The sequence below is a fragment of the Artibeus jamaicensis genome, unplaced genomic scaffold (assembly GCF_021234435.1).
Source record: "Artibeus jamaicensis isolate MK-2021 breed Jamaican fruit bat unplaced genomic scaffold, CSHL_Jam_final contig_548, whole genome shotgun sequence".
NCBI classification, from domain to species: Eukaryota; Metazoa; Chordata; class Mammalia; order Chiroptera; family Phyllostomidae; genus Artibeus; species Artibeus jamaicensis.
In genome coordinates, this window is record NW_026521883.1 from 18,146,167 (window position 1) to 18,434,524 (window position 288,358).

Genomic DNA, 288,358 nt, shown 5'->3' on the forward strand with positions numbered 1-288,358 from the left:
CTTGAAGGGTCTATGTATAGCTTATCATAAATAAACAAGGTAAGTCTTTTCAGTAAGTCTTATATGTAAGTCATTTCAGGAAGGACGATTCCTTGCAGTAAAACCATTTTCCAAATACAAAGGGGTAGGAAGATTTCTTTAACTCTATTGTTTTCTAGGATTACAGGGCTTAAGTAAAGTTGAACATTGTAAAGAACTGCACTTGTATACAGACCAAATAATATTATATAACTTTCTTCAGCCTAAAGGTTCTTTTGTCCTTTCTTTACATTTTTGTGGTCCCTAAAAGTATCCAAGGCCATAATCTGAGATGCAGAGAGGTTGAGGGCCTTTACCACCACAGAGCTAGTTATTGCAGAGTTCAGACAAAAGGAACCAAGTCCCAGGCTCTTACTACATCTGCACCTCTACAAAAAATGAAGACTACTCAGGAGGTAGGATGAAGACTTGGGGATGAGGAGGAGATGGAAATACTAACTTTGAAATAACATCCCATAAACTTGTAAAGAGAGATGAGAGAAGTTCCTTAAAGAACTGGGGCCAGCAGGTGCCTTAACAGTCTGTCATCATTCAACAACATTTATTAGGTATTCACTACCTGATTGAGCTGACAGTCAAGCAAGGAAGCCAATGCAACCCACAATTTCACTAAGCTGTGGCTGGTGTTTCGGCAGAGGAAGTGAGGAATCTTGAGAGTGACCTGCAGGAACACCTAACCTGGGGAAAGTGAAGGTCCAGATGAACCCCAATAGGAGCTAATGGGTCGCAGAGGATGGTGAAGATGAGAGGAGTGACCTAGTATGAGGGATTTCACACTAGAAGATCCAAGATATGTGAACTCTGACCTCAGAGCTGACCTAAAACTCGTGCAGGCCAAATATCCTTAGAATTTGGGAAGCCAGGTATCTGTGAACATGGAGTGGTTAAAAAATCTCTCCCTGTCTGCTTCAGGAATCCACGACTAAGTTGCCCAGAGGGTTTGAGGGTAAAGTAAAATAACTGGAAAAACTTGAGGAAAAACAAATTGCCCCTCACATTTCTCTAAACGACCCAGTCAGTTGCGGGTTTTGGGCCACTCAAAACACCTTAGGACGCTGGTTTCCATGTTGAATGTTCTGCCCATTCTAGACAGTACCTCGAATCTCACTCTTCTTCCCTGCAGGAGGATGCAGTTTTGAGGGGGCATTCCTCTCACCCCTTATTGAAAGTCTTGGGGGTTCCAGTCCCTGCCACCTCACCTGGCCTACCTTGAATTTTTTCACCTTAACTAGAATTGTTTCCAGCCCTGGAAAGACAGGGCATCTGCAAGGCTGTGGGTGGGTCTGTTCCAGCCGCAGCAACCAGTAACAGAGGGAGGGAGCAGTGGGACCACAGGGCGGGGCGCGGATCCGCAGCCATGGGGCCAGAGGGAGCCTGAGCCTGGCTGGGACAGGGGTTGGGAGGGGAGGGCTGTCGAGGGGCTGGGGCGTGGCCTGGGCGTGGCCCAGCAGTCCCGAAGGGCAGTCCCACATCCGCTGTCAGGCTGCAGGGCCTCCGCTGCTCAGCTGCACTGCAGGAGCCCCGGGTCTCGGCTCTAGCTTCTGGTTCCAAGCAGCAGGTCTCCGGCTGTCCCAGGCTTGGGCTGCTGCTCGGTATCCCGCTCTCAGAGCCAGTCGGGTGTTTGGATACTGGGGCAGGGAAAGAAGGTGAGCGTGCGTAGCAGTTACTACATTCTCTTCTTTTGCTCCAAGTTTTTGCACGTGAGAAATGATCTCTTCGAACTGTTGTCCAGATGTCGCAGCACTATTGACAGAAGCCTTGGATATGTCAAATCGGTCCTTTCGTGTGTGTGTGTGTGTGTGTGTGTGTGTGTGTGTGTGTGTGTGTTGGGGCAAGGGCTATTGGTGAAGGCCTCAGTATTCCTACCTGTGGTCCTGGGAGGAGACAGTCCCCCGAGAGACTTTTAGAGACCTGCCATTCTCTTAGGATACTTTCTGGAGACTCAGAAATCGGACTTGAATGGAACAGGCGTCCATTGAATTGATTCCTATTGATTTCCGTAGCTAGAAAAACCATCCCGCGGCTGTGAGCCAGAGTAGGTGTGACAGATTGGGGGCTGTTCAGGGAGAGGCACCAGGCAAAAACTTTCTTCCAACGCACCTGCAGTTGAGCCAGCAATAAAGAATGTGGATACAGGACTTTTCCAACTGTAAAGTTGGACAAGAAGCATAAAAGGGGGAGGGGATGTCTGCACTGATGAAAGTCTGCAGAAGGTGAAATACTAGGAATACTGCCTTCGCAAGCGGTGCTTCTTTATTCCAGCTCGTGCATTAGATATTTTCTGTCTGTGTGTAAGTGTGTGTGTGTGTACACCCAAATATTTAAGATGCAAAGAGAGGGTTGCAGTACAGCAATCTTAACTTTTTCTTCCTGCCTCTCAGAGTTTTATGCTAAATGAGTTCAAGGTCACCTACTAGAGACTGAGTCGCCTGTTGGTAATATTTTTACCTAAAGAAAGGGTTTAGAAAGGATTCCCTTTATCATCTGTCCTACTTCCCCAGCCCATCTTACACTGTGCTGTTACTCTCGACCTGAGAGGAATGCAATCACTGTTGCCCTGCAAATACTTGTGGTTAGTTTGGTGTTGGGACTGGTTCCTTAGCCTTCCTTCAGGAGTTCCTTCAGTATTAAAATGCACCAGTCATATTTTCTGTAAGGAAAGTAAAGAGTTTAGAGGAGAAAGGGAAGCTGCCCGTGAAGTGATCTAGTAGACAGCTTATTATTTTTTCAAACTGCAAAAATCGGGACTCTGTTGAATTTCAATATGTCCACCTTTTGGGGGAAAGATATGTTTAAACTATAGAATCAACAAAATATTAACAAAGTATCAACTGTTAGGCCTCTCCCTGTGTGAAATCTCTGCCCAATGGAGTAAATGCCTTAGAGAAAGCTGAAGTTCTGGTTAACAGAGGCCAAATGCAATAGAACTTCATGTAAGTTATAAAATAACTTTATGGAACCTTGATAATAATGGTACAAGGGTAGAAATATTTTAAGCTTTCAAGATTTCTGCATTCAAATGGCTTTTTGGCTTGAAAATTCACTTATTTTATTTCATAATGTTATAGTATGTGGCATCTCATTAATTCTGTCAGGGCATTATAAAGGACATCTCTCTGGAGCCTTATTTTGAATGTATAGTTAATTTTTTCCCAGTTGGTAATATTTTTAGATTTAGTTCTGCTACAGACTGAGTTGGAGCTGGGGAGAGAAGGCGGGATCAGGACTGAAAGAATCTGGGCACTGAGTTCTAGTACCAGATCAGCTTTGAAATCCTGGTGAATTTCCAAAGTAATTCTGGGAACCTGGCAAGTCCCTTAATTAATTCATGTATGCCATTTTTGTCTTCAGAATAGAGGTTGATGTTGGTCTTACTCAAAGGACATTCAGGTCCCTTGCACTCTTCTATAAAAGGCAAATCCTTCTTTCTAGAGGTAGGACCTCTTCTACAGTTTTGCTCTCATTTCCAGAAGATGTCCCCATGTTCTGGGCACTGCCCCTCCCCCACTTAAGTAAGAAATGGAGTGCTGTGTGTGGTTAAGAACGTAAGTTTTGGAGACTGATGGATGTCTCTCTATTTCCAGTTCTGATCTTGGGCAAGCTACATATATTTTTCCAAGCCTACATATATTTTTGGCTGCTTTAGTAGAAATTAGAGTGCATTTCTATAGCCAAGGATATGTTTTCAAGTTTATTCTAAAACATTCAAGTTTAGAATAAAGATAATAATAATGCCTAGAGTTATGAAGATCAAATGAAGTGATGCACATCATATAAGTAGACATTTATAATTTAATAAATAGTAGAATTAATAAACAAAATTCAGCTAAGTAAACTTCAAGATCTGATTGGTTTTATTAAGAGATTCATGAGCCCTGGTGTGGCTCAGTGTATTAAGTGCCAGCTTGCAAACTGAAATATTGCTGGTTCGATTCCTAGCTAGGGCACATACCTAGGTTGCTGGCCAGGTACCCAGTTGGGGGCACAAGAGAGGCAGCCAATTGATGTTTCTCTTGCACATTGATAACATTATTTCTCTTTCTCCCTCCCTTCACTCTTCTCTCAGAATAAATAAAATCTGAAAAAAATGGGTCATAGTTCCATCTAGACACTCAAAGTGCCCTTAGAGGTTATATAAAATGGAAGGTCTTTATGGGGGAAAGAATAGGTCAGGGGAGTTATTAAGTAAGAAAAAAAAGTTTATTTTGGGGTGAGGATAAGTTTTCTTGGAGGAAGTGTTTTATCATGCAAATTGAGTTTTTCTATAAGGTAGGGGAGAGGAGAGGGCCCACAGAACAGATTACCTCATGGGTGTTGACCAGAAAATTTCAGGCTGATTAAGATTATGTTTCTGGGAGTGTTGAGACTGCAATGAGATCAGGTATTAAATCTAGGTTGCTATCATGGGCTTTCCAGCAAGAGTGACATCTGTGGGTGTCACCCTTTCAGGCCTGTGGGTTTTTTTTTTAATGGTAGGATTTGTTTGTGTTCAACATTGACCTTCCTCCTCTTTTTCTTTAACAAGATGGTATTTAACCTGAAAAAAAAAAATCAAGTCCTACATATGGGTATTTTACAAAAATAAGCAAGTACAAAATGAGGAAGTTGTAATTAATTTAATTAATCAACCTCATGGTTAATTGACTGTATGTTTCCCCGAAGTCAGCAGTGAGTCAGGAGGGTACAACATACTGATAAGATTTTTGGCTGCTTTAGTAGAAATTAGAGTGCACTTCTATAGCCAAGGATATTTTTTCTACATCTGTCTTTTGCTTTTTGTGCAGACCTCAGAGCTACATTCAAGGTGATCATTTACAAACTAACTTGTTCTGGGGATGAAAGGACAAGAGGCAACACTTGGAGCCATATCATATTTATTTATAACTAAAACATTGTTTGACTCCCCCCTCAGCGTTTTTGGCCTTTCAGTATATGTTAAATAACCGGCATCGGATTGCAAAGGAAAAAGGGGCGTGTTCCTACCCTCTAAGCATTCATGTGTGGTTCAGGTAACAGGAGAGTGATAATTACAGCAGAGTCATAAGAGCTCTGATAAAAGTAGAAAAAGGAATGCTGGGAGTAGAGAAGCTTTAAATATTAACAAGGGAAGGCTCAAAGTATCACTGGAAAGGGACCAGGACCCAGGCAAGTCTGCCCCTTCATGGTCTACAATGTGTAAACCGTTTGCTTCCAAGTGTCCTTGGTTTGGGAAGGAAGGCCTGGTGATTTATTATTGGATGGTTTAAATTGCTTGGCTTTGTTTAACTGTCTCGGTTTCCCCATTCCATTTGCCAAGGAATCTTCCTGGCTTTTTACTATCCTGCCTCAAAAGAAGTTAAAATTTAGTTCCAGTTTTGAAGGTTCTGTTACCAGATTGAACCTGGTCCAGCTACTCAGTAGTTGCCAGCCAAAAGACAACTCCGAGATTTTACAAGAATACTGTGTTGTGAGCTGACAGACAAGATGTGGGCGCGCATGTGTGCATGTGCATGTGCATGTGTGTGTGTGCCTTCGCCAAAATGGTTTGTCCCATACACAGGATCGGATTCATCCTTATTCAGGGGAATTCATGCATAAATATTGGGGTGAGCTTCCTCATCACGTGTATGGGTGTAGACATTCCTGCACATGCTCAGTTAGAAAACGTGCAGGTGCTTCCTCTTGTGAGCGTGCTCTCTCCCGATGCATTCATTAACTTTGCCTTTCCCTCTCCCAAGCTCCGGGGTAACTTGTTTCCTGAGCCTCCGCAGCCCAGCTGGCTCACTTCCACCACCTCTTTAACTTTCTAAATAAACGTTCTCTTATAACTGGGAAACAAAAAGGAAGAAAGCATGCCCACACATATATCACATGGTTAGCTAGAGACAATCAATCATTTCCCTACTTTGCTTCTGCCTTTTCTTTATAAAATCTCTCCTTGGGCTCACCTTGTGGGTAGAGCACTCCTAGCCTCTTCCAGTTTGGTGCTGCCTGATTCAAATCTACTTTTGCTCAAATAAACTCTTGCTTTTTAACAGTTCATTCCCACCTCCCTGTGTTACAAAGTTTAATGGATGGATAATTTCAAGAATATGAAAATTAAAAGATTCTGTCTGTAGAGCCCTGGTTAGAGACTGAGCTACCTTAAACATTTGTAACAGTGGATATAAATGACCAGTTGAATATTGCAGTCATTAACATTCCCTTTGAGAAGCCCTCCTTGATCCTCTGCCCAGACAGGGTCAAGTACAGCCTCCCGAGTGTGTTCCACATACCTTGTGGGAATCAGGCCTCAGCCCTTCTCACTGTGTGGTGGCAGGTGTTAGGGTCTGTCAGCTTTGTGGAAGAGGAACCGGGGCCTTCCTGTCAGCCTCAAGGGTTGACCAGAGTCAGGCACATAGTAGGTGCTTTGTAAATGCTTGTGCAGCAAATTAACCACTACTTTTGAAACCATTGTTAAAACACAGTTCACTATTTTCTGCAACACATTTTATAATTTTCTCCTCTTTAAAATGTGAAAAACTGTGCTAACTTTAGATACTTGCTTTGGAAAATACAGTGTATTCAACTGTCATCATTATTTAGAGATTGAACATGAAAATAAATTTTAATAGCATTATATATGCATCTTTTAATTAAGAGAAACAATGACTGTGATTATTTATACCCCATTTAGTCACGTGGGCACACAGACACCTTCTTGAGGCCCTACAAGGTGAGCATTTCAAACATCTTTTTCTGTGCATTTTGATTTCCTATTGAACAATAAGTACAGAAAGGAAGAGCTTTCTCTTATTTTCTTTGTGTGTGTGTGTGTGTGTGTGTGTGTGTGTGATATCACAGATGTAAACCAAGTCAGAGCAACTTCCTTGAATAGCTAATGTCTGTCTCCTGAAGAAAAAGAAAATTATTTTCTGCCCTCCATGTTCATGTGTATAGAACATGTGTTCCGAGTAGCTATTTTCACTGCCTCTTTTCCAGTTGAAGTGCAACATAAACTATTTTAATTAATATTGTGTCACCAAAAGGGATTGAAATAGCCAATTGAATTCTACCAAGATAGAGTCTTTTGATGAAAACATATCTTTATTGATTGTGGATGAAGAAAATCATTCCTAAAATGAAATCCAGAGAAAAATCATATCCCTCAGAGAAAATTTCTGAGTGGCAGGCTGAGATTAACATCATAAAATTGAATTTGTGCTGCAAGCCTTTGATGTAATCAGCAGCTGGGAGATGGTGTTGCCCTCGCTGTGCTCCCTCTGATTGTGGTGAATTATTTTGTGGAATGAAATAAGTGTTTCTGGTGTCCCTCCTCCAAGAAATACAAACAAGGCATTACTAGGTAGTTTCTTGCTAGTTAAAATGGCTTGGATCGATTCTGGACCTTTCAGGCTCACACATATCCATGAACTATGGGAGTTGGGCATTTATTTATGCCCCAAGGACAGAATAGCTTGATGTCACTGGATAGTGACTTCTTTGGTCAGTAGAAACAGAGCAGAGAAGAGACAAGAGGGGTCCCCTTTGCTGGGGACTTTTTATTCCTAGAATAAGCAGAGGCCAGGACATATCAGAAAGTGCTACGTTCGCCTGGTTACCGTTGGCCCGTAGGTCCAGTCAAGCCTTCCCCTGCCACCCTTGGCTGCCTCCCTGATATTCACTGCACTGAAATCACTGCAGTGTGGAAATCTCACTTTGTACTGTGAATCGTGTTCCATGGCACCAGTGTTCCTGTGGGCTTTTTTTGTTGTTGTTTCGAATTAAGTCCTGATGCTTTGAAAACACTCTTGCCCATGCATGCACTTTGACACATGTAATGAATAGGTTTTGTAGATTAAGTACAGAAGATCTATTTATTCTTTACCCTCAGAGTAAAGAGTGGTTTGGTATCTTAACCACCACTATGGTTGAACCTCAGTTGTTTTTGTTTTGTTTTTAAAAATAGGTGGACTGGCTTGTCTATAAACAAGAACTGTAAACCATGAACAGGTAGTGATGTCATTATTGAATACTCCCACTCTCAGGCACTTTGAGAACTGAAAAGGTCCTCGATGTCAGGGAGATCTAGGATGTTATCCAAGCCAAGGGATTTGGGTTTACCAAGACTCCTTTCCTAATCGCACTGATGGTGGGTATACAGGTTAAATAAGATAATGTATGGGGAAGTTTCCAGCGCAACATCTGGAATGCCTCTGATTTTAGTTAGCATTCAGTAAAACACTTGTTCGATTGAACTTATAACACTATCACTTAAGACCAGGAAAAGGGAAAAGGACAATAAGGAGAAGGTGGGGGTGTGTTCTGGGATAGGGAAAGTGGGAGGAGCTAGGACCGGGAAAAAGGCTATAAAACAGTGAGGAAGGGAATATCAAAAGGCGATAGGACTTGCCTTTGATCATGATAGATAAGCCACAAAAAATGAGAAAAATGGTTGTTGTGTCTTACCTCTTAATAGTTTTAATAGTTCTGTGTCTTAATAGTTTTGCAGATTATACTTAGATACAGCAAAAAATTACTCAAGATTAAAAATAGGTTTACAGAATTTACACGAATGTTTTGTCTAACAGCAGAAATACTTGGCTACAACTAATCATAAAATATATTTTTATGATTGTAAATACTTTGAGGTCAGGGACTGTGTTTTCCATTGTTTGCGTTCTCTGCAGCCCAACCTGCCTCCTTCAATGCATTTGGTTCTCAGTAAATATTTGTTAGATTTACTTTGGACTTATGTTCATGTTAATTACCTCTAAGTTAAGAAGAAGATTTTGTGAAATTCAGCATGGTTAACGTACAATAAACTAAAAGAAAAAATAATTCAGTTCTCAAAACCTACACTTAAGGTTTTAGAAATGTATTGGAGATCCATGAAGTTGTTCACTGATCGAATAATAAACAAAGGAGCCACCCAGACACGAGCTGTCCTTCTCTTATTTCTTAAACCACCTGAATGCTAGCTCTTTGACGGAGACTGTGAATGAAACACACTTGGTGTTTTTTAGCTGTGTGATCTCTGTTGCACTACAGCTTAGTAAGCAAGGAGGTGAAATTTGAAGGTGATTCAGTACATGGAGAAAATCTTTCTCATAAGGCTGGGAGAGCTGAGAACTGTGATGGAAACTTCATCTATACAGTGAAAAGGACTGTAATTTCTTGGCTGTTTTGTTTTATACTTGTTCCAGATCATGGGCTTTTGAAGTTTAGAGATTAATTTGCATACTTGTTTAATTCTTCCCTTGCTCTCTGGGTTATTTTATCTGCCAATGTATCTCCTACCTAAAATATATTACTTTCTAAAGATTCTTAAGTACCAGCTACTCAAATCACTCAATACCATTTTTGGAGGAATGTAGGTTTGAAACTGGTTAGGGGTTAACTCAGAAAGAGTCATGCTCCACTGGGCAGGCCGGGTGGAATTTTATATGCCTTGAACAGTCTCTGACTTTGAAGAAACTGTAGGGTTTTTTGCCTTTTGGGTTTTGGTTTTGTGGGGGTGTTTGGTTGTTGTTGTTTGTTTTACTTTTTCTAGGGAGTGATCTGATTACAACCTGTTGATAAGTGCTTTTGCTTCCAGAGCACCTATAAACAGACAGCTTTTGGGGAATAGAGATCCCTTCTTCTGAGACCACACCCAGCTATGTGCTGTGCGTGGAGCCCTGAGGCTACTTGCTTCATCATCCGTGTGGTTAAAGTAGCCTTTGCTGTGTGTGACCTACCCTGATACCCAGGTACTTTCTCTCCAGTTTACTTCTGCTCCTTGTTCCTTCCGAAAGCCCTTTGTCCTCTCCCAATTTATTGCCACTTAGACTAGCTAACTCTGTGACAGCATCCAAACCATGATCTCCGGTCTTCCTATTTGTTTTTTCAACTTTATTGTTATAATTTATATAATATAAACTACATCTATTTAAAGTGCCTTAACACTCCAAGCTCTTTTCACCTAAACTCTAAATTTAAAAACAAAACTCTCTGGGCTCTAGATAACCAAGTTATCTTTTGTGAAGGAAAGAACATGAAGTGACTTATTCGTGGCCCTCACAGAAACCAGGTATGAGTTTTAAAGAAGTAGGTGGGATTTCTCTCCGCTTAGGAGGTGGATTCAGAGAGGTCACACAACTCAGCAGAGCTGAGATTCGGATCCAGATCTGTTTTTATTTCAAAGCTTATATTATTAACTGCTAGGCTACTTTTACTATCCTTTTCTTTAAATAGTTTATTCACTTATTTTTAGAGAGAGCAAAAGAGAGAGAGAAAGAGAAGGAGAGAAACATTGACAGGTTGCCTCTCAAACACATGAACCTGCAACCAAGGCATGCGCCCTGACCAGGGATCAAACCAGTGACCTTCTCTTTGAGGGCCACTGACCAACAAACTGAGCCGCACCAAACAGGACTATTATACTTTCCTCACAAGTGTTACTTTGTTTAAGAGGTTATTGTGATGCATGGTAACTGAGGTCTTAATGCATTGTATTTTTTGTTTGGCCATCTGCAGTCTACATGTTTGAAGTTGGTCTCTGTCTTTGATGTTGGTGAGGCAGAGACTCAGTGCCTGGGCATGTCCCTGAGAAAGCTATTTATGACAAGGTAAACAATTTCAATGTCCAGGAGACCCAGCCACAAAACCCCATTTGCATCATACTCGTTATTCTGTTAGCCTCACCTAAGTCAGAGAGATACAAACAAATTGTTACAGAGAAGAAGGTGAGAAGGAGAATAGGGACTGTAATGAACAGTGTGTTGTCTTCTCTGGTACTTGACAGTAATATTTATGGAAAAAGGACTAGACACTGTTAACCCAATTTTAAAGGCTGTGGAGGCTATATTGGAGCCTGAATACTTAAGAAGTTTTATTGCCATTGTTTTGCTTGATTTTTAATTTTTTGTATATTTTATTTTTAAAAAATTCAGAATTACCAAATAATTAACAAGTAATTTTGCTCAGTGGATCACCAGGACTTTCTGGTGGAGAAGTCTGGGTTTACTTTGTCATGATGTGTGGGTGAGAGTTCTGGATGGGTTATTATAGACAACCTAGTACTGGTTCTTGCTCAGCCACTCTTTTCCTGGGTTATGTGGTCAAGTGACCAGCCTTCCCGGGCCTTCATTCCCTCACTTGTAAAGGAGAAGAGGGGGTGATAGGGATCTCTGAGTCTCTCTTGTGGTTGTAGCGCAGGGTTGGTACTGGCTCTAGGATGCCTACAGGAAACCCACTTCAATTTGGATTTCAGATGAACAATAACCTTTTTATGAGCATGTCCCATACAATAGACCATATTTTTTTCATGTGTGTATACATATGCCCCAAACATTTTTTAGGACCTACTTATACTGAAACAGTTATTTGCTCAATCTGGAAGCATGACTACATCACCAGGAGACATATTTCTTGGTTGCCAGAATGGTTTTTCCAACTTTGTTATGGTTTGGACTCTATAGGTTTCAATTATTTATGCTCCTAGACAAGTTTTATTTTAGTGTTTCCCATTCTTGTTTACATCAAAACATAAGTATAGAAAATGACTTTGTGCACACTCTGGGTTGAGGGTGTCAATTTCTCTCACCTTTTGTATCAACGACTCCCGATGCAGTGTGTGCCCTGGCATACGGCTGGGAAGCTCTGATTCATTTAATTTATGTCCTAGTCGACCACTAGCTTATAGAAAGGGAGCACAGAGAATTCCACTGTTGAAATTCTGTTGCGGTGAAAATGAAAACAGTTAAGTATTCTGCAGATTCACTGCAAGAAGGACTTCCTTCAGTCTGTAACTATTAATACATCCATCTGTTGAAGATCTTTATATGGAACATCTAGCTGCCACTAGTACTGTAAAAATCAATGCTAAAATGGGAAAAACCATAATGATTTTCTTGAATGTGGCTTTGTCTAGAAAGGAGAAATATCCACACATTCAACATATTTTGAACGACTAAAAACCATTCAAATACCAGTCGGCAAGTAAGAGTAGGAAACCTCTCTTATTTAGAAACAAAATGTGGAAATTAGAAAATTGAATGTATGAGTTTATCAACCATAACAGAGAGCATTGTGGCACAAATGCAGTTTTGGTCTTGTTTTATATGTACCTTAATTTCAAACCATATTTAAATATGTAATATTAAAATAATGTTTAAGTTTAATATTATGCTTTTCTTTTACAAATAGGTATAAATTGAATTTGTCTTTATATAAAATTAAATTATCAAAATCAACTTTACATACACATTAATAATTACTAGATCTAAAATAATATTTTTCTTAAGATTATTGTTATTATACTATTAAGAAATAAGAAAATAAATAAATATATATATATGAAAAGGGTTTTTGAGAGACTATGTATTATTGAAGAAGGGATAAAAATCAAATGGAAGGGAAAGTTGATGAAACACCAGATACTCTCATAGGTCACGGTGCTCTTACCTGTGTTCCCATATTACCATAGCACTTACACATGTCCAGAGCATGACAGCGTTGTACTGTGCTCTTACACGGTATTAAAGCCACTGTGAGAAAATTGGTGTAGAGGGAATATATACATAGATATGTGTATATATATGTTGAAAAAACTGTTTTATGATTTTTAAGCTCTCTATTCCAAAAGGGAGGGAGTTGATTAAAAGTATGGACTTTAAGTCAGGTTAGAATTAAATGCGAGTCACCTAAGCCCTTGAGCTTCAGTTTTCTTATCAATAACACGAGAATAATAACAACACCTACTGCAGGGTATTGTGAGGGTGAAGTAGGAACATGCATGTAATGTAGAACCCACAGTGATAGTAAATTACTGATATTTTAACTTCAGCTGCTGTACATAATATGCAGTTATGTAACTAGTGAGTAACTACTTACAGACCATGAGTGTCAAGGCCGTTTATCTTCTCACCTTGAATCCACTGTAATAGTGGGCAGGCTGCAGTCAAAAGTTTGTGAGGACCACTGAAGAGTCCAGTTTGTGCATGCATGTGTTTATATAATTATTTCAGTAGCTGATTATATGATAAAATATTGGTTACGTAGGTTACAAAATGCAATTTATCAAAATCTAAAGTGTTGTACTTGGTACTGTACTTGGTACTATGACTAGATCCAAGTGAGGAAAATTTGACTTTTATAATATAATCTGTAACTTTATCCCTATCTGCAAACGATTTTTTCTAAATTTCCATTTTCCCCCACCAATGGAAGTGTTTATTTTAAATTGCCTTTAAATAGACTAGATTTAGAAATCATTTAAGGGCCTATAAAAATGTACAGAGCATTGCACTATGTATTATATATATATGTATATATATACACATATACATATATATTCTAAATTCTTGTTTAATTTTTAAAATACTCTTAAAGATTTTATTTATTTTTTTTAGAGCGATGAGAAGAGAGGGAGTAAGAAGGAGAGAGAAACACTGACCTGAGAGAGAAACATCAGTTGGTTGCCCCTCATACACACCCTGACCAGGGACTGAACCCTGAACCCAGGCATGTGCCCTGACCAGGAATTGAGCCATCAGCCTTTTGTTTTGCAGGACATTGCCCAAGTAACTAAGCCACACTGGTCAGGGATATATTTCTGTTTTAGACATAGCAAAATATTTAGTACTTCAGGTACTCAAATTTAATATACAGTGATTGCCATGCCCAGGTAGCTCAGTTGGAACATCGTTTTGATACTCCAAGTTTGTGAGTTTGATCCCAGTTCAGGGCATGTACAAGAACCAACCAATAAGTGTGTAAGTAGGTAGAACAACAAATCAACATTTCTCTCTCTTTCTCTCAAATCAATATTAAAAAGTGCATTTAGGTTACAATAATCATAAATTGAGGGCTATGATAGAAGTTTGTGACTTTTTCCCAAAGATTTTATGACTCATCTAGATGCACAGTTATTCAAAACGAGACAGTATACTTCTGTCAGAGGCATAACTTACTCCTGTACATCGGTTTCCCTCCATCTAGAGACTCTACAAACAGACTGTTTTTCCTTTGAGTTTTACTTTTGATCAGAGATTTCTGGGGAATTGTACAGGGTCTCAGAACATACTGATTTACCCTCTCCTATTGATATCCAGGCACTAAGTTTCTGGGGTGGCTTTAAAATTTGCTACAAAAAAAAAGAAAGACTCCAAAAAAGTGACTCCTGAGATGTGTATCCTTTTGATCAATTCTTATTCTCACTGTACAATTTGCTTAGTGTCTCAATCTCAAGTGATCTTAAGAGTTATCTAGAACACATTTTTCATTGTCAGCTGTTGTAAACCGCTCTGCCATAGTTTTAGGAATTGTATCTCGACCCCTTGTGCCTAAGGGCGAGGGACGACCTTTGGAATGCCAGCTGCAGGAGACAAAGCCTGTCTCTGATAGCAAACACTGCCTCAGTTTCCTCTCCCTGCCCCCAAAGCTTGGTCGGAAGTCAATGACGGGTAAGACCCCTCACAGCTGGGGGCAACCTAAGCTAGACTGGATCACTTGGGAGGCCTTCATAGAAAGACTTGGGGGGGGCCCTACAACAAAGAGCAATGGACTCTTGCCACCCCCCACCCCCACCCCCTGCTTTGACAAAACCCAAGTCCCCATGTTCTCTGGGAGAAGCGCTTCCTGGCTGTAATCCCCTTAAACCTGAATACCTGTTGGGGAGAGGTGCAGCTCCTTGCCTGGCTAGAGTGTGTCCTGGGGAAAAATCTGGCACCACAAAGACTTGCTGATAAACCTGTGAAATCTGCTCTGCTAAGTGCTTTCATTCATATGATAAGGGTCCGAGAGGAAATGAGTATGTCTCCCAAAGTTTCTGCAACTCTCTTCCTGACAGACACTGACTCAGACTCTGAAACCTTTAGATATCTCTGAAATGTTATCTACTGTTTGATCCTTGTCGCCCTGTACTCCTGTGTATTACAACCCAATAAAAGGCTATGGAAGAGGGCGCTCAGGGCCTTTTTCTCCTCAGAGAAGCTGGCCACTGCTGGCCTTTGTCTCCCCTGAGAAACTGGCCACAGCCCACTTCTCCCCACCAAACAGATCAATTCATGTCTCGGCCATCTTCATCCTCATCCGTGGCACTCAGGGGGCCTGGAGACAAAGTTGCCCCCACAGTCAGCTTTCTTATAAAGTAAGGGGATTAGATTTATGATCCCCAAGGCCACTTCTTACCCTAACTTCTAGATTATGGGAGGTTATGAGTAATATATGCAAGGCATTAATAACATACTAGGTATATTATACCCACATGCTTTTGTTTACATTATAAATGTATTCGTCATAAGAATACTGAGATGTAGGCAACACAAGTAACGGTGTCCTCATTTTACTACATATTACCTTTATAATCTATAACTAAAGGTCATAAGTGGTCATTGTCACCCTAGAACCAGGTATCTGAATTACAGGTCTGTTCCCACCACACTGAGGAATGCAGATTGTTCAGGATTAACTCTGATTAGGATCTGATTTCTTACAGCTTTGGTCTTGGTGCTTTTTGTTTTCTGATTGGGATGTGTTAAGAATACTATTAAGGGTTTTAGTCTATGAAATGTTTTGACTTATTTGATTTTCTAAAAGGCAGATGCCTTTTACTTAAACATTTGTATGGGTGGATGCATTACTGGATGGGAGTCTTTAGACCACAATATATATTTTCATTCATTTGGCAAATAGTTACTGAGTGTCGGCCTGTCCTAAACCCTTTTCTGGACTCTGTGAATATAACAGTGGATAAAAAAGAAAGAAATTTCTGTGTTTGGAGAATTTAAAATCTAGCAAATTTGAAATAAACTTAATATGAGTAAGGATAAAGCAAAAATGTAATGGTAAACAAGTTTGCTGTGGGTAACTGTTGCTATTATTCCAAGGCCTGGGAGCTAGAATTAAAATAGCAGTAATTACCTGGGTCCCACTCTGTGTTCTACACTATGTGCATGTTCTCATTTCACCCTCCTAATACGCGGAGGTAGGTGTTAATATTCTCATGTTATAGATGGGAAAACTGAAGCTCAGTGGGCTTAAGTAACTCGCATTTAATCATAACCAGACTTGAAGTTTGTACTCTTAATCAGTTCCCTCTCTTTTGAAATAGAGAGCTTAAAACTCATAAAGAAAAGAGTTTTTTCAATACATATTTATTACTTTTATGTTCAAAGCACTGTGTTTCAGATACTGTTTGGAATATAATAATAATTAAGAAATGATTCCCATCTTTCACAAAGGATATAAAAGGAAGAAGCATCAAGATCAGTGTGGTTGAAAGAATGTGTATGAAGTACCCATTGTGCGTCAGGCACCCACAGCATATGTCTGCATGTACTCAAGGCCTGGTCTCCATCCTGAGGGAATTGTATCATTTCATTAAGTAGACAACAGTTTAAAGCAGATACTTTAAGGGAGAGATATTGGCTGGTTGTTGAGTAGACAGTGTTGCAAAATTCCAGTAAGAACAGCTAATTTTCCAGAGCACTAGGGATATGAAGAACTCACCTCAGGAATTAGTTATCTTTGGTATAATGTTAGTTAATTATTACAAATATATTAATTCCCTGGTAAATGCTCTCCAAATTTGTTTCTGTTACAGTTCTTCTTAGCAACCCAGACAAATTCCTTGCCCTAGTTTCCTAGGTAAAGTTAAAAAGGTGACAGGCAAGTTTGTGGATGTGAGCCAAGTGCACACTGCCTGTAGACGCAAAACGTCCTGTGTGCTTTGGAACAGTGTGGCCACAAGCCCTCCCTTTTCTGCCACTTCTTGGTTCTGAGAAGCACACCTTAACCAAGCCAGGAGTGAAGGTCAAAATGCAGATACTTTTTGAACAGTGATTTTCCTTGTAGTTCCAGAAGCTGTGGTGAAGAGACGACTACAAAGTTCAGATGTTACAACACACCCATGCGAGTCCTTCTCACTCCCCTTTGGGTCTTAACCTGTCACATCTGATATTCATGGAATGAGCTAGTCCCCCAAAAGCATTTTTCTTGATAAATAAAACTTATCTATTTAAATCTTTGTTCTGTAAATTGTTTAAACTACTACTTTGTAATTTTTGCCATCTTAAACAAAGTATGTTAGGCATCTTTTCATCTCTTATTCAGCCAGTCAGTGACCTGGCACGCAGAAGTTACTGTCAGCTAAGAGGCAAGGGAGCCCTCACAAGTGACAGGGGTGTGGGGTGATTTGTCCATTCATCAAGGGCCCCAAGGCTGCCAGATTTTGTTACTCTAATGACAAGTTTTGTGGGTTTGGGGGTTTTCTTTTTCTTTAGTATGATTCACATTTTTTTTCCTATGCTTGCTTCAGTTGGAAATCATGTTTCTTCTTTCTCCCTTGCTCTTTAATCTACTGATTTGAATTCCAGTGAGCTGTTATATGAGCTGGTATTTCACTTAGCGAAATTACGTGGTCTGCCCTGTGTGTTTTCATATGTGAGAACGGACCTGCTAATTCCCCAAGATTACACCCAATCTACAGTTTTTGCTAACAGTGGTTGTGTGTATATGTCTAGTTTTATTCCCCACCACCATGTTTAATGGTCACAGGTATATCTGCGTTATCTGCTTGATATGTATTTAGTTCTCATAATTTATATTTTTATAAAAATTATTTCACTAACCCTTCCAAATTGTGGGCATACAGCTATTTATAACATTCACAATTAAAATATTAATTTTAGTTACACTCATTTTCTCTGCATATTATTTTCTAGTGTCTTAATTTCTTCTTTATCAAATGTGCTATAGATTTACTTGTATTATTTCTCTTTTTAATAAATTTGGTTTTAGTTTTATAGATTTTCCAAAAAAATATCATTATATCAATGTATAGTCTTATCTGTTTGATATTTTTCATTCTTTGGATTTACTCTACTCTTTTATAAAAGATTTCAATTTGGTTGTTTAGCTTATTAACTTTCCATCTTAATGTGTGCATTTAAGGCTACAATTTTCTTTCTAATATAATACCTACATCTGGAAAGGTTTATTATGTGAAGTTTTCATTGTCTTTTGGTTCTTAATAATATCTAAACTTCATTTTGTTTTCTTGGTAGTCCAAGAAACATTCAGTGTGTGTGTGTGTGTGTGTGTGTGTGTGTGTGTGTGTGTGTGTAATTTCCAAATATTTAAAGAGGGAGAATTTTAAACATCTGTTTGTATGTTTTGGAGGATGAGTTTAGATTTTTATTCATTTTGGTTAGATAGTGTTGCCTGTAAAATATGAATTCTTTGAGATTTGTTGAGGCTTTTCATGGTCAGTTTTATAAATGTCATACATATGACTTAATAGAATGTGTTTTTATTTAATACCTGGGTTAAGAAATATATATATGTATATATATATGTATATATATATATATATATCCATATTATAAATGTAAATTTTGTGCTCATGTTTCTTATTTTTATTTTTGGTAGCTCGATCTATTTATTACTGATTGAGATATGTGAAATCTTCCTCTACTATAGTAGGCTTATCAATTTTTCTTTGTAATTATGCAAGATTGCATTTTATATATTTTGAAGGTCTGCTCTTGACTACCTGGAGATTGGGAACTATTATCCCTTTCTGGTGAATGATTTATTTAATTATTATATAGTGGTCCTTTTCTACCAATAATGATTTTTCTTAAAGCCTACTTATTTCTCAATATTACACCAGTTTGCTTTCATAACTATTTGCCTAACATATCCTGTCCATCCCTTTATTTTCAACATTTCTGTGTTGATAGTGTTGGAATTTTTATAAATAGGTTTTACTAATATATATTCTAATTGAAAACCTTCATTTTAAACTAACAATTAATTTATCTATTTATTGTAAATTCTGATAGCTTTGGGTGTGAATTTACCATTTGATTTTGTGTTTCCAATTTTCTATGCTTTTTGCTTGTAAGATTTTTTCTTCTATTGATTGATAACTTTTTAAAATTTCTTTATTCTGCTACCCTATTGTTTGGAAGCTATACACTGTTTTCTTTTTCCTTTTAGCATCTTGTCATGTAAACTTATGTTGGAAAAATATAAAGTTAACCATTCTCTCTGCTCTCTTCACATTCATACCAGGACATCAGAATGATTTAACATAAGTTCCACATTGTCTTCCTTCATGGTCTAATCTAGAATTTTAGTTTATCTTTTAACCCTCAATTATCTTCAACATTATTAATTTTATTATTTTATAGAAAGTGCTCATTTAGATGTACTTGTGTGTTTACTGATTTCTTTGCTAACCATTTTTGTGCTTTCTTTCTTTTTGATTTAATATATCTTTCATAAACTACATTCTTTCCTAATTCTTTCCCCAAGATTTCTAAATGTTGTATTCTCTGAGGACATGTTTGTTGGAAAATATCTTTGTATTGCCCTCGCTTTGAGTGACAGTAAGTATAAAAACCTAGGTTGGCATTCATCTCCCTTCAGCATTTTGCAGGGAATATTTCTGTAGCTTCTGGCCATTATTTTGCTGTTGAGAAATCTGTTGTAAGCATACTTGCTACTTTGCTGTTAATTATTTTTAGGTTGTTTCATTTCATTTCATTCATGTTTTGCCTTTAGTATACTACAATTTCTCTAAGGTGTGCTTTGGTGTCCATCATTTCCACTTTAAGTTTCCTTAATGCTTACTGGATTCTTGAATCTAAGTTTTCATGTCTTAGAAACATTCTGGGAAATGGTGGACTGATTAATTTTTAACAATGTATTTTTTAAACAGTCTCAAACTTACAAACGAGTAGTGAATATAGCACACAGAACTATTTTCATAAAAACTATTTGATAAGAAGTTGCCAACCTGTTACTCAATCTTTTCAGCATACTTTATTGTATATAGAACAAGGATGTTATCTCTCGAAATCTCAATTAATCCTTCAAAACTAGGAAGTTAACTTTGAAATATTACTATCCTTCAGTCCTTAGACCTCATTCAAGTTTTGTCAGTTATCCCAGTGAGTCTATTATAGCAAAAGAATCCAGTCTAGAAGCAGGTATCGCACTTAGTTGTCATGTGTCTTCAGTCTCCTTTAGTTGGACAGTTTTTTATTCTTTCTTTGATGTTCATGACCCTGGCACATTTGAAGATTACAGGCCAGTTATTTAGTAGGAGTCCTTCAGTTTATGTTCTCATGATGAGATTCAGGTCATACATCTTTGGGAGGGATATCACAAAGTTGATGTGTGTTCTTCCCATTGCATGCTGTCAGGTGATACATTAATTTTTCTATGGACCATTACCGAAGTTGTTTACTTTCACTACTTGATTAAGGTGGTTTCTGCCAGCCTTTTCCTATATATAGCATTATTTCTCTGTGTTTGAAATGAAAGAGGTTCAAGTTGGGATTACAATGTCATTGAAACCAGAACATAGAACTCTTTGGTTAGCTTAGTACTATGGTTAATGTGCATGGTCCTGATATACCGAATTGCAAAACTGAGAGTATTTTCTATAAAGATCTTGTTTTCATGGTGCTTAGGTAATGTAGTAAGAATAACACAGCTCTGTTATAGGTTACCTATGATTGTACACTGGCCTAAGAAGTGAGACACAGGAAAATAGTTCCTGATTTCCAAATAACTGAACTACAAGTAAAATGTTGAAGGCAACTGGTTTGAGCACTGCCTATGTTGAATTTATGTCTGTGATATTAATGCATATTCATGTGTCTATCTGTGTGTAACTGAACATTCTAAATAATATATATGACAAGTTTTAACATTTTATATTAATACCCTTATTTTGATCTAGTACTAGAAGTCTTACAGGACAGGTCTTCATTTTCTTAACTTTCTGAAGCTAAATGTAGACAGTAAGCTTGGTATCTTCCTCCTCTCTCATCTTTGACATTTTAATTGAGATAAAATATACACTACTAAGTCAGACAAGAAAACTTATAAATTTATTCTGAGGACATAAAGCATTATTTATTACCAAATTATTTGTATTCCTGAAAAACAATGCCATATTGGGGGGGGGACTTCTAACTCAGTGTTTCACAAAAATGTAATTTTTGTATCCCTAGCTGAATATTTTGGGTGGTACACAGGTCATACGTACTGTACATGGAACATGAGTATTACAGAAATCATGACAGCTATACATCAATCTTTGAAGCCCAGGAATAACTAATTTCATGGAAAGATTTACTTTTTAATAAAGAATTTAAGATATTTTTTATTTAGGTGAGGTGACATTTCTGGGGAGAAGAAGTTCACAAAGCTGTCTTTAAACTGTAGTATGTAGAGAGCTCTATTCTTGAGAGGCCTCGCTGGGCTCTGGAGAGGTGAGCGTCACTCCAAGTCAGAGCTTGGTGTGAAGTGGGCAGAGTAGTTCTACCCTTCTCCTCATCAGGATCAGTAATCAAGAACTAGAATAAATGTCATCCCTCTTTGACAAATTGACACTAAGTAGTCTCTTATGACTACCTTTCCCTCTAATTGAAGACTCTGGTAGAGCATGTTCAAATTTGTGCCATTGTATAAGTCCACTTTGATATATGATCAGTTTCCCCGACTCTAAGCATGACTACTGTGTACACTTCTTCCCTTGTCTGTGTTTCCAGGATTCTCTCAACATGAGGTCCTCCCTGCAGGCAGTCGTGCTCTGGGGAAAGAAGGCCCCTTCCCACAGCATCACTGCCATCATGATCACTGATGATCAGGCAACAATTGTGACTGGAAGTCAAGAGGGTCAGCTCTGTCTCTGGAGTCTCTCACCTGAACTAAAGGTTAGTGAAAACTATTATATTGAAACAGACAATGCACAAAGTAGGCATACCTTGCTTCTTCTATTTGCAATGACAGGGAAGGTTTGCCAGATTGTTAGGAAGATGCTTACTGAAGTCATAAATAGGTTTTACTTCTGGATTTGGAAAGAATGAAGTGTTACATGGTAGATCAAGACCATACTGGAAAATTATATTATTAATATTGCTAATCTTAGCTACTAGCTGTTATCACCCTTAAAGCTATGCTGAGTTTTACTATTTTATATCCTGAATTATATGTTTAAGTAACTGAACTACAGACATGTAAGTATAATTCTAAAAATTATGGCTCATTAATCTAAACAAAGGGCACCCTGGCAAACCACTATTAACTAAATGAGTAATATCTTAATTATCTGGGTATTTCTGTCAGTTGGCCTTCCTGCTACTTTTTTAGTCTCTGCTTGCCGGTGGTTTTTACAGATTGTATCACAAAGCCCTAAATCCAATTTACTATTGCTGTCCCCCTACTTCAGGACCTGACCTCATCCAGGATTTGGCCCATTGATTAGCAATTAATTGTCCCTGTCTTGAGTCATAAACATTTAACATATTGGAATAGATATTTGCTTAGCTTTAGCAGCCTGTAGATCCAATCTGAACATTCAAACTAATGATGTACTTAGAGTATACTGCCCTCATTAAGAAGCCTTTTAAAGATCAAAGACTATTTTTAGCCTTTAAAGTTTGTCACTTTAAAACCTAAATTAACAATTAATTGTAATTCTATTTTATAGTGTAGTTAATTAACATCTCCCATCACCGAACAATTGCACTACAGGACTGCCAAGAACTGCAGAGCCGAGGAGTTCAGCTCAGTGTTCATGAACATTCCCGAAAGAAGGAGCTGGTATTATTTCAACAGATGAGCTTGACAATGATGACTCTCACAGTTGTTACCTCCTATAATATAAACTCAGACCCCAAAAGGACTAAAAATGTCTTACTATTCTTTGCTATGTTGAAATGTAATGTTTTCCAGCCAGAATATGTAGGTTGCTATAGCTTAAGAAAATTTGATTCCTCACTTCTCTATCTTTTTAGGTATATTCCTGGTATTTATCCAACATTTACTCAACATGCATTTATTGAGCAGATAGTATAAGTTAAGCAGTATGCTGGGTACCTGAGTTCAAACATGAATAATGAGACCTGGTGCTGCCTGCCCGAAGGTTATAGTAGGGCTAATGCGATGCAGTTGTATTATAATACAAGGTATTCCTAGTAGGAAGAGGTCAGCACTGCATCTTCAGTGGGAGACATGAGGCCATGCTTTTCTTAGGAACAAGTCTTTTGCTGGGGGTTAGAGCAATGGTTCTTAACAGAAACTGATTCTGCCCCCTCCCATCCCCGAAGACATTTGGTAATGTTGGCAAACACTTCTCTGTGACATCAAGTGGGTAGAGACCAGGAATGCTATAAACATCCTATTGCACACATGACAGCCCCTTATGAGAGCCCTTTACAACAAAGGATTATTGCATCCGACATGCCAATAGTGTTGATATTGAGAAATCCATGGTGATAGAGTCTTGGATGAATAGGAATCTGATCAGCAGGGGTAGAAGAAACAAGTAGAAACAGTCAGGACATTTAAGTTGGGGGCTGGAACGGCTTTATGTTTTGGAAATTTACTGTGAGGACATGGTGTAAAAGTTACTAACACAAATACAATACTAATTAGTATGAATGTGAGATTTTTCTGTGGCTAACTATAGGGCTAGAAAGAATGATCATCTTCTCTTATTTTTTCCAATGAATTTCACCCTTACATGACAATGGCTTAACTATTATCAGGGAAAACTCTAGGCTGTTCAAAAATCAAGGGCATTTTTGACTTCTCAACAAATCCTATTGCTATCTTTAAGACAGTGAAGTGAGTGGTCCATCACTGATATTTTAATACTTTGTAGTTTAACTGATTTTTGTTTGAAAATTATATATGTAAAGGCATAATTTGGGCAGGGGAAGAAGGGGGAGGCCTTAAGAACATGGGAGACTATAAGGGGGGACATAAATATGTGGGTCACTGAGTGGCTGTAGCACAGCTAGAAGCCATAGGATTTATCAGGGTGAAGACAGCAGGTAGGAGAGAAGGAAGCTGTGGGGGAGGGGAGTAAAGTGATCTGAGAGCCATTTATTTTCTCTTTGTCCTAAATTAGAAAAGGACTTTCCTTTGTCCAAAAACAATTTAGGTAAGAACACTCACTTGCCACTACGTAAGTGGAAAAACAAACCAAGGACACTCACATAAGCAGATGTTTTTGTTGTTGTTCTAGGAATAGACCCCTCCTTCAAGTGTTGCCAAGTCTAATGTGGAAGACAGACTCGTTTAATAGGAATTTGTAAAGCAGTAGGCTACTGTCTGTTTCTATGAATACAGCTACGTATATCATATAAGCAATATTGTACAATATTTATCCTCTTATGACTGGCTTATCACACTTGACATAATGTTCTCAGGTTTCGTCCATGCTGTAGCATGTGTCACAGTGTCCTTCCCATCTAAGGCTAAAAAAATATTCTGTTGTTTGTATAGGCCACATTTTGTTCATTCATACACTCATCAGTGGACATTTGGCTTGCTTCTGTCTTTTGACTAATGTGAATAACCTTGCTATGAATCTGGGGGTACAACTATCTATTTGAGTTGCCGTCTTCACTTCTTTGGGGTATATAGTCAGAGGTAGGATTTCTGGGTTGTATGGTAGTTCTATTTTAAATTTTTTGAGGAGTTGCCACACTGGTTTACATAGCAGTTTACATATTACATCCCCCACCAGCAGTGTGCAAAGGTTCCAATTTCTCAACATCCTCATTGACACTTGTTCTTTTCTTTTTTTGTTTTCCTTGTTTTAATTTTTATTTTATTGATTATGACATTACAGTTGTTCTATTCCCCCCCTTCATTCCCCTCCACCCTGCACCCCCCATCCCCACCATTCCCCCCCTTTAGTTTGTGACCATGTGTCTCAAGTTCTTTAGATTCTATATTTCCCATACTATTCTTGCCCCCCTATCTATTTTCTACCTACCGTCTATGCTACTTATTTTCTGTACCTTCTCCCCCCTTCTCCTCCCACTCCCCTGTTGCTAACCCTCCATGAGATCTTCATTTCTATGTTTCCACTCCTGATCTAGCTTATCCTTTTAGTTTGCTTTTGTTTTAGGTGTGGTTGTTAATAACTATGAGTTTGCTGTCCTTTCACTGATCTTTTTTATCTTCTTTTTCTTAGATAAGTCCCTTTAATATTTCATATAATAAGGGCTTGGTGATAATGCACTCCTTGAATTTGATCTTGTATGAGAAGCACTTTATCTGTCCTTCCATTCTAAATGAAAGCTTTGCTGGATAGAGCAATCTTGGTTGTAGGTCTTTGGATTTCATGACTTGAAATACCTCTTTCCAGCCCCTTCTTGCCTGTAAGGTCTCTTTTGAGAAATCAGCTGACAGTCTGATGAGAAGTCCTCTGTAGGTGACCATCCCCTTATCTCTTGCTGCTCCTAGAATTCTCTCCTTCATTTTAATCTTGGCTAATGTAATGATGATGTGCCTTGGTGTGTTCCTTCTTGGGTCCAACTTCTTTGGGACTCTCTGAGCTTCCTGGATTTCCTGGAAGTCTATTTCCTTTGCCAGATTGGGGAAATTCTCCTTTATGATTTATTCAAATAAGTTTTCCACTGGTGACTGTTCCTTTCCCCCTTCTGATACCCGTATAATTTGGATGTTGGAGCATTTAAAGATGTCCTGGAGGTTCCTAAGTCTCTCCTCATTTTTTTGAATTCTTGTTTCTTCATATTTTCCTATTTGGTCATTTTTTCCTTCCTTCTGGTTCACTCCCTTGATTTGAGTCCCAGTTTCCTTTCCATTACTATTGGTTTCCTGTGCATTTCCCTTCATTTCAATTAGTTTAGCCTTCATATGTTCCTCTAATTTATGACTAAAATCAACCAGTTCTGTGAGCATCCTGATCACCAGTGTTTTGAACTGTGCATCTGAAAGTTTTGCTATTTCTTGTTCGCTTAGAGTTATGGGCTCTGGGGCTTTGGGATCTTCTTGAGCCATTTTGTTCTGTTCGCTCCCATTAAGTATGAGGAGCAGAGCCTAAGTGTTCACCAAGGCGGGGCCGCCCAGGTTGCTGGGTTGTGACTGTATGTGGGGGCAGGGTCAGAGCGGGGAAATGGTGGCCCCCTCTGCTGCCTCCTGCCGCTCAGGCCTGCCTGGTCCCGTCTCACCGCCTACTCCCTGGCTGGTCCACCTGGGCAGGAATGTACGACCACAGTCAACCCACCGCCCTGCACCCTCACTGGATCCACAGGTCACTCACTCGGTTGCTCACTGGGTCTGCCCATTGCAACCCCACACCTGGGATTGGAGCGCCTGAGTCCGTCTGACCGAGTTTTCCTGTGCAACCCTGCTCTGCAAGCTGCTGGCTTCACCCCCTTACCGGTCAGGCTGAAGAATTTGTTGTTATCAGACTTCTGAAAAGTTCAATTTTCTGTGTTCTGGCTATGTTTTCTGTTGCTCATATTTTATTGTCTCTAAACTTGGTTGTGTGAGAAAGCACTGCATCTCCACCTATGCATCCATCTTGGCAGAAGTCTTTTTGTTTGTTTTCTAATAGCCAGCCTAATCAGTGCAAAGTGGTATTTCACTGTGGTTTTGGAGGAAAAGTCTTTCTGAGGGTGATGTTTGAATTGAGTTCTATGATGCACAGGATTTGAATAGGAAAAAAGGTATGAGGAGAATGTAGACAGAATAAATGTGTATAAAAAGCATGAATGTTTTGCTTTCTGGGAACTGGTAAGAGTAGTTGAGTAGGCCTGGAACACAGAGTGATAGGCACATTTGTAAGGACTCTAAGAGATGGAGCAGACTCAATCTAGAATTCGATATGCAGAGGAGTTTAGGTGTTTTTTTTTTTTTTATACTAGCAAGAGCTAACACTATGTCTTAATTAAAAATGGTGCTGTTAAGGGATTTGAAGATGTTTTATGCAAGGAGGTGACATAATCCTATGTTATTACATTTGTGATTTAGAACACACTGGATATTAATGTGAAGGGAATATTGAAGGGAGGGGGAGATAAGGGAAGGAATTCTAGGTAGCAGGGTTCTATAGCACTATAGTCATGGCAGGTTTTGAGCATGAACCAAATCAGTGGCAATGGGAAAGAAGAGGAGATGAAACCCAGAAAGCTATCAAGAAAAGAGAATAGACAAGCAATGAGCAACAGTTGGATGTGGGTAAAGGAGCAGAAACAGTCAAGGATATGTTACAGGTTTGGGGTTTAAGTGATGGATGGGAATAATGATGTTGTATAAGAAGTAGAGTGTAGGAGTAGGGAAAGAAAGAAGGTGATTTAAGTTCTGGATATCTTGGAGTATCCAAATATTCATCAGTCTTTCCTTTGTCTGTGGGTCATAGATGGCAGGATACAGAGGAGCAGCAGACTAAGTCTCCCTGTCCTGGGATCTCATCATATGCCTAGATTATGCCTGCTGCTTCCAGGCTCAGGGTCTGACTCACAAAGACTTCTGGCTTCCCTGGAACTTTAGTCTACTGATGAGGAACCTCTCCAAGTATCATGTTAAAAACTTTCTCACTTGGGTTTCGTGGTGTTGATTGCTAGTATTCATTACAACTTTAAGAATAGAGAAGGCCCTGGCTGGTGGAGCTCAGTAGATTGAGTGCTGGTCTGTGAACCAAAGGGTCGCTGGTTGGATTTCCAGTCAGGGCACATGCCTGGATTGCAGGCCAGGTCCCCAGTAGGGGGCATACCCGAGGCAACCACACATTGATGTTTCTCTCCCTCTCATTCTCCCTCCCTTCCCCTCTCTAAAAATAAATAAAATCTTTTAAAAATATTTAAAAAATAAATTATAAAAAAGATGAGTTGAACATCTCTGAAATATATTCCTTTAGGATTAAAATGTTGTATTTTCTTTCTGTTTAATACTCACAAGGAAACAGCAATAACAAAATGGAGACTATCAATGTTGCGCAGAAAGGACAGAGATATCTGAGTGAAGTTCTAGCTCGTATTTACCAACTCTGTTATTGAACAAATGACTTATATTCTTTGAACCTCAATTGTATCGCCTTTGAAATGGGGGGTTAAAAACTTTTCATAGTCACTCCAGTGCCTGGAATTTGGTAGATGCTAGTGAGCTCATGTGCTCTTTTCCCTTTCTCATTTGTGCCATGGGAGTACCTGGTGTGGGGGTGGGTATGGGGGACAGTGCTTCATAGAGGTAGAGCCAATGAATACAAGGAAAGGTCTCCTGACTTTCATCATGAAAATGACTAGGTGTGATTGTAGAATTTTTTTTACTATTCTTCACAGCAGTTTTAAAACATGATAAAATTAGGAGACTAGTGAATTGTCGTAGGTTACTCAACTACCTGTGGGGACTGAGTAGCAGAAGGAGTTGAGTACAATATCGAAGCAGTGCTGTTCCGTTCTGATATTTTGTCCCTGGTGGATTTTCTCTGGAGGAGGCAATGTCCTTGATGTACCCCAGTTCACTGTTTAATTTGGCCTGCAATACGGTGGAAATGGGATTAAATTCCTAGGGGTGTGCTTTCCCAGGGGTGGTGATGGGGAAACATATTATGTTGTTCTGAGATAGAATCTTCTGAATTTTCCAGGAATAAGGCAGAGAGTCAGAACTTGGGTTGTAAGGGATTCTAACTAACCACATAAACTCCGTATAGCACTAGAAGTTTAGACCGATAACAGACTTTTTAAAGAAGTATTTCTGGTTATGATAGAAATAAGATAAAGGCAGAGAACAATTATGCTATGAGATAATTTGTTTTCATTGATATGGTTGGGTTATCATCCGCATACATCTATGTTTGCATAGTTCAGAAAAAACATAATGAATATTAATTCATTTGGAAATTAGATTTTTATTTATTTATTAGTCATGAAACAAGTTGTATTAATGACAAGTTTTCTAGTTATTTAAATTAAATTTTCATTCCCTTAATGGTAAATGCTTCTCCATTTTAGGGGATCTGGCATGTTTTCCATTTTATGGTTTTATTTTTATAATCATGTTTTACAAAATAATGAGAAATGGACTTTTTTTTTACGCATGAAATGATTGAAGGATTAGCCCTTAATGCCCTATTGTTAAATTCACAGATTGGAGAAAAATACTGGCATTTGAGATAATAGCTCAGTTGCAATTTTACTTTTTACGTAGAAAAGTAAAGTATTTCAGAAGCAACAAGTCAAATAAGGTATTATAATGGTTACAGAAAGGGTTATCTTTTGTTTATGTTTTGTAAACTCATTTCTGAATTCTGAAATTTGCATATTAATAGTCTACTTTTATTTGAGGCAAATTTGGTGCATAATAAACATCAACACCGGCTTATTTGTATTCAAAACCTAGATGTTGTAAAACCGGTCTGGCAATCTTCTAGGTTTCCTGATGGATACAAAACCAAAAACAAACAAAGTGATTTGTGCAGCATGGTATCTTTATTTAGAAGTTCTGTGGATTTTGATATGCCACATATCAGTTTTCCTGACTATGTACAGCAAAACATATTGTAACAGGATTTACTTAGCAGAATTATGAATATATATGTAATGTCATGTTTATATTCTCACCAAAAAGTTTACAGCTGTTTAAAAGCTTATCCTTATCATTTTCAGATTTCAGCAAAAGAACTTCTGTTTGGTCATTCTGCTTCAGTAACCTGTTTGGCCAGAGCAAGAGACTTCTCTAAACAGCCCTATGTCGTTAGTGCTGCTGAAAATGGGTAGGTGTGGTACATGAAACTCTGTGCCTATCTCTTTCCTCTCTAGTTTAACAGCTGATGTGGTACAGAATTCTAGGGCTGGAGAAATCTTGGCAATGAACATGTTCCTTTTACATTTACAAAAGGTTAGGTTTTCAATGGCTGAGTGATTTATGTGATGGTCCCAAGGAACGTAATCTGTACTATGACTCCCAATACTTAAACATCCCAATGTGTGCATCAGGTTTTTTAGCAGCCTCACTGTGTAAATCGCACCTATTTTGGAATGGAAAATGGAAAAGTCTGGGTCCTTGTCTTATTCCATGAAGCAACTCACTTTGAGCTCTTAAGTAAAACCATCCATGCCTTTGTAGTTTTGTAAAATAATTCAATAGTTACAATCTTCACATTGTACACTTGTCTGAAATCATTATGAAGTGAACAGAGGAGAGGATTCAATTGTAAGTGGAATTGAGGGAGAGAAAAGAAAAAGGAACATAGATAGTAATTTGGGCTGTGTTTCATAGAAATGAGGTTTGTTTCAATGAAGTGGGACTCGGCTGTAGGAAAAGGCCCCATGAATGGAAGAGCTACCAAGAGTTATTTGCCAAAGTATACTCAAGAATGCAAAATTGACTTAGCATAGGTTTGTGAATGAGGGATAGGGTTACAGGATGAAATAAGAGAACTTCTCCTTTTCTTGTTTTTAGTATGAGGAGAAATTATATGGCTTTAAATTCTGAGAGCCGAAAGAATGAGGAATTAAGTGTCCAACTTGGAGAAACTAACTAGTTTATAACAAAATGGCTAGTGGAACTGATATCAAAGTACTTATTCTCATAGCTTATACCAGAGAAGTACTTATTCCCCTTATTGTTATACTAGACTACATTTTGAATAAGGCTAACATGGAATGGCCCAGTGCATTCTCTTTTAATGCTTTCTGGTAGCTCCAGTACGATAGGGCTGCCACAAAGCCTGCTAGCCATGCTGGGATAGTCATTCACACTCTCAAGAATTTGGGGAGTGGTGGTGGACTTTTTCTGAGACTACTTGGAGAACTGAGAAAAGTAACAGCTCAGTGAGAAATAGATCTGAAAAGTAACCAAGTTCCAGATGGAAGTTTTTGCCCATAGTCCTCTACCTCCAAAAAAGAATCTAGGGTTAATGAACAGATTCTTGATGATTGATGAATTCAGCTGTATGAACCCTGTAAATATGACTGTTACATAGCCAAAGAGTCTGGTTTGGTCTTCCTTTTCCAATATGACTTGAATTTCTAGAACTCTGTTCGTTTGGTGTCCAAAACTTATCCTGCATCTCTAATATATTTCTTAGAGCTACTGCATACTTAGCATCTAATTTAATATGCTGAAAGTTATTAAATTTACTAGGCTTGGACTATTGTTACCCAAACAGCAATGTGGGGTTTTTCGTTTGTTTGTTTTTAGTTTTCAGAAGTCCCAGGAAGTGTCTGGGGGCTGGGCCTTTCTGCCTCTGAGATGATCAAGGGGGGATCAGAGTTGCCTCATGACTCAGTTTTTCTCCCCCCCACCCCAAGGTATCACATCATGTGTGGGCACAGGAATCCCAGTGAGTTCTAGGGTAAATAAAAGGAAATAAACTCTTGGAGACAGAATGAAAAGGCATCATTTACAAAGGAATGTTAATTCAACTGAGAGCTGACTTCTCAACAGTAAAATAAAACTAGATAGCAGTGAAGTATCTTAAAAAATTGAGAGAAAATAGCTATCAACATAGAAGTATATGTCTTGCAAAGATATCCTCAAAACATGAGGACAAAATAGTAACATATAAGTCAAATATTAATAAAACTTTCAATTATTGCCAATAGACCCTCTATAAGCAACAAAACTCTAAATTATATTCTTCAGTGAGGACAATGATTTCAGAAGGAAAACCTGATCTGGGAGAAGAATATTGAACAAAGCACAGCAAATATTTTAAAAATTAAATAGACATAGATTATAAGACACAATAATATTATATATACTCCTTATCCCACCTCCACACAATCCTAAATCAAAATTGCACAGAATAGTGTACTGATGAGCTCCCATGTGTTTTGGAGTTTTAGAGGTGGGTAAAAATGCTGATTAACTTTAGACTTTAAGCTAGATGTCCATGGTGACATTTCCAGATTAGATACTAAAAAAAAAATAGACAAAAGAAATAAAAACAAAATAAACAGAATGCATAACCTTTAACTTAAAAAATGAACAACAATATTTAATACAAATAAGAAAAGAAATGGGACAGATGGAAAGCCCAGAATAAGATAGTTGAAATAACTCCAAATAGAATAGCAATCAAAATTACATAAAGGCACTAAGTCCTTCAGTTAAATTATACAAATTGGCAGATAAATTTTAAAAAAGAAACAGCATATCATTTTTTTCAAAAAAAGAAACAGCACACAGACATTGAAAAGTTAAAAGTGGATGGAAAAAGACTTATCAGATAACTACAAACCAAAATAAGGTTGATATAGCTCTATTAATTTTTCATGTCAGTAAATATACATAGTTAATAAAACTTTGAGGCAAAAAGTCTTGGTATTAATAAGATGGTTTGAACATATTAATAAAACTTTTAATCACCGGCAAGAAATGAAACTAAAGAGATAAGCAGGCACCCAATTCTGGAGGCTTGTTGGAAAGTGCTCCCCAAACCGGAGCTTGCATCAGAATACCTGCAGAGTTTGTTTAAATACACATTTATGGGCCCCATGCCTGGAGGAATGGGTTCATTAGGTCTGGCTGAAGTTCAAGAACTTGTGCCTTGTAACACATTCCTGGACAATGCCAGACAGTTCCAGGACAATGCCCATGCTGCTGGTTCAGAGACATGTTTGGAGTAGAGAGTCCAAGAACATTAGTGTCCCTGGGCGAGTGTTTACTGATGCCCAGGCTTCAACCATGGAAAGCGTAACGTAATTAAGTCTGGCTTGATATCTGGGTTGGGTCCCAGATATTAGTATTTTTTAAAAGCTCCATGATAATTCTACTACACAACCTGAGTTTAAAATCACTAGTTTGGAGATAGACACCTAAAAAACAGGTTAACTAACCAGGAGCTTTTCAAAATTCCACATGCCAGGATCCCAACACAGGAGTATGAAATTAGAATCTCAGAGGGTATTTTTAAAAAATATTCCCAGGGCCAAGATGGAGGTATAGGTAGACACACTGTGCCTCCCTCACACAACCAAAAAGATGACAACAACAAATTTAAAAACAACCAGAACCGATAGAAAATCAACCAGAACTGATAGAAAATCAAATTTCATGGAAGTCCACCAACCAAATAGTTAAAGAAACATTGATACATACCAGTAGGAGGGGCGGGGATGCATAGTGAGGCAGAGAGGACCCTCAGCAAGGCAGTGGATTGCAGACTGGGTGGTCCAACATTTTCATACAGATAAACTGGGAGGAAAAACTAGGGAGTGAGACAGACCGCGCAACCCAGGGTTCCAGCACGGGGTAATAAAGCCTCAAACCTCTGATTGAAAACACCTGTCAGGGTTGAGGAAGTGGGAGAAAAGCCCAGCCTCACAGGAGAGTTTGTTGGAGAGACCCACAAGGTCTTAGAATGTACAAAAAACCACCCACCTGGGAATCAGCACCAGAAGGGCCTAATTTGCTTGTGGGTAGCAGCAAAAGTGACTGCCAGCTGGCAGAGAACTAAACAAGTGGCTTTGTTCCCACAGTAACTTGGATTGCCCCACCCCGGTGAACACCTGAGGCTCCGCCCCTTACTATGTAAAAGGAGCCTGAGACCAAAAAAATAAAATAAAATAAAATAATATATATATATATAGCCCAAATGAAAGAACAAATCAAAGCTCCAAAAAATACAACTAAGCAACACACAAATAGCCAACTTATCAGATGCACAGTTCAAAACACTGGTAATGAGGATGCTCACAGAAATGGTTGAGTATGGTCGCAAAATAAAGGCAAAAAATGAAGTCTATGAAAAATTAAATAAAGAAAAATGTACAGGAAACCAACAGTGAGGGGAAGGAAGCTGGGGCTCAAATCAACAATTTGGACCAGAAGAAAGAAATAAGCAGTCAACCAGAACAGAATGAAGAAACAAGAATTCAAAAAAATGAGGAGAGGCTTAGGAACCTCCAGGAAAACTTTAAACTTTCCAACATCCGAATCATAAGAGTGCCAAAAGGAAAAGAGAAAGAGCAAGAAATTGAAAACTTATTTGAATAATGAAGGAGAACTTCCCCAATCCGACAAAGGAAAACAGGCTTCCAGGAAGTCCAGGAAGCTCAGAGAATCCCAAAGAAGTCAGACCCAAGGAAGCACACACCAAGACACATCATAATTACATTACCCAAGATTAAAGATAAGGAGAGAATTTTGGAAGCAGCAAGAGAAAAGAAGACAGGAGTTCTACCTACAAAAGGAGTTTTATTGAAACTTCTACCTACAAAGGAGTTCCCATAAGACTATCAGCCGATTTTTCAAAAGAAAACTTACAGGCAAGAAGGGGCTGGAAAGAAGTATTCCAAGTCATGAAAGGCAAGGACCTACATCCAAGAGTACTACCCAACAAAGCTATCCTTTAGAGTGGAAGGGCAGATAAAGTGCTTCCCAGATAAGGTCAAGTTGAAGTTCATCATCACCAAGTCCTTATTATATGAAATGTTAAAGGAACTTATATAAGAAAAAGAAGATTGAAAATACAAACAGTAAAATGATAATAAATTCACAACTATTAATAACTGAAGCTAAAAAACAAACAAACAAATAAACAAACTAAGCAAACAACTAGAACAGGAACAGAATCACAGAAATGAAGATTGAGTGGAGAGTTATCAGCAGGTCAGTGAGAGAGGGAGAGAGGGGGGAAAGGTACAGGGAATAAGTAGCATAAATGGTAGATAGAAAATAGACACAGGGAAGTTAAGAATAGTATAGGAAATGGAGAAGCCAAAGAACTTATATGTATGACCCATAGACATGAACTAAAGGAGTGGAATGTGGGTGGGAGGCTGTGTGCAGGGTGAAGGGGAATAAAGGGGGGGATGGGACAACTGTAATAGCATAATCAATAAAATATGTATATTTAAAAAATAAAAATAAAAAAATTTCCAGGTGACTGTTGATACACAGATAAATTGAGAACCATGCTGATGACAATTTTTTATAGAAATAATATTTTATATTGATGACTGCTTATGATTCTTTTTTTACTTTTGACATATTTTTATATACCTATGAGATACATTATTTCAGATTCTACCATTCTTTCAGTCTTATATTTCAGATACAGATTTTTTCCAGTTATAAGTTTTATTCCCCAAGTTATTTTTAGAATAAAGTTTGATATCAACACAGAGAAAAAAACATGAATATTCTGTTCCTGGAACATGGTTGGTCAACCTCAGTACTAAAGACATTTGGACCACTGAAGAATTCTCTGTTGTGGGGACCATCCTGTACATTATAGATGTTTAGCAGCATCCCTGGTCTTTCTCCACTAGATGCCAGTAGTGCGTCCCTAAATTGTGGCAGCCCGAAATATCTCTAAACTTGGCAAACATCCTTTGTGGGGCAAAATCACCGAGGTTGAGAATTGTTGATTTAAAGATTGAGTCCTGGTGTTTGACTAGAAAAACAAAAACAAAAACAAAAGCAAACAAGGCCACAAATTACTAAATGCAGTGAAAATTATTCGTCCTCATCTTATTTTCTTAATAGCAGCTTCTCCCTGAAAGCCAATAAAACTTTCATTTTGTCCATGGGACATTTTGTTTATGTTTTGAAACTGTCCAAATGGAAGAATATTTTACCCACCAATTCTGAAACAGCCATTCTGGTTTTCGTGAACAGAAATCATAGAGATTTAAATTGCTTTCGCTAGGCCTATTTTGCAGTTGTTACTTTATAACTATGTCTATCTCCTTGTAACATATAGGTAATGATGTAATAGTTTTCTAAACAATAAGCATTTTTTAAACATTAAGTGGCATGGATCATTTCAGGATTTTAGGAGAAGCAAAGAAACAAATCTCATCATTAATAGACCACACGTGGCCTCTTGGTGGCACTGTTTATTTTTACAGAAGAGCTGCCTCCACTCCACAAACACAGCCCTTGATGCATTATGCTTTTCAGAATATGTAGTTTAAGTTCAGTGAAATAAAGCGTTTCCAAGAGGATGCAGCTTCCACAGAGAGAGCGTTGCACTGTCACTAACAGGCTGCGATAGCTGTATCCCCACAATGTGCTGTAGGTCAGGTTGGCACCAGGGTAAGATCTGTAGGCTGGCTGCAGGTACAATTACCCCCACACAAAAAAAGACACAGATACAGTGTGTCATCCCTGCTAATGACCACAACATTTCCTTGCCCAGTAACCTGTAACAAAAAGCCACATAAACAATCAGGCCTCTTTTAAGTGCGGCACTAAAGAAAAACTTGGTGGCACAAAAATTATTCCAGCCAATTGAATGGAAATGACAGAGAATAATACGAGGTTGTCTCTGCCAGGGAGATGTGTGTTTGGAATGTCACCAACGGACAGTGCATGGAGAAGGCCATACTTCCTTACAGGCACACGGCAGTCTGTGTAAGTACAGCACCTTCCTTCCGAACAGCACTGGGTTCTGCAGCCCCTTCAGGGCATTGCTGGGCACACATTGGAAGAAATGTCTTTCGAGAATACTCTTTCCTTGAACGTTTTATTTTGTCATTGGAGTATAATATGGTCAGTTACCATCTTTTATTTTGATGTTTTTCTTCCCCCAAAGCTATTATTCAGCCAATTCTTTCTATTATTTTTGTAGATTTCAATATAGATACATTTGAATGATAATTTTCTTATTTTTCCTTAGGTACACTCACAAAACACACACAGAGAGACACAGATACAAACATAGAAAGATCCCATTTTAGCGATGTGCTATTTTATAAAGGAAAATGTGTTCTTTTCCTTGTCTCCAATTTTAATATTTTGGGGGTGGATAGATTCTTCTTTTCTGAATTAGTTATTCATGAAGAGATCAAGAGGCATAGTCATAACCTTTGTAATCATTTCCAAAAATGTAAAACCGATTTTGGCCTTTGGTAGATGGACTCCCAGCGTATATGTACAGTAGCCACAGGGTCGCAGTGGTGCTGACAGGTTTTCCTGTTTCAGCGATTGCTCTGAGCATTGACGGCCTGCACTGGGATACACACAGACGGTCTTCTGGGGCCCAGACCCTACGCAGAGAGGGAGTTGCAAGGGTAGACCATATCACTTCATCTTTAAAGGAGGACATTCTCAAAACTCATTCAGGACCAGAGCTCCTCAAATACTCTTCAAACACTTCTATTTCTTCTTAACATACAACGTAACCAGGTTGTTAGAATAAAGAACCTGGTATTCAGAATAATACTCCTTCTTCACAAGTGAGCCCCCTTTCTCTAAAAAAAATTATGAAGTATAAGTGAGGCAGAAGTGCTAAACTGATAACTTTAGAAGTATGGAAAAACTTAACTAAATAAAATTTAGTTGCTATTCATACTAATCCCTTCACTGAATAGATGATAAAATTTAAATTCAGAGAAGTTTTCACCACAGCCAAAATTATGTGAATTGCCAGTGATAATGAATTTTTTGCTTGAATTCCATTTGCATAGTATTACCACTGCCCCTTCCGGATGACAGGAGAAGGCTGGCTTCTGTGCTGCGGAGAATATCAAGACATTGTTATAATTGATGCCAAAACCTTGGCTCTTGTTCACACCTTCACATCATCTCAGTCTCCCGATTGGATCAACTGCATGTGCATTGTTCACTCCATGAGAATTCAAGGTAATGGGTCATACATAATACTGAGAGACTACATGTAAAAATATGACTTTTGAACTATTTGTTAAGTTATTGGGCAAGAGGGTAGAGTACCCCTTTATATTTCCTCGTTAGTGGGGATAGCTTCCTAAGCCAGATCAAGAAAAACTGGAAACACCCAGATGGGTGGTTCAGGTTGTTGGAAAGTGAACAAGAGGTTAAGATGATGAGGAAAGAGAAGCACCTATGTTTCCACCACCCAGTTTTGCTTGGTATATTTTTAAAAGTGACAAAAATGGGTTTCTTGTGGACGAGCAGGACTTGTGTAACTTTCATCCTGCTGTATCTTCCAGATGTGCTAATGGAGGGAACTTGGTGTCTGTAGTGAGCAACTGCATAGGAAGAGGAAGGCTGGCCCCACACAGGTTTCTGAAACAGGAAGGTGTCGTATTGCCGACTGATGCTGTCGGCAACATGAGAGCTTTTAGTACTGCTCTTCTTTCACATGGGGGCCACTTTGAAATGTTAACACAAATTCAAAACCTGATCTAAAATGTTTATTTAAAGAAACAGCAAAGCTGACTATATTTCATCTGCATAGCCGTGCATAATCCTTAAGTGACAACGACACAATCTTTACATCAAAAGGGTACAGCAGTGGTCAGCTTATGTGCAACCTTTGCTGTTTTTACAGAAGATGCTCTCCTGGTGGTATCAGTGGCTGGTGAGCTTAAAGTGTGGGACCTCTCTTCATCTATCAACAGCATTCAGGTTGGCTTGTGAAATTCCTTTATATCCTCCATGTTTATTAAAAGGTTTTTACACTTACAGGCGTAGTACATGCTTATTTTAGAAGTTAAAATAGTATAGACAAGTATGTATACATTTTACCCTCATGTACTTGCCCCATCCCTCTTCCTGCTCCAAGTGCCAGGGGTGGGCACTGGTAACAGCTGGATTATGTTCTTCCATCCTTTTCTCCATGCATACACAACTCTTTTTATCTACACCACACATACTGATTACATTTTAATTAACAATAAAAATCATAGATAGATATATTTTTGACCCTTACAGCAAAAGACCCTCTTTTTTCTGGGTGTGTGAGCAGTGGCTGGGAGATGATTATGAACAGCTGGAGGTCACATACACTGGGAGTCTAGTATATTCTCCTGCTGCCTGACTTTAGGCTACAAGTTGAGGTGATGGACAAAAGAACATAGTATTTTTTGTGCTGGTAACAAATCGTTTTGGCTGTCCCATTGTGCTCTGGGCTCTCCTTAGGAACATCTTGATTGAGGAAGCTCAGAAATTGTACTGGCATCCTGAACTCAAGAAACACACCCCCAGCATTTTCGGAAACTGATTGGCAATACAGTATTCTGTGATGACCACTCTTCTACTTTTTCAAAGCGCTTTGTATATTTTCTATTATAGCAATTAAGAGACTGCAGGGGTTTTTTCTTTTCTTTTTTTTTTTCTTTCTTTTTCTGGTATGTCTTTCTGCCAAGTCTGAATGTCAGTAACAACACTCTCAACACCCAGCCTAGCCTCCCACGGTTGTTGAATGATTGTATTTACATAATGAATCCTTGAGTCCAAGTGGGTTTCCTGCTAGTGGTGTTTTTTGCAAAGTTAACTTCTTCAGAAAATTATAAAGGAAACAGGTACTTTTCATTTTGTAATAATGGTGTGATCTAGGTCAGGTGTTCAGAGAAGCAACTCTTCTGATATAGTCACATATAAATTACCTGGAACTAGTATTAAAATGTTTTTCGTTCCTTTTGAAGGAAAAGCAAGATGTCTATGAAAAGGAATCCAAATTTCTTGACTCCCTGAACTGTCGGACAATACGATTTTGCACATACACGGAGAGACTTCTATTGGTGGTATTTTCTAAATGTTGGAAGGTATTGTAAAAGAACCTAATAAATACCAGAGATATACAAATGTAATTTTTAAATTTTTCTTCTTTAGTACAACAGTTATGAGACTATGATTTAAAATGTGACACAAACTCTATATAATATCATTACCAGAGCATGGATGACCTAGCTTTTATGACTGACTTTTGTTAATTTTTCACTCCTCACATTTAGCTGTTTTGCTTCTCAGGAGATTATAGTTGTAATAGGAAATGCTCATATTATTAATAATGACCATATTTATAATTAGCATTTATCTCTAGATTATTTCCAAAAGTTGATGCTTGTCCTGAATTAAAAAGAAAACTAATACTTTTCACCTACATAAATTGGTCTTATTTATAGATTTGTTTTCTGCTTTGTCACAACACTTGCTTTTAGGAAATACACATTTCTGTTTTGTAAATATACTCACTGATGTTTCCAAGAAGATCTTTCTAAAAAAGTTAAGTTACCATCACATGATAGCATCTTCTAATGTTTCATATACCTGGCTCAGTTAATGACATTATATTGTCTTACATACTGATATATTTTAAACAAAAAAAATACTAAGTATATGATCTAGCAAAGAATTTATACTATTTAAACTTTTTGTGCAATAAATTTTCAAATGTTAAAGTTGGACTATCCATGTGGACAGAATAAAATTGTACAGAGATTTGGGGATTTCTAGTCTCTGTGCTTAATGGACATGTTAGCCAAACAGTTAACTAACCAAAACCTACCTTAGGATAAATAAGAAAAAAATAAGTACTTGTAAGATATCTTGATACATGAGTACAGTGTGGGCTGTCATTAATACTTAATGTGCTGTTGCATTAACACTACCATCTAAATAGTCTCAGCGAGCACAATTTATCTCCCATCTCAGTGGCAAATTAGATCGGCAGCTTTTGTTCACGTGTATCATTTATTTTGTGCTTTAGGTTTATGATTATTGTGATTTTTCCCTTCTGCGGATGGAGGTCAGTAGAAGTGGGCAGCTCTTCGCTGGTGGAGAGGTGCTGGCTGCTCACAGAATCATCATCTGGACCGAAGATGGTCACAGTTACATCTATCAGCTGCTGAACAGGTGGGCTCAGATGGGAGCGGCATACAAAACATTCAGGTTGGAAATGAACTTTGGGAGGTTTATTATGGAAAAATCCCTGCATGCCGCCCATGATCAAAAACCAGAACAAAACAACTTTGGCACTAGAAGATTTACTCTGAGCTTGGTAGGCTTCTGCCTTTGTATGAAACAGCAGGGGATGAAGGAATGAGATTAACCATGTATAACTTGTACAGCTGGTGCTAGGTTTTCAAAAAGTCACTTGTAATTATTAACCCAACAATTTCTAACTAGAGTTTAGAAAGTTGAATGGTAGCATCGGGCTTTTGAAAGTGGGAAGGAAAAAAAAAACAAATAAAGAAACCAAAAGTTCTAAACTTTACTATTTATTTTTTGCCACGCAGTGGGCTTTCAAGAAGCATACACCCTGCTGATGGAAGAGTGCTTAAAGAGACCATGTATCCTCACTTACTGTGCTCTGCTTCTGTGCAGGAAAGTAAGGTAATGCCAGAAAAGAGGGGCTGCCTCAGTGTTGTTTCACTCCGTGTCTCAAAGGTCTGCTTTGTCCGCAGCAGAGTCGGGACTGAAAAAATTGAATTGAAGAATGACATCAAGTCGTTAATGAGAGAATCAAAACTAACAGTTCATGGCTACTAAAGAGAAAACTGTCTTATAAAAAATCTATTTTTTCAAGTCAGATTAAATAGTACCTATTTATTATAGAAAAATTATAGATGCTTAAAAAAGGAGGCATTAAAATTTCAACTTGACCACCATAGATATTCACTGTAAATATTTTTATGTGTATCTGCTTATTCTAATTGAAGGTATTTTTAAATACTTGAGAAGTTGAAAGATTAGTACAATCATCACTCATGTATATCCTTTACCTATATTCACCGGTTGTCAACATTTTGCCATATTTAATCTCTCCATAAAGACACACACACACACACACACACACACACACACACACATTTTCAGTGACCTTTTTGATTGATGCTTTGATACAACATTAACATTCTGATGTATGTACTCCGGTTTTTAACTTTATCAAATGGTTTATGTCTTCTTTATTTTTTTAATATTGAGATCATTTTCAAATTTTTAGCTCTTCTTCTGAATATATTTTCTTGTTAAAACAAATATAATTATGATTCCTGGAAGAAAATTGAGAATGTAATTGTGAGCTTTTACTTGGATGGATCATGTCTTTGGCACTCTGTGAAGCCTGAGAACTTAAGCAGCTGTTTTATTATAGCAGTGTTAAACAAAGTGTTTGTATAACCTATTGGACTTAGTCACCAGTTAATTATCCAAAAGGTATTTTGTGGAGAATGAAGGAATTTTGAATGATGTACCAACCAAGGAAGCACGTTAATTTTTACTGAGTGATGGTTTCCTTCAGTAGACAGCATAGCTGTTGGGAATCCCATAGTTCAGTGATTGTTCTGGTAACATACCTGTGAGGTTGTGTTGCAGAGTTAAGAAGCTGTCAGCTGAAAATTAGAACTGCAGGTGCCACTGGGGTATAGGCACACTTAAGAATTATTCAACCATGTTTCTGAAGTCATCTGTGGGCAGCAGTAGAGCTTCATGTTGCTGTTGATCACAAAAGCAGGATTGTGGTTTATTCAAAACAGCATTTTTAGTTATTTTGGAAGGACTTTCCCTTTTCTCTTTACCTCTAGAACACATTTTTATAAAGCACACTTTCCCCTGAAAGCTAAATATAAGTAGTGTGCTTTAAGAACTTCTAGTCTACTGCAAATATCAACACTATACAAAACTATGAAGAAAAAGGAGAGTAATATCTTAAAAATACCAATATTATGGGAAGCTACCTTGCTTTGCTTCAAAATGTGAAGATAAAGATTTATGGGTCTTCTCTCACTAATGTTTATTTAGACAACCACTGTCATTTTTGTATTTTACTTTATTCTTGTAATCCACAAGCAATTTATTTTTAAATTTTATTTTATTGTACTTTTTCCATTCCATTTACCTCCATTTCTTTACTGTACAAGTAGGAAGTGCTTAGAAGCCAGCAATACCAATGGAATAACCTGAAACTGAAAGAAGATGCTATACCTAGTCTTGGACCCTTTGCCTTTTATTCAGCCAAGAAAAGAAAGCCAGATATTATTCTCATTATTCAAAATGTCACTGCCATTCACTAATTACTAGATTTCTTAGTTACTCTTTGCAGTTGGAAGGTAATGGAGGTGTTTTGGTGGAGTGGGAAGATGAGTTTGGTAGGCCTAGTGAGTTTAGGAAAGGGTGCTGTGTAAACATGCAGTACTGAGTGGACTGATTTTTGTTTGTCTGTTTATTTGTTTGTTTTGGAGTAATAATCATAGAATTAAATTTCAAGGTGTGATAGTAACATGCTCTCAGGGTTACCATTTGTGATGCAGAGGACATATCTGCAGATGGAGTTGTAGTAGCAAGAATGGGGACTAGCCCTTCCTTTCAGTAGCTTTACAAGGGTCTTCCTAGTTTCAAGCCATAGCTGATGAGGCCTGTGAAAGGGCTCCTGGCTGTGAAGATGAAGACCTGGGCTCCCCAGGGTCTTAGCTGAGGAGTAAGACTGATTGCTAAGGTGGGGTAATAGTGGGTAACAGCGATAGAAATGAGCGAATGATTGCAAGTAAGAAATGCGAGTGCACGAACTAAGAGTATTGACAGCGATAATGATAGTTCTCATTGTTGTCAAACATACATATTGCTTAATTTATATCAGTTCTCACCGTGTTCAGAGAGGTTCATTCACAGGATTGGAACTCAGGCAGTTTGGCCTGAGAGTCTGGTAATGGATCTTTGGAGTGAGTTTTTCAGTTGTTCTGAAAGTGGATAATGAGAATTGTTAGTAATCACTGAGTTCTTACCAAATGCCTGGCACCATTCTAAGTTCTTACCTTATCAACTAAGTCCTGACAAAAATCCCACATAGTAGGTACCTTTATCAGCCTCCATAAAACATAAATAAGTTAAAGTAAATTGTCTGAATCAAGCAATCAGCTCCTTTTATAGAGTTTATGTGCTAAAACCAGTATCTGAATCCAGGTAGTTAGCCCAAGAAAATTCACTCTTAATGACTATTTTATTACATCTTGGAGGATGGGTTCTAGTTCTTAGGATGAACAATGAGAATCCATATGGTAAGAGATTCTGAGCAGGTTTTTAGGTGACTTGCAGAACTAAAGAGGGAACTACTGGCAAGGAGATGATCAAGATGTCAAGGGGTGTGTATGAGCAAGTGAGAATTGGCAGGGCAGAAGCTGAGGGCAGAGGGGACATCTGTAGCAGGAGGATCATGGGCTGTAGGGATAACGCAGGGAGCTGGAGGGAAGAGCTGTGCTGCCACCAACTTGGGAAACACGCCAGCCTCTCTGGAGCTTCATTTCTCATCAAAACCTTGAAGGAGTTGGACTAGTCAATTTTAAGGTCCCTAAAGGCTGGGAGAGTTTGAGAAACCATTTGTCAACATGATTCTAACACCAACAATGACAATGTCTGTGAGATCTCTAAGACCCCAAATTGCCATCTGAATCTTAAAAAACCAAAACAAAATTAAATTTGTTTGGAGAACTGACTTCATAGGAACTGTTTTCTCTTCTGCAGAGCTCTCATTTTGGGGGACTATAGAGGATCATGTATCTTGTTTGCATTGTCTTGACTTAGTTTCTTATTTTCTTCCTATTTTAGTCTCCTTATTTACATAATAGGAATAATAACAATATTATTATTATTATTATATTGTTAACTTATTTCATAGCTTTGTTATGAGGATTAAATGTAGCAGTATTTTGGCCCTTAATATTCTCTAAAGGTGTATTATAAAAATTTTCCACGAATATATTTAAGTTTAGGCTTTCAAACATGTATTTTCTGACTTGAAACTGTCACTTGCTTATACTTAGTTTTTTATTTAAAAATTGTAATTACAGTTGACATTCAGTATTATATTACTTTCAGGTGTACAGCATAGTGGTTAGACATGTATATGATTTATGAAGTGATCATATCAATAAAACTTTCTTAGACATTTTTAAATCTAGCACCAGCAGTTGGCTTTCTTTGAATTGTTCCTTTTATTTATAAATCAAAAGTAGTTTTGTTTTTCTGGTCACTTAATCATTTTGATCACTTGTGCATAATCTCTACATACAATCTACCCAAAGACCGCATCTCTGCTGTGCGCAGGCACTGGGAGAGCCCAGCCTCATTCACTAGCGAAAGCACATCTTTCAGAGCACTGGTGTCCGATATTCACACTCTGCCTCAACAAAATTATAACTCTGTCTCTCTCAACATAGAGCATTAACATAAACTATAACTCTATAATACAGGATGTATATTTATTTATATTAATAACATACAATAATACATATTTGAACAATTCATGGACTCATTTTAATTTTTCTTTGCGGACACTCAGGAAATTTGAAATCAAGTATGTTCAATCTGAAATATGGTCAACAGAAAATGGAAAGTATTATATCAATTGTACAAAAGTACTATCCAGATATTAGTTGTTGCTGTTTTAACTGACCATTGGAACATAAAGAAATCAGGTCCTCTTGAGAGTAGAGTAGTGCTCTATGACAAGTGTTCCTGAGTCAGAGCTCTGGACTCCGGACCACTACCGGCCATAGTCTGTGTCACCTTGGATCAGTCTCATCCTTCACTGGCAGTGTATGCATCTGTGGAGGGATATCACTCACTTCACAGGGCTGGTCAGGCAGATCATTTAACTGAATATATGCAGAGTCCCTGACAGTGTAGATGATACATATACAGAACATGTTCGATGAATGTTAGATACCCTTATGAACTCTCTGAAGTCTGGTGGATGACATTTCTTTTTCTTTCATACAAACCTTTTTTGAATAAGAGATTATAAGAACTTGAAAAGTTTTAAACAGTGAGAGATAAATGGAAACAATTTAGTTCATCTATGAAGTTTTGTTTCTCCACTTAAAAACGGTAACTAACATTTTAAACTTAGATATTTTCCTTCATAAGAACTAATTTTTTTGTTTCAAACCAGAGCCTTCCCTTTGTGATGGGCTATATGAATGAAAGGAAAGAGCCTTTTTATAAGGTACTTTTCTCTGGAGAAGTCTCAGGCAGAGTTACTCTGTGGCACATACCTGATGTTCCTGTATCCAAGTTTGATGGCTCTCCTAGAGGTAAGATGGTCTTCACTGATAATCCCATGTGTCCTGAGAACTCGTTTATAACTAACTCCATGTTCTTCTAAGTTGAGTCACATGGGCTACAAAAAAGAAAAGTTTTCTCATGTACTACTATGCATTAGATTCCAACATAAATCGCTTATAGATCTTATACAACACAACCAATATAATACAAAATAACATTAATTTAACATGAGTGATGTTTTACTGAAGTAAAATGAATGCAGCAATAGCAATATAGGGTAGGCTGACACATCATATACAAATTTTTTATTTTGCCATGTCCCTATACTGTACCATTTTTTAACCAATTTCTCTGTTGGGTTTATCACAGCTGCTTGGAACAGCAAGCGCAGATATATTGTATTTTGCTGTGCATAATGTACACCCATGTTTTTGGCCCAAACTTTCAGAAAGAAAATCTTTTGTTTTAATTTTTAATTCCATTTTTATTTATCTATAATTAGATACTTGTTTTTTGTATTATGGAGGAATTTTGCATTTATTATTGAACATATGGTACAAGACATTTTATGGAACAAATAATTACAAAACACAAGAACAGATACAAGGTGTTTCAGGTACTCCCCATGAATAACATGCATCTTTATTTTTCCCTCAGAAATGCGGGCAAAAAAGTGTGCATCATACATGGAAAAATGTGGTAAACATGGGCACTAAAACATTTGGCAATTCGAATGATTAGATGATTTAGCTTTTGCTCATTTTAATTTTCCTTAGAATAAAAAACTGAAATCATCAAAGTAAACGTTGTGGAAAAAATTCAAACTTCTGAGAGTATGTGTTCTAGATTGGGGAACCCCATCTTACTCATTTCTCCTTATTCCAAAATCAGTGTGTCACCTCTGTGAACCCTTGTGTGGGACGCAGCAGGATCAGGGTTCCTTATAATAAGTTCAAGTTTCCATTAGTAGATAATTTCACTGGTAGCACTTTTAGTGTCCTTGTTCCAAATGTTTTCAAAATGGTTCATTTACACCTAGATTAATAACAAATTGATCAAGAGATAGACTTAGTGCTTGGTGTAGTATGTGAAAAAATCTCTTACAAGCCAGTCTTAAGAGTTAAAAAAGTATAATCTCTTACGAGCCAGTCTTAAGAGTTCAAAAAGTATACCATACCCACTGCGAAGCCGCTTGATGGTTGGCGACCCTAGGATTTTCTCATATCCGTTCTTGTTACAGTAGCAGAATTAAATGTCTAGTCAACCTTCTTTATAATTAGAACCAGAGATATTCATGACCATTCCTGGTGCTGGTCTAAGCCGTAGGGGTCACGGTGTTCACAGTCGCTGTAGCAGGTGTACTGTAAGGTCAAGGAGACCTTTTCATAGAGAAGTAGGTTAGCTTTACTTTGCCTTCCATGCTCCTGGAGGCCCACCCTCTCTCACTTCCTGAGCTGACCTGAGGCCCAGTTCAAGTGCTTGGGTGGTCAGCTACGTATAAAATGGTGACCAGTGTGCTTGGTAGCCATAGACAGTTGCCTGGGGTTATGGTATGATCTTGAGATATTCCTGTCCTTGACATTTAAAGAATAAATTTCTTCCATTTTACCTCAGACAATAAAAGACCCCAATTTACCTTCTTAACATTGGCAAGGCAAGCAGAGAACTCATGAGAGTGGTCTAACATTTTACATCACTGCAAGAGTTTCTCGGATCTTGTCAGTTGACCTAAGTCTAAAATGAACACATGAATACACATTGATTCTTTCAAGGCTCCTTGAAGGACAGAGAACCAATAAAGTTTCCTTTGTGAGTGAGGATGGCAGATGATAGGAGAACTTTCCTGCCTACAGCCCACTGTAGGGATGGCAAAAGTCTCTAGGTATCCCCAAGGGATGGTGCCTTGATGATATTTTCCAAATTTATGATGACTATATAAACCATTTTTTCATCTATGTTTGTCTTCACTTCAGAGATACCAATAACTACCACCTGGACCCTTCAAGATAACTTTGATAAGCATCATATCATGTCACAAAGTATTATTGATTACTTCTCTGGGTTTAAAGACGGAGCTGGAGCTGTGGTAGTCACTTCATCAGAGTATGTTCCAAATCTTGATAAACTAGTATGTGGCTGTGAAGATGGGACGATTTTCATCACACAGGCTTTGACTGCTGCCAAAGCAGGACTTCTAGAAGGCGGCTCTTTATTAAAAGGTGATCGAACTTTGTTTAACCCTATTTATTTGATTTATCTAAGTTTCAACTTTAACAAGGTATACTAAGAATATTTCTGAAGCTTAAAAATTGCTGGCATTTACTAATAAATTATACTTGTTTTAACATTAAAGTAAAAAAATGAAAATATCATTTTTTAAAAAATCAAACAGAAGGTTATACAATGAGAAATATGTTTCTCCTCTTCCTTGATTTTCCTGTTTCTACTAACAGCCTATGCAAATGCCTTGCTTCCCAAACCCTAGCCAACTTTTTGTGCTATTAAACATTTTAATATTTGCCAAATCAGTTGAAGAAGGCATCTTCCTGTTTAATATTTATTTCTTTGTTAATGAAATATAAATATGCTCTTATATATCTTTGTGCACTGCAATAGCAATTTATGTAGTAAATTTTCTTATGCAAAAGAAGGGAAAATGTAGGAGGTGATTGAGATTTGGAGATTTGTAGATAAATTTTTATTCCATTTTCTATTGTACAGAATCTACTTGACTACAAGGTCCTTAACAGACCAAATCTCAATTACAAACAAACAAACAAACAAAAAGCCAACACTTTACCTTGCTTCCTATTGTTCTCAGCATACTTTGGCTCTTACTAAGTGTTACTAACCTGTGATTCAGTGACTGACTGAATAGCAGGGTGAATAGCAATGAACGGAGGAGAGGTCATATACTGCTGTACAGCTCAATGGCTGCTCTTAAAAGTCAGTGCAAAAGCTTAAGACCTTAGGATTTTTTACCAAGGCTGGTTTGTCTTATCCAGAAAACAAGCAGAGGCCTACATTTGACTTGTAGATTTTATTTTCACTAACTTTGAATATGAATTACTATTTACCTTGGTTTGCTCAGGGGATATAAATGGAGGGTATACCTTATGAAATAGAAGTAACTAGTGATGCTTTCATAGAAGTAATAATGACTTTGGAGGCTCATTTTTAATTTGAGTAGAGAGAGTTTGTGGTCTGTGGTCCTTTCAACTTTCTTAGTCTCAGTTAATGAAAGAAGAAACAGTGTGGAAACTGGGTGTCAATAGCCCTGAGTTATAGCACAACTATGGTACAAAACACCCTTTCTTACCACGTGCCAGTACAAAGAAATGATGGACTTTATCTTACTTAGTTCACACAACTACAGTCTTTTGTGGAGTAAAAGTGGTAATCATCTCAGTGTTTTCAGGGGCAGTACCTGTGGCCTAGAGGGACAAAGCAACTTGTCTATGGTGACACAGTCTATTGAGTGATAGACCCAGAGAAATAAAGCCAGATCTGTTTAACAGCATACACTATGCTCTTAAACATTATGCTGTGCCTTTTCACAGGGATTCAAGTCACTTAACCCCTCTGAGCCTCAAATACTTTACCTGTAAAACAAAAAGGCAGAAGTAGGTGATCTCTAATATCTTTGAAAGCAAAAATATTCTCTGAAACTTTGCTTTTCTTTTATAATCTTGGTCATGCTAATTTAACATACAGCAGTAATGTTCTAAGATTTTTTTTGTAAAGGCAAATGTTCAAAATCATTTGTTCTTTCAGAACAGCATTTGCTATTTCATGGCACCAGTATTGGTAACTTGCCTACATCCTTAAAAGAACTAGTACATTTTGATCAACCAGCATTAGTGCTTTGTCAGTCATGATCTATCTGGCTGGCTCTTGCCTTTGAGATTGTCCAAGGGTTGTTTACTAATTGGTTAGCCAATGGCCTAGATTTTGTAGTTTTCTTACCTTAAAAATGTATATGCTGTCTCAGACTATCTCTTGAACAAAAATAACTTTTGCACTATTTGGTGTTGGTTGTTTTTCAGATTCCATTCCTTACAAAGTTCTCAAAGGCCATCACCAAAGTGTTATTTCATTACTTTATCCACATGGTCTCTCTTCAAAATTAGACCAAAGTTGGCTGGTGTCTGGGGACCAGGACTCATGTGTCATCATGTGGGATATCTTTACTGGAAGTATTTTGCATAAATTCCTTTTGGAAGCTGGTCCAGTAACAAGTCTTTTGATGTCACCAGAGAATATCAGAGTAAGTTAAGAAAAAGAGCAAAATATCACATAAATTTAAAAGTTATTTAACATTACAACTAGATAATTTTATGCATTCCTCTCTAATCTTTTAATATGCTTTTTATTTTACAGCTAATATAAAGAATTTGGTTCTAGAGGAAAGGTTTTGTCAATTCTTGGCTTTACATTCTCCTAAAGTATTTACATTCTTTTCTTTTTTCTCCTAGTTCTATCTTAATTTTTAATGGAATTATCTTTTCTTTCTTAATAAAATTATAAAAGTAGTGACACTCGATTTTAAAATAATTCAAATATATACAAGTTTACAAATTAGAAATTAACTTTTAATTAGTTAATTAATTAATTTATTAAATTTTATTTAGTTATTTTTCAAGTACAGTTTTTTGTCTATTTTTCCCATCCCAGCCTCCCCCACCCCTTGCTCCCCACCTCCCTCCCATTTCCACCCCCCTTAGTTCTCGTCCCTGTGTCCTTCCTATTTGTTCCTCCAAATCCCTCCCCCCTTTTCCCCTTAACTTCCCTTCCTTCTCCCCTCTGGTCACTATCCCCTTGTTCTCTATTTCAGTGTCTTTTTTTTTTTTTTTTCCTGCTTGCTTGTTTGTTTTGTTGTTTAGCTTCCTGTTAAAGGTGAGATCATATGGTATTTGTCTTTCAGCACCTGGCCTATTTCACTCAGCATAATGTTTTCCAGTTCCATCCATGTTGTTGCAAAAGGTAGTAGCTCCTTCTTTCTCTCTGCAGCATAGAATTCCATTGTGTATATGTACCACAATTTTTTGATCCATTCATTTACTGATGGGCACCTAGGTAGAAATTAACTTTTGCCTTCAACAATTGAAAAATGATAGTTCATTTTATTTTTCTTAAATAGATTTTTGTTTGTTCTTTTATTTATTTAACAAGTAGCAAGCTTTAACAAACTTATGAGCATCTCCTTTGTGCTGGGCAAAAGGAAATACTTTCACATGTAATTTTCTTTTCTTATGCTATGTAAACTTAAATTTCATAGATTTTATACATGTGTTAGAATAGTAACAACAACTATTGTACGTTTGTAAGTTAGTTGACTGGTTTGTTAAAAGTATTTCACCATAGTAATATTGTTTTAAAAAAACAGCTCTAAAGTAAGCTTAGACACAACTTGCCTGTGTTTTTTAGGAAGACCCAAATAAAACAATGTATCAGCAATACAAACAACTTAATTATCAGTGAAATAAATCTCACTGACTTAAAAAAATAAACACTCGTGGGCTGATTTGGGAGACCTTGCTATGACCTTTATCCCTGAGGTTGCCTTCCTTTATCTTTTTTCCTCTCGGCTGCAGGATGGTGGTGCAAGTCAGTTTCCCTCCTGATCCCTTTTACTTCTGCCTCAGTCACAGGTCATTTAACTCTAAGGAACAAGACCTATTCAAACCAAGTCAGATCAAAAAGGGAGGCTTTTGAAAGGGCATGAGAGACATTCTTCACACATCCAATATGAAACACTGCAGCAAGGACCCAGTGGAACTTAAACTTGAATATAGAAATCAAGATTACTCTCTCGCCTCCCTACCCCAAAAGTCTGCTTTTCTGAGATTTGTCTTTTCCTTCTCCCTATGACTTCATTTACTTTTACAACTTAAATACCTATGAAAAAGATTCTGATTTGCCTCGTGTGGGTGTCTAGCATACCTGTTCCTGGGCAGAGTGTCTGTGTTCATGTGTTATATGTGTGTTCACATGTGTGTTGTAAGTCCCCTGAGGTACATTGGGCTGTCCATTCTAGACACTGTGGGTTGGGCAGTTTCTCCAAGAGGTAGTACTGAGAAGGCAGTACCATCTTCCCCGTTCTACAAGTCCGGGCTTTCCCCATCTACTCACCCGCCATTTTGTGATTTTTTTCTTCAGAATCTCTGTAGTCTACTTAAAAATAATTAAGAAAAATAACATGCTTCATAATGCCCCACAGAACATGGCTAATGATGGGCACTGGGAGATTCTCAAGGGGTCCCGACTGATGCTTTAATCATAACAGCTGAAACTGTCTAGTTGCTTTGTGAAAGTGGGAGTATCCATATACCAAGGTGATTAGACCAGAAAGAGAGGGTAGAAGAGCCACTGTGTGCCCCCCTCCTCCCCTGCCATACCCCACTCCACCGTGTGTACAAGCTGTTGCACAGAGCTGCCTTATAAACCTTTCCCCGATTAGCCTCTGCAGCACCCAGCATGAATGGTCTTTGTCCTAAACTGTGTTCAAGGTAACTGCATGCTGGTTTTTTTCAAAGTTTCTTTTGAGTCTTTGTCCTTGTGTCTTTGAGCCTGAACATTCACTGGGAACTATCTAATGCTTCCCTCTTTTAGATTTTGTCTACACTGAGTTTCCTGTTTGGATTAGAATCTGTAGAGTTCTGGGAACAGCACCAAATCACATTTTGAGGCTTTAAGTGGAAAATACCAGCTGATGATACCCTTGGGCCTAAGCTTGTGCCTACAAATAGCTTCTTTTTGTGGCAACAAATTAGCTCTTGGGTTTATTTTATGCTGCATTATTTCCAATGTCTGCTTCACTGCCTGACTTTGCTGAGTGATGGTTAAGTCCATCATTTATCTTATAAGTAAGTCTGGCCTGGGATTCTCCTTTTCACTTGAATCTCTTGACCTTCCTGATGGGTTGCTGGGTTTGGAATCTCATCGGTGTTGAAAGCTCCTCTCTAGAGTGCTGTGGGGAGAAGTGCTGTAGAAAGTAGAAATTCCACTTTATAAATGAGGATTTAATAACCATTTTATATTAGTAGGGGGAAATGATCTGATTTAATTTTGAAGAAAGCATTCAACTATTTACTTACAAAGAATACTGTTCGTCTTTTCCACAGCTCAGAAGTAATCAGGTAATTTTCTGTGTGTGCGGTGACCATTCTGTGGCTCTCCTTCACCTCGAGGAGAAGAGGTTTCTCTTTTGTGCCCGGAAGCACCTTTTTCCCGTGAGGATCATAAAATGGCACCCTGTTGAGAACTTTTTAATAGTTGGATGTGCAGATGACTCTGTTTACATCTGGGAGACTGAAACAGGTAAGTTGAAAATTTACCCTTTTTTATCCTTTATATATCTATGTATCAAAACAGTTGGCTAGGTGGAGAATTCCAGAGAATATGCTGTGATGACCTCGCTTGCTTCAACTCTTGGTTGGGCTGCATTCAATGGCTTCAGTTGAGGGCTGATACGGAAAATAAGACAGAAAAGCCCACGTCAGATCCTGACCAGCCGACGATTAGCTGACAGGGCAGTGCACAGGAGTGAGCCAGATATATCTGGAAGCTATAAATAAAAACATAAGTTATCTCCTTTAATTATTAACAAGAGAGAAATTTAGTGTCCTCCTAGTTTCAAATTATCATTAAATTCTGCCTTCTTCAGCATATTCACCATCTCAGCAACATTTCGAGTTAATTGATGACCAGTAAAAATGGAATATAATTAATTACAAAACTCCAATAAGTTGAGCCAGGGAAACTGAAAAATTGAGTGGCTCGATTGAACTTTTGATGTCGTAGCAAATGCGTAGTTTGGACCTCGAAGTTTTTAAGAAAGTTTTGTTATATAACGTGAGAGTAACACAGTTCAGGCAGATGCTGGGAATGTATCAAATCAGGCGAGGTAATTAATGAATGTTGTCAGGGAAGTGTGCTGGAGAGTACATTTCTCTGAAACCATTGCATGACTTTTATTGATTAATCAGTGGTGGTTTTATGTTGGGTGTTATTAACAGACTGGATAGTTTACTATATCATAGTTTAGAGCCATACTTCACCAAAATATTTGCTACTTTCTTTACATTTGACTTCTGTGTGTTAATGATGATGGCTAATGTACCAGTGAATAGCAGGTACAACATACTCTGCCTTACAAGTGTACTTTGCTTTATAGCTTTGACAGGACTTCATGCTTGTTTCCCATTAGATTGTCGTCATCTCTAGGATAAGAGGAAAAGGTCTTATTTTCCATTTGTTTGATGAGGAACTTATAGCTCTGATTTGTAAATGTGCAACCGATTTGAAGGCCCTGTTCATGATATACACAGAATTAGGAGAGTTTTAGAATTCTTAAGTAATCTATCAGCCTGAGCAACAGTTAAGTATAATGGGTAAAATGAGCTCTAAACGCTGGGCTTGCCTACGGGTCCTGATAACAGATGGGCTATAGGACCTTGGGCAAATTGCTGGGCTTTTCCACCTGTCAATTTCCTCATCTGTGTAATGGGACTAATAGTATTGCCTTCCTTTTAGGATTAAATGGACTAATACCTGCAATACTTACAACAGTGCCTATAGGTGCTGCTAAGCCCTTAGTAATAGTTAAATATTATTACTTTTATTATTGTCATTATCATCAATGAATGTGGCAAACTTGACTGCTTGTGAAATCTGAGTCTATAAAACACATACACTTATAAATATGTGCAGTTGCATGGTTTTTAATTGTGAATACTTGCTAATCAACATTCTTCCTAGAAAATAGAATTCAGCAGGAATACAGAGATACTCAGGCACTCACATGTGTTTGTGGTCCTGTTGCACCATTATGGTACTTTTAAGGCTACACAGCTTTTTAAAAAACTTTTGTTTTGAAGGGGTGGGCAGTAAAGGAGGAAAGCCAAACCACTGGTACTTCTTGAGGCCATATTTATTACCACATTGTATTTTAATTTTATTATTTCTTTTTATACTCCCCAAACACATAATGAAATATTATAGAACATTTGAAAGATACAGAGAAACATTTAAAAAACCCAAAATTATATCTCATTGCCTAAAGGTAATTGCTATTAATATATGAATCATCTTTCTATCGACATCTTTCTATGTCAGTAAAAAGATATCTGTATTGTGTTTCAGTCATGGTCCTAGCAGGAAACTGAATTCAATGCAGGAGGGTCAAAGGAAGAGACTTTAATGAAAGGACTATTATCCGGTATGGGTAGAGATTAGGGAAAAGACAAGGAATGGAGAGTGAAGCCCGCATCACACAGACCCTGGCAGTCTTGCCACCTCTAGGGCTAAAGTGGCAAGAGGAGCAAATAGTATTACTGGAACCCAGTGTGAGCTGAAGTGAGGGGAGGAATGGTCACTCCCCGAAGTAATGGAAGGGCAATAGCTGCCACCAGAGATGCACTGAGATGGAGAGTTGGAAGAAATTCTCTTCTCTCTCCTTCTGCAGTTGCCTTTATGAGCTGAGTTCAACTAGAAGGCAGAGGAAAAGGGTGCTGAATTCTAGGCAACAGCCAGGGGCATGGAGTAGGACACCAAGGACAAGGAAAGGGTGGAGGAAGTGGTCAAATGGACAATAACCAGCACAGTGGTCATTACGGACACATCATACTATAGCTAAGGAGTCTCCTGCAGTTGGTTATTTGTATTGTTTTCTATTAAAAAGTTTGTTTTAGAATGGGTATATTAAATAACATGCACTGTGCACATGTTTATTGTGCATTATTTAATATGTTAGTTAATTAGTATACCATATTAACTTACAGAATCTTTGTTCCAAATGAGACAGTGAGGCTGTTTATGAACAACAATAATCCAACTTAAGATGGAGCTCATGATTTGTAAAAATGTTATGAATAATTGCATCAATGCCTATACATCTGCCATGGGCCTCGTCACCTTTCCAAAGTGTCCTCTCATGGATGGTCTCGTCCGAGCCCCGCAGCTCTCCTCGGAGGTGGCTGGCAACCTAACCTCATTCCTTTTAAATAAGTTTATGTTATTGCTTTTAGTCTTGTGTCTGGTATTAGTTTGGTTTTGGCTCCCTGTCAACTCTAAAATTCCAATTTTGGTTAAAATTTGATGATTTATGTTTCATTCCCAAGCTGGATTTCAGCTAGCTAAGATAGTTTTGTCATGTTTATTGTACATGATTTCTATTTCATCCTCTTCCTTGGGTGGAAAGATCCATAATCAGGAAGCTTTTCCATTTATAGTTTAATAAAATTAGGGGAAAAAAACAGCAAAGACCAAAACAGTTAGTTTGAAAAGTGGTCTATGAAGGCGTAGAATCTGTTTGTTCACTGATGTGCCTGGCACATGAGTGAATGCATGAACGAACGAACTAACTAAATAAGCCACATGTTCTTGGGCCTCAGTAGCTGGAGTACAGATGAGTTCATCTTAACATTGGCCAGTCATAGTGGCTCTTAAATCAAGGCTGCTCAAGGGTAGGTATGTTCTTAGCTTTCTCCTCCAAGTCTCCCCTGGAGTTTCTGAAGTTCACAGTGTATTTCACTTCCTCAGGTATAAGTCTGTGTATTTTCTACTCTGGACAATTTTTTTCTGCATGTTTGCCTTTCAGCTCTGCCAAAAGTTTCCAACTTGGTTCCATGTATAAACAGACTTACGCTTTGCTTCATTTCTTCCGCACTCTACCTCTTCTAGATACGTGAAGGAGGAATAAATTGACACTAAGGCATTTATCAGATCTTTCAGCACTAGTGCAACTCCAGAGCTCATAGAGAGAGAAATAGGAGGTGTCAGTGGATAAGGATTCAGGGAAATGGGCCTAGAGAGAAAAGGCAGGGAGACAGGCTTGGAGTCAAAAGTGAGTAATTCTCAACTGTGCCCAAAGCACCTGCCTTGGCGGAAGGTTGAGGGAGGGGGCGGGGGCATAAGGGCCAGATCCTGTGCCACCTTTTTCTAGGTGTTGAGAATGGGATATAAGACTTTGGTTTTTCACAAGCACTTTATAACAGCCCATTCCTGCTTAATTCTGAGATTCTTTGGCAGAATGTCCAAGTATATTCTAGAGCCATTTACCCCCATACACGTTTTATACTGAAATCACAAGAGGTGTTTCTTTCTGTGACCGGTGGCATGGTCAGGTGCATGCCAGGGGAGGGCCAGGATCGTAGATGGGCACGTCATCTCATGGAAGAGGTAAACGCCCAAAGTAGGGGAGCATTAATGTCATAGCGAGGGCCTTCACCTCCTGGTTCTAAAAATGCAGCTCTGCCAGGTTGGGAGGGATGAGGGCATCTAGTTCTGCTTATTGATTTGCAGGATGTCCCATGATGGTTAGGCCTGATTAGGAAGGGAAATAATTGGAGATGTCATTTTGATTAATCTTTGAGATCCCACAGTATGTTTGGCACCGGCAACTCAGGGCAGCTTTGTCGCCCTCGTTGCTGTGAGACACAATAGGGGTAATGTAATACTGATTTTTTTTCCTAAAATACACACCAGAAATAAATCTCAGCTCTGAGCTCATCATTCTTTTAGGAATTAGATTTAAATAATTCTGAGGACTTTTCTGTTCACAGTAATGGATTTACATAGTAGAAAACTTTTGTAATGATTTCTTGTGTATTATTAATATAACTATTATTATTGAAGGCCTTCTGTTAAGTTTATGGTCTGTGTTGTGAAATACACCATATTTTTTAAATTTTTATTTATTTATATTTAGAGGGGAAGAGAAGGGAAGGAGAGGAGAGAAATATCAATGTATGGTTGCCTTTTGTGTGTCCCCTGCTGGGAACTGGCCTGCAACCCAGGTATGTGCTCTGACTGGGAATTGAACCACGATCGTGTGGTTCACAGGCCCACACTCAATCCACTGAGCTACACCAGCCAGGGCGAAATACACCGTATAAAGCAGCTGGATGTTTCTGTGCAAAAAATGAAAGGTGACTTGCTTGAACATAAAATACCTCTTAATCAGACAGGTCAGAAAAACTTTTTTTGTCAAGGGCTAGATAGTAAATATTTTCAGCTTTGTGGGCCACGTGATCTCTGGTGCAACTACGGACAACTGCCCTGGAAGCACAGGAAAAGCCACAGACAATCCTCAAAGTGAGTGAGGCTGTGTTCTATTAAATCTTTTTTTCTGAAAGCAGGCGGCAGGCTGGATTTGGCCTGTAGTCATAGTTTGTAGAACCCTAAGACCAATAATAGTTCTTTTTAAAGATTACTGGTTTCATAATAAGTTATTCAAAAGCAGTTTACAGTTTTTGACTGATTATACTTCATTGACTATATGATTATATTCATTTTGCTTGTGAGGAAGTGGAACAGAGAGAGATTGTTTGAGCCTGAAGGTTACCAGCTGTTGGTCCTGGTATGTTCTCTACTGTGCCACACAACGGGAGCAGCTCTTGCAGCTGGAGGTCAGCTTTTTGAGACTGTCAGGCATGGAATTGGTTAAAAAAAACTCCGAGAAGAAAAGAAAAGGCTGCCAGGAGACCTGCTACTGGCTCTCCCGAAGGAGATGATCTCTGTCTATCTCTCAGAGCTTGGCTCTCCATTTCCACAGAGTTCTAACGGCTCTGGTCATCTGATTTCTCAGATGACAGAGTGGAAACAGCAAATTACAAGTGGGGAGACTGTTAGTGGCAGGCACTCTGATAGCAGAAACGACAGCTGATGGGAAGGGAGGAGAGGCAGAATTGTGAATCGCTGCTCAGGACTGTCCTTCCTGTGCTGCTGGGAAGACGGTCACCAGGAAAAGGCGGAAATGGTTTCCCCTGTTCAGGAAGCTCTTAGATGTGCCCACACAGGCTATGGGGCTTCCAGTCCACTTCCCACGACGCCTGCTGAGAGCTGGGCTTTATCCTTTGCAGGCATTTCTGACTTAAATAGTCGTATTTAAACCCACAGTGTATTCCAGACCTAAGGAAATCTCAGAAGCAGCTTGGGGCCTGGAGTTCAAGGGCACTGAAGTCTTTGGCTAGTGAGGAGGTAGAACCTAGGGTAAATGTGAGTCTATTTTTGTCCATTTCTTCCTGCTCTTGCTCAGGTAATGTGAGCTGTGTGACTGAGCAGGAAGCTTTACTCCTGTAGCCTGGCCTGAGGGCCCTGCTTCTGCTTATGATCTGGTTTTCGTGGGAGAGCACATTTTGAATTTCCAAACAATCCTCTTACATGCAGGCCCTGGAGCCAAGCCTATGCATATGAATTGAGGAAGTAAGAAAGAAGATAATACATTTTGAGGTTATTTTCATCACAGGGGTTAAATTTTCACTCTCTTTATTTTTCTCAGTAAAATTACTAGCAGTTAGAAAATTATTCAAGGTACTATGATGCCATATAAATGAAACATTTGTTCTTCTGTGGTTTAAAAGTACACAGTATTAAAAAGACAACTACAAAAATTAGAACATTTAGAAAGATAATTTGAGGTTTGTCAATAGCTAATAGCCATATTTTTAGAAAATATCCATTGTTTAATCTTCTACCCTATATATCATTTGCCCTAATTGTTTAGGGTAAGGGACAGAGATATATGCAGGACACAGTGTATCAGAAATATGCAGTTAGTTAGTCTCTTCCCAATAGCGTGGAGCCATGTGGTTAAACTCTCACTTTGCCACGCTCTGTCACTACACGAACAAGTAATTTTCCAGCCCACAACTTTTACTTGGTCTCCTTCTTTTATAGTATGTAGTGTATAAAATTAAAAAATGTAAAAATTCCACCAGATACCCACTGTCTTATTCTGAGGGGTGGTTTTTCCTGGTTTTCTGATCAAGGTCACTGCTTTGTACGTATGGGGGGTGAAACTGTGTTGTGTTAACTGCCTTGTCAGCATCACCAGGGTATGACTTTCATTCTGTGCATGTACAAGGTAGGTTTTGGGTGTGAAGCGTCTGGCAGTTCATAGTCTCTTCAGTATGTCATCTTTCTCAAAGCCACATTACTTTGTGCTAAATTATAGATGGAATTCTCTGGGGATGATTCTTTTCAGAAAAGAAAAAAACAGAATACACTAAAAGCACAGAGTGGGAGCTCTCCTAAATCACCTTTTCTAAGACCTTTTCTTCTTTGTTATAATAGTTATTACGTTATTACTCAACATATATTTTTAGTTTACTGCCTAAGTTTTAAATCTTTCCTTCTTCCTCTTGGCCCTCATTATCACAGAGACACTATACTTTGGGGTTTTGACTCATGTAGTATCTTGTGTGTACAAGTATGAGGGCACACTCATATGGACACACTCGTGTGAACTTTATCTGTAATTTAGCTAATAAGTATTTGCACAGCTGTCAAAGTTTATGTTCTGAGTAGGAATTAGTATACATTGGGCTTATGACCCTGAGCCCCGGGGTTCAGACTCCTGGGTCTCAACTCTTGTTCCACACTTTCCAGTCCAGGTCACCCCAGGCAGCTTTTAACTCCTCGGAAGTTACTTACCATTTCCTAATGGTAGTTAGCACTGAATAAATGTTAACTACTACTTTATTATGAATTCTTCATATATTACCATACCACTTTGTACTTAAAATTTTACCATCTTTTTCTCCCTTCTAGTTGACCTCAAAATTTATTTTTTATTCTGCTGAAATGTGAAGGATACCAGAATTATCACATATGGCCTTCCTCCCTAAAGAGTTTTCAATATAATCAGGGAAAATATGTAACTCTGGAACAACTTGAAAAAACCTATAGGACAACATATAGGAACCTGGAGTGGGGAATGTGCTAAAAAATGCCCAAATGTAGTAATGAGTATTTTGAGTTCTTGGCAGGCAGGCAGATGGCAATGGGGGAAGTTAGTGTAGGAGGGATTTTTACTTGCTCCCATGGCATAAGGTACATCCCCTCCTATTCTTATAACTTCAGAGTTAATATCTGTGCTTCTGGTTAGCCTAAAAATACCATGAGGACGGGAATTATGTCCCTGAAGCTAGCACAGCACCTGACACACGGGAAGAAATAAACAAATATTGTTGAATTTAATTAAAAATAAAAGGAATACCTTCTGCAAGCACAAATCATTCAATATGACTCATTATTCACTCCTAATATATCAAACTGATGTCATTATTTAATATTTAGAGACAGAAGATTCTGCCAGTGTTAAAATGTACATTCCTTGCAAATTAGTAAATTGATAAGTTTAGTTTTCTCATAGTGATGATAAGATGCTTAACACAATGTTTGAAGAAAAGATGTAAGAAGTTACTGTATGTGAGCATACAGGCTTTGTTTTTATTAATTAAAATACGTACATGTATTATACATGTACATGCCATAGGGTTGCTGTAATAAAAAAGAAACCAGAGCAACAAAAGAAAAATAGATATATGGGCATCAAAGGACGTTAACTTTAGTGCATCAAAGGACATTATCACCAATATGAAAAGACATTGTTCAGAACAGGGGAAGTTATTTGCAAATCACATATCCAATAAGAGTTAATATTCAGAATATAAAGAGCTCCTGCAACACAACAAAAAACAACCCAATTTTAAAAAGGCAAAGGATTTGCATAGATATTTACTCAAAGAAGATATGCAAATAGCCAACAAGCAAACAAAAAGATTATCAATGTTAATAGCCAACAGAAATATGCAAATCAAAATCACAGTGTGATACCACTTCAAATTCACTATGACGATCATAAGAAAAGAAGGAAAACAAGTTTTGCAGAGGATGTAGAGAAATACAAACTGTTTTATTGCTGGTGAAAATATAAAATGGTGTGTAGTCACTATAAAACACAGTCCTACATTTCTTCAAAAGTTAAACCTGAGGTTACTTCATGAACCAACAATTCCACTTCTAGGCATAGATCCAGAGAAATGACAACATATATCCACACAGAAACCTGTATATTCATAATATCATTATTTGTAATACCCCAAAGGTGGAAACAACCCAAATGTTTATCAATGAATGAGTGATAAGTTGTGGTATTTATATATAATGAAGTATTATCTCACCCTAAAAAGGAATGAAGTACTGACACATGCTACAACCTGGATGAACCTTGAATACAGTATACTAAGCGGAAGAAGCCAGACACAAAAAGTCACATACTGTATGATTCCTTTCATATAAAATATCCAAATTCAGAGAGATAGAAACAGGTTAGTGGTCATCAGGAGATGGGGGAGGGGAGAATGGGGAGTGATTACTTAATGGGTACAGGCTGTTCATCGGGTGATCAAGGTTTGAAACCAAGAAGTTGTCTGTTGCACAACATTTTGGACACAGTAAATGCCACTGAATTGTACCCTTTGAAATGGTTTGTTGCACATTATGTAAATTTTACCTCAATAAAAATAAAATACAGATACTGTAATGAAAACATTTTTAAATACCATATGATCTCACCTATAAGTGGAACTTAATCAACAAAACAAACAAGCAAGCAGAATAGAACCAGGGACATGGAAATAAAGAACAAACTGACGGTGACCAGAGGAGCCATGGACAAGGACAGGGGGGTGGAAGGAGGACTCGGTGTGGGAGAGGGGGTGTAGGCAGAACAGGAGAGAGCAGTGGGGGGGATGGGGACAACTGGAACTGAACTACAATAAAAAATTTAAAAAACGTTTTTAAAAGCAATAGAATTTCAACATTTGTTGATATTCCTTATTAACAAATTGGTACAATACATTATACTTTCAGTGTTTTCTCTTTTTATATATTAATCTATACAGAGACATGGTTATATTTATTCTTATATTGTAGTAGTCTTTTGTAAGTGTTATCTACTTACTAGTTCATATTTTCATTAAAAATATAATACCCTGGAATGTGTAATGACAGATGTAGAAAGCCATTTCCTTTTACTGGATCCACCATCCACAAGTCCCCTGTTAAGGGTTTGTGAACCCTAAGTGAAATTAAGCATTTCTGTCCATTTGGAATGTAAGGAACACTTCACAGCAGCATTGGCAATACCTGTGATGTTGTCATCGATCCACATCACAGATATTTCCACATCCCACTACAGTTGTCACCAGTATCTCCAAGAATTATATTTTTGCTGCCATAAACTTTTTGGCACACCGCTAGTTCTTGTTACTTAGCACATCAGTAAAAAAGCATGTAAGTTGGTTAAAGTATTTGGATGATTATATTTCAATATAATTGATATCCTTTATGATCATACATATTTTATTAGCAGTGTTTTAACCCAATACTATGAAAAAGGGCTCATTGGTTTCCCCAAACTGTTGAAAAGGTTCATGGCACAGAAAAGTTTAGGAACTCCTGTTGGTTAGTCTAAAAGATTTTTAGCGCAGTACACATCAAAATTACTCAATGGCAGTATGGTTGGAGAGTATAGGTCAATATCTGCCTTTTTTTCCTGATACCAGAGAAAAAATACAATAAAAGAGTTCAACCTCATCTTCAACCAAATTAAGTCCAACAGTTAACACTGGATCACTGAAAAGAGGCATATAAGTCTTACTGTATAATTTTTAAAACTTCAACATAATGTCTTGGTAGACACTTTTACATATATGTGTATATACACATATGCATGCAAACACACAAGTATGAACACATTCCCCCCCTCTTCAACACAGTAGTCTTCTGCAACTCCATCTAGTGAATATGAATCTCTACTTCGGTGAAACTATATAAATGTTCATATGATCTTATAATTTTACAAACTTTTCAAAGTGAGGGAACTTCAGGGATATAGAAAAACTTAAGAAAAGGAAAGATCTGCATGGATAGTTTCTGCTGTGCTCTTTAAAATCCAGTTGTCACACCAAAAAGCTATTAACGAAAAAAGCACAGGTAATTTTCTTTTCCCTAAGTTGGATTTGCTTCTTGCTCAATTCTTGTTAGTTTAATCATTTAAATGATGAACATGAGCATGGTTCTATATTATTTTTAGATACCCCTCACTTATTTTAAAATTCTACAGTATGTGATTAATTTTTACCTGGTAAAACACATACATTGTATTTTAATTAATGGTTATTCAATTTCACTCCCCTTATTCTTAAATCTCTGGCATCTTAACATGCCTGTATGTTAGGCATGTTATTGTGGTATTTCCAGGATGTCTTTGGAGCATTTTGTATGCTCAAACACAAATATGAAAAATCAGTATCATCTTATTCTAGTGACACAAATAAATATTTTCTACTTTAAAAATTATTTTCACTAATTAAGTTGCATCCTTTACTGCCTTTATTGTTTTTCTTGTCAGTTGCTATTTTCCTGGGTTTTACTTAAGTGAAGAAAATAGTTGGTTGGCTATAATCAGATTTAGCTGACTCCTGCAGTCTGATTATCCTTCTGGACCCTGTGCTGACCGGGTACATATCTGCATTTAATGTTCTTCGGGGCTTATCCAACAGCAGGAGAAAGAGGAACACATTAGGATGGCTGCTCTGTGGCTCCTCCTTAGCTTGACCCCCCTTCTGTGAGCACTTTATAGGAACATTTGGAACGTTAGTGGGGTTCACAGCTGCCATGTTTGGCAAAATGAACCCAAAGGAACCATCTGCCCCTCCCCACGCTGCCTCCATTCAATTCCCTTGCAGCCTCCCAGTAGCCAGCTGCCACAGAAACGATTGGAAAAGCAAGACTCAGTGGACTGTAATGATGGTTATTCTCTGGGAAAACAGATTCTTTGATTTGACTGCAAGATAAAGGATATTGGATGCACTTGATTCATCTGAGTGTATCAATAATATCCAACTCGCACCATTAACTTGTTCGTTAGGATTTGATGGGAAGAATCTTTTGTGTTTCTAGGGATGAATCAGACAAAAACAAACTCAAGGGTCAAAATTTAGACTTGGGAGTGGTGAGCAGAGAATTTGACTGTGGGAATGTTGTCTGATTTTATCATGTTTGCTACAAAAAATGTTGGTTGCTAACCTCAGACTTGTCAAAAAGTCCCAAGCATGGATTGGCCTGCTGTTTTCCCCAGCACCTCTCACATTCAAGTGTAAGTAGACTCCATTCCACTCTAGGCTCCTGTGCTGGGAAGATAAGGGGCTTTTTGCAGCCACTTGAAAGCATCTAGTACCAGAAGCTCCACTGAGAGATACAGGGTATCATCTAATAGACAGTTCATTAGTTGGACAGATTCCTAGTTGCTTTTGTAAATTTAGTTAAATGAATTATACTTTATCCTGATAGATTAAGAAACATTTATGGGTTGAGACCCCAAGAAAAGAACTGGAAAAAGATTTGATAAAATAACTGGTTTTTAATCCATGATTTATGCTAGAGGTTAACCTTTGTTAGTTATCCCACTTTTTTCTTCTCTCCAGAAGTCTCAGCTATAAGTCTAGTTTGAAAATAATATTGTTACTTAAAATAATATTGTTCCTTATGCTCTTGTCTTCATTTCTTACAACTATGATAACTATGGTTCTTTCCTCAAGACAGGTCTGTTGGCAATGCTATCTCTCATCAATGATTTTATAAAGGAAGTTGTGCTTCTGTTCAAGCATTGGACTTAAAAGAATCTTTAGTAAATTACAATCTAATCATAAATGGCATAGATAAAACAGTCAGCAAAACTGGGGGTTTGGAATTAGATGACTTAGCTTTCTTGTGTTGCTATAAGGAGAAGTCAAATGCATGAGCAGATAGGTATCCTGTATCCTGAAAAGCTGAACAGTCCACCAACTTATCTCAGAAAATCTCTCTTTCAATAGCTCTGGCCCTCTAGCTACCAATTATTTTAAATACAGATCTACATTTTTTTAAGCCACAATTTAAAATCCAAAAAGATTTATTTATTTCTTTGCTTCTAGTAAAACAAAACTAAACTTCACATTGGGGTGTTTATTGCACTGTGTCTAAATATTAGTTTTATTTCCTGCTGCAGATATATGATATGTTTGATTGCTGTCTTCTCTCCCAGACCCTGCTGTAGCTGTTATAAAATAGACAAATGTGCATTAGCTTATATCTCCAAAATCTGAAAAATACTGAATTCTAAAACCCTATGGTCCTAAGTGATTTAGATATGGAATTGTGAGCTTCTATTATCTTTCCCTGTCATTCTCCCCAAAGTAGTTGACAGTCTTCTACAAAATGCCATCTATACTCTGTGTCTTTGTTTTCTTGCCTCCCATTTAGTTAATACATTATAATCCATCTCCTGCCTACACTATTCTAACGGAACTGTTCTTCTTGAGGTTATCTCACCTCCAAGTTCAGTTGTCATTCTCTGGGTTGCAGGTAGTTCACTTGTCTGAAATCACTCTGTCATCAGTGTCCTTGTCTCTGTCTGCCCTCGGCCTTAAATGATGCGGCCTCTCCTGATGGCCAATAGCCCTTTTGTCTCAGGTCGTTTGACCTCCACATGTACTTTCTCTATTTTTCGCTGGGTCTATTCTCAGTGCACTTCTCTTTTTATTTGTATTTTCCTCTGGCTGCATTATCAACACAGACTGTGTGTGTGTATGATTATGATAAAATATACATAACATTATATTTACCATTTTGACTATTTTTTACATGCAGATTTCAGTGCTGTTAAATGCATTCACATTGTTGGTCAACCATCATCACCACCCATACCTGGATTTTTTTCAGGTTCCCCAAATAAAATTCTGTACCCATTAAACAATAAGTCCCCATTCTCTTCTCCCCTCAACCCTTGACAACCACCCCTCTATTTCTAACTCCATTAATTTGACTACTCTCCGTACCTCACATAAGTGATTTCATACAGTATTTGTCCTTTTGTGATTGACTTACTTCATTTAGCATCATGTCCTCAAGGTTCACCCATGTTATGGCATGTGTCAGAACTTTTTTTGTAAGGCTGAACAATATTCCATTGTATGTATATACTACATTTTCTTTATCCACTTATTCATTGATAGGCACTTGGATTGCTTCCACCTTTTGCCTACCCTGAATAATGCTGCTATGAACAGAGGTGTACAAATGTCTCTTTTAGACTCTGTTTTTTATTCTTCTGGGTACAAACCCAGAAGTCAACACAGGTCTTTTAATTACTACCTACACATCCTAAGAGGTGTGTTATGGCACATTGTGGTGTAGGATGAGCAGTCCCCAGAGTGGGAGCCTTCCCTGACAAAGGGCCACAGCTCAGTATGGAGAAAGAGCAGGTCATTTTCTAATTTAGAAGTAGAACAAACGCTGGTGCCAGAAAAACCTATCTATTCCATACGGCTCCTTCTATGGCATGAGGTATATGCAACTACATGCAAACCACCGACAGGAAGTTGCAGCAGATGATAAACTACAAGAACAGAGATGGTGGTGAGAAGAGTAGGATAAACGCTCCAGCTAAAGAAGAAGAGGGAAGTGGTTTTATAGGGTTAAGAACCCACCAAAGACCCCTGGAACTCATATAGCCATTCCATGAATATCCTAATCTATAATTCCAGAGGGCATTACAGTTTCTTAGCACCAGTGCTGTCAACAATACCTAGTGATAAAGTTGGATCAGTTGAGACATGAACTATGTCTATGTTTTCTGTAAGCCTCCATTGAAACACAGAATTGTGAAATACAGTTCAGCAGAACCAAAAACATTTAAAGTTAAACGCTATGGGACCAGATTGTTGGGACCTTCATCATTTCTTACATTAACTATTGAAAATTGTTCTAACTGATTAACTTGCTAGTCAAACCCTTTCCTTCATTCTGTCTTCATTTTTCCAGACAAACATTTACATTACACTCAGCCCTGAACATGCCCCTCCGTAAGGTGGCAGGTGGAAATGTAACTCCACTACAGGGCATTAGCACCCTTCCCTAGCTTTTCAGTTAAAACACCTCCCATAACCACCCTCCCAACCACGCTATACACAAGGACCCTGAAACTTACCCTTTCTGAACCTCAGATTGTTTGTACCTTGCAGCATTGTTTCAAAAACTAAATGACCTATGTGGAAAACTAAGCCTAGCACTTTGCATGTGAAAGTACTCAGTTAATGATGGCTAATGGCAATTTTGATGATGATAGAAGGATGAAAAGATACATGTCTTGCTAATGATTCCTAATGAAGTAATAAAGTGCTTAAAAAGGCATTTTTCATACAGTATGTGATTGTTCAATCACCAGTTATTTAGTGAATATCTTCATGGTTCCTACTACCCAGAAAATGAGGGTAGGAGAAGGGCTACAAAGAAGTACAAAATGTCTAACCAGGCTTCACATTTATTTGTTTTTATGATTTTATGCATTTATATATTTAGTCATTTTGTTTGTGGCAGGACTTTTACATATAAAATAGTAAAAAAAAAGAATATAAGAAGAGATCTAAATAAATCTGTGGTCCAGAGTAAAATTATTACTGCAAGTCCTACTTGTATTTCCTATCATTGTATAAAACGCTGTACAAGTTTATCACCTTAAAACAACACCCATTTACCTCAGCTCCGTCAGTTAGAAGTCCAGAACTCATGAGTTTCTCACAGGGTTAAAATCGAGGTGTCAGCCAACTGGGCTCTTACATGGAAGCTCAGGGGAAGAATCTACTTCCAAGGTCATTTGAGTCCTTGGGAGAATTTAGCCTTTATGGTTGTAGGTCTGACGTCTTTGCTAGATATCACCCAGCTGTCACTCTTAGCTCCTAGAGGCCACTCTGATCCTTATATATGACCTCCTCCATCTTCAAGGCCAGCAATGGTACATTGAATTGTTCTTATGCTTTAAATCTCTCTGACTTTCCTTTCTTCCACCAAATGGAGAAAACTCTACTTTTAAAGGGCTCACCTAATTAGGCCTGGTCCTCCTGAACAATGTCCTTATTTTAAGGTCAACTCTCTTAGAAACCTTAATTACATCTGCAAAGTCCTTGAAGCAATATAATCACTGGGGTGCTATTTCATTGTTCTCACAGGGGAAGGAGTCACATAAGGATGAAGGATTATTTTTAGAATCCTGCTTATCATATTGGATCTTAGGTAGGATAGTTGCTGGAGGCCCCCTGGGTAAGTGAATCCATGGAAAAGAGATGGAAAAAGTCTTTTTGGGTCACTGGGGGCAGAAACGCAGTATGACATTTTACAAGTGGCACTGGGGAGGCAGGACTGTAGTGAGGGTACACTGAGAGTTGATGCTTTCAAAACAGAACCCTGGCATGCCTGCTGGAGCTTTGGTTACACTGTCTTGTCTGAAGAAAATCACTCCCATGCCCCAAGGGGACACCCACTGCAGTTAAAACATATTTGTCCTTCCATCTCCAGCATGTCCCCCCAAATCCCTACAAAAAAAGAGACTTTACATATGAGTACACTCCTCATCCAACACCTTATTCAGGGGACTGTATCCCAATTTTTTCTTTTCTAATTCTCTTTTTCTTTCCAGGCAAAATTTCAGATCAACTCAGCAAGATATTTATCTAATTAAGTTAATTGACACCAGCCCTGGCCAGATGGCTAGGCTGGTATTAGCATCATCCCCTGGGACAAAATTGTGGGTTCAATTCCTGGTCAGACCACATACCTGGGTTGCAGGTTTGATCCCCAGTTGGGGTGTGTCTGGGAGGCAACAGATTGATGTGTCTCTCCCTCTCTCTTTTCCCCTCTCTATAAAAATCAATAAATATATCCCTGGGTGAATATTTTAAAAAGCTAATTGACACCAGAGTAAATAAAATGATAACGTCAAATCTTTTCTAAGAAAATTAATCTTCAACCAAGAGCATGCCTTTACTTAAAATAGTAAAAAAATGAAAGCTATTTACTGGAAAACATTTTATACATTGAAGAGTTTACTTGGGATAGATTGTGTGGTATTCATTTTTACAACATTGACTTTGAAGGAGGAAATACAATTGTCACTCTCAATAATATTTAACTCAAATACATCTCTACATCTTTGCTTACCACATTCAGATTGATCCAAATGGAGAGTGTGAATAAACTCATCTCCTTGATGTAGCACAGTGCAAAAGAAAAACAAAAGATATATCTAGTTATCAATGTGCGTACTTTGGAAAGCAAAAGAGGTCCTTAAATGGGAAGTTGAATTAAGCAATTTTGTTAATCTTTAGTTTCTGTTATTTCTTTGCTATCAGAAAGGAATGAATATTCTGTCTCTATGGACTAACTGTCTGGAGGCAGCTCATTAGAGTTGCAAAGGCAAGCCCTGGACCTCCTTGGGATTATGCCCTCCCTCATGGGTTATTGTTTTTACTATTTACTCTATTTAACTATGTCCCTGAAGTTATGTACATTCCATAGTTTTGGGGATATACTTAAAAGAACATTCTGCATTGGAAGTAATTTATTATGTTATATTGATGAGGGTCCAATCAGGAGAGAGGGGTGACAGTAATTTAAACAGAAAAAAATTCAACATAAAGAATTACTAGCTATCACAAATAATGTGAACATCAGGGCTTGGTTAATAAGAACCAGATATAGAAATAGCAGATTAAGGAGCACCCACCCATTCACCCCGCAGCTGAGATGTGCTGCCTGGGGCACTGCTTCCCCCAGTGCTAAAATCTCAACCTTACTGGAGAGCTCATAGCTGTGATAGCAGAGAAGCTGCTGTGATGTGATGTGGAATGGTGTTGCCAGAAATATGCCCTCTATGGAACTAGGGAAAGCTGCTCATAGGGAGATGTCTCCCTGGAGGCACTGTGTTACAAACCATCCAAAGAGTGTCTCAGGGGAAGCTGCTGTCTGCTGGGTGCTGCTGGCTACCATGCGCTGAGGAAGCCACCCAAGCTGCTGCAGTAGACCATCCCAGAACTGAAAAGAAAAAGCCCTTTCTTCCATAGGTCTTCCCAGCACCTTTTATCTGCAAAGGTTAACACTGCAAGAGCTGTTAACAGAAAACTATTTAGAGAGGAGCATACACATTTTCCAGAGCAGGTAGCAAGGAGTGGATCCGGAACTAAGACAATAAATTAATAACTGGCACACATGAGAATCTCTCTCTAGTCACCATCAGGGCTTTGACCATGGGTTTTCCAAAGCTGTTGTCTTGAACTTATCAGAAAATCAGCTTATTATTTTTAATATGAACTTACTTACTTGTCTGTAGCAACTTTTGAAGTAATTGACTAACTTTAACCATTCCTCATGTCACGCTTCGGTCACAACCAGTGATTTGAAGCAAAATAATCTATTTTCAAGTACTTTACAGCTAAGCAGGATGGGAACCATTGTTCACAAAACCATGTTTCCAATATTTTGTTGATTAAGTGTTGGTTTGTAGTGAAAATAGCTTACATCTTACTTTAGATACAGCAAATTAGTTCTCACATGTTTCTTGCCTCCGCATCACCATTGGATTTTACTTGAGCTCCAGGGGGACCAGGATGGAGTCGCTCTTGTTTTGTTGCCAGCACCTGGCTCAGCGAATGACACATTGTCGATGTTCAGCCGATTAGTTAGATTTGTTATCTATAAACAAAAATAGATCGCAACTGTCCAAGTTTGTAGGTAAACTATTTTTATCACTAAAATATATAAGAAATAGTTGTGTATAGAATAATATATATGAATATATGGAACTAAGGTACATTTCATGTGTATTATGGTATAACAAAGGATTTTCCAATAATTCTTTAAGTCTTTTAAAAATATGACAGTCTGAAGAACCACAGAAAACCTGAGAGAAGAAAATATTCATGGTGATACCATTATTGAAAGAGAGATTCTCATAACACAATGAATTTTGCCAGATACTGTAGTTACAGTACTGGAACGTGGTCATTTTCAGGGAGTAGTAATAACTATTATCTTTTGTTTGAGAAACCATTCTTATTGTCATCCTCGAGAGGATTTTCTTGATGTTGCTGTCAACTTCATTTGTTGAAGACATATTAATCTTGATCAAAAAGGAAACCTTGGAGAAATAATGTTTATTATGTTTTATGTTAAAGATGATAATTTATGAATTGAGGAAGGTTAAAATAAAAAAAAATCACTGTTAAGAGATTACAGATTAGCCTTGGCTGGTGTAGCTCAGTGGATTGATCATGGACCTGTGAACTAAGGGAGCGCAGTTCAATTCCCAGTCAGGGCAAATGCCTGGGTTACAGGCCAGTTCCAAGTAGGGGACACACAAGAGTCAACCATATATTGATATTTCTCTCCCTCTCTCCTTCCCTTCCCCTCTAAAAATAAATGAATAAAATCTTTAAAAAAGAGAGATTAGGGACTAAATTCTTGCCCAGTAGCATAATAATTGCTACTGACTCAGAACCCAAAGCACCAACCACCAGTACGGTTGCCTTAAGGGAAGATGGAGAGGAGATGAGGAGAAATGAGGGTTGGAGAGTCATAATCGTTAAGTCCATCTACCTGTCTAAAGACGTATTGGTATGGTGTCATTATTTTTATTCTCTGGCAGTGATTACTTTAAATTGACATTTTTCTTAATATGGTGAGTAAGAATGATTTTTTCCTTAGCAAATAGTACAACTACTTCTTCCTCATTGGTAGGAAGAGAATAATATGAAATAAAATCTGTATTTAGATTGTATGTCAAGCTAACTTTCTTTAGCTTCTTTAACATAGGTCATATGTTTAACATGGTCTAGTTCAAATGAACTCACAACTGACAGGAGGAAATGGTCATGATTAATTGATATTTATCGAGATTACACTGAGCATATGGCATTGTATTTCATAAAAACTCTAACACTTTGTGAATTGTTTCCTGATACTTTTGCTCTGTTTTATATTTGTTCCTTTCAACTTTAAATTGATCTTGCCAACACCCTGAAATTCTGAAACTGCACGAATGGCAGAGAAGAGGGCAAAGGAATTTATTCCTTCTAATAACATAAGACATAAAGGTCAAATGTTGTAACAGCTATAATACCAACAATAACAACAACAACATCCTCGTGTGGCCTGCTTTCCTGAAGCTGTGAGAACACTTTGGTGAGGAAGGTAGTACTACAAATCATGTGTGTTCTTAGTTAACCTATTCACTTCAATTTTGCATCAACAATAGAAACCTTTTAAGATTAGGAAACTGAGCGAAGTGCTGTGAATTCTCTGTTGTTTGTGATTGGAACTAAGGGAAAACACTAAAATATTCCATATTTTTTTGTTATTGATCACTTGCATACTATGGAATAAGTAAGAGCTTTTACTGTTAAAGACTATTGAATGTCCTGTTGATTTCAGTGGATGAAAAACACAAAGAGGAAGATGAACTTTTCAAGTTCATAATTTCAGCCTTTGTAAGACCATGATTTAAATAATTTAAAGAAAGCTTCCAGGCTGCTTTTTGATGGAAAGAAGTAGTAAGGCATGATAACTTAAAGAATTGTGATTTTTCTGTTAGAAGTGGTTTGTTCTTTTTATTCTTTTGGGGTAAATATTTTGCAAAAATTTTTATTTCTAATCTTGTTTTCCAGGTACTTTGGAAAGGCATGAGACAGGAGAAAGAGCGAGAATTATTCTTAATTCTTGTGATGATTCACAGTTTCTAAAGCCTGAAGCTGTACTTTCAGTTGCCTCAGAAACACATAAGCACAAAAGCGTAGAACAGAGATCCTCCAGCTCCTACCCGTTTGGGCCAATAGCTTGCCCTGCTCTGCAGGTGGAGTCCTCATGTAAGGTAAGTTCAAGTCCAACTGCTGCTTTCAAAGAACATCATCAGCTTTGAGAACTAAGGTGCTTCCATAAATACATAGCAATTAAATATTAGTACAAAAATGAGAACTCAGAATGATTGCATCTACCATATCTACCAAGTGATCTCAAGTTAATCAGCATAACTTTCTGAGTGATTATTCCTCTTGGTATAGCATTTTCTTAAAAATTAGTTCTAGCCTATCAAAATTGAGCCAATTTTATATTAACTCTTGAACTTTAGGTGGTTTTTCATTGATAAGAGGAAAATAACCTATATTCTGTGGTTTAGATCTACCTTTTTTAGTTGAGAGTATTTGGCTTCTTTTTATAATGTTAATTACAAATAAAACAAAAATGTGTATCAGAAGAAACTGGATCATCATATGGACAATTATTTAGATAACTCAGCATCTCTAGGATCACCAGCTTTTTAGGTTTCCAAGTCTCATTTAATGCACAATGATGGTGTTTGCATTTGTTTTCATAAACCAAGTCAACCAGATTCATAGAATTTTGGATGGGTTTTGTTAATTTTAGTTCCAAATATGATATAGAAATTCAATCAGATTTCTTTTTTGTATTTTATTTATTTGTTTTTTATTGTTGTTCAGTTACATTTGTCCCAATTTTTCCCCCATTGCCCTTTCCTGTCCCATCCAACCCATGCTCCCAAAGACAATCCCCACCCCTCCCTTAGTTCCAATCACAAACAACAGAGAATTCACAGCACTTGGCTTAGTTTCCTAAGCTTAAAAGGTTTCTATTGTTGATGCGTAATTGAAGTGAATAGGTTAACTAAGAATACACATGATTGGGTCTTTAGTACATGTCCCTTGACTTGACCCTTCCCCTTCCTTCCCCCATCATCTCTGTCCTCCCTCCCCTCTGGTGACTGTCAGTTTGTTCTATATTTCCATGTCTCTGGTTCTTTTTCATCCATTTCTTTTGTTGACTAGGTTCCACTTACAGGCAAGATCATATGGTATTTGTCTTTCACTGCCTGACTTACTTCTCATAGCCTAATACTCTCTAGTCCCATCCATGCTGTTATGAAGAGTAGGGGTTTCTTCTTTATTTCTGCTGTGTAGTATTCCATTGTATAATACACCATACTTTTTTGAGCCACTCATCTACCAATGGGCACTTAGGTTGCTTCCAGCACTTGGCTATTATAAATTGTGCTGTTATGAACATTAGAGTTCATAGGTTCTTTTGGACCTGTGATTCAGGATTCTTAAGGTATAATTCAAGTAGTGTAATAATTCCTGGATCCGAATTCTGAGAAAATTTCATACTGTTTTCCATAGTGGTTACACCAGTCTGCAATTCCACCAACAGTGTACTAGGGTTCCCTTTTCTCCATAACATCACCAGCACTTGTTGTTTGTTGATTTGTTTATGAAGGTCATCCTGACCGGTATGAGGTGGTATCTCATTGTGGTTTTAATTTTCATCTCTCTGATGGCTAGTGATGCTGAGCATCCTTTCATATGTCTATGGGCCCTCTGTTTGTCCTCCTTGGGGAAGAGTCTGTTCAGGTCCTTTGCTCAATTTTTAATTGGCTTTTTTGTCTTCTTGGTATAGAGTCATATGAGTTCTTTATATATTTTGGAGATCAAACCCTTGTCCAAAGTATCATTAGAAATAATGTTTTCCCATATGGTTGCTTCCATTTTTATATTGCTGATGTTTTCTTTAGCCATGCAGAAACTTTTTCTTTAAGGGACTCTTATTTTTCCATCATCTACACCTCTAAGTTATCTTCTCATCTTGTCATAACTATGCCATATATGTACATGTATTTACTGTAGCATTTTCTCTTGTAAAACTTTCTTATATTATTGCCTATTTTTTAATGGCTGCAGCATGCTCTGTGTACTGTATATGTACTGTTGCTGATGTGAACTGTTTTTCTATGGCTTACTATTATGTTTTCTGTTTTACTTTTTTGTTTTATTTTAATTACATTTTATTGATTATGCTATTACAGTTGTCCCAATTTTTCTCCCTTTGCCCCCCTCTACCCTAAACCCCCCAATCCCTCGGAAGAGCATTTTGATGGTTGCCTAATGGAAGAGGGCTGTGGAGGAATGAGTGTTTCACTTTTATAAATAATGCACCTATAAGCCTAAAGCTTTTATCATATTCAGTATTATTTAATAAAATATATTTTCAGAAATAGTATTTCTAAGTCAAATTTTAGCCAATGTTAAATTACATATTATTAACATTTTCCATTATTTTAGTGATATAAAGACTATTAAATAACCATTAATAAGGACTTAAAAAAACTTCATATCATCTCATATGTACATATATAGTTAGAGGCAAAAAGATGTGTCATCTTCAAGAAAGAGGGACCAATTGGCTGCCCAAGCTCCGCCTTAGAGCTGCAGGTTTAGGTGGGGAAACCAGCACATTATCTGTAGTTTTTTGGGGTTAGAGACTTGATTTACATTTTGAAGCCAGGGTTTATCAACCTTTTGAGAACTGAGTCACTGTAACCAAATACCCAAGAAATAAATATATAAGCTAGAATGATTATCATTTAATTTACAATAATAAATATAATTGTAATTCTGTTAATAACTCAGCATAATCTCCCTGTAGCTTTGCTACAGGGAGTGAGAAAGACAAAGGAGGTAGCATTGTTTATGTCATTGATGGACACGGAATCTGGGGGTGTTCACTCATTGAGCTCTAAGTGTCTACTACAGTCATCCCTTTCAGCCCATTAAGGCACTAGCTCTCTTGTTTAAGGCTGAGATGCATTGAAAAAATTCCTAAATTTTGCATTTCTGTTTTTAGGATTCCACTTAGGCCACCTACTGTTATTTATATTTTCCTACTTCAGGTCTTAAAACCAGTGATTAGGCAACAGATTTATTATTATTAATTAAATTGTTTTTAGGTTTTTCAAAACTATTGTTCCTGTTCTCAACTTAAAAGAAGTCATGTTTTATAAGGGTGATTATATAAGTATGATAAAACTTTTACATTAACCACTGAAAGAGGAAAGTCACAAGGTCTTAGTCTCCTAAGACAGAAAATTGAACCACACTTACATTGCATATTTATTATAAGGTTAGAATACATAAAGCCCAGTGAGTGAGCCCAGCTGACTGCTAAGCATTCCCATATTAATGTGGCTTTGGTCCTCTCTATTCATAATAGAGTGTGCATTTTAGGGTGGGAATTATTCTACGCTAGAATAGTAGATGAGAACTTGAGAGATGTCTCTTGACTCATGCATGTCAGATGTCCAAGGTCTGCAGGAGCAAACCTCATTCATCAAGTGCCCATTTTACTAGTTTAATGCCCAGAAAGTAAACTGATTGCTATTTCTGTTAGTTTCTTGGAAGACCTCGGACCTACCCTTTAGGTGGTGATAATAGTATATATAGAGTTCATTTTATTCATATAATTTTGTTTCTTTCTTGACTTTAGGAAGCAGTAAAATGCCGGAGTCTTGTTTTCTTACTTAGACTGATTTCCACTTTATTTTCAGCTGCTGCTCTTTACCTTAGATGACTATAGTTCCTAACCTTCACTCTCTACAGAGTAAGAGAATTGAATGAAGGAGGGCTATCACCTCCTTTGTTTTATATATTATACCAGTCTTCTAATATTATTGAGCTTATTGTTAACTAGAGCTTTTTTATTTGTGCTTCTTCTAAGTTACATCTTCTCTACTTATGTCTTGCATCTCTTCATTTCATTCTCTTAGATTTGAACCATTGAGATTGTTTTGTCTTAATCTGATTTATAAATTTGTTAAGTATAAAATTTCAAGAGTACTTATAAATTCTCCATTCTCCTTAGTGTTAATACAGTAAAATGAATATTTGCTTCATAATTTTTTTGTTTTTTAAGATTTTATTTATTTATCTTTAGAAGGGAAGGGAAGGGAAGGGAAGGGAAGGGAAGGAAGGAAGGAAGGAAGGAAGGAAGGGGAAGGGGAAGGGAGGGGAGGGGAGGGAAGGAAGGAAGGGAAGGGAAGGGAGGGAAGGGAAGGAGGAAGGGAAGGGAAGGGAAGGGAAGGGAAGGAGAGAGGGAGAGAATATCAATGTATGGTTGCCTCTCCTGAGTCCCCTGCTTGGAACTGGCCTGCAACCCAGGCATGTGCCCTGACTGGGGATCGAACCACCATCCTCTGGTTTGCAGGCCCACGCTCAATCCACTGAACTACACCAGCCAGGGCTGCTTCATACATTTTTACCAGAGGAAAAAAAAACAGTTTTAAAGGAAGGATTCAAATAACCCTCATTTAAGAGATGGGAAAAATGAAGGACAATAAACCTGTAAAATCTGAACTAAGATTACTCTGTTTCAGGTCTTCTTAGTGTGGATTTTAGTGAAACAAGTGAAATATTTTCGAATGGTGGAGTAAACTGTCTAACTGGAAGAATAATGTGTAAGATCTGTGCTGTGAGCTTGGTGTTTGGCAATATCTAGAATTTACTGGCATGCTCTATTTATTTTTTCCTGTTGCATTTGAGGAGTGCACAGAGAGTTGAGAAAAGGTTTTAAAGACAACAACAACTACAACCAAACATTTAAAAAATGGGTCTAATTTGAAATGCTAAAGGAGTTAAATTTGTGCAGCTAGATAAAGAAAAACTTTTGAGGTAGGGGAAGACCAAGATCTTAAATGATTTAAAGAAATACAATATCATATTAGTGATGTAGGTATGATTTTCTCAGATTTGGCTGAGGATAAAACAAGAGAGAAACTGTTTAAATTGCAGTGGGAGGAAATTAGCTTCAAAGTAGAAAATAAACAATCTAACTAGAATTATCTCTACATGGCAGAAATCTTTGTAGCATCATTATAGTCTAAGAAGAAAAGGTATGTTTTGTCTGTTGGCTTGTTTTAAATTCTTTTTTCTTCATGTCTTGTCTATAAAGTGAGTAAAACGATACATTGAATTATTTTAGTTGCTACAATTTAGAACCATTGTGCCATGCTGGGAATGTTTTTTTCTTTTTTTAAAAAAACTGATTTTCTATAGAATGGGTCCCCGATAGCTGCCCTCAGTTGCTTATTTAGAGCTATACTGTTTAGTTTAGTATGGTAGACATTAACCATATATGGCTATTGAGCACTTGCAGTTTGGCTAGCACCACATGTTAAAATGATATTTTGCATATATAGGATTAAATAGAATATATTACTAAAATCTTTTATTTTTTAAAAATATAGCTACTACACAATGTAAAATTACATATGTGGTTTGCTTTTTACTTGTTTTGGACAATGTTCAATTAGACCAGGGATAAGCAAATTTAAAGGACCATATGGTAAATATTTTGGACTTTGAAGGACAGATTTTTTTGCTATTTAACTATTCAACTCTGCTGTTGGAGCATGGACACCACCACAGACAATTCTTAAATGAGTAAGACTGCATTCCAATAAAACTTTATTAATGAAAACAGGCAGTGGACTCAATTTGATGCTTATTGACCATGGTTTCCAAGTTCGGATCTAGATAGTCCTTTCTGGATTTTGAGAGCATGAGGCACTGTCAGGAACTGGCAAAATAGCCGACACCTCCTCTCTCCTTAGATAACTGAATTTTTAATAAAACAACCCATCCCAACTTCTTCAGCACTATGTGGAATGCAATGGAAAGGACTGGGTATCAAATCTATTCCCTGACAGAATTCATGAAATTCTTATGTCTGTAAATCTGCTCTTTGTAGAAAACAAATATGCCCATTATAGCTCCTAATCCAAGCAAGATTTTTTAAATGGATTTTTTAATTCATGCACTTATACATGCACCTTTATGTAAACTTGCAATTGATTATAGATAAAGAATGCATTTAATTCCAGTGGAGCTTTCTAGAAATATGTTTGTATTTTTTTAGCCTTTATTTGACCTTAGGGTGATGTCTATTTGGTGCCATTTGCTGCAAAATCTTATTAGAGCTTTATCCTGCCACCTCTCATAAAACACAGATGGTGCACTGGTAGCCACCAATAGAAAACTGGGTCACACTACTACTTGCTACTTTATCAGAACAAAACATTAATTATTTCATAATTTATGACACAAAAATTTAATTAAAATAGAACTGGAGTTGTTTCAAAATGGTAGGATTTGAAAATGTGATCTGCAAATTTATATATAAATATAAAATAATTTATGATGACACATTACATGTTACAAATTAACTCTTTTGATTAAACTATATTTTATTATCAAAGTTGAATCAACATAGAAAACAATACTGATTCAAAAACAATTAATTTTATTATATAATGGCAAATCCTCAATATCGATAATTTTTTCTTAATTAGTCATTTATTTTTTGTATATTCTTTTAAATTAAATGAACATGTGAATATTTTTCTAACATAGAAAACATTTTGCATGTATTTTGTATAAATTTAAAAGAAAGTAAGTTTTTATTATTATAATGCAAGCCCTTTATGAAAATACAGTAATTTCTCTCTGTAAAAATTGGATTAAGATTTTTAAGTATTTTAATTTTATGAATCTCATCTTAAAAACTTCAGTGCCTAGATGTTAACACCCTTCCCAGAAAGATAGACTAGAGAAATATATAAGGCGATTATTTTTTTAAGACATGTGAAGTGATGCAAATTTTTGAGAGTATAACCATTTTTGTAAGTATTTACAATGCATATATATTTTAACTATTGTGAAGTAAAAATTTTTGTCATACTTAATACTTTTTTATAGCTGCTTAATATAGAAGGTCCCTTTTCTCACTTTGTGGTATGAGTTTAAACATATTTGGTACTACGATGCCTCAATGTTGAGGAAAACTATGAAAAGCATATCACAGCTTTGTTTCAAAACTCATTTTGGAGGTCTCAGAGTCACTATGAAAACTAGGAAACGCACGATTAAGTGACTCCAGCTGTCTGGTGCACACAGAAGCAACCTTGAATCTCCTCACAGGACTTCAAAGCCTTGCTCCTATCCAAACACTCGTTGGCCATGTAAATCAGAGGCACAAAGGGAGAATGCTCATATTTCATGGTGCGTGGCTCCTTTAAGTCCTGCATTGTGCTGCACGTGCCAGTGGGAAGTGCCAGGAACAGAAGGGCACTGCTATGACTTGTGTGACAAATGCAGTTAACACCAGATCCATATTAATGTTGTCAAGTTCCCTTGATGTATTTAAACAGATTTTAATTATTTTCAGTGCCCATAGGCCTAAAATATATAGCCTAATGGTTCTATGAAGAAAGCTTACTTAATGTGTGGATGTAAAACCTCTCATAAAAATGAAACTTTTATATTGGCCTTAGTCATTGACATAGGGTATTCATCAAGTCGGCAATTTGTGTGGCAAAGTACCATTTGAATAGTGTATTGTTAGGACACTTATGGTCCACTTGACAAAGACTCTTGCTGTAAATAGTGCAATTTGACTCCAGCTGTTAAAGAGTGGCTTTGACAGCAGCCAAACAGAATGGAGATGCCCTACTGCACCGCCGGAAAATCAATATTGGGTTCTTGTTCATCATAACCTCTTCTTTTCTCTTCTGTAGATTTATAAATGACTATGAAGTGTTTATAAGTGGTCGTTTAAATATTTTAATGTAATTTACCTTGAGTTTTAAATTAAGACTTGTAATAAAATGGTACAAGTGCAGAGTTTTAGGATACTATTTCTACCCTCTGGTTTGTGTGTAGTCACAATTACAATTCAGTTGAATTTCAATTCTCCAGCTTCAGTAGAAAGCAATCAGTATATAACGAACTCAAAGTCATGTGCCTATTCTATATTGCCAGGAAAAGCACTCTTCTTTTTGATTCCCTTAGTAATTTATGTTCTTGCCCCCCCATCTTCTCTGTGTGTATACCTTTTTGTAGAGATGGCAGGGTTCTTTGTGGCTGTGCCCATAGCAACATCCACAGACGTTGACAACGAGTAATGTCCTTGGTGTTGTCCAAGATTTCCCTAAAGCAGACTCTTGCTCATTTTGAAGAATTTTCTATCAGTTTTCAGCAACTCAAGGTTGCTATGATACCTGACTGGCTATAATAGATATTGAATCTGTTAATTATAGTAACTACATGCAAGGGATCTTTTTTCATTGAGTTTCTCTCCTGTTGTTAGTTGTTATATGTATGATACAGTGGAAGAAGTAAAATTATATGCTCAACATGAGAAAAAAACAGTTTCAAGAGTTACCTTAAATCCTGATGTTGAATAAAAGATTTCCAGGTATAAAAAAACCTTTAGCTGACTATTGATTTCTTATAATTGCAGATATAATTTATTTAAGTCATTTCTAGTGTTGACTGAATTTGATTTTGAATTCTATTGTTGTTTACCTGAGATTTCATGAGTGTCTGTTTAAGGTGTGCTGACCAGGATTTGAAAGAGCTGTCATTTTTAACAAGGAAAATGCTGGCAAGTTGTATACTTTCTTAAAAGCCTTTTTCAGTGAAAGCAATTAAAAGAGTCATCTTCCTATTACTGACCAAGTTTGCATTTATTAAATTTTTGACTGAGATAGCAACTGAAAATTTATAAAGCTGATAATATAATTGTGTACAAAGACTTTTTACACCGATTCAAGGTCAGCATTATTGTTTTTATAATTGCTGATAGGCACTTGTGATTTCTACCAGAAACAGGATTTTTTTCTGCCTTGGTTTTAGCTGGTTTTGAAAAATATTATTTCTTCTGTTAACTCTAACATTAACCTTTTTTTACTAAATAAATGTTTATGTCATTTTTAATATTAGATTTAGCCTAGATTTATCTCAGTTTCTCCATCAAGTCCACAATATTTATTAATCCTTAAGAAACATGAGAATTTAAGATGATAACTTTCTTCTTGAATTCAATATCCTGATTATAGTCACCATAATATGTGAGGTGGACTTGTGGGTGGGCTTTCAAGTACAGAAACATGAATAAAAGTTAACCATAAAGGGCATTATCATTTTGTAGTTTGCCTAATCTAGGGACAGTGTAGCATCATTTATTAAACATATCTTGACATTTGCATTAATAATTTTATATAGCTATCTTAGAAACTAGGAATTCTGTCACCATGCCAATCCTATGTTACCCACTCATATTTCTTCTTTCCCTTATTTCTTCTTTCCTTTCCTACTTTTTTCTTCTGGGTTATAAATTGTTTTTGATTTTTAAAAACCAGTGACATTTCCAAGTATGTTAAGACCTAGCCTTTTGTAGGAAACAAACATGGACCTACTTATCCTACTGAAAGAGGTCTGTCTACTGGGATAGAAATGCACCTCCGTGAACTTGGATATTCTGTTATTGAGCAACTTGCTGGTTCTGGTTAAAAGGTGATGGTAAATGTTACCCTTTTACAGAAACTTGGAGTTTCCTTGATAACCAAGTTGTTTTTCTGTATCAGGAATATCTTATGTTTATATTCTATTTTTGATGACTACCACCATGGATGATATTGTCGTGTGTAAAAAAATGAAGTTTGTAGAAATTCAGATATTGAAGTAACTAAAAGTCTTAGTGGCTTATAATAGGAAAGAAAAGAAGGAAAATGAAATCTTTCTTCTTAAAAACTGGTAATCTCACTTATGGACTCATTTAACAGAACCCCACTAGGAGCACTCCCTCTGTCCTGATGGCTTATGTTGAAACTTGCCCTAAGAGAGCAGTAAATGCAAAAAAGTAACAGGAAGCAATTCTAAGAAAGAATAGACATTAATTCCAATGAAATATTTTTTCTGCACTGGTAAAAACAAAATGTGTTAACACTTGAGTTTTGTTCATTGGAGAGGATCATGAACTTATTGAAAAATACATCCAACTAACATTCCCATCTATTTTCCTGAATTGCACTGAATAGAGACATCCTGGAAGCACAGCCAGTTCTCTGCATCCATGAACAGCATCCGTGCCATTCGATACAAATAAAGACATAAGTGACATTATTTGTAATTTTCTATGTAGTATAAAGCTTATAAAAATGGCCGTTTTAATCCTAAATTAAAATATCTTGCATAAACTTGTTGTCTAAGAATGATTATTTCTACCAGGTTAAAAAAAATAGCCATAAGAGCAGCAGGACCTTCTTATACATATGTTTGGTTCTGGGCACATCCCAGAGCACTGAAAATTTTAGTGGGTTTTTTTTTCTTCGCATGTTGTTCAAGACCTGATGGTTTTTTTAATGTCATTATGAAAGCTACTGAATACAGTCATACTTACCTTTATCACTTTCTCCCCAGCTCCCCCTAGAGGTCTCTGGTCATTGAACAGAACTTGGCTTTCATTTACTCACAAGTAGCAAACATTTTGTTTTCCTTTTTGCTCCTTGAACTAAAATATTAATTTGGATGCATAAAGAGTAGTGATGGAGAGGTCCAGGTTTACCAGAACCTTTCTTTTTAGCTGTAGCATGTTAGAATGGCAAGTGGTCAGGTCACCTGTTCTCTCCTTTTCCTTCTCAGATTTTGCAGCCCAGCCTTGACTGAATCATATGCAAATCGGTTCCTGTCTCTGTTCTCTTAGTCCCAGTGCAGCTGCATCCACTGATGGATGGTCCCTGCAGCCCATCTCCACCCTGCGAGATTTCTCTCACTGCTGGGTTCCGATGTCCTGTCTTCACCTCCCCACCCCATTTTCTTGAACATTCGTTGGCAGCTAAGCTTGGGGTCTGATGTACTAAAAGTTTCATTGAGAATTTTCTATAGTCCCACCAGAATTTCAGAATTCCCTGCATTTGCTGTGATTAGTTGATGAGATTTAACTTTTGCTTGGATTTTTGATTTTTCTTTTCTCTGTCTGATTACTTGGTTTAGTATACCTCTTCCTTTTAGGTTGCCTCTCTAGGAATCAGAACCCTCAATCTCCTCTCTCCCAATGGCCACACTGGGTTCTTTGGTGTGGTAATGTTTTAATGTTCTTTTGCTGTGTAACAAATTCCCATATATATAGGGGCTTAGAACAATACACATTTATTCTATCACCATTTCCCATGTTCCAGTAGGCCAGCATAGCTGTCTGGGTTCTCTGCTCAGGGTTTCACATGGCTGAAATGCAGCTGTGAGCTGGCCTGCTGTATCATCCAAGGCTGAGGGTCCCCTTCTGAGCTTATTCAGGTTCTTAGCAGAACTCAGTTTCTCATGGTGGTAGGTCTGGAGTTCCTGTTTTTTGGTGGCTATTGACCAGGGGCCACATACTCCTTGCTATATTCTCCTCTTTATCTTCAAGCCAGCTTCATGTGTATAAATTCCCCTAGTGTTTTGAATCTCTGACTTCTACCTCTGCCACCAGTTGTAAAAAATTCTCTGTTTCCAAAAACCCAACGTGATTAGGTCAGGATGATGCAAATAATCTTCCTATTTTAACATCAACTGATTTGGAACCTTAATTATATCAGCACAATCCATTCAAAACAGTACCTAGTATTTGATTGACTAACTGGAAGAAGGTATACCTCAGGAGGGTCTGGGAATCTTGGGACAATTTTATAATTCTGCCTACAGATGGGAAGCCATTCTAACTCAAGGTGACTGCCATTTAAGGACTATTACTCTTTCTGATTCTGGAACATTTAACCTCTGCCTAAATGCTCTTATTAGCTGTCGTGAATCAAGATTCTTGTTTTTCAAACTGGCTGGGTGGTTCAGTTGGTTGGAGCATCATCCCGTACATGAAAAGGTTGTGGGTCTGACCCCCAATCAGGGTGTATATCTAGGTTGTGGGCTTGATCTCCAGTCAGGGTGTACATGGGAGGCACCCAATCAATGATGAGAAATCTCTCACATTGATGATTCTCTCTAAAATCAATAAACATATTCTTGGGTGAGAATTTTAAAAAAGACTTGTTTCTCTTTGGTACCTCTTCACCCTGTCTATTTCTGTAAGGAGTTGACCTGTACTATAGCAGATCTGTCTCTCTTGTCTCTCAGACCAAATGCTGTTTCCAAAAATCATAGTGTGGCATCGATCACATGTGTGTATGGCAGAGCACGAAAAGAATAACACGGGTCCTGTCTCTTTCTACATAATTATCATGAGGCTAAGAAAATAATTTTCTTATTTATTTATGATATATTATGGCTCTCCAAATCTAAGTTACCTGAATCTAGAACTTTCACAAAATTGGTTGCATGGTTGGCAGTCCAACATGTTACCAAATTACCAAGGACCTGTCTTTCATTAAACTCTGTCACCTACAGTTAAAGTCAAATTTATATATGGTAACTAATTGTTTATCTTTAAGAACTATTAAGCATATTTTTCTTTACGTCTTTAATGTTTAGTTATGCTAATCAGCTTAATCAATCTTTAGAACATACTTTGACCTTAGGCATGGAAATTCTGGTGTTATCAAGGATGTCTGGAATTAGCAATAATAGTAGCTGAAAACTACAGGTGTTGAAGACATTTTGTAAAGACTTTTTATGGTAATTACATTAATCATGATAAGGTATGCCACTGAGATATACATCTGACTGAAATGATCTACCCTTCCATCTTACTCCAGAGAACAGTTAGGATCAGGCACAGCAGATACAATGGCTGTTGCCAGGAGGAAGTGCCCAGAGAGCACAGCAGGCCGAGTGATGGTTTACTTCCCTGTTCTTGAGGCCCAGTTATGGGGTCACAGCTTGATGGGTTTTTTTTTTCCCTTAAACTGGTATTTGTGTTCACTGATTCTAGAACCAAGCTGTTGTATTCTAAAACATTGTGTTATTATTCTTTACTAGAATTCAGTTTTGGAACAGAAATTATCAAAAATTTAAAGATTAAACCTGAGGTTTGTGACCTCACAAAATATGAGGTCACAAAATTTGAGGTCACAAAAATATTGCTTATTTTACCTATCAGCAATAAATAAGTAAATAAAGCATTGTAAGTGGTACTTAATTCATAGGTAAATCATGAAGCATAGCAGAACTAAGCAATATAATCTACAAGATACTCAGTATTTCACTAGTACTTCATTATCTATAAATAATGGAGCATATCCCTTAAATTTTGCCTGATTTTTTTTGGTAAATATTCTAATGTGGTTGCTTCTAATTCCCATTTTCAGGATGTGCTGAATTTCATTCAGAGAAGACATATAACACCATATTATAATTAAAAGTTTCCTCACTTGATGATTAAAGCAGGTGTAATCAGTGGTTAATGAATAATATCTGGGGAAATTTTAATTGATTTTCACTATCCTCTGTTGGCATTTTGTTTCTTTACAATTTCTGGACACATTGATTGATCATCAAAACCTATAAAATATCCTCTTTAGTATTTCAAAATATTCATAAAATTCAAATGCTCACTATTATTATTATTGTGTGATTTTTATTGTATCTCCTAAACTAGGAACTGTATCTACTCTTTTCTTAGCAAGAATACCTTCTGAGTTTTAAATTTGATTTTGACGCTTATCTTGGGAGTGGGGTGCATGTCCTGTAAAGATTGCACATACTCTTCAGCCATATGACTTTCCAATCTGTTGAACTTACATAACAGTTTACAAATTAGTCTTTTTAAATTTCCACTAGCACAACCTGGAGGAGAAGAAAAGAGGCTTGGGAATGGACATTCAATTATTATTAATCTGAGTTATATTTGTCTTTGGAATACAATGAAAAGTTATGAAGCATACATGAAAAATACATTTAAAAATGTCAACTATATATTTGGCACAAATACCCAGATGTTTAATTCCCAGCTACCTGGCCCAATTAAGGAAACTCATATTCCCCATTTCTAGTCTTCTGCCAGACTATTCCCTCTGATTCTTTACCTTGCAGTCTAAGCTCCGATGTCACTTCCCTATGAAGTAAGAACAGCCCACTTTCCATTCTCTTTCTCAACACCCATTTTATTTTTTGTCTTCCCCACCCTCCATGACAATATAAGCTCAAAGTGGGTGGTGACCTGCTTTACCAGTTTATCACAGCATCCCCATTATCTAGCACATGTCTGACACAAGGCATGTATTCAGAAATATTTGTTGAATAAATGCATGGACTGAATACTACTAAAGTTTAGACATGAAAAATAAATGAACTGTAAGGGGAAAAAATGAAAATGACTACCAGAAAAAATACATATTTAGTCAGTCAATTGCTTTAAGTCCAAATTGGGTTTACATGTGACTTGATCTTGCAGAGGAGAGTGACCTAGTAATAAGAGTCAATAACAGCAAAGAGGCTATTAATACACAATAGCAACTCCACTGATATTTAGATACCAGTCCCAATTGATTTAAAACTTTATAAGGCATATTGATATTTAGACCAGTCCAAATCAATTCAAAAGTTTATAAGAAGAAATCTATTAAATGCCGGTGATGAAATTTAGGATGTTTATCACATTAGGGGAGAAATGATTCAGTATCAGTAAGATGGGCACAACAGTGAGCTGATATAGATTTATAAAGAAAGATTAAAAGACAGCGTGGTTGTATGGTTTCTTATGCCAACAAAGTTTATATTATTGCCCTATTTATTTTTCCTTAAATCTCATACTCCTTTTTCTAGTAACAAAATTAACTAAAATACATACTCAAAAATAGCCTGAGGATTATATTGTATATCACAGGCCCTCTGCTTCCCTTAAATAATTACTTTACTAAGACCTCCCCTCAATACAAAAACCCTGAAGCCAATAACAACCTAATCAACAGGTTTGTAATAACTTTCAAAAAAGTAAGTGTAATAAATACGAAGAGGCCTAATTTATGTTTCATTTCCCAGATGCAAAGTTTTGGCATAATCCTGCATCCCTCAAGCGGTAAACAGTGTTTCCTACTTTCCTAAGATCATTTGGAAACTGCTGAACTCTCTCTCTGATCAAAGATTGGTGAGGAGAGGGCTGATCGCACTCTGTGATATGTATGACAGCAAATGCTTGTAGATAACTCCTTACCATGGGAACTTAGGGTAACATGCTGGAGTAGCAGTCCCAGGAGACACCAGGCCTCATAGGGTTTGTTATTCCTTCCGTGCTAGCCTCCAGGGAGGGGTTGTCTCAGTGGTTGTGGACAGAGCAGCACCTGCTGACATCTCATGGACAAGAGATGTTCTGCTGTCCACCTGTTTAAATCCCATCCATACTAAAGTCTCTGCCTATGCTTTTAAAAAATGATTTCTATTTATTTTTAGAGAGAGAGAGAGAAAGGGAGGAAGACAGAGAGGGAGAGAAGCATTGTTGTGAGAGAGAAACATTGATTGGTTGCCTCTCATATGTGCCCCATCCAGGGACTGAACCCACAATCCAGGCATATGCCTCGATCGAGAATAGAACCAGCCAGCTTTTGCTCTGCGGAATGACTCCCAACCAAGTAAGCCACACCAGTCAGGGCTGCCTACACTATTTAACATGCAACTGCTAATTAACTATGGATTACCTGGCTATTTTACAAGAATTTACTTGCCTATCTTCTCAATTAGGCCTTAAGCTCCTTGAAAACAAAGAACTGCTATGTCTGTATGTTATGTAAATTTTGTAGCATGGAATAGAGAACAGAATAGTTTATTTATTCAGCAAATATTCAATGAACACCTAGTATGTGCTGGACACGTTTCTTGACACTAGGCCTTTCCACAAAGTTCTGGCACTCATGGCACTTAACATTTCTGGAGGAGAGGAGATAGACCATAATTTCTATAAAACAAAACAAAACAAAAACAAAAACAATGTCAGATAGTGTTAAGGGCTCTATAGGAATTTAACAACAGGTCGTGTGATAGATATGCCTGGGGATTTACTCCAGTCTGAGTGGTGATAGGTCAGAGAAGGAGTTTGCATTTATACCATCTGAATGAGGAGAGCCAGCTAACCATGTGAATAGCATGGAGGAGAAAATTCTAGGCAATGCAAAAGGCCTAAAGTGGGAATGAGTTTAATGTAGGCCTTGAAGTCAAGGCCAGTGTGACTAGAAAGAAGTGTATGGGGAGAGAACTAGAAGTCTATAGCGGAGAGAGAGGTAGTGTAGACCATGCTGGGTGTGGTAATCCAAAGTGTGGAGCTTGAGTTCTATTTTAAGTTGAGTCCTGTTTCATGGTTTTACTCAAAAGAAGTGATGGGATCTGATTTATTGTTTTTGAAAAGATCCCTTTGGTTTCAATGTGGAGAATAGTATTTGAGAACAGGAATGGGTCAGAAAGAAGAAGCTATTGCATTGTTGTATCAAGCGCAGAAAATTATTGGGGGAGGTAGAAGAGGGTAAAGGGGGGTAAATGGCAGTGGAAGGGACTTGAATTTGGGTTGTGAACACACAATACAACATACAGATGATATACTATAGAGTTCTACCCCCAAAACCTATATAATTTTATTAACCAATGTCACCCTAATAGATTCAATAAATTTTTTTTCAAAGAGAGAGAAAGACAATATTAGTTGGTGTTGAGATTTTGAATACCAAATTAGTAAAGGCCATGATAGAATATATGTGCTCCGGCGTACCTATACCCCAAGTGCCAGCGGAACACCTATAGATGGTGAGACTGCTGCTGTCTGAGCACAGAATGCAGGAAATAATATCATCTCTAAATCTGGATGGATACATTTTTGTACCCAACACTGCAGTAGGGGATTGATGAGAAGTTGATATGACTGGAGACAGAATTTACAGTGGGAATGTCTGTAGTCCTGCAGGAAAAGAAAGTCTTTGAACCTGGCCTTGGATATCTGAGAGCAACTTGTTTTTGCAGTGAAAAATCACATAAGTCACATACAGACAACCAATACAACCTCAAAATATAGGCCTTTGTTAAAATATAACTTGCCTCAATCAAAGGGATTTAAACCTCAAATTACATGCTTTTTATTTATATTTTAGTTTTGGCTAGAAAAAGTGTTATTGTATACATTTAAAATTTCTATTAAAATACCCAAAACAATCATAGATGATATATAAACAGATGTATATTTCTGTATTCCAATAATATTTTATTTGCATAAAAATAGGTAACAACCAATATTTAGCTTGTAGGCCATGGTTTTCTAACCCCTTCAGTAGGTAAGACTGTGACTAGATTCCTTTATAATTCAGTGTAATAATCCATGAAAAGAGGAATAGAAGCTTTTCACTGGAAAAAATCATAATTGGTTCTTGTTATTAACAGATATTATTATAATGCTGCCTCTTTGTGAGATTTTATAAATGTTTCCACTCAATTTTTGAGCCCTGGTTAGTAAAATTTATTTTGGATTTTTGGTCATTTTTATTTTCCCGACTCACACTTCTTGAAGGTAGTCTACGAACTTGATCTTGTTGATCAATTACTAGACATGTGGCAATTTATTGTCATATGGTCTTTTAAAAGAACTCATGTCCTTGAGTATTTTATTAACTTTAGTTTAAATTATATACTTTTCTTTTTTACATGAGAGTATTCTGTAGGTATTGATTTCAATTTAATAAATACATTTTTAATTGAATTGGCTAAGCTATCTGGTGACTACATAAAGACATATAGCCCAAATCACTGCTTGGCTGGTTATTCTTTATGTAAATACACATAAGAATCATTTCAAGGAGAAGAAGCACTTGTTTGTTTGTTTTTTTGTCCTTTGGTCTACTTTGTGATAAACCAATTCTAAGTTATTTTTTCTTCAACTTACATCTTTTCTGGCCTTTTGGCCAATTATAAGCTTATTAGTATGATGTTTGGAAACCATCAACATGGTACTACTGACTCACATGTCATAGTTGGGAAGCAAAGGTGTGAGGAGTAAGTCAAATTAGCATACCTACAGCACATCTCTTTTAATTAGTTTTCACCTCTAGGGAGTGAGTGCAGAGTAATTTAGCAGACTTACTTGTTATCTTAATCGACAATTATATATAGAGAGAAGTACAAAAATTGATGAAAACGGTTGCTATTTAAAGAAAGTATAAGGGACAAGCATGTATTTTCTAGATAGAATTTAGCTTTTTAATGAAATTGCATTTGAATTTGGTATTGAGTACTTTTTGTTATTAGTGTCACTGAATTTTTCATATGATGCAAAGCAAACCAAAGTTGAATTAAGATATGTTTGTTCAGTTATGACCATCTTTCAGAAATGGGGGAAAAGTGGTTTCAGTGTCTTCTAGCAATTTCTAAGAGAAAAATAAGGCACATAAGCATGAGAGATCTCATTTTACATGGTGGAAAGAGCACTGGAGTGGAATAGTCCATTTGTGTTCTAATTTAAACTGTGGCACTTAAGTAGTTGGGTTAGTTAAATCAATGGCTGTATGACTTTGACTCAGTTACCAGGCCTTCTTTGCTATTGTGATAGTGTGATACAATAAGGAGCATATATTTTGGGTTTCATTTGTGGTTTCTGCTACATAACTCCTAAAACCCTTGGAATTTCCTACGTGGTAAGAGAAATAAGAATGCCTTCTGCTATTTGTACCAAGCCTTTTCAACTGCATGAGAGTTTGTGTTAATGAGGTGATTTTTGGAAGGGGCCTGGAAGGGGGCCAGTTGCCAGCTGAACCAGCCTTGTTCATTGAGGTTTGGAACTTTCAGCCCCATATACTGACCTCCAGGGCAGGGAGAGGAGCAGGAGGTTGAATGAATCACCAGTAGCCAATGGTTTATCAGTCAGGCCTATACAGTGAAGCCTCAATGAACACCTGGAAAGACAGAGTTCACAGAGCTTCTGGGTTTTTAACACACAGAGGTTCCAGGAGGGCCATGCACCTGTAATGTCAGAGGCCCACAGGGAAGTCAAAGAGGCCTCAACCCAGTAGCAGCTTCCAGGTCCTTGGCATTGCACGAGAAAGAATTCAAGAGTGAAACAGGAATATTCAGTAAAGCAGAGATTTTATTAAAGAGAAAGTACATACTCAGATAAGGGAGTGAGGGCAAACACGAGAAGCAGGTCACCTCAAAGGGTCTCAGGGTTAAGCTTATATTTTAGATAGGGAGCAAGAACCCGGGAAGGAGCAAGTTTTGGGTGGTTCTGGACAGAGTTGGGCTGGGGTAGGTGAAGCTCCTCCTTCACAACGAGAAGGAGGATTTTTGTCTATATTTGGTCCTCATAGCATCAGTGTATGACGGGTGCTGGTGTATCTGCAATGGGAATGATATTATAATGGAAATTCAATTAGTTACATAGTCACTCTTCGGTCAGGGTTCCTGGTCTGGCTGGACAGACCTGGTTTTTGTTTGTCTCCATGGCTTCTTACAAGCCTGCTTCCTCTTGCAAGTCTGTTTCCCTAAAGAGGGAAGGAGGAGAGGCCTGATACCCTAATTTAGATATTCTGCCTCACTTGGAAAGGGCTCCTTCCCACATACCTTGCTCCTTCCCACATACCTTGCTCTTTGTACAGGCATACCTCGGGGATATTGCAGGTTCTGTTCCAGACCACCTCAATAAAGTGATATCACAATACAGTGAGTCACACACATTTTGTGGCTTTCCAGTGCACATTAAAGTTATGTTCACACTATACCGTAGTCTATTAAGTATGCAGTAATAGCATTATGCTAAAAATTGTACATACCTAAATTAAAAAGTACTTTATTGCTAAAAATGCTAACAACCATCATCTTAGCCTTTAGCGTGCCATAATCTTTTTGCCAGTGGAGGGTCTTACCTTGATGTTGTTGGCTGCTGACTGATCAGTGTGGAGGTTGCTACAGGCTGGGGTGGCTGTGGCAACTTTTTAACAAAAGACAACAATGAAGGTTGCCTCATCAATAGACTCTTCTTTTCATGAAGGATTTCTCTGTAGCATGAGAGCTGCCTGACAGCATTTTACTCAGAACTTCTTTCAAAATTGGAACCAATCCTCTTGAACCCTGAGGCTGTTTTATCAATATTCTAAAATTTTTGCTGCCGTTTCCACAATTTTCACAGAATCTTTACAAGTAGACTTCATCTCAAAAACTACTTTCTTTGCTTATCCATAAGAGGCAGCTCCTGATTTGTTAAATTTTTATTATGAGATTTCAGCAATTTAGTCACATCTTCAGGATCCACTTCTAATTTTAGTTCTCCTGCTCTTTCCACCACATCTGTAGTTACTTCCTTCACTGAAGTCTTGACCTCCTCAGTCATCCATGAGGGTTAGAATCAACTTCTTTCAGTGTTGATATTTTTTACCTTTTTTCATGAATTGCTTATTCTTAACAGCATCTAGAATGATAAGTCTAGAAGGTTTTTAAATTACTTTGCTCAGATCGGTGAGAAGAATTACTGGCTATGGCAGGTATAGCCTTACAAAATGTATTTTTTAATAAGAAGAATTGGAAGTAAAAGCGACTCCTTGATCCATGGACTACAGAATGAAGGTTGTGTTAGCAGGCCTGAAAACAACATTAATCTCATTGTACATGTTCATCAGATCTTGGGTGACCAGGTACATAGTCTATGAGCAATAATATTTTGAAAAACTTTTTCTGAGAAGTTGGTCTCACAGTGGGCTTAAAATATTTAGCAAGCTCTTTTTGAAACATATGTGCCGTCATTCTGGCTTTGTTGTTCCATTTATATAGCACAGGCAGAGTAGATTTAGCATAATTCATAAGGGCCCTAGGATGTTCAGAATGGTAAAGGAGCACTGGCTTCAACTTCAAGTCATCAGCTGCATTAGTCCCTAACAAAAGAGTCACGCTGTCCTTTGAAGCTTTGAAGTCTTAAAGTCAGGCATCAACTTGTCCTCTTTAGCTGTAAAAGTCCTAGCTGGCATATGAAAGCTCTAGAAGACATCCCCTTCCAAAACAAGGTTGTTTGGCCTCCATTTAAAATCTGTTACTTAGTGTAGCCACCTTTGTTAATTATCTTAGCTAGATCTGGCTAACTTCCTGCAGCTTCTACATCAGCACTTGCAGCTTCACCTTACACTTTTATATTATGGAGACAGCTTCATTCCATAAACCTCATGATTCAGAATTTTCCTTTGCAGCTTTCTCATCTCTCTCAGTCTTCACAGGATTTAAGAGAGTAAGGGCCTTGCTCTGGATTAGGTTTTGGTTTAAGGGAATGTTGTGGCTGGATTAATCTATCCAGCCCTTTCTTCAACTTTCTTCATATCAGCAATAGGCTGTTTCCCTGTGTTATCATTTGTGTGTCCACTGGATTTGCACTTTTAATTTCCTTCAAAACTTTTTCTTTGCATTTACAACTTGGCTGACACAAAAGGCCTAGTTTTCAGCCTGTCTTAGCTTTCAAGGTGCCTTCCTCATTAAGCTTAATCATTTTTAATTTTTTATTTAAAGTGAGATATATGACACTTCCTTTTACTTGAACAGCCAGAGGCCTATGTAGGGTTATTAATTGGCTTAATTTTAATATTGTGCGTGGCAGGGAATAGGGAGGCCACAGGATACAGAGAGAGATGGAATAGCCAGTCAACGGAGCAATTGGAACACACACATTTACTGATTAAACTCACCGTCTTATATGGGCTTGGTTCATGTGCTCCCAAAGAGATACAATAGTAACATCGAAGATCACAGATCACCATAATAAATATAATAATAATAATAATAAAAATTTGAAATATTGAATTACCAAAATAGGACACACAGACAAGAAATGAGCAAATGCTGTTGAAAAATGGCACTGAGAGACTTGCTTAGACAAGCATCATTGCCATAGACCTTCAATTTTGTAAAAACACAGTATCTGTGAAATGCAGTAAAATGAGGCATGCCTGTATCTCTTTATCAGGCAGTTTATTTGTATGAATTATTATTATCCTTTGTAATAAACTGGAAGTCTGGTAAGTAAAGTGTTTTCCTGAGATCTGCAAGCCATTCTAGCAAACGATAGACCAGAGGAGGAACCTTTGGTCTATCAGAGGTTGTAGGAACCTCTGATTTGTAGTCATTCGGCCAGAAGCACAGGTAGCAACCTGAACTTCCAATTAATGTCTGAAGTAGGGAAGTCTTGTGGGGTTAAGCTCTTAACCTGTGGCATCTGATGTTACCTCTAGGTAGATAGTGTCAGAACTAATTGTGGGACCCCTACCTGGTTTCTGAGAATTGTTCAGTGTGCGGTACAATTCCTACCCATCAGAGATCAGAGTATTGAGAAGACAAAAGTTGGAGCATGATGGTGGTAGAGAGGGTAGTAAAGAAGAAACACAGGAGCGTTCTTCATTTTCAACTGTTCTGTCTGTCTCTCCATTCATTTTTTGAGGTCAAATTGCATAATGTCTAGATTAGGATAGGCTAGTGAAATAGAATACCCCAAATAAAGTAAAAGTAAAAACAACCAAGTTTATATTTTGCTCACTCCCTGTACCAGTCTGAGGTCAGAAGGGGGTCCATGTTCCTGACAGTTTCAGAGAACAAACGAATGAAGTTGAAGCCATGTGCTAGGAAAGATGCAGAACTGGAAACATTTGGTAAATGTGTTAAGGACTATATAGATATTAATTTCTAAGACCCCATTATGTATACAACTCTATGAAATTTTGTGGAAAAACTTGGTTTCTTTCCAGACTTCCAAATCAAAAAGTTAAGAATCTCTTAGATATTGTGATTATGGTTGATTTTAATTTTTCTTTGTTTATTTGTATTTGGGACATTATAGAAGTAGTATTAGTATTATCTATTATAAGCAAAACACAGCAAAAGCTATTTTTCTATATATAAGTATCCCATTCAAATGTCCCTTATTTATTTTACTAAGTTTTAAAAAATCTATGAGTATATATAAATATCTTTGGTCTCTTTAAAAATTCAGAATTTGGTGCCTGAGTCAACACTTTATGTTCTATATTATTATGATTTTATAATAATAAAACATATCTTTTCAAGTTTCCAGACTGAGTCATATTCTTTTTAGTTTTTCTGTGTACAGAAGTAAGTCCACCCCTGCACATTTTGTTTTTGAGATCTGGCCAGATTAATCTAGCATTCTGATGGAGTCCTCACCACACTTATGTACCACAGTAAAATAATCCTTTCTGTTTTGTCTTTTGTTCTGGTGGTCCCCACATTTTGGAGGAAATTTTTTGGCATCAGAATATTAAATAAGTTTATCAGCAAGGCCCCTAATTATTCCTTGATTATTTTTTATCTTAGCTCAGGTTGCTATAACAAAATACTATATAGACTGATGGCTTGCTTATATAAAAGAAATGTATTTCTCAGTTCTGGAGGCTGAAAAGTCCAGGATCCAGGTGCAGCCGATTTGATGTTTGGTGAAGGCCTTCTTCATAGTTTCAGAGCCTTTCATTGTATCCTCACATGGCAGAAGAGGAGCTAGCTTGCTCTCTGGCCTCTTCTTACTGGGGCACTAATCCCATTCATGAGGGCTCCATTCTCATAACTACCTCTCAATGTCCCCACCTTCAAATACCATCACATTGAAATTAGGGTTTTAACATGAATTTGGGGGCAATACAAAGATTCAGTCTATAGCATTTGGTTATGTAAATTATTTTCCACAGTTTCTCTTTGGCCATGCCTCAACTTGCCCTTTCTTTTTCTGAACTCTCTTAGAGCTTTTCCCTGAAGTTGGTTTCTGTCACGTTGGTATTTCATTGAACAGAAAGAAGATTGTGTTGTGCATTTGTTTTTCAGAATTACTGTAAAGACCCTGAAACTTTATAGCTCATATTTAGTTTTTATCCCTTTTCAAAAGTTGGGGACACACTTCTGGTTGTGGTTCTTTTTTTGTTGGGAAGAGTGCATTTGTCTCTAATGGTTAGTGGCCATTTGGTCTTGTCCAAAATGTTCCCAGAGGTATTTGATCCATGCCAAAAATATTGTCAGCTAGTCTGAGACATGAATGATTATTGGCAATGTGACCACAATACAGTTATTGGACCAACAAGACACAGTATTTTGTGTATTAATGCTGTAATCCAAAGGTATGAACAAACATTATGAGCTATTTGAACCTAAGTGTGAATGTTTCTGGCAAACCAAATATCAAGGACCATTTTTCATGCACCGAATATGCTCACGGATATTTTTGACAGGACTACGTTTGAAGGACCTTTCAGCATGGATCAAATGTCTCCATGGAGTTTTGGACAGAACCAAATATCCCGGAAAGGTCCCTAACCTTGTTACTAGTTTGTTAGCCAGTTCCCAATGCAAGAAACATTCCTTCTAAGCCCTTGGTAACTTTATTCATCTCTTTCTCTCCCTGAACTTACAAGTTCTTCAAAAAGTAGTGAGTGGTTTGTTTAACTCTAAAGCAATTATATCTGTTGTTTCCCACTTGTCTACAACCAAATCTGTTTTCCTTACAGAAATCTACTTGATTGCTGAGAGAATATTTTGGAAATACCATAATAGAGTATTAGTTGCATAAACTTTATAAGCTCAAAATATAGAAATAAAAAGTATTAAATGATTTAGTAGTATTCTGATTGGGGCTTTGTTTATTATCTCATTGAGTACAACGTAAAATTTTTAAGAATTGGAACTACATATTTTGAGCCTGAAAGTTAAAGAAAAACTATATGTTTTTTAAGTCATTTAAGAAAGAGACTATTTTCTGAAATAGTCAAATTTCGAGTGGTGCAAAAATATAGGTTTTTTTTTAATAAGCATACTCTATGTCATATTGGTAAGATAGGGTTACCAAACAACCACTTTCACTGGGACAATTACAATACATACCTGTTGTTTCATTGTAATTATTTCTTTTAAAGATTTTATTTATTTATTTTTAGCCAGAGGGGAAGGGAGGGAGAGAAACATTAATGTGCAAGAGAAACACCAGTTGATTGCCTCTCACATACCCACAACCAGGGGTCTGGCCCGCAACCCAGGCACGTACAATGACCTGCAATAAAACCGGAGACCTTTTGGTTTGTGGGACAATACCCAACTCACTGAACCGCACCAGTCAGAGCCCATGTAATTATTAATAGGGCACTATTTCCCTCCCAGAAGTGGCCTGGTTTGAACAATAAATTAAACGGTTACTTTATATAAAGGCTCCTTTTCTTTACAGTTCAAGTAAAGAAAAATACATACACATCTTCTACTATAGGTTAAACAAATAATTTCAAAATATTTAAACAATCATGATGATATACTAACATAAAAAATTAATAAAGTAGAAAGCTGATGCTTAAACATTTTTCTTTCACTTTCAGCTACGTAATGCACTAGAATCTCCTTCAAGCAGGTGAATAGCATAGTTTAATAGAAAAATTCATGTATAAGCCAAATTAAAATCTTCATTTTTGCTTCATCCAAAACTTATAGTCTTAGTTTATCTGTATAAAGTGTAACCTTTTTGATGCCTCACTAATTAAAAAACCTATGCAATAATATCACTGCACAGTAATGAAAAGTAAATCTTGCATTTTAAATAAACTATTATAATAGTAATTGAGATGTAACCAAGTGACACATAGTTGTGCTTTACAAAGTTGTTGTGATTCCTCAGAATGAAAAACGAAAACCTACAATTATAAAAGAAGCCAGCAGTTCTGTTCATCAGCCAGAGTTGGAGTGTGCACATTAAAACTGGGGACTTCACAGGCCACACGAACAATATTTTATACCCATAAACCAATTGGAAGCCTGAAACAATTTCATTTATCTTTATATTCTAAGCTTTATAGTGTCACAGAAAGTGTCCATCTGTTCAGCTGAGATTGCTTCAAATAGTGAGTGGCCAGAAGACGTAGATGAAAAAGGTCAAAGGAGCCTCTTGACCCTGTGATACTTGCCAAAGCAGTTGGAGCATCAGGACTGATATACCGTTAGATACAGTTCACTAAAGCAGGCTCTACTTTAATTGGTAATGATAGCAAGAATACACAGTCAAGTTATTGCTGAAAGAAAATAGAATATATCCAATATAGTAATTTATTACCAGTCAGTGGGTTCCCCCCACTAGGTGTCTTATTTGGTACCCTGCAGTGGTGAGAAAAAGCAAAAAGGTACTCTCACACTTAGCTGGAAATGGCTGCCCTGCTGGTACCAGGGATATGTGGTGGCCCCATGATTGCCTGTGCCATTAGCTTTGGAATGTTGTCTCTATTGTAAACTCACTCCCTATGTTCTTCCCGTGCATCAGCTGCAAATTGAAGGCTTTCCCTTGTCTTTTAGTTGTGCTGCCAGTCACACTGCTTTCCACTGACCCGTTGGAGGGTGACAGTTTTTGCCACCAACAACGATCTCCAGCAACCCTTGGGATCAGTGGGTCTAAAAATAAATGGCTGGCACTTGCATTTACACCTTGTTGTTTGATTTATTTGTTGTTGGGATATTTGTTCATTCCTGTCATTCCACCAATGGTTTTTCATATCTTTGTAAAATATATGCTTTCTGCAACCAGTATATATCCCTACCTGCTTATGGTTTTCTATGAAATTAAGTCATTTGTTATGAATGTTGAAATGTATTTGGTGCAATATGAGCAAAGCCCTTTGTAGGTCTTTTTCAAAGTCTTTTTAAAAATAGTTACTGGTTTCTGTCAATGAAGATGAAATTCCCATGGAGAAATATAAATGAGCTCTTTTGAACATCCAGCCTTTTTTCCACAAAAATATCTTAAGATAAAGTACATAGTTCTGAGAAAAGATAGATTAAAGGAGAGAATTTCCTAATTGCAAGCACAGACATGGTCAAATAAATCTTAGTTTTACATTTCCAATTATGTATGGAAGGTGCAGTGTTTGGTTTATGTCTGTGTCTGCTCTGAAACAGCCCTATTCATATAGAATGAGTGAAAATCAGTGAGCACATGGGTACTTCCACCTTCCTCAAATATTTGTGTTTACTTCATCTGCTTCATTTTATGACTTCCTGAAATAATTATATATAGAAAGCAATATTAACTTAGCATTTACAATTAAGCATTGTAAACTTGATTTTGTTTTCATAACTGAGGGTCCAGATAGTATATTTCGAATTTGGTACTGTATGTATTTTTAATGGATCAAGTAGTCTTTCATACATTTAATTTGCATATTTAAAATTAAATGATGCATTGTAATGCATCATGGAAATTTCATTTTAATTAAAACACAGACATTTTAGTTTAAATCATGGAAATTAATAAATTGTTGAAAAGTGTTATGTTCTGTCTCATATACACAAACACACACGTTTCAGCTTTTATTTAAGCAAACATTATCTGAAACTAGATCTGTGAGGAGCTAGAAAGCTTCTGACCAAAGTCAGTCTCTTGTCCACTAGGTGCTTTTATTTTGACCTGATCCTCAGGACGGTATTTGATTACTCCAAGGGCAGTTTGGGGCAAAGCATTTCCCAGGCTACTTCAAATCTACTTTAGAAACCATGGTGCTTTGCACATCAGAACAACTAGGGACTTCAGCTTTGAGGCTACAATGGAGCTTTATCATCTTCCGAAGGCTGGGTAGAGGAAGACATTTCAGAAAGAAAAAAAATACGGATAAACTGTTTCTACACTTTGAAGGACTGCTTGACTTCCTAAATTAAAGATTTATACTCAATAACACCGGATTGCTATTATTATTATGTTAATTAACTAATTAACTGCTGACATGGAGAATAGGCATCCATTATGCCCCATGTCATAAATATTCATAAGCCAAAGAATTCTTTGGTCAATGTCTAGTTTAGCTTTGAGTTCAAACTTTCAGACCAAATAATTTTAAAGTGAAATTGTGCAAAAATTTTTAGCAGTGGATAAGTGTTAATTTATAATTATGTTCATTAACAATTTTTAAACTTATATTTCTACCCTAGAATCAACCAAAGGGCAAATCAGCAGACAAAGCAGAAGCTCAATCTTCAGAACTGTGTGTCTTGTTAGAAAAATGACTCCTGTCTTAGGAAAGAGGGTAGACCAATGTGGGATTCTCCATCAGCTAATTGAAACGTGTATTTTAAGGAAGGTAGCAGACTTCCCAGAATAAGCTGAATCCCAATGGTAAACAGCCTTCAGAGAAGGTAGATAGGTAAAATAGCATTTAGGTTGTACTTTCCATGAAATTTTTATGTGGTTTTGTGTATTAAATCAGTTAAAGTAGATGGCATGTCTTGATATATTTGAGGGGGAAAACATAAAAGCATTTTCTTTTACTGGACATCTTGTCAGTAATATATACAGTAATTTGACTTTTCAGATATGGTTTATGTTATAATCTAAGGCTTTCCAAAATACAATGTAGCAGTATTGGTTTTCATGTATCATTAATGGATCAAGGCTGAATTTTAGGAAATGAATGCTTGACAGTATAGAAAGGAGCCTGACATTTATGTATAGTAAGCAAACCTCTCTCACTCTTCAAACCGTTGCCCTTGTGTTAGTTTCCATTATTATGATGCCATTGATGTGTTCTTTTCTAGGCCATAGAATAAGGACAAGTATATAAGTCTGTGCATGTATATAAATTTCTTTTTCACATAGAAAGATTATATTATAGATGCTGTTCTACAAGTTGCTTTGTTAAGTGAGAAATATTTGGCAGCCATTTTCCTATATCAGTACATTCAGATTACCCTGATTAGATTTTTTAAAAGATTTTATTTATTTACTTATAGAGAGAGGGGAAGAGAGGGAAAAAGAGAGGGAGAGAAGCATTGATGTGAGAGAAACATCTATCTGTTGCCTCTTGTGCGCCCCCTACTGGGGACCTGCCCTGCAACCCAGGCATGTGCCCTGACTGGGAATCCAAAATGTGACCTTTCTCAGTTTGCATGAGGACACCCAACCCACTGAGCCACACAAGCCAGGACTACTACGCTGGTTAGATTTTTAATCAAGCCTTCAGTGAATACTGCCTTACTTTTTTCTTTCAGAAACCTTTGATGATGAAAGCTATTTAGAATTGTGTATTAATATGCAATCATTATTAGTTTACATTGTCAAAATGGACCCATTCTTTTATTTACCTGTTATTACTGTATAAATCTAATTTATATGACCAAGAATTAAATAGGTGTGGCTACTCACATAAATGGAGTTAGAAAACTATTCCAACTTATCCAATATTAGGAAAAAATGTATGAATCAAATGACTTTAAATTAAAAACTATAATAATTATACTAATTCGATTTATAATAATATAGCACTTATACTATTTTAACTTCTTTTTAGTGCTTTAGTAAATGTCAAAGAAAAATGAATAAAAAGATTAGGAATTAAAAGAATGGAGCAAATAGCTTTTATTTAAATATAGTAATGGTGAATACGCTATATAAAATTATGAATAAAACGGAAAACCTAATAAAACAAGAAAATAAAGTTAAAATATAGTAGTGCTGAAAACAAAGCTCATATAATAATACAAAACCACTAGTTTGAAAATACAGTAAATATAAAATTCTCCTGATGATAGCAATAAAAAATAGAAACATAAATAGGAATAAGTTTAATAAGAAATATGCAACACCCATATGAAAACGTGTGTTAAAAATTACTAAAAGGCATGAAAAATTTCCTGATTTAACAATATAATGCAACCCCAGAGGGAAAGCACCATCTTTTACAAATTAACATAGTTATAAATCCATACATTTAAGAATAATAACTTTCAAATTCTCATTGGTTGGTTTTTGGAAATTGATTGCAAAATATATGGAAAAATAAATGTATAGAATGAGCTAAGAAAATGAGGTTAAGGGGGAAATATGGGCATGGATGTCCTACTCACATGTCAAACATTATCTAAATATCCATCCACCCATCCATCCATTCACCTATCTGCAGTAGAGTGTATCATGGTTCTAGAATAGAGAATTCAATAAATAAAAAAGGATAAAGTCCAGGAAGAAGCATGTATATAAATCATAATTTGCTCTTAGAAAAAATGGCACTTAAAATTCTACAGAAAAGTTAATAAGTGGCTTTTGTATAATTGAGTATAATTTTTGGATAAAATATAATACCCTGTCTACCTTTAACAAAAATCAGCTTCAGATGAATGAAAGTTTTAAATATAGAAAGATTATTGGAATGAAATATATAGTAATATTTTTACTAATTGGGTTGTAAAGGGCCTAAGAGTGACAAAATTTCTAAAATAAAAAATATATCATTTTTACTTTTTAAAATATGAAAAATTATATTATAAGCCCCAATCTATCAATTTCAAGCCTAATAAGACTTGAAAATTATTTGTAATATGTCCAATACAGGGTTAATATCTTTACATATGAAAGAGCCCTTACAAATTGATAAGAAAAAGATAAATAGGAAATTGGGCAAAGATTAATACTTATGTCACAAAAAATACAAATAGTCCTTAAGTTTTTTTCACTAAAATACATCAATGCAAATTTTCTATCAATAGATTAATAAATATTTTTAAAAGCTGAACTCTCTAATGGTATAACAAAATAGCATATACATTTACTTTTGGTCAAAATGTGTTTTGAAACGACCTTGGTGGTGCACAGTCTAACTATTTAACCAACATTTAAGAGTGTATAACTTTTCACCCTGAAATTCCATTTTGAAGAATATTTAAGAGAATTAGAAAAGTATCCTGGTTTTCGGACAAGGAATAGAGAATAGTAGTTTTCATTTGTAACCTATGGAGAAATGACTTACTTATAGAACACTTTTGCTCTTTTCCAAATTACCCCAAATTCTGCATCAATAAAATTTTGAGGAGACATAGTTCAAAGTCAAGGCAATGGCATCCAAATATACCAGGAGCCAAGAGCGAGGGCACCCTAAGTGAAGCTCTAGGTAGATGGGAGCCCACTGACAAAGGCAATCTGTTATAGAGCAGGTTGACTCTTGACTGGCCCTGTAATTAGGTGCTTAAATAGGCTAGTGTTGTGAGACACTTACTTTTCATTTAGGCGACGGTTTTTTAAGTGAATTTCTCAGGTCACATAGAGGTTAGAGATGGGTTTACGGAAATGTACAAAACTAACAACCAAGGGCTGAATCCCAAGTTACCATAAACAAAAGTTTACTTAATAATAATTTTTCAAAATGTGCTCACTTCTATTTGTTACTTTTCAAAAAGACCTGGAATAACATCTTCAATCATTCAACTGAATAGTTACTAGAGAAAGCCATGAAATCAGTACATTTGTCCTCAATGTTTATGTAACTCAGCTTATCCAGCATTTTAAGCTAAATGAAGTCTACAAAAATCCTCGTACTTTATGAAATCTGAACAGAACAAATTCTTGCTGGTGTAGTGCACAGAGATTGAGACAGGCTCAGCTTTTGGAGACTGGAGTCAAAGAAAACAAGGATGCCAATACATGTGATGATGACAAAAAGTAAATGTTGGGAAAAAATTAAGATGTCATGAAACATCCAAGGAAAGCAAGATTACAACTGGAAGGGGAAATTCAAAAAGGTTTATGAGGTTAAGTCTCTTGGAAATGAGCTCTCTTCAGGGGTAAAATTTCTGTTGATGGGTGTCAGGGCACTTGCAGTCTGAGAAGAAACAAAGGGGCAAAGAAATTGAGAAAGGCTGAAAGGCCAAGATACACTATTAACAGTGGAGTAATCAGGCAGCTATGCCAAGCACAGATTGCAATTAGGAGAGGAGGGTGGGAAAGAATTCCAGTGAGAAGAACTAGCCTGTGAACTGCATGCTTCAGAGACTCGGTCTTGCTCACCATTGAGTCTTTCACATACAGCACAGCAGGTGGCACATAGTAGATGCTTAGTAAACATTTGATGGCTAGATGGATGAATGAACAATTGATAAAATGTGAAGGTGAGGACTTGGTTTGAGAGGCATTGAAGAAAAGGAAGCAAAAAATAATATCCAGAGTTAAGCCAGGTTCCCAGGGATGTCAGGAGATGAAAAAGACTTTCTTAGCAAGGAGACTGGGGCTGCAGTAACTGTGGTTTATAGGCACATTTTAGATATATTAAAGTTAATTTTTTTCTGACTCTTCAGTATGTTTTCCTGTAATTTTTGGTGAAAAGCGTTGGCTAACAAAGAATGTGATGATGAGACAATATAAAATTCTGATCACAAATCTAGAAGGATATTTGTGGTACCTATGACTAAATGTCACTTTTTCTGACTTCCAGGGCCACATTTAAAATAAGCCTTTCCCATGTTGCAGTGGAGTAGAAATGTCACGGTGCCGTGTACCACTTTTCTGTTTTCAGGGTAACGCAGTTTTGGCTGAATGGAAGGAAATGAAAGCCCTGCTACATTGAAAATTAGACCTGAGCATCTCTTCCTTTGCTAAGGCACTGAGGGTATTAGGCAGTAATGGATCTGCCTTCAGATAGCCCACCTTGTGGTGCTGAACTTTTTTTCATCTTACCTCTAAAAAAAGACTCTGTCTAATGTTTCAGTAAGAGATTGGATGCACATATCTTAAGAATTATTCCTAGCTTTTTCTTCTTGAAGTGGTGAGAGTAAAGCTAAAGTTTACTTTTATTCACTTTTTGTCTTAGAGGGAAACTGCTTTCATTAATTAGTCAGTACTAGTTTATGCATTTGATTTTCTGGTTGTGTAGGAGCTATAAAAAGCTTTCATGAATTTTTGCAAATACTATTATTTATAAAATAGTTGAGAAGCAGCCAAAGGAATCAGGCATGAATCCTGCTCTCAAAATAACTCACACCAGAAGACAGAGGATACAGTTCCTGGACTGAACTTGGTTCACCCCTTGGGGAAGGTTAAAGATTCCCTAGGCTACGGGTAAATTGCTGAAGAGATGAGAGAGGAGAGAGAATACGGGACAAGAGTGGGTAAGGATGCAAACAGGAGGTTAGATTTGGGCTAGAGCCTGAGGAGAGTGACTGTTAAGGTAACAAGTTAGAGGCAAAGGCTCACATGTGGGAGTGAGTCAAACATGTAGGAGGGTCAGTAAGAGAAATCTGACCAAATGAAGGAGGAGGGATATTAAACTTATGCAAGAAAGACAAAAAAGGACTTGACTGGACATTTGGGTGTGCCAACTCATGGAAACTGGACTTCATTCTACAGGCATTTGGGGACTTTGAGAATCTAAAAGTAATACACTCAAAGCACTTTCTTAAACCTAGATTACTCTGGCAGTGCCGTGCAGGGTGGGTTTGCAGCTGAGAACAAGATGTTCTGTTTAAGGCCACACTAAAATGATCCATGACCCTATACTCAAATGATGAAAATGCAGAAGGAAAGAAATGTGCAAAGGAAGTGTTTTCCCTAATATAAAGAAGATCTCACTCAGATGGGTGTTAGAAGTTTTTATTTATTTTTAATTATGTGATCATTTGTCCAGTATAAAGCTAATAGGGGTGCAGCAATAAGAAGAATATAATGTCGATACATACTACCACATGAATCTCAAAAACAATGCTTAAGTAAAAAAAGCTAGATACAAAAGTTCATATCAAATGCATTCATTTCCATAAAATGTCTAGAATAGGGTAATTCATATAGATAGAAAGGAGGAGGGTTTGGTAATAATTGTATATGTAATCAGTTCATTAGTGAATATTTTCATGACTTTTTCTTCTTTATATATCTCAGTAATTATGACATTCCATAAAATAAATGCTTAGCTACTGAGGACCCTTTGGATACATTGATGAGAAATAAGAAATATTATTCCAGTCTTTAAAAAATCTGAGTGGGCCCTAGCTCAGTGAATTGAGCACGGGCCTGAGAACCAAAGAATCACGGTTTGATTCCTAGTCAGGACACAAGCCTGGGTTGCAGATCAGTTCCCAGAAGGGGATGCATGAGAGAGAGGCAAGCATACATTGATATTTCTCTGCCTCTCTCCTTCCCTTCCCCTCTAAAAATAAATAAATAAAATCTTAAAAAAAAACTGAGTGGATAATATCATCTGAAGAAATGTCAGAAAAAATAGACATGAAATCCTTACTTGGCTATTTGTAAAATGAATAATTTTGAACAAGTTTCTTCTCTGTTCTTCATTTTCTATTCATTAAAGGGATAGGGGTCAGATTAGATCATTTCTAAGCTCTTCTTGCTCTAACAAAACTAAATAAAATGTCTTTGCAGCTATTATCTATATATTTTCTCACTTAGTATTTAAGTATTTGTACCAGATATTCTTTCACAAAGTCACAAAAGTGAGAAGATGAAGACAGTTTTCCGCAACAGTGTCACTGCGTGTATTTTGTGGTTGTGGTGAATTGGGCAGGTCAAGTCCTTTACGATAAATTTACTCAGCGAGGGAACCACTGTGTTGCAGAGAGAAGTTTTAGCAGAACAAGTTGTTAGTGCATTTCTACCTTCAAAAGCACAGGATAAAATCAGCCTTATCTAACCATTTTGTCTTTTTGAGTCAGATAAAAAAGGAAGAAGCACAAGTTGAACACAGGATGAAAGGAAAAAAATGAATAGATTAAAAAAAATAATGGTGTTAGACTTATACCTTCAGACTTACTATGTTTTTTTTTTTCTTCAGACTTTCAGGTCTTTTTCTTTTGTCTTGCTATATGTATACGGACTTATTGAGAGTTTGAATTGTGTGTTGCTAACTTTAATTTTACTAGTTTCTCCTTGACTTATGGGGAGCAGAGGAACAATGTCTGCCCGCTGGCCATCTGGAATTCTGCTCGCCCACTTTCTGACTCAGTAGCTTTCCCTAAAGTCTGTGTGCTCCGGACAAAGAGCTCAGCTCTGTGTGCCTCTCCCTGCTGTCCACCTGCTGTTGACAGTATTCACATGCAGATGTATCAGTGCCATCGTACTTCCCAGCCTCACCAACGTTTAGAGGCTGGAATGGGAGATTGTCCTTTCCTGCTCCTCTCTAGCTGCCCAGACTGTAAACAACACTGCCTCTTTGCCACAACCTAGAACTTCAGAGAGTGGGAGGACAAGTGGTGTGATTCCTGGGAAAAACCCAGCACCTGCTCTATGAATACATAGCCTGGATGGAACAATTTTGGGTAATTATCTAGCAGGCAATCTTAGAGCATTCTATAAATAACATGTGAACTAGTGAAATTTATATTTAACCCTTACATTAAAAATTTTAAATTAAGTTTATTGGGGTGGCACTGGTTAATAAGATTATATGTCTCAAGTATTTGCAGTAATGTATATTAAATGAATTACTTTTGTATTTAATCATTTGTCTTGGACTTTTTATTATAACAAGATTGAGAAATGTTTATGAAATATTTCTGTTATAATGGTTTATGTTATCATTCTAAAAGTAATATAATTATATTTATATTTTTGCAGAGCATAATTCAGTCATGATTTACCAGGATATTTTCAATACAATTCTTGTCCAAGGAATATATTGCATATAGGTAACATAAATGAAAATAAACATAAGATTTACTATACTCTTTGTAAACATTACTACATATTGTGTATGCCCCATCTATTACATATAAAAACTCAAAAATATTATAGGCTTTATTGTCATTCTTTGTTACTTATGTCAAAATAATGGTAAATACTCTTTTTAAAGTCCTTGATGACATGACTTTAACAATATATTGTTTTTAAAAGAAAAAAATTCAATGATGACTGGCTATAATTACAACATTTAATCACTTTAGTATATTAAAATATAGTAATGGTTTATACTTATAATCTAAAAGAATTTTTCCACATGGGAAACAACTTTGCAGTATGTTAAATAAATTTTGAATAGCACTGATGATTTGAAAAGGATCTATAATGTCCAGTTTCTCCTGAGGCTTATGGGGACCATTAGTTTGCAGCGGAGCAATGGGCTTATTGTGGCTGTGGAGACCACACAATAGAAGGATGAAGCCTGACCAGGCAATGGGTCATACTTCTGCGACACATTGTTACGATTTTCATTGCCCCGATAATTGAAGAGGTCTAGGCACAATGGCCAGAGAAGAATATAGCTTTGGAGAAGTATCAGTGTATAGGAGAGCTTAATGAATGGTTTATTATTTTGTATGTATTAAACATTACATTATAAAATAAGTAATTTTTTTAGTAAACTAATAGGTAATGAATGGTATTACGATATTACTACCTTAGTTTCACTTCTTGATTATGTCTGGTTGTAAACATTTTTTTCATATTTTAATTTGAATGTTATTCTTTGTATCTTGCTATTGGTGCTATTTGCCCATTTTCAATCTATATAGTTTTCTTTTTATTTCTGATGGGAAGAAATTATTTCTTAATAATTATACTGCCCTGACTGGTGTGGCTCAGTGGGTTGGGCATTGCCCTGCAAACCAAGAGGTGACCAGTTTGATTCCAGTCAGGGCACATGCCTGGTTTGCGGACCGTGGCCCTGGTTGGTAGTGTGTAGGAGGCAACCAATTGATAGATGTTTCTCTCCCTCTCTTTCTCCCTCCCTTCCTTTCTCTAAAAATAAATTAATTAATTAAATCCTAAAAAAATTATATACCAGAAAAATGTGTTTTTTAAGTGTATCCCATTTTGGTCTTGTATTGTAAAATTTTTAATATTTTTAAATTTTCTTTTTTATGATTATAAAATATGTCATTGCTGCAAATAAAATCCAAAAATTAAATTTAAAAAAACAAGAAAACTCCAAAGCATAGAGATTATTTTAACCTCTCTTTCTAATTAATAGTTGTTAACATTTTAGTGCGTGTCTTTCATGAATATATGTGTATATTCTATATATATTTATATATGCCAATATGTAAAAATATCTATACATTTATACACACATACTTTTATTAAAAGGGGATTATTTTTCTGCCTTATAGAATACATTTTTCCAATAAGTATAGTTACCATTTTTTCTAAATATTTGAATGGGAGTCTATTATATACATATGCTAATCATTCACTGAATAAAAATGTATTGGACCCTTAACAATGCTGTATAACAGCATTATTTTATAGTAACTGGGAATGAGGCAATATACAAAACTCCTGCAAAGGCTGAGTGTGAATGCTATTGGGGAAGATATACAATAAACAAATAAATATTTTACATAATATAAATACCAAGAAGAAAAAAATCAAGGAAGAAGATAGAGAGTAACAGGTTGGCATAAGGGGATATGCTATTTTAGGAAGGCCTTATAAATGAGCAGGGACTGAACTGAAATATGAGAGCCCACCACACCAGTCTTTAGGACAAACTCATTTTAGGCAGAGAAAGTACAAATGCAAGTTCACAAGGTGAGCCTTTAATAAGAGCAATTTGACATTAGTTAACATTTAGGTTACTTCCAATTACTTAAAGTTTTAAATAAATTTGAAGAAACCATTTTTGCCATTCTGGCAATTTGATATTGTTTAACATTTAGGTTACTTCCAATTACCTAAATTTTAAACAAAATTTTAAACAAATTTGAAGGGACCATTGTTGTTAAAGCTTTTCTAAATTCTTGCAAGTGTTCTAACTGTTCTCCTTAATTTTTATATTTGGTTTTCCTGTGTTGTATGTCTTCATGGCTTTATTGTTAGGAAGATATGAAAATGTATACAAAATGATGTCAATCTGATACCATCTTACTCCAAATGTTCTAATTTGTATTTTTAAAGGAAAAACATGTTTTACAAATGAAAAAAGGGGTTTAATATATTAAAATATAAATATAATTTAGAGGGAAATTTTTATAGTTAAGACAAAGAAATGGAAATGACTTGCTTTTAGTTTGTACTACTACTTAATACTTTCTGTTTATGCCATTTTGATATTATGGGATCTTTAATAAAATCATTTAAAAATAAGAACTTTCACAAATAAAGTTTTTTTTTCTTTGTTAGGTCACTGATGCCAAGTCTTTCTCAGGTCCTTTTAATGTCTTATCTGTGAAGACAAAATGGAGCAACATTGGCTTTCATATCCTTCTATTTGACTTGGAAAGTCTTGTTGAACTTCTGCTGTCAACTCCAATCTGTGATAGGGACCCTTCAGATTCATTTTATGGCAGTGAGATGCTGAGGAGAGCCAAAACTACAGTAGAGAAGAAAACACTGACGCTGAAAAGAAATAAAACTTCCTGTGGTCCCCTCTCAGCAGAAGCACAAGCCAAGCCTGTTAGTGAAACCCCAGCCCAAGGAGATAATTCCATCATAGTTTTAGAAGAAAATGATGGCATTAAAAGGCAGAAGAAAATGAAGAGCTCCAAAAAGACACACCCTATATCATCAAGAAAATTCGATGCCAACCTCATCATCGATGCAGCCAAATTGCTCCTCTCTTGCCTCTTGCCATGGGGAGTGGATAAAGAATTAGATAATCTCTGCATTAAGCATCTCAATATTTTGAAACTTCAGGGTCCAGTTTCTTTAGGACTTGCTTCAAATGAAGATCACTTCTCATTGATGCTGCCAGGCTGGGATGTATGCAATGCGGAAATGAAAAAAGACTGTTCAAAAGGAAATTTATTTTCCAGGAAAGTTTTGGACTTGTCAAATAAGTATACATCCACTCTTTCAAGTCAGGCCCAGATGCCAAGAGGACTGGAAAATAATTGTGATTCTTTGCATGAGTCAAACACTATAATTTATTTATTGAGAAAATTATTTTTAGTTAACAAATTAGTTAACATGCCTGTAGAATTGGAGTGTGGAATTGATAGGTAAGGCATGCCTAGAGATTTTGACTATTCTTAGTTGGGGCATAAAAAAAGTATCATTATTTGCTATATTCAACTCTCTAGCGTCTCTCCTCTCCTTTCTTTCTCTCTTCACATGAAGAATAAACATGTAACAACTCCTTTAGGTCCAAACAAATTTTAGAAAATATTTAAAAAATTTGGGGGATTGGAGGATAATTTCAGCAACAGGTCCATGTTTTAAAATTTATTAATGCAACAAATATCCATTGCTCTCAAAATATGTGCCAAGAAAATCAGAGTGCTGGGTACTGAATGATTCAATAAATACATAAATAACACACCACCTTGAAATCCATTGTAATTGCTGTGAATTAGTATGAACAAAGAACACTGAAGTAAATGCCTATGATGACATATTTTATATATTCTAAGAAAAGGAAAAGTTTAAAAATTTCATACCTCAAATTCTACCATTTAATTTATACTTTGGCATATTAAAATAGAAGAGGCCATCAGTAATTAATTTATAGAAAGTACATTTTAGTAATAATAACTATTGTTTTTGAGTGTTCAATATCTACTGGTCACCATGTAAGCCCGTTAAATACATGATTTTATTTAATATGCACAGCAAAGCTGAGTTATAGGTACTATTATTTTGCTCATTGTAGACGTGAGGATATTAAGGCTTATGGAGAGAAGATACCAAACGCAAAATTAATTCAGCTTCTTAGAGTCTGACTCAAGGCTGAACATCAGTCTAATTCTAGAGCCTGATTAATTACTAACCTTGATTCTGAGTGTTAACCCTCTTTCACTGCTAAAATTCAGTGTAATTTTTCATAGTCTGATATTAGAATATTTAATTCAATTCACCAAGTGCTTATTGAAGGTGTCCTTACCACTAGCTTACAGGGGAAATGCAGATAAATTTCTCGTTGGGATATGAGTGCATGTAAATGATATAGACAATGCACACGAAATATGTAGAAAACATTGAAGTACGGTAAGAAAACTAGGAAAAACATTTGTTGTATAGGTTATTACAAGTGGTCAGTGTAAGGAGAATAGTTAGTATGAGGTGAAACATCTAGAAAGCCTTCACAGAAGAGACACTGAACTCCCAACACATGGTGGCAAATGGTCCACGACATTTCTGTTCCTAGATAAGAACTCAATTCAACAAATCTCTGTGCCAGGCACTATATAAAGGAGAGTTTCTGCCCTTGGTGTACCTACAGGCTGGCAGCAAAGCAGGTCCATATGGATTAAGTAAGATTCAGTATTATGCTTCCTTCCATTATAATGCTTTGTGCTCCTGGAGTGTCCATTTTCTGTTTGTGGGCCTCATAATGAGAAAACAGACTAGTAAATTTCAGTATTTTATCATCTTCTATTTTATTCTATTTATTTTAATTTTTTTAACTTCAGATAGGCTTTATTTTTTTTTACTTTCCTTTCTATTATACAGAAAATTACATAGCACCTTAAGTATGGTTTAAAAAATGCAGTCAGCCTGGAGCCTGAAAACCTAGGGATGAATCCTGATTTTTGTTTGTTTGACTAGCCATGTGGCTTTGGACTAGTCACTCAGCCCTGTGGGCTTTGCTTATAAAATGAGGTGGGTGGGATAGGTGATTATTTAAGATTTCTTCAAATTCTTACAAACTTGGGCTGCTAACAAAATACATTTATTTGCCTAACTGTGATCCCACAGAGCAGGTGAGGAACTTTGTTATTGTTTGCCAGAGGGGTTCATTCTGAGTTTGCTCTGGATTACAAAATTCCTGAGCACAGGGTATGTCCAGAACCCTCTGGGGGAGATGATGGGCTTTCACCACGCCTTCCCTGAAGTGGCCTTAAAATCATTACTGCACTTCAGTTAATTCTTTGCAGAATTCCCCATTAAAACAAATTATTGAATAGAAGTGTCAGGATTAGAGACTGGTTCCCTAAATCAGTCACTTCAGATTTGATACACTGTAAGAGACTTCATGTTCTTTTGCAGGAAACCAAAATAATGTGTATTAGATTCATCACACCAAATCCTTCCAACAAATTTGACCATCTCACTAGCATTTCACTGCAGCTGTGAAGGTTGAGAAACCTTTGCTTCACAATCAGTGCATGGCATAACTGAATTTCAAGGAAAGAGCTATCTGTCTCTGAGAATATCTTTGGACAGTATCTGAAAGTTGCGGCTGAGTCACTGGATTAGAGTAAAGGCTGCCTTCACCAGGTCCTGCCGGTACCTGGCGAGAATTCTTTAGCAGATATAAGAATATTAGGATTCAAAAATGTATTGCAAGAGCCACAAATTAATTGCATGGCCTAATGCAGGACCCCTTCTGTAGAAGTGGATCACAAGATAATAGTGGCAAACTGATCCACAATTCATTTGGGATCAAAGTTTTACATAGGAGCAAAGTGGGGGGATAAGATTCATCAGAGAGGTTAACGTGGAAGACATTGCTAAAAATAATCTGTGTTCACTTCCCAAATTTCTTAAATTCATCATGTGCTCATGTCTTCAATCTATTTTTCAAAATATTACTCATATATCTTTAATAATATCCTTTAAATCTTTTTTTCAACAGCTCTTTCAAAATGGAATCCATGCACAACAAAGTGAAAAGTGCTGGGAGTGATATTTTGCATATTTCAAGCTTCTACAGTTACTTACGAAATGGTAAAAAAGTCACAGATATAGCCTGTATTTTTTTTACTTCTACAATATAAAATAACTAGTATTTCAATAACTGGATAGCACTCTACAGTTTAGAATGAGCAATGTGTCTTTATTGTTTGACTTACTCTGCAGTTCTCATGGTTATATTATTGTATTCTGCCAATATTGAAATATGTATAAGCGTTTTTATTAAAATAAATAACATAAGACATGTGATGATTTTATCAAATGAGAAATACCTGGCAGTCTGAAACTTGCTGAAAGTCTGAAATATTTGTGTACTAAATTAAGGTCTTATGGGGAAGCTTATTGCATTAGTACCTTTATTACCAAATAAGTGATTACTATATTAGAGAATTTTAGAATTATTTCAGAAGTCATATCAAGGTCCTTGAAATCTTCTGAATGACAACTTTGGTGTTTAGATTTTCTTTCCATGCTAAATGGCTAATTCATTCCCAAAACCTGCTTCTCTAAAACTTTGGCATCTCAGTAAATGGCAATTCTATCCTTCCACTTTGTCAGGCCAAACACTTTGGTATCATTTTGACTTTTCCCCTTCTTTCATATCCCAGAGCCAGTCTTTTAGTAATCATGTTGATTCCACCTTCAGAATGTACCCCAGATTTTGACTGCTTCTCTCCACTACAGAACCTCCCTTCTTGACTCTTAATCATCTCTTGCCTTGATGACCACAGAGACTTCCTAAGAACCCCTCTGCTCCTATGGTTGGTTCCTGCACTCTGTTCTCAACCAAGCAACCAGAGTGATGTATTTGAAACTAAGTCAGAACCTCATGTTTCTGCTTATAAGCCTTTCAGTGTCTTTCGTGTCACTCCAAATAAAAGCCACAGTGCTTAGGTAGCTCACAAGGCCCAATATAAGCTGGCTTTTCTACCTACATCACTGCACGCACACCCCTATCTAACCTCATCTCTTTGAACTCCCTTCTCTCTTCCAATGGTCCAGCTATACTGACCCCTTTACTCTGTTACCTAAACATGACAGGCAGGTCTCAGGGCTGTTACACTGGCTGCTTCCTCTGCCTGGAATTGCCTTTCCCCAGATTCCACAAAGGTTGGCCTGTTGCCCCTCACCTCCACCCAACACCCTTTGGTTCTTGCTCAAATGCCATTTCATCAGTGAAGATGCCCTTCCTTCTCCCAGCACAACCTACCTCTTTCCCTATTTTACTGTTTTCCACAATCCATTCTACTATCTGATGTATTATATATATATTTTAAATTTTCCATCTTCCTCCTGCTAATAAAAAGTAAGTTTTGTGTTTAATAATTGAAAGATGAGAGGTAAAGGGGAGGGAGGATTTATTTCATGTTATTAATTCTATAATCAAAACCTGAAGAATAAAATGACACTGTGGTGCTTATTCTAAAGGGTTGACAGGACCCAGTGGCCACTGCTGTCAGCAGGAATGGTGACTAGGTAATATGGGAAAACTGGGATGCTTGCTTTTTCTCTTTCCCCTTGGATGTTGCAATGAATTCTTTTAACTCACTGACATTGCCAAGAAAAGTTGGCTCTCATTTCTACCTCGTATTAAAATTTTAACATCACATTAAAGTGTGTTGTGAAGTACCCCGTGATGCCAGTAAGTAGTTACAGTTGAGACCAATACTTCGCTTTGATGGTAAAATCACAAGGTCAACAAAAAGAGAGAGGAAGAAAGGAGAGAGATCAAAAAAAATTTCTCTTACCTGCTGTGCTCATAGAAAATGGAAAATATGATTTCAGAATTATAGTGCATGCTTGCATGTTTTATGCACTGATCTTGGTCACTTCAAATTTGTAATATATGTTTCATCAGGAAGAAACAATGATATTAATGAGTTGTAAGTTTCATATATATATATCATATATATATATAATTCTCTCATGTTCTCAATTTACATTATATCTAATACCTTCTAACACATTTTCCTTGGCCAATAATGTAATACACACATACCTTTATCTATTTAATATTTAATATCTAAAATGGTGATTTAATGAAATACATATTGAACTAATACTTAAAAGTTGATAGCAGGATTTCAAATATATATTAATACATTAATTTAAATAGACAATTATCATCATTTTTCCCCCAGCACAAGCCCTCATTGTTTTTGTCCCACTCCCGGGATCTGACGCCTGAATAATGCATTTTACCTACCAAAAAGCTAACTTAATTCATCGACTTTTCACTTGGATGATAATATGTACATTTTCAATTAATGAAAGGCACTTATGAAGTGCAATTTTGTGTAGGAAACTGCTGGACACTCTATAGATCAACTTAAATAAACCAAACCTTAGCTCACTCTTAAAATTTCACACTGAACATTAAGGCAAATGGATAGAAAGAAGATTCAAGAGGGCAAACTTAAAAGAAACAATACATAACAAAATGAGGCAAATTGAAACAGAAGTGCTGTACCTATTGATCAGAGTAGTATAGCTGGTTAAGGACAAATCAAAGGAAGTCTTTTATATGATTTCTGTGTGAGGTGCAATGTATAATTTTAGAGACTATTTGTATGAGGAAGAAATAAAATTTGGTGATCTGTTTGGGTGGAAAAAGCATTGCTTTTTGTTGGCAAAAATGTACAATGATGGGTTTCAGGTGTACTTGTAAAGATGAATTTGATTTACTGTGAACATGTATTAGTATAATTATTAAAATACATATAAATTATTAATGGTTCTCAACTGTGGCTATACCTGAAAATCTTCAGAGGTAATTTTACAAAGTATTAATGCCTACCCTACCCCCAGCCTGAGATCTATTAAGTCAGAATCCCTGGAAGACTGACCCTGGGCATTGGTGTTTGCGAAAACAAATCTGCCCAGGTGATTCCAGTGTGCAGCTGAGTTAAGGACCATTGAGGTGCATCCATTTTTAATACTTTCAAGTTACAAATGTGTTCTTTATATTTCCAGGTAAGAATGAATCCCATATACCTGAAGCTGACGGTTCACTTTTGAAACTAATTTCCTGTTGGAGAGACCAGTCTGTGCAGGTATGACACTGATGCAGACACCAGCCCACAGTGTCTGCATCATTGTGGATGAAATGAGACATTCACCCAGACTACCAAGTCCGGTGGAGGAAAAGGGACAGCATGGCTTTTCTCTCAAGGGGAGCAAAAGCCTTGGCCCTTGCAGTGACTGGCCTGTATTGGGTTTCTCCACAGGTTACAGGAAGGTTCTCATTTACTATGTATGGGTTGCTTTAGGTGATTACCTTTTACAGAAAACAAAGGAGCCAGTGCCTGCTAATCACATCACAGAAGAGGGATATTTGCAAATGAAAAGGCAAAAGTGGTTGAACTGGTTACACTGGTCCTTGGAAGGTTTAGCATGGATTTTAGGAAGTTATTTTGCAGTAAATGTTTGCCACAAATCTAGGTGAGGGAGTTTTTAGCAAAAAGCAAGAATCAAAGCAGCCTAGGCACATTGCAGGTCTGATTCCCCACGGGAGAATCTATCTGTGGGCATGGGTCCTGTGCATCTCCGAGTGGGAGCTGGGCCCATGCCACGTAGAATGGTCTCCTACATGACACAGCTCATGTTCTTGAAATTATGAAAGAGTTCCTTGCTGCTGTGTTTCATTGATACCCTCCTTTACTCGAAAGTACAAGTCAGTAGGTACTCTTGTCCTTGCAAAATTTCCTCCCAGGGCATTTCATTTAACAGAGCTAATGTAGAGACTAACAATGAGGGAGGGGGGAAAGTGGAAGATAATTATGCAAGGATGAAGCAAATGAGGGGAAAGAATGGACAGAGCTAAGGAAGAGATGTTCATGTCATTAGCAACTTACTGCTCATTGAGGTTTTTGTTTGTGGCAGAATTGTCTATTACTTTATTTCAAAAGTGTCACGATGTAAAGGTCCCTAGGTGCAGGAATTTGGTAAATGTAATTAGAAATCATTTTTCTATCCTGAGAGTACATTATCTGTGAGCTGATTTAGAGTTAGTTTCAATACCCAATTTAAGTTTTTTTCTCTTCCCAAGTTTTTTTTAGGTGCTAAAAGCTAAGTGGATAGCTTTGTATATTGTACAAAAAATATCTGTGCATTGATTAGATAAGTAATTATTGGAACTTTATGAGCCTACAATCAAATTTGCACAACAAGAATAGCAATAACTCCAATTAAAAATGGTTACTTTTGGTGACAGGAAAACAGAAAATGAACTCAGAACAAGTTGAGGGGTTGACACTCTGAAGCCAAACCAACACAATCAGAATGCTATTGAATTTTACTACCATGGCCTACGAGTTTTTATATGATTTGTCCTGGCTTAACCTCTTTGCTCATCATTCTCTCTTCTAGTCTTACTAACCACATTGATCTTCACGTCCTCCTCAGGACTTACTGTTTTCTTAAGCTGGGATTCTCATTTTTCCATTCATCAATTGCTCAAAGCCAACTTCTCAGACAGGTCTTCTCTGATGACTCCACCTAATAGTGTCCCCTTCCCCACCCCGCCTATGCCTCCAGTCCCATCGCATTGCCCAGTTTCATTTTCTTTGTTATGCTTGTTTTTAATGGAAATTATACCACGTGGGTTTTATTGTTGTTGTTTTGTTTTTTGCTTGTTTATCTTCTTTCCCTCATCATTACAGCAACTTGCTGAGAGCAGGGACTTGGTCTCACTCAGCCTCTTTGAGCAGTGGCCAGAAAGCCAGTAGTGACAGCAGCCAGTCAATAAATATGTAATGAATGAATGAATGAATAGCTATGCCAAAAGACCCTGTGATAATCAAGTGAACATTAGTATATGTTGTCTTAATGAGCATATTAGCAATCACCCTAAAAGAGTCTGTCTCTTAAAGGTGAGATTTCTTTTTCTTTAGTAGCCAAATAATTCCACAATGGGGAAAAGTCCTTAAGGAAAAGAATTCAACAGAACATTTATCCTGAACTGCTCCAACTAAAGATTTTTTGCAGTTATTCATTTGACCTTCAGATAAGTTTCAATGTGATTTGGACATGTTTAGACTAATGGATCTTTCAGGTTGTATGATTCTATGACCTTGTGCAAAATGCTGGGAGCAAGAAAAATATTACCAGAGCATTTATGACTCATACTATAGGAAGTCCAAGCTTTACAGTTTTTCTCCCATCCTGGCCACTACCCTGATGAATGACCCTGGAAGCTAGGGTCAACTATTTGTTTTCTTCTTGTGTAAAGTGGGAATGAGAATTCCTGGGTCCTTCAGGAAAAACGGACTTTTGCAAATACTCCTTTAAATGCTTCATTAACCAGTTCTCAAATTACTAATAACGCTGTTCATTTAAGAAGTTAGTTGAATCATTTAAATTTGAATCTACTTTTCAATGTATTTTAAGAGCACTAGGTGAGAATGGAATGCTTTTATAAAATACAGCAAAATCCTACTTCAGAAATCGAATGGGGGGATGCCTTTAAGGGAGGAGGGAGGAGTATATTTTTCAGATGAACGAGTTCATCTAGAGATTCTCTTCTGTTTCTCACCTAAGAAACATACCCAACATAGAAATAAATGCTGGAAAAGCAACAGCAAGGTTTTGGATTTGCTATTTTGCATGTGTCTGAAGCTTCATTGGAGTTCTTGGGATTTTATAACCTTACTCCAGTGGGTGAAACATGAGATCCAAGCCTGTAAGGCAGAAGTGTGACTTTTCAGGAGATGCTAAAAAGGTATGAAAAGCCAGTGTGAGCTGAGTGTTGGGGGAAAGCTTTTTTATACCAGAAAATCGGACATTGAACTACACACAGAGCTCGGGGTCTCTTATGAGTGTTCGTAACATTTTGTGCTCTTTCACTTTGCTGTTTCACGGTGTTAGCAGAAAACCATTAAAAAGTTTAGCTTGCCTATGGCATTGTAGTACTTCCAGTAATAAGTGTATGTCCCAGATTTGTGGCTGTCTCTTTCCAGCTGATGAATTGGTAAACCTTACTTCAAATCCCTGCAAACTCCCTCACAAGTGTATAATACTTTGCATATAATCTATTTTCAAGAAACTTGCATTTGGAAGACAGCTTTCAGACATAGTGCTTTCAATTCTAGCTATTATTAAAATCACGAAGTTTGTAAACCACTGTATAAATTTTATATTTTGTTGAGGTAAATTTTATCCCTACCACCTACACATTTTGTTCTACTATATATATTATAGAAACTCAAGTATTGATAGTTAGACATTATCAACAAATTCTACTTTCCACAGTTTACATTTTTAAAGTGTACAGAATCTATTTCAATTCCATTAGTATTTACTTAGGGCCCACTGTATACCAGATACTGTGATAATGTTATTACCTGCTTATAATCTCTGTCACTTCTCTGAGTTGGAACCATGCTTTGTTGATTTCACTTGAGCATAAAGTGTGTATTTTGAGTTTGTTTCCAGCTGGGGGTGTGCCATTCAGTATTCACTTTTACGTTTTGTGGTTCTGAGTATCCTACTCATTATTTTTAATATGTTTTATCCTATTATTTTTTTACTCCCCTTGTTTTTAATATTATTATTAATTCTTATAATATATACTTGTAGTGACAAATATGTCAAAAACAAAATTCAATAGTTAAAAATGTGGTCATAATATATAAATCCAATAATTTAAAATGTTACATGAAATTACATAAATTCCCATATATTTCTGAGGAAGAATATTGATCCCAGTTGTTATAGACCATTCTACTCAGAATGGGATAGAAAATATTCTAAATCACAGTCATGGGTGCTCCTCGGAGATGATAAGGACCCCAGGGACAAGGCAGCCAGGATTCCAGGGAGGATTCCAGGGAGGATGTACCAGGGGTCTGAGACATCCTCCACTACTGGCCTTCTGAATTTAGAGGTATAGACAGAAGAACATTCCACACAAGATTCTGCGACTGGAAGCTCTCATTCCAGTGTCTCGCAGTACCACAGACTTTGTTTTGTAAGTGAGAATATGAAGTCCCAGAGAAGTATCTGAACTTGCCCGAGGCAGCATTTGTAGTTACCGGCATAGATGGATCAGAAACTTGGGCTTTTTCATTCCTAATTTAGAGATCTTTAAACCACATCATCTACATCTTACAATCAGTGCTGTCAAATAAAATATGTGACAAAATTAAAATGAAATTCGGTGATGTAAAATTACTTATGAGTAATTAATATAGTTTATTCCATCATATAATATACAAAAATAAGCATGGTTCACCAAATTGTGATGGAGTATATGTTAGTAAGCATTATTTTAATAGTTAACATAGTATCATATATTATAATGTGGTAGATTCACCAGTATCATATGTAGAACATGATATGTAGTTAGATTCATGGCATGCAATAGCTGACACAGTGTTGAGAATCTCATCACGTGATAGGCGTGAGGAAGCATTACATGTCTGTACCGTGACAGGCAGTACTATGATGTTAGCAGACATGGTATGCAATGGTAAAATCACTTCATTCTACCTAACCCAGCATTTGAGTGGACAAGAACAGAGGGATGATCAGCAATCAAGAAGCCACTCTGATACATTTGGGAAGCTTCCCATATTGAAGGTCAAAGGCCTGGCTCCTTCTCCCCCACTAGTTCAGTAAGTATCTGCCAGCAGCAATAGCTCTTTGAGTGTCCTACAGCCTAAAAGTCTCCTATGCTGCTATGCCACATAAAAAAGACCAAGTAAAGATTTAGATGAATACATATTCTGTTTTGGGCATCAGCCTCTCTTGATACCAGTCTCAGTTAGTGTTGTCCCAAAGCCCAAGCCCTAGACATTGTCTGAGTAGATGGAGATAATGCAGAGGAGATGGTGGGACATAAGTCATTGGAGAGCGTGCATTGGAGGGGGAAAGGAGCATCCATTGGGTTGTGACCATACAAAAGATCTAACTGTCAGCCAGAAAAAGATAATGGGAAGGTGTCCCAAGTTCACCTAGATCAGTGATGACCCTCCGTTTTTCTCACTGATTCAGCACATGATTTTCCTTCAACTTGACTTAACTCCTGGACCTTGTCTTATTTCTCTCCAGAAAGAGGCTAAGGTATACTGGCTTTTTACTCAGGGATAATGGTGTAGAACCTTGGAATGAGATATACAAAAGGACATAGAAGCAAGGCTCAGAGGGCTCGTGCACAAAGGCCCATTCATGAAGTCTGTGTGGAACTTGGGATGTCATGTCTCAGATTCTTCATTTTAAAAATGAAGATAGTGGATAGATGCCCTCAGCCAAGCATTCCCCCTCCCCCTCCACTCAACCACAGATCCTTGACTGGGTATGTACAATAATCAGAAGTTGAATTTTGCAGTATTTTGAGCTATATAAAGCCAAAGACACATACACTGAGTTTAGTGAGATTTGTATTAAAGTTTTATCTTTAACCTTCTGTATTAAGCCTAGTTTAAATAAAATGTTTTTAGGCAAATAATGTTTTAGAGCTAGACATTGTTTGAGGAGCTAAATTTGTCTTTAAGAGCATTATGATATACTCAAATTAATTTTATGTATTTTCTGGTAGAAATGAAAATGTCTTAGGAGAAAGAATTCAGAACTTCTTTCTTTTCCTCTATAATCTCTTGAATTTACAAAAGAACAATATGTGGTTTGGGTGCCAGTTCTCAGTATCTACCAATTATTTCAGATACTAATCCATGTGGATGGAGCATTGCAATTTATGTGAAACCTCCTCATCAGAATTCTAGGCTTTGGGTTTTGTGCAAGACCCCAAATATTTGTAATAATACTAAATATAATTTTTATGGATATGCAAACTTAACAGGTAACTGAAGCAATACAAGCTGTTCTTTTGGCGGAAGTTCAACAGCACATGAAGACCTTGAGAAAGACGCCCATCAACAGTCAACCTGGGTCTGTGACTGAAACGGATAACTATCAGGTGATACAGATGGGGCCAAAGATGGAATGGACCGAGGAGCTGGAGTTACAGTGCATTACAGACAATTTGCCTCTGCAAAGTAAGTGCAAAATTTATTGGCATGCTCTTTCATCAGAATTTTTCTACCACTTAGTACTTGCTGAGAATATGAGTTCACAATATATCATTTCTGCAAAAACCGAGCCAAGTGCCCTGTTTTTGACCTGTTCTGCTATCAATTTCCTCTTACAAGTGTCAGGTTTTTAAAGAACTTCTAAATTCTATTAACCAGTAAATATTTTCCAAAACTAAAATTTATATCATTTATAAACATGTTTTGAAGTTATGTGATTAAAATTGAAAACAAGATTAACAGTTATAAAACAAGAGTAATACATTCTAAGGATATCCCAATAATAATAGGTCCTAGGTTTATTTTCATCTGATACCTTGATAACAGCCATATGCCAGATTTTTTTACTTTTGGAGAATAAGAGATGCAACATGAACTAATATTAAACTGGCTTATAGTTGGACCACATTATTTTATGACACATTTTATCTTCATAATTTATAATGATGATGCTTATGGTTTATGGCTAGCTAGTGAACCTAAATTTTTGTTATAAAACATTAACTAATTTTCAGACATTACTGTGACTTAAAAAACAAAAACACTAAAATTAAGTATAAATTTGATTTTCAAATAGCTTTTGATGAACAAACTTATTTATAATATGATTAAATGTATATTTTTGTCAGGGAAACATGCTACCAATTTTCATGTTCTGGGTTGTTAAGAATTGTTAGGTACACAAAAAGAATTTTGTTTTTTTTTTTATTTGGAACTCAGAAAAATGTTGCTGCAGTTAAAATGTTTAAATCTTAGATGTTATTCTTAAAAATGCATTATATTTATTTCTCCTTACTATTTTTATAAGATTACTGATTGGAAAGCACTATGTAATGATAGATGATATATAGCAGAAAAAAAATCTTCTTCAGTGAAGGCCAAAAATCAAAATAGGTTATTTCCTGATACCAAGACAGCTACTGAGGATAGAAAATTCAACAAGTAATTTGATAAAGCTCAATGGTGATTTCGGGTCATTTATTTGTTTGTTGTCCAGAAATTAGCTTTAATTATCTGATAAATTCACCCACTTGAAGGAGCTCCTTTTTTATCCTATCATGTAATTATAGTTGTATGACATATTTCAAGCAAGAAGCATAAACATCCCTTTTTAAATTAATTTTCAGTGACTATATTTGAATTCTTGATTCTTTGGGAGAGGCACCTGTAGTATCATTAGTAGGTTTCTCCCAACTCTCCAAAGACTGTTAGTGTTATTCATCATTTGTTAATTCTCATTAGGTGGCATATCTGGGCCTTATTCCTAATTTTGACTTGTCTAAATTATCCATTGCCCCAAAGCCTTATTTTCTGGATAAGAAATTCCTGGCAGGCTATCAAGATGTTTTGCTATCACAAAGTTTACCCGTTATTTGAAGTTTCACTTAGTCTGTGCTCTGTCCCCAGTTAATTATTGGGTATAAGAGCTATTAGTACTATGGAATTTACTTACTATGACTAAAGACATCCAAATTCCATGTTAGGCTTCAACTATCTTTTGATTATTACTTAATGATTCTTTACCCATGTTAAAGGAAAATTTAGGATTAGTTTGTGATAAGAATTAGAACACAAAAATACTACAGCTACTTAATATGTTTGTGTATAAAATTTAGAATATTTTATTTAAAAGAAATATGCTCACAAAAGACCAAGCAAATATATTTTGGAGAAATGCTGCCTGCAAGAAAATATTAACTGCAATTACAAGTAAATCAGAAACACATAGCATATACTAAAGAGAAAAATTTTCAAGCAATATTATATTGGATATTAACATTACCTTTTTACTCCTTTTGGAAAAGGTTTATTTAAAGAAAACTAGTCAGAGAAACTTAGAAAAACTATAGGAACCTTTATACACTTGTTATAATAGTATGTACTATACACTTTATGGAATTAAAAAATTCAATCACTACAAAAAGCGACTTATTTGTTACTTTTTTGTGGGGTTTTTTTGATTTTTTAAAATTTATTTAATTATTGTATTTGTTACTTTTTAAACAATTATTGGGTTAACATTGATTCATAAGGTCATGTAGCTTTTAGGCATACATTTCTGTGATACATGATCTGTATATTGCATTGTGTGCCCATCACCCAAAGTCAAATTATTTTCCATCACCATATATTTGGCCTTCTTTGCCCTTCACTAATCTCCACCCCCTGCTCTCTGGTAACCACCATGCTGTTGTCTGTGTGTATCTATGAGTTTCAGTTTTATATCCAAGATATAAGTGAAATATGTTCCTTATTTTTTTCTGACTGACTTATTTCACTTTGCATAATATTCTCAAGATCCATTCATGTCATTGCAACTGGCAGTATTTCATCTTTTCTTATGGCTGAGTAGTATTCCATAGTATATATGTACCACATCTTTATCCAATCCTCCATTGAAAGATACTTTGGTTGTCTTGGTCACTGTAAATAATGCTTCAATTAACATAAGCATGCACATATTTTTGTGAGTAAATGTTTTCTTGCTTAAAAATTTCATTTATTTATTTTTAGAGAGAGGAAATGGGAGGGAGATAGAGAGGGAGAGAAACATTAATGAGCTGCCTCTTGCATGCGCCCAGTTGAAGAGCTGGCCCACAACACAGGCATGTGCCCTCGCTGGGAATGAAACAAGGAACCTTTTGGTTTGTGGGCTGACGCCCAACCTACTGAGCCACACCAGTCAGAGCTCAAGTAAATGTTTTCAAGTTTTCCAGGTAGACACCCAGAAGAGGGATTGCTGGGTCGTATGGTAAAGTCTAATCTTATTTTTTTGAGGAACTGCTCTACTATTTTCCATAGTCGATGTACCAAACATTCAAAGAAGATTCGATATCTACTCTTCTCAAACTCTTCCAAAACACTGAAGTGGAGGCAATCTTTTATTTATTTCACATGTCCTGATTCAAAGGTTAAAGAGATGGTATAGGTACTATTCAGTAATGTGATAATTGCTCAACTTTTGTAGGCAGATTTACTTAGCCAGAATGTCATCGCAACATATATTATTTTACCAAATATTCTTATGATAAATGGTTTATGTCACCTAATTTTATCAGGTCCTTGCTCTTTTATCCTCTGTTAGCTCCCTTTTACTATATATTTTTAATTCTTTTTATTCTTAATTTAATTTCTTTATTTTTTTCCTTGCTTACTTGAGGCATCCTCTTTGCAAATCATTCTGAAAGTCACAGATGATGGTTTTATTATGCAAGAATACTCAAAAACTTCTTTAATGCCAGAACAACGTATACAAATATTTGGTTTACTAACAATAATAGATCAGGAAAAAAATAATAACAAGTATCATGCCCTTAGTACACTCTAACATAATGCTAAGTACTTTATGAATGCTGTCTCATTTTTTCCTTTAATTCTTACATAACTCACATGAACAAAGTCTCTGTTTTCAACATTTGAGTCACCTATGTAAACACTTCTATCGTCTTTTTAAATGTCCATGTTCATGGAAATGAAATTACAAAGAACAACTGAAAAAACTCTCTCTGAGAAAAAGAGATTCCTGAGAAATTGCCTCTTCAATTTTTTATTTGACATAATTATGTGTTTCCTTCATATACATTAAATAAATAATATTTGAAAAAAGTCCATCACCATACACAGCTATACTGAATGCCACCAGTTATATGTATTTTGCACCTTGATACACACTTTCTATTATTATTCCTTTTTTTTTTTCAGTAAGTAAACTGGGATTTAAAAGAGAGTGTGTACCTTGTCTACAGTCAAAAAATTACTAAAAACAGAGGAGCAACCTCAGGTATTCTCTTAAACACTGTGTTCTTGTTTAGTAAACTGCATTTCCCATACTGACAGCTTGAAGGAAATTTGCTCTAAATCAGCTCAGTCTGAAAAGTGAATAATTTATTGAGTGGTTTTCTTAGATTTTTATTCCTGCTCATAAATCATACTTTCTATTACCAAAGAGTGTTCAATCATTGCCATATTAGCCCTTATAATAAAGAAAATCACCAGATTTCTTGAATTACTGGTGCATGAGATGAATTTAGAAAGCAGTGGAAATGAAGTGAAATGAAAGTTGAAGCATAATGTGTTTGAAATTTATAATTTTGTATCGTACTTATTTTCATAGCTTTCATTTCTTGCATTTCACAGCATGCATTTTATTTGAGGTTTTAATATTTCCATATTGGTATTTTATGGGATAGTGGTAGATTTTATCTGGGTTTACATTTTTATAATGACTACATTGCTATCTTCATTAAATCTTTTTAATAAGAAATTGTATAATTAACACTCACATTTGTAGCTAAAATGACAGTATTTTCTATTATTAAAATAAATTAGAAAGTTATTTTCCTTTATTTTTTGAATGGGATTTGGGTCAATTTAAACAAGTGTTCTAAATTGTTCTATTAAATAAATTAGTCTAAATAGAGATGGAGGCTTGGTAGATAAAGCTGTCACCTGGAATTATAGGCTGAATTTAAATTCACATTAAAGTGTGGTTGTGAAGATCGTGCATCACATATAGGTATTGCAAATAATCTATATTAGATTCATTGTTCTCAAAGACTTATCTGCAAAATCAAATAATGAAAATGTGCTTTGTTTAAATAAAACCAGGCACATATAGTAAATCAAGGAAATAAACGGTGATTCAACAGAAGAGTTTCATGGCCCTGGTGGCCAACAGCAGAAGGACTGGCTTGGGACAGGCATCCTCTCCCTCCTGAGTTTCTCAGAAGGAAATCTGTCTAGTTGTTGAAAGGCTTTGAAACATAGTTGACTGCTTTACAGGGGAATGCTTTCTTGACTGTATTCACAGCAAACGCATTTTCCACCACCCTCTGTGAGGTCTTCAGGCTAAGTGAGAAGGCCGATGTGTTGTTCTTTGTGGCCATGGAAGTCATTTAGGAAAGGTCTATGTGATGTGCGTGAGCAAGGAGCAGAGAAGTAATGGGAGGAGAGGCATTTGATAGAAGGCCTTAGCTGTGATAGTGAGACCTTAGGTTCTCTCCATGGGATGGAACGGCAAACCATTTGACCAGACAAATGGCACATATTTTGATGGTATCACACTGAGGTTCGGGAGTCAAGGACAGAAGCAGGGAGACTGGCTGGGAGCCCATGATGCTGATCTTGATGATGACAGCTTGGATCAAATATGGCGGTCTGGATGAAGAAGTAAAAAGTGGTCCGATTCCAAATGTATTTTGAAGGTATAGCTGCTAGTATTTGATGATGGATAGAGTATGGAGGAATGAGATGAAAATCAATACTTAAATAACTTCGAACAAAAAATATTTGATGCGAGGCTCACCCCAGTATTCTGGTTGGTTCCTATGCTGGGCAGCGCGGTGCTGCACATGGTGTTCCACGTGTGCTGAAGGAAGAGTGGAAAACCCACTCCACACTCCCACCTGTCCCTGCTGTGTTTGGTTTCAAGTGTCCCTGCTTAGATGACTTCTAGTGTCAACTAAATGAACCCTCAGAAAATGGACCAGGCTTTCCGCCCAAGAAACTGTGGATTAAAGATAATACTAATAATGTAAGCTTATGCAAATAAGATGCAAATGGAATTGCCAAACTTGGCTTAAGCTACATTAGGTGTGTGTGTAATATCCTTTTGAAATTTCTACTTTTGGGTAGATTTTATAATGGACATAATGTTGATATACTAATAATGTGTATGATGTTTGCAAACAAATGTACTTATTGGTGGTGCATGCTTCAGACCTCCTTTTTGTTTTCATTTCTTTTTGCAAGAAAGTATTCCGACCACAGCCTTTGGGTGGATTGAGGTAAGCAGGCAGATGTGGTAAGCTTTTGGTTACAGGGTGTTGGTCACTTAATATTCTATATTGCACACTGTGCTAGCTCTAAAACTTTGAAAAAGTCTTCATGCATCACTCCTCTATATCACTCATCTCTGCCACTGTGCACTGATCCAAGAGTTGGGGTACCACGGAGAACGAGTTGCATATCTTCAGTGGAAACAGGAACTAGCATCACAGGGACCATAAAAGTGTGTCAGACAGTGCAGAGGAGGCGGCAGGAGCACCTCAAATAGGCACCCAACTCAGTCTTTGGGATCAAGAAGTCTTCTTAGGAAAAAAAAAAGATGTCTAATTGAAGTCTGGAAACATGAATATGATTTAATGAAGCAAAAAGTCAAAGTGGGAGAAGGTAGCTATTTGCTAAAACCAGAAAAGCTATCTATGCTTGTTTCTTCCTCCCAAGAGTCATCTGATTAACATGCACATGAGTGAGGAACTTGGGCATTAGAGAGAAACCCATGTCTTGAATTTCCTCTCTGGAACACATCTGTGCACTCTTTGAATCTTACTGTGCCATTGCCTTTTATCCCCTAACCTTCTTCCTTTCAAAATAATGATAATGATAATGATAATGGCAACGACAATAATAGCAGCTTACAATGATATGGCTTAATGTAACTTAACTTCACATAACTTAAATCATTTGTTCCAGGCAACAATTCTGTGGAGATAGTGAATATTGTTATACCCATTTTATTATGAGAAAATAGGAAAAAGAAGTCAGGTAACTTGCACAGGGTCTTATTACAAAGGTAGCCAGGAATCAAAGCCACCCAGGAAGTCTGGTTTCAGTATATGGATTCTTTGCCTATAGCTAGCATTGTGCCCCAATTAATCATGATTCTCCTTAACTTCTTCTTAATTCAGCAGATATTCACCAGAGTCTCCTAAATGACAGTTACAGAGGTAGGTATTACCTAAGCTGAGAATTACAGGCAGCAAAAACAGGTATTTGGCATAACAGCAGAGGAAAAATTATCTTGAAGAAGTTAGTTAGAAAATATGGAATACCTAATTTCTACTGACCTTTGGTATGGCGCTATAAGCTATTCCATCAAAGATGTACTTAATACTAAAGATTTTTATTTGAAATATAAATTTAGATAATTATAAGTTTTAGTGGTCAAAAGATTTAGTGGTTTTACAACTGGGAACGGGAAATTTCTACTGGTGAGTGGTAGACATGACAAAGATTTGGCCTAAATACTAAGTGAAGAGCGAAGGGTTAGCAGTAGGTGAGAAAGAGAAGAGGAAATTTAAATTTTTATTTTTTGGATTAATTTGGATCATGTACTAGACAATCTTAAATAGTAAGATATTCCTATGTTAGATGAAGACAAATTTATATGTAATCAAATAAATTATTTAGCACCTAGAATCTATTGCACCCCTTTCAAAAGACACTTTTGTCATCTGGGTTTAACATATGTCCTATCTTATTTTTAGCTCCTTTTGAAATTGATGGAGAAATTTCATCATTTCTCTTTTTTCCTCATATAAATTCTTCTGAACTTCTCCACTGCCTCTGCCTTCTCTGTATCATCTTAAAGATTACATTGCCTTAGAAAGACTGATAGAGTCACTGCTCTTTTTCCAAAAGTAGTTTCATCTTTCACAGAGATTGAGATTGATGATTTTCATCTTGGCATATGAAGAACTAGAGTATTTCATCGTCTTTTTTCCTCATGAGCAATCAGAATGCCAACCTGGCCTGACTGCACAGAGACTGCAGCATCAGGAATTGAGTTAAATATTTCCTTGGTAACAGTTGTGCAGGCACCACTTATTGATTATTGTCTGCTTACCCATTTAAATGTATTGACAAAGAAAAAGTGATCTAGACTCTGTCGCTGAAATCGATGTGTTTTGCGCTATTGTTCTCCCGCACTGAGACCGGCCTCCCAATAGTGACCCCTCAAGGACAAGGGTCGGGTCTATTTATCTTTTTTCCTCCCATCACCTAGGATGGCCCTTTACCTAGTAGCTGGTAATAAGTGTTTATTGAGTGGATGGATGAATGGATGGACCGGGGGATGGCTTGTACTAAAGATTCAGTTAACTCCTAATTAGTAAGAGAAAGAGGAGACAAGGCGAATCAGCTGATTGCTTTTCTTTAGCAGGCAGATATAGTGTGGAATATAAAGTAAAATTGTGCTTTCAAAGCATCATCAGCCCAGGATCATGTGGTACACACGCAGCAGGCTCACAAAAAAATTAAAAATAGACACACGAATGAATCAAGTTTGTAATCATCCAGAATACTTCTCTTCCCTGATGGCTGATTATTTGGCTCTTCACTACTCATTTTGTCATGATCTGAATTCTCTCTGATATTTCGGGGAGCCCAAAGCCTTGCCTTAAACTTCTCTTTGTGTTCTTCCTTTAGCTCCAGTTTTTCTACGGAAGTATTTAAGGCACTGTTATGTCAAACACTATTTCCTCAGCATTTGGATTCACATCCTGGGTTCTGACTCATCTGCCTCTCTCTGGACTTCTGGCTCATTCCTGATATATCATAGCCAAGAGCTCTTTGGCTGCAAACCTGGAGCCCTCTTCCCAACCTGGCTTGCCTGAGTCAGCCTCCTCCCTACTGACTCTTTTCCCACTTCTGAGCCTGGGATTTTGTGTGATATTAGTTCCTTCATCAAATGCAATTCCATTAGCCAATATGGGCATGAATTCCTATTCTGCAAACAATTTTGGAATGACTGAATTCCTTGAGAGAAAAGCAGAAACTTAGCTCTGTATTCTCAGTGTATAGTACAGTGTCTGTCACATGGCAAGGTGATTCCCAGAGAAACGGCATCTAACGGAAAGGTGATCCATTTGCCACCATGCACTGGCCATGTCCCCTGCCATCAAAACGGCATTCACCTTGTTGGCAGGAGCCTTATTTTCCATTTTAACTTGTCAAAATAGCTGCCCAATTTGTAGCCCTGGAATAATTTGAATAACCTAAGAACGGCTATTGTTAAGTGCTCACTATGTCTAAGGATCAATGCAAGGTGCTGAAATTTTTTATTACATTCCTTCCCACACTTCGTATATATCCTCCTAATATAGTGTTTATCAACTTGACACACTCATTGTTTGTTTCTTTGCCTTTTTCTTCACCACCTCTCTGTACTCCTTCAGGGGAAAAGTTGGAACTTATTAATCTTGAGCTCCCAGCGGCTAATGAACCACGTGGCTCACGGTGGGTGCTCATTACATGTTTGCTGCCTGAGTCAGCAGATGAATGATAAATGACAGTGACAGACAAGTATCAAAGCACTCTGATCTCGAGCAGAATGCGGGAAAGGCTGAATCATATGTTAATGGGCCTCAGGTAGGAAGAGAATGGGAAAAGATCTTTGTAGGGGTGTTGGTTTTCTTTCTAAACATGCTAATACAGAGACAGTACATAGCATGTATCTGTTTTGTTCAGGAGCAATTTATCGGTCTTAGAGAACCACCAGGAAAAAATAATGCTGATGTGTTAAGGCAAAGTGCTTCCTTTTCAACCCATGAGAATCAACTACTAGAACTGAAGACCATTCAAAGAACAGTTGTTACTTTGTTTCCTTTTACCTGTTAGATGAACATATGCCCTTTCTATCTCTGCAGGAACACCTGTCCTCCAGCCAGGCAGCCCGCTCATCAGGGTAAAAGCATACCTTAGTAGCTGACTAAACATAAACATAGTAATCATGAACACTCTATCACCTCCCTAGGTTTCTTCTCATCAAAATGAGGTCAGCCTTGAAATTTTAGAAAATTTTAAGTGTAGTGGTTCCCAACTTGTCTCAATGCTAGCACCTCTATAGTCAATAGTTAGTAATTCACTTTCATAACCCTAAAATAAAGTCCCTAAGTAATACACCTATGTACACATATACTACATATAAAATGTAAAGGGAAAAAACAAAGACTGAGTAATTTGCATTAGTGTGTGTCTCGGTAGGGAAAAGCTCGGGCATGACGGGGATGAAGGACTAAAGTGATGCTGGCAGGGACGGTCCCACCGCTGAGAAGACAGCAGTTACTAAGGCAGGCCCCGCCCTTGTATCCTGCTGCCGTCAGTGACGTGGGTGTCCACATGGATTTTCTTGATAAAATTCTGGACAACAGCGGCAAAATATGGCCATTCTTCGATATACAGGGTAGTGGCCTTCCTAGAAAATTCAGGGTGTGTTAAACACCTTGAAATATTCTTACATGAAAAACAAAGTTAGATTCTGGGCTCAGCAAATTGCAAACAGAGCTTTCATTTCCACGGATGGCCAGTGAATATTTGGAAACCAGGCGGAATATCACACAGTTATTCATTGCCAAGGACTGTGCTGAGCATTACAGGACATCTGGCAATTCTGTTCTGAATGCCAGTAAGTAAGTTGTCTCCCCAATCTGGGGAAACCAAATGTCTCTCACCTCGGCAGTTTCCAAAGCCTTCCCCTAGGGGGCAGTACCAACCCTGCTGAAAACTACTTTCGGGAAAGGAATTCTGAATGTTCTGAGGCCTTTGTTTCTGCCTCTCCCTTTTTAAAGTGCACAGGAAGATGAAACCAAATTAGTAACCCCCAGCTAATTCAGGAAGGTCCTTCCTTAGCTCCCTGTGTTTGCTCCACCCGCGTTGTTGATACTTTGGTCACAGTATTTCCCAGACTGTGTAGTAAATCATGTATTGCGGTTCTGCCTCTGTTCGAAAAGAGCATCTTGTCCTGTTCTTTCACTTTTATCTTTGGCTCTGGGCCTAACATAGAGTCAATATTGTTGGCTGATTAAATAAACAGTGCATATCACTGAACTGCTAAGCCTCCTCCAAGGAAGTCATCAAAGAAAACTCCAAAATTTACAATTGAAATTAAATTATATTATAATATAGAATAAACACAGTATACATCTTACAATTTATAAATTAGATGATGAGCTATTTCCCACTTCATAGACTGAAGAAACTGGAAATGAGAAAAATGGATGGAAAGTGTTACACAGGTAGGTTCGTTAAATGATCGGGAACAGAATCAAAACTTCGGCTTAGCACATACTAATTTTTGCTACATTTTATCCTTAAAGTCCAAGAGCCTATTAGCACTTAAAGTACATATACTAACATTATTTTTGAGAAGTTCCTAATACCCTTTGCTATATACAAGGTATACCCTGTAGTGTCTCTGCACCAGAGTGGGGAGGAACCAACCTGATGGGTCACCCAGCCCGTAGGGCCACCCAACCATCTTCTTTGAAGATGTTATGTGTTAGGTGTTCTGTTCCCAAGCTGTCTGCTACGAATCTGAGAAGGGTATGGTGCAGTTCCTACTCTCTGAAAGGTTGAGTCCTGTAAACATAATGAGGCCATAATGCAGTGTGGGATACTGAAGTTCACACTGCTGGGGAAGCATGGAGAGCCACTAGTTGCCAGGGGATGATTTTTAGAGACTTTGTACAGGAGTAGACATTCACTTGGAGAATAGCGTTGTGGCAGACATGGAGTGAGGCACTGCTGAGTTCACTCTACGAGAAAGGGCTGCTTGCCCAGCCATGAGGAGTGTGACTGACAGCTTCCAGCTGTTGGCACCTCCAGGATCAATCCCTGCACTGGAGCAGAGGGCAGACTTTTCTTGGGACAAGGACTGAGCAAGATGGTGTTGTGTTGCTGGTTTATACAAACCTCTTTACAGCCGATTTTGTTCTGGAGTTTTCACTGGGCTGATGGAGACTATCGGATGTGCACAGTGAATAGAGAGCTCCTTACCTGATTCTGCTTTTGCCCTTTTCCTTTCTCAGGTGTTATTCCCAATATACTTTTTACATTTCTAACTCCATCTTAACTCTGCATATGGGAGTACCCAGCTGACACAAATGGGAAAAGGCTTGGTGTGAGAAGCATATTTCAGGCAAAAGGAATAAATGAGGACAGACACAGGGACAGGCATGTGTTTTGGTCAGGAGATGGGGCTAAATTTGGTATGGGCAGGTTATAGGAAGTGAGCATGCTCCAGTCTGGATCCAGAAGGTGAGATGCCTAGAAAGTAAAGATTGGGGGGGGGGGGGGCTTTGTCCTAAAAAATAATGGGAGTCATTATAAATTCTTTTAGGATGCAAAATAAGACATTCCTAGTACAGAGTAGAGAATGAATAAAGCAAGAGACACAAAGAAACACTTGTGTCTAAATTTTGTCAAAGTATTTGTTTAGTATTTCACTTGTAAAGCAGTCCTTTTTTTCTTAATTTTCTTATACAATTATTAGTGCAGGTGGAAAGTCTTTTTTTAATAAAGATTTTGTTTATTTTTTAGACCATGGGGAAGAGAAGTAGAAAGAGAAGGAGAAAAACATCAATGTGTGGTTGCCTCTCACATGCCCCCAACTGGGGACCTGGGCCACAACCCAGGCATGTGCCCTGACTGGGAATCAAACCAGCGACCCTTTGGTTCACAGGCCTGTGCTCAATCCTTTGAGCTACACCAGCTTGGGTTTTTCTTAGTTTTTTATTGCTAGGTTATTCAGATGGGTTATTAGTGCTTCACATCCCACAGGGAGAAAGTCCCTTCATGTTACATAGAGGAGAGAAGTTTGCCTCCTTGCTTTCAGGCCAAACGACACTGAGTGTGCTTCACAATCATCAGAGTTGCTGTGGTTCTTGGTGCAAATCTGAAGTATATTTGGCCATTATTTTAATCTCTTGAATCAGTTACAATTTTTTTCTCAATTTGTATACATTAGTATTTGGTCTGATTTCTTATCTCCTTTGGACACATTTCTAACAATTACCATTTCTTGACAAGTTTGGGTGTTGCCATCCACTTTTGTCTTTTGTGTCTGTGTGTGTATTTATGAAGACATTGACCTCCCTTTTCACAAACAATCTTAATTGAAACACTAAGTAAGACCAGACTTATTAAGCATTTGCTATTAGATATTTTCCAGGCATAGAATATATTATCTCTTTACCACTTAAGAAAAAAATCTCAATTTAATAAAACTGTATTTTAGCAAAGTACGGTAACTTTGAAATGTGCTTTTACATGTGTTTATATTAATATCAATGAATAATTTCAAAGATTAAACTTTATGATCCATCTCTTCAGCCATCTATTTCGGTCTTGGGTCCTTACATCACCTGCTTTCCTTAGGCCATTGATTTATGTTTCCTTCAAATTGCTGAGTTTGGGCAGTATCATTTATTTTTTAATATTACATACCCTGCACTTTGAAACAGTATTTCAGAAGGTAATGGTGAAATACCGATAACACGGTAGAGAATTGCCTGCTCCCTTGTGTGAATCAGCCACCTACCCATTAACATGTGTCTGGGGTTCTCATTGTACTGAAGAGGAATGAGAGGCTTCAGTCAGTCTCCTTTTCTGCAGTAAAGACATCAGGGGAACCTTAGTCAGATACTACAGTGTGTCTGTGTTTAAAGTTGAGAGATGCAGAGGAGTTTTTAGAGTTTTCTTAGGGATATCATATTCCGGGCTCTCCAACATAGATAACGACCATCAGAAATCTACGGTGAGGAAACGGCTATTTGGGGACCCTGAAAATGTCTGCTTGAACAATATTCTCAGAAATTAAAAATAATTAGGTGGATTAAATTCAATGATCCTTTTCTGGTAGTTGCATAATGCATTTCTTTGTTCAAAAGGTTTTGGCATGTCTTTTTATTTCTCTTTGCAAACCTTAAATGCAGTAGGTCTTCGCCAGTGTCATTGAGAGAAAAACTAGGGCACAGTAGACTTAAGCGCCTTTACCATGTTGATATGACTTGTTGCAAAATGGCCTTAGGCTAGATTGCATGATCCTATTTGCTAGTCTCAGATTCTTTTATGTAAATCACACTATTTCATGGGGCATTATGTGGAGGCTAGAATTTACAAAAGAATAAAAGTATTTATTTATGAAAATTGATGCATTTCCTTCTAGCTAAATGCAGGCCTTTCCCTAGGAGGATATTACCATTTTTTAAATTTTCAATGGCTCATTTTAAAGAAAATATATTACACATTTAAAAATGACTATGTCTACTGTTAATAGCAATCCACTCTTATGATATTCATATTATAAAAGCCAACTATTAGTAAAAAATATAGTTTGATGAATGTTCTATGTTTATAAATTGAAGATAGTCATTTCATTTCTTTCACAGTTAATTTGCTTTAAATATTAGTTTATTATATATGTTTGCTTATATTACAAGTATTTCCAGTAAGCAAACACAAATCATTTTTATATTTAGCATTTAAAATGTATCTTAACTTGACCATTAAATCATCTATTAAATATTCAATTAAAGTGGATTTTGATCCATTTTTAAAAATTAGTGGTCAGGTATTCGGGGAAACAAGCTTGCAAGATATTTCTAAAACGCAATTCACTTCATTTCTTGTTCTGTATATTTTGTCAGAGAACGCCTTAATGTAACAGAAATCGGATTTGGTGTGTATTTTTACACCAAATCAAATTGTGCAGGCGCCACCCTCAGCTTTCTCCAAAACACTATAAAGGATAAGATTCCACCATGGTATAGCTTAAGAAAACAGTGCGGCCCTGGAGGAAGTCCATGCGTGGAAAGTGAAGCTATAGGAATGTGTTTTACTGGAAAACCATGTGTCTTATAATTACAGAACTGGATTTAAAAAATAAGTTTACTTATCTGCATTCTGTCTGCTTCTGGAATCTGTATGTAAGACATATACGGTTTTTTCCTAGTCCTTCTGTAGGCATAAATCATAAGTATAAAAGGTACTGAAAAATGTAAGAATGGAACTGCGATATAGTAGTGACTAATGGTGGAAAGCACTTAGACGCTCCAGTTGTAACAACTGTATGAAGAGGGTGAAGGCATCATAAGTCATTTTATTTATGGCAATTGGCAGATTTCCCTTCCTAGTTGTATTGAATATAGTCTTACTTTCCCTGTCCTTTTCTTGCCCAATCCTTACTTGTCCAAATTTGCAAGGCATAATTATACATTTTAATATTTTTAATCTATTCTTTTAATGTATAGTGGTAATCCAAAATTATTCTTTTATCAAATCAGATGTGAAAAATGTCAAGTGTTCTTCATAGGCTTTGTCCAGTAAAAAGTACTGTTTCAGAATAAGTTATAAAATTTTCCATTTTTGATCCTAGAGGAAAGAGCTAGCTGTGTGCTGTCCTCATATACACAGTTGCTTAAATATCTGAAAAGTTTCTATAAAATAATTCCTACACTATGAAGTGAATTAGGTTGTTTTCCTCTTTGTATGGGATTTTCTATGCAGCCAAAATTTAGAATTTACAAAATATTGGAAAAATAAAGCCAAGTTTCACCGGTTACTTCTGTCTCATATGTAAAGCATAAACATTTCTGAAGATCTTTACCAGTGACTAGCTTCCTTGTGTTATTTGAGAAATGATATAAATTGGTTATATCATTTTTGATATATGTGTTTTAAAAGTTTGTAAGCATCTAAATCTTTAGTAAAAATGAAGTAATCAATCAAATAAAAACTACCTTATTAGTTTAATTGATAACATTTACATATTACAAAGTTAAAACACTGAGATCAAGAATATTTCAATGAATTATGGGCTTTGAGATTAGGCAGATGGATGACAGTCATAGAAACTTTTGGTCTCACCATCAAATTCATTTTGGTAGATTGCTTTGGATAAGTTGTCATGAAAAAACGAGTCATCCTGGTAAGCACAATGGCACTTCAGTAGCATTTGTTTGTATAATTTTACATGAGTGGAATATCTACTGCAAATATTAAAACATACAGAACACACCTCTTAATCAGTGATATATTTATAAATTTAAATACAGGCACAGATATTTATCTTGGATCTGCACCAGCATAAATCAATGTATTTATCATTTCCAAGTTTATTAAATATTAGTATAAAAATTTGCCTTTTATAATCACAGTGCTTTAACAATAGCTACATTACATATATTTCTAAAAGAAAATTTGAATCACATAATTGTGTAATTCCCTCTGAGATATGCTGAGATTCCATGGAATGCAGTTTGTAAACCATGAGACAGATTCACGAGGAGACAGTTTGCATCATCTCCTCTGTACACCCGTTCGCCTAGTACAAAACTCTGGCAGTGCAACAAATACTTGCCTAATTACCCCATTTTTAATGGCTACTTATAGCTGTCTGTTTTATTTTAAAAAAGAAGAAGAGGAGGAGGAGGAGGAAGAAGAAGGAGGAGGAAGCCGATCTCATGATATGAATAGCATGAGCTATCGTCTGGCTGCCATGTTTTAAGACTCGAGTTATAAATCACATACTCTATCGGCTCAGAATGTGGCCTTCTGCTTCTCAGCTCCTCTCGGTTTAGTGCCCAGATGGTGCCAGGCGAGCTGTTGACTTTCACAGAAAGGAATTCCAGGAAGTCCTCCGAGTGGGCCACTTTCCAATAACGCTCCCTGGCGTGGACTCAGTTCAGGGCTCTTTTACAAATGGCTATTACGCTGGGATCATGATGAGATTTCCTAGAAGTACCCGCAATGCTTTTCACTAAAATTTTTTAATTCAAAACTTTTTGTAAAAAACGGAGGTTTCTCCCTGCATTCTTAATGTCACATAACAATTTGTCAGTACATTTTAGTGCCCTCTTAGGGTACAAAAGTACTTAGATCTCTTAGAGATATGCTTTTTAAAATTTATTATTATTATTTTTACTTTGTATCATTGTGTTTTATATGTTAGGCTTAAATTATACTGGATTTTTATGTCTTACTTCAAGATGCTTGGAGAACATGAGTACTAAATTATTAATTATTGCTATTAATCCTGTCAGTCATCAGCAGTCACTGAGAGTTTACGGTGGGCAAATGTTGCAGTAAGTACTCTAGACATGCGGGAGGCTGTGTCGGGTGTGCTCAGCTTAGGCTGGCCGAGCAGAACCTGCCATTGCCCCTGCCCCTGGGGGAATCTAAAGCACACGAAGTTCCTCAGGAATTGATCTGACCACCGTGTCAGCTAGGGTGAAATTTGAGTGTAGAGACATAATGGAGTCCTCAGTTCCACCTCAGACTAAGGAGTGACTCCATATATCAGATTCCATTCCTTGATCTCTCCAGTGTAGGCATTTGGTGTTTACTTGATTTTTAATGTCTTTATGGGGAGACCAAGGGATGTTAAGGTTAGTATAGTACTTATCATATGAGTGGTACTCAGATAAAGACTTATATGACCTTTGAGTTGAGATCATTTGGAAGTCACTGAGTCTAAACCTTTTGTTTTTCTGGCTAGGAACCTGAAGCTCAGAGAGGCTCAGTAGTGACTTAATTAAGGTCATACAGCTATACAAAGGAGATGGTAGACAAACCTAACCCTTTCTAATATTTTTTATTTTTAAAAGTGGTTTGATGGTCCCCATTTAATATTTCCTTCTTTTCCTCGGGTTGTTCTTATTTGCCAGTCAAGCTTATTGTTTTCCCCAGCAAGTGGTCGATGAACCACACACACAAAGATATGGAAGCCAAGTTGCCTTCCTGTAAGTCCCACTTGTTGGTATTAGTGCATCCAGATCTAGATGAAACTTAAATAGAGGGTGCTTTTCTCTTTTCCCCCTTCTTGTAGGCTTCCATCTTGTTTCAACAAGGTTATTACCTAATTCTGGTTAATGTATTATTATAGTAACTGGCCCTAGAGGCAGTTGTCTTTAATAGCTGAAGTGATCCTATAAAAAAAATCTGTTTATATTAACTTCCCTACTTAAAACCCTGGAGTGGTGCAGTGCCCACTGAGCATTCTTCTTTGGGTCCATCTAAACATTCAGACTCACAAGGTGATGCTGCACCACACCTGGCACCTGTCTACTTAGAAGGACGGTGATTAAGAACCACAGCTTGCCTGCAGGGCAGCAAGAGGCCTTCCTCATTGAGAGCCCTTGCAGCAGTCCAAAGTCATCTTCTGTGGAAGTCACCCTCCTTAACAGTATTGTATCTTTTGCAACAATTCATAGGCATGGCTTACTGGGTCTACTCACAAGGAAGACCAAAGCCACGATATCAAATGTTTATGGTTCATTTATAGTTTATCCAAAACTAGATGCAGTTTACCGATGAGGGGTTATTTTTACTATTAGCAGTGTCACCTTGAGATGTAGTTGGCATTGTATCTTGTCAAGTTACCAAAAAAAAAAAATCCAGCTAGAGTTAACCAAAGGTCAAGTTCCTATGCCTAAAGGGAAAAAGAAGATTGCTGTTGTTTTTATTTATTTAAGCACATGTGGCTGCCTTTATCTCATAATAAAGTATACATTATTTAAATAAATCACAAGAATCCTTATCAACTGACTGCTGGATGCCTCTCTAGTCTCATCTTGCCCCCTTGTATCCACCTTGAATTCTACAATTCAGCCCAACTAAACCCTTTCAGTTCCCCCAAAGGACTTATTCTACTTGGCTTTCAGCCTTCAAATATACTGACCCATCTCTCATTTATTTATTTTAAAAGTTTTGAACCCTGAACCATGCAGCTTGTTGCATCATTGTCCCACACACTGAAAAGTCATGGGCTCCATTGTTGGAAAGTGAACAGACCTCTGAGGTATATACTCTCACTAAGGGATTCAAAAACTCAGACACGAACCCAGGATTCTTATTCACACTTAACGTAGTTTCTGAAGTTTGGCCTGGAAACCAAAGAAAAGAAATGTTTTCCATTAAGGTATCATATACAGATGCATCTGTGAGGATAATCACCCTTTCCTGGAACTACTTTTCCTGGACTTTATCACATGAGTTCCAATATAATGTGGTCACAAGACACACAGTAAAATATACCCTGACCAGCTTTCTTAAAGGTACAAAAAGTACTCTTAAATATGATACTTTTATATCAGCCATCTATAAAATCAAAGAACATGATACTGAGCAATAGCGCAGAAGCCATATCTTTAATTGACTAAGATAATGTGGTCCAAGACATCATTTTCTGATGGTCTGAGAGTGTAGGGACAGAATTTGGAATTGTGTAGGTAAATGGATAGTTAACATGCCCATTTAGGCCTTTTCTCTCAAATATCAAATATCTTAAATGAGCTTTGGAGAGGTGCTGGACCACATTCAATTCTCAATCAAACTCCCTTAATAAGATTTTACAGTGCAGAAATTCTTCCTTGCTGATTAAAATGAGAGCTATAATTTTATGAGTCAGGTACTGACCAGATTTCTTACATAAGGAAAGACAGCATGTTGGAACCCAGCCATGAACAGCCTGGTTGCTTACAAGTAGCATCCCAATCTTTTGGAAGGAGCAGTAGATCTCTTCATGCTCTGATGTGTAGAAGTAATTTCTACATTGCCAAGTTCTGGAGCTCTATAGCATAGGTTCAACCTGGTCCTCCGTATATAGATTCCACTTGATTTATGCAACAGCACTTCATGGAAAAAAGAACTTACTTATTAATATTTAAAAACCAAGAGACTTCACAGGATGTTCTGGATTTCTGGCTTCTGATAAACTATAGCAAGAGAGGACACACTTACTTGCCACGTGATGCAACAACATTTGGCTGGAGCTGGGTAGCAGATGGTGATGAGACACAACCTTTTGAGAATGAGTGTGTGCTCTCCAGGTCTCCTTCACATCAACCAAACTGGCCTTACTCAGTTTCCACTAGGTTCCTACAGGAATCTGAGTTTTTCACTTGCTCATCATCATAAAGCTGTAGCTTGAATAATTCTATGTGTATCTATTTGTAGGGTTGGGAGAGGAAGAGAAGAGGAAGGGAATTAATATTTAATGAGCATCTAAATTTCACCTAATAAGTCATAGGCACTGTACAGGTCTCCATGTGTAGAAAAAGGAATAAGACACAGGACTACTTTAAGGTGTATCCTTTGCTGAGGACAGAGGGAGTGGCTGCCCTGAACCCACCTGCTTATGGAGAGCTTCAGGGGGATGGGAGGCACTCTTTCTCACTGCTTTTTCCTGAATATCCTTAAAATTTAATTTCAAAATGTTCACCTGCTGGTACCTCAAGGGGCCTGGGAAAGATGTTAACCACAGGGGATCCTTTCAAGTGTGATTATCTTGGGAGGTGTGCAGAGCACACCCTGGTTGGCTTGTCCCCAGCCATACTCTTGTACTCTGAGGCATAGCCCCCAGTTCACAATCTGGAGAAGGTTAGGTATCTGTTAATTAACAATAACACAGCATCATATGGGCTATTTTAGAAGTGTAATTGGAATAAATTTTATAGGTGCATAGTACAGGCTTAGAGTGGGATGGGGCCATTTATGAAAGGTTTTGTATGCCGTGCTGTAGGTACCGGGAAGACTTCAGATTTATAATTTAGAGATTTCTCAGTACGGTAGATGGATCAAAGGAACTAAAGCAGGGAGACCAGTTGTTAAGTATCTGTGCAGCATGGGCTTCGACAGAAGCTACTGAAATGCACAAATTAACACTATGCAAACATAGATATCAGTACTCAAATTCAGTTTTGATCATTCCCTAATTTTAGTACCAACTCCAAAGTTATGTGTGCTTTGTGCATACCTAACTTAATTTTGGTAATGACTTTGTGAGCTGACAACTATTATCTCATTTTACTGATGAGGAAACTGAGTTCAGTCTCCCTTCTAAGATGTGTGGCCTTTTATATAAAAAATTTATGCATAGAAATTTATATTTTTTTAAAAAAAATTTGCAGGTTGTACCTTTCAAGTATCAACATTTTAAGACTTCTAAACCTTAGGTTAATTGTTATGCCTGGTAATAAAGTTGTGTTAGAGGATACGCAGGGTTACCACATTTCAAAACAGATATGTTCGTGCTAGTAATTAAAAGTTTGCTTGCAGAGCAATCACAGTTTTACCTCAGTGACAGAGCACGTAGCCAATAGTATTGATTATAGCCAAATACATAAAGCGTCAGTCTTCAGATAAAAAGCATCTCCTCGGCATACTGTGGAAACTGGCCATGAATCACTTCCCTTGAACATCAAAGATTAAACCCACATTTACACATGAAAGTGCATGCTCACTTGGCAGTTTCAAATACAATTAGTAATGATTCTCCTGTTGCATTTGGAACATACGATATGTCAATACTCACATGAAAAGAAATCTACTCATTTTCCTATATTGTCTTTTTGAAATCAAAACATATACCCATATATAAATTTAAATGTATATATTATTTCTAATTTTTAGCTACCTATTTAAATGCATTCTAACACAGTGTCTGTTGGAACTTTTCCATGCTTTGAAGTGCAGGCTGATGCAGGATTGTTTCAACTTTACCTAATGCCACCATCACAAACACGTGTGTGCTCCTTCTCCCCTCCTTGCACGCACTTTTTCATATCTGAGTGCAGAGAAAATATATGGATTATATCCAATGAACTATCTCTGTTAACTTGTTTTATAAAAGTAAAAAAGGAGGAGGAGAAAGTCTGGATTTTATGTCATTTGTTATATAAAACTGCAGCATTTTGCATTAGAAACTATAAAATGAAAGAAACATCTTCTCAAGGAAAATATTTGAATACTAAAGCAGTCTCTTTAGGAAAATTTTTAAATAAAATTAAATGCATTAGAAACGGTTGAGCTAGAATAGCTGTAAGACCCTATAGCTACATCACTGTTTTCTTTATTCTGAGATGCATAATTTATATATATTTCTGAATTCTAGATGCCTCTTAAAGTTGAAGAACATAAGCTTAATGAGCATAAAGATTTTACCTATGTTACTCATCCTCTTTTCTTAGTACCTAGGTCAATGCTTGTCAACATTAGGCTGCATGAAAATATTTGTGATATGAATCTCAGTTAAAGACAGTTGCCAGTCACCCAGAGAGTGTCATTGCCTACACACAAACTTAGCAAGGGCAGAGGGCATCTCATCACTCCATTTTATCTTGTTTGAAGTATTTGCACTTGTAGCATTGCATATCACTAAACTATACATTAAGTTTGTATTTTAATCGTCACATAATATCTTCAGAAGGATTACACTGACATATACAACTGAAATGAATAGTGCCTTGTATATAGAAGACTGCCTGTCGCACATGGTGAAATATGATTAAAGACAATAGAAATGAGTCAGTCTTTCATAAAAGACCATCAGATTTTCAAGCTGGACATATCCTTCTAACCTACTCATGCATCATAAAGGATTGACAAGTTTCCAGCTGACTTTTTTTTTCTATTAAATTTATCTTTCAAATCTACACATTTCCCCCAATCCTGTTGTTTAGGCCACAGTCATCTTTCACCTAAAATTCAGTAATTATTTTCCAAATGATATCCTTCACCCCTTCAATTACATTGCACAAAGAAGCCAGAAGATTCTTTCTAAGTAAGAAAATCTGATCCTGCCTTCTGCCGGTTATATGCTTTTCATGACAATAATCTCCTCATAGCTGGCAACTATTTCATTGTCTGCCATCTCTCATCATTCTGTGGCTCACGTTCTATGTCCTAACCACAGTGAGCTCTTTAACTCTTCCTCAAATGTGTCATGTTTTCTCTCACTTCTACCCTTGTACAAGGATCTGTTTAACATTCTGGGACATATCCTTCAATAAAAGAAATGAAAGCAAATACAGAGCTATGACATGAACAAATAGAAATGCAAATCAAATAGTGCTTTTAAAAATTGATAAAGGAGTTCAAATTACGAGCAAGAGTTAGGAAAAGCAGTTTATCAGATGATAATTGTACAAAAAGACTACAGCCAAAATGAATAAAAAATTCTAGCCGCTGAACACACACAGGGTTATACCTCAACATTATTAGGATATTGGAAAAGAAAGCAGCATGTATTGCATAAATAAATGTACTTTGAATTGATATAAAATGTGAACACTTCAGGTGGAATCTCCTTGAGCCTAACCGCACATTTAAAATAGACGTTAATTTAGAATGAAGAGCTATGCACACTCACATACACATTTTGGGGGGTTGTCATTTGGACAAAATGAAGTACTTAGGAAAAAGGAATAAGGTTAATTCAGTTTGAATGTTACACAAAAAAGATATGTTCTATATACGGAAAAGATGCTCCTGATCGAAACCTGCCCCCTCTTCCTTCTCCCAACTCCAACGTCACTAGTTTTCAATATAGCAGCATAATGGTGCTTTTCTTTAGCTGGATTTCCAATTAGTAAAAATCCAGTGACTGTGAAAAATTCGTATTTGTGGTGAAATAATAGAAAATGTGGTTTCCTGAAAAAGAGAGCCCTAATTACTGCTGGATGCTGGAGAGGTGAGAAGTGTTTCCAGACCAGAGTACAGGGACACAGCGTGGACAGTGACCGAAGCCCTGGGCTTTCCCCCCAGAATCAGTTCGTCCCTGATGGCAGGCCACCCCAGTAGGGTATGCAGCTTCCGGGGCGTCTGGAGTGAAGTTGGAGCCCACCTGCTAACGTCAATTTCCAGAGAAAGGACAGAGCTTCCTGCAGCAGTGCCCCTACTCTCTCCCATGGAGAAAGGTAGTAATAATTTTGCTGAAGTCCAGTTTATCAATTTTTTACTTTTATGGGTTGTGCTTTTGGAGTCAAGTATAACCAGCAACTCTTTGCCTAGCTCTAGATCCTAAAATTTTTTCTCCAATCTTTTATATTAATAAGCTTTTCAAAAATTTAAGCTTTCAGTGTGAAAGGGAGAACATGTACCTACAAAAGCATATTGTCCTGGATAAGACCAGCTCAATTCTACTGAGTTGAATGTGAATCATCTTTATACACCTTTCTTTAAAGACCACAAAGACCATTTAAATTAAATGTTTATTATTTTCATAGTTTATTTTTTCCTAATTCACTATTATTGCAGAGATAAACAAATAAAACAAAATAGAAAATATAAAACAACACAAACTATATTTACTCACTCACATAATGGCATCCTACAGGGGCATGATGAATGAGATCTTTACTCTTATGAGAGCAAACCTGAGTACTCTGAGAGGAGGGGCTTAATTAAAGCTATAGCCACTGTACCTCTTTAAAGATGTCCAGGTGACTCATATCTTGCGGTACCCACATTCTACATTTGGTCTCGTGCATGCAAATAAATGGCTCACAAACCTATGCCAAGATATTAGATGGGAATACTGGTATGTGGGATTCTCATGACTCAAATGGGTGATTCAGAGTGTATCTATTGTATGATGCTATCAGTCTTGGACTTATATTTAATACTGTGTTTCAGCCAAATAGAGACATGCTTTGATAGTATTAGAATAGACAACTCTCAGCATGCCTGTCTGGTTGATGCTTTCTTTTCCCATAGCTTTGTCTATGACCTTTCAGAGAACTGGGACCTGTAATGCAGATACATGAACTACTGGCCATGTAACCTCATAACCCTAGTCATCTCTAATTGAACTGAGAATGGGCAAAGATCTGGGACAGATGAGATTTTCTGTCCCAGAAATTGGGAGGTGAGAATGTAGAGAGAAAGCAGTTTCTATTTGATGTAGATCAGAATGACCACATAAAGACAGGGGTTGGCTATAGTAATTCAAAGCATTGAAGGCCCATCTGGAGAGAAAGAGTAAGAATGAGCACTTGTGCAGCAAGGAATAGACCGTAAGTTTTATAAAGAGGAAAGAAAAGCTTGGACTCTCATGTATGTTTCAATAAACTCCCCATTATGCTTACTCTGAATTCTTCAAATTCTAATTACCCTTAAGACAAATTGTTAAATATTTTTCTTAAGTTAAATATTATTTTATAATTTAAATATATCATAATTAAAAGTTACCCCTATTTTTAATGCTTAACTCAAAAAAGCAATGGAAGTTTGTGCGTGCCAATAGTATGTTTGAGTTATACATGCCTATATTCTATGTTGTATTGATAGAAGCTAAATATCCAACTCTGGAAATGCCCTACATGTGGAGTTGCATGGTTGTTAAGTGAGATGCTCTGTAGTCCTACTAGACATGATCAGAAGTGCTTTTAGAGCAGGAATTGATGAGGAACTTTCACAACTATAAGGCAGAAGAATGACTAAAGAAAATAGAAATGTTTTGCCTCAAAAAATAAAATTTTAGCATGAGAAAAGTGGTTAATGACCATCCTAGTGAAAAGGGGGAAAACTGTTTACTGTTGCTCAGGAAGCCAGAGTGAGGACCTTTGCTAGATATAAAGGAAGATTTGTGGGCAGTATTTAAGCAAAAATATTCAAACGCTTAGATCCATGGAATGATGGAACAAACAGGCCACCTCATTAGGCAGTGAATTCCCTGTTAACTGTTCTAATAGTGGTGATCAAGAAGTCAGAGCCACTGTTTTGGGTCTTACATGAGCTGGAAAATCCCTGTTTTCCACTCCATAGAAATTGATTTCACTATTCTGAATATCTTAAGGATCTGCAAAATCAAATACTTAATGTGTTAACAGGAACTGCTCTTTAAAGCTGCTGCTGTTGGTTCCAGAATTCAGCATCAAAGTAAAAATAATAATAATAAATAAAGCTGCTACTTCCACATGCATAGACATATGTGTAGTCCACACATAAGTGACACACATATTAAATGGTGAAGAATTCTTTTGCATTTTGATATAAATGAGCCCACCTACTTAAAAATTACATATTTGTTGACAAATATTGATAAATTAGGTAGATTTTATTACTTCAAGAAAATAAACTCAGGAAAAAAATGCCTAAAATCAAGACTTCATTTGACACATCCCAAATAATCAATACCTTTTCTTTTTTTTTTTTGTTTAAGATGACTGCATTTGCTACATTCAGGTTAGTGAGCAATTGATGTTGAAAATAAAACTTGATAAAATAAAGGAATATTGATATTTAGATATTTCTAATAGAACTTAGAAATAATTATTTCAGTGTTTTTATCTATAAAATATAAAATCTTGCTTAGTGATTTAAAATTATTTATTAAAAAATTAGATAGTAATTTAACTTAAATGTTAATGGTATGTATTAGGCATCCAATTGTTTTTTCAGAATATTTTAATAATATTATTATTTCATCTATACAATTGCCAAGGCTTCTGTTCTTATAAAGAGCAGTTTAAACGCATAAAAATGTGTGTATATTCTATATTTTAGTCCAATCATACATTTTTAGTATAAGTATATTCAGAAGTGGAATGTGATTTGCTAACTTAGGAGATATTATTTGTAGTTTACAAGATGGATTCTATAAACTGTTAAACAAGAAAATCTCATGACCATCTCTTCAGGTCATGCCATGCACTAGATATGGCAGAGATTGTGCTTCCACTTTCCAGAATGAACCTCCCTTTAAAAAGAGGCCTTCCCCCTTCCCCCCCCCCCAAGGAGGGAGTTGCAGAGAGTGGGCAGGTTGGAAATTCTTGAGACTGAATCCATCAACTGACTGACAATGCCTACATATTCTCCCCACCCCAAATATACTGTATGAACTGCATATTACACAGTCTAGGCAGCCTCAGAAAATCTATACTCATTTCTCGATTCCAAATGTGAAGGTCTCCCTTAAACCTACAAAACTCCTGGAAGGATTTACAGGGAAGATATAACGAGACTGATTTTCTAACACGTGTTAGACACACAGCTCACATAAACCTTCAGGTAGCCCTCATAGATTTATACGAGGTGGTGTAGGAGAATTCTAGCCATTGAGTTCGACTCTCCTGCTTCTGAGTTATGTCATGTACATAGGAATCACTCCCAGATAGTCTCCCGAGACTATAGCTGTTGCCTTTAAATCCTCAGCTTGACACTTTTCTGCATGGTTATTAGAGCTTTAAAGAAATGTATCGGGACTCTGGCCCAGCTTAGGGAAAGTGATTTTCCCCTAGACTATCACCTCTACAAGATAGTTCTGGTGAGGGGGTGTTAGTAACCTTCTTTTTTCTTGCATTTGGGAATAGCTCATGAATATTTTTTTCATTATATATGAGAGATCTTAGAAATAAGGAAAAGAATTAATAATTCATTTGTAAAGATATTAAAAAATGTTTTTGCTTTAGTTTGGTTTTATTTGGTTTTGGAGATAACATTTTCTTCTGGCTTCCTCTCTTATCTCTTGGAGTAGTCTTAGTTGCACTCATGTTCTCATCTTCGGCCTGTTCCTGAAATACTGCTCCCAGGGTGAGCTTATCCACTCTGCTGACTTCCCAGCTACACACTGATGATGCCCCATTGACATCTCCAGACCAGACTGCCCTCCTGACTCTCAGTAGAAACATCTTCTGCTTTCCCTCCCACTGGCACCTCAAACCAAAAATCAATTCACTTCCCTTTCCCATTCCTCACTTTCAGATTTTAAGTCTTCATGGTTTCCCATTCTCACAGACAACACTGACATGTCCCTTTTTCTTTACACCATGAGTCCAGTCAGTTGCAAAATTCTGCCCATTCTACCTCTTTTTAAAAAGATTTTATTTATTTATATTTAGAGAGGAAGGGAAGGAGAGAAGGAGAGAAACATCAATGTGTGGTTGCCTCTCGAGAGTCCCCTGCTGAGAACTGGCCTGCAACCTGACTGGCATGTGCCCTGACTGCCCTGATTGAACTGCAATCATGTGGTTTGCAGGCCCCCGCTCAATCCACTGAGCTATGCCAGCCAGGGCGCATTCTACCTCTTTGATAAACCTCAACTGCATCAGCTTTTCTCCATCTCAGACAGGATACTGCAGTGGTTAAAGCACTTGCTCTGAACTAATACTTTCCTGGATTTGAATCCTCCTTTTGCCATGAACAACCTGCATAAAATGCACAACTATTTAACTTATGAGTCTCAGTTTTGTTTTATATATTTATGTATCTGTCTATTTATTTGGTTGGAAATCAGACATAACAATCATTATGTATCAGTGCTGTTGTAGATAATGAGTTTGCATGCTCAGCACAGATTCTGGCATATAATATATGCTCAATAAATATCCTTGCCCTTCCACATCATCCATACTGGGTTATTTCTTTTCAGCTAGCTGCTGCATAGCTTTCTAACTGCCCTTCTTGCTTCCTGTCTTATCTACTCCCATCCATCCATTCTTCACATTGCAATGAGAGCACACCTTTCTAAAACATAAGCCTAATAAGGTCTTTCCTCCTCTAGAGACCCTTGATTTACTCCCCAGTGTTCTCAAGGTGAAAGTCTAACTCCTTTTTTGCAGAGTAAGGAAACAGTTTTCTTAGAGACAGTTTGAGAAAGTTTTCTCATACCTTGCAAATTTATACAGCCTCGTGGAGAACAATTTGGCAAAATCTACCAACATGTTAAATGCTAATGCCTCTTGACTCCAAAATTCTACTTTTTGGAATTTAACATATGTGCGTATGTTTGAAATGGCCTAGGTATAAGTTTATTCTTTACAATACTGCTTATAAGAGCAAAACCTTGAAAATAAACTAATTGTCCTTCAGCAAAAGAATGACAAAATTAACCATGGCATGTGTATATAATAGATACTATGAGGGTATTTACAAAAATGAGATATGGCTCAATCTCTAAAATATGCATATATTTTGTCAAAAAACCAAGGTGCAGACTGTTCAAATATGCCTTGCTCTTTAATATTTTGGGATAGAGCACTAGAAATATATAGTTATAATTCTTATATATGCACTTGGCATCTATGGAAAAACACACAAGAAACTGTGAATGGCATTTTCTCTCCAGAAAGAGAAATGTATAGCTGGGGAGAGGACGAAAGGAAAACTTTATTGCCTATTCTTTTCACACATTTATTTGCATCCACACATGGCCAAAAATAAATTATTAAAGAAGAGAAGCAGGTGTCTTTCATGATAGGTTCCTTCCAAGTCCTTCAAATGCATGTCCTGTCTTTGGCCGCTTAAGCTGCCGCAGGCCCCCACGCTCTCTCCCACACAGGCCCCTTGCTGCAAACACTTTTCACTCTCTCCCCAGATTATGCCTGTGAAGTTTCGATTTTTCTACCATTTTTCCCCCAAACTTTGTTGGGATTTTAAGATGCAGTAAAATATTTTTCCTATATCCCACAGCCCCCAGTATTTACTCCTTGTACTTAGGAAACTCTCTTGCAGAACCATTGACTATCTGCATTAGAATTATCTGGAGTGCAAGTTAAAAAGGAAGGTGTCTGTGCCCAGTGTTAAACCCACTGACTCAGAATCTGGGCCTTTGAACCCCTTGAACTTACATTGTTCTTAAGCACCTGGGTGGTTTCTCTGTCCACTAAGCTCTGTAAGGTACTTTCCTGTTCTCTTGTCTGTCTCTTTCCACTAGGCTGTGGGCATTGCTGTGTCTTCGTTATTTTATTCACTTAGCAGTGTGGCTGAAAATAGGAGTGAATAATAGGGTAAAATAATTTATTATACTCCTGAAGAAGACTTTGGCTAAACCAGCAAATATTATTTCTGTGTTACCAAATGTGGATACTAATGATAAGAGCAGCCACATAGTAAATTCAGACGCAGGCACTGGATGAAAGCCAGGCCTACTCTTTCCCGTGCCAGTCTTCTCTTAAGGCTGTTTAATTGACCTGGAGATGATTTCTCTAACGTTGAATTTCAAATTCTAGCTCCTTTGATTTTGAGAAAGGAAGCAAACAAGTAATATATAGCGTGTCTACTGGTGATTTACATATCTTTAAATAGTTCTGAGATATGAGATCCTAACACAGCACACAACTAGAAATTTTAGATAGACATTTGGAAAAATGTAAAACATTTTAAAAGTAACAATTTAAATTATGAGGAACAGTTGATATTTCTGGTTTATATTCCTAATATGATAGAACTACTCCCATGTGAATTTGACACAAAAATATTAATTATAGTATTGGGCAATTGTAGCCATGCCGAGATGATAACCGTTAGATACCTTGTTTATTAAATTCCGTTGCAGATAAAGGTGCCAGCAATAAATTAATGGCTGTTATAACAGCTGGTCTTTCTGGGTTACAAGAAAAATACCTTGACATATTTTTTGACTCTGTGATTGGTCTACATTTCAAGGGTTTAAATTAATCTTCAGGAGATCCTGAAGAATATCTTCCCTAGACACTTCACTTATACATCAAGTTGGCCATGTTAGCAATCTAATCACAAACCTGTAATTCAGTGGACAACAATTTCTTATTGTGAACAGCACAGTGGCTTTTACTATCATTTAGGTCAGCCCAAGATTGCTGATGCACCGTATGTTTCAGGCCAGGGATGATGGATGGCGAGCTCCGATGCCCGTCCCTAAGTGATTGGAAAGATTGAAGACACACAGTTCACTTAAGCTTGCTTACTATTACATCAAGTAATCAGTGTGATAGGCAAGCCTGTGCTCTTTATGTCGTCCTACCAACTCTCTGCAGGGACAGTATTTCACATAAAAAAAAGTCTTAGGAATTGTGTTCTAGCTGACATTCCTATTACCAGATCAAACAGCTTCACCTCAAACCTGGGTGTTAATGGACATTTTAAAAACACCTTTGTTATAGCCAGCAGATCTTGCTTTTTTTTATTATAACAACTCAAGTAAAGTACATGCATCATTGAAGTTGTGAGTGAAAGATGTAGTTTTGTTTCCTTTAAACTTTGCTCAGACCAAGAAAAGAAAGAAGCTCTTAAAATTTCATATTTTCTATGCCTAATTTCTCATCTAATAAGTTAGTCTGCTTGTTAACTTTAAGTTATAAAGTTGCAAAGATTTGTCTTTGTTAAAATGGATTTATATAAATATGCCATTTTCTGAATCTATTTGACCAATATTCAACACAATAATTAAGGGCATCTTCCTAGCTACTATTCTGTTGTGTGGGAGATTTCTTTTCAAAAGTGATGAAGAAAAACCAAGTGTATATCTTAAATTGTCAATTTTGCACTAAGAGCATAAATCACGGAGATACACTCAACAAAATTCCCTCGCTTTTATTGTTTCAGACACTATAATTTATAACTTGAAGCAAAACATTTCATGGAATAATTAAATGTATCTTGATATGATTTGAGTAACTTAGGGAACACAAAGCAGAGAAGACCTTAAAATTGTTCATATTGCTCATTTATTTTCTAAACAATGTCATAATGTAAATTCCTTTGACTTCTGGAATACTTGCATTGCCTGCCATCCCACACCAAGTCTAATTTTAGCATTGTAGAGAAAAGAATGTCAAACTCCATTTATCTCTTGGGAAGGGTTTGCAGTAGGAGATAGAAAATCACTTCTTAAAGTTTTATTTTATTAACAATTCTAACTAACATAGTTTATATATCAGCAGCTCTCTGTCACTTTTTCTACTTTTATTTATATGAACTTTTTCTATTTACATAAATGACTTGCGGATGCTCATAATGAAGACAGGTAACATGGTAAAAGTCATTACAATTAAATCAGCCCAGGGATTCTTAAAGCACAGACCAGCAGCATCAGGATCCCCTGGGATCTCCTTAGAAATATAAATTCTTGGTGCCCCACCCAAGACCTGAATCAGCAATCTGTGGTTTAACACACACTGTAGTTTAATTCATAATATGGTGTGAGCAAACTCACTTTCATTCTAGGGTCTAAACCAAAGCTAGGAACTAAGGAGGGGTGTGTGTGTGTGTGTGTGTGTGTGTGTGTGTGTGTGTGTGTGTGTGTATGTGTGTTGTGAAGTGAGGTGGCTATTAAGAGAAAACCATTTTACGGATTCAGGAAAGCTGCAAGAATTGAATACTCAAAGATCTTAGAGTATAAGCTCTGTAGTTAGACACAGGGGGAGTTGATTCCTAGACATTCTGCTACTGAGGAGCTATCTGACCTTGATTATTCAACCCCACCTAGTTTCAATTTGATTATATGTAAAATGGGGAAAATAACATTGCTTTGAGAGTTAAATGGGAAAAAAGTGTATGAAAGCTCACTGTACTGATTAGCATGAGATATATGCATATTGCTTTTTAACTTATTATTTGTTGCTCTTAATACAAAATAATTCTATTTTAATTTATCCCATTTAGGACAATATGAATGGACCTTGAGGGCATTATACTAAGTGAAATAAGTCAGAGAAGGATAGTCACAGAGAAAGATAAATACTACCCAGTATCACATATGTGGAATCTTTAAAAAAAACCCCAAAAGTTAAACTTATATAAACAAAGTAGTGATTGACAGGGTTGGGGGTGGGAGGAAATAGGGAGAGGTTGGTAAAAGGGTACAAACTTTCAGCTGTAAATAAATAAGGTTTAAGGATCTAATGTAAAACATGGTGACTATGGGGGTGGGGGTGGGAGAAAAAAACATAGCGACTATAGTTGATAATGCTGTATTGTATAATTGAAATGTTCTGAGAGTAGAACATAAATATTCTCACAAAACACAAAGTAAATATGAGTTGCTGCATAATTAACTAGATGGGGGAAATCCTTTCACAACTTCCACATATATCAAATCACCAGAATCTTACAATTTCATGTTAATTAATTATATTGCAATAAAGCTGAAACTCCACAATATATTATAGTTGACCTAAAAAGATTCATGTTAGCTACTTGAGCTTCCTAGCAGCTGCTCCATGAAAGTAAACACAACAGATCACATAGCTTTGCACGTAGCTTTGATTAGAATGGTGGTCCCTATCTCTAAATGCATGTTCAAATCACCTGGGGAGCTCTTAAAAAATGCCAGTGCGTGAGCCCTACTGCCAGACATTCTGATATAATTGGTCTGTAGTGGGGCGGTGGCATATCTATTTTTAAGAGGTCCTCAGGTTAACCTAACATGCAGGCAGAGTTGAAAACTACTGCATTAAGGCAGAGCTTTTCAAACTTGAAGCATAGGAATCACCTAGGGAACTTGTTAAAATGCAGAGTTCTTACTTTTGTGGGGTGAAGTCTTTCGATAGTCCGAATTCCCCAGGTGACAGGTACTTTGAATAACAAGGAATTCAGGCATTGGGAAATATGTGAGTTCCTAGAGAGAAACAATTTTTTTTCTTTTTAGCTATGAGAGAATAGAGCCAGATATGCTAAAATACACACTTGTTTTCTGTAGAGGAACACTCATTGCTCATAGCTTTAAACAAAGTAAAGTGGTGTTATACTTTGACTATATTTTAATAATTGCTTTATATTTATATTTTTATATTTGGGGTACAAATTTCAGCTCTGAACATATTAATAGCTTCCACTATTATTGTTTTTTCTATGGAAATTTTATATATAGTACAATTTCTATTTTTCTTTAGGGAGAAGAGTTATAATATTAGGTTTTGGTCATACACTTCCATTGTAGAAATATATCCTTCTCAGAATTAATTTCAAATGAAGTCCCTTTTGTTGAATAAATGTGCTGTAACAGTTCTCTCATTTATTAAAGATTGAATTTCAAGTGTTCTGAACAACACAATTTATGATATTCAAAGTCAAATAATACAACTCTATAATGCAGATAAAGGAATAGAAGTTGAAAATTTATGATGTGCTAATGTTAAACAAAGGACTATGGTAATCATATCTTTAGGGAGTGAATCTGTTTGGGAATGATGTATAAAGAGATAGTATGGAAGAATATTATCTGTTTAAGGAACTTTATACCAAGTCTCCTAACTTTTTCTCTCTTTCCCTCTCACTCTCTCAGACACATAAATAAGAATCTCTCTAGGAGAATACAAAGTGGTTATCTTGAGATTAATAAGTATCATTGGCAAAATCCAGCTAGAAATAAAGATCATAGCATTTTAATATTTCCTGTTAAATTCCTTAGCAAAACAAATTTCAGTCATTGAAACCTACTAAAAGCAACTGAAAAGTTGATGGCATTCTCTTAAACAATCCTCCCAACACTGTCCTTGCCCTATTTAAAACTCATTCCCTATTTTAAAGCATAAAATGAAAATAAGAATAAATACAGCATCCTCAAGATAGACAATAGATAGATAGATAGATAGATAGATAGATAGATAGATAGATATTGGGTTGGCCAAAAAGTTCATTTGTTTTTTTCCATAAGATGGCTCTAGTAGCACTTAGTTGTCTTTAACTTTCTTCAAAACAAATTTGTTAGATTGGATCATGACAGCTGTCATATCAGTGTGCATTTGAAAAGAACTTATTAAAATTAGTGAATTATTGTGTAGCCATTTTAATATTCAAGATGGAAGAAAATATACAATATTGTTGGCATATTATGCTTTATTATTTCAAGAAAGGTAAAAATGCAACTGAAACACAAAGATCTGTGCAGTGTATGGAGAAGGCGCTGTGACCGATCAGATGTGTCAGAAGTGGTCTTCAGAGGTCTGTGCTTGAGATTTCTTGCTTGATGATGTTCTAGCATCAGGTAGAGCAGTCGAAGTTGATAGGGATTAAATGGACACATTAGTTGAAAACAATAAACATTATACCACTTGCAAGATAGCCAACATATTCAAAATATATAATTCAATGAAGTTACTGGTGAAAATGAAAAATGTATCTTTTATTTTATGAAAAAAACTAAACAGAATTTTTGGCCAACCTGGTAGATAATAGACAGACAGACAGATAGACAGACAGACAGATAAATGTAGCATCTTGATTCTTGAGGGAAAAATTCACCTTGCACATGGAGGCCATGGTACTGAAGGAGAATGTGAGTCTGCTCAGGAAAGCACACCGTAACACTCTTCTTTGTACCACTGCCATCACACGAACTGTTGGTAAGGACGAGAATCACAGCTTCTAACCAGCATAGCCTTCTGTCCTTTATAATAAACCTTTTTTTAAAAAAATTGTGAAGATGGGAGACTCCGCTATGTTAAACACAATGGCTGGTTGGTCAAGTCAATGGTGTGCATCAGCAAGTGGCAGAATACGGAGCAAGGTGCAACCTCAGTCTGGGCCATAATAAAGTAGCTGTTCATCTGTGGTCAGAGAGCACCACGAAAGACCTTGAGTTCTTTCATTTTATTTTGCAGAAAGCCATCGGACAGCTTTGCATCATCTAGCCCTATCAATCAAGGACCTCAACCACTGTTCGCTGCTGAAAGCTTTCCTGTTTGGCTCTGTTTTTTCACAGACAGCTCAATAACTTGTCTGTGGAGCTGTGATAAATGTGCCATGTGCTTCTAAACTGTCTCTTTAACACTGGACTGCATTTCCACTTGTAATGCTTGTGACTAATTGCTTGTATCAAAGGCTTTTTATTTATTTGTAATGATTATCCAATAGGCTTATCATTTATGTTTCTCACTTCTCTTCATGAAGTGGTTTTATTTTAAAGTTGCACACAGCAGACTGTCAAGGCACTATTAATGTAGCAGCTCCTGCTCAATGAATAAGCTGTCAAGTTAAGAGAACATAATTGGCAAACCCAAGTATATAACCAGAGCAAGTGTACACTCCTAATGATTTTTCTTTCTCTTTTTGTGATCCCTGCACATCAGCCATAGTTTTAAACACCAACTTCATGGCCACCTGCTGTGGCTATCGTAAGGGAAATTTCCTAGTGTTTTGTTCTCTTATGTAAGGACAGTAGCCAGGATCACAAAACCTTCTTTTTGGACACAACTGCCAGTTTCTGCTAAAGAGGCTCAGAATAGAGCTATTATGGTAAATGAATAACTTCTCACTTTGAAAGAAGGTGGTTCCTTTAGATGAGGTTGGAGGTCAATGACAGGGCAAGGAAAGGAAGCTCATATTGCAGCTGTCTGCAAATGAGCTTTTCCTACAGATACTGTAAGGAAAAATAAGAGTCTATTGGGGAGACTGATCCTCACCTAATCTTTTAAAAATGTATTTTAAAAAGAAAGAGAAATATGAATGCTTTTTAAAAGACTTTCTTTGTATTTTTGAAAAAATCTATATGATTCTCTTCACTAAATATTGTTCATATTGGGAATGAAAAGTACAATATTTCTGCTTTGTAGCCCATAGTTAAAAAGGAAATACTATGACAGTGGTGGAGTCCATGTCTTTTGATCCTAAAAAAATAGTGCTACTAAGCAAAGAAGAATATACTAGCAAGGTATAAGTAAATACTCATTTTAAGTTGCAATTGTTTTTTAATTATATTTCTTTTGATTAAATGCTTTGTTTGGTTCATAAACTAGTAAACCAAACAGATAACTGCTTGTCTGCCTGCCTAGGATTCCAACTCACCAAGAAAGTGAATTTAATAAGAAAAATCGTACACATTTTCAGTATGAAAATGGAGTAACTTAAATAGTAGAATGCCCCATTTTATTTGGAAGGCCGAAACTGTTTTATTAAGAAACTTTAATACTGAAACTGGTTTCTTGCTTTACTATTAAAAAAAACAAACTCTCTCACACAAATGAAATCAAAAGGCAAGTGCCATTTATTGCTGTGAATCAGAATAAGCCAGCCTCACTCATTGGCTTGACTGGAAGAAAGAAGTTGCACATATAATCAAAAAGTCATCTACATGAGGTTTTGGAATGCATTACATAGTCCTCTCTTACTCGGCAACCTAGTTTGTGGACTTTAACTTTTTTGAATTTATAAATTAGGAAATCAATTCAACATTGCATTAAACATGCTTTAATGGAATGTTGAATTGCTAAATCATCATTCTGAGGGGTAATCAAATAATCCTTGTTCCTCCTTCACTCAATCCCTAAGCTATTTCTCTAAAAATCAAAGATAGAGAGTAGCATGTATGGAATAATATTCAGTTGTCTAATGAAATTTGGTATGTAGAATCTACTTTATAATTTTCAGAATTTGTTTTGGTTTATCTCTCTCTCTTTTCTTTCTTTCTAATAGGAGGGCTACCTTATGTTACATTTCTAGTTTGGTTTGGCTCAAGCAGTTAGTGTCTGCTGGAACAATTCCAAAAAACTGCTAGGTGATAGGAAGCAGTAATCTGGAACTAATATGTCATGGATAATGTTTAAAATGAGGATAATTAAGGATATACTGCTATAATTGTTTGCAACCCAGATTCAATAAAACACTTAGAGTTTATAAATTCCTGTTATGAAAGAAGCAATAGATTCCAGGTTATGTTTACAGTACAAGTGGAGCTTTGTCAACCAGTGTCTATGGGAAGAGCTCTCCTGTTATGCTATGGTTCTACCATCACCACTATTTTATTATCAACAGGGAAGTCATTCCTACCCACTCTTCCACATAATCCAAATATAGTCAGAAGGCACTGGAAGCACTTTCTTTCTTCAGGTTCAGATACCAGGATTGTCTATTTTGTTCAAACTATTCTCAGCAAACATAATAAACTGCTTCCTCTAATGCTTTCCAGTGACACCATTATGGCTGAGCTCATTTGTTTTTATGACCCACAGAGAAGACAACAGGATCTCAAGGAAGAAATCATCTGCCGCCTCACTCTCCTCTGGCACTGGTCTGGCTGGAGGTCTTTGTCATTATAGAGGAAGTCCATGGGACTGGGCCCTACTGAGTAGGAGGCCCATCAATGAGTGGTGGCTCCAGTGCTAATATACTGAGTAGTCTCACTCTAGGTCTGGGCTAAGCAAGAAAGGTTGCCATGATAGATTAGTGTTCTTTAACATAGGCCAAGGATGGCAGCCTCAGAAGGAAAGACTTGGGGAATACACTTGAAAAATTGGTGAGTGCTAAAGTAGGAAATAGAGCTGATGTGTCTGCAAAAATATACCTTTGTATATGTATGAGGCAGTGCAGTAGTTGGATGAAAACTAAGTTTCATCCAACTTTCACTACTTCTATGTGTCTCACCTTGGTTAGTGTCCTTGAGTTTTAGTTTCTTTATCTATACATTTATAATAATAACACAAAATTAATATATATAAAAGGGTTTTGAATTATAATATTGTTTATAAATATTAGGTACTAATAATTTATCTCAGGGCTAATAAGAAGCTTGAAAATTATCTAGTAGTATCCTCTTTATTAAAAGGTAAAGAAACTAACTTCATGATAGTCAGTGGCCACTTTCTCAAGTTCATGGGGCTGGATATCTCTTGACCTCAGCCTAAATCCCACTATTCGAGATCACAAAAGGTGCCATATGAGCTTCCTCTTCTCCATTCCTAGCTTGCAGCACACATTGCTTGTTGATCAAGGCGCTGTTTCTTGTTAGGTCCAGACACATCATTAGAAATCTTCCGGACCTATCCTTTCGAGCTGTTGCTGTACTGTTTTTGATTGTGACATGTGAGATAAAATTTTTAGCCATCTTAATGTCTAAGCAACACAGAAGCTTACCCAAAACAAGTTTACATATAGTGCTTCTTATTTTCAGTGCCCTTTTTATCATATTAAAGGCACAGGGAACTTGTTTCTCCAAGATTGTCTGCCACTTCAGGAAAATTTAATAAATGTTGAACACAACATGGCTCTTCCCACTTAGAAAAGAGAAAGAAATTCCCAACCTTAGAAAATTAAGTGTAATGAAATTATACTTGTTCATTTTGCTCTGATTGCTGTGGCCCTGATTTTCAGCATCTAAGTTCTCTGGATGGCCTAATATACTAAGAGCTAATAAAATAAATTACTTTTCAAAGTGCAGTTTCTTATTCTGACTGAGGTAACCTTGACAATATCCATTGTTTAATTGTTAAAGTCAGATTTCTACTGTCAATAAGCTTTACTTCCTCTTGTCTTTTTCACCTATTCAGAGTGAAACTCTTTCACGCTTGCCCTATTAACCTGAATTCTTCACTCAGGTTATTGCAGGTATGTGCAATGTGTGTGCATGCATGTGTGTGGACATGTGTGTATATAGTATGGCATGGTGAGTAACTTTTTTACATGGACTCAGCATGACTTATACCAATTATTTACATTTTTTATAAAGATGAGATTTATGATATGTTTTGAGCCAGGTATTACAGAATGCTTGTAAGAGCATTCCATATTTTTTGTCTGATTTTAGATGGCTTGATTGGCCTGCTGTTGTGAATTGAATCCAGCCAAGATATTGCATTTTAAATCATCAGAAAGGATTCTCCATGATTTCCCGATGCAATTATATTTATTCTTTGAACTTTTATCAGTCCAGGCAGTTTACTAGGCTGGGTTCACCAGATAATTGCCAGCTTGGTGCCAAGTCAGCTTGCTTCACACGGATGATTTGGGTGATACGGGTGACAGGTGATAAGTCAGTTCCATCCATCCATGTACAGGCACACTGGCGAATGTCACCCTGCTGATTTCCAGACCCTACGAGAAGCAGTGCTTCTTGAAACACTTAAGTGAATTCTGTGAACTCACAGACTAGAGAAAAAAGTGACTTCTTTGCAACACAATGAAAACTAAAATAAAGGAGGGAGGATGAATCCTTAGTTCTAAAAATAATATGCAACAGATTTTAATGCTGAAAAGTTTAAGTGGTTTTATCATCATAACCCATATCCTTACATTAATGTTAATTTATTCAATCTCATTATTCAGCTGCTTTTAAAATGTTTTCTCCAAGAGATGGGTATTATATTGGCCCCATTTATATATTTGCCTCATTATATCTCTATTAAACATTTACCATGGAAAGTAAAGGAAAGAATTATTATTTGTTTCTTCCATAGAGAAATGATGCAATATATTCCCACCCAAACATTTATCTTCCATGAAAAGGTATTTAAAAATTTAGTGTGTAGCATACCATAGTAGAAAAAATCATAAAATAATAATTTAGAAATACGAGTTCAAGCCTGAGTTCATTTTGCTATTTTTTAAAAAAAAAATCACCTTATTTCCTCTGTTTTCCTGAATTTTACAAAATTAAAATATGTAATAGGCCTTTTTTCTGAAGGGGTGCTATAAGACTTTTTAGGTAATGGATATAAACCCCCTGTCTTCTTTGCAAAGCAATGCTAATCATGAAGCGCTGGAAAACATTTTATTGTTTTTGTTGTTAATTGTAAAACAAGGATCCAACAAATAATTAAATAAGTGGTCTGGTTATAAAACAAATAAACCAAACCTCATTTTAGTTTACTTATAATATGCATGATAGGGTAGATAAGTGGGAGAACGACATATTAGGTGGCTTGTTGTTATACTAACAGGAATTCCACAATTGCAGAGAATATCACAAATAAGAAATATATCTATTAGAACATGAAGGAGGGGAGGAATAAAAATGGGAGAGGGAAATAAACCAAAAGAGAACAAGTAATATACATCCAAAAAGAGAGATGAAAATGTTATGAATGATAGCCTAAATTTATGACATTTTAATATATGATAGCTGAAGACCTTTAACTATACTTTACCTTTTACTAATTATAGAAATAAATCAGGATATTACCTTTAATCTCCTGATTGCCTTCATGAAATTAAGTCAAAGGCCAGGGGTGCCTCACCCCTGGTCTAGACTTTTAATGTGAAAGTACTTTCACTGGTTTTCAAAATCTAGTAAATGAAGCTCTATTTAGTAATTCAAAACCTATAAACAAAGCCATTTGGAACAGATTTGTCTTGCAGTTCTGGCAGATGAAAACAAACAATATTGCCATGTTAAACTGGTTTAATTTTGGTTTGTTTTCCAGTAAATGAATTGGACCATTCACCTCTCCCTCCCCAATACCCCCACTCAAAATAGTTTGATGTACAACCTCAGATGAGCTTTATGGGAGAAAGTAGGAACTCCAGAAAAGAATAGACTCTATTCAAGGACGTACCCTGTCATCTATCACCAGATGGCCAGGGGTATAAAAGTAGGTCATAAATGCAGAGAGACTGATGAATCCTCAGCATATGCCTTCCTATGAGTACCTGCTTAAACAAGGAAAGAAGGCAAATCTAGTCAAAGGGGTTTGGGACCAGAGGTTCTGAGGCAGCAGGCTTTGTTTGTATGAGACTTGCTGGTCTCTATGGTGCTCTTTCCATCTTGTTCTCTCTCTCTCTCTTTTGATAGATAGATAGATAGATAGATAGATAGATAATAAATATGAATAGAGATATCTATATACATATAGATATGGTATGTCTACATCTATATATAATAGTCAATATATCTATATATAGCTATATATAATAGATAAATTATACAAGTACATATATGTATGCGATAACTATTTGTTTCTCTCCCCTACCTTCCAATTTCTGCCTAACTCTCTCTACTGTTCTATCCTCTGAGTGTGTCTTCATCTCCCACTGTTTCTGCCCCATGTGTCTGTCTCTGCACTGAGACATGTGTCTTGCCCTTCATCTCTCACCTCTCCTGTGGGAGAAGGGGTTGTGCTTGCCCGTATCAGTATTTAGTTTCCTTGCTTTTCTGACACTAATGCTTCTTCTTTCATTTCTTTTCCCCTTAATGGTTTCCTCTAAGGAAAGAAAAGCTCAGAAACTGGTAGCAGAAGGTATCTAGATTAACCCTATCATTCTTTACCTCTTCATCTCAGATCAGTCCTTTAATATCTCCACATTGGTTTTCTCAACTCCAGAATGAGGATACTCCTATCTGCCCCATATTCAGTGGTATGGTGGAGTCAGCTAGCACCAGGCCAATTGTCACGTCTTCCCAACATCATTGGCAGCTTGAAGTTGTTTAAGGTGGGAGTATCTGTACCACACATATCAGTAAATGGTACAACTTAATGTTTCTTTAATTTTTTAGAGCAGATTGTTAAAAATTTACTAGTACACAACTGCATATGTTCCACATGAGGCTGAGATTAAAAGAATGTGAAATGCTCTAATGGGCCAATGAAATGCTCCACAATGCCCGTTAGGTGTCATTTTATTCTCCTCAAATCTGTTCACTTCCTTTCTTCTCCTGTATCACAGTCCAGCTGGTGCATGTCTATGTAGCAGTCATATTACATATTATTCATTAGAATATAATCTCACCATAAATCTAGGTCAAGCTTCTATTTGGAAATTTTTCTACTTTATAGAAAAGTTCTATATGCACAAGACAAAATGTTTTCACATAAGGCAATGATGCTTATCAATACCCTGCACACCAAAAAATGTTCAATATGTATTTATTCAGCTGAGTCGGGTTGAGTGAACTTGAAACAAATTGAAGAACTACTAGCTTTGGCTGCCATTTTGCCTTTTTATTTTTCACAGATATGGGGAACTGTGATGAATATGTGGTGAGGTTTTTCTCCAAATCCATCATTGTTAATTTTTTCTTCAATTTACAATAAACAACAAACTATTGGTTCAAAAAAAAACCCTACTCTCCTTATACTATTGCAAGGAGAGATAATGTTATTTTACTAAGTGACTCTCCTGCAATTCACACATTGGTAAGAGTTTAATATAAAGAATGGAAAAAGAATATCTTTTTCAGTTGAAAGCTGAAAGGAGATATAGCAAGATAAATGTAATTAGTTGAACTAGAATTTGGCCAGAGTCCTGACATTTTTTAAAATTTAATACAATACCAAGTAAACACAAATTAAATGCACTGTGTGTGTTCTTAATAAAAGATGTCAAATAAGATATATTAAAGTATGTTCATTAAAATGTTATAAACATTAACTAAGTTGACTTTGTAATAGCTGTTTTTCCCCAAAAGCAATAGTGGAATTTTAAATGATTAAAATTATAAGAATGGAGAGTTGTTTGAAGCCATATTTCTGGGATTTTTTTGTTGAAAAAATTAAAATATCTAGATTAGATCACTGTGTGATACAAATAAACTTAAAAACTTTAACTAATTACTGTATCAGAAATGATGATGTAGCTTAACACTGTGCATCTGAACATGAGGACCATATGCTGTAAAACAAAGGGCAAGTGTCTCATCTTTAGAGATAAGTAGGCTCATCCCTACAACCAGAAAATTCTTAGAAAATCCCCTTGCTAATAACATAAATGAAATAAATATAGTAAAAGGAGCTCTTATTTTCTGCCATAGCTAAAATAATAAAACAAATTAGAATTAGAAGATAAACCTTGGCCAATGCTCAGGTTGGCACTAAATTTTACAGCAAAGTGGAAGTCTTAGGAAGCAGGAAAGGATCCTCCTTTAAAGAACAATAGAAATATTCCTGCAGTATCTTTTTACATGACACAACAGCTTTAAAAAACTGCCCTCTCTTGTGCTACATAACACTAAAATACGGCAGCACCTACAACCTGGGCTGAGACAGCTCATTAGCTGAGCTGTCCGTGAGTGTGTGTCTGCCATCAGCATCTGGTGAAAGGGGAAACACTGACCCTGCCAGATTTGGGTCATGAGGTCAACAGGTCTCATTTATTATTCAAAATTGCTTTCTGACCTTTTATCTGCTAGGTCAAAGGACGTTGTATTCTAGTTGGTTGAATTTTTTAATGATGAAGCAACTATCTTGCCAGATAATAAAATTACTTCTCCCTTCTACTGGGCAACATGATTTTCTCCTTCCCTACCTAACCATTTAATATTCTAAATCACTGGCTGCAGGAAGGTATTCAAAAGAATGTCCTTGGTTTTAAATTTTCTTTTTTTAAAAATAAGATTTCTAGAGATTTACATGATATTGGCTGTTGACTATTTGGGGGGGGGGTTGTGATTTGTGTCTCCCAGCCCACATTAGGCATTCCACTACTTCCTGGAGGGCTTCTGTGCTCGGCAGGAACTAGGACTGCCTGTGCTGACTCCCCCTGAATGTGGTGGTCATAGATTTCCAAAGCAAAGGAGGGTACAACCAAGTGCCGTTAGATATTTACTAGTTCATATTTGCTTCGGGAAGAGAAATAAGTGAGAGATAAATGCCTTAATATACCACCCAACACAATATATCTGGGAGCGTTCTTCTATACAGGTTTTTCATCCAGGAAAGAGTTTTCTAAACCAGTTGGTTATTTTCAGTGTCTCATTTCATAAAACTTAAGGAAAGGGAAGCAGTTAAAAACTCACTCCAGCAAAGATTTGAAAATATTTTGACATCTTGTCAATCCAAAAATTAGCTATAAACATTTAGCAAGCAATGTGCAGAAAACAGACTTTTCAATAATAGATTTGGTGGCTGTGCAAATAGGCAATGTTCCAAAGGAATAATTTTATCTTTTGTGAACAAAAAAGTCAAAGGTCACATTGGCCCTGCCCTTGAAGCAGACATATGAGATGTGACCATGTGCTTTGTGACACTGTGCTTGATGAATAACTCTGACAAGCTAGTAAACAAATAGTGGAGAATATCTAGCATCCATGAGCCTAGTGAGACATTAATATACTATGCAGTTGAAGTTACAATGCTAATCGTAAATGTACAGCTTTGTCACCAATATAAGATTAACTAATACTGACTCTGTGTCTTTGTGTATTTATACATACAGGTACACACACACAAAAGCAAAGAGAGATGTAGAAAAATTTATTTGGGGATAGCCTAAAAATATCAGGTGACACTTACAAGATATTCTAAATAACCACACTGTGTCCTTTCTCTGAATCTGCTCAGCAGCAGATGGCCGAATGGCCACTTCCCTTCCTTCCTCACCTTCATCTCACAGGACCATGACACTAAATGGAGACCAACTGTCAGAGAGGATCAGAAGCTTCCTGACCAGGAAACAGTGTTTGAATGTCTGTGAGTGAGTGAATGAGAGAGAGAGAGAGAGAGTGTGTGTGTGTGTGTGTGTGTGTGTGTGTGTGTGTGAGAGAGAGAGAGAGAGAGAAAGTGAGTCTGTCTATTCTGTCTTCTTCTGTATCATAATTCTCACCTTACATCTGTTTTACCACCCCTCATTAATAGCTTTCTTTATTTTTAGCAGAATCCATGTCAAGAAAGTTTCTACCTCTAGTTCTCTGCTTTCCTTGCCCAGACTATTTAACGGTTGGATCTTAATTGTTTTATATAGTGACTCTATGATTCATAGATAGGTTTGTATATAGAATTATCATTGTGTGTTTGCACAGGGAAAAAAATTTAAGTTAATAAATGTGTCCAGTTATACCCTGGGGAGGGGAGATAAGACTTTTCTCTTTACTCATCTCCTTATTATGTACACAGTTGCTTCAAGGCACTTTCTCCAGAGAAGGTACTAGAAGGAGAAAGGTGGAGAGTAGGCTTGATCAATTTTTCCTTCCAAGCCAGTTTTTACACAACAGTCAGAATGTTTTTTTTTAATGTAAGTCTAATCATGCCATTCCCTGCATAAATTATTTCAATGCCTTCTCATTGCAATTAGGATACAATACAAACCCTTAATGAGTTCGATTAGGCTTGCGGTTTGATCCCTCTACCTCCCCAGCTTCAGTGCCTTGCCAGGTCTTTCGCTCTGTCTGTGCTTCATTCACACTGGCTTCACACCAGTCCCCAGAGTGGGCTGAGCTCAGGACAGTCTCAGATGTTTGCAAGGCACCCATTCATCCTGTGATTTTCCCATCACATAATCTTCACCTAATCTACCCATTTTCAGGCCTTACTTTAAAGTTTGCTTCCTTAGAGAGGCCTGCCCTCCAAGCTTTGTTATGTTCACTCATTATTCATTCTCATAGCACCCCATGATTTTCTTTCAGATCATTGATTTTCGTGTGTGGTTAGTTATTATTTATACTTTTTGAATGTCTATGTATTTATTGTATGTCTCCCTACTAAGATTCTAGTCTTTATAGGTAATAGAGATCATGTATGTTTCATTTGCCATTCCATCTCCAAGAACTGAATTCCAGAACTTATAGTAGATGCTCAACAAATATTCCTTAAGTTAATGGTGCTTTAATTCTTTCTTCTTCTTCTTCTTGATTTATAGCACTTTTAGAATGAAGTCTTAGTTTCTGATAAGATAGTGTGTGTATAGAATCTCTATCCATTTTCTTCACCATTCCCTATGGAGGAAGTCAAAACACATTCTTTTTTCTGCTGTACCAGGGTGGTGGTTAGAGGGGCTTTGAAGGAGAAGAAAGTAAGTTGTATGTTTAATTTAATGCTTAATAAATACAGATAGGAGGAGACTGTTATGTTATAATCCTAGGTTCAGAGGTTCTGGTGAACTCTCAGTTAATATCACCACCATCACTGTGCTATGGAAGCTTGGCTCAGCTGCTGATGAGTCAACTAGAAATGGTCAAGACCAGGAGTTTGCAAACTGCAGCCTGTGGGCCAACCTGCTATTTGCTTTTGAAAACAAGGTTTATTGGAACACAACCATCCCTGATTAGCTTATGTATTTTTGTCGCTGCTTTCATATTATAACTGCAGAGTTGTATAGTTACACAATAGGAACTATATGGACCACAAGTCTAAAATATTTACTATCTGGCTTTCTAAGAAAAAGTTTGCTGATCCTAGTCAAGACCCTTGAGAGGGGGAAGCAACTGTAAAACATAGATTACATCTCACCATGCCTACTTCCTCAACACTTACCCCAGTACTTGCCACCAAACAGTGTTTAATAAACAATTGCATTTAATTAAATTTAGGTTTTTCTGGTTTAATTAAAATTCTGACATATGGAGTTTCTATTACTAACTAAGGAGGACACCAGCAATTTTCCCAGGAAGGTAACTATGTATCTTCATGAATGAAAATTACCTGCATGAATGAAAAGGAAAGCAAATTATGGCAGAAGGGACAGTTAACTCTAGGAAATCCTAGGGCCTGAATCTGGGACCTAGGGATTTGGCAACATATTCTGGAGTTGGACACAGAATCTAGTTTATAGATCACGATTCAGGCTTGAGTGTTTCAGTAGAAAGAAGCTCGTTCTGGGATCAGGAGCTCCGTGGCTACATGTTGTAGGCATTGAAGGGGGGGGGGGAGACTGTAGAATGGTTAAGAACATCAGATCCTGAGAGGAGGGAATTTTGAAATCTATTATAATAACTGACTCTTTGCTTTCAAGGAATTTACATCTAGGTCAGTAAAAAACAATATACAAGTAGGAGACATTTGGCAATAAAATATGAAATATAAGGAGCTGTGGAAACTTTGGCAAAGACTAAGTATTATGTAAGGTCAGGAAGTGGAGAGGCACATGGACTCTAGCTGCTTAGAAAAAGGTGTTAATTGGTACCTTTCCTTTTCTCAATGTTTTTGTGGAGCAGGGAAAAGATTTAAGAAGGAACATTAATTACACTCTTGCTATATATGCCTGGTACTATGATAGGGGCTGTAAACAGACTATCTAATTTAATCACCGTGGAATTGCTACAGTCAATAGTTCCCAGTGCTGGCTACTATTTGGAATCACCTGAGCTTTACACCCTCCTCCCTTCATCTGATTTAACTTACTGTGAGTTGGGCCAATCATAGGTACGTCCATAAATTGTTCCAGGTGATTCCAATGTACAGTAGGTTTGCAGCCCATGTTTATGGTGATTTTCTCACCATTGCTTCTGTGGAAATACCAACATTTGCCATGGAGGAGAGGGAGAAGCTGGGAGAAGAAAAGTATGTCTAACCCCCAAATCAGAGTTTGAGTAGCTTTGACAGGGTGGTTAGAACTCTGTCATTCGGGTTTTAAATTACAGAAAAAGACCTTCCCATGAGCTCTCTTAACCTCAGTCACTAACCGCTTCTAACTCAGTGTCATTTGTTGTAAACTAAGTGATAAAAACAAATTGCAAACCAGTCTTTTAAGTGATCTCTGCCTTCATGTCTCTTCACACACATATACAAAGCTACACAAGCACTTAAAAATATCTCAAAGCTAGAGTGGAGAGTTAGTCTGTGGTTGTCATATTCAAGAAGGCTTGTTAAAATAGATTCCTGGGCCCACACCCAGAGCTGTTGATTCAGTAAGTCTGGGGTCAGGCCTGAGGTTGGCATGTCTAACAAGTTCCTAGGTGATGCTAATGCTGCTGGTCCAGAGCCCACCCTCTGAGGACCAGTGACGTGGTGCCTAAGAAGGTCCTTGGAAGCAGCAGAGATTTGAGTAGATTTCCTTCCCCTCTCATCTTTTCCCACTGACCACCTGAAATACCTGCTTGTCCTGAGGTCTCCTGATTTCCAACTGAACAGGAGTAGATACTTCCCGCCCTGTAAGACAGGTGGGCAGTGTCATTCCCTGCCTTTGTAGTTTACATCACTAGGAGAACAAGTCTAATATGTTAATTACTGAAAGTTAATTCCTTTGGTTAAGAGAGGCCTCTCCATTCTTTGTCAGTCTATGACCTCTGTATCTTAATATAATAACAACAATAAAAAACAATAATAATAATAATTACCAACTTTTCAAATGAGCTTGTTTTTGAAACCAGTGCCCTTTTGACCACGCTGGTGTTGACTATGTGTTAGGGTATGTTACTTTAACTACCTGAAGTTTTCATTTCCTCCTCGATAAATGGGGGTGCATGGACCTACTTGGCAGGGTTGTTTTAAGGATTAAAGGACATGATGCATATAAAGAATGTGTCTGTGTATGTGTCAATAACCAAACTTTCTGAAAATTGACTTAATCATTTTTAAACAGAGTCTATCTGCTACATCCTAGTTCTGTCGAGAAACGAAATGATCCAACACGCCCTGGCCACGTGCTCCAAGGCACTCTGCAGCCCCCGGCACGACCTCCATCGCACGTGCATGGCTGCAATTCCTGTTCAGTGTCTCCTCCCTGTTAAACACTAAGGTCTATAAGGGCATCAACCATGCCTGTCTAAATGTTGACTGAAATAAAAATCCCTAAGAATAAATAACGCACTGTTGCTCATACTTAGTTGCCACAAACTTTTCTTTATGCTCAGGGCACAGCTGTGGGTTCCTTCTTCTCTAAGTGTCTCCAGCTTCTTTCAAGGGTTTCTTGCCTGTCGTTCCCTGCTCTGTGTTAGTGAAGGAGATACTCACAAAAAATGTAATCACTATTTGCATTGCTGACTGTGCTAATCTCTCTGTGTTGACTTTGAATTCTAAAAATGTCTTCTGTAACCACTTGTGACTAAGTCACTTCCAGCAAATGGCTGTTCCATTGTTCAGTGGCCAGAACTTTTTTTCACCTGATATTCACTTATAAACTTGCAAATAATGTGAAATGTTTTTACAATCAATCTATGCATTGTTTTCCCCCAAAGCCCATTTGTGACAGGGTCAGAAAATCATTAGCATTCACTACTAATACTTCCCTCAGAGCTTACTTTTTCACCTCATCCCAATTCCCATTGCCTTTATAAATTAGTAAATGTTACTTATCAAAGATTAATATCTTGCTTTCTCTTTTTGGTGACTAACTCTCTCTTCTCAAAATTGCTCTCTTTGAAGTGAGTCAAAATTCTGCACATGGTCTGGGGGCACAACAGGAATCTCAAGCCCAGTGTGAGATGAAAACTAACCACATTGCATCTTAGAGCTCAATTTCTCCTACCAGGCTTGCTTTACAAGCGTGTGGTGGCCCTGGCCATATCTCTTCTTTTTTGGAAGTCTTACCTCTGATAGACACTATAGCACAGGTACATTTAGAAGGAAGGTCAGGAATATGGAACAATGCCAATATATATTATTTTATTTAAGGAAAGGAAGATTTAGGGAGGAGATGATCAGCATCTAGTTCTAAACTACTATAGGGAGTGAGCAGAGTTGATGAGTGCCCCAGGACCAATTTTATGCTTGTGATTTTTCATTAGATAAGATTGCTTCACATTCAGAGCAGACTTACACAGCAAACAAACCCAAGTGGTCAATTACAAAGGAGTCATGCAGCTTATCATATCAGCCTTGGGACCTCAGTGGCTTCTGTCCATTTTTGCTGCCCAACACTCATTGTTGCCAGGAAAGCACTTCATTTTCTTTTGTGCATTTCTGCAGGGAGAATAAATTCATTTGTCCTTCTACTTCAGACGCCATAGGCGTGCCTGAAGCACCTACCGCCAGATTAATTCCTCTCTCATTACCACAGTATGGCCGAGGGGTGGCAGGTGCCTGTAGCTCAGTCAATCAATTAATTTTCTGAGGCTCAGAACTGTATGCTGAGTAAGGCAAGGGAAGAACAAGTGGATGAAGTGCATTCATTCCAGGCGTGGCATTGAATAGGAACTAAGACAGTACTTTCTACGAGGAAATTTTGGATGTTCCTGGTTCCAGTCTGCTTTGAGAGGCCTGGTTTTTCAGCCTGCCTGTTTACCCCTTGGTGAGCAGTCATCTTGAAAGTGGTCGATTTTTAGTGCCTAGACCCACCGAAACCTGAAATACAGATATTACCACTGAAATACAGTGATTTTCAGTGAAATGCAGAGACTGGTCACCACTGTGTCCCTGACATCTTGTGCGGTACCTGGCACCCAGCCAGCACTCATTGTTTATGGGATTAATGATACAATAGTGTTGCCGTAGTCACTCTGCAAAGTCAGACTGTGAGATCTCCATGCAACTTACTTCTAACAAATATTTTCCAGGTGTTTTGATGAAACTTCTCACTCTGTTTAAATTTTATGTTTAAAAATAAATATAAAACATTATAATAATACTTTATAATAAAAAACATTTTTGTCTGTTTTCTCATGTGATAATGACAATTCTTAGGAGACTGAGTATACTTTATTGAACACCAGATCACGAGTTCAGCTCTAAGGCCATGCTCTTCCTCTCTAGCGAACTCTTTTATTTAACACCTGTGAACCTGTTTTTGGTTTTGTTTATATTGTTTTACTTTGTTTTCTAATAACATTAGGCCATAGGTCTAGATTCAGAGAGCTAAATAATTCAGTTACTTGCTCCAAGCTTTTTCTTACAAGGGTAAGGTGTATCTTGCCAGGTGTTCAAATCCACTTTTGTTTCTTTTAGGAGTACTTTAGAATTTTCCTCATATATGTCTCATCCATTTCTTATTATTTTTAAAATTACTGTAAATGCAGCCTTATGTTTCATATCTTCTAATGGGTTTTGTTTGTATTTTTGAAGACTACTGGTTTAAATACACCATACTATGTTACTAAGTTCTCTTTTTGGCTCTATTTCTTTTCATAGATTCTTTGGACTTTCAAGATACATAATTGAATCTCATGATAAAAAATGCCTTATACTTTCATTTTCCTGACCATGTCTCTAATGATAGTTGGGAATAGTGGGCATCCTATTGTTTCCCTTACTTTGATGGGAAAGGCATTGGTGTTTCTGTTAAGTAGGATGCTGTCTTCCAGTCGTCAGGCTGAATCGGTATGTATAGCTCATCATGTGAAAAAACAACTAATGACTCTGTTGTATTGTGTTTTTACATAAGTGGGTGTTAAATTTTGTCCAATGAGTTTCTTTCCCCATTCTGCTATGGTAACTGTTCATTTGCTCTTTTGAGCTCTAGCAGTTTTTCCATAATATTACATTCAGACTAGATTTTCAGATAAATTTGTAGAGATTTGAGCATTGTCCTCTCATGACTTTTTAAAACTTTTTTCCTATTGATAGTTATTTCCCTCTTTTAAAAAATTTTTGTGTATTTATGAATTTTTCTTACTTCTTGAGTAGAGTTGCTAGGGGCTTATTGGTTTTATTGATTATTTTTAAAAAACAGCTTTTGAATTTCTGTCTTTGTTCTTTTCTCACTATTTTCTAACTTATTACATATATTAATTTTTTCTCACTTTTTGGTTTACTTTGTTTTTATTCTACCTTTTTGAGCAATCAGATATTTTTCTTCTAATACATTAATAAACTATTGACATTTATTGATAACATTGCAAATGCACAAATATATGAAAAATGTGTGTCATCTTTCCCCTTATAGTCTGTTTAACTTGATTTTCCTCAAAACCTCTGTCCTTTTCTGTCTTTGTGGGGAAAACAGGGGACTGTTTGGAAAAGTTTATTTTTTTTGTTACAATGCTCACTTTCATGCTAATGTCTTTATGTAACATCTCTTTTGTGCCATTGCTGATTCATTCTCAACTATGAGCAATATTGAAATAACTTTGCTAGGACCACTTCGGCTCCCTCTCTCCCAGCGTCTACTGTGAAATGTTATTTAATCCCAGGTAACAGTTGTAACATAATCAGTGAGCTTCACTGGCTTCCTACGTGCTCTTCACATCCTTCCGCTCCCTTCCAGGTTTTTCACGTTCTACCCCTGCATCGTCAGAGCCGTAGTCATGTCTCTACAGACACACACAGTCTAAGTCCTACAGGTAAAGGTATACAGAGATTGGCAAAGTAGGTTTACGGTTGTGCATATGTGAAACACCGAATTTATTCTTGTATTACTATTTATTATCATATTATTTATTTGTATGATATAAACCTATTTTTGCCCACCCCTGTATTTAATGCTTACCTCTTGTTCTTATGCAGATGTTACTTTAATTATGCTGGATGTCAAAAGTTCATTCTCTAGTAAACTCTTAGGAAAGGTTCAATGGAAACATTACTTAAGTTATTGCATGCTCATATCAGCTTGAAGCCTTTATTTTTTAATTTTATTTAGTTATTTTTCAAGTATAGGTTTTTTGTCTATTTCTCCCATCCCAGCCTCCCCCGCCCCTTGCTCTCCACCTCCCTCCCATTTCCACCCCCTTAGTTCTTGTCCCTGTGCCCTTCCTATTTGTTCCTCCAAATTCCTCCCCCTTCTTCCCCTTAACTTCCCTTCCCTCTCCTCTCTAGTCACTGTCCCCTTGTTCTCTATTTCAGTGTCTTTTTTTTTCTGCTTGCTTGTTTGTTTTGTTGTTTAGCTTCCTGTTAAAGGTGAGATCTTATGGTATTTGTCCTTCAATGCCTGGCTTATTTCACTCAGCATAATGCTTTCCAGTTCCATCCATGTTGTTGCAAAGGGTAGTAGCTCCTTCTTTCTCTCTGCTGCATAGAATTCCATTGTGTATATGTACCACAATTTTTTGATCCATTCATTTACTGACGGGCACCTAGGTTGCTTCCAACTCTTGGCTATTGTAAATTGTGCTGCTATGAACATTGTGGTGCATAGGTTCTTTGATATCAATGTTTTAGGATTCTTAGGATATAATCCTAGCAGTGAAATTGCTGGGTCAAAGGCAGGTTGATTTTTATTTTTCTGAGAAAATTCCATACTGTTTTCCATAGTGGTTGTACCAGTCTGCAATCCCACCAACAGTGAACTAAGGACCCCTTTTCCCCACAACCTCTCCAACATTTGTTATAATTAAAGGTCAATTTTACTTGATAGGAAACCTTAGTTCAATTTTTTTTGTAAATTTTTAAAATATGTTACTCTTTCATTTTCTGGGGTGAACTGTCGTCATCACAATTTCATGACAGTCTGCCCTGACCAGTGCGGCTCTGCTGGCTGGGCATCCTCCTGCAGAACAACAGGGTGCAGGCTGGATTCCCGGTCAGGGCACGCGCCTGGGTTGCCAGTTCAGTTCCTGGTGGTGGTGTGTGCGAGAGGGAACTCCTCTCGATATTTTCCTCCCTTTCTTTCTCCCTCCCTTCCCCTCTTTCTACAAAAAGATAAAAATAAAAATAAAGTCTTAAAAGAAACAGCAATTTGATTTTCTTTCCCTTATGAGTAACTTGTCTCAATTCTTATTATTTCTATTTTGAAACTTTGTTCAAATTTGTAACATTGAGATCATTGGTAGCTCACCTTAATGAGATTTCCTGAAGTGCGTGTTGTAAAAGACCAAAAGCAAGGCACCACTTAATACCTAACGTACTTGCTGAGATCTTGCCGATCACCAAGTCTCTGATCCAGTTCAGCTGATGTTACAAAGGCATCAACCACATAGTGATCTGATCAATTTTTTGATCTATTGTACGTATGGGGCAGGAGAAGCAGCAGTAAAAACTATCTGGATCAGACTAGATTTGTTTTTAGTTACTGCCAGAGTTGGATACACAACAATCTTAACTTATGATTTATGTTTATGAAACATAATATTGAACTGAAGTAAATAAATAGGATTTTCAACTTTGTGCTTAATTAAGATGGATGTAAGCATGCTTTATTCGTGGTTTAACTTGATGTTCAAGGGAAAGGTTTTATTGTTATTCTTGACATGGTGCTATCTATCCTAGAAATGAGAGAGAAGGGGGATGTCAGTGACAAGTAAGCCCCTATTTCTGTGTTTAGGTTTGGACTCCATCCAATGATTACCCTCATAAATGTCCTGGCCTTTGATGGGGATGAGCTGGATCTAGACTTTTGATTTCAATACTGGCACATTATATGTGCGTGGAAACCAGTAAGACTGGCAATCAAGAATCATGCACAAGTGATGGTGCTCAGTTTGTTTGCATTATCAGAAACCAGTAAGCATTACTTCTTTCTATATTCAGTGTGCTTGATAGGAAAAGGGAGAAATACAGATGATTTTGTGCAGGATTTTCTTTGGTTATAGAAATTATCAAATGAATACAAACCCACATGCCTCCTTAAACTATTTTTTTTTGAATAAGCACTACCTTTATCTTCTAAATTTCTATCATTTTAAGTGAAATTCAAGATTATATATCTGAGATACGCATTTTATTATGAGGTTAGAGAAATTTTAAATATTACTATGTTGCTAGTGAAAAAAAACCTTGATCTGAAGGCTGGACATCCTGCCATTACATACATTTCTAGGCAAAGACATATCCACAAAAAATAATAATATTGACTTTATTTAGGCTTTCTGCTGTCTAGCCACTAGTCTAGGCACTATTATGTTTTAACTCACTTAACTGTAAAAACAATTCTATGCATCTGGTAAAATTATTACTATTAATCATTATTAGTATTGTTATTTTGTAGATGCAGAAACTGAGACACAAAAATAATAAGTAACCTGAGGACTACTGGGTTTGTGGGTGAGCCAGGGTTTTGTTTGAATTGGCTATTCACTGACGGTACATCTCCATAACAATAAGCTACTCGTCTTTCAGTCGTGAAAGCTCTTTTTTCCAGTCTCTGTGAAAAAGTGAAGAGTGATTTTAAACAGTGTTTGTTAAAGGAAACACTTATAAGAAACTAGCCAATTACAAAAGAAAGGTGATGTATATAATTCTTTCAACATCTAATCATACTGTATCTTTCAATTAAATCATCACCTTTAGAAGTAGAACCCGTGTATCGCCAAGTGCAATCCTTGCCAAATATCCAGACACAATCATGGGCTTTAAGGATTACAAGTCACATAATAAAGGATAATGACCTAAAATTAAGCACACCAATACAAAAAGCTGGGACTGCCATGCTCTGTATAAATCAGCAATCTATTAGATTTAATGTGAGATTAAGGTGCTGTGTAACCTGCAATTACACTGTTTTTCATTAAGAAAAAAATGTGATGATGGTGTTCAGTAAAATTCTTCCTCCTACTTACCCCTGTTTAATTGGATTGGGGGCTGCTTAAACATCTTTGAGTTGGAGCTTATAAGAAGATGATCCCAGCTGTTTTTCAAAGCTTAAGGCAGCAGTCAGGCAACACGATCTTGTCAAGGCTCATGCAAAAGCCTTAATCCTGCTTTTCCCCATCAACCAGCTACTGCAGCCCAGTGTTTAACCTTCTAAGTACTAAATGTGCTTTTTCACTGCTTTGGTAGATTTGCCACTGAATTGTTACTGTGTAATTCTGCTAGTTTCACTGCCATTAAAAGATTTTCTCAATTCCTCCTGCCTTTGGATACTGACCATATTATCATTAGAATTCTCAGTATTTTATGCCTTAATATAAAAATAGTGAGTGGTTTGCCACACTTCTAAAATGCCAAATAGAGAAGAGCAACTTGATTGTTTGTGCACTCATCCACCCATTTATGCATTCAACACAAATACTGAGCAATATTGCATGTTTCCCAAGCTCTATGGTAGAGACAGGAGACCAAGCATCAAGAAGGTAACCAACTAGCCCGCCAAGCATGTCATCTTAGCCGGCTTTTTGGACTTCACTGATGAAAGTAAATAAAATGTGTCGGAGTTCACTTTCACTTATGCTTTCTAACTACATTTGCCTAGTGAAAATATCCAGCATCTTAACCTTAGAACTATCCATTGCAATCTTACCTAGATCAGCAATATCATTGTAGTTGGAGAGTCAAGGTTAAGCGGTCAAATTAGCTTTCCCTACAGCTGCACATGCTACTTGGATAGTGATGTGCTTTCTTTTCTCTTTTTCCTTTGGAGGGAGAGTAGTAGAGGAAAGGGGGAGTGGCTCTCTGATTCGTCCCAATGGCAGTGAGCAGTCAGCAGAAAAGCAGACACAGTGAATGCTCAGCTGCTCTGACCAGTCAAGCAAGTTACCAAGTCCCAGCTGTGCCTCTTGATGTTTTCTGATTGCACCTACTCCTCAATCTGTGAACTGTTTTCTGGACTTAGATTCATCAAGCACTGCTGCTTCAAAAACCCATGCAGACAGGCATCCTAGGATATGCCATTATAAACTGCTGCCAGGGGATCTTCTAGGAGATAAATGGAATCTGTGTGAAGTAAATTAGTGTGAACCAGTTAATCTGAGTGTCAGCCTTGAGCCACTTCCATGGATAACTAGCTGGCTGACTGGAGGGCAGGGTCTTATGCCATATGTGGACTGGAATCTCTGAGATTCTATCCTACAGAATGGGGGGAATGTTGGGGCCGTTTATTCTGGGAAGAATGCCAATCTGATCTGTGTTTCAGATTTGTCAGTGAAATGGAAAGCATTGTTGCTTACCTCCTCACTCTGGGTGTACTGAATGCCTCTAAGTTGGACAAGTTCTTTCCTGGGGAAAAATGTGAGAGAAATGCCCTGGAAAGAACTGCTTCCTCTTGTGTAAGCTGCCATTTTTAATATTCCAGCTGCTCTGTGCTTGGTCTGAGCCTCCTAAGATCTTTAGGGTTTTAAAATAAAATAATTACCATCATTTAGCAAAACAAGTTCAACCAAATATCTCTATTTGTTCTTTTGAGGAATAAATCTATGTGATCTTTAATTCATGATGAGATGGAGATTCTAAGCAAAGCCTGATGATCATGGTTGCATGTAGATATCCAGTATGGAAAATCAAATTTTGGCTATTAAAGGATAGGGCAGGAGAGAGGGAAGCCCCTCAATAGCAATAGAGTAAGAAAACCTTTTAAAATCACTTAACTGATTCATGGAAAGGACTTAGAGACAAAAAAGCATATGAACAAAAATATATGTAAGAAGGATTAATATGATTAAATGGTAAGTGTAAATGGTTCTATTATGTAAAAATCACATTTCCATAATTCAGTATTCCTTTGGAGGACATAGTCTATTTTTACATTAAGATCACAAGAATTTTTTTTATCTAGTTAAATTATGACAAGTCATCTTTATTTCTTTTTTCCTTTATTACATTAGTAAAAAATTTTTTATCACCTCCTTTCTGTAGAATGAAATATCAATGAGATGGTTAAACATAGAATAGAAATATATAAAATATAATGAGGATAAATGTAGACCTTATATTTGGGGGCGAATTTATAAGAGTATTTTCACCCCCATCTCCACAGAGGCATTTTGCCTTTCATAAAAAGAAAAAAAATCTATCTTGAAATAAGAACTTGGGTGAAACAAAAATTGTTTATGCAACAAATAAGTGTGTTTTCTTTTTCTTGTCTGCTTTCCAAGGCTCATGCATCAGTGAGGTAGCTTTTGCGTACTTTATGTGAAGGTACAACCATTACAGGGTCCATGGAGACACATTTTATATATAAGATACATTTCAGTATATAGTATGTCTATGGATGTTAGATGGCATGAATCATAGCAAAGATCAAACCAAATGCTTTAAAAATTGAGTGACCCTTTCCTTGAACTAATGAAACAAAAATGGGATGTCCTATGAGAACAAAATTTGTTTTATGCCTGCACATTGAGTCAGGGAAATAAAATCCCTGGTGTAAATTTAACTTTATGATTTATGAGGGGAAGGAAAAGAAAGTGAAAATCAGTGAATTTTCCCTTCCATTGTAGGGCATAGCTATAATATTTTACAATGTATTTCTTATTTTAAAAAATTCTTTGAAGGAAGGAAAAGTGAGTGTTGTATAAATGATGCTTTGACCTAGCTGGCTAGCAATTTTGCTCAACTTGGTTCACTCAATGTCTACATAATTTCATTCAGTACAGAAAAAATAGACTTCCCTAGCCATCACTGTCCTGCCCATAAGAAAGCTGTCTCACGAGCATGGGACCCATCATGTTTATGGAACAAACATACTGTCTATGAATTTCCAGCTGTCTAAGACAAGCTGAGGTTAACAGAAATTGACACATTCAGTCAGGCCTACGATTCTTCCAGCTCAGTCTTCTGATTGTAGTACCAGAGGTTCCATTGTAGAGAAGTAAAATTGTCCTCATGACATCAGCCTCAAAATTTCAAGACGCACCTAAAATATCTTTCTTCCTTATTAACGTGGCCCAGTGAAATAGACACAACCACCAAAGAATGGGACGAGAAGAATAACACAGGTCAAATTAAGTGCTGAGAAACACAGAAAGAGGGAGGGAAATTAATGTTAAGTAGTAGACTGATGAAGACTTCAGGGAAAGGTGTCATTTGAGCTGGGTCTTGAATACGGAGGAGCATTTTTGGCAAGCAGAGAATTGGAGGTTGGGACAAGAGGATATATCAAGCTGGGGAATTTTCACAGAAACACTGATGTGGAAAATAAATAGCATACTAGGGGACAATGAGCAATCGCATCCAACTACAGTTTATAATATCAGAGTCTGAGATGGGGAGGACTAGGCCAGGGGCAGCATCCAATGAGAAACCTCCAGATGTAAGTTGACACTATATCCCCAAAGTTCCTCAGTTCCAGGGCACCAGAACCCCTCATTGCTGAAGCTAGAAGTAATTGTAGGTTTTTCCAAATAGAAGCTATATGATTAAACCTTGGTTTTAGAGATACGATTTGTCTCAGTTTAAAGAATCACTGGAGAGAAAAACGTATCTTATCAGACTATTAAAATAGAGGAGTGATTCTGGCAATGAAAAACAGGGTGAAAGTACAATGATCTTGAGGGGTTGGAGAAAGTAAAGGTTAGAAAATGGCAGTCATGGGTATATGTAACTTCTTGGCAACTTTACAAATATCAGTCACATTCTTCTTTAAATTTTACTTCCTTACTGGAGTCTTGGTCTTCCTAATTTCTTCTTGATATGTTCTGATACTATATAAGGTCTGCCCAGAGTCTATCCAGCCATGTACTATGAAAAATAGGACATTTACTGAAGAAGATACAAGAAACATTGTACACAGGACAGTGATGCCTCAGTCCCCTTCAAAGCAAATACCTTGGGACCTGACACAGTTCTCCCAGTTGCCATCAGCTACCCCATCATATTTTCCTGAATCTTATTAAGAGTCTGAAATCTTTTCCCTTTTCAAGGTGATTTTAGTTTTGGGAAAAGCCAGAATTTGTAAAGTGCCAAATATGGGCTATGGGGGGGCTGAATCACTTAGGTCATTTGATGTTTGCCAAGAAACTACATGAGATGTGATGCATAAGTGGGTGCATTGTTGTGATGAGGCTGCCAATCACCAGTCGCCCACACCTGCAACCTTCTGAATAATCTGAGTAGTTTCCATGGGAGAATGTTCAAGCTTAACCCAAAATTTGATGCAGATTTGTTGCACTACTTGCTCAGTCATTCTGAATTTAGTGGCCACACAGTAACATGCTCACTCAACAGCATCTACCACCCCTCTGACTAGTACAGTGAAGTTGTCATTGTTCACTCATGAGCATTCCAGTCCACTCTCCTTGGCTGCCAGCTTACACTGATGCTGTGCAAACCATTCTTGTTACATTAACAGTGGCTGGACTTTTTCTGGACAGATATCCCCTCACTAAAGTGCCAGCCTTTTGTTAACCATTTGCTACATTTTCACATCAGCTCATGTCACTGAGTCATAGCAAATGGTAGCTAAGGACCATATTCTTATTACATATATTGTGAATCATGTTTTTTTTAATGTTTCCCAGGATTTGCTCTACTAGAATGTGTATACAGCCTGTATACACACTGATTCACACTCAGATTTGTTTCTGTAGTTCATCCAATCAGGTTCTAACATTTCATATACCTTAGTGTCCTCTCAAATCCTACAAATTTTACTATGTATTCTTGCGGAAGATTTGTAAAAATTTATTAAGAGGAGTATTTTATACTAATTTAGGACACTATTTTATACTGTCATATCTAAAAGTATCTTTTTGTCTCCTGCCCTTTGTTTTCTACTTCTTAGTTCCCTGATTATGATATCTCTCTTGTGGTAAACCTAGTTTTCTGAAAGTCTCATTAGATTATATAGTTGCTTGTTTCCCTTTATCCACATATTTACTCTTTAAAATTTTGTTTTCTTTTAAAATATATTTTTTGATTATGCTATTACAATTGTCCCATTTTTTCTCCCCTTTATTCCCCTCCATCCTGCACCCCCCTCCCACTAGCATTCCCCCACCTTAGTTCATGTCCATGGGTCATACATTTAAGTTCTTTGGCTTCTTCATTTCCCATACTATTCTTAACTTTCCCCTGTCTATTTTGTACCTACTATTTGTGCTTCTTATTCCCTGTATGTTTTCCCCATTCTCTCCTCACCCTCTCCCCACTGATAACCCTCCATGTGATCTCCATTTTTTGTGATTCTGTTCCTCTTCTAGTTGTTTTCTTTAGTTTTTGTTTTAGGTTCAGTTGTTGATAGTTGTGAGTTTGTTGTCATTTTACTGTTCATCTTTTTTATCTTCTTTTTCTTAGATAAGTTCCTTAATATTTCATATAATAAGAGCTTGGTGATGATGAAATCCTTTAACTTTACCTTATCTGGGTAGCCTTTATCTGCCCTCCCATTCTACATGATAGCTTTGCTGGATAAAGTAATCTTGGATGTCTTTGCCTTTCATGAATTTGGATACTCCTTTCTTGCCTTCAAGGTTTCTTTTGAGAAATCAGCTGTTAGTCTCATAGAAACTCCTTTATAAGTAATTGTCTCCTTTTCTTTTGCTGCTTTTAAGATTCTCTTTTTATCTTTAGTATTGGGTAATGTAATTATGATGTGCCTTGGTGTGTGCTTCCTTGGGTCCAACTTTTTGGGGACACTCTGAGCTTCCTGGACTTCCTAGAAGTCTATTTCCTTTGCCAGATTGGGGAAGTTCTCCTTCATTATGTTTTAAAATAAGTTTTCAATTTCTTGCTCTTCCTCTTCCTCTTCTGGTACCCCTATGATTCAGATGTTGGAATGTTTAAATTTGTCCCCGAGTTTCCTAACTTCTCCTCGTGTTTCTCAATTCTTGTTTCTTTGTTCTATTCTAGTTGAATGTTTATTTCTTCTTTCTGCTCCAAATCATTGATTTGAGTCCTGGTCCCATTCCCATCATCGTTTGTTCCCTATAGATTTTCCTTTATTTCACTTTGCATAGCCTTCAGTTCTTCCTCTACTTTGTGACAATACTCAACCATTTCTGTGAGCACCCTGATTACCAGTGCTTTGAACTGTGCATCTGATAGGTTGGCTATTTCTTCATCACTTAGTTCTATTTTTGGAATTTTGATCTGTTCTTTCATTTGGGCCATATTTTTTAACACCTGTTACGTAGTAAGGGGTGGAGCCTTAGATATTCGCCAGGGCAGGGCAACCCACATAGCTGCTTCCTGGCATTGTATGAGGGGGACGGGTCCGAGAGGGAACAATGTTGCATGCTTGGCTCTTGGCTGGCTTTCAGTCACTTCCCCTACTACCCACAAGAAAATTGGGCCCTTCTGGTGCTGATTCCCAGATGGGTGGATTGTATACTTTCTAGAACCCTGTGGATCTCTCCCACAAACTCTTGTGAGGCTGGGAGTTTCTCCCACCACCATAACCCCTACAGGTATTTACAACCAGAGGTTTTGAGGCTTTATTTCCCTATGCTGGAACCCAGGGTTGTACAGCCTGCCTCACTCCCCAGTTGTTCCATCTGCATGCAAATGTGGGACCACCCACTCTTTCAACCACCACCTTGCTGCAACTCCTCTCTGCCACCCCTTCTACCAGACTGGATGAATGTTTCTTGTTTGTTGGACTTCCATACAGTTCAGTTTTTTTGGTAGTTCTCATTATTTTTTGTTTTTAAATTTGTTTCTGTCCTTCTTTTGATTGTGCAAGAAAGCAAAGTGTATCTACCTACACCTTCATCTTAGCCAGAAGTCTAAAACTTTGCTTTCTTTGCACGTGTTTTTGTTATTCTATATTCATAGTTGCTACTGGCTTGTCTGGTATCCAGATGAGACTCTACTACTTACCACAGTCATTTCTATATTTTGAAAAACCATCTCTTAGATGTATTAGTACAAATACTAACTATTACACAGTGACACAGCTTAAGGATTTGAGAAGGCATCTTTTGATTGTTCCCCCAGCAAAATTAGTATTTAAAAATGAGTCACTGCATTTTACATGACTGACCATAAGAAGCACAATTCCAACAGATCACCTATGCTTTCTGTGTTCAGTGCAGGTGCACGTGCTGGGTGATGCTTGCTGCTAATTACATTATAATACAACAGTAAAACACATTATTAGCAACCAAGCATGTCTTTCATTCAATTTCAGCAAGTACACTAGCGTACCATTTCAATGTTATGTAAATAAAAATAAATCACATTCAGAATAACCAAACCTAAGGATATAAAATATGGTAACTTAGACTTCTTCTTCCTTGCCTACTTCTTAATGTAATGTGGCAAAAAAACTAGAAAACAAAGGCATAGTCTAGATAATTTGATTTTCTTATTCCCTATTTCCTATCTAGGAGATAAAAGAGTTCTGACACTTGACTAACCATCTGAGACAAAGGTTTTCCCCTGAGATAGAAATGGCTATCAGCTGGGAATTTGAGACTGCCTGCCAACCGTTCTCTGATGGTGCCATCTTAGGTTTGGCCTATGGAAAAGTTGCTGCCCTTATGAATTCCAGTGGTATTCCCATATGACAGTTTCTTCTCTTTCTGATTCAAGAGGGAAATGTTTTTGGTTTTTTTCTCTTCTTAGCAGTAACTGTAGACTTTTCTGTGGTTTAGATTTCCTTTGCAGTGAATCCTTATCTTAAGTTCATGTATAAATCATCTTTATCTCTAATCTTAAATGCTGGCTTGATGCTCTTTTGATTGAAGGATCTCTTGTTTTCCTGACTTCTAACTTTTCAAATACAAGCTGGGAAGTTTTCTGTAAATTCTTCTTAGGATTCTCTCTTACTGACTATTCTTCAATTTATGGATACATGAGGATCTATCTGTTTTCTTCTTTGGAATCTATTTCTATATATAACTTCTTAAACAGTAAAATTAATGCATTTCTGTATTACCATAGGATTTGGCCCTTATGAAAAACGTCAAATGCTTTTGCAGAAAACCTAAACTATATGAAGGGTGTGGGAGTTCATTTCTGTACATTGTGAGAAGTCATTCATCATCAATGCTTCCTTTTAGTGATGAAGGGGTCTTTTCAGATAAGATGTTCCTGAGTCCCTGTGTCTTGATAATTATCTCTATGGCTTAAAATAGGAAGCAGGGATTGAGCCTGCTGATCTGACCAGTTTATTTCTTGCATCTAGAAATTCTCTACTAAATTATAGATAAGTATAAAAATGACATAAGTAATGCTTCCCTGAGATTTTTTTTCACTATAAATTGACTCAGAATAAATTCAAGGACTAATGCAGAAAATGCTCAGGGACTAAAGTCATAGAAATTGTTTTGATTTGATGTTTAAAAAAAGGGGGGACTTCTCATCGACTCATCACCTCTCCTTAGACCAGTCCTTGCAAAAGAAATGGTACCCTTAAAAAGCACATGTAGAAATTCAAGCAAACCTCTCATTGATGACTCTGACAACTACCCTTTTGGTGGGGGGGGGAATACAGTGGAAAAAAGAGAAAGAGTTGGATCGTTCCTTGTTATTCTCTCTTTCTACTTCTCAACTCACACATTTCCTTTGTCATACTCTCTCTGTCCTTCATCTAATATGTCTCAACAGTCTGCTTCAGTCTGAGGGTTTAAATAATTTGATTACTGTTAGTTGTCATGCCAGGCTTGACTAAGACAAATGACTTTATGGGCACCATCCTTACATATAAAAGGAATAGAAAGAGTTGGGACTCCACTGATTCTTTTTTTAAAAGATTTGACTTGAGGAAAATACAATTCCACAAGAACACCACACCTGTCCATAAACCTGTCCACTCATTTGACAAACAATAATTGAGAATTTCTTAAGCCTGGAGCCCTGAAGCCAAGATGGAGCCAGTCATGTGTCGGCCACATTGGAAGAAGAAGTGTTGTCTTGGGCCACACATTAAATACAGAAACACTAATGAAAACTGATGAGCAAAAAAAAGGTTTCAAGTAAATTTATGATTTTTGTATTGGGCCACATTCATAGCCATCCTGGGCTGCATGTGGCCTGTGGGCCATGGGTTAGACACCCCTGCATTAGACCATCCTATATCCAGACCATCCAATATCCAGGCCTGTGCCTTTTCACTGCACATGTGTTTCTTGCAATTATTCCACAGACCAAATTAATTTATTCTAAGATGATTTCTCTTATACTGAAGTCTGCAGTTGCCAAATTGATTTTGAAGAGAGGGGTTGTTTAAAAGAATTAACAGCATAAATATGATTCTAAAAAAGGTAAGGTTTGGTTTTAAAGATTTTTTTGTTTTGTTTTGCACCATTGATAAACATGTAATGAATGATTTTCCATGCCCAAGATTCACCTTGTTTGTTCTTAGGAGTAGCCATACTGTAGCCTCAGTCCTTACTTGGTCATCTATCCATAGGGCTGCCTCACCCTGGATTTGTAGCTAGCGATGTATGTCTCTGAAGCTGCTGTGATTTCCTCTGTTCCTCAGTGAGATTGGCCATCACCACTTGTACGGAAATAACAATTGCACTTCATTCAGAAAGGGCCTCAGGAGTGTTTATTATTTACAAGGCTAGTGTAGGAGCCATGCACGGCCTTGTTATCCTGTTTAGTGATATATGGAGTGGTTGGTTTATGTTGGATTCTGAACCAGCAGAATATCTGAGTTTCAGAGCCAGAAGATGTCAAGGAGGTTGTCTGGTCCAACTATCTCATTTTACTAATAAAATTCCAAGCAAGTGAAATGACATGCTCAAGGCCACACTCTTAGGAGTCGAGGTGGAACTAAAAAACACTCGTCTGGGTCCTATTGACATTTCTCACAGTACAATCATCCACCCTCCCCTAGGAACTCAGAAATTTATCTCTATAATAAAATTACTGATACTCATTTTTGTTTAAATTAATACATATATTTGGATGCTTCACAGTGAGGAATTTTATTTTTCATTCAGAAATAAGACAGATAGAATCTCCCTCATTATGTAGACTGTTGACATTAATAGTAAATTTTGGGTTTTGGGGGTATGTTTGAGCTATAAATGCCAGGCCTGACCTTAAGATTTCTCCCTTAAACTACATTAAATTCTTAGAAATATTTGTTTGTTGTTTCACTCAGTCATCTCATAAGTACTCTGAGTACCTGCCTTGTGACTCACATGAGGCAAGTTATGTATTACCTTTGCTTGTTTATAGGCTTTACCAAAGCAGCCCATTGCTCAAGCATCCTGGATAAAAGAGGAATTTCTGTATCTCAGAGGAATGGAGCAGTGTTTTAAAAGATTTAGTAAACAATTAACACCTCTTTCTCATTCACCTTTATCTTCTGCTAAATCAGTTGGGTGATCTAGCCATTCACCTCACCTGTAGAAGTTATCCATAGACATATTTTTTCCTTAGATAGTCAATGACTTGATCCTGCGATATCTATCATATATATATATATCCCCAAATATTTAAATATAATAACTTCAATTCTATATATCTCAGAAGGATACCAAAATAATAGTTACTCTTCACAGCATTTTGGAAAGTTTATTTCTTTATCAACTAAAAAATATGTCATCCTTAAAGCAGTGTATATTAGAAAATGTCATCTAGAAAAAATATTTCATATCAGATTACAACTGCAGAAAGATTGCAAAAATATAAAAGTCTAATGTTAATCCATCATGATGAACTTGTTCATAAAATAATTCTCAATTATAAAGAAGCATTAAATATTTTATTTAATTTTGGGCATATCTATATGATATTTTTTTCCAGTTTCCAATCTATGCTGAAGGCAAAATAAGCCTAAAATCTGATGCAGGATGTGGCTCATGCTATTCAAATAGAATCAAGAGGTCCTAAAAATATCTCAGTATAGATATTTTTAAAGCAGGGTTACTATGTACATAGTTCCTTAGGTAGATATGTTTTCCTGATAAGACATCAGTCCAGAGAGAACTGTTTTATAAACTGAATTTGGGGTCTGTTCAAACAATATCTTCTTTATTTACAATTTTGGTGTTATCATTTAATCTTTTCACTGATTGTATCTCCCTCTAATTTAAAATCTATTGCAGTCTTTTGTGATTTGTGAGGAATGAATGCATTAGTATTTACTTCTACCTGAGTTTAACATAGTTTTTTTTTTTTCCTTGTAAGCCTCTGGAAAGATTTTTTTAGCTGACTTCATACTAACACTGTACGTTTGGGAAGAGATCTAAATTATCACCCAATATGGCCACTGCACTGAGCTAGCAGATTTGAACTCAGGACTTTGACTTCTTTTCCATTGCTCATTTCACAATTCTGAGCAGTCTTTTAGTCTTTCTTGATTTCTGCAAACTCTATGTTATTTTTTAAGATGTGATCAAGACTTCTGTCTGAGTTTTATCTGCTACTACAATGATTTATTCTGTTCACTTGACCAATATTTTAAACTATTATGTGTTTTTATTAATGATTTTCTTATCAATATCTAAAATACTCCCCAAAAGTTCTTTCATATGATGGATGGAACCTATTTTTAAATCATATATGTCACCATATTGAAAACATTCTTTGGACTGTAGATTGGGTTCACACTGTAAATGATATGGATTTTTAACAAGGGCTCTCTACATACTACACATTGGCCTGACTTGAAAGTCCAAGTTACTATTTGTGGAGGGAGATGGAGATTTTTGTCAGCAGTCACCCTCTTTGGGGTTGTTTGCTGCCTAGGCCTAGCCACATTTAAGAGTTAACACCATCTATTTGTAATTGATTTGAAAAGGACAGGGAAAATTTTTAGAGGTTAACCAAAACCAAAATAGAGACCAGAGAGAGGTGAAGGGGTGTAATCACTGATGACCCCATCATCACCTTAATAGTAAATTCTTCTATTGAAACTTTATTATGCAATCTTCTGGGTTTCCTCATTAGATATTCTTAAATGTGGTTTAAAAATTACCGATTCCATATGGTCTACGGCTGCACCATTCATTTGTTTAGGATCTAGAAGAATCCCACTCATCAGACACACACCATAGTCAGACACATGCATCCAAAGTGCACAGACTCCTCCCTCTATCTAGCTACCAGAGATATTACAGATATTTAGAACACTGGCCTTCCAGCTGTCAATATGTGGAGGTGTGTGATGAGTACATGGAAGAGCCCTACATCTTTCAGTGGTAGAACTGTCAGGAGAAATCTGTCTTTTTTTGTCCCTCGCCCCCCCCCAATGCAGACTATTTCAGAATCCATTACAGAGGAAATGAACACTTGATTTTGAGTTAAGGACGAGCCCAGCGACCGCTTGCACTATGTTGACGTCAAAAGTATCTCTCTGCCAAGCTCTAAAATGCATCTTCAAAAACTACTGAAAATATCCAAGAACTTTAGTGATGAGCTACAAATGGACTTTGGTATTGATAAATAAAAGTCAATATGTATAGTGAAAGGACAACTTACTGTGATAAATGGGCCCACCACCAGTAAAGATCAAATTATTGACTATCCAGGGCTAGGAAAAACCTGTCTATAACTAACTTCTACAGGTGAGAAGAATTAGCCACAACAGCAATTTCAGAAAAAGCTCAAAGAGACAAGTAAGGAAAATTCACTAAAAACACATACAAAAAATAGGCAACAACATTCTGTTAACAAATACATTCGTGGAACTAGGCTAATGTACATCTTTGGTCATATCTGGCCAGGCTCACAACTTCTTTTTTTGCCCGAATGAGCTCCCTTTGAGCTAGCTGTTTTTCCTGTCAAGATTTAATTCAAATTTTACTTTTGGACTACCCTCTTGCAGGGGAATTACCTGTTCATTCCTAAAAACCATGTTACTCTAGATATATTCTCTCTAATGCTCCTTCTAGTTACTTTTAGTTGTACCTCAACTGGATCACAAGTTGTATGAGGGCACATTAAAAGTGCCTTCCCATTTTTACTGCTCACATGGCCTACCACGAGCTTTACCCACAATAAGCACTAAATCAATATTTGTTGATTTCATCATTTTTGAAATGATTCATTAGAGAAGACTTGGTCACACATCATGTCAGAGATTAATGACAAAACATCATAGGGAACACCCAAAGAACAATTACAAAGATTTGCCTATCAAAAAAAAATCTGTAGAATGGCAATCATTAACCTTTTCAATGCTTGTCGGTCCCAATTGACAGAATGCAGAATACAGGCATTTCCTTTGCAACAAATTTTAGTGGATACTCTATAAACTACTCAGTAAAAATGGCAACCCTGTACCACATCAAATTTGAAAGCTCAAATGCAATTAAGCAAAATATCTGAAGATTAGCCCTCTGCACCCTCCTGCACCCACAAACCACACCCTTGCCCATCAGTGGGAAGACACAAATGGCTGCATGGCTGCAGCTCTTGGGAGCGTAGTGATGATCATGCAGCTGAAAACTACAGCTAACTCTCTGGCCTTGTGGAATGGCTTTGGACGTCAATTTGTCCTGGGCCACTTCGCTGCCACTAAAAGTGGTCATGGTACTTATTTCTTGTTCTAATAGGATGCTGTCTTCCTCCTCTTTGAGGCCCCTCTGTCCAGAATAGAGTCTTGTTGGAGGACTGAATAAATGAATGGGTGGACATTTTAAATTAGGAAAGAACAATCTATGAGATGATAAGTGCAATGTATTTGCCCAAATAAACACAGGCTTTATCTTATTGGTTATTGGAAATAGATTTCACTATATGATTCATTCCCTATTATAAATACCAATATAAATATGTCAGGAAATTAACAAGTATATGGAGATAAAAATTATTAAAACAGGCCAAGAAATCCTAACAAATAGTACAGTGTTCTGCAATTTCGACACATTTAATTATCCCACTGAAACATTTCACACAAAACTTTGGATTAAAAAATAATCTGTAAGTATGCTCTAAAATGAATAAAATTAAGTTATTAATTTACTCTACTAATAACTACTTATGCCATATGGACCTTATTTCTCCTATAAAGTCACTAACCAACCCATATCACCATTTTTCAAATAAGCATCCTTCATCTCAAGTGGTCCTAAATAAGAAACTGAACATATCAATCGATGATAGCTCAAAGCACATATCATCTCAGATCAGGAGGACTTCTAGCATGGTACCTCTGCTTTGCTCAGTTCTTCACTCATTCATTCCACTAATCCTTCAAGAATACTGTGTCTTCTATGGCGTGGGGCATACAGAGATGAATAAAATAGACACAGTACCTACTTTCATTTTTTTTCCAGAAAATTCCAGTGTACAACATGAAAAGTTGGGTTTATTTATTTAAAATCAGACTTTCACATCTTTTTGTCTCATGTTTTGTTCCCAAACAAAAGATTGAATCAAAACTCTATGCTCACCCTTCCACAGAAGAATGCTATCTGTTCTGAGGTTGGCGAAACCATTGGAAGAGAATATTTGGACCAGGAGCATGTTACTGGTCTCCTTGAAAGTATGCACATGTGTGCCTCAGGTTATGATCACCAATGCTATGCACACGCCACTAAAACAAGATGCAGAGTGTGGGAGGTGTGAGCCTTACTAAAGTTGCTCTGGACCTGGGCAGCTCCCTTGTGTCACTGAAGGAATGTGTGAAGTGACACGGGCTTCTGCCTCTGCATTTGCTTTCTCATCTCCTGATGGCGGTTTAGGGACAGTGTCACAGGCCATTCCCCTGTGCCAGCAAACACACTATTTCATGTATGACTTCTAAACATATTCTCTATTTTTGCATTTGAGACTTATAAATAATACGTTGCATGTATTTTCAAGACCTGAGGAGTCAGTGATGGTGTTAACCTCAGCAGTTTGTGAAGGATAAAGTTTTAATGCAGTCAATAATATACACATTTGTATTGTTTTGCTTCAGACAAATAAGCATAACATAATTTATATTATTGCAGACTAGCTTTGTTTTATTGTACATGTTATTATGGTTTTTTTATGAAGACAGTATCCACTTTTTCTATGAAATGATTCCTTGAACAAATGTAATATGGAAATATGTTATACATGGAGATAATTCAGGCCAAGTATTACAGCTTGTGGAAAAATGTAGAAACTTGAGTCTATGTTTTCTCTAACAGCTAATGGTTGTAATGGGCTTAAAGGAAATTTTAGATTCCTGTGATAGCTTCTGTTCATAATTCCTACTCAGAAAGCAACATCTCATAACAAGGGTTCTGGAGACCTACCATTGAAAATACCAGCCTCCTTTAGTATCATTTGTAGTGTGTGCACTCTATATTCTAAAACTTATTTTTATAGGGCTTTTAAAAACCTATTTGGTACCATAGTTTTTCATTCGATGGAGGAGAACCAAAATGTGTGACGAGTGTTTATCAGCTGTGATCTGTGTGACAGAATGGCCCACTGCCCTGGTGTGGCGCTGCTCTTTCTGACTGACAAGCCCGAGGTTGTCCTCTCTGTGTCCTGCTGCCGTTAATGGACTATACTGTTTTAGACTTATGCATTAAAAATACAGTTTCCATTTCGAAGGGATCACTTTGTTACTTTGTAGCTTTTAAGCCGATGCCATGAACTTATTTTTCTTCTAAGATAAAGTCTCATCTATAGATTTTTCAACTAATTACATGTCTGCCAATACATACTTAGAGGATACATTTTATTTCAATTTATTGTTTGTGTTTACATCGTGTGTCCCTGGAAATAGCTGTGGAACTGAAAGGAAATGTTTCATGGTGCTTATTGCTACCTTTTCATCACTCTTTCTCTCTCTCTCTCTCTCTCTTTAATAGCTTCAGCCAGTCTGGTCAAGCATGACAGCAACTCAAACTCGGCAAACTTCCAAGACACTGTGGACATGCCTGACAGATGTGTCCTGAAAGAGTCGGAGAGTCCAGGTGAAAACCATTTAAACATAGTCAAGTATAAAATGATAAATTTGACACAGCTTTGGGGTCCTTGGAAGGGGGTGGGGAGAGAGGACAGACATTGTAATGCTGTTTTCTCTTAGCAGCTGCACTATCAAATTAATGGTCACCTCCAGGGGTCACAGTGTGGAGCTGTTATCTTTTCCTCTTTCATCAAGAATTCAGTTGGAGGAATTACAAAGGCTTTATGACTGAAAAGGAAAGCTGACACTATTAGTTCATTATCATCAATTTTAGACTAACCTGGTTAATAGAGGTAGAGATTAGAAACTGAAGAAATGACAATGTTTTAAACAGTTCAAATAATGAGATCAAGTGGAAATGGAGAGTTAGAAAGTAAAGAGACACAAATTGTCATCATTACAATCTCTTTACCTTTCTGAATACAAACAGGACCTAACCGAGATGAGGGGATTTTAGCACAACGGTAATGGACTAATGGATGTTGTCAACTGTTCGGAAAAAAAAAGAAAGAAAGAAAATAATAACCCTTCCTCATGCAATAAAATTTACCCAAGGTCCAAGCTAACTCTGTATTTTCTTCATAGAAAGAGTAGACAGGAATGTACTGGAAAAATATAACCAGGAATACTTAAGCATGGATTTTTGTTTCTGTTTTTGTTGTGTTTTGAATCACGCCTAGTCTTAACAACTAATTAGTTAAAAGACAAAATCTTGTGAAAGTTGAATGGCACATTCCTGATCTGCAAAGCCGCAAGGTGCTAAAAGGTACCTGATTATCACGAATGAAAGAGTTAACATTTTTCTTTCCTATTTTCCCTGGCTGCTGAGTACCCTCTACTCTCTTGCATCCATGTATCAGATTTTTGATGCATCCTCTCTGTGGCCTGTCAGCTTAGTTAAGAGATTTCCAAATCTTGTAGCCTTTGCTGACAGGGGGCAGCTGCAAACAGTCCCCTGATCCTTCCCCGAGGAGAGCTACCGAGATTTAATTTTCAGTGAAAGGTGCAGCCTGCAATCTATGTCAGGTCCCCTAAGTCATCTCGGAACCCCAATAGGCCCAGTGGCGATGGCATTGTATTTCAGTCCCTGCACTACACGAAGATTCCTCAAAAGATGGACCGCTGCCCTGTGCCTGCTCCAGCCACACTTCTGCTCTCCCGCCGACCCGGGGATGCATGTTTAGCAGTGACAGAAAATTTTAATCAGCACATTAAACCCATCCCCTGCCATAATAGCTAAAAGACAGATGTAGATCAGTTCCACTCTAAAAGGGAGAGGATAGTGGTAGCATAAAATTTCTAAACTAAACTTAATTTAAAATTACTTTTTGTTTTGAATTACATTGACCAATTTTGACTAGGTTCTTAAGCTGTCTTAATAATCAGTTTTCTATCAACCATTTCGCCAGGCACTTAAATCCACGAATCATATTTTTACCTAAGCATTCACTGTTTTGGTGAGAATAGATCCGCTTTATACCATTTCAAAAGTCGCATAAATTTTTATCATCCCTCAATATGAGTGGAATTGTAGTGCAGTTCTACTATAACATAATCTATCTGATTGATATAAACAAAAGGATAGATCAGAACAGAAAGATTATTTAGAAAATATAGGCACTGATAGAGAATCTTAACTTAAAAAGTGAGTACTGTTCTATACATCGGACATCATTAAACTGGTAATAAAGAATGAATTACTCTGGCTTTTTCCTCTGCCCATTTCTGCATTTTAAGACATCTTGCCTTATAGGCCTAGAAACCTCTGGAGAGTTCACTACTGGTCTCACTGCCTTCCACTGAGAATTTGTGGCTTGGTTGTCATGGAGACATCGTATTTCTCCAAGAATTTCTCATATTGATCCGTGGCCAGGCGTAAATGGCCAAGCGAGTGTGAGGAGTAACGGGGGCTGGGCAGTTCTATAAAATGACCAGGGCTTGGGGGTTGGAAATAAGCTCATTGCAAACACTTAGGTAAAAAGAAAGAAGCAGTTTTATTTTGTTGCGGGATTTCTTTCTGCACTTTGGGCCATTGTCTTCTTTCACTATGAACTGAAAGAAACTTGTTAGTCACTTGTCATGTCCGATCTTTGGTGCCTGTCCTGACACAGCTGTCAGCCTTCCAGCACAGCCCAGGGACACACAACAAAGAGGCGATGCCATGAATTATTTATTGCTCCTCGTGTGGATAAAATTCTGTGATAAGAAATTAAGACACTTCTGACAGAGGTGCTTGTTTAGTTAGAAAGATTTTGATAAGAGTGCATTTTTCTGAAGAATGAGCATTTAAGAAGCAAAATTTCTAAAACTGAACATGAAGGAAGGAGAGACCTGAAAGGACTGTAGCACAGAGGGGCTTTCTTGAACCGTGAAAACGTGACTGTCTACTCCTCAGTGTCTAAAAATTAATTTCGAAATATCAAGTCATTCAAGTGAAAGGACTCCAACACTAGAAACGCTACTTAGTGGTTTAGTTACCTCTCTTCACCACTCAGGAGGGATGTTTCTCCGGTAACCACTTTTGTTAGAAGAAAAAACAAAAATTGAGGTTTTTAAGGGACAAGCTTTGGAAAGATGTCTTCAAACCAATACAAGTACTTCCATAGCTAAGCTTATAATTGCACTAATATATGTGTTATTCCTTGTAAAAAAGGAATGTAAACCATGGATACATCATTCTTACCATCTTCACCTAGACTATTATTACTCATTTAAAATTCCTGTTAACATTTTCACATTGTGCAAAACCCCAGTTACAACGTTAAATGTGGTCGGCCTTCTACTTTAATAGACATTGACCTTCCATAGTTTTATCTCTGCAGTTCTAAATGACTAATATATATTAATTACATCATTTTTAATGAATAGACCAGTTGTTTGAATAGCATATAGAAACAAAAAATTCGTTTTCCCATTCAAGCACAGGTCAACAATATCATCTCATATATTATTCTTTTCAAATAAAGTCTTTTCTTTAAATTTTGTAAACATCACTTTAGTTTAGGTCTAACTTCACATTGATGATACCAAATCATTTGCATATGCAGAGTGCAAAGAGGTACCAAAGCCAGAAAAACTAAAATAGCGTTTTCAAAAGGTGAAGTTGAAGTTTTTCAAACATTGATAGAACATTTTTTAAATGTCATCACTCAAATCAAATTTTTAGAATTTACATAAAACAGTAGATTGACTTGGTGAACTGATTATACTTGAATACAGTGGGTTTTGAACTTCATCTGTAGAGTGGCATTTTTCCATTGACATCACTGCTCCCTGCACTGAACAGGACGGATGACCCATTTGTAAATGGGCTGGAGTGTGCATACAGGTCACAATTTAGAGGCCTGGTGCAGTGGATGTTCCCTGGTCTCCAGGGCGCTCTACCTTATTCATCATGCCTTTGTGATCTCTTTATTGGTTCAAGCTGTATACCCAGGTGAATGCCTGCAGTCCATTAAGGTTGGCAAAGCAACGTTAGACCTGAGTGATCTTGTTACTCTGACCTTGCTAGTGAACCTGGAGGTCTTGGCTGATAGGTTAAGGTGTCCCTCAGCTGTGTCTTTTCTTTGGAATAATTCATTAGCAAAGAGTTTTGCCTCACAGGTGAATCCCAGATTGAAGTTTCTGGCTTAGACTCTGTGGTTGACTTTCTTCTTCACTGGTGTTCATACATTCCTGAAACCTGTGGGAATAACTTTGATGTCTAGTAATAGAAGCGCTGAGACAACAGCGTGAACTTGAGGCTCCATTTTTTGAGAGTTTAGGGCCATTAGACTTTCTTTGCTTCTTTAAGGCTTGGTTGCTTCTGAATCCGAAAGATGCTCTCACAAAAATAGTTCAGTTTAGTCATTTGCTGGTTAACTTCTTGTTAACTGTTTCGTGCACTGATTAAAGCTCAATTCCCATTCTCTACGAGATAACAAAAAGTGTTTCTGGCCCCTCACTTTTGCACTGATGATGATAAAAAATTTATGCAACATTCACAATTTTTATCCAAGTGTTAATGAGGGACCTTGAGCTTTTATCACCTTATTGGCTTGGAAAATTAAGAATTTTACTTCTCAATGCACTAGGGACAGTAGGCATAAATATAGCTTCAGCTGAAAATAGCAGTGATAAGAGAGAGCTTGAAAGTACAAAAAAAGCATTCAGTTAAGCATTTCCACGTTATTCTGAAGTAATTTATAATCAGTATGCATTCTGCTGTTAATAGAACATTTTAGTGGTTTTTATATAGCACATTATGTGTGTAGATCTATATACATCATTGTCAATCAATATTGCATTTGCATGAATCTGATGAACAAAACCAGATTTCTCAGTTTCCAGGGGATACTACATTGTGAAAGGTAAGGTGGATTTTTTTTTCCTTTTACTATTCTGGCTCATGAATCACCAGCAAAAATCAGGTAACAGAAAGTAGGACAGATTCAGGACCGGAGTGTTGGAGATGGCTGATGATGATGCATGAAGCAGAAAAAATGTGGAATGTATGAGCAGCCCATCAATCATAGCCATCGAGAACATACTTCTTGTGGTGACTGCTAAAAAAATGTTCTAGAAGGAGGAAGAACAATTTGAGTAGTAAAAATATTTAAGCTCTTTCTACCTTGGTTAACAATATCAATATATTTTTTAAATTACCCAATAGAAATATTTCAGCTTGAACCTAGTAACTTTTAAATTATGGAAAGTTCTAGGTTAATGTGTTATTATATAGAGTAGATATAATACAATATTGACTATTGGTGTAACTAAACCGAAGCAGGCTTTTGAGGTTTGGCCAGCAGGACTGGGAGGTACTATGCATAGTCACGTCACCAGTGTACATGTGGTTACATGTTGTTAACTAAGGCTCAATGCTCCAGTTAGTTTGAAAACCAAATTAATTTAATGTAAGTGATAGTCTTTAGACTGCAATAACAATCATCCAAGTTGTCAGGGAAACAAATTTTTTATTCTATAATTGAAATCATATTTCCACTAACAATTAAACATTTGACTCTAAAACCAACCCTAAGTTGTGAGCTTCTCTAAAAATAATTCAGCTCCTAGAAATTTATGAAAACAGAGCGATTTCAAACCTAATTCATCTTGTTGAAAACTTTCAGCTTTCTTGGCAATAATATAAAACAGACTATATTAATAATGTATGCAATTAAAATATATTTACCTGGGACCTGGTTTATAAGACAATAATATTTTATTACATTAACATATTTTATTTCAGGATAGAAAAGAAATGCAGAAATTATATAGGCTTTTCCTTCCTTTACTTCCTTTCTAATTCTCTCTTTCCTTTCATACATCCCTCTCCCTTCCTCCCTTCTTCTATACCTTTCTTTCCCTTCTTTCTTTCTTTTTTCTTTATCTCATCATGTGATGCAAGATCATCTGTTTTCTTTGTAGGTGAGCCAAGGCATCATTCATGGATAGCAAAGATGTGCTTCTGCAAGCTGTGCTAAAGGAAATCTCATCTGTAGGAATTGGATTTGGGTGAATTAAGAAACCTAAAACACATCATTCGTTTATTGTTGTGTGTATGCTGTGTGAGTATTGATCAAGATATTAGGTTGTAGTAGATTTGCTAATACTTTAACCAGAGTATATTGAAAGTGTAATTACTGGTAGAAATTATCCAAATTTATCTAATTTTAGAAAATCATTGTATAAATCATCATACATTCCTGTTTCTTACTTTTATTTTAATCTTTCCAACAAGGAATACTAGCCTGCAGACATAAATTTAATACCATTTTAGGTTTTCTTCCATCTTTTCAGTTCCTGAATTGTATAATAAGCAACATTAAAACCATGTTGCTTTAAACAGTGTAACACACCATGCTTTTAAATTTAATGTTGCTTCAGTGTATTTAATCTAAAACTTTACCAAATTTGTTTGATTTGTTAGGTTAGAACACTTGTTTTAGTAAATGCTTTAATTCAGATCAATCACCCTGCAGTAAATCTAATCCCTAAGGATGAAATGTTGTCAACAAATAGCCAGTTCCATTTAGTCACCAATTAGCCCAAATAAGTCATACGTAATAAAATAGGGACTGATCTTGCACAGTTAGGTTTCAGATTTCTAACAACATAGAACCTTTAGCTAAAGGTTGATCTCATTGGCCATATAGAGGTGAATTAGGAAAGCAGACCCTACTTACAGCATATCATTGATCCTTGTGAAGTATATACTCTCGTAGTTCTTTTCTCAGAAAGAAGCTTGACTAGCAGAAATTCTTAAACTAAAATATGCAAAGCAATGTAAATAGGAACAGATATAAAGTGCTCATCTATTATGGCCCTTAGTGATCTGATGTATTTGCTGTGATTTATATTGTATATTATTCCCCTTTCAAAGAAGAATAAAAATAATTTTAAACCATTGCCAAATTTAATGCTTACTAAGGTCTGAGGAAACCAATACATGATAAATGTTTTATGATGTCACTAGTGATAGGAAATAATAACTGACATAATCCTGACATTACTAACTGAGATTTTAAAGATTTTGGGCATCATTTCATACTTGCTAATATTAATAATTAATATTACATGGCTAATTAAAATATTTTATCAATAGGAAGTTTGGAAGCCAACACCATTAATAATAAAAAATTTTAATTCCTAACACTGAGAATTTTAGAGACTCACAGTTAAGGTCATATTCCCTAATATCCATGTGCAATTTGTGTTTTAAACAAATCTAGTGTCTTTAAAATGATTTTCTTGTGTTGACCTATGTTCAGCACTTCAGTCATTTCTGTTGTAAAAAGAACTGGAAGTAGCAAGTTGTCAGACAATTAATTGGATCAACCTCGTGGTGACCCTAACCACAAGTACAAACTCACAACTTGATCACATCTCTGTCCTTCTGGATGGCCTGGCCTTCAGTAACACGTGGAGGAACTGTGCTAGTGAGCAAGCATGTTTGTCTCCAGAGTCTTCCTTGTCATTGCAATAAATGATTCATTAAAAATAGTCATGTGTGTCTTTTTTGACAATAATCTTGGTGATACTTATGATTACATATTTTCCTCCAAGGAATATTGTATTTTCAAATTTGCAAGTGGGGATTCTGTTTTATTCGTGGAGTTACACAATGGCTATATTGCAAGGAAAGAAGCTGAACGGAGGAGGTAGGTTTAAGGGCTGAGGTTCACCGCCATGTGTCCAGGCAACAGGTCTTCACTGTGCCTCCCAGAGCCTTGCCCCCCATCTGTGTAGAGGACTCCATCACAGGGCTTGTGCAAAGGCCCTCCACAACACGGTATAGGGAAAGCAATCTGAACCCCATGGGCACTTCAAGGATAAGGTAAGATGTATGGTATCATAAACACACAACTAGAGATGTGGCCTTGGACCTGAAACGTTCTGTTGCTCTTTTAGAAAGTAAATAAGGCTACTTTGAACATGTCACATTAGAATGTTGATAAGAAAACACTTTGATAAATATTAACATTCTATTGAGATGATAGTATTTGGAGGTAATTTTTATTTCCTTCCATGTCCATTTATCTCCAATATTGTGTTTTTTAAAAAAACCTTTTATAATCAATCAAGCAGTTACTCCAAAAATAGTGTTTCTCTTCAGTCTTTCGAGGGCACATTATAATAATCAGATTTTTAAAAATTAAGTTTTATGCCATGTGCTTTAAGTGAAGGCTCAGAATATATTAATCTAACTGGTTTTAACATCTTATTTTCACAAAATGGACCATTCATATAATTTAAAATTTTTTATATTGCATAGATTTTGATTATGCAGTTATTTAAAAGCAGTGCCATTTACCATTTGGTTCTCCACAAAAATGTTGTTTTATGTCTTAAGTGCTCAGAGTTGTGTCTAATCACATAAGAAAGTCATCAGTTTATACATGTGTACATGGTTAGGATTGTAAAATACTTTCAAAATCAGCCGTGACCAAAGTTGCAAAGTTAAAACTTTCTGGAGCAGATGTCTTTCTGATGAAGATACAAGGTTTCATGGGCAGTGAGTAGTTGCCAGCTCACTGGGCTATGATATCATCAGCAAGGACACTGCAGGTGCTGTGAAGGAAAATACATACACTGGGAATAAACCAAGTTTCCCAGTAAGAGCCTGCCACTGGAAGCTCCCAGGCCTTTGGGCCTGGGTGAGACGGCTGGCGTCATTTCCTCTCGTTGGCTGGGCAGAGGCATGGGGAGGCCTGTCCTGGCATAACCCCTCACTCCTCACACCCTGGTCCCAAACTTCTCAGAGCCCGTCTTCATTTAAAATTTTGACATCATGGGGTTTTTTTTGCACGAATTTGATTTTCATTAATATTGTCTTCAAATGTATGTAACTTGATTACCAAGTCTTTTGCAATCCCTCCCCTAGTCTTAGGCCCTACTTATTAATTCTGGCAAAACCTCACCTTTATCTCAGAAAGCATATTGTAGGTAAATAGGCTGACCATTGCACCATTATGAGCATGATTATAATGATACAAATGGTAAGAAATACTTTTTAATACATGTGAAAACTAGAGTCACAGACCATTGAAAACGTTTAAAATGGCTCCTCCTGGCACACGGCGGGGGGGGGGGCGCATGGTCTTTGTTTCTCCAAATGCCTTTTTCTCATTACACAGAACGTGTTTTCCTATTGCCAATTTTAGGGATTCTTTCAATCTTCAACAAACTGCTAATCAGAAAGGTAGCAGCAATTTTTGTTTCTTTTACTGAAAGATACAAGCTTTTTAACAATTAGTATAGATTTAGTACAATGCTGTGCTTAAATCTGTGAAGTGCCATACATGTGCAAAATGCCAATATTCATAGCATTATGCAATAGCGATAACTGGGTGGCACATGCTCACAAACCCTATCATTTATTCACTTAACAGTTATTTTAATTGATATTATCTGTAAACTCATCAATCGGCTTCTCAATCTCCTAGTTTTCTAGGTAGAAGATGTTTTTGCACAGCCTCAGTAACAGCACTATGGCCTCAGATGATGCCGTCCCAAATAAAAGGACTGTCTATGATGTGTTCTTGACATATCACAAGTTTCCTTTAGATTCTTAAAGAGATGTCCTTTTAATTCTGCAGTGGCAACTACATTTCCTATCAGATGTAACCTCTCCTATTTCTATCAAAAGAATTCTAACATTTATTTATATTATCTCCATTCACATCAATTTATCCTTATAATCAACTGAGAAAACATTCTTTAATTTAATTTTTTGCTTTGTACTTTGGAGCCTTCCAGGAAGACAACCAAAATACCTGCAGCACAGTGGCATTAAGTGCTTTCATTCTCTCCCTGAGACAGTCATAGCCACGGGGATCAAGTTACACTCAAGAATGTTTTTAAAATAAGGAAGATTTTCTTGGACCAGACTCTATGTCAAATAATAACTGTACTTCCACTAATCTAAGGAAAACCAGTTGGTCTAATTTCTGCAAGAATTTGAGACAGGAAATGAGGTGAAAAATAAAAACGACTATTATTTTGATTGTCACTGGGAGAGCCAAATTAAAGAAACAAATTTGGGGATTTCTAAAGTACGTTTTCATAGAACACATACTGTCCTGTAAGGTGCTAGGCTTTGTCTATAGTCTTCCTGCCATGTAGGTGGCAGCAACACTCAAGTCTAGAGATTTTCTTCCACATTCTCTTAGCTCTAGCCCAAAGCGTATTCTCACAAAAAGCCTTTTTAGAAGAGAAAAGGTTGAAAGTATAAAGACAAATTTCTCTATGTCCTCACATATCTCTAAAGCACTATTTTAAAGTGGCTCCCATAATGTGGAAACATTCATCATGTCCCTTAATACAGAAGTCATATTCTGCTCTCATACATGTTGGTAGTTGTAGGTTTCAGTTTCTTTATTTACTAGGATTTTACTTCTTTACTGTTTCTCAGGCTAAAGCCTTTCTCTGATGAAAAAGGGAGAAAACTCTGCTTCAAACCACTACCACCTGGGAAATAGTAAAAGTCTGTCCCTTTATTCTTTGTAAACCTTTAAGAAGCCAGGTTATTTAGTAAACATGCACATATTTCCTTTTAGTCTTCCAAATGAAGCCATTTTCCCTGGTTGTCCTAAATAGATATGACTGCATTCAAGTTAGTTCTGTGTGCAAATCAAATGAAGCCCAAGCAGAGTCCTGGACCCTGAAGGTGAATCCACAAGACAAATAGTCAAGAACTCTTAACACAGAGTGTTGAACTATTTTGGTGGATGTGGGCCCTTGCCTTAGAAAGCTAAGGCAGCTCCTAAACCCAGGCAGAAATGAACCCTGGAGGCCCACTTTTATGTAAACAACTTTGCCATTCCTTAGTGATGGGAACGGATAAACAGTTAGCTTTTCTTCAATTTCTGGCATTTTGCTAGGACTCAGACATATATATAGCAAACAGGTAGCTTTTGTGAGGGAATCTTCAACATGTCCTTTTTATGTAGATTTGGTCATTATGTGCAAAATACCAAGAGAATATGCACAATTTTGGGCACAAGTGAAAAAGATAACAACTAAATTCCCAGGCTATAAGAAGGTCATTGGATGTTTTGGGGGTAGTGAGAGGGTTCTATATCTAATAGCTTTCCATCCAGTTTTTACTGCTCCTTACTTCTTTTGTCCTTCACATCCTTGATCACTTTTCTCTAATATCAAAATAGTTTAATGCAAGTATTTTGCATTGTAGGAGGTACTGAAGATGAAGTCTACAGTATGGTCATTGTGTCTTAACTTCTTCACTTTCTTTCTAGCTGTTTTAGCATTAGAAAAGTAGTTTCAAGCTTCCAGTTAAAATGGCAGCATGGATAAATACAGTACTCACATCGTCCCACAACCACATCAGAATTGCAGCTGAACCACAGAACAACAATCACTCAGAATTTAAGTCCTATAACTATGGATATAAAGAAGAAGCCACATGGAGACCAGTGGGAGGGTTGAGATTCATAATGAGCTGGTCCTATGCCTACATGTGGCAGATAACTATCTGAGAGGATATCTTAATGATGGAGGTCCTCCCTGAGGAGTGAGAGGTCCCAGACCCACACCAGACCCCCCAATGCAGGGTTCCATTACCAGGAAGAGAAGTTCCCAAGACTTCTGACTGAGAAAACCAGCAGGGATTGTGGCTGAGTGAGACCAATGGCACTCTGGAGTCCAGGCATTCTTCTTAAAGAGCCTGTGCACAAACTTACATGGACTTACTTGCTCTGAGCTCCAGAGCTGGGGAGGCAGTTCAAAATGTTCCAGGGATATATAGAAAGGAACTTAATACTCTGGCTTCAGGATGAAAGTTGGAGGGGCAGTTTTCTCCCAAATAGGTATGCTGGCAGAGGCCACTGTTCATTTTCTGAACCATCCACCATAGAGCCAGTGGGCAGGCACCACATCTGATTTTCTATCAACCTGGCTCATGCTGTTCATCCTGCTCTGGTTTCCCTGAGACTCCACCCAAGTGAACTTTCATTCCCATCCAACCTGTTTTCATATGGCTTTTCTATACAAATGACCTGTCTTGGCTCATGCTGCAAACTTTCATAAAATCTCTCGAGGGTTCAAAAACCACAAACTACAACTCTTTCTAAGTATCCTGAGGCCCAGCACTAGCTGAAGCCAGCCTTAGTTTATAGCTTGTCTTCTCCAGGGTACCGCCAAGCCCAGCACAAGTTGTGGCCATCTGCAAATCACTCTGTAGTTTATTCAGGATGGCTCTGGGCAGAGCACATGTAGCAGCTGAACTTAGTCTGCACTTCCTAGGAGGCCTCAGAGCCAGTGCACCTAATGGACAGATTCACACTGTGCTGATACATCACCCAACCACCTCCACAATTGACAAACTCAAGGGGCAGATCAGCAGACACCAGACCCCACTGAAATGAATCTTACTCCCTGGGATTGGTCCCTGCATAGGAGATCCTCTGTAGCAGTCATTGCCAGTCCTTGTAGCTGATCAGCCTGTGGGTAAATCCCTCTCATTGACATCGATCAAGGCTCAACTACAATAAGAGGATGCATTTAGTCCATCTGGTAGGGGGTGGGACACACCTGGAGCACTCAGCTTGGGTGACCAGGGAGGTTCTTCCACTGGGTCCTATAGGATACTTAGTATATAAGGCCATTTTATCAAGACCAATATTGGGAGACATAGCAGCTCTACTGTTAAGGGAACAAACACACAGAGGCAGCCAAAGTGGGGCAACAAAGAAACATGGCCCAAATGAAAGAACAGAACAAAATTCCATAAGAATAATGAAACGAAATGGAGACAAGCAATCTACTAGGTGCAGAGTTCAAAACATAGGTTATAAGGATGCTCCATTATCTCAGTGAGAATTTGAATAAAGAGATAGAAATGGAAAAAATGGAGATAGAAAACCAAAAAGAACCAGTCAGAAATGAAAAATACACTAACTAAAATGAAGAGCACATTATAGGGAACCAACAGTACAGATGAGGCAGAGGATCAAGCTAGCAACCTGGAAGATGAGGAAGAAGAAAACACCCAATCAGAACAGCATAAATAAATAAATAAATAAATAAATAAATAAATAAATAAAGTAAAATTCCAAAAACTGAGATTGTTTAAGGAGCCTCTGGGACAATGTCAAGTGTATAAACATTCATATCATGGGGCTGCCAGAAATAGAAGAGAGAATACAAGGAATGAAAAAATAATAACTGAAAAGGCCCTAACATGGTTGAAAAAAATAGACATACAAGTCCAGGAAGCACAGAGAGTCCAAACAAGATAAACCCAAAGAGCCTCACACCAAGGTACGTCATAATTAAAATGACAGTGGTTTTAAGGACTGTCATTGAGAGAGAGAGATGACAAAGAGAGAATCTTAAAAGTATCTCAACAGAAATTTTGCAGGCCTGAAGGAATTGACATGAAATATCCAAAGTGATGAACAACAAAGACCTACAACCAACTATATACAACAAAACTATTATTTAGGGTTGAAGGACAGGTAGCTTCCCAGTCAAGAAAAAATTAAGGGGTTCATCAGCACAAAACCAGTATTACAAAAAATGGTAAAAGCTATTCTTTAAGAAGAAGAAAAAAGTTAAATAGATGAACAATAAAATGGCAATAAACACATATCTATCATCCATACGTTCACTACAGCATTATTTACAATACCCAAGATATAAAAAGTCTAAGTGTTTATCAGTAGAGTAATAGATAAACAGGTAGTACATACAGGCAATGGAATATGACTCAGCCGTATAAAAGAATGACACCTTACATCTGCAACAACATGGATGGACCTAAAGGGATTTGTGCTGAGTAAAAACAAGATATGTGAACAAGTAAAACAGAAACAGATTAATAGACACAGAGAACATTTTGGTCATTGCCAGATGGGAGGGGGATTGGAGAGATGGGTGGAAAAGGCAAAGGAATTAAGAAGTACAAATTGGTAGTTACAGATTAGTCATGGGGATGTAAAGTATAGCATAACTAATAATAATAACTGTAATTATTAATACTAATAACTAATAATACTGTAATTACTATGTGTAGTGTCAGATGGGTATTAGATTTATTGGGGTGATCACCTCATAAGTTATATGAATGCCTAATCATTGGGCTGTACACCTGGAACTAATATTGTAGATCAACTGTAACTGAAAAATTTAAAAAGTATTAAAAAAGAAAAGTCATTTCACATAATACCCTGAACATCACTTTTCTCATCTATACATTGGTACTAATAATTCCAATTTCTCAAGTACCATATATGTATATTATTATTATTATTATTGATTATAGTATTACAAATAATTGAAATTGCTACACATACCAGAAATGCCTGATTATAACCTTAATTATAGATAACCATAATGGTACTCCAGTGCTTGAGCAAGCTTTTCTCAGATTGGAAAGAGCATTATGACATAAACAAGCTAAATAAGTTGTTTTAACAAGTTTCTTCTTTTAAAAATGTTTCATGTCAACTGAGTACTGCCCAGATCTAGGGCTAGTTTCAAATTTTTCAACAGTTTATTTAAAGGGAAAGGATTTTTCCCAGCTCAGCGGGCAATAATAAATAGTAAACTGTTTTAATTCTAGGTCATGAAAGATAATCCTCTGGGAATGTTTCATGTCAGATTGGGACAGGTTCATCTGAGTTTGTACAAAATGACAAGTAACTTCCCTTTTGATTTCTATCAGTCTTCATGTTACTGATGATCCTAAAAAACATGTTTTATAGCTATACTTGAATGTGATAAGAAGAGACCAAACCAAAACCCATTAAGTTCTTCCAAGCAGGTATCCTAAAACTTAGAGTCAATGAGTTCCTGAAAGACTGTGTGTAAAGCAGTGTATATCAAAGTCTGCCTTCCCACTGAAGATGATATGCATTACAAATGTTTTCCTTTACCATGTAGCCCCCTTATACCTTCCTCCCCCTGTAATCATCACATTGTTATTAAAAAACATTTTTAAGTAATAAAAAGTAAATTGTAAAAAAAAGACTATAACAGGCAGTGATGAAGAAGACACTGAAACTCTCACACGCTAATAGTAGAAATCTGCTTCCACCATTCTAAAGGGCAATCTGGTGATACTCATGAAAAGTCTTAACATCATGGAAAAAAAGTAAAGAAATGTTTTCCTGTTAGGCAAAAACCTAAAAAGGAATGCACTGAGTAGAGAATCTGAGTTAAGGAAGGATTAAAGTGGGGGATGACTGTGGCCTCCGGGCCATCAAACACTTGGAGAGGGATGGTCATCTTTTTTTTTTTTTACTTTAATAAATTCTGGTAAAATGTCTCATGAGAACTCTGCCTCCACTTCTGTCTCCTTTTTCCCCCTCTCTTTAAGTGGAAAGAAAAAAATATTGGTTAGAAAGATGAAGAAAGAGGAAGAGGAGGAGAAGAAAAAGGGACAATGACTATGGGGCTTTTCAACTGAAGTGGCAAATTAAAGACTCCACTCTCTCCTGAAGTTTCATTGAAACAATGGGATAAAAGACATGAACCCAGAAGAAGTAAAGAATGTGAAGAGAGCCCTGGCTGCTGTGGCTCAGTGGACTGAGCACAAGCCTGGGAACCAAAGGGTCCCTGGTTCGATTCCCAGTCGGGGCACATGCCTGGGTTGCAGACCAGGTCCCCAGTAGGGGGCATGCAAGAGGCAACCACACATTGATGTTTCTCTCCCTCTCTTTCTCCCTCCCTTCCCCTCTCTCTAAAAATAAATAAATGAAATCTTAAAAAAAAAAAGAATTGTGAAGAGGAATAAAAACAGCAAAGTTTAAAGAAGTTGAAAGCAAATAAATGCCATAGGGAATAATGTCAAGCAATGAAGTGATTGGTTTTACAGAGATCTTTCAGCCTCAAGAAAATTTGAGTTGATTGTGACCTGTGAAAGTGGGGGCATCGGTGTTACTGAAATAAGAAAACAGTTTAAAAGAAAGAGTTAATGTTTGTGATTCCCACCCCCATTTCCATACTCAACTGTCTGGAGTTGCCTCCCTGGACAGGTTAAATAGGAGAGATTCCGAACTGAGGATACCAGGGCCAGCTGGGGGTGAGGGAAAGCATCATCCTCAAAATGAAAGATGAATAAAAATCCGCCCAGCCCCAGCTCCCTATGCTTTGCTTCCAGAATGTTGATAATTGTTCTGATTAACCCTAAACAAGAGATAGAGTGTTCTTTTCTGATAAAATAACCATCCTGAAGCCAGCAAGCTCATGAAAATCTGCTCAACATCACTAATCATTAGGGAAATACAAAAGAAAACCACAGTGAGATATCAGGTCATACTCATTAGGATGGCTACTATTAAAAAAGTAGAATATCACAAGTGTTAGTGAGGATGTCAAGGATTTTCAGGAACATCTATAAAGGACACATGGATAAAACCAAAAAGGGTAGGATCAAGGGTGAGAAGTGGAGATGGCTGTGGTGGGGAGAGTGATGGGGGGGGTGGAGACAACAGTACTTGAACAACAATTTTTAAAAAGTTTCAAAAAAAAAGAAACTGGAATATGGTGTATTGTTGGAGATGTAAAATGATGAAGGTGCTATGAAAAATAGTAATGGTGATACCTCAAAAATGCAAAATAGAATTATAATTCATCAATCCTACTTCTGGGTTCATTTCCAAAAGAATATTTAAATGCAGACTCTCAAAAAGCTACTTGTACATTCATGTTCATTGTAGCATTATTCACAATAACCAAAAGGAGGGAGGAACCCAAGTGCCCATCAACAGGTGAATGGGTAAACAAAATATGGTATAGCCATACAGTGAAATATTTTTCGCCTTAAAAAGAAAGAAGATTCTGACACATGCTACAACATGGATGAACCTAGAAGACATTATGCTAAATAAAATAAGTATGTAAGTGGCTAAATAAAATAAGCCACTTACAGTATGACAAATACTACATAACTCTACTTACATGAGGAACCTAGGGTACTCGAATTCATAGAGACAAAAAGTAAAACGGTGCTTACCATAAAGTTGGTGAGGGGAAGGGAAAGGAGGAATGAGGAGTTGCCAGTTAATGGGTAAACTTTCAGTTTTGCAGGAGGAAAGGGTTCTGGAGATCTACTGCACAACACTGAGAATGCACCTAACACTAGTGAGCTGTACACTTAAAAATTGTTAAGACAATAAATTTTACATTATTTATATTGTGCCACAATTAAAATTAAAAAAATCACCCTGAGCAAAAGTGATCTACAGATGCTGAGCAATCAAACTCCTCCAATGAAGGTCACAGTCACACAGCCCACAGAGCAGCCCGGCACTTGACCCTGCCCAAGACCACAAAGTATTTTATGCCTCGCTAGTTGGAAAGCTAAAGATCACCAGATATATGAAGAGAGCTTTCCATATGGAAGAAAGAGACCAAAATAAACAAGTAGGACACAGAAAAAAAAGGCAATATAGGGTCTTATGAGAAAATCCCAAATCATCTTTAGTTAATATGATCATAAAGACAAGAGCAGAAATTATGTTTGGGAAACAAAAATAGGAAGCTACAAAGAGGAACATTCACAAAGTTAAAAACACGTGATAGCATTCAACTACTCGATCTATTAAATTTTTTTTTCAGTTTCTACTACATGGCAGGCACTGTTCTAGCCATTGAGAATATAGCAGTGAACTAAATTTATATACACACACTCAAAGGCTAGTAATTTCTTTATTAAGAATAAAGAATAAATTCTTTATTAAGAATTTAGCAATAAATAAAGTCTGGAAGATATAATTAAGGATATCTCCAAGAAAGTAGAAAATAGGAGAAACAATAAGAAAGTTTTTAAAAATTAATTAGAGAAAATTCAATACTAAAAATAATATTATGAGTTCTGACCAGTGTGACTCGGTTGGTTGGAATATCATCCCACAGACCAAAAGTCTGTGGGTTTGATTCCTGGTTAGGGCACATGCCTGGGTTTTAGGTTCAGTCCCCATTCTCTCTATCTCAGTAATGGAAAAAATGCCCTTGTTTGAGGATTCATAATAATAATAATGAGAGTTCCAGGAAGAGAAAACAGAGGGAATAAATTGTGTAAAATAAAATCAAGCAAACTTTCCCGAAGTGATGAAAACAAATTCCAAGGACTTATGGTGTGCTCAACAAAATTTATGAAAAAGACCTACATCAAAGAGCATTCTAGTGAAAGTTCAGAATACTAGAGACAAAGAAATGATCTTAAAAACTTTAGAAAAGGGAAGTGATTTTTTTCCCAGTGTAAATAATAGGGAATTAGAATGGCATTTGACTTCTCAATGGCAATTAAAGATGATAGAAGAAAATGGAGCAATTCCTTAAATATCCTAATGAAATCCATTTCCACTCTGTAATTCTATACTTAGCCAATCTATATTTTTTTACTCTTTCACATAAAACTACTGGAGGGTATGATCCAATTTTAAGATGGAGTAAAACAAGGAAGAGCAGCACATACAACATAGGAAAGTAGAAAAATTCCCCAGAGGATGGTGAAGATAGATTGCATGTCTACTGCTGTATACAGCCCTCAAGAGTAACTGAGCCAGTTGTAGCAAAAAGTAGAGAATTGCAGGAGGGAGGTCTCCAGGATAACAATGAAATTGGTAGATTACCTTATAAGTCTGACCGTACTGAGAATGATTTCAGAGTGCTATTGCTGGGCTTGGTAATTAGATAGTGATAGGTATTATGTATGACAGAAAACTAAACAAATGAAAAGGAAGAAGAAATATAATCACGATGTATTATATGGTTCAACTGTAATACAAAAATAATTATTGCAAAGCAATTATTACTCTACCAAAAAAAAAAATAAGTGACAGGACAATGAGAGAATTGTGAGGGGGGTGGGAAATGGGAAAAAGGAAAGCTAATCCTAATCTCCTATGTCCATAGAATAAATATAGAGAGAAAATCTGCATGTAATATACAGAGAATGGAGAGACAGAGAGAGAGCCAAAGAATCACTGAAACTGAGAACTTCAATTAACCTGAAATAGTGAGTAAATTCCCACTTTACAGACAAGTGTTAGTATATTAAATTTATTTACAAAAGGAGTTACCAGAATCTTTGAATGTCCTGCCTTGGTTTGGCCTGTCTGCAGTCCTGTCTTTGCATCTCTCTGGTTATCTAAGATCATAGCTCAAAAAATTACCTGGGTCATACGGTTCCTCTGAACTCCACAGCAATGTCACCCATTTGATGCTGTCGTACCACGGGTGGTATAACCCAATGAGCAGAGTAACCCAGCAGGTGTGGCTTCCAGGCTAGGCATTTGCCTCATCTGCACATGTGGCCTCTGTTGTTAATGCCCCCCCCTTTGCAATGTGATTAATGAGTGTAATGTGTGCTTAATGAGGGTGAGATAATGCCACTGACCAGCTGAAAATGATATCACGTATGTAGCTATCCACAGGGTTTTTTTGGATAACATCTAAGAGTATTGGTCAAAAATATTGTATGAAGGAGAAGGGATCAAAGAACATGTATGAATGACCCATGGAAATGGACAATGGTGTGGGGATTGACTGTGGGAGCAGGGGGTGGGCTGGCAGAGGAGGGCAAGGGGGGAAAAACTGGGACAACGGCAATAGAACAACAATAATTTTTAAAGTCTAGGCCTGAATAGCTGTCCAGTAAGAATCACTAGACTTGGATACCACTTTGTCTACGCTTCTCAAAAATTTACCGAAGTGTTCATAGAAGAAAAGCAAAATAGTATACAAAGTGGCCTTAAAATAGCACTCTGTAAATGTGAGATTTCCCTGGCATCTTATAGTTGATCTTTAAAAAGACACTTAAATTTTGCATGCATCTACATTTATGGTTGTTAAATATTTTAAATTAAACAGCTAACATGTACTAAACATTTTCTGGTTTTCTTGTGCCTATACTTTACACAGAGTTTATTATTTAATCTCCATAGCCATTTTATAAGATAGTTTCTATCCATATTTTATAGACAAAAGATATAGAAATACAGAAAGGCTAAATAACCTACCAATGACCACGCAACTGATGAGCAGAAAAAAAAAGAATTTAAATATAACGATGTATTTTGTGTGCATGCAGACTCTGCATTAAGATTCTTTGGAATCATTAAATCTTATAACTGCCTGTCTTATCTGTAATTCCCACTTTTTCATTAAGAGTATGAGGACTACAATTAGAAAAGCATAAATCTACTTTATTTACTCCCATTCATTATGGGAGAAACTAGTGGAATCAGCAGCAAGAATGTCACCTCTTTTAACAAATATTGACCAGCAAATTACTGATTTCATTAAAAAAAGAAAAAGCAGGTATCATCATAATCCCAGCATTAATGCTATAAGCACCTTTGCATCAATGATCTGGAAGCCCCTAGATGGAGGGTCACTTTGGAAGCATGCACTGGATCTCAGTCTTCTTCTGCTCTGTTGAAAGCACAGTCTGTGTCTGAGCTCCCAAAGCACTTTATCACCATGTGCCCACCACTTCGCCAGCTCTGTATGTGATATTTGATATACTCCCTAACATAACTCTTTGAAGCAGGAGTTATTTTTATCCCCATTTTACACATGGAAAAATAATTTGCTTAAAATCACCCAACTAATGAATCAGGACCAGGATTCTTGCAAGCCCCGACAGTTGGACTCAGCAACCTGTTCTTTTAATCACTATCTTTTTACGTTGCTGACTACCTTCTCCACCTTCTGTCCTCATATCTGACAATGCAGTAGCAACATGTAATGGTCATTTTCAACCCTCCAATTTTTATGTGTCTTTAGACGCTTTTCCCGTCTATTCCCACGCTACAGAACTTATCTTTGCACCAACTGCTAGCCTGCGTTGTAGGGTGAAGGTGCTATAGTTTCTCTAGCCCTCGATGTGCTGTGTGCACTTCTGTGCACACACAAGCTTTTCACCAGAAAAGTGGCCCTTTGAGACAGAAAAGCTAACTGAAATGGACTTCCCAGCCAGAATATCAAGGTTCTTTCATGCATTACATCAGAATCTTTCTGTGGTGTTTCTTGATCAGAAAAACAATTTAAGGATGATTTCAGCTCTTTCAACAAAATTGTTAGCTCAGCTATTTCAGGCAGAGGTTTCTCAACCTCGGCACTATTGACATTTGGGACAGTTGGGGGAGGGTGCTGAACTGTGAAATGTAGGATATTTAGTAGAATCCCTGGCCTCTACAACCAGAAAGATGCCAGTAAGATTTCTCCATACCCCCTTCCAGATACGACAACTAAAAATTCTCCAGACATTGTCAAAAATCCCCAGAAATGGGGGGTGGAGAACAAAATTTGACCCCAGTGAAGACACACTAGTCTAAGACAAAATTCTTTCTCCATAAATTTGTAAGCAAAAGTTTATAAATGACTATATTATTTTATTTATTTTAGAATAATAGCTTCTAGTCTGACTTTTACACCAAGCTTACTTACATTTACATCTACTGAGAGACTAGAAGAAAGTAATCAGTATTTTTCCCTTTTTTTAAATGCTTACTACTTTCTCCAACTCTTACAAGCTGTTGCCTCCAAATCACACATCTCTTATGCACATCTTCGTGTCAAACTCTACACACCAACATTCACCTGTAAACCCACCATCTCCCTCTGAACATCCCTCAGGATACTGAAGCCAATGTCTCCCACACTGAACTTGTCTCCTACCTCTACACATATTCTTCTTTCCTTACTCCCAGTATATAGTTGGTCTCCGAATATCTTCTATTGATTTCCTAAATGGCTATCAAATCTGCCTTTTTGGCATCCCCTCTGTTACTTCCTCAGTTCAGACTCACTTTCCTCCATATTGCCACAGGAGTCTCCTGACTAGTCTTTCAGCCTCCAGCTCATTGTCCACACTGTTGGCAAAGTCAGTTCTCTAAAACACAAATCAGTCCTTCAACTCCCTTGAATATAGTCCCTTAGCTGGGCTTTGAAGCCCTTCATAAACTATCCCTTGCTTTCTATCATCTTATTATAATAAACTGGAGCAGATTACATTTGCTTTTAGAAGACAGGCACTATAAGAACTTGACCCTGAATTAAATATATAAAGTATTGAAATTTTATGTGTATTCAGGTAATGGGAGGTACATAATGTAATGGATTTCAAGATGTAAACTCCTGATGTTCAGGTGCCTTTGAAAGTGTGAAAGGTGAATTTCAGTATACAGTCTCATGTATGCCAAAAACTGAATCTTATTTTCTTAATAAATAAATTTAATGTATATTATATTTTCCTCCTTATTTTTTTCCAGGTAACATAAACTTAATTCCACTAGTTTAGGCTCCCCACTTCTTTTCCTGTGTTGCATCTAAGTTTAAAAGGCTTAAGTAGTTGACCACATAGTTTTTGGTGCAGAGTAAGGAGGACTGTTGTTTAACAATTATGCATGAAGCAACCAGTATAATCAAGAATATCCTAGGCAAATGGAAGTAAAATGTCACCTTTAACTTTAGTAAAATTAGCCTAGTAGTAAACGGATGTGAGTGTCTGGGGAATGAATATTCAGTCATCATGTGTGCACACTGGGTAGACACATAATATTATATCCAGATTCACAGTGCCCAGAGGTAAAAACAATGTTTTTTACCTCACTCCCTTCTGGTTTTTGGTCATCTGTCCATACATATCTCAGCTATTTCCATTCACTTTTCTAACAGTAAGCATTTCTGGTCTGACTCATTTTCAGGTCCTTCCAAGACCTTCTGTGGCGAACAAAAATATTTTAACTATCTCCACCATGTCTGTATCATGCTGCATGCTGGAACATTCTCTGGGGCCTGCAGTCCTCCTGAGCTCACCCAAAAATCCAGATAGAGCTCTCCACTCTTCTTGAACTTTAAATTCTATCTCAGGTTTCTATTCTGCACCTCACCCCTAACTGGGAAACAGATGGTGGGTGAAACATAGGATTGCCTTTTAGAAATCCACTTACATCTCAGTTATTTGTCTTCTTCTCTTTGCCCTCCCCATGTAATCTTTACCTCTTCTGCAGTGAGACAACCTGACTTGTTCATTTGCTCAGGCTTATCATTTATGACATAAACATTATACCCTGAGCTAAGAATTTTCAAATGTAAAATCCTCATTGAAACTCAAAGTTGTTTCTTCTCACGTATCTTATCATCCTTCCCCTAAGATAATGAATACTGCTGAAAATAAGGGAGGCGGGGTATAAGAAAGTGCAGATCATAACACAACCAATATCCTTGATTAGCAGAGCATCACATTAAGATTTTTTAGATACTGAAGGCAAATGAACTCTAAAGTACAAGAAAAAGACTGTGGACATTGTGATGGTTAATTTTGTAAGTCATCATGGCTAGGTGATGGTGATATGGTTATTTGGCCAAACAGTCTAAATGTTGCTGTAAAGGTATCTTTTAGATATACTTAACATTTAAATTAGGAGACGCTTAGTAAAACTGATTACCTTACGCAGTGGGGATGAATGCGGTCTCAGCAGGTGAAGGCCTTAAGCGAAATGACCAAGGTTTCCCAACGTGAGATGAATTCTCCTCAAGACTGAGATACCAGCCTGTTGTCCTTTCCCACAGATTTCAGTACTAAAAGATTAAAAAGAAAAGAGTGAAATTAATTTTAATAGTATGCTTTATTTAAACCTATATATTCAAAATATTTCAACATGTAAGCAATATAAAATAATTAATAAGCTATTTTATATTACTTTTTTATAGCAAGTCTCCAAAACTCTATAACTATATATTTATAGCACATCTCAATATGGACTAGCCACATGGGGCTAATGGCTAACATATTGGACAGTACAGGTCTAGGCTAAAATGTATTGCCAGAGAGGAAGCATCCTGTGCATTATGTGGGTTTATAGATTATTAGAGTGAGGAAATACATTTGAAGTTTAAGCATTTTATCTCACACCCTCATTATGTAAATAGAAAAACCAAAACTCAGAAAAATAAAATGATTCTTGGCAATCATTCAGTTGATCCGAGTGGCAGAATTAAGATAGCAATACAACATTTCTCATTTTCATCCTTAGACTTTAAATGAAGTCACATAAAATTATAAAAAACAGTATATCAGATAAGCTATAGTATCAGAACTTCAAATAAAAGCAAACATTCCAATCAAATGGACTTGAACAAGACCATAGTAATCTTGTCATCTAATACAGGATTTCAGGTTGGTTGTGTCAGAGTCTCAGCAGGGTCATCCGAAGTCCAAGTTCTCCCCATCCTTTGGCTCTCTCACCCGCCGTGTGTCAGCTTTGCCTCACGGGACCCCCTCAGGGATACAAGCTGACTGTGTCAACCCCAGACAAAACCTCTAGCAAGAAGGATGTGCAGAGGAAGGAAAGGAACAATCTCTTACTATGTCTCCTTCCAAGGAGGGAGAAAACCTTTTGCAGAAGCCCCCAAACAGCCTAATTCCTCTTTTATCTCAATGTCTAGGACTGGACGACATGAGTGTTCCTAAAGCAATCACCAAAGAAATGAATAAGATACCAGGTTTCTCCAAAATTAATCATCTGAGAGTAGAAGGGATGTTGAAGAAACCGACCACCAAGGTCACCACACCTCTGATTAAAATCAATAACTGAAAACTAATTGTAGTGGAAATATAGTAATATCCATAACCGCAGGATTCTAGAAAAAGCTGTCTTCTGTTAGCCCCAAACTCTATTTGGGTTTAATAAACTAAAAGCTCAACAAATATGCATGCAATTATCTGACTGGTATGCTCATACTTCTTGGCCAAAACTTTTAAAACAGAAATTTGACAAGTCTTTATTAAGGGCTTACTTTATAGCGGGTCCTGATGTAGTCACCGCCACTTACACCATATTTGATCCTTACAAACACCTTGTAAAATGACTACTGAAAATCATGTCATATCGGCCCAAGTCTCAGAGAAGTTAATAATTTGCTCAAGGCCACATATCTCTGAGGTTGTATACAGAACAATTTCAAATTTGACTTTTGGACTGTTAAATCCAGTGCTATTTCTACTCTAATTGATTAGCATGCTAGTTAATTTTGTCAGCCTGGTATCCTAGATTAGGAAACATGTCCTTTTCTAATCTTTCTAGATAAGCTTTTGTAAAAATTTTACCTGAAAAAGTCCATAAATAAATCTCAAATACAGTAGAATTGCAGGGGAAACATAGTACAAAGCAAAGGTTGGCAAACTACAGCCCAGATGCTGCCTGGCTTATAAATAAAGTTTTATCAGAACACAGCCTTTTATTTACATTATTACAATATCTATGTCTGCTTTCTCTCACCAAGAGCAGTGTTGAGTAGTTACAGTAGAAATACAATGACCTACAAAGCTGAAACTATTTCCGTCCAGCCCTTTATAGAAAGTGTCCCAGCCTTTCATATAAAGAAAAGCTCTTAGAAATTGAAATTAAGAGACCTGAATTTGAAATCTTGTTCTGACTAGATTTAACAGTGGTATACTCTTAGGTATTTCATTTAACCTCTTTGAATTCAGTTTCTTTCTCTGAAAAGTCCAATCATGTCTAATTCAAGAAATTTTGAGAATTAGATACGCTAACATACCTGACAATGGTTTGTAGTTGAAAAGCTGTAGTCAGTGTATATGAATATGAAAAGTAGTATTGTCAAATCTCAGAGAGAGAAAAAGAGGAAATTCTGATTTCTATATCACACTGAGGTATTCCTAACCCTAGAGTGGAAATCTAGATCATAGCAAACTGGAATAAAAAGAACAGGGATGTTTTGCTTCCCAAGGTAGCACTATTTGCTCAGCTGAACAATAGCTGATTGTGAAGAGTTCAATGACACAAACGTAAGGTGATAAGCATATTTCTAGTGGCTTCTTACAGAGGCTGGACAAACAGAGAGGAGCCAGTGAACACAGGTGAGTAGCAAAATTAGCCAAGCCAAATAACCCAGGGCCTGGTGATGGTTCTAAAAGATTTCAAAATTAGATGGAATCATAAAGACAGTACATTATACCTAATTTTCTACCAATAAAAATATGCACATTTCCAATTATAATAATAGTATGTTTTAAAAGCAAAAATGATACATTTTAGCAATTTTAAAAAATGTCTTATAGTCGTTGTTTATGATGCACTCATGAAAATTCCTTAACCATGCTGTTGACTTTAACCACAATAAAATAAGTTATATATTTTTGAGCTTTGACAGCAAATATCTTTTTCTCCTGTTCTAGGCCACTCTGGAGTATAGAGTGAAAAACAATAAAATATGGAGCAAAGTGTAGCAAAAAGGCCCACTTACACTGCTATTCTGACTGCTATTACCAGTAATAACTATCATTGCTAAGCTGTTCAGCAGTGAGTTGACAACAGTAAGTGGAAACATTTTTCATAAGTGCTATATAGTAATATCTGACATGTATACAGCACCTTTCATCTGTAAGAATCCCAAAGTGCTACACGGAGTATCCTGGGATCACTTCATCTAATACAGAAATAAAGTGGTCTCTACAGTACATAGAGGCGACCCTCCATACCTGTAGAATTCCACAGTCTCGGTGTTCTTGGGGAGAAGGTAAGAGTTTCACTTTTCTAGACTCACCCAGAACGTATGTGACTTACGCCCTCCTTTCACACATACAAGCATTTTTAGGTTTTCTGCTCAAGTGGAAAGGCTAATTGCTGGGCAACTGTGGGGACTTGAAGAAACCTTAGATAAATGCTGATTTGTCCTGACTGCTCCCTATTTACAGCAGAGTTTTTTTTTTTAATTAATTAAAAATACAACAATCAAAAACCCTTTTTAATACCTGGTTCTGCTACTTTCTAGCTATAGATTTGAAGCAGGTTTTTTTTTTAGCATCTCTCAGCCTCATTTTTTAAAATGGCAAAGCTAATGCCCATTCCAAAATGAGCTTACAAAGGTCAAGTGACTATCAGAGTAGTTGGGGTAATGTAAGCACAAAATGAATGTGTTTTTCTTCATTTCCATAAATGTATGGTCTATAGAAAACAGTCCATGTTCTTCGATTAAATCAAGGTGAAGGGTTAGACAGTAAGCGTTCTATTATTTCTTAATAGAGAAGTTAACTTTAGTAACAGTAATGCTATGAATTAGGAGTCAAGAACTTGATTTAATAAAATTTGGGTGTGTCAGTTATTTGATTTCCCCAATGAACCCTGTCTACTAAAAGGAAAAAATAATATCCCCTACTCTCCTCACTGAAGACTCGGGATAAATTGAATAGTGTTTGTAATAAAGCTCTGCTTCCTCTGAAAACAGTGCCACATAAAGATAATGCAACATCACTCTAGTTATGATTGTTGACCAAGACCAGATTTGAAAGGAAAAAAAAATGAATGAAAGAAAAAGGTTTAGAAAGGTTGTATTAAAGTCAACTAATGAAAAGGTATACAGATGTAATCTTAAACTGACCCTTCTTTATATCCCTACTCCTTACTGTTAAAGCTCAGAGTAATGTAGAAAACCAATAGAAGATAAGTCACCTAGTTTTTCTAGACTATGTAATATATTATTTTAGCAAATATTTACTAAGAACATACTATATGCAAAGTATGACAATATTTTATTCTCCGATGAAACTTAAAGACATTCCATTCAGCTAGTATTCCTTGATAACTACTATAGGCTAAGCACCATGCTTAGTTTTAGTACTAATGAGCTAGAAAGACTTCTTAAAAACCTTATCATCAAAAAAAAAAACAAAAACAAAACAGTGCACATAGGAAGATACAGCTACATCATAGAAGACAAGATGCAAAATATATGACAAAGTTGTAAAAGTCATGAGCTTTGGAATTGGCTAATTATTAAGAAAAACAACTTTACCATTTACTATCTATTTGACTTTATCTAAATCCTATTTTTCTCAAACTTAATCTATATGTCTTTTAAGTACAGAATAAGTTCATATGTGAAAGTGCTTTCCTATGGACCTGACCTACAGTATTCACTCAATAAATATTAACCTACATTTTTTTATCATTATTATTTAGTAAAATGGATTAGACCACTGATTCTTAACTGGGAGTGATTTTTTTCCAGGAACATTTGGTGATATCTGAGGATATTTTTCATTAATAAAACTTGGAGGTATATGGGGTGGAAGAGGGGCCAGGCATGCTAATAAATATCCTGCAATAAACAGAAAAGCCTCCACAACAAAGAATCATCTAACCCAAAATATCAATAGTCCCAAGGCTAAGAAACCCTGATTTAAGGAAAAGTATCTAGCCAGCTATCCTTTCATCCATCTATCTCTCAATAAAAATTGGTTTTGAATCAGCTAAACTAATTGAATTGCTGTCATGTTGGTTGATAATAAAAACAAACAACATCTCTAAACTGAAGTTCAGAACAGATATAAATCCTAAAGGATGGAAGCAGAACATAGAATTCAGAAATAAACAAGTACTACTAGTGATCAAAAATTGAAGTCCGTTATTAAGCCATTAAACATAAAAACCAGGGTGCTGCTATTGGGAACTATAACAATATTAGCATTACTTGCTACTCTGTCAGTGAAGGAATAACAGAAGGGGGAAAAAAGCAATCAATCAAAACAGAAACCACTGGGGCCAGTGAAACTCATACGGAGGGTGACGTCTTGGAAAACCAGCCTCAGGATTCTTCTGCTTTACTAAAGGAAAAATGAGAAAACCTGGAGTACCACTGAAAGAATTTCTGGTCTGCCTCCTGGGAGAATGAGCCTTCTGTTCAAGTAAATAACTCTTTTGTGATATAGAAGGTGAGAAAGAGAAAGATATAACAATACAATCGGTCTCCCATGGGGCACATGGTAGGTAGAGAGACTGTGAGACAACTGGTAGCCAAACGTCTGGCCTTAGGAGGGCAAGAAACCCCAGGGAAGCAGCCTGGAGCCAAAGGGAGTCCAGTGGAGTCTAAACTGGAAAGAATGAATGAAGAGATGAGACAGCATCAGTGAGTTGTGTTTTATGTAACCACAGTGAAGAAAGTAGCAGAAGAGAAAAGGAATCTAACTAGGGTGAGGAGGGCTGCACAAAGGGGTAGTGACCTATATCTGAGAAGGCTTTGTACTGAGGGCCAAATGCCCTAGTAGTATGATACACTGCCATTAAGTACAGAAATGTAGAGAAAATTCTGAAGTGCATTGACAATACGCACTGAAGAGGAAGGGTCATTTCAGCTGTCCAAGAGGCAGGACCAAGGCACTCTGTGAAATATTCCTGCCAAGAGACTTCTTACGCAGTCACTGTGCTTTTGAAAGATTTTGGTAGTCATGCTTAGCAGGTTTGATCACATTTCATAAGATTATTCAAATGCAGCAAATATTGAGCCTCTGCTATGAGCTTAAACAGATTGCAGTTAAAATTAAAGTCAGGGGTAGAGTAAGATGGGGCGTAGCATTGGCTGTGGCATAAGGTAGAGCACAAGGAGACAAGCATAAATAACCTATGAAACCACAAGGTACAATAAAATAAATATTTTAATGATAAGTAACAGGCTCTGAATCTAGAGAAGAAATACTAAATATGACCAGAGGAATTGTGGAAAGTTTGACAAAAGAGATATTTTAACTAAGACTATATCCTCCTACATGATGAAGATATTCACATGCAAATCTATTCTTGATTACAGCTTAGTCTAAGTACTTTCACAAGTTAGTATGTACAACATGAACGGAACCTGATCCATAGTCCGGAACCTGAAGAGAAGAGAATTCAAAAAAGAGAAACACCATTGGTAAAGCATAAAAGTGCTCAGATTAAACAAATCCAGCCAGTACCCCGATAGATTGTACTTCAAGAGGAGAAAAGGCCAGAGCAGAGTGCTACGCTAGACAGGAGTATGGGTGGGCCCTCATGGACTTTCTTCACCAGAGAGCCCCTTTATGGCCACTTAGCTTCTGGTAGGGAGAGATCAGAGAGGCCACTTGCAGGCCTCCTATCAGCAAGATAGAAAAGCTGTACAAAGCATCTGCAATACTCGCAATCTGGGGCCGCTTAATGTAGAGGCAAATAAGCCCTCTGTGCCTAAAGGTCTTATTTTATTTCATAAATTGTGAATTAATGCTTATAGTAAAGACCCCGAATCATCGAGAAAGGCTTAAATATTAGGCAGTAATTTCTATTTAACAGCTAGGGTAATGTGTAATAAATTTTAGGAAAATAGGTAAAAAAAAAAAAGGCACTTGGTTTCCAGGTCCACAGGTAAGAAGCTTGGAATTCACCATTTTGTTCTAACGAGCCAAAAGTTGAACAGACTAAAAAATCAACAGCTCTTCTTGGGTCTGTAAGAGGGGAAAACACAGAGCGAATCTCTGCCCCTGAGACCGGAGAGGCAGCAGGTATAATCCCAGTTGAGGGAAGCAGAGGTAGAAACTGCCTGGGGATCCTGGGCTGGGGTAAGAAAACCTGAACTGTCATTGACAAAGCGCTGGAGGCTCCGCGTGGACTAGTCTGAGAGTTAAAAACTCCAGGGGAACTTAGTTATGGAGGGGACACAATATTGTGAGACTTAGTGGAATCCCTTCATATTTCCAGCAGGTAGAGGGGGAAAGAAACCAATTTCAAATATACCTGACCATTCTGTTCTCTTTAATAAGCCGACCCCCAAGAGAAAGAAGGTCGCCAGAGCTTCGCCTGCTGTGGTATTGTAAGTGCCTAACTGATCTGAGAAATAAAAATACCAAACACCAGACCCTCCCAGCCATCCTGTCCCACCTAAGGGCAGGGGGAGGGGACTGAGAAACACTTAGGAAGTTCGTAGTGGAGGGCATAAACTCACTAAAAGACTGAGACCTGAAATCATGGGACTATAGAATACTTCCCCCCCACACACACACACCTTGCCACCTCGTTCCTAAAGACCTATTTATATGTGTTCCTTTTACCCAGTACATCATGTCCAACTATGAAAAAAATTACAAAGCATAAAAAGGCAAAAAAAAAACAATTTTGAGAGACAGAGTAACATCAGCATCAGACATGGCAAGGATGTTAGAATCATCAGACTGGAATTGAAAACAACTACGTTAACAAGCTAGGGGCTTCAATGGATACAGCAGACAGCATGTATGAACAGATGGGAAATGTAAGCAGAGCGATGAAAATCCTAAGAAAGAACAATTTAAAAAAACTATGAAAGAAATGAAAATACCTTTGATGAATTTATTAGTAGACTGAACAAAATTGAGGAAAGAATCTCAGAGCCATAGGATATGTTAATAGAATCCTTGAAAATTAAAAAGCAGAGAGAACAACTACTGAAAACAAACAATTTCCAAGGACTGTGGGAAGAGTACAAAAAATATAATGTGCATAATGGGAATACTAGAAGAAGAAGAAAGAGTGAAAAGTACAGAAGGAACACCTGAAAAAATAATGACTGAGAATTTTCCCAAATTAATGTCAAATAACAAACAATATATTCAGGAAACTCAAAAGGAAAATAAAACCTACACCTAGGCATATGACTTTCAAATTACAAGAGAACAAAGATGAAGGAAAATCCTGACAGAAGCCAGAGGGGGAAAAAAACATCTTACCTATAGAAAAACAAAGATAAGAAAGATGCCAAAATCCTCAACAAAATAACAGCAAATCAAATCAAAGAAAGTATAGTTATTCACCACAACCAAATGGGATTTATCCCAGCTACTCAAGACTGGCTCCGCATTTGAAAATCAACTAATGTCATCCATCACATCAATACACTAAAATAGAAAAAATCACAAGATCTTATCAATAAATGCAGAAAAACTCATTTAATTTTAAAAACCTGCTGTAAACTAGAAATAGAAAGGAACTTTGTCAATTTGATAAACAATATTTATAAAAAACCTACAGTTAGTATTATACTTAATGGTGTAAAAATGAAGATTTCCTACTAATGTCATGTACAAGGCAAGAATGTCCCTTCTTTTTTTTTTTATTTTTTTTATTTTTTAAAAATTTTTTATTTTTATTGATTATGCCATTACATTTGCTCTATTCCCCCCTCCCTTCCCCTCCACCCTGCATACCCCTCCCCCACCATTTCCCCCTTTAGTTCATGAACATGTGTCTCAATTTCTTTAGATTCTGTAATGTCCCTTCTCACCAGTCCTTTTCAACAATGAGCTGGAAATCCTTACTAAGGCAATAAAGCAATAAAATGGGTACAGATTGAAAAGGAAAACACAAAACTGTCTTTGTTTGCAGGTGGCATGATCATCTATGTAGAAAATCTAAAGAATAAAAAAATTTTTAAAAACCTTCTGAATTAATAAGCAATTTCAGCAAGGTTGCAGGATGTAAGGTCGATGCAGAAAAGTCAGTCGCTTTCGTATATATCAGCAATAAACAAGTGGAATTTAAAATAAAAAACTCAAGACCATTTTCATGAGCACCCTAAAATAAGAAACACTTAGGTATGCTTAGATAAAGATGACCTAAGTTAAAGATAACTTATGTAAAGATAATACTTAGGTAACTTTAGGTAGGTAAATCTAACTAAACATGTACAAAATCTATATGAGAAAAACTGCAAAACTTCAATGAACAATATCGAAGAAACCAAATGGAAAAAAATATTTTATGTCCATGGATAGGAGAGTCAATTTGCCAAGATGCCAGTTATTCCCAACGTGATCAATAGATTCAATGCAATCCTAATCAAAACCCCCGCAAGTTATTTTATGGGTATTGAAAAAAAGATTCTAAATGTGTATAGAAAGGGAAAATATTCAAAATAGCTAACACAATATTGAAAAGAACCTAACTGAAGGATCGACACTATAAACCTTTGAATTACCATAAAGCTACGATAATCAAGACGATGTGGTATTGGTGAAAGAATGAACAAACAGATCAATGGAACAGAACAGTCTAGAAATATACCCCTATAAATGTAGTCAACTGATCTTTGCAAAGGAGCAAGCCAATACAATGGAGCTGACAGTTTCCTGAACAAATGAAGCTGGAACAACTGGACATCCACATGCGAAAATTGGCACAGACCTTGTATCCTTTACAGAAATTAACTCAAAATGGATCACAGACCTAAATGTAAAATGCAAACTTATGAAACCTCTATAAGACAACATAGATGATCTTGGGTATGGTGATGACTTTTTAGTTATAACACCAAAGACATGATCCATGAAAGAAATAATTGAAAAGTTGGACTTCATTAAAATTAAAAACTTCTGTTCTGTGGAAGACAGTATCAGAAAAAGGAGAAGACAAGCCACAGACTGGGAGAAAATATTTGCAAAGAACATTTTGATAAAAGACAATTATCCATAATATACAAAAAAACTCTTAAAACTCAACACTAAGAAAACAAACAGCCTAATTAAAAAACGGGTCAAAGACTTTAACACCAAAGAAGATATACATATGGCCAAAAACATACAAAAAGATTCTCTGTATTATATGTCATCAGGGAAATACAAATTAAAACAATGACGAGTTTACTACTGAGTTTAATACCTATTTAAATGGCCCCAAACCTGAATACCACAACACAAAATACTGGGAAGAGTATAGAGCACCGGTAACTCTCATTTATTGTGGGTGAAAAGTCAAAATGGTACAACCACTTTGGAAGACAGTTTGGTGGTTTCTTACAAAATTAAACATACTCTTACCACACTATCCAGCATCACATGCCTTGGTAGTTATCAAAAGTTGTTGAAAGTTATGTTCACAAAAAAAAAAAACACCCTTACATAAACATTTATAGAAGCTTTATTCATAATTGCCAAAACATGGAAGCAATCAAGAAGTCCTTCAGTAGGTGAATAGATAAATAAACTGTGACTCATTAAGACAATGAAATATTATTTAGCACTAAAAATAAATGAGATACCAAGCCATAAAAAGACATGGTGGAATTTCATATGCATATAACTAAGTGAAAAGGGCCAAACAGAAAAGGCTACATACTGTATGTTTTCAATCATTTGGCATTCTTGAAAAGGCAAAAATATGGAAATAATAAAAACACCAGTGGTTGCAGGGGTGGGAGAGAAAGAGATTTTTAGGGCAATGAAACGACTCTGTGTGATATTACAGTGACAGACACCTGCTATTATACCTCCAAAATAGCTGAGAGTTTCCTTTTGCCTTTTTTGGTACTTCAAGATGTAATTGACAAGTCTTTATATCAAATCATCTTTGTTAAAAAAAACCCAGTGTGATTTCTGTCTCTTGCCTGGAGCCTGAGTGAAGCTACAGTGCCCACCCTCAGTATATCCAGGTGTGATGTTGAATGGCTTTCTCTTCACTGTTGGCTGCACAAATGAGACCTGGGCTGATCCCACAATTACACACTACCCCCACTAACCCCTCCATATACTGAGTAAGCCGATGGTGTCTCCACATGGATCTCAATGGAAAAGGGGATCAGAATTCAGCAGGTTTTAAAAATTAAGTTTACTGGAGAAATATTAGTTAATAACATTATATAGTTTCAGGTGTACAGTTCTATAATATATCATCTGCATATTGCTTTGTGTGCGCATTATCCAAAGTTTAGTCTCCTTCCATCACCCTAACTGTGGCTTTTGCTCCCTGTCTTCTGCTATTTTGTTCCATTTCCCACCTCAAAGGACCTATACCCATTTTGTTTTTGTTCAAGTGTTCAAAGTACCCTCTGCCTTTGTCCATTTTGCCCCACTTTCTACAGGTGCACTATGTTCCACAAAATCTTTGCAGTTTTTGAAATTTTCTCTCATATATAAGAAGCATAGCAGAGGGATAATAATAATATTACCTAGTTTTTATTAAGCATTTACCATAATCACAAAGGTGAGAAATCATCATTTAATCCTCAGAACAATCTTATTTTATAGATGAGGAAGCTGAGATGCAGAAGGTTATAATAATTTGCTCGAGGTCATGGACTAAACTAAGACTTGGCCCAGGCAGACTGAGCTATTTCTTTCTCAATGACCATCAGAGTAATACTGACTGGGGAACACTCAGTTGTCTTTCAAAGATGATGAGGCTATGAGGTTTCAACTAGAATTCTATGTAGTGTATATGTATGTGTGGCATGCCTGTAAGCTCTAGATTTTGAGGAGCATAAATATATGAAATCTGGGGGGGAAATTCATCTGTGAGGCTTTTCTGCAGCACTGTAAGACCAGAGGTTGAGAGTGGGGGAAGGGAGGCATTGTCATGGAAAAAATACATCTAACTGCCCATTTCTCTTGGCAGTACTGGGATGATTGCTGGCTCCTTGGCATTAATCACATGTCAGAAATTACCTTCCCCACACCTGACACTCCTACCTTGACAATTTTTGCCTCCTTGCTCATGAGTGATGGGATGATGGTTGGGCCCTATCCATCATGCATTTTGATCAGACTGTCATCCCTGTGTGACTCACATCTCCTGGCTGAGACTGGGCCCCAACGATGTCAGCCCCAAAGTGATATCTTGTGATGGTTGGGTAGATGGTTCTGGGAACAGATTGATGGCACTCAAGGTTTGCTGTTGTCAGCCCGGTTGCCTGCTGTGACACATGAGCTGTGCGCTCCTGAAGAGGGGTCTACCTCTTAGCATAAGAATGAGCCTAATTGGATAGGTGCTCAGCTGCGCTTCATCTGGGGTCAAGGATATGTCAGAAAAGAACAGAATTCTAAACTAGTAAGACCGAAGAGTTTCTATGTTGTCTGAACAAATGATTCAGAATATCTTTTGCCACCAACCTTAGAAGCAAACAAACAACAAAAAAAAATTGGACATGTAAGTAGGAGAAGGTTTCTAGGGCTCTAAAGACCAAAGAACTCCAAAGCAGAAAGATTGGGAGAAATGAAGATCTAAGTGTGGCCTCTGCTTTCAGAAGAAATAATAATTTGTAGTCAGCATTATACTCTCTCAGTAACTTCATAATTCAGTAAATAAAATCCTTCTCCAATGGGGAAGCCACATGGCTTTTTATTTTTTATTTTTTGATAAATTGGACTTTTATTAAAATCATTAAAACTGCGAACTAAAACCCTAAAGAGAATGAACAAACAAGCCACAGCATGACAGAAGATATCTGCAAAGCATATATCCAACAAAGAGCTTTTGTACAGATATATGAAGATCTCCTACAAACTAATATATAAAAGCAGATGACCACTTCACAGAAGAGAGGCTGGTCCAAGTGGCCATTAAGTATATGGAAATGTCCTCCGGGTGGTTAGTTTTCAAGGAAATTATAACCACAACATTATCAGTATGGTTACAACTTTTTTAATTTTAATTTTTGTTTATTTTTATTTTTAAACATTTTATTGATTATGCCATTACAGTTGTCCCATTTTTCCCCCCTTCATTCCCCTCCACCCTGCACCACCCCTCCCACCTGCTTTCCCCACCATCCTTACTTCAAAAGGCTTTCTAAAATAAAAACACTTTTACAGTGTATCTGATCCTTCATCAACAGGCTTTCTAAAATAAAAACACTTTTACAGTGTATCTGATCCTTCCCCTTCTTCTTGACAAACTCTCCTCTCATCACCCATTGCTTAATAACCTAGACCCACCTAAAATTTGCTCCAGTCCTGAATCCTGAGTGAGCAATTTGTACTCAATTATTGTTGCACTTTTGGTTTTTTATGATATAATTTATAACCTATATTTTTTATTCTACCTTACTGGGTATGATTTTTGAGAACAGCAATTTTTCTAAGCCTGTCATGTATAGTTGTGTTTGTCTCATCTCCCTCCCAGTTGATTAAGAGGTATTTGAGATTAGGGATTATAGCTTATTTATTTTGGGGCTCCCTTGTATTTAGAACTAATATAAGGCTCTGGGAATGTTTACTAACTAATAATATTTATGTCTTTGTCCTTTGATAATACCTAGCACAGGACTATGAACCTAAAAGCTAAGTAAGAGTTACTGAGGGGTTCAGGTACTGACTGATGTCTTATTTGGGACTGTGGGCAAGCCTTCTCCAGGACACATTCTGCACCTCTTTCTGAATGCACAGATGCTATTTCTATTCTTGAGGTCACAGAATCCAGCAGATTGAAAACATTTCTTGGGCTCCCTCAGTAAATTCTTTGCAGTTGAAATGGTATCTGTTTCAAATGTCACTTACAAAAGCCAATAATAATACAAGAGCTTGATCTTCTTGACAGCAAAGAAATGTGTTAACTTTCCCAATGTGCTCTATTTACTGTAATTTTGAGTAAATGTCACTCTTCTTTTCTTCTTCAAACTACCTCTACTTCAAACTCTCTTGTTTGAGGAGTAATTTCTTTGGAATACTGCCCAGGTTAACAAGGGGCCACCTTTCCTGTTTTTGCTTCTAATGTTGTCCTTAACCAGAATGCTTAATCCCTCCTTACTTTTCTAATATTTCCCACCAATCTCTTGTTCACTCATTCACTCACACATTCATTCAACATGTATTGCCACCTGCTGTTACCACTGGCCCTCCTAGCTTTACTCTTTACTTGCTGTGGTATTTTGGCCTTCTCTGTGACTCAGTTTCCTCATTCCTAAAATAGGAATAATAACAGTGGCTGACTTATAGGGTAATTATAGAGATTAAACTGTGTGCGTGTGTGTTGTGTTTATTTATGCATGTAGCTCCTAGAATAATACCTGGTACATCCTAAAGGTTTTTCATTTTTATCTTCAGGCGCCAATACATCAAACCTCCATTCTAAGACTCCAGAGCATTATTTTTTCTCCTTTGAATCTAAAATGTATGCCAACAAAATATTAATATTTCCCAAATACAACTGTCATTACATTGCTCTCTCATGAAGCTTCTCCTGCAGCAAAAGGAAGGGAGCATTATGGTGGAGGGCAGGCTGATGTGCAACTCCAGAGAGCTCATCATGAGCCCGGTTTCCCTGGAACACTTGCTCATTTATCCATCTGCTAAACTGTCCATTGTCAGATGATTTACAAGTCCCTCTGTCTGTGATCGTGACTCCCTGCTGGGTTATAAGAATGGAAAATCTGAGATGTGGGAGGATATAAAGAAATAAAACAAAAACATAAGACATCCCTCAAAAAGATTCTTGGAATATTATATAAAGAGAGAACTCGCGGTAAAAACTTTTAGAGAAGTTTAAATTTAGCAGGTTAGCAGTCCCTACCACTGCCATCCTATCCTGGGTTTTGAATCGTCTCTATGGATGACCTCTACCACCACCTGCCTGGAGGGGCTGACCAGCCCCTCATTTTCTTGCCCCTTTTAGCCTGACCTTTTTATTCCTGCTAGGGGAATCTTTCTATCATATATGTCTGGTCACACCAATTCCTCTTTTAAACCCTTGGTAGTTCCCCATTCCCCATTGCACAAAACCTAATTTCCTGATATAGCATACAAAGCTCTTCAGGGTCCGGGTCACAGACCATATTTCCAATCTCCCTTCCAATGTCCTTCTCCAAACCTACCCTGCCCTGTGCTCACAAACAGAGGTTTGTTCTTCCTTCATATTCCCTGGACACCATCACCTTTGTTCATACTAATTCCTCTGCCTAGAGCAACATGTTCATGTTCATATGCGCAAACTCATTTAATCCTCATAGCAACACCATGGGGTACACACTATTATTATCCCTTTTAACAGTTGAATAAGCTGATGTGAAGAGTTGTTAAATAACTTGGCAGTGATGACACAGGTAATACATAACATAATGGAATTGAACACAGACAGCTTAGCTCTGGAGCCAGTGCCTTTAAACCTCAGGCTTCCCTGCCTCTGTGAAGTGGACAGAGAGAGAAAAACTCCTATGGATCCAGCTCAGCTTAAGCTTCTTTCCAAACAAATACATACTCTCTTCCTTCCCAGAAGATTAATAAATTATCCTATTATGTTTTCTCCACCACATATATACATATGTTACACATACACATTACAAACTCAGCCTCTCCAATTGCAATGCTTTTGTAGCTGTTTCCTGAATGGGGCTGTGAATTCCTGAGGAACAGGGAGAGACCCACTCCACATATTCTGGCATCCATCTCCATCCTAATGCCAGGCACAGCACCTGGTTTATGTGAGGCACTTAAATCTTTATGGAGGGGGAATTAAAATGAATCTGTTTGAAGGTAATGGGAGGCCATGGTGACAGCTTGGTTATGATTTCTGTCCAACAGTTCCCAGACACAGATAAATGCAAACCCCTTGTCAAAAATGACAGTGTCTGCTAAGCTGTGTGTTGCAAGCAAGAGTTTCTGAACTGTAATTGTCACAGCAGGGCTTAAATGGAACTCGAAGTACTTCTGAGAGAGTCTACCTTTAGTTGCAAACTCCTTGCTCTGGAATGGCCTTGGAAAAATCAATTTGGCTTCCTGTCCGAGATTTCTTGGTCACTTCTAGCTGTCATAGGAGTAACTGGTATTATTGGTATGCAGTGGCCCTTCCATAGGCCTTAAACATCAGAATCAGTTGCAAGCCTTCAGATCTGGTTTCCACTCAGCATTTCAGATAACAGAAGAGCTCTCCTTTAGTCCAGAGGGCCGGATTCCCCCAATTATTTGACATCCCTCAACTGAGTGCCTCTTATGCACCGGGCTCTGGGCTCAGCCAAGACTACAAAAATGAGCAAGGCACAGCCATTGTCCTAAAGAAGTTCACAGTCTTATAGGTGGTAGGCAAAGGAGTCAATAATTTGGTAAGTCACATTGTGGAGCCATGTGACAGGTGGCTTAGAGTACAGGAGGGTTGTCTATCCTTGTGGGCATTGTGGAGCTTTCAAATTAGCTTTGTAACAAAGTGATGCTTGGGTGGCAACTTTAAAGTAGTAGGAATTAGTCAGAAAAGAGGGACTCTCACTTGCATTCATTCTACCCCCATATACCTCTTGAATACACCCACTATCATCCCTTTTCGGGTCTTCCAGAACTATCTCCTAAGTAACTGTTCTACTCACTTTCTCTCTTGTTGTTGTCAAATTTATTTATCATACAGATGCCAGATCAATTATTTACAGCATAAATTGAGCCATGATGCAACTTTGCTTAAATCTAACCCATAACTGCTGATTGCACTGGAATAAAACTCCTTGCTATGAGCTACAAGGCCCTGTTTAACCTGACATCTGGCTACCCCTTCATCTTCACCTCATGCTGTGCCCCCCACCCCATACTATAGCTACATTGGCTTTTATTCAAGTCACTGAACCTGAGAAAGTCTTTCATACTTTAGAACCTGCATATGTTGTTTCCTCTGTCTGGATTCTTGGCCCCAGTTTCACCTGGCACATTCTAAACATCACCACCTCCTCCCCTGCATCTCTTTTCACTCTCTGTGTTGACACTCTGGGGGGTTTGTTTTCCTTCCCAGCACTTATCACCATCTGTAATTCATTTATTTATATTCACTTACTTATTTTTGGCAGACATGGGATGTTTTCTTTGCTAACCCTTCTAGACCATACATTGCACGAGGCCTTACCTCATATTGCCTCGCTCATCATTTATACATTGCTCCTGGTACTGTGTGTGGCTTGGGGCTTGCAGGCACAGTCCATTTAGGAGCTACAATCATTAATTAATTGTGATATATCTGTGGCAATGGGTGCTTGTGTGGGTGTCAGGATATGAGACTGAAGAGGCAGGCAAGGGTCAGGTTGTGAGCTATCTTGTATGCCATTTGGAGTGATGAGAGCGGCTTCCCCAAATGATGGGGTACTTCTGAGGAATGGTAGGGCAGTGTCTTGATACATAATGAGGTTTTGGTGTTTTGTTCAAGGTCACTCATGTAAGAAAGTATGACCTTGGGAAAAAAGAACGCTTAGCAATTGCCCTGTCTTTGCTCTGTGTAGTTCTGCAGGATTTTGAAAGGACATGCTGCATTCTACCATTGACCTAAACACAATAATTACACCCTGTTCCTTGCTAATTACTAACTACATTATTGCTTTTTTCCTTCTACCAATGAGGGACCACCTTGGTGAAGCAAATAATTTATTATTTCTTAAATGGTGCAAGAGTTTAAGGAAACCTATGACATTGTATACCATTTTCTGCCTCCATTCCCACCTCAAACATAAGGAAAACATTTATGTAGTAATTTACCATTTTCACACTCTGATGAACAATTTCCATATTTTTCTTTTTATTACCAAATCACTGTACAAAATGCATATCATATAGTAAAGATTTTATGTTGCTTTCCAAAATAACTCTACTGCAAAAGAACTGAGCAAGCTGTCTCTCAGGATCTATTTTTACAATTAGGATAAAATGCATTACATTCTGAATTCTTCCTCTGACCAGCCACTGATTATTTGACCAGTGGAAATTTTCAACTTTGGTACTGAAAATATCCTTTTGATTAGTTTGTATAAGTTTCAGCTTTACTTAGGAAAGCCATCTTTTTAAAATGTTTTCTAGAAAAAAATGTTGAATTTGAATAAAAATTTATTTTTAAATTTTATTTATTTATTTTTAGAGAAAGTGGAAGGGAAGGAGAAAGAGAGGGAGAAGACATTAATGTGTGGTTGCCTCTCAAGTGGCCCCCACTGGGGACCTGGCCTGCAACCCAGGCATGTGCCCTGACTGGGAATCGAACTGGCAACCCTTTGAGTCACCACCTGCACTCAACCCACTGAGCTACACCATCCAGGGCTTTGAATAAAAATACTTTTACTGGAAAATATTTATCAAAAAGTAAATTACAAGAGAGTCATATGTTAATGACCTGAACTGAGTCCTGTTATAGTCTTGAAATGTAACTGGTATAGAGTAATTAAGTAGAACTATTTAAAAACTTGATTAAACTAAGAACACAAAATAAATTTTCTACTAACTTCATATCTAATTCCTGACAATGAATTATATTTTTTACTTTTAATCTTTTACCCCATTTTTAGGAATTCTACTAATAGTTTTATTTTCTATCAAATATAAACAATTGAATACTAAGGTTACAAAGACTTGATTTTTAGTTTTTGTTAGCTACAGATTTTATAGCTGGGAAGCCTCTGATACCTCTTGTATCCCCTTCAGAATTTAAGCAGCCCCAGAAAGTACCTACAAATACTCACCTCAACCACCTTCTACCAACCTGGTCCCCAAAGCAGCAGACTTATACTATGTGGGATGATTTCTTTTCAAAAAATCATCTGGTCTGTTTTTTGGATCATCACTGCACACCTTTGGTCTTAATTGCATTTTCAGTCCTTACCGCTGGGTGCATGACAAACAAAACCCTTCTGTATGCAAAAGTAGAAAAATTCAGAATCAAAATATTGGACTCCATTAGGGCCTATGTGCATATACTCTGAGTCCAAACGCATGTTAGATTTTGCAGGAGATTAAGTATATATTTCTACTAGGTTATGCTGAACTTTGTCTTTCCATGCTGTAAAATACTCAACGATATTTGGACATTTCTGCTGCAATAAACAATTAACTGTGCTGAACTACTTCCCACAAGGTAGCTCACGGTGTTTCCATCAACACTGAGTGTGCTCTTCACTCTGGAAGAGGCTGAAAGTCTACAGCAGGGTAAGTGGGGGGATCCAGACTTCACTTTGCACTCATTTTTCAAGAGCAAACCTGTTATTGTCAAGTAACTCTGAAATTCCACTTTGAGATGAAACTGAAATTGAGCTCTGAAAACCTCAATTGAAAAGCACCAAATTACAGGTGAACTTATGTTTAAATACCAGACTCACTAGCTTTCTGATAATTTCTTACAGGTGAGGAGGGGCAAGTATGTGCACAGAATCTGGGATGGCCATCTAGCCCATCTCCCTTTCTACAGTCATAATCTCATCGATTTCCCCAACACTATGGTATTTCGTATTCCATTAACAAAGTGTGTGTCTTCTACTGGTGACCTGTTACAGGATCCTCAAGAAATATTAATATTGAAATTACCTTTCTTACATCTAATGAATTTGAATATTTTAATTGTCTAAGCAAGACGATGAAATGTCTCATTAGATATAAATATTTAGAGTTAAATTAGAAGTGGTAGCACTGATTTCACATCAAAGACAGTACCAGGTTGCCGTGGGAGAGTGGAACGGTAAGGTGCCCAGGGCTTCTGGGAGAGAAGGAGCCAGTTAATTCTGACAAAACATTTTTGGAGGGAAGCAGGAGATTTTATATATTTATTATAAAATCTTTACTTCAGTGGACTAAAATATTTAATTGCCACTGAAATATTTATTGTTGATCATTTTTTAGCTTTCATAATCAGAAGATAGAATTTGTCTTTTAAAATAATAACTGCCTTTAGTTCATTTTAGAGCCAGTCATATGGAGGGAAGGAAGTGGGAGGCATCTCCTTACATCATGCTGAATGTTGGCCCAGTGCGAGGTGCACCCTGAGTTCACCTGGACACAGACTGACAAGGTGGGGCTTTCGGAAGACAAGTGTCTGCGCTGGGAGAGCTCCCTCCCTGAGGAGGCCGTCTCTGCTACCACCTGGACCTGTTTATGAACAATAGGGATTGGCTTCTTTGTTTTCCCCATGGGATAGATTCTGAAACTGATATCTTTTATTCAACTGGGTAAAGAGATCAATGGAATCAGACTAATCCCGATTGATATTTGACAGTTTTCGGGTAAAATTGAACCACATTTGGAGCACTAAAAGCACTCAGAATGAGGACTGAGTGCTGCCCCTCGTTTCAATAGTGGCTTAGAAGATCAAAGATGGGTTCTGCAGGAGAAGCACCAAGATAATCACCACGCCACTTAGGCCAGGTTTAAATCGCTCAGGTAGACTTGTGTTCATTTTCTAGAATAAAAAGAGATTTACTTGTAGTTCAGTTCTTTTTCATACTACCTCATCTGAGTTTCTGTACACTTTATAAGATTGTTAGTATAGGAATTGCCATCTGCATGTTACAAATGAGTAATTTGACTTCAAGAAGTACAAGATAGTTGCTTAAGGTCACAGAGACTACATTATATATAGATTTTCAAAAAGTTACATTGGAAAGATTGAGTAAATACATCAACAAATAAATGAGCATTTAGCAATAGGCACAGATAAGACTTGGGGCCAGGATCCTCAACTCTGGGTTCCAAATGTTTTCCATTATACCAGCATTGCTTAAACTTGAGGGTATGTGAATTACTTGCAAAAAAAGGACTATCTGTTGGAATGATGTGTATTATAATGTTATAATGGACAGTATAGTTCTGGTATTAATTTTCCCACTTTTCTCAGTAAGAAATCAGTGAAACCATTTTGCATTTTCTTTTCTCATTAGGTTTTATATAGGTCCATTAGGTCCTTTTGATAAGGTCCTTAGAAGGAGAATTTAAAGTGAATTCAGGCAGTATGAATTCATGTGTCCCCAAACTTTCCATTTTGTGCATGCAGCCACAGAGCTACAGGAGGACTGGGTTTAACCAACGCTAGAGATTTCTAAGAGCATGTGAGAAAGTGGGAAGTGGAACAGGCAGATTGGGGTTAAAGCAAGGCTGGCCATGGAATTAAATTGGGTAAAGAGGGAAATGACAAGATACATGGGTGAAGGACAGAGTAAAAGTAAAGGTGATAGGATCAGTGGGTTGGAAATCCTGATGTGGTCCAAGATTTGTGGGAATAGGTTAGAGGAAATTACTAGGAAAAGCAGGAGGTCTGTTTGAAATTGACATTATGGGGGTGGTACAGTTGTTGAAAATGACAAGTCTAGCATGTACCCACGGGAATGATTGACAGAACCAGGGTAAAGGACAAGATTATTGAAAGACAGGAGGTTACACACAGAGAAGGATTACCTAGGTGGAATCCGAAACACTAAAAGTTTCACACAGGTTGTGCTGGAAAGAGTGGCAGTGATCCAGCTGCTAAAACACCCTCAAGAAATAAAGGTGAGTGACTTGTGGATTTGTAGGTGACACTCACAAGGAGAGGTAGCAGGTAAACATAGTCCAAGGGCTTGATCTTAGAAGAGATCAAAGTGAGGGTGAATGATCTGGAACAAGGAACCTATTCCATCTGCAAGAAGTGCAAGATGAAACACAAGCACCATTAAGAGGGCTGCAGGGAAGCAGTACCTCTGTGAGGAGCCAGGTTTTAGTCAGAGTGACAACAGGAGGGGAAGAGTGGGCCCCACTCTCAAACCTGGCCAGGCAGCTCCTGTCCTGGGCCAAACAGCAGAGGACTCTGCTTCTGTCCTTCACTGTCTGTACTCTGACATGTGGAGCGAGGGGTCCATGGGACCATGGACATGTACCCACTCAGAGGTCGTGCACATCTTCTAGACCATGGTCTAAGTTCCAAGACCCAGAATTTCCTGCCCGAACATCTTTGAGCTCCATCCCTGCACCTGTGTGTATTCTCCTCAACTCCATCTTCCCCAAGACTGACCAACCTTCCAGGTTCCAGGAACATAGAGAGTCTTCATGAAGCAGGATACAAACAAGATGTCAGTAGAAGATGGCTGGCTTTAAGGCAGGAGCCAGGAACTTGGGCCTGCTCACTCATGACACTACGTGAACTGCAGAAGTCCAAATTCAAACTCATTCTGTCAGGTAGTGATTAAGCTATATTTTTCAATGTACAAAGATGACACATGATTTATTAGTCTGTTAGCTTTATTTATAACTTTTAAATACCTGGACTATGCTATATGGGTCTCTATTTCTGCTCTTGTCAGGGGTAAAGATTTGAGAGGACAGACAATTTGGCTGATGTCAGACTTCCAGAATCTTTCTTCTCTTTCTCCAAGCGGAATTGATGGCATGCTCTTTAGGGCTCTGATTAACTGGTGGTTGTAATCCAACTACCAACACACCCCTTAGTCCATCATGTCATAGTCACACACTTATCTTTCCACTCAACTGGGAGCTCCAGGAGGAGACAGACTAGGCATCAACTTTGTGGCCCTAGCCCTCAGACACAATGTCTGGCACATAATGGTCACTGAAATGAAAGGAAAAAAGTTCATCATGATATCAATTAGATCAGATGCAAACTAGTAGCATCTAAGAGTCCAGCCAAGGTGTGTTTTCATATTGAAGATGATGCTGATGAAATAGCTCAAAAGTAGAAGCTGAAGTTCACATATACATTTGGTTCTGACTGCCGGTCTTCAGATTTTCTGTTTGGATTGGACTGTGAAGTCACCTTGATCACTGCTTTCAATTTTCATGGTAGGGTGCATTTTAAAAAAGGAAAACTCTTAGGATGATTTAGACCAATCCCCTGAACTATTGCTTTCCCCGAAGCATCTGATGCATGCTGCCCTCTTCCTGGGCATCCCTATAGTGGCACTTCTACAGGTAATTGATGTTGCTGTTTCAGATTAAGATGAAATTTGGGGTGTCAGCTCTAGACTGCTTCAATGGCTGCCATCAGTTAGCTCTCAGTTTACCAATTTGTGTTCCACTGAGTTGAACAGTAAAAATCCTTGGTAGTTTACCTGAAAGGCCATTGAAGATGACTTATGGGCCGTAGCACACAATATTTCTTTTCTGTACTTTATCTAGACAAATAAGTACTTATAACTCTGATTCAGGGAAGACTGTTTATTCTTCAGAACTGACACCCCATTAAAAAGAAAATAAAGTAAGCACCAGGATTATCCCCTAAGCTTCCATCAAGTCTTTGCTGTGAGTGTTTGTGTGCTTTACCCCGTCAGCTCCCGACATCCAAAATGCATTTTTTATAGAAGATAGTATCATGCTATTCTTTTTTATCCTCTCTACATTTGCCATTCTTTTCCTACATCTCTCACAAAAATCAAGCCATAGGTCTTAAAAATGTAATAAAAGAGTAAGAAATAAAAGCTCTTGTGGAGTAAGAGTGACAGTAGTACCTTTAGAAAAGAACTCCCCCTTCCCGACTGTAAGAACTCTCCATCCACTGCTATTAGGAAATGGAGACAAGGGGCAATGTCAGGCTGGACACAACATTACAGTGACTTTAGGGGGCAAAGGAGAGGGAAGAGTTGATAGAACAACAAAATATTACTTTATGGTGCTATGTGAATTTTATTGGGCTGGATGGCTTTTCCTTATTACCTCTTACCAATCATATCAACATTTTAGTTATCATTTATGTCAAATGAAGTCAAAGAGACAAGAGAAAGAAGAATATACTTTAGTCAAGTAATTATAACACAGTGTGTCTAAATCTTAGGTTGTTGGAGAAAAGAGAACTTGGAAAATGGCACGTTCTAATAGGTATTGATAGTCACCAGCCAGGATCTGGGGGATAAGTGGCCAGTATAGGTCTGGGTCTCATCTGGAGTGACCTGAAACCCACCCTACAGTTTTTTTAGATACTTTCATGGTAAATTCAAAGTTCTATTATCCATCAGTCAGAGTCAGGGCTATTGTAACTTCAACAAGAGAAGCCCTTTAGGATTTTGTATTTGTTGTGTATGGGAGGGGAGAAATAGGTGCTTCTCCCTATCTTCCTTTGCAGTCCACACCCTCAGGCTCCAAAGCCTGAGGGACAATGGGACAATGTTTTTCTGAGGGGTAATTTTGTGTATCACCTTGATTGGGCTGAGATGCCTGATAGCATGTACAACGTTATTTCTGGGTGTGTTTGTGAGGGTGTTTCCTGAAGAAAATGGCATCTGGATTCACATAGTAAAGCAGATGGCTCTCCCCAATGTGCATGGACAACATTCAATCCCCTGAGTATAGAAATTAAACAAAAGTTACAGAAAATGTCAATTTGCCCTCTCTCTCTTTCAGCTGGGACACCTCAGCCCCCTCCCCACAAACATCAGATTTAAACTTAAATATGCCACTGACTTTCCTGGTTCACTTTCCTGTTCTCCAGCTTGTAGACAGCACATCATGGCATTCTTGCTCAGTATCCATAGTCGTGTGAACCAATTCCTACATAAATATATATTTATTTTATAAGTACTTTCTTACACTGTTATTTTTATCTTTGTTTGTCTGGAGTACACGGTACTGCAGTTGCTTAATAGCTGGCAGTGATTGGCAGCTGGGAAGCAAGTGTCGCTGTGTCCATAGGGTGATTAGCATTGGAAGTGGGAGTGCTTACCTAACTGCACCCGATCCACACTGGCTCATTCTTCCTATTGTGGAGGAGGCTGGTGGGTGAGTTCCACATATTATATACATGTTGCCTTTTTAAAAAATATTTTATTTATGTATTTTTAGAGAGGAGAAGGGAGGGAAAAAGAGAAGAGAAACATCAATGTGTGGCTGCCTCTTGCATGCCCTCTACCGGGGACCTGGCCTGAAACCCAGGCACATGCCCTGGCTGGGAATCAAACCCTTGACCTTTTGCTTGGCAGGCTGGCACTCAATCCACTGAGCCACACCAGTCAGAGCCACATTGCCTTTATAACTTCTTAGACTGAGATTGAGCATCCTGGGACTGGAAGTAACCCTTGTCACCATCTGAGTGATCACCTTTCCTTTTACCAGGAGGCACTAGAAGGACATACTAATAGTTAGTGGCAAATCACCTAAGCTTGTTGTTTCCACTGGACAGTAATGAGGAAGGACACCTCTTTTATTTAGGAAACAGAATACAGACTTTATTACAGCAAAGAATGGTGCACAATAGAGACAGGTGTTTCCTAGTGGACTGATTTCAAGTGACTGAAATTTCTTTGGTCCTGTTCTTGTCATTTGCACAACCCAGTTCTTCCATAGTGAGCATGGGTTTCTCATATTATTAAAAAAGGTAGAGAAATCCAAATGGAGTTGCAAAGTATGCCTATCAGGCTTCGATATTAGTGCTAAACGGAGAAAAATAATTCTCTATTATCAACCAAATGAGAAGTCATCCTGCCGTTTACTAACATGAGAACCAGAAATTTGAGTCTGTGACCTAGCTTTGTTACTTTTCAGTAATTTCACACACAAAAAAATCGTGAGCAGCTACTATATAGCAGATATGCCCTGAGCCCTGGAGGTCTCAAGAAGATATGCAGGCACAGTCCTTGTGAACCTACATTCATTTCTCTGAGCTTTAGTTTCCTCACTTTTAACATGAAAATAGTTATCTTAGTAGGTCACTTGAAGATTAAATTATTTAGCATATGGGAATTCTGTACGGGCAGAGAAACTACTCAATTAAATGTAAGATCTGAGAGTGTTCAAAAGCAAAGATGAACTATTAGAGATTTGGGAGACAAATATTAGCTCACTAATAATAGACACCTCATATCAAACCCATGTTTCTACGTTACTTATTATGGGTTTAGGAGAAATGCATTAACTCGCGCAAATACAAGCTGTTGAATTAAGCTCCCACTTTGATTTACCTTTCCCACAGACCTGTTGGTACACAAGATCCGAGTGATAAAATGCCTCAGTGCTCACTAATTCTTGTCACCTGAGGGGGTGAGTCCGTTTCTAGGCACCCAAGCTCTGCATGGCTCTACCTAGAAGACCAGACAGATGGGAAGGAGAGAGAAAAGTGTACCTAATGAACTATTCAACCAGTGCATTCTCATAATTTAACCAGAGTCTTCATTCATGGCACTTTCCGAAAGCTTGTCACAACAATTTCAAACACATTTTCCTCAGCCCTTACACAGAGCCATGCTCAGAGCAGACCACCAAGAAATGAATGAGAGAATGAAGGCATATAAAAAAGCAAGTCCATAAAAGGTAGCTATGAAGAAAGGAGGCTTAGATTATCTCATATACACAATGCATTTTAATTTCCTCCCAAATAACCGAGTAATTCTACCTGAGAAATTCTCTACCATGTTTTCTCCTGAAAGTCTTTCTTTTAAAAAAAAATTAAAAATTCTTTTTTTCTTAAACTGACTTACATAAATAGTTCCCTACCCAAACCTTCCTTCTCCACATCTCCTTCCCAGACTGAGTTTCTTAGAGCAGAAAGTTGTTTCCCAGCACCAGAAAGGCCTTCCGGGCCCTCTGCCCACTGTGGGACCTCAGGGCACAGGAGGAGCCTGCCACCCTCTTTACCTCCAGAGCATCCTGTGCACGGTTGAGAGCCTTCAGGACTTGGCCGGGCACTGAGGCTAAGGTATGGGCAATGCCAGCAGTGAACTGCAGCTCAGAGAAGTTGGGCCTGGGGTTTAAAGGGAAAAATGAAGATAGAAAGCTTGGACAATTACTAGACAATTTTTTAAATCTAAATGTTGCTTGGGACTACAGACTGAATTTTGTCTCCACCAAATTCATATGTTGAAGCTCTAACCCCCAACATGACTGTATTTGGAAACAAAGCCTTTAGGAGTAATTAAAGTTAAAAAAGATAGTAAGAGTGGTTTTTAATCTGATAGGACTGGTGGTCTTAAAAGAAGAGGAAGAAAACCCTTAACATACGATCTACTCTCTTAGCAAACTTTTAAGTATACAATACAGTATTATCAGCTATAGGCACTGCACTTAAGTGAGTGAAAAGATTTCTAGGACTTAGCCACCTTGCATAACTGAAGTTTTGTACACTTTGACAAATACCTCATTTCCCCCTCCCCCCAGCTCTTGGCAGCCATCATTCCACTCTCTAGTTCTGTGAGTTTGACTACTATTTTACTTGTGTTCTTATTAAACACACATAAAATAATAAATCAATGATAGGTAGATAGATAAAGTAGGAGGAAACTTTTGGAGATGATGAATGTGTTTATGGCTTAGACTCTTGGTGATAGTTTCAGGGATACATGCTTTTCCCAAATTAGTTGAATTGTATACATTAAAGATGTATACACACAATTTTTTGTATACTACTCACACCACAATAAAGTGTTTAAGGACAAAGAGAGAGGGAAAGAGCAATAGGGAGAGAGAGATATATCTCTCTCCCCCATGCACACACACCAAACAAAGGCCATGTGAGACCACAGCAAGAAGGGGCTGTCTGCAAGCCAGGAAAAGAATCTGACCATGCTGGCACTCTGACCTCAGGCTGCCAGCCTCTAGAACTGTGATAAAAAATCGTTTAAGCCACCCATTCTGTAGTATTTTGTTGTGGAAATCAAAGTTGATCAACACCTATTCTCTGTAGTCTTGCAATGGTTAAGTCACCATGCCCCCCACCTTGCCAAACATACCACCATGAAATTCTTCTCCTTCAGCTGTTACAAGCAGTATAATACAGTAGTTACAAGCAACTCTAGACATTTATTGGCAGTGTAAGCTTGGGCAACAGTCTTAGCCGCCCTATGCCTCAATTTTCCCATCTGTTAAACAGGTTAATAATAGTAGCAAACCTATGAGGTTGTTGCAAAGATTAAATTAGTTCATGAACATTAGGAACTAATAGCAGTTAAGTGAATTATCACCCCTAGAATGTAAATTCCAGAAGGGCAGTAATGTTCCCTAATGTGTTCTAAGTTCCTTGAACTATGGCTGGCATACAATTACTCTCAAAAAATATTTCTGGAATGACTGATTAAATGGTACTCCCACCTTTTCTGACTGGCTTTCCAAACCTTCTATAATTTGATCATTCTTAGTATTTCCAATCTTATTTTTCCTCTACAACCAAGCTCAGGAATGCACAGCCATATTCAATGGCTGGAATTTTTGTCTAAATCCTGTATCTTCTTATTTCATTTTTCTTGCTCCAGTTACATCTTTTTTTACTTGCAATGGCTTGTCAATTTTCAATGTAACCCAGCCTCCTAAGTCCTACCCATGTTCAGCACCATCTTACGTACATTCATGTCAGTAAACGCTTATTGGATTTGATAGACCATCCAAATTTCCAGAAGACTCCTCTGCTCCCCTCCACATACCCTATTGCTTACAAAGGTGAATGTGCAACATCCGCACCCCCTGGCATAGACACACAGTCACAAACATAGCAAAGATTCTTTGAGAGACAGGAAGTGGGATTCTTAGGCTTTTATCCTCTCAGACCTTAAAAGCTCTCTCTGCTCTCAAACTGAAACATCCCCAAGCAGAGTTTGGTTTCCATGAGCACCTCCTCCCAACTTTCTCCTGGGAGTCCTACCTTACCAGGGGAGAACAGAAATATCTACACAGGGTTATCATTCACTAGAACTCTCTGCTTCAATTTGGAGAGGACTTTTCCAATACCATCTGAAATGGAGAGACCTAGAGTGTTGTAAAAGTTAGAATTTATTCTTAGGCCATCAGAGGCAATGCTCATAGATGAGGGAACATTCCTGACACCTTCCTTCTTTGCTCCGTGCTCCACTAACAAGCTCATGACTGCCTGCCTCCTTCTTAGAATATGAGTAGGGCTCTTTCTAGTTTCAACATCATCAGAAACTATGTCAAAAATTAATAAGAAAGGGCCAAGAGGAGAGAACAAAGATATCTAAGAGACTCTGAGTCCTCTCCAACAGAATTTGGATGAAAAGCTCCATTATGAGTTTGATATACTTTCATTTTCTTCTCTTCCCTGACTCTTCTGTTACCTGCTCCCAATGCTGAGTTGTCCCTTTTTCCAGTAAATTGTTTGTTTGATCTAATCATGAACCTGCTTGCACAAACAGAAGTTGGAGGGTAAGCACAGCTGTGTTTGCTCTTGCGGGGAGACTAGAGGTTCTTCCCTGCCACATCCCTCCAAGGAAAGCAATGATGTCATCCCTCCGTTCTTAGAGCCTTTCTGCTTCTCATGGTTGTGAATGGATGCATTCGGAGGGTGTGAGTGCCACCTGCTGCTGTCATACATGCTTTCTCACCATGTGAATGGATAGGGGCACAGCCTCCAGGCATCCAGAGAGACCTGAGGCTGTGGCTACTAAGGCTAGGAAGTCACACCAATCTCCTCTCCATCCTCGCCACTCTTTTTTTCTTTTATTTCTGAACCAGTCATTCCATTAGCTAGAAATTTGATGAGTATCCTAATTAAAGCATCTGATTTTTTTTTCTGCAAAAATATTCATACCAACACCCTGTTTACTCCCAGAGAAGGTAGATATTACACATAAGTAGGAGCATTGCAATCATGCCAACCTACATCGATCTTATGTATTCCAGTGTGTGAGGTACTTTCACACCTATTACTATAGATTATGCTCATAATAACCACCCCCATGAGGAAAGCCAGGAGACTATAATTAGTCTTTTTACAAATAAAGATTCTAAGACAGGTTGGCTAAGTGATTTTTGCTTATGAGTAGAAGAACTAAATCCTCTGTTGAATAAATGGAGGGAAGAGGCTATTAGGAAGGGAGTGGAAAAAAGTAAATAGGCCCCACTAGAAGAATTATATTGTGTGTTAGACAAAAGCCAGTATCTGATTTACTTCATAAGTAACAGACTGGTTTAATAAATGTGTAAAGATTTCTGAATACAATAACCTCCACCAATCAACTTTCTGGTGTCTTTCAGTTTATTGATAGCTTCCCTATACTTCCATTCTTGCCACCACTGACATACTACAGCCAGAGAATTCTTGATAGCATGATGCCACATCATGTCATGTCACATGTCTTATCATTTCACATCATATCATACCATATCATATCATACCAATCATTTCTCCTGTATAAAACCCTTCAATGGCTTTCCATTGCTTTTAGGAAAAAGCCAAGACTTCACAGGACCTTTAAGAGGGGACTGCATGGTCCTATACTGAAGGTTTGTTGCTGCCTTATCTTACCTCCCAGTTATCCTCACTCTCCAATCCAGCCACATCTTCAGTTCCCCAATTACTACTACTCCAGGCTTAATGGACTCTTCCTCAGGCAAGTACTCCCTGACTAGGCCAAACAACCCTATTATAGGTTTGCATAGTCCATAGGCTTCTCCTTGGAGGGCTTAGTACTTTAATGTTTATTTGTGTGATTAGTTAGTTAATGTCTCTTTCATCATCTCCATGGAGAGGTTGAGATGCCTGGTTTGGCTCACTGTTGTTCCCCCAGTATTCACCACCACACCTGGCATAGTGTTGGCACTCAATATTTAATATTGAGCAAATGAATGAACAAATGAGCAAATGGACAACAAAGGTGAACCTTCAAACTAATTAATTCTCATTAAAACTTAAATTCAACAGAAAGCTATATCTCTCGGAGATATAATGGACAGTGAGCACAGATGCCCTGTTTCTGTGTTTTGTTGCAAAGTTTTATAAATAAGATTTTAGTCTTGCAGAACTACTGAGTTCTTAGGTAAATGCCTTCCTTTCTCATCTTCATTGAGCACGATCTTCCTCTGGCCCTTGCCTTCTCCACACCCCTCCACCCACCAGATAACAGCATTATCTTTCTTAAGTGGCAGTTTAATACTGGTGAATTATTCTCTAGCAGGAAGCTCTTGACTGTAAGAAGCTCTGGTCAAATGCCTACTTGTATGTAGGGCAAGAGGCACCCATTCTAATACAGCAGTGGGAACCTCAATGGAGATGTTGAATTTCTAAGGGAATGACTACCTTCCTCTTCTCCTTTCCCAGCTCTTTGTCAGGAGCCCCACCTTCAGCTTATTCACTGTGGCATCAGACACACACCTGTTCCCCACACATCACCGGCATGAACTGTGGGTTTTCCAGGTAAAAGGGTTTGGTCATGCAGAGTTCAGTGAGTCTGACTACGAAAAGTGAATAAAAAAAAACATAAAAAACCAACTTGGACCAAAGGAAAGTACTGAGAGAAGAGAGTTTTTAAGGCAAAAGACACAAAACAAATGAGAAGTAATCATGGAGGAACCATGTTGAACAGAGTTTTACTTCTAAAGCAGGTAAATGTGTTTTCCTCTTTATCAGAGAGAGGACCGTAGCTCAGCAGACTAGACTGGCGTTTGCACAATGGTATTTAAGTCACTAACTCTTGGTGGGGGAGAGGGGCAGGTGGAAAGAAGACTTGAAATTGGCTAATTTGGAGCAGTTGTTGGTTGATGCCAATATATTTGGGTCAGGAGTCAGAAAAGGATTTAGCTCTCCACCTGATCTGTGGATGCGTCTGAGGGGCGGCGACGTTTTGATGGAAACAAACCAATGGAGCGTTTGTGTTTCACTCCATCGGTTTGAACCTAAGAGTCTAAGAAGGTGCTTGTAGCTCTGTCTCCCCTCTCAGCAGATTTTTTGCTCAAATCATCATAACATGTAAAGCCCTGACACCGAGGGTATCCTGAGGGGAAAAGCAAGAGAGAAGGATGTAATTGTGCCAATTCATCTGGCCAGGAGACTGAGGGCACAATGTCCTTCGGGCAGAATAAATTGTTATTTTGGGAGCTTGTGTTGATCATTTTGGCAGTAGTGTCCTGGAGGGACAAATCAGGAGTTGCAGAAAGACATTTGGGTGCCTGGGGCAGGAAGTTCATTAGTTATATGGCTCTCCTTTTTCTCCACACATATTTTAGACAGGGTGAACATCCATTAAAGTTCCAATTTTTAATAAAGTTTAATTTGTATTCTATAGCCTAATTTTAAAAGCTTATGGTATTTTATTTTATTATTTTTCATACATGTAGATAAAAATAATTACATTGTACATGTCATATTTAACATACAACAAATCGCTGAAATAAAAAATGCACCTATGTCCATTCTATAGAAGCCCAGTATCTTGTGATATTCAATTTCTGGTTATCTTTGCCCCTCAATTCCTCTTTTATTCTTGATAAAAATCTTCACATTATATTTTAAGAAGAAACATTTTTTTGTTGTTGTTCTCTTTCTGTAAGGCCATCTGGGCTTTATTTCCAATTATCCTTGCAATGTAACCTTGACTTTCTGGCCGTCATCTGCCATCGCTGCAGAATTAAATACAGTTCTCAGATTTAAAAAGCTAAGAAATTCACAGCATAAACACTTTCAACTCTAATAACAAAGAAACAAATGCTTTACCAACAAAATCAACTTTAGAAAATATTCTTTTTTGGAACTTGCCATTCCATTGTTTTAAATCTTTGGGATCACTGCAGCTACACCTTATCTCCAGCAAATCCACACCAGTCCTGCTGAGCCCTGGCCCTCATACGTGGCCCAGAGGTGAAGGGCCGTAGAGACGACAGCAGCATGAAGGGCTCGAACTGAACAGCAGTGTCCTGGGCCATCACATTCACCAGGAGAAAGAGGAGCATGCAAACTGGAGTGTCAGGGCTCTGTGCCTCTCCTTTTCTAGCTAATGACCTTTTTAATTTTTTAAGGCTGTTGCCTCCAGCTTACACTCTCTCCTCTCCCAACTCCTCCTTCTTCTAGGCCATCTCTAATTAATAGAATTAAGGATTTGCCACAAGAGAAGTGGCCATAGTGGCTCTGGACTGACTGACACTTATGCAAAGGTGAAGTGCCAGGGGATTGAGGAGGAAGAAAGATAAGTTTCTGCCCCTGGAAAACCTGGAGAACTGCCACCACTGACAACAAAAAAGACAATGGAGGTGACCAAGAGAAGCTGGACTATTTCCTTTTTGTCTATTTTAGAACACACCTTTCATATATAATCAACTGAAGTAAATAATCTTTGTCTTACACTTGCCATTATATAATAGTTATTTTTTCCTATCTTCATTTAGAAAATGTGTTACCTTCCTGGTTGGCATGACCTTTCTAACGCAATCTAGTTCATCTGTGTTGATGTCAACCTTTCACCCGAGATAACTTCCTCCTGTGTGACTCATTCCACATGTCATTAGAGCATCTCAATAGTTAAAATTTTACATGATAGAGAATGCATCATTGAAGAGCAAACATTTTTGAGATTTTTTTGGATCTGTTTTAAAACTGCAGCTTGAATATTATCAGATTCATATGTTTACACAGTGCTGTGTCCCACGCAACTTGTAAATATTTGATAAATGTTACTTTTTAATTCCTGATAACATTATGAAAGTGTTAAGAAATGTTATGGCCGATAACCTCTTTCTGAGCCTAAGATTTACATTTACCATGTGGAGTTATTGATTGACTAGAGCAAAATGATTTTGTTTTCAGGGAAACAAAGTCTCTCGGATACCACATTCACATGTTCCCTTCATTTAATTGTACATTTTCCAAGGACAGAGATAAGATTTTTTTTTCCTTCTGATTCTCAAGCAGGTCAACCTGGGTCTGCCAAGACCAAATATTTATGGACATATGTGAGTACGCAGTTCCCTAATGACAAATGTGTGATAATGTGTCAGAATGAAGGATTTTTGAGACAGTAATGTTGACTGTCTGAGTTAGGCATTTACTTAAGCTGTGTTGCTGGGAAGCGAGTACCTAGCCCTCAATCAAAGAAAGCATTTTTCTAATGAATGAGTTCATACTCTAAGTGTAACCTTCAATCTCTGAATATCCAGGTACAAAGGCATCAGACTCTGCAGAAAGAGTTGGCGATTCTTATACAAGCCTGAGGATGTTTTATGGCAAGCCCCTGCTTCGCAGCAGATCAATCTTTGCTGGTGACATTGAATGAAGAAGGCATCAAATAATGAATTGAAATTTGATGGGAAAATGTTTTTAAAGTCTTCATTTTAAAGTCTGATTCTATTTATATAAAGTATGAAGACACAGAAATATATTTCATGCTATGGAATATAAGATATTGGTTAGCCTGATGCAGTGACTAGAAGAGACAAGGGGGTAACTCAGAGGGGCTGCTGAGGTTCTGTTTCCCACCTGCATACGTGTACGTAAGTGTGTTCAGTTTGTAAAAGTTCACTGAGCTCTGCAGTTATGTATACGTATGTGTACATACTTGACAAAAATTTTCTTTTTCAATTTTTCTACATATTTAATGCAAATTATACATATGAAATCTACCTATATGTTGGTAGCTTTTAGTTCTAGTCTTCTTTAAAGAAAAATGTGTTTTTTCACATATAAAGGGATTTTTTGGGGTAAACATATTTGTATTCTCCTTGAAGTTGCCATGTGCACCCTTACACACAATTTTGAAGGACTCTTATTATATTCGACTTAGTTTTTGTGTAACTGTCCATATAAGTGAAAACTTATTCTCACTGCATCACCAAGTTCTGAGGTCCCTGAGGCAGAGGGCATGTCCTGTTTATACCCTCGGAACCTGGCATATGGTGGGCAATCAATAATTATTGAATCAGATGCAAAAGATCAGGCATAGCAAGATCCCTGATAGTCTCCAACTCTGACCCCTCTGCCCCAAGTCCCTTCAGTCTCTTTCTACTTGACAGTTCCTAACACTGAGTACAAAAGGCAGTTAAAGCATAACCACTTCTGCTGAGACTGGTTACATGATCCGCAGGGATCCGGCCTCAAATCAGGAGGTATTGCACAAGGGCCAGGAAGTAGCCAAGGACAAGAACTGAGTAACTTCATCAGAGTTAGGTAAACAGCAGCTAGCACAATGGCCACACTAAACAGGACAGGCTCAAAGTGCAGTGTCATGGCCAGATGTCTTCTTTCACTGGAATGTGCACAGGTGCCCTGTGGACACCTGCCTTGTGGGATGACTACAATGAATATTTACCAAGTGATTTATCACTTTTGTGTTTTGTCTTTTTTTAATTTTGCAATAACTTTGTGGTATAAGTAATGTTATTCTCATTTTATAGATGAGGGGACTTACTTAAGCTTAGGAAGTTTAACAATTTACTCTTAGTCACCAAGTAAATGACAGAATTGTAACTCACGCTGAGGTCTGGCTCACTCCCGATGCCATGAACTGATGACATTACATATATGAAAAGAAAAAACAGTATGGAAAGGGAACTTTTCTGATTAAGCTCAGAGATAAAAAAATAAAAAGGTAGGGTGGATAATGAAATCTGGTATGCTATTTTTAATTTTTCTGGATGATTTTACAGTTAAAAGGGGGAGTTAAAGAGGCATTGTCTTTGCTTCCTTTCAAGGTAATGGATGTTTATTCAGGCATTGTGCTGTATGTATCTCATTTTATCCCTCATAGCAAATCTGGGAAGAAGATATTGTCATTATCTCTATTTAATAAGGATGTGATTGAGAATCTTCAAGGTTAAGTAACATGCCCAGGACTACGCAGCCAATAAGTAGTGCTTCCAGAGTGAGGAACGAAGTCTCTTCCTGTCCATAGCCTACAATGTCTAATAACTTTCCTATCTAGAGCCAGCCCTGATCAATGGGCAATGGCTGCCTAGAATTCTGTCCTGAAAAGCATCTGTGAAGCCACTGCAGAGCCTCAGAGGAAAGGAGGCTGAGACAGATAAGCCATGCTTCTTATTCGCCATTTCTGTGCTATACTGTTCCCTCAACCCACTTTCCTTATGCCCTTGGGGATCCACCGGCACCTAATTATCACAAGTCCGATTTTGCTTCCCAACCTGTAAGACACAGACATGAGGACTATACTGTACTGAGTTATCTTTATATTTGCATGCTCCAAAGACACATTTATTCCACAACCAAGCAGCAGAGTTAGAGGTTGGTAATGTTTCTACTTTGGCTTTAATTTCATATAAGGAGCCATTTAAATCACTAAAGTAAACATAGACTAAAATTATTCTTAATATAATATCAGAGCATTTAAAATAAAAAGACATTAAATGCCTACACTATTTTGCAAAAATCAAAAGCATACTAAGACAATGAGAAATGAACTAGATTAGAGGCAGAACTGGCAGGTTCCAACTTGACCTCTCACTGGTTCTGCAGTGCTGGACTAATCACTTCAATGCCTGGTATTTGGAGTCAGACATGGATTTGAATTCTGGCCCTGATGCTCACAAGTACTAAGACCTTATGCAGTGTGCTGTTTTCTAAAGCTTCATGTTTAAACTGTGACTAACAAGAACTATCTCATTGGGCTGTTAATGAAGTTCACAGAGATGTTGCATGTTAAGTGCGAGCACAGTCCTTGCAACATCGATGTCCTCATAAATGCAATCTGCTATCATTATTCCTTTTCACTCAGTTTCTCCATTTGCAAACTTGGCTGTAAAACAAATTTCTTTCTATTCCTTACTAAGTCCACTGAAATGTTCAGGCTCTACAAAAATACACAATTTTATTCATTATATATTGTTCACACCCCTAAAGAGTATCCAATCTGTTAAGGAAATAAGACCAAAAAGAAAAAAGCGGAGGAGGAGGAGATAATAACACATAATAGGTATTTTCAAAGCAAATAAAGAATAAAACGTGAGTGTGAAAAAAATTCTCAGAAAAAATGAAATAATTAAAACTGAAAAGTAGGTTTTCAGGAAAAGGAAAAGTCTTACTTTAACTTTTCCTTTTAAGGTTTTACTGAAAAGTGGGTTTTTAAGGAAAAGAAAGACATGCCTTGTCACAGAGACAGAAAAAGGAGTTGAGTCTCATTCTACTGAAAAGAATATTCTGCTCAGATTCAGAAGACTTGATATTGAGTTCTAAGTCTGACACTCCCTAACTTCAATTTTCCTGAAACTCCAATCGTCTCACTCTTGCAGAACAGGGAAAGTAATCATATTGACATTTTTGATGGTAGAGAAAATAAGGTTAGATCATGTGTATAAATTTGTTTTGAAGAACTGAAAATCAGTAAAGAAATAATTTTTATTTTTAGTTGATGGTACAAGGAAGGCCAAAGCCAGAATAAAGCCAGTGAGTTGCTAGGGTGCAAATTTAAGGAGATATTCAGCATGCCTTTTTAGATTTTGCCTAGTCTTTTCGCTTGCCTCATCCTCATCCTGGGTCTGAGCAAAGAGACAGCAAGCAGGTCTCTCTAAATGGAGTAAAAATATGAAGATAAATAATGAGACATGAAGGTGCAGTGATAAAGCCAAGTAAAACGCTTATAAAGCACAAAGTAGTGAGTCTGGACTCAGTTAAACAGAGGAGCAACTTCAGGTTTTGAAGAAGGACTGTGGTATGCATTTTCACAGCTTGAGCATATAACATGGGGACAGCAGTTCAGGTGGATCTGAAACACATGACAGACCTACAGAGGGGTCATTATTGCTCTTTTATTTTGGAGTTGGGGAGAAAATAAAATTATGTATAACATTGTATGTTAACTATTAAAATTATGAATTAGTGAATACCATTCTGCACTTAGAAGAATTAATAATGCATGGTCTCTTACCATAGTATATAGACTATATGTGTGGTGGGGATTTCCAGGTAAAGGTACGAATGGGCTATTAAAGAGAGACATTTGTAGAAGCTGGTACTTTTAACACAATAATTCTTAAAGGGTAGAGCTGCTTGGATGTAAGTTTGCAGCAAAGTTAATCTGAAGCCTGCAGAATGTCAATGAACTTAAATGTCTAGATATCTAATGGAAGAGGTCTCAATCTGTTCTGTTGAGGGATGAGAACGATCTTACAGGGCCATGGAGGGTGGGGACCTAGGAACTCATTTGGCCCTGTAATGGGAAAATTTTATCCATTATAACTAAACATATCAATTAGTAATGGCTTCCAGGAGCACGGTCAAGTGAAGGATCCTAAGGCCTCGGTTGAGATCAGCAGAAAAGAGCCACAGCTGCGGAGCCATGTCTGTTTCAAGTGGTGTAGAGACGAGTAGTGGTGTGTGTGCCATGTGTACTCCCCTGGTCTAGTTCAACCTTCTTATTTTACAATTAATAAAGCCACGGCTCTAATAGAGTACAGTTTGAAGCCACGAAGAATGCCAATGAAGTAGTCAAAAATCACAGTGCAATTCCTTCACGATCTCAAGTAAGTCACAGAACACTTTTATTTGTTTATAGCTAAGTTTATGTGTGCTTTACACTCTGGTGCATACGGAAAGATTCAGCATCGCAGAGTTATGTTTGTCTTCAAAATATTTTACTGAAGCTTAAAAACACATCTTTCCTAGGTTACTTGATCAGAAATGCAGCATAATGGGAACCTTTGCTGAATATGAAACAGATTCCTAGAAAACAAGCTGGCATTGATTTATTTTTATCGACGTGCTTTTACTAACTGACAGGAAGTGTTCTTTGAACGCCTCTCTTCCAACCATTCCACTCCAATAAGCCACTGAGTTTGATTTTTTCCAACACACAGTCTGTTCCGCTCTCTGAAGAGCTGAGGGCCTCACCAGTCACAGTGCTAAGTGGGCCAAGACACCCAAGTGTCCCCACCAGGAGGGGCATTTTCCTGATGCAAGGCTTGCATCTTGACCTGAAGATAACCCACCCACTTTGGGAAGTGTGAATGGGAAATGGACTGGCATATGGATACATCAGACAACTCTTAGCCTTAAAGAAATAAAAGAGAGAGAGAGAGCTAGAAATAAACTTAAAGATGAACTATTCACATATCCAATGTAAAAAAGCAGGTTAAAGAAGTCATAAAATGAATGAGAAAAAAATCAGCTTTTTTTCCCAGTTGAGTAATGTCATTATCTACTCACATGCATTTTCTAGGATCTCCAATTTCCGTGTCACTGTCTCTGTGACCATCAGCAGCACAGAGGCAGATGGCATTTTGAAGGCTGACTTAGGAGGGCACCGGGGGTACTGCTATTGTTAGCAGCAGAGCAAAATGGCCTCCTCTGGGCCAGAGCCAGCCCAGCGGGTCCTTTCATTCCCAGTTTACTGCTTAACCACTGCACAAACGTGATATTAGCAAATTCTAATAAAATCTGAAAAAAAATTATCTTTTTGAATAATGTTCTTGACCATCAAAAAGAGTTTCTCAGGGCTCATTTCTGTCTAAGTTTCTTTTGTTTGTTTATTTTTTAATCAAAGCAATATCCAAATCACTACCTATTGGAATAGAAGGGAAAACAAATTTCACTCGTAAGACCACTGTCCTAACAAAACCATAACATTCTTTTTGGTATGTTTTCCTGAGCATGCAGCATCCCATAACTATAACTTACTATTTTTTACTTAAACCCATAGTATGTACTTTTCTCATATTCCTTTAAGCATTATTTTTCCAAAGCCAGTATTTCTAATAACTACAAAGTATGTTATCAAATGTGTATCCCATAGTTTAGATTTTTAAATGATTCACTGCTAGACACATAGGTTAATTTCAATTCTAAATAAGACTTCTATGAACATCTTTGTGCAGACTCATTCTCCATACCTATGAGATTCCCTTAGCCTTGGTTTCATAGGTTAGTTTCTCCTCTCCTTTTTACTTTCCTCCCTCATTTTCATTTTAAAACAAGCACCTGGCTTTGTTTGCTTGCAAGTGATCAAATTATTTAAAACATATGAAGTTTTGCCAAAATCTTGTCTGCTCTTTTCTCAGTTATGGTCTTGGCCTGAGTGACCAGTTTTAGCTTTTAGCTTTTGGTGTTCATGTGCAGGGTCAACTTTCCTATAAAGAGGGATACCATTTGGATCTTCTCTGAAGGGCTTCCGTGACATTCTAGGTACAGCACTCCTTTGTGCTGATAGCCACAGCAGGGACCTCACTGATAGGGCTTCCTGAAATAAAAATGGCACTTTTATGGCTGTGGATGTGTTTGTCCAAAGAACGTTTAATCACTCTGAAGGTTTTTCCCCCTCATCTGTAGTAAGCAGCTTTGTAACTGTAGAGTTCGGCTAATGCACACTTCTGCCGGGAAGCTTCCCCGGGGTGGGGGCACAAAAGATGCTAAGTGGTAGGGGGCGTTGGGGAGAAAGCCATTAACACTCCAGCAGCGAGGTCAGATTTGATGTTTCCTTTTGTTTGCAGGATCCAAATTAAGAAGCTGCTTCTGTACTTTCCCTGTTGCCTCCACCTAAACACACTCTTGGGTCATCTCACTCTGGTCACATCTTTTGACAATTAGCCACCCATTAACAGGAAGATTGAAAAGGAGCCAGAGTGGTTTACACATAAAGTGCTTACTCTTTTCCAGGAAGAACACACATCACTATAGTTTCATTAATGCTTTGGCTGATTAGAACACAAAATAAAATACTTATACTCTAGAAAGCACTAGCAAAGGGAAGAACGAGGGGCAGGAAGGAAGAAAATTAAAGGACAAAAACAACCCTTGAACGGTTTTCTTTGTCTTTTTTTTTTCTTTTGGCAAACATGCTTTAAAAAAGGGTGAGGGATGTTATCTTGCTTCTTCTATCTTCTTCTACCTTTAAAGCCAGTATTACCAGCTCTTTTACTTGTACTTTCCTGTTATTATCTAGGTGATGGCTGTGACATGTTGATCATATATGGCAGTGAGAAAATTGATTTCTCTGAACAGAAATGCTTCCAATTTTCCCAGGGCCATAATTTTATGTCCACAACAAAATAAAAGGGTCATTTTCCATAAGATGAGGGGAATTGAAATCTTTGATAAAAGCTATGGTAAATGTTGTACTTTTGATTGTGGAAACTGCAGTTTTCACAAACAGCTGGCCTGTCTGATTTGGGGGTGTGGACTAGGGGGCAGGGGAGAAAGATTTGAAGGCAAAGAATTGTTGTTATTTTTCTTTAAAAAGCTGAATTTGCTTTAAGAAAACCCTGGAAGTCCAGGGCTTCATTCACTCTCAGTGTTCATATTCCCATTAAAGAGAAGCTACGGGGGTGCTGCTTTGAGCTATCTGCCAACAAGGGAGGGCACTCAAAGAAGCCACAGTCACACAGATGGGGCCTGCTCAAAGAATGAACACCTGTGAGTGCTGCAACTCGTAGTGAGTCTGTCAAAAACTGTATGAATAAACTCCCTGATGTTACTTTGCAAGCCAAAGATATTGTATCCCACACTGGTGAAGGCTGGGAGCATTGAGGCCAAGGACAAATTGACTCAGCATAGGTACAGGAGTATGAAAAACAGAGGCTATTTTCTGACTGGAGTCCCACTTGCTGCTTTGTTTAGTTATCAGGCTTTGCCCAATCTGATGGCAACTGATTTCCAATTAGCTGATGGAGCAACATTCACTAACAAATATTTAGAATTAGAGACCTTTGCTTCACCCTGAATCTACATGCAGGGTTAAACTGTAAGCTTCCCAGCCAAACAGTCAAGTGTTTTGTTTAACGTTTAATTTGCCAACCGAAATTTTTTGGGTAATAGCTCTAGACACACAAGAGATTTAAAATTTTTTGGTTTTAAATGGCAATCTCTCTTGAACTAGAAGTTATCTGTGTTCCTATGCATTTTCCATGTAGTCTAAAAGAAACACATGCAGCTCTTGTAATTAGAGAAAGTAATTTTTATTATGTGGTTTTCTAACACTATGAATAATGAATATTTATTTGTTAGAAAGCAAAATCTCTATTATGGACCTAGAAGTACATTGCACTAGGAAAAAATTAGCTCTTAAAGTACAAGAAAATCACATCAATCGTGCTCAAAGTATGGCCTGTAAGAAACATAATCTGGCCACCTCTTGACTTTTTTCTTATGGGTAATCTTCTAATTCTATAAAAGTAAAATCTGAAATCCCTGGCATGTGCACATTGCAATAGTCCTGTATGTATGTGTTAAAGGTTCCGCTGATCTCATCAAATCAGGTGGGATGAGTTCATGTTGATAAAGAACTCAAAACCAAAATGTAAGCAATGAATTGTATGTCTTATTGCCAAAGCTACAGGTTAAAACAACGGTCAATAAACGATGGGCAGTGGGCCAAATGTAGCCTGTCACCTGTTTTAGTATGACCCTACCCATGCAGAATGGTTTTTACATCTCTGAATTTTTTAAAAAATGTTAAGAATAATATTTTGTGACATAAAATTCATATGAAATTCAACTTTAGTGTTGTCCATAAATAAAAATGTACTACAATACAGTCAGATACACTTGTTTACACATTGTCAATGGCTGCTTTCATACTACAATGGCAGAGTTGAAAAGTTGCAACAGACCACATAACCTACAAAGCCTAAAGTATTTCCTACCTGGCCCTTCAACTTGTGCATTTCTTTCCCTATTAGGGAAACTACTTGGATGACTACTGCAAAGCATTGTGTATATATGTTATCATATAAACACATCTGTGAATATTACTTTCATATAGGCATACATTTTACCTTTCGATAGAGATGAAACTCATGGATAGATGTAAAGCCATTAAAAAATCTTCACTTCTTAATTCACAGTTTGGACAAAGTTGAAATCTGTAGCTCTTACATCAATGATATAAATCATGTCTACGGTCAATCAGTGTTACTGGGGAGTCAGACTTAAGAAGTAAGTGATACATTTTCAAGGGGATTCTTCAAATAATAGAAAATCTTCGAGCACTAGAAATGTCTGTTCCCAGAAGAAGTCTAAGTGCTTCAACTTTGCCAGCTAACAGCCTTTATGTACCACTGTTCAAAGGTGCAGATAATAGGGGAAGAAAGCTCATTTCATTTTGTGGGAGCTGTGCTCTTTGGATGTCCAGTTATTTTTGGTGCGGTTTGATGACAACAATTATAAATGGCTTTGAGGACACTGGCCCAGGCATGTTGAGTGACAAGACATAAGTAAGTGATGCTTATTTGAATTTATAGCCCCACCTTTTTAATGTGAAAAGGTCTCTGCCTTTGGAATAGTAACAATGAATTGGAGTAACTTGCCTGCCTCATTAACATGTGGTCTGATCTAGGTAAATCAATTTGGAGGATGTCAGCGTATTTAATCCTTCCCAAGGGTGAGTTGTGGCTTTTTCCAATTTGTTGACCTTACAACTACGCCCAGAAGAGTTTCCTCATCTCCTCTCCAGCCTGCCTTGGATACTAAGCCTATCTGTGCTGAACCAGGAACATGACTGAGACCTTTGCACTTATTCTGCCAACCACAGTGGACTAGTGCATGCTGCAATGCCAAGGAAGATCCCTCATGCCACACTGAAAGGCACCCATCCTCATAGTATAGTAGCAATACTCTTCTTTGCTGGTGTAAAATCAACCTCCTTACATGGATTGCACTTTCTAAGGGTCAGAATCTGAGAAATTGTAAAGCATGGTTGTGTCTTTAGGACAGAAAGATTTGCAATTACACTGTAATCCAGCAGGCCAGCTAGATTTTCCAGGGTCTCTACAATGCCCTGAATTTGGTTCAGTGACTATGTAACTAGCATGGGTGGCCACATCTCTAAATCAAAATCTTTCAGACTGTCATGCACAGTCTGAAAAGTCATGCACTCAGCCTCAGCCTCACCAGAGGATGACTGTTAATGCCTGTAATAACCAGTGCAATGTGGCACTCTTAGATCTCCCATTCCCTTGGCTGACAGTGCCCCACGCACTTACAAAGTGTTTACAAATCATGTTTTCTCAAATCAGTGCTTCATGATATATTAATAGGAGTTCCATGAAGGGAAAAAAACCCCTGCTCCATGGACAAATAAGTTTGGGAAATGCTGGGTTAAACAGTATAAACAAATTTCTTTATTGTACTAGCTTTTTAAGATTTTTATTAATTTTAGAGAGAGGGGAAAAGAGGGAGAAAGAGAGGGGAGAAACATCAATGTGTGGTTGCCTCTCACACACTTTGTACTGACTGGGCACTTGGCCCACAACTCAGACATGTTCCCTGACTGGGAATTGAACTGGCAATCCTGTGGTTCACAGTCCATTCTCAATCCACTGAGCTACACCAGCCAGGGCCACTGTACTATTTCTTGAAGCCTTAATATGGTTATACACATGAAGCAACCCTAAGAGGATAATATTATGTACATTTCCCAAAATTATCTGTCCAGAAATACTTCTTCTAATCAATAGTTATATGTTCATGGTATAAAACTTAGGAAATGGTGAAAGAGTGAGAAGCTCTTACCTAACTTGTCAGTGGAAATTACCTATACCAGAAATTTTGTTTTTGTAACTGAGTTTACTGGGGTGAGATTGGTTAATAAAACTAAACAGGTTTCAAGTGTACAACTCCATAATACATCATCTGTATATTGCATTGTGTATCCCAGCAATTTTCAACTAATGTGCCATAAGAATTTAAAACATAAGAAGTTTTAAAACATGCCATACTTGATTCCTCAGCCAGGAGCATTGACTTCTTTTGCCTAAGATGGTCAAATACAAATATGACAACAGCCAAGACAACAATTGCCACTCAGTGTGAATGAATCAGAATTATACCTACTTTAGTCAGATAGGCAAAAAATATACACATTATATATATTATATACTATTTTATCATTATATATAGTTATTATATATAACATATAATTGTGATAATATAATATATATTTCATCAGATAGACAAGATATATATTATGTATATTATATTATATATAATTCTAATATATATTGTCTGCTGCAGAATTTTAGTAATTAGTTATGTGTGCCATGAGATGAAGAAGGTTGAAAATCATGGACCTATGGTAATAGAACCAGAGAATGTTAGTGGTAGAATGGATTAATCATTTTCTAACTCAAAAATTTCTTGAACTATGGGCAGTTCTCAAGCCTGGGAGACATTATAGTTGTTGCAAGTTTATGTGCTTATACATCTTACACATGTATGTACTATAATTTTTCAAAATCATGTAAATTGCTTCTGGGACTAATAATAAATTTATTTTTCATAGGAGCTTCTTTGTTGTCTATCAACCAACAGCTCAACACCTATCATATGGGAATCTTGGGGTATTTTTACAGAAAAAAGGAAATTTTCTTACTTGGAAATTCTTACTTAGAACCTCCTTATTTTATGTACAAGGGGATTGACATTGGTCTCATTATTATGAAATTAAAATCGTTCCCTCAAAGTTTCTTGGCAATCTCCATTCTCTTACAGTTTGACAACAAATCTGTTATTCAATGTTTTTAAGAATAGCTGAGAGTATAGTTGTCTATAGCACTGGTCATTCTGCAGGCAGATTGGGGTTTTGATCTGACCAAGGAACAAATTTTGAGCTGGTTCCTGGCTTCACTGAAGATTAGTAAGGTTGTTAGTGATGATGGAGTTGGAGTATTTTAGCAACCACACAGACAACTGACTTGAGCCAGAACAGGATGCACAGGAAATCCTTGGATGGTTGGAGATGGTTTAAGACAGAATTAATGATAGGTGAATAGACTAGAATACTATATCCATGAGCCAGTGTGAGTCAAATACAGATCATGAAAAGAAGCACATTTGCTAATGTGAACACACAGAATGAACCACCTAGCAAACATGCATTAAAGACATTTAATATAGATATTAAAGTTTCACTCCAATTAGGGTAGATAGAAGATGCCTCAAGTTAATAAATATAATAAAATAGAAAGAATGTATTTAGAAACACAAATTTATACTTATTTTGTTGCTGCAGTAAAAATTACTGATTGTCTGCATCACACACTGAGGCTTCAAGGGTACAACAGACTCCCTCAGGTTTATAAACTGGTTGGAGAGATAACTAAGGATACATTTGCAGTAGAGTGTGACAAGTCCTAGAATAAATGTAAGTACAGCTTGCTCCGTGGAAAAAAGAAGAGCCTTCTCAATGATGAGACAAGGAAGTAGGATGGGAAATGAAGCAAGCCTTTTTAAGAAAAAGCAACAGGCTAGCTAAGATCTGAAGGATGTATGGTGGCATCGGATAAGGAAAGGTATGAATCAGAGTTAGCGGGTAGCAAAGCTTGGAGGTGACACTAACAGCAAAATTAGTTTAGAAAACTGGAAGTACAATAGTTCAGCACAACTTTAGGATGAGAGTGTTTAGGGTGGGGGGGGGGAGGAGATGGCATGTGGCAGGTATACCAGGCGAAGCTACTGAGTAAGAAGCAGTCAGTCATTAACCAGATACTAAGATGAATTTTATTGCAAAGGCAATGGGAAACTCTTGCAGGATTTTAAGCACAGCAGTAACATGATCATGATGTCTTTCAGGAAGATCAACCCGACCCTGAAAAGATTTAAGTTTGGTAGGTATTAGGGAATCTGCTGGAGAGAGAACAATTAGAGATCAGCAGTAATCCAGAGAAAAGATTATTTAGTGTAGTGATGATGGGGCTGGAGAGAAGAGAACAGGTTTCAGCCACAGAGGTAAACTTGACAGGAGGTTATAGTGATTGACTGGACACGGACAGTGGGAGACAGAGGTGGAATTAAAGACAGTACTCAGGTGTCCGTCTTGGGCACATGTGTGGATGGTACTGCCATTTACTAAGCCAGGCACCGGGAGATAATGAACCAGTGTCTCCTTAGGGGTGGGGTGTGGTAAAGCTAGATAATACATTCTGGTTATTTTTGTCTTTAATTTTTAAATTCAATTATTTAAAATATATTGGGATGCAGGATTTCAGAGGTGGACAAATTCTAACTATAAAAAGGCCCCAAGGGTGACCTTAGCAATTGACGGCTGGAATGAAGGTGAAGGTTACTAGAATATAAGAGATCAAGAAATGAATTGGCTATGATAGATTGTTCTTAAGAATTTTTAAATCCCCAAAGATGATAGTAGAGCTTGGTGCAAAGATCCAATTAAGTAATCCATGTTTAAAACCTTCAATAAATGAGGGGAAGTTACCAGGAGGCTAGAAGATGGGAGTGACAAGAAGTCAAGAATATTATGGCCAAATAGCATTAGTGCATAAGGTATAGAGATTTGAAGTGTGATATTTGGGAAGCTATATATTTTGGGTAGTGAGACACTTGGAATGTAAGAAAAATAGAAGCATCTTCTTCAGAAAGTTTCAGGGGTATTGGTGTCCTTGAGAAAGAGTGTTTTACAGTAAAATCCAGCCATTAGTAGATGTATTTGGTGGAGAGCCCAAGAACACAAAGGAATTTTTGTACAACATAAGAGAAAGCCCAGAGGACTTGGTAGAAGGATGTAAGAGACCATTCTGCGTGGTGTGGACCCAGCCCCCAGTGGCAAATATTTAATGCAAAATAACTTCCTAATATCCACGCTAAACCTTCCAAGGATGAGTGTAACCAGTTCAATCACTTTTGCCTTTTCATTTGCAAATATCCCTCTTCTGTGATGTGATTAGCAGCATTGACTCCTTTGTTTTCTGTAAAAGGTAACCACCTAAAGCAACCTGTGCTTAGTAAATAAGAACCGCCATGTAACCTGCAGTGAAACCCAATAAAGGCAGGTCATAGCAAGGGTCAAGGCTTTTGCTCCCCTTGAGAGAAAATGCCATGCTATCCCTTTTCCTCCACTGAACTCAGTAGTCTGTGTGAATGTCTCATTTGACACATAATGACGCAGACACTGCGGGCCGGTGTCCTTATCAGAAGGATTTGAAAAGTTGGGGATCAGTGAGGTGTTAGATCATCAGAGGAGGCACAGAGCAATTGGGGGATGAAAGTCTGGGGGAAAGGATGAACAGAATGGTGAAGCATAGGCAATAACCAGAGTGGTGAACAATGTTTGGTGCAGGGGATTAGTAGATTCTTACGGCTGCTATAACAAATTACCACAAATTTAGAGGCTTAAAACAACACAAATATATGTCCTTACAGTTCCAAATGTCAGAAGTCCAAAAGTGGAACTTACAGGGTTAAAATCTGTGTCAGGATGGCTGTGTTTCTCCTGCAAGCTCCAGAGGAAAACAGGTTTCTTGTCTTTCCCAGACACTGGAGGTTTGCACAGCTTCCTGGGCTTGTGCTCCCCTGGCACTTCACCCTCTGTTTCCATCATCACACACCCGCCTTCCACTTCCTCTTTCAAAGACACTTCTGCTTACACTGGATCCACCCAGTTCATTCAGAATATTTTCCATTTCAAGTAGTTAATCACATCTGCAAAGTACTTTGGCCATGTAACCTAACACATTCACAGGCTGTCGGATGAAGATTCATCCCCCAAAGATGTCATTCCGCCTACCTGGGCCACAGAGTGCCCTGGTAAAGGGATACATAGAGCTGGGAATGGCTGAAGAGACTTAGGTCTCTTCGCAGAGATTAAACAAGAATTAAGCAAGCACAGCCTGAAATGACTGTGATTCAAGAGAGTTCTGCCATAGGTCAAGTGGGTGATGAAAGAATCATGTGGATTTTATATCGCCACTACAAGTTGGAAATAACAATGGCCTCCGAAAGTTGTCTGCAGAGACCGCAACTGAGAGAATGAGCATTCAAAGCAGTTGGCAGACCCTGGAAGGTCACATCAATCTCCTTAAGAAAGGTTGGAAATGAGATTTATTTACTTCATTTATTCATTCTTTTAACTAATATTTATTTAACCTATTGCTATGCTGAGTCCTGTAGAGGTTAAAGTAAGAAAGATTAGTTTTTAAAAAGTATGTTGGCTAGTGAAGGAAAGAAATTAATAAAGGATAGAGTCGACACTGACTTAGAATCTATTGCAGGGACACTAAGCTTATGCTAATAAAACTTTATCTTTGAATCATTTCTTACCTCTCACCTGTCATTAACCTTTCATTTATTCCTTGAAAAGTTCGTGAAACTACATGCCTTTCTTCTAACTTTGCCTACAACCACATCAATCTTCATCTACCTAAACTTTACCTCTTAATTTTTCTCAGAAATAGAAAAATCAGGAAAAATATTTTTGGGAAAAATGATGGGTTAGACTTTATATATACTGATCTTAAGAAAATGGTAAGATAAGTGATATAGGACTAAGTTGGACAGGCACATGTGAAAGTCATCTATGCAGTGTAAGTACTGAAGTCCAAGCCTGGGAAATTACCCTCAGGCTGAAATTTTAGAGAAATAAGAGCTGATGATAAAGAACTGAGGTTCATACAAGAGGATATAGAGAAGTGGGAGAGAACCAGGACAAAGCGGGGGCACCATTCATTAGGAAAAATTTTGACCCAAGATTCAAATGAATAATCACCAGTGTTAAAAGCTGCAAAGAGATAAAGACCAGAGGCCAAATAACATTCTTTCGACTCAGCCAGAAGGGAATCATTACAATCATGAAAAATTACTATAGCAGATAATTGAGGGTCAGATGTAATAGAAAACTTCAGGTTGCTTGAAGATGGTGGTATTATATAGGGTGGGACAAAAGTAGGTTTATAATTGTGAGTATGCAAAACACTGATTTATCCTTGTGTTATTATTTATTAATTATTGTATTATTTTCTATATGAACAATGATAAAACTACTTTTGTCCAACCGTGTATAGACAAAACCTGTTTTGGCCAGTTCGTGCCTCTATAACAATATATCACAGACTGTGTAGCTTGTGAACAACAGACATTTATTTCTCATGGTTCTGGAAGTCCAAGATTAATTAATGTGCCACTGTGTTTATTTAAGAGGCTTCCCCAAATCCCTGCCTCCTAATACCATTATCTTCAGGGGTTATGATTTCAACACAAATTTTGGTGGACACAAATATTCAGACCACAGCAATCCCAGTTCACCACAGTCCACACTCTGTAAAGTTATTCATAAGATACGATTACATGTGACGTGGAATGGCAAGTGGTTGGAAGCCATGGAAGCTTCCTTTTTAAAAAAGAAGCATTTTAGGGAAATTTCCAAACTGTCCTCCCATTAGCCAGAAAGAACACTTGGAGAGGGCATATTTTTTTAATAATAGAAAAAAAAGAAAAGAAATAGAAGTGTCTGGACCTAAGTCATAGTTCTTAGGTTCAAAAAGGAAAAATGGAAAGATATTTTGGTGACAGGTTTTTCTGTCTGCAAACCATCAGCAATGTTAATTGCAAAATATTGTTGAGTGTCTTACATAGAAAATTAGTTGTCATGTGGTTCTCAGCACTGTGATGGAGAGTTAAGTATTAAAGAGTGTCGTACAGACAGAACTCAGGAGCCTGGTCTTGCTCTAATGTACTTGATAGTTGGATCAAAATGTCTTGTATATAACTTGATATCTCAGGCTCAGACTCAGTTAAGTTCCTAAAACTCATTTGATGGTTCCAAAAGCTTTGGTTTACTGAAGAATATCAGAACCAAAAACTCTTACAGAACTTTTCGTCATCAAAATTCCAGTATCTCTGCCTTTAACATCAATGAGAGCAGCTGATATGCAACCGGCAGTGGAGACCCTGAAGGACAAGCATGAAGCAGAGCAAAAGGATCACATTAAACAAAAAGCCTAATTCCTACAGACAAGATGTTGAATAAGAAGTTGTGGCTCACTGAGTTGAAAGACGCACAGAAGTTCTCAGAAAACATTCTGATACATCAGTAATGATAACCAGGCAACTGGAAAGAGTAGTTTACACAGTCTGGCTTGTTCAAGTTGGGTAACATCCTTGAATGGACAGACATTTAGGTGTTACCAGGCTATGAATAGAGAATAGGCCTGAGTGAATTGGGCATGAAAATAGCCTATTTCATCTTATAAAATATAAATCCACTCCAGAGTACATTCCTCCCTACATGAACATCAACTGGTCTGTAATAACATAATAGGGGAAAGGGGAGAAGCTTTAAGTTTAAAGGAGTTAGGGTATTATTCATATAATCGCTGAATCTTAATTTTAGAACTCAAAATTCTGTTTTTGGAAAAAAATGTCTATACATACCTACTTCTTTTACCCACACTTTTCCATCACCTCCCGTTTTCTGTGGTACCTAGCATAAAAAATTGCTCAGCCCTGTGGTTAAGCACTTTTGCATGGTTTCAAAATCCATCTCTTTCACTTACTAGCTTTAGAACTTTGTCACAAGGTACCCAAACTCTCTGGGCCTAAGTTTACTCATTTGTAAACTGACGTAAATAATAGTGTCTACTTCAAGAGTTACTGTGAAGATTCATGAGATAATATAGGTAACCCGCTTAGCACAGCCTGAAACACAATGAATCGTTTTTATTATTATTTTATTGGGTAATAAATAATAAATAATAGAAAGAAAATTGAAACTGAACATGAGCCTAATCTCTGATTATCAATGAATTTCTTCTAGCCTTTGACTTTTATCTTTTAGATGGGAATAATGTCTATACCAACAGATTTCCCAGGCTTGTTCTATGAACAACTAGAATGATGATGATTCATCCCTTATAAGATATATTTAAGTGGAAGGAATGGAAAGGAATTAAAAATTTACCTCAATAGCTTTATTTCTACTTCCAAAAGTAACATAAGGACAAGTAAAATACAATTTAAAATATGGTGTTTTGTTAGTTGAGCTCTTATTTGGCTGCCATCATTTATCCAGCAGAACAGTTACTAATCTGCCAGAGATTTTAAAACCAGTTAAATGAGTCAGTTTTAAGTCAGTCTTGGATTAAAAAAAAAAAGCCTTGAAGGTACATTTTATTTAATTGCCTATTGATAATATAATAAAGCTCAATGGATATTTTTAAACACCTACTATGTACTATGCATAATCTAGTAGTAAAACTCAGATATGGAACATTAGGAACCTTGAATTAGACCTGTTGTAATAATTCGCCATGACATTGACCTTATAATATATATGTTTCCGTCAAGTCATCTATTAAAAGACTATTATGATACTTTCTACTATGCAAAGGAACTATAAATTGGTTTGAATGTTAAGCTTCACTCAGAAAAAAACACTATCTAAGCAAAAGCCTCCCCATTGTGTCATTCCTGCATTTGGTGCCATGGTTAATAGATGCAAAGTACAAGCCACTGAATTATGCATCCACCAGGACGATTCTGCCCCAGAGCAAGGTACTGTTGGAAGCCAGCCCAGTTATGGAAGCAGAACAAGTCCCTGGCTTTGAAAAACTGATGAGAAGAGGATATGATAAGAGATGACAAGCAGACCCAGAGCAATACACTGTGAGGCTGTGTCCACTGATACATCCCTTGTCATTGGTTAGGAGCCAGTATTTTTACCAAACTGATTGATTAAAAATGTTAAGACAGGGTCTCACAGGAAATGCACACAGACAAACCACTCTAAGAAAAGATGATCTGACTGAAGGTAAGGAATCCATGTGTGGGACAGACAGCAAGAGAGGCTTCAGCTTTGTTTACAGAAGTCTCCGCTGTACGAATGAAATCCCAACACAATAAATAACTTTTACACATCACTTTACAGTTTATAAAGCCCTCTCTCACACACAATCACATTTAACTCTTAATGCTCCAAAGACTCATAGCTCTTTGTGTATGCCTCCATTCCAGGCCAGCAGAGGCTCTAACCTTCATTGCACTTGTTCTTTCAGGCTCACTCTGGTGAACCTGAGCTGCCCCCTTGCTCCCCAGCCTGGACAGTGTACCTCTGGGATCTGGCTGAGGTCACGCCCTCTGCTCTTGTTAGCAGACAGGGCCCCAGTACTGACACAAGCTAGTCTAGGACTGCATTCTTGGCACCTTAATGAACCCATACATATCCTTTCTCCTGCCTCTTTTCTTATATGCCTCAGGGCTACATAACTCAGCTTGCTGAAGTCTTCAGATTACTTTGGCTTAATTGTCATTTTCATAGTGTCATAGAATGTGAGACTTTGAAGAGCCCTCCCTCAAAGCTCATTCAGTCAAATCTTCTCATAACAGAATCCCTTCTGCAGTACCACTGACTGGTGATCAGCGATTTACAAGGCAGCGAATTGCAGCAAATTGCTGATCCCTAAATGTCCACAGTAATACCTTATATCCCACCTGCTCTTCTTACAATGTGACATGAAGACTTCTCCCATGGAGAGTGAAGCTTAGGGCTCTTCAGCTTGAATCTGGACAGAGCTTGGGACTGCTCCAACCAACAGAGTGCAGCAGAGTGATGCTCTGTGACTTCTGAGGGTCAGTTCACAAAAAGACAATAGCTTTCAGCTTGGTCTCAGGATGTCTGCTCTGGGAAAGCTTTGAGGAAGCCAGAACTCACCAAACAAAGAGATCACATGGAAAGGTTCACCTAGAGAGAAACTGAGGCATCCAGCGAATATCCAGCATCACCTACCAGGCATATAAATGAATGATACTTAAGACAGTTCCAGCCCCTAGCTTTAGAGCTACCCACCTATGCCCAGTGGAGCAGAGATATGCTAACCACTCTGTACTATGTCTCTTTAGTTTACAGGGTTTCATGTCAAGAGGACCAGTGATCCAGGACCTGAAACCAAGGAACCACACTGGACAAGCTTCCTTCTCACCGGGACCTGAGTTAGATGATGAGATCTTGGACTTCTAGCTGATGTCTCAATTGGGATGAGACTTGGGAATGTGGAGAGAAGGCATGAGTATATTTTGCAGAGGGGAGGCTGGGGGGTGGGGTGTTAAATTGTTGGGGCCAGAAGACATATTATGCGGAGTGTATTTTCCTGCATGTAACAGTATTTCCCATTTCATTTGATCACCTTATGACACCACATAATGTTGTGGTTCCTCCTACTGAGAGATGAGGTTTATTCTTTCCCTTGAATCTAGGCAGAAGCTTGTGATTGCTTCAACCAATAGTGCAAGGCAGAAATCCCTGCATTGGAGGCAGTTAGGGCAGAATCTTGAATCCAAGTTAAGGTCTGAAATGGGGACACTGCTTTATGTGAAGATAAAGCTGTGCCAGGTGGCAGGAGCACAGCGTCCAGTCTGCCTTCTACGCCTACCTGGGGGACCTCAGGCCAGACATCTAAATGTCAGGATCTTATGGGTCTCAACTGAAAAACTGACATGGCAACTTTATTCACCTAAAAAGAAACACTCTGGAGATTCGGTGTAATCCTGTTCTAGATTTTATGATTCAAAAATGCCATTTATTTACCTAAATACTTATTGTGACCTGCCATTCTGATTAAACTTGATATTTATTTCCAAAAAGGCTCCACTGAAAAATGAGGTAGAAAAATAGTACCATGGTCCATCACTCACCTTTCTGTGTCTTCTGAACTGCTGTCTCACTAACCTCATCCACACTTTGTTCATATATAGCTATCTAACTGATGATATTTCTACATGCTAAGAGTAAATGTGATTCTCGAAGCACCCACAAAGTAAATAGTGTATATGTGCATATTTTCCTTTCAAAATAAACTACAGGCAAAATGCAAGATTTACTCTTCTCTTTGATAATTAGTCCTTGTGCTACAAATAAAGAAATTCTAATTTTCCAAAGTCCTTGCAAATATGTCTTTTGCCAGCAAAGACCTACATTCCCAAGTCCAAAGCAATATTCTCAATAAATCAATTTTTCATCTGGAGGTTTAAATTGTGACGTTGTCATGCCTAAAATCTCTAACATAATGGAAAGACAAGGTTGGTGAAGTGGTTTGTCATAAATGAAACAGAAGGTTACCCCCTCTGAATATAACCTAGTTATCTGAATAATAAAGCACACTACCAAATATTGTGGAATTACTGGACAGCAGAGAAGGGCTTCTGCTATTGTTCATAAACAAGGGGTTTAGATAGGGATATGTGTTATCACATACTGAATATTCAATATTTGGAAAGTGTTCCAAATAAAAGGGCTTCTTGGGCTGCGTGGCGTGAGGTTTACGAAGTGAAACAGGAACCCACATCCCAGACAAAGGATTCTCAGGGCTTCCTCCCCCTCTTCCTGACCTGAGCTCCTCTTCTTCTCTCATTTTTGTACACCCTTAATCTTCTCTTCAAAAGACAGATCTTTAAGATTTTTTCCCCCTAAATTGATCATTCTGATGTCAGGTCATTTTGGAACAAGTGATTAGTGAATATGATAAATTACCGGTCGTGGGTTTGAAGTTTTGATGCATTAGTTATTTCCATCCAGGAAAATTATAACTCTGAACAGTATCAACTTTTAAACCTCAAGATGGAAAACTAGTTTGCTAAGAATACTGCTTTGTGTTCAGAAATGTAGATTCTTTATATTAACAATATCAAAACTTGTGGTGTTATTGGCACTTGGTATCTTCTGAAATATTTTCAACTATTTTCTCCTCAAACTATTTCATCGAGTCCAGAGATATTTCTTAGAACTGAAATCAGGTTGATTTTTTTCTATTTTGTATTTCACCAAAATGTCAAGGCATAGGCACAGAGGACCGTGTCCCTTTGTCTGAGGTATGTGTTTGACACGGGATTATTTCTCACAGGTTTGCTCCAGAATTGGCAGGTCTGCTTTTTCTTTGTCCTCATCTATTTGTCCTCCCTCTGAACGGGTCTTTGGACAATGGAGTTAACAACCTGCACATAAAGCAAATGCCTAGATGTTTATATTTGTGGGCTGTTGTTTACACAAATTTTTCAGTGTTTGTGATGACGGGAATCCCTCCCTGAGATGTGAGAGGTTGGGGTGGACTGGTTTACATAAATTCCTCTCTGGAAACACACTTGGATTCACATTAGAAGCAGCAGGAGGATTTTCAGGGGAGAGAATTTCAGGACAGTGTACAGAATCGGAGCCAGAGGGGTCATGACCTTGCCTATTGATCCAGCCTCTCTAATTTCCACAGCTTGCTGAGGCTTGTTCTTCCAGGCTGCTGGTGTACATTAGAGCAGAAATCCATAACATGGCCATGTTCATCCAAGCACAGGAAGAAACTAAATTAAATGTTAAAAAACAATCTGAGGCTAGAGTTGGAGACAATTCATCATGATCCCAGACGCCGGGCAGGTGGGATGACCAAGGATTCCTCGGCCAATAGACCCCCAAACAGAAAGGCCTTGGTGCTTCATTTGTCAGGTACACAGTGGAGAGTCTGAAAATGCACAAAGGTCAGCTCTTTTGGCTATAATATATTTTCCCTCAAAAATGAGATATTACATAACTGGAAAGTGTAACTGAAGTAAATTAGCAGAAAGAAGTGGGAGAAGTGAATGGCATTCCTTATAAAATGCATATTTAGGACAGTGTTTGCCAAATTCTCCGAGCCAATGACTGATGCTTCTGTGCTGGCTGTGCATTTTCATTGCACTGTATTCTGAGGCTGCTGGCCAGATCCATGTTGGAGAAGGAAGAAACGTCTCACCAGAGTCCCGAGCTTACTTCTGGGTGACAGAAATTAAGAACAATAGCACCTCTGGCATCTCAAAATGAAGTCAGTGTGTTAAGGTAAAAGATGCCAGACACCCTGATGTTCTAAAACATCTGGAAGCCGCACTTCATTGTTCACTTCTCATCTGGCTATTTCACCTCAAATAGAGGTGAAGGCAGCCCTGCTCGGGCATATTGGACAATGCCGAAACTGCCCTTTTCTGCTTCTTCAGTTGATCTCATTTATATTGGACATGGGCTCATGCCATTTATTTGCCATTTACTTATTGATTAATCTAAAATGTTTAACCTGAAGGAGGCATCACAAATGGCAGGTTGTTCTGCTGGGAGCTGCCCCAAATGCTGGGATGCATTCCTCAAAAGGCATTACCCAGGTAAAATCCCATCCTAATGAACAGGACTGCAGCATAGCAGGGCCCTATGTAAGGAAACTGGCCCCTTGTGTGGGGTGGCAAGAATGTAGCACAGAGGATATAAAGCTTGATATAACTGTAATAAATAATAAACACAATATTCCAGCGAACATATTCAGGAGATCCTGGTACATGCAGCATCCTCTCATCCCCAAAGAAAAAAGATTGGTTCACAATGGCACTTGAGGGTGAAGTTCTGTTTGCATGCTAATATCTCACTGGGCTGCAACAGGAGGCTTTATGTTTTGTTTTCTTTTTGTTTGCTTGTTTGGTTGAGGGAAGGGCAAAAACAACAGGGGAAGTGGAGAGGCAGGTGAATCTGTTAGCAAATGGAGAGGAAACTAGAATGTGGGAGCTAAATGAGGCAGTGGAGGAAACTGAGTCTCCCAGACAGTGAACACTCGGGTCAGTGACAAAAACCACCGTCATCCTGCACTGTGGGTGTTCAGAGCATGTGCGCCACTACCCAAAGTCCGTGTTTTGTCACCTGTCTCTAGTTTAATTTATCTTTCTGTACTGTGGTTTTTTCATCAGGAAACTGGGGATAAGAGTATTCTAATAGTGTCGCGAGAATTAAATGTGATAAGGTAGCCCCTCAGAATAAATGGTTACAAACCACTGAGCAAGCCTCAAATCCTTATTTTCCAGATGGAAAAATGAGTTAGAGAGGAAATAAATTCTTCCCTCTAGGACCATTTAGTCAGTGAGTAAGAAAGAACTGAACGGAAAGAAAATAAAGTAGTAGTATGTTGGATTTAGCTGGACCAAAAATGCAGCTACAGGACAAGGGCACTGCCGTCTTCAATCCAGCTTCTTTGAGTCACAGTTTGTTCCATTCTTTTAGCAATAAAATCCTTAGAACCCTAAAACACCAATCCAAAAGAACCTATGCACCCCAATGTTCATAGCAGCACAATTTATAATAGCCAAGAGCTGGAAGCAACCTAGGTGCCCGTCAGTAAGTGAATGGATCAAAAAATTATGGTACATATACACAATGGAATTCTATGCAGCAGAAAGAAAGAAGGAGCTCCTACCCTTTACAACAGCATAGATGGAACTGGAAAGCATTATGCTGAGTGAAATAAGCCAGATGCTGAAAGACAAATACCATATGATCTCACCTTTAACAGGAAGCTAAACAACAAAACAAACAAGCAAGCAAAACATAACCAAAGATACTGAAATAGAGAACAGGGGGACAGTGACCAGAGGAGCGAGGGGAGGGAATTTCAGGGGGAAAAGGGGGAAGGATTTATAGGAACTAGTATAAAGGACACATGGACAACAACTAAGGGGAGTGGAAATGGGAGGGAGGTGGGGAGCACTGGGGGGGGGGGCCTGTGATGGGAGTAAAAGACAGAAAACTGTACTTGAACAATTATTAAATTTAAAAAATTATATTAAAAAATTGTCCCAGAGCCTCTTCTTTGCAATTATTGAGCACAATGGAGCACTTCCTTTAGTTAAAAGGCAAATGTTCCATATTTTGAAGACCATAACTATCCATTGCCACTTACATGTAATTTGATTTTTTAAAACAAAATTTGGTATTTGATAAAACTAACCAGTTCACCTTCGCCATAAAAATGTTATCTGATGACCTCCATGGTGAAACAAGACATTAGCATTTCATCAGGTATATGAAGTTGATTTCTATGGTCAAGTTTAGCTCAGTATGTTCATTAAGAGGGGGAAATTTTTGGTAATGTAACGAGAATCACGAAGTTCTGTCAGGTCCTGTACATGACATCACAGATGCTGTTCTGTCTCATTGAGTCTATTTGATACTGTGCTATATAATTTAGTCTTAGAAAATGGAACAATTCAAATTTTAAAAAGAAATGTGTCAGTCTTATTGAAAAGGTGAAGCAGGCTCATAGTCATAAAAGGAATGACATCTTTCACCTCTGCCAGTTAAGCAGAAATCATAAGCCCTCCACAAAAAAAAGGATTTTCCTGGCCAGGAGTCAAAAGGAATGCACAAGAGCCCACCAGGAATGGGAAAAGATGTGCTCCCAACCTGGATTTATCAGCGATACTTCTCTAGTGGGAGAAACTAACTATGAACGAGCGTCTTTGCTTCTGTTTTTCCACAATGCATAATCTGATCAAACTTCTCTAACCAAAAAGCTCAAATTAAATATGGATATTTTTGTCTGGAGATATGTACATTACAGAGGTAATATGTTAATTTCTGCTTTTTAAGTAGAGAACTAGTTTAAATAGTTTAAACTACCTTAAAAGCATATTTTAATGCTTTTAAATGTTTTTATTTTGCACATTTCCTTTTTCATACTTTACTTTTCTGCATTCAATTCTATAAAAATTAACTTTTCTCATCCAAAATAGATTTTTGTATATTTTTTCTTATTTTTCACAGATTTGATGTTTCAATGTCATTTCAGGCTTTCAAACTCTTTATTCTCAAAAAAACATATGTTAGTTCTTATCAACTTCCAAAAATAGCCTAACATATATTTTGAAACTTTGGGTATAATCAGTTTCTCTTACTCTGAATGGGCAGTGGATTACATGTGTTCATTTCTATTCAAACGAGAAACAAATGAACACAAATCAGGTAACTTCAAAGCATATATGTAACATATAAATATATGTTTGCTTTTTTATTTGTAGCAAAATGGTGGGAGGGAAGCAGGTTGTGGACAGATTACATTGATTCAACTCACATGTGGCCAATTCAAGATAGTTATTAAAATTATAGACTGTCCCAGATGCCATCAACAGCTATCTGGATTTGAGCAAACAAGTGGCTGTCTGTGCCTACTACTGAAGTGACTATGGTGAATTCATGGCAACTGTGAGAAATTAAAATAGAGACAGTCCCTCTGGCTATGATCATTCAGCAAAGGAAGACCCTCACATATGCTCACTAAGAAAAGGATTGTTTCTCCTGAAGTGGCTCTCAGCCTGTCTCCCCATCCCCTTCCCTCTTCATACTCAGTGCCATTTCCTGGTTATAATCATACCCAAGAAGACTCATCTTTTGGAATTAAGGAAAGGAAACATCTCTTGGGGCCCAACCAAACATATCTACATGCCATGATTATAACTCTATTGATAATCTCCGAATTAAATAGGCTTTTTTGGTCATCATAAAAGCTGATTGTCATTAAGGGTGAACCAATCAATGGGACTGATGTTATTTCAGGCACCTTAACAACTGAATTGGAGTAACTGTGCATGCGTCCATAGATAGCTCATTGACAGGTTGCTATTGTGGCTGATAAAACCAACTCAGCTGGAAAAGAGCTCTTTCAGTCTAGCCTTGCAGATAAACTTCACTGTGGAACCAGGCAAACTGGCCCTTTGAAGCAGCAACTGGCATAAGCCTAGAGGGATTATGACCACAACAAGAGGCCCCAGCATAGAGATGCAAGTTAAATAGAGCTCTAGCTCTTGCAAATATGCACTTGAAAGAATTCAATGATTGACTTACAAGGGCAGAACTAATTAAATCCATGGACACTTTGATACTCTTCTGGTGGGATAATAGTCAAGAGAAAGAATAATGTAGGGATGGGATACATCAGGGAAGGAGTTATCAACTCAAGTTAGTGGAAGAAATCTTGCTAAATACCCAGGCCCAAGCCTTATCCTACTGCGGAAGCAACTTGTAAGGCCAACTATAGAGACTAAGCTATTTAAACTGGAATGGGAAGGGCGCACTACAACTGCCATCCCCAGAATGCTCTGCGACTGCACAGGAAGTGGCAGGGAATAGAAGGGGTGACTCTGGAGGAAAAGAACACAACACAAATTTATGAATGTATACAATATAGAAACTGCTACATGTATATATTCTAGGTTTTAAAAAATGCTGCAGATGTCGTTCACAATGACCCTTGCATTATTTCCATTTTACAGATGATAACACTGAGGCAGAGATAGAGAGTTGAAGTGACTTGCACAAGGTCAATTAGCTAGTAAGTTGCTGTACTCAAGGTAGTATGTATAACAATAAGATGGGGGAGGACTTCAGGGAAGAAACTTGAATCTCCAAATACAAACACATGGAAGCTAAAGCTATAGTTCAATGTCTTTTTATCGAATTATCATTTTGCTATTTACCTACTAAAGTAGTGTAAAAAGAGGAGCTAGTCCATGCTCTAGCTATGTATCAGTTCCTGTGGTTCCTCAACAGGCCCTGAGGGCGAAGGTGGTCCTCAACCTCCTTAACAAAGAGAAAAGGGCTAGAACAACAATGGGAAAGGTAATGACAAAGAGGCTGCGTGGACCACTTTCCTGCCTACCCTATTTTAAGTGTCTCTTCTGCTGTGAAATGTAGGCGGTAAGTATATTTATTTGGGCTCTGGCCCTCACTGTGATAAGGTTTTTCTTCCTGGCTTCCATTGTAGCTTTTCACACAGTCAACCTTTCCTCCTTTATTATGGCCAGAATTGGGCCAAACCACTCACTATGCCTTTTCTATTTGGGTGGTTTCTGCCTTGGTGCTGTCATTTCTGCAAAAATGCCTATTAAATATCCAAACACAGAAGTCAGTTTGATAAAAAGTCAAGTCTGAAACTCAGTAACAAGTTGTCTCCTCATTCTTGGGTCTGCAGCTTCTCAAAACCTCCACCACTACCCTTCAACCCCAAGATCTCTCGATATGCTACAAGACGGAGAAGTCTTGGGTGGAGCTTTCTCAATGAGCTCCTGTGAGCATCCCTGGACCATGGGGACTACTTCAGCTCTTGGGCACCTAGGTTGACTTTCATGTCAGGGTCCTGCTCTACTCTGCATTGGAATTGATCGTGCTAGAGAATTTCTCAGACTGCACTTTAGGAAACAAGAAGTTTGAGTGTAAAATATGCCTACTAAACAGAGCATTCTCACATAGCTCTTATTTAAGTTCTCTCTGAAGCCAAGGTCTGTACAGTGAGTCTTCACATCATGTTGTTGATAGTAGGTTCTGTGACCTTAAGTGAGACAATATATAACACAACCAATTTTACCATAGGCTAATTGATATAAGCAAATGTTAAGTTCCTATAAGTGTATAAACAAGAGTTAAGTTCCTATGGGATCTCATCAATGTTACACTGAAATGACATTGAGCAAAATGATGTTATTTTAGAACCTGGCATTATGATTCATTAAGAACTTAACATGGTGTTCAGCACATTTAATAAATTTTTGTAGAGGAAATAAAGGGAGGAACAAATAAATGATGTATGCATGAACAAAAAACTGCATTTCACATCTTTGTCAAGAGCAAGCCCTGATAAAATTCACACAAATGGGAAAGGCTCCCACTGCCTTTCTAGATCAAACTGATGAGATTTTCCAGTTTCTCAATAAAACTAATTCTCAAATCAGAGGACCCTTCTTAGAGATATTCATGAAGGTGTGACATTCAAGTCTCGGTGAGGAGCAAGCAGGAAAGACACATCATTGAAGGAAAAGTGCAGCCAGAATTTCCAGCACAGCTAAGAGAAGGGTTATGATAACTAATAACAGGCTTAGAAATGGCCTCATCACCAGATACCAAGTATTAAAATAATCCCCCAATGAAAGCACTTTACATTGCCAAATACTAAATCTGGCTTTGGCATCTTACACATGAGTGGCTATATTAACTAATGGGACAGACTCGAGGTGGTCACAGAAACCCTTTCTAAAAGATAGTAACAAGAAATAGCCATTTTAATCTTTAGTAAACATTTTGATCCTCACCTGAGGATATGTTTATTGATTTTAGAGAAAGAGGGAAAGGAAGAGAGAGAGAGAAACATCGCTCAGTTGCCTCCCATACACCTCCAACCAATCAAGTCACCCAACCAGGACTATTACATGGTTTCTTAGTAAATTTGACACACATGTAAAAATATTGGTACATAAATTCCAAGAGTATAGGGTGGTTGGTTTTCACAGTGAACACACTTCTGTAACTACCACCCAGATCAAGATAAGAACTTTACCAACATCCCAGAGGCTAATAGCCATTTTTTACTGAAAGTTCTTATTTTGTTGTTTTTGTTAGAATTTGATCAGCTATTAAAATAAATTCATGTTTTGAATTGACTTGGACCAGATTTTCTTTAAATTAAATTGGATATGTATGTAGGTGAAAACTTTCCTTAGGGGTTCACTCAGTGATTCCTGCCTAAGATGGTACCGGTTGTCTCCAAATACATAAATGTCATACCAAGAGGGGGAATGTGAGAAATTATGTCCAGGGTTTACTTCCCACAAGCTGTAAGAAAACCAGGTCACCGCCCCCTACACCACTGGTTCTCAGCTGTGGTCAGCAGACCACGGGGGTTAGAAGAAGGACAAGTACTACAGAAAAACTGCTAGGTGGGGTACAATTTCCTCATCATCTTCACAGTACATCCATGTCACTTGATTGAGGTAAATCTCAAGATTTTTTTGAATCCTCAAACTTGTGGATGACATTAACCAAGGAGACACTTAACTAATGGGTCAGTCTCATTAGCCAAACAGCTTTGCCAGGCTGTGACTTCCAGGGTGTCTCAGCACCAACATTGTAAATGATCACATGTCACTGACCTTAAGATTCCCCTGTAAATTGATGAAAATGAGGATTAAAATCTACAAATCCGAAAGGTCATGGGGTGACAATGCTAGCTTACTCATTTTTAGGTAGATCTAGAGACTACCCAAAAAGAGCATTTCTTTTAGAATTAGTGTTTTACCTTCTGTTTGCTAGCAGTGTTTATGAGTATGCACACTGGTGGCTGTGCAAATCCAGGGAGCACGAGGGAAAGAAGAAGCAGGGAAGGGAAAATTCCAGTTCAAGATTACATTCTTGCAGTCTGTATGGCTACTTCATACAGATTGTTTCATCCTAGAGGACCCTGTAAGAAGTCACAAAAATGCATCCTAGAAGTGCCTTGTTAGAGTAGAAAGGGGAAGGTGTTTCTATACCGGCTCCTATCTCTCATTTATAAAAGGATCATTGATCGGGTATTAACTCCCCCTCACTTCTGGGTTGTACATGGGGAGTCAAATAAATGGGTTCCTTGTGGTGACCCACAAGGCAGCAGACCCAGGACAAGAGACAAGATGCACAGCATAAATCTGAGACACGATGCTCCCAGATTGTACTTGTACAGAGTTTTGGGGGCCCAGAGGGCACTGGTCCCTGCAGCAGTGGCTGGCATTAAGAGGCAGGTGAGGCTGAGAGGACATGGGTTGCTTACGAGGGCTTCAGAAACACCACTCTTCCCAGGATTAACACTCTGTCTCTTTCCTGGGTCCCTGTTGAAGTGCCAACATTAATCTTCATCCCCTCTTAATAGAAAGGCATCCTGTATAAAGAAACCATTTGGGACTACCCGGAAATGAGGATCAGAGAGGAGAAGACCAAGACAGAAGGAAGAAGTCTGCATTCACCCCAGGGCCTTACAGCTGGAGGTGGGCGTGTGCTGTCTTGAACTCCCATCTAATCCCCAGGGGGCCTCTGATGGTGCCCACCCAGCTGGGACACGTAGCATTTCATATTTATCTTGTTTCCCTTCTGCAATATTTTATCCCATTTTTAATGTTCTCTTTTGCATTGGAAAAACAAAGAGCAAATACTCTTCTCTCTGTGATACTACCTGTGGTGTCTGAAAGAAGCTACAGCAGCTTTTTGACCAGAAGGAAGCTGCTGCTTAGAACTTACATAAACTGGCATTAGTAATAACTTTGTCTGGAATTAATTACTAAACAAGCATGTACATTTTTAAAAGCAGAGTTCACCAGCAAACCTTTGACTGGATTATTCCCCCCAGAAAGGAATAACTAGGACCCAAAGAAACTCCTTGACAGTATTGCTTTGAAATTTGGCTCAGGACAGAAAAGGCCCAGTAGCAAGCCTGCGTGCAAGGATACACCCAGCTCAATTCGTGGCAGAGAAAAATGTGGATAACAGTTTACGAACTTTATTCTTACAACACTCCTCCATTGCAGGAGGTGTGGGTGATCGTTTTCAATGTCAGAATTCTGTGAGGCAGCAAAATTGACCCGTATCATCTGGATCGGTAAAGATTTCATAAATCAGAGACTGTTTTGCCACCACCCTTCCATCCCTAGGTCTGCCATCTGCAGGTTCACGCTAACCCATTATTCTACAGGCAATATAGAAATGTGCTCTCCCTCAGTCTGCATGTCTCACTATGAGTGTGACCCATCTGCAATCATCTCTCTGCTGTGGCCTATCTACCCATTCCTAGATACCTTCCTTGACAATGGGTCTTTCTCCAAATGTACTAATTTCTTCTTCTCAGCAATAAGTCATTCTCTCCCGTGAGTCATTTAAACGGTAAGTCCCTTGAAGGCAAAACCTATACCTTGGTTGTCTTTGCATCCCACTGTTAAGCACACTTCTTGACCACTGGTAGATGCTCAATAAGTGCCTGTTGAACTGCATGGAACTATCTTCTGTGAGCCCAAACCTGTAGACCAGTCCCATGTGCCCACAGCAATTCATTGTACATCTGTCTCTACCCTCCTCCCCAGATGGAGCCTCTAAGTGAAGCAATAAAGGAAATAAAAGGTAGTGGGAAAGAGGGGCACTGAGACAAGGCTCACCTCAAAGTCTTTACAGAGCTTCCTCTAGCTCGTAAGACTGAGAGGAAGTCAATTTGCAACTTGCTTACAGCATAATTTACAATTTACACTATTCTATGTCTTGGCCTAGGATCTTGCTGTCCTGTCTCACTTTTTATCAAAAGATAGTTTGGGTTTTCATAGCCACCACCTCTTGCTACATAAAAAAAAAAAAAGAAAAGAAATGAAAAGGTAAAGGTAAGGGAAAAAAGGAAAGATTGATGAGACACAAGGCAAGACCATTAGATTGTCACCAGTCTATAAGACCTTCCCCTACAGCAGCTCTCCAGATCTAATAAAAGTTTCTAGAACTCAAAGGAGAGTCACTAAGAACTTGATGCACTGCCTTCTCAGAGGACAAGTTCTTTGTTTTCAGCTTCCAGAAGCATATTGGCCTTTAAGTAGTTGTTAGAAGCTCTGGGTTCAAACCTTATTTCCATCATGTCTGAGCTGTGGGACTGCAGACCCTTCAGTATCACTGGTCCTCAGGCTCCTTGGTAATAAATGAGAATCTAGACTGTCTACCATCTTACATGTTCACTGAACACATTTCCCGATCTTTTTGTATATACCTCTTTTAGAGAATACGCCTCTTAGACCGTATTTGACCATAAGTGCTGGATCAGTCTGCCCAATTAGATTCCAAAAAGCAGAGACAAGTGTCCTTATAAAACACCCAAGAGTAAAAGGCCACTGAAGACAGAAGCAGAGATTCAAATTACACAGTCACGGCCAAGGATCACCTGGAGCCACCATAAGCAGGAAGAGACAAGATCCTCTAATAAATCCCCCAGGGGAACAAAGCCCTGACAACACTTTGATTTTGGAGTTCTGTAAGAAAATAAATTTTCCAGAACTGTGGGAGGATAATTTTTTATTGTTTTAAGCTTGTGGTAATTTGTTACAGCAGCTGCAGCCCTTCAAGGTTTGTCTCTGTCTGATCTGAGTCCCCACAACAGCACCAAGGGCTCTGGGCCTCCAGAGATTGCAGGCTTTGTCACCAGCAACCATGGCCCCTGGAAGCCCAGGCTTTTCTGTCATGAACACGAATGATCCAAGTTCCATTTGTTGTTTGCAACCACTGGCCTTGGAGAGAGTTAGAAAATGATGGGGAATTCAGAGTCATGTGATTTGTCATCCAGGGAAGAGATTAGATGAAAAGTCACCAATTATTGGCTTGCTCAGCAGAGGGAAATGAAAAATAATTGCTGGAAATAACACAAAAGCCCCCAGAAACACAGAAACTCTCATTTGTGAGACACCAGCTTCTGAGGAAGCTTCTGGTATGCATTTGCTTCTCTGAATATTACTGGAAAGGTCAGTGTGCTTTATAATTTAAATCAGGCAAAGGAAAATTCAGTGACATGGATTCGTGTGACAGTTGGTTGATATTCAACATAATCTAAATAGCTCCTGAGTGGTTGGTTGATTTCCTCTAAGCTACAGTTTCCCCATCTGTAAAATGGAGACAACAATAGTTCTGCTTCACAAGTTTCTGGTAGAAATAATCAGGATATTTTTTATAAATGGTCAGCACATTAATAAGAACATAGGATCCAATGAGTATACCCATCATTAATGTTGAGGTCTATGCCAGAAAGTAGTGAAGCAAAAGAACATAGTGTTTGAAGCTCAGGCTACGGAGTCAGACAATCATGGGGTTAACATGCAGGATTTACAGTGTGATATTTAAAAAAAACACTTAAGCCTTGATCTTTTTTTATCTATAACATGGGGATAACAACAGAGTTATCCAACCAAATCATAGAGTTGTTAAGAATTAAAGCATTTAAGATAATACTTGGTAAATGATCATTCATGATCCATCCTGTGTGTTCGTAAGAGTTAAATTTTGCCTATTCATTCCTTCAACAAATGCTTCAGTGAGTACTTGTGCTTTATATCAGACAAGTGCTAGGGTTTAGTAGTGAACAAGGTAGCCACATGCCTGCTCTTTGAGAGTTTACCTTCAGGTGGGAGAGGCATTCGCTAATCATGAAATAGATGGAGATAATCTTGTGTATCAGAAAATTATTAGAGATGGTGCTGTGTGGTTTGTGTTTTTATTGTTGTTTTGGTTTTTTGAGAGAGAAATTCACTGGCATGCCTGCCGTAGGTAGAGTACATGAACTACAAGAACCCGAATGTTTGTAGAATATATTCGTGACCTCTTCTGGCATGCCTGCCATAGGTAGAGTACATGAACTACAAGAACCTGAATGTTTGTAGAACATATTTGGGACCTCTTCTGCCCTCCAAAAAGGAAGAAATTATAGATAGGTGGTGAGACATCAGGCATCAGCTGCCCACTCCAGGATCTTTCTCTGACATGTTCCTGCTTTTTAATCAGATTCTAAACAATTTGAAGGCAAGTGATTTTTTTTGTGTGGTTTTCAAACCAATGAAGAATCCATTTACATCTTTCTATCTAGAGTATGTCTGACTTGGGAACAAGATGCAGAATCTTGACAGCTTACCCTAGGGTAGGAAAGGGCACAAAAGGCCTGAGTGTGAAATTAGGGGCTGAGCCAAGTGTAGCCAGGTCTGCCGGGGGTTTGATGGATCCACACCACAGAAATGGGTTTCCTGCAAGTAACTATTTAAATGTAATGTGATCAGTATAATTGTGTGCAGTGTTACAAAAGCTCCCAGGACTCGGTGGAGTGCCTACCACGGTGAGAAATCAAGGAACAGACAGACCCAGAGGAGGTGGTACATAGATCGTGATGTGAAGGATGAGACAGGCCAGCCACAGAGGAACCTACCTGCAGCAGGAATAGAACGGACTAAGGCTCTGGGCACAGACCAGAGTGATGAGTGCTGAGCAAAGGGGAGCAGGATATGCGGGAAATCGGAAAGATTCACGGGGGCTAATCGGGCAAAACCTGGGAGGGCAAAGTAAGATGTTCTGACAAATGGCCCCTTAAGGGCAGGACTTCTCAGAGACCTGTGGAAGCCTGGGCTCCTGGGACATTGCACGGTGATGAGATGCCAGAACAGAGCTATTAGAAATATGGTAAACTGAAAATATTTCCATTTAACAAATTAACACTATTGTCAAAAATGCAATGATACATAAATGGACTGTTTGTAAGGCAATAGAAGTATTTATTTTTTAAAAACTTATAAATTCATAATGCACTACAGGTTGTGCGGTCTGGAAATGGGACACATCTCAAGATGTATTATGAATGTCTTTGCTGCATCTTACGATATCTCTAAAGCCTCACTTGAAGGTCAGGGATCTAATTTGAGGGCCTTGGCCACATGTCCCTCTCATGCAGGCCTCTACCTCTGTGCCTGGTCCCATGACGGGGCCTTAGCAGAAGGGAGCTGAGGCTAAGGGTTTGCAGAAAGAGATGTAAATAGCCTGTGATCCGCAGCACTCACCACTAGGTTGTGGTCAGCCCTTCACATAGTGTGGAGCCCATAGGAGATGCTCACTAAATGTTCGAAGACTGAGTAACTACTCACGAATGACTGGGTGTTGGCACACTTCCCTCCTGGACAAAAGAAACATTATATGGGACGTTTGATCTCCCTACAGCAAAAAAAGGCAGAAAACAAAATGAAACTCAGAAGCTATGAACAGTTTGGATGCCCAATCATGTCTTTAGGTTATCAAGTTTTTCCAGCACTATATTTTATCCCTTTGCTGCTGTAGTTTGCAGTGGAGAATGTGGTGCATTTTGAGCACCAATGCCCACCCAGAGAGCTCCATTTGGTGTTTGCTCCCGTGAGCCCTGGGGACCGAGGCCCACAACCCCAGGCTTCTCACCTTACAGTACAGCATAGCTTCCAAAGAACATGAGGTTACTCAGAACATAATGTTCTCACTTTCACTGTCTGGGAGAGGAGATGAAAAGGCTCCAGTGTTCAACCTTGGATAATTTATAAGAATGTCTCATCTCTGTTTTGAAACTTATTTATAGAAGTTGTATCTTTATTTACTTGCTGTGTGACCTTGAGCAAGTCAGTTAGCTTCTCTGAGATTCTTGATAAAGTCCAAATTATCTAGAATTTATATAATTTGTCTTATTATAATTTTCTCAGGTTTCCATAAGAAAAGCATTTAGTAAATAGATGGTAAGTTACAGAGGCAGATTCGAATTTTCTGGGGATGGAAAAATACAGTTTGGAGGGTCCTTATTAAGAAAAAGAATTTATGTGCAAATGATAGCCCCTGAATCTTAAGCTTCATGAGGAAAATGATAATCAGATGATAATTATAAGAATTATTAGCACAAACTGTCTTGGTCATCTTTAAAATGAATAGGCTAGAAGAAAGAACTTCTGATCATGCTACAGACAGGAAAGTTTGCATTTCCTGGGAGCATCTGGGTGACTTTTGCTACTTGAAGATCCCTTTTGACCCCTGGGGGCCTCAAACCTCAAGTTCTTTCTTATTTGGACAAGCCCAGCAGGAATGTCTCACAGTGTGATTTAATCTGGTTCGATTCAGTACAAATCTCTGGCATACAATCCAAGGAGACGTTATGTTTTTCCCTATGAGACTGACATCAGGGAGAATGATCCAGAAGGACACAGGGCAGGGTCCCTGAAGTCAAACCCTTGCTGCCTCACTATGAAGACAACCCTGACACACATTAAATGGGTAGAGAATATGATGTTATGGTATCCTGGCAAACTGGAGTGTTGCTTAGTAAATCCTTGCCCTCTCTTTGGAAAACCTTAAATTGCTTTTGTAAAGTTTATCCAACTTCCCCAGTCCACAGATGCTCTGTCTCCACTCACCTCACGTCACACCTGCAGCTGAGACTGCTCCTCAGGCATCTCTTATATCTTGTCCTGTAACAACTCTCGTGTCGTGGTCTTACCATGTAATTGACTGGGTGGTATGTGGTATTGTTGTTGTTGTTGTTAATGATGATGATGTCTCCTCAACAAGATGATCAACTCTCTGAGGGCAAGAACTAGGTTATTTGCTTCCATCTGATCCCACAAGCCATGCCTGCTCTGTCTGGCTAGATGAATGACTATCTATCAAATGCTAAGTAGAACATTCAGACTTAGCTCATAACATGCCATGGACTGTTAGAGAAAACATAGATGCTGGTCAGCAGAACTAAGGGGCTCTCAGGGAGGAAGTCCAGTTCAGTCTTCGTGAATCTCATTTCTCAGAGTTAGAGCATTTCCCTCATCTCTGCAGCTGGTCATTCCCACTATTCAGCCTCATGTGCTAGTTGGGACTTCTACAGAGAATCTGAGAGAGAGCAGGGTGATTTGACAACCTGAAGAAGGAAGTTGTTCAAATCAGGGAATGACTACAGGAAAGTGGGAGAGGTAGAAAGTTAAAGAAGATGCTGCAACCCTGTTTTAAGCCACTTGGGAGAACTGGGGATAGGCCAGGGGTCCAGGAGTCATGACATATGACAGGGTCTGGAGAAGGCCAGTGTAGAGCCTATGGCTTGGGCTTAAGGAGTCACCACAGCCTGAGCAGAGATAAAAGGGCAAGTCGTGGCAACCAAGTGAAGGACTGCTTATAAGAGAGCAGCGCTCCACTCCAAGCAACTGCAGCCACGGCCTCTACTTGATGAATACCGCAGATGGGAGTGCAAATGCTGAGGAGACTGACCCAGCAATCATTCCACCACCACCAGCAGAACCCCACCCCTCCAGTGGCCTGCTTAGCCATGGGCTGGCTGTGAATCAATGTCATTTACACATATTGAAGTCACTACCAGGAATGCCTTCCTACAGGGCTTCTCCCCTTTCAGGGGCCCTGGGACACCTCCTAAGATGCTTCTTCTCAACCTCTTCCCACAAGCCATCCCATCTTGGTCTCTGAATCTGGTCCTATTGCAGTCTTAGCAGGGAAGCACAGCTCCTCTAGCCCCTACCTAGCAGTGATTCTATTCTCTCTACCTTTTTGGCCAATGGAGCAATGGAAGGAAGAAAGGCCCACCAAATCAGCCAGTTAGAGCAGCTGAGTAATCAACCCTGGCAAACACAGCATGACTGACAACTCTCCTTCCTATCCTAGCCCAATAGTCTACATCCTCATATTTATAGTTAATATAAATACTACTATCTTGGCATTGTTATCTAAATATCTCAAGGTTTAGGCACATAGTAAGTACTTGCCAAATCTTCACTGAACAAATTGGGAGTAGGGTTCCATTAGCCTTTTCCCAACAATAAGACCCTAGGGGTTGGACACAGCATGGACACACACCCTGCTGTGGGAAGGATACAATTTCTCAGTGGGCTGATTTCTTTCTAACTACAAGTTCATAGCTTCACCCCCACAAGGGCAAAGCTGTGCTTTAATGAAACCTTATTTGGCACTAGGTAAGCTATCAGGCACATCCGTTTGCAGTATCTTCCTTTCTGATTGTCTCTTCCAAAGCGACCGCTGGGGACTGCAAGAGAGGACTGTCGACAACCGATAAATGCAGTCTTCAAAGCCACTCATCCATTCTTAATGGACAGCCCGTTAATTTGAGGTCTAGGTCATGAATTTGAATGCTAGGCACTGAACACCTCTTCAGCAAGAAAACCTGGTGTTGCCTCAGGGTAAATGGTGATTCATTAATTGTAATTAAATTAGGCTGGTGGCTTAAACTAGATGTGACAAAATGAAAATCCCCATATAAAACCTGAGATGCATATCACCAGCCTTCTGTCAATAACATCTAGTTTTTGTCTAAGTAGATTTAAAGGGAACAAGATGCTTCTTCTTTAAGGAAAAAAATAAACTATTTCAGTTAAATAGGGAAATAAATAACTTCTGAATGTTTCTCTATTTCTTATTTATTCAGGTCCTGGTACAAAACCCACAAAGGACTAATAATTGGGGATTAGAGTCTCCCTGTGTGAATGGGGGGAAACCAGCAGCATCCCAGGATTAGCCTCTTCTGG

At 37.5% G+C, this 288,358-nt stretch overlaps 1 protein-coding gene and 1 long non-coding RNA gene across 2 annotated transcripts; one reads left to right on the plus strand and one right to left on the minus strand.

Annotated features, from left to right (window-relative positions):
• Positions 1-1,525: 1,525 nt before the first annotated feature.
• On the plus strand, positions 1,526-200,644 carry WDR72 (WD repeat domain 72). Its single transcript, XM_053670098.1, has 20 exons — positions 1,526-1,685; positions 21,552-21,716; positions 29,430-29,536; positions 36,051-36,129; positions 37,185-37,359; positions 38,030-38,106; positions 39,126-39,245; positions 40,190-40,335; positions 40,719-40,815; positions 45,368-45,509; positions 47,454-47,699; positions 49,527-49,747; positions 52,605-52,800; positions 72,807-73,009; positions 110,539-111,356; positions 113,933-114,024; positions 116,965-117,044; positions 122,789-122,984; positions 193,570-193,674; positions 199,077-200,644. Exons 2-20 carry the CDS (start codon positions 21,564-21,566, stop codon positions 199,130-199,132), a joined length of 3,309 nt encoding a protein of 1,102 aa, XP_053526073.1. The 5' UTR covers positions 1,526-1,685; positions 21,552-21,563; the 3' UTR covers positions 199,133-200,644.
• On the minus strand, positions 41,320-43,152 carry LOC128628140 (uncharacterized). The gene is made up of 3 exons (XR_008392470.1): positions 43,065-43,152; positions 41,778-41,916; positions 41,320-41,474 (listed from the first exon to the last, which is right to left on the minus strand). It is a non-coding gene; the product is annotated as an uncharacterized LOC128628140 (long non-coding RNA).
• Positions 200,645-288,358: the final 87,714 nt, after the last annotated feature.

Bases quoted from the DNA above. Each gene is read 5' to 3' on its own strand.
- WDR72 (XM_053670098.1), top strand. From the start codon at position 21,564: ATGAGGTCCTCCCTGCAGGCAGTCGTGCTCTGGGGAAAGAAGGCCCCT. The intron at 45,510-47,453 runs GTAAGATGGTCT...TCTTCACTTCAG, and splicing joins GTTTGATGGCTCTCCTAGAG to AGATACCAATAACTACCACC. The intron at 73,010-110,538 runs GTAAGTTCAAGT...TTTCTTTGTTAG, and splicing joins AGGTGGAGTCCTCATGTAAG to GTCACTGATGCCAAGTCTTT.